Below are 254,246 nucleotides of genomic sequence, written 5' to 3'. Positions count from 1 at the left end.
AATGTTATATAGTAGAGAATAAGGTTCTATGTGGATGCTATCTTTAAATATAACGTCTAAGATTTTTAGTAACCGTAAAAATAAAATAGTTAGAGACCATCTCTCATTGAGTAGGTCCCCATCTGCCTGAAATAGGATGCTAGCGACTGTATTACTCTATCAAAATGAAAGTTTAAGTGTTTTGTATTAATAATATTTAGTCTTAATCATTTCTGTTACCATCTGCAAATATCTTTAAATGATATATAGTAGAGAATAAAGTTCTATGTGGATGCTATCTTCATATATAACGTCTAAGATTTTTAGTAACCGATAAAAATAATTAAGTATTTGTATTAATATACACTAAAACAGAATTTCATGTTTAGTAGATTGTTATTCATTTTTTTGTATTTCGCAGACAGAGGTGACATCCATGAGAGAGGATACTAATCACCCATACGGCTTGGCCTGGGATCATGAAGTCGAGTACGAGGCTGTGGACAACCTTGTTTGGATACTCCAGGACAGTTACGCATTCAATAAATATATCTTTGGCGGAGATCTAACCTCAGCTGATATGTCGTGTATCAAGTAAAGAAGAAGCAAAAAGAAAAAGAGGTGAAAGAGAAGAAAAAACAGAGAGGGCCATGGTGACTCACTTGAAATAGATGCATGTGATGTTGGTGACCACAACCACATTGCAAACCTCGTTGCTGGCCTTGTTAAACAAATCTTGAGGACGTTGTTCTTGTATCATACTTCTCTTTTAATGTTGACTGGATCCATTGTGTTACGCCACTTAGTAACTGCTAATACCAAATTTGTTGAAGAATCTGTCTAACTATAGATGTTAACTAGTCAAGCATATATTGATTGCTATTTATTTCCCTAGCAGCCAACAATAAAAACACCAATATGGACATTTTCATGCTCCTAGTGTTCGTTCATTTGAAGTTATGTTGTATGGAACTTGTTAGTCATGCAACTAGATACTAGAACAAACAATAATTTTGTGGGTGGTCCAACAGAACTGGACGACTATCTTTCATGTCAAAAGCCGCCAATAATTATGTTAGTAACTATCTTAGGCCTAAATTACTTAGGAAGGCACTTGATAAATCCATGTGTTAAACTATGATAATATTTTGCATACATATTTTACATATGATCATAACGTATAATATTATATAGTAATCGTTAACGGTTTTCTTTGCGTCCAACCAAAATACACGACTATATAGCAATCGTTAACTTAGGATGATAACCTATAATATTATATGATAATCTAAATACTATTTTCCCTAATTTTCTCAAGATTTTTGAAGTGTAGCTTACACAACTGGGCAAGCAGAACTAGTGGTTGAGGTAGAAGATAGCTGGAAACCTACACTTGAATAGAAACCTAGGATGTACTTAGAAAGATCACGCCAAATCTAATTCTGCTCAACTTCTCTCTTACGTGTGTGTTCAGTAGGGTTAAAAAGGTCATAGGGTAGCAAAATATCTACAGTCACCAAGGTTTTTTTTCTGATTGGGGTAGTTACCTAATTTGTTGTCCATTATGGTATATTCAGCCAATAATCTCTATTTTTTTAAAAAGAAAATAAAATATTATCAAGTTATATTATGTCTTTAGAATAAAAAGTTAAAAAATAAATAAAAAATAATAGTAGTTACCAAAAAAGAACTTTTTAAAAATATTTTTAACATTGTCAAAAACACTAAATTTTAAACCCTAAACCCTTGGGTACACCTTAAACCCTTGGATGATCCTAAAACTCTAATCCCTAAACCCTAGTATATGCAATATTTTAAAAATATTTTAACGCCGTCATCAAAATACTAAACTTCTAAATCTTAGGGTTTAGTGTTTTGATGACAATGGAATTTTTGAAAAATGATATTTGATGATGTGGATTAAACCGTGTTGAAAAAATACAACATATTGAATAAGAAGAAACTAGAGACCAACGACGACACATGTCACTTTTTAAAGATTTTTGATATTTTTCATATCCTCTTAGTTATTTACAACCAATAATCTCATTATAAATTAAATAATTTATTTTTATTTCTTATACAAAAATTTATCATTTTAAATTCTTTATAAATAGAGACTAAGTTTATTTAATTTTGATATGAAAAAATAATAATTATTTATTAGTAAAATAAGATGTTAAATTTTATTCAATAAAACTATTATAGTGAGTATGAGTTGAATATGTGCTGAATGATGAGTTGGAAGAAAAAGAAGATGACATTAAGTGTTAAAAGATGAAATGGAGAATATTGAATCTTGAAACCATTGTAAATAGTCTTGACAAAAAACTGCTTGCAAACTTGTCTTATCCGAGAGAAACTTGGCGCCCCCCCCAAAAGATCACAGTTCATCTGCAACCCATGTCACAGCAAAAGGTTTAAGCTTTTTCCAGTTCATATAAGAAACTTCACAATAGTTTTGCAACTCCAAAGTGTGTAAAAAGTCAATTATATGTGATGAAGGTTATGGTGATGGATTCTTTCTCTTGAGAAACAATGGCTCATAACATGGTCGTCGAGGCCGGGGATACCACCTTCCAACACCTTAGTATTTTCATTTTTCTCTTGATTCACTATAACTTATGAATCATAAGTTTCTTGTTATAAGCTACTGCTTAGTTAAATATGAGGCATGCCTCATTCTACTTTCTCAAACTTTATGGTTTCCAACCATACATTGTATGTTCCTCGTTTTAAATTTGAAAGCCTTTTTACAAAAAAAAAAAACAATGGCTCATCTGAAAAAGTGCCAAATATTCAATAGCGCTGCATTGTCTCATCTTGGAGGAGATACTTGATGGATAAGTTAGTTAACTGCAAACCATGTTCTTTTTTTTTATCTCAGAAAAGAGACAGTGAAGTTTTCCTTACAACAAATTTTATTTATAACATATATCATATCTATACTTTTATTTAAGAAATAATTGTTTGCATTCGAGCTCTCACGTTAAAAGTTAGACTGGCTAAATACGATGTTGCTCTTAATAAATAATTTATTTATTTTTATATATTTTTATATAATTAAACATGAATTAATTATGATAAAAACATTCAAAAAGTTAAAAAAAAATGTTTTCGACAAAAATAATTCATGTCTATTGTATTATTATCCAAACTAATAATATTTTTTCAGTATGTAAATTTTGAACATATATTTCTCGAGTAAAAAAAAATTATCCTCAAAAATAGTCTCAATAATTACAAATTTATATATTAGTTGTGTTTTTATAAACTTAATTGAAGATCTTGATAATAATATATATAAAAAATAAAATGAAAAAGACAACCAAAATTGTATGTAAAGAGATTTCTACAATGTTTACACAACATGATTGTTTCTAATTTTTATAAAATAAACATTAATTATAAAAATATATTTATCAAATACAATAAAAACTATATAACAATGCACCTTATTATATTTTAGGACCATCAAAATCACTCATTATATATAGATCATATATAATATATTCCAAAACTACTCATATATTTGAATAACGCAATACAATATGTATCAACATTTTTCAGGCCTTTTAAGAAAACACGTCAGATTCTTAAGAATAACAATCATAACTTATACATGGTTAGATTTCAGAATCTGGTTCTTCCTCATTGCTCTTCTCAGGGACTTCTGGTTCTTCGTCCTTGCTCTTCTCAGGAACTGACGGATCCAATGGTGGTTCCGATGGCGGTGGAGGAGCAATAGGTGAATCGGAAGCCGTTGGTTTTGGTGATGATGATGATGAATTTGGACTATACCACTTAAGCAACCTATCTTTGTTTTTAGTCCACCACTCTTCTGCTTGATGCTCATCAAATCTCTTTTTACTACAAAACAAATACTTATCAGACATGGTTTATAACTCCATACATAAAACAATCGTATTCATGTATGTTACCTGAATCTAACTCGTCGGAAAATCTTGTTGCCATTAATGTCTACAACAAAAGTCACATAAACGCCAGGTTCAAACTGTTCTTTACTTTCCTTTCCACCTCTTGATGATGTTGATGATGATGAAGATTCTGTTGGTACTGGTTTTGATGAATTTGACGTTTCGGATACACTTGAGTTCGATGATACTTGTTCATCAACCTTTTGATCTTGTGTGTTTCCGGAAGGAGATGTTTCTTGTTGATCAAGTATCGAAGTTGTAAGTATAGATGTTTCAGATACTTCGTTTGTATTTAGATAAGCTTCAGCTTGAGAGTTAATGGACTCGAAAGCCTCACTCTCTGATACTTCAGGTGGTAGTTTATCCTTTAATCCTTTTAACTAATTATAGAAAAATATTATATGGTGTGTTCCCAAAAATATAAAAAAATCTTGAGCATTGAAAAATTGGAGCAAACCTGTTCTGCAACAGATTTTAGGGCTTCTGTAGCTGCTTTATGCTTAGAAGATTGTTTTGCAGCTAATTCAAAAGCTTCTTTAGCTGCTTCTTGAAATTTATGGACCTCTGTTCTTTGATTATTGCACTTCTCTTTCAAGTTCTTAACCTAAAAGTTGAGGAAATAGTGAGTTAGATTCATTATTATACTATTGGTCATTTAAAACCAAAGGACAAGAATAAATATAACCTGACTCTGCAGCTTCGTCATTTCTTGGTTCATAACTTCATTAGTCTTCTTCAAACTATCAATAACGCTTCTTGAAAATCCAGAAGTGCGTGGAGGGCTAGATCTTCTTGCGTATGGCGATGAAGATCTTCCATGTAAAGGCGATGAGGATCTTGTAGCTGGAGGCGATGACATTGGTCCGACTAGTAGACGCGGCGGAACAGCAGCAGGAGCAATAGGTTTTAGTAGACTGGGGAATGCAATGTCCTTTAGTTGTTGGAGAGATGGAACTTGCGAGTCACGGACATTAGAAGAGTTTGGTCTAAATCCATGCCTTGATGTCTTGACTGATTTAGTATTTCCGGACAAGAGAACTTTAGATGACCTCGCTGTTTCTCTATCTATTCTTACCGAACCATCTATTGATGACCGTCCGGGCGTTGCAACATTGTTCCTGTTTGCATTAGTGGTATAACCAGTTTCGGCTGCTTTAAGTTTGTTGTAACAAGCATCGCATACGCGATGAGGTTTCCCTGGAGTTGGAGCCAGTGCTGCTTTCAGAGCTTTCTTTGAACTACAAGCATGACAATGGACTAAGCCACAGTTGTAGCAGTTGTGTCTCTTACGTGTGAATCCAAATGCTTGACGACATCCGGAGCAGATTGACTGATCTGCTCCGGAGACCCACTTGTGTATACATATACTAGATGTGAAGTTTGAGCCGCAAGATAAGCTCTTCACATGTCTGTCTTTCAAGGCTTCAACTAATGTTGGTGTTCTTCTATCTTCCGTATCACCATGTCCTAATCTTCCATTAGCACCTTTTCCCCACGTAAAAACTTCACTTCTAGATGTCAAAACTGCAACATGATGATCCCCACAGGCTATTTCTTCCACAAATTCTCCGACCAATCGGTCTTGCACCAAGCAAGGTACTTTACCATCAGATATTGTGTTACCGAGCTGACCATGTGAACTCCCACCCATTGTGAAAACATGTCCTGAGGTTGTGAGTGCGACGGTGAATGTATGCCCACAAGCAATTTGATGAAAGTTGTAATCAATAAGTGAAGAGACACACGTGGGTAGCAAGTAAGTCTCTTTGTTCCCATGCCCTAATCTGTTTTTATCACCATCACCCCAAGTAAACAACTTCCTAGATGACATACTCGTACCGGTCTGACCCATAACCTCAACAATCGCCGCGGTATGCCAAACGCTACAAGCAACTTTCACGGTTTTCAAACCGTTTAAGGATTGTACTTCCTTAGGGTTGGAAACGCTTTCTCTGTTTCCATGTCCCAAAACACCAAAAGCACCATCACCAAAAGTGAATAGCTTCCCATTTGCAGTTGCTAAAGCTGAATGCCATGTGCCACAAGCAACAGATAGTACCTGGAGACCTTCTAATGGACCAGAGACTCTTTTTGGTATCCAATGGCTAATATCACTACCATGCCCTAAAAGACCCACATTGTGTATTCCATCTCCCCATGAAAACAAGTCCCCAGAGGTGGATACAACACAAGTGTGATACTCTCCACAAGCAACAAAGTCTATGTTGGTTAAAGCAAGAAACTCTACGAGTTTGGGACGACTAATGTCGACTTGAATACCATGTCCAAGCCTACCTCCAGCTTCTTCTCCCCAAGTAAACACTTCTCCTTGTCTCGTCACAAGCGCGACGTGCCTTACACCGCAAACAATCTGGTGAACATCAAGAACAACGTTTGATTCCAAGGGTCTTGGAGTTAACACATCTGTTTTCACCGTTTCTTTGCTAACAGTCCCATCTGGTAGTATCCCTTCGCTCCAAACTTCACCCCATACGTAAACGTCACCTAATGATTCTATATCATCCGGACCAGAACCTCCACTTGAACAACTTGGTGTGCTCGAGACACTAATCCGAAAACCATCCGTACTTGGTCTTAACATGTTTCCACGTTCATATCCTAGATCGATTGATGTTCTACCTCTTGGAACATTGTTTGAGACAATGTCTATTGATTGGCGACCAGTGGAGAAGTACTCACTGTCATGTATCTGAAGAAACAAAAGAATTAATTCATATGAAACTTTAATTGTAAGTATAAACATGTCCAGAACATAGACAAAGGAAGTAATGGCTTAGAACTTCAAATAGGTTCGGTCAGAATTTGAGGGAAAACATTAGTCTACGACTATATAAAAAAGGAGAAAATTAAAAGAACATATATACCTCAGGGATCTCACTTCTTGCACGTCTATTACGACTTCTTTCAATTATATACTTAAGGGCAGCAAACCAAACCTCTGTCTCAGCTTTGTCTTTACAAATCTGACCAAAATAAAATTGGTTTACTAATTTTAGTTTCAGTGTTATAATCTAAGTTGAAGAGAGATGAAGTGATCGATATCTTTTACTAACCAAATCAAGTGACCTTTCTTTGTTATTATATAGAAGTGAAAATGATAAGTGATCTTTCTCTGGACGTAAAAATCTCTTGAAAACAGCCTGTTCATAAGAAGTTATTAGAATCCACAAATGACATTGCTTTATACGATAATTAGGTTTAAACGCACAGTTCTTTGCCCTGGGACGACTCGAGAAACTTCTGATAACTTCAAACCTTTTTCTTCTCCATGCGAAAACCAAATCAACGCTTTTTCATCCTATCATCAACATTGTTACAGTTTAGCATAGTCCAGTAGAAAAAGATTGCATGTATTTTATTTGTTTGAAGTAGAATACCGGAGAAAGCCTGAATGCACGAAACTTAGGTTTTCCTTTCCGACTGTACTTGAGTAACTGTGTTCCCTTTTTCAAAATGATAAGTGCCTACAAGAATATGAATACTTCATGTTAGGTCTACACACAAAAAAAAATACACACAATCTTGTTTTTTTTTTCCAAAATTTTATGCAAGAAAGTATAGAAAATGATAATTGCGTGATAGTTTGATCTCCAAAAGATAATTCAACAATGTCTTCGATGTAACAGTATGTTTTGGGGATTATAACAGAAATAAATTAAAAAGAAGAAAAACAAACTTGGTCGATGTCACGTTCCTGATAGACATAACTAGCAGGATCTGCCATTCCATCTGAGAAACCCGAGAGAAGAACGTCGGATAAACTCAAGAAGTATCAAGTGGTGTAATTCACCTGTCTTCATAGATGCATCTGTCGTTGCTTCCTTTATCAGTTTGATCCGTTTCAACTCTCATCCAATTCTCTTTAGACCTATCAAAATGTATCCACGCATCAAAATATATTTGAGCAATTTGAGTCTCAAATAATGATATGAGAAACGTGATATGGATTTTGAGGCATTGTCGCCATTTTAGGAATGTTTGAAGCTACCATACAATTAGCCTCAGACTTTGGCGCTCTTCCCTTCTCTCTTACCACGTTTCTCTGTTCTTTTTCATTTAAATGATATAACAACCTTAAAATAGCCATTTTAATCAACGGTTGTTAATGTTGTGAGAAAGAAGTTTTACTTTAACTGTAAGAGATTAGACCAATTCAATTTATAAGTTTTTTTTTGCAACATCAAAGTAACATAATACCATTGCCAATTGTAAGTTTGTAACCTACCGTTTAACATATTGAAATAGAAATAGAAAATCGTTCTTACAATTTGATTTAAGTGAAAAATTGTGCTCCACTCGAAAAGAAATAACATCATAGAAATGTAGCAGTTTGTAATTTGTACGATGCAACAAATACTTAATAGGTCATTATAATTTGGATTGTCGTGACATATGGACATGGATCCTTGCTTAGTAAACCTTAAAATCAATCAACATGATGATCAGAAATTCCTTTGGTGCATTAAAAGATAACATTGTAAATCAAAGTCGATGTATAGATATAATAATTACAATCTTAATTAGAGCAAGCCAGCCCAAACTACAATCGGCAGCGCGTCCATATTGAGGAAATGGTTCCTTCAGACAAGTTGATCTGTGAAACATTACAACAGTCAGAGAGTTTTTCTCGCACTCATTATCTTTTGTTCCGAGTTAATAAGTGCAATACAATCGATAACATAAATGCACCAATAGGTATCTAACTAATATTGCAAACACAAAAGTAAGAAACAAGATTGTGTTAACAAAGCCACTCTAGTGCAAAAGATTCTTCATGGGATCATCCTCATGCATTCTTTTCATTCGGTAAGCTTCCATCTCCTCAGGTGTAACCTGGAATTTATAAACACACACGTTTCATCAAAAAAGAAAAAAAAACTCAATCAAGAGATATATATATATATATATATACATCTTTATTATCATCTGACTGCGACATATATTCATACCTGATCATTCCATTGGACATTGTATTTACGTTTCCTTTCATCTTTCTCCTCTCTCTTCCTCTCATCCTCCTGTGTGCAAACCAATGACATTAGCAACATGAATATTGCTAACTAGACTTAGAAATGGACCAAGTTTTGATACCTTCTTTAAAGCTTCATCAAGTTTTTCACGGTCAAGAACAAGATCTTCTGGTGTATCACTTCCCCAAGTCACAAATCTTTTCTCCTCTACTAGACCGGACCTATCTGCAAGTCACATTCATAAATAATTACTATATTATGTACACAGAAAAATAAATCTTAAGAGAGAAATAATATAAGATCCTGTTCTAAACCATTAGAAGCTGTAGCATGTCTTTCGATATTGGTTCTCATTAGACCTGCAGCTTCCTCAGCCGCATCTATCCCCGCAACACCAGTGCAATAGCTGTTCTTAACTGTTTGCTGACAACATCTGTAACCCCACTGTTGATCCTTCCACCACGACCCCCATACACTTGTGTGGTTGTTTAAGTAAACATCTTCTTCATATTTGCTCTTAGGTACCGGCACTTCCTGTAAGGAAAGGAAAAAACACAATAAAAAAGCAGAAAAAAAGAATGATTACAAAAACATGTATGAACAAAAATAACTCTAATAATATTATACCATTCCTTTAATAACTCTTCCACATCGGTCATATTCGATTTCTCTCTCGCTTTGTCCAAATAAAAGCTCCTTTGGGATGTCTTCCACAGACGCAGCAGCATTTCCATACTTCTCCGTGATTGTTTCTTGGATCTGTTTCTTCAGTTTCTCTTTCGCTTCTTTGTATTTCTTGAAAAGCAGCTCTGCTTGAGAAGGAGCAGCTTGCATGTTGACCTCTTCCTGGCCTTTCTCGGATAATTGCAACGCGTGAATATTAAGCTTCTTGAACTCTAGAGCTTCTCCACTCATTCTGTATTGATTGTCTCCCTGAAGCATTTTCAGATTCTATTAATGTGAGTTACTTCAAAGTTATAGATTCTACAAGAACTTACCGCATAGAACTTCTCGTTCGGATCAGCATTTGGAAGAGGATCTTCACGCATAGACCTCGTCTTGGGATCATAATAAGCAGAGTTGACATCAAGATTCAAAAGATACTTTGCAGTGTCTTCACGTATACGCAAGTTCCTGAGGTTAAAGAACATATCAATCAAACGTTGCCAAGAATCAAGACATTGAACATATGTTAACACCAACCTAACAGTTCCTGTACTGCCTCCACCAGTAGTACGAACACGTTTCTCTACCTTAGCAAAATCCATTTGCTTGCTCTCATCAGCTTTGGCTTCATCAAGTTTCAGGGCTTCCTCTTCGTCACTAGACTCTTCTTCATCACTCTTTTTGTTACGTTTCTTGTCCAGCTTCTTCAACTGCTGCTCTTTTAAAAAGTTCCTTCTCGCTTCATCTCTAGCCTCATACCTCTTGATCACTACCGAATATTTGGCAGTATCGTAACCGTTCCATCTATCCCTTTTCCCATCGTAATCAAGGTCGAACGTCTCGATCTTTTCATCAGGAGCTATGTTCTTGTTAGTCCACTTCGCTCCCATCTTTCTTGGCCTCTCCGTGCACAACTTTGTCTTATGCGTCATAGCCCCACAGCTGAAACACTTAACCGATCAGTGATAAAACTCAAAACAGAGAAAAGAAAAAGAGTTTTCTTGTAGGCTTACTTACTTCTCACAAGCTCCTTTCCTATACTTATCTGCCTTGAACGTTTTGGCTCCTCTATCGTACCACGACTTTGTATAGTTAGGATCAACTTTCCATTTCCTTTGATGTTTCAAGCTCTAAGGGAACCAAAACAAGAAAATTGTTAGCATTCAAGTCAACAGCCAATCAAGAAAATGGTGTGAGAGGACAGTTATTAGGGAACATAAGACTTTTACAGGCTTGTCTGCATTGAGGTACCAAGGAGCAGAAGACATGTATTGAGGAATGTGAGGATTAATCTCTTTTCCTTCCTCATCGATCTCTGCTGGAGCAAGCCCTGCTTTACGCGCTTCCTCCAATTCTTGCTTCTTACGGTGCTCTTCTCTTGACTTAAACCCAACTGCAACAGACATCCATTTCTTTTTTACTCAAATATCTACTGATTCAAATATGTACCAAAATCATTTCTGTCTATAAAAAATACACTCAGGTGCCATGAAAGAATACCAAGAAGAGACATCAGATTGAAAACAACACTAACAAGAAAAAACAGAAAAAAAAACAGTTTCTTGCTCAACCTCTTTTGTCTAAACCTAGCCATGAACACATTGTCCCCAGCTTTTTTAAGTTCCTAAAGAGATGAGAAAGTGATACAAACCTGATGCAGTAGCCATGTTGCGTTTTCTAACCGTATATGTAAGTCTACTAGCTCCCAAGGAAACACACGAAACTGATCAAGAGACTGCTTAATTGCTTGAACTTCAAAATGGCGAATGATGATGATGGTGATGAAGCCGATTATTTTGTTTGGTTTTTATTTGGCTGAGAATGAGATGTACATGTTTCCAGATACTTCTTGTAGTTTCTGAAAGGGAAAAAAAAAGTAACGGTGAATACAGACAGCGTTAACAGTTCCGTTTGTTCGGATTTTATTAGGCATGACTGGTTTCCCCGCTACCACCCGCAAACGCAGCTTTTGCGGTATGTAATAGTTGTTGGTGTTTCGAAACAATCGTTTCAAAGCGCTTCGAATCTCTTAAAATCAAAAACTGCTTCCAGCTAGCGTTTACGGTTGCGGGAAGATAATTTTTTTTTCTTTAAAAAATAAATAAATAAATTGTAAAATGTATACATATTATATTTTAATTTATATTATAAAAAATAAAACCAAAATATTTTCTATAATTTTTAAAAATTTAATAATATGATTTCATAAATTTAATTTTTATATTTAATATAATATTATGATTTTTAAATAATTTTATAATTATATAAAATTGTAAATATTATTAATTTATTATTTAACAGTTTTTGTGTTTGGTAATTTACCAGTCATAAAAGTCCCGTAAACACAACAATTTCTAACCGTTGTACCAGTCGCACAAAACTCTGAAAAATACTTAAAACCGTAGTCATTTGCACCCGTAAACTTCCGCAACCGTAACCGCAACCGCTGCAGTTATACCAGTCAGACTTTTAAATGCTTAAAATAGCGTGAACGATTCTGGAGAGTGGTAGACTGCAATGACATACAGACGGTGTTAACCATTCCGTTAGTTCGTGCATAACGTCCCGTTGGATTGGATAATTCATTTGATTACTTATAATTTAAAAACGATTTGTAAAATTCAAAACTATAGCTTTTTTTGAAACTTAGATAATTCAAAATTATAGTTTCGATCACAATTTTTTATCTCTGTTTCATCTTTTCTCTTCTTTTCTTTTTCTTTCTGAAGAACACATTTTCAGTTCTCTAACAAAAACACATAAATTATTAAAAATTATTGAGCTAATTTATAAACCAATCTATAAACAATTTAGTCTTGTTAACTTAGAAACCTGATTATTTTTTCTATGTTGGCTTTTTAGGTTCCAAAAATTAATTAATTTTTTTTCAAAAAAATAATTTTTATTTGTTCAAATATATTAAAGATACATTAATTTGTATCATAAATGCATCATTTCTGTAGTTATTAATTTTTAATAAAGTTAAAATAATAGCAATACAATAAAATTAATTATTTCAAGAAATTTACAATTTATTATCATTAAATAATATAAAATTTATAAAAATACAAAAACTATTTTTATGAAAAAAACTTTTTCGTAACTTTTATTATGAAACATAGTTAGTATTTTGTACATAATTGTTTACATGATTATTTCTCGAGAATTTTACTCTCAAAGACACAATTCAAGTTTCCAATTACATTAACAGACATATTGGATATTGAAGACGCTTTCTCATGCTAAATTGACCAATAAACCTTTTAACTAGTATATAAGTGAGTTTGACTACATTCTCTAACTAGAAAACCAATTAGAAATTGAACCAGTAAATAATATATTTCTCTTTTTTTAAATTAATTTTCTTTTCTTGAAACCAACGAGACCAACTCCTTTTCTGTACATTCTTTTATGACAATAGATTATAATTTCCAAATTTTAAAATGTCTCTCCCATTCTCGAAGAACCCTAATCCCTTTCTCTGTTTCTTTTTTTGGTTTCTTTCTTTTGATCCAGAAATTGGAAAAAAAAATAGAATGTGCTAAAACCTTTTTCTAAATCTCTAAATCGTGCAAATCTCATGAACGAGACAAAACCTAATCCCTTTCTCCGTTTTGATATCTTCTCGATCTAGACACTTCGACAAGGAAGATTAGAGGAATTGCTCCTCAATCCCTGTCTTCCTTTCTCTATTTCTTGTTCCAAACAATTTTTGTGTGTTTATTCCGCCACCTGTTCTTTTCTTCTGCTTAGTTTCACAAACAACCACTGATATTGAAGGTTAGATTCTGATATCAAAGCAACTACCTAAGTCTAGTTTATCTTCTCTATCCAAACCTCAACTCTCTTGCTTTTTGTTTAAAATTTTGCAGAGAACAGAAAAGACCACAGTGTCTTACTTGTGGATGAGATAATTATGGACACAATTGTTGTGTATTAATTTCTTGTGGACGAGATAGTTATGGACAAGATACTTGTAGACATAACACTTTTGTAAAGAAGCTATGCAATTAGCTTTTTGTGTTTCTTGTGGACGAGATAGTCATGGATAAGATACTTGTATATTGATTTCTTGTGGACGAGATAGTTATGGACAAGATACTTATGGACATAACATTCTTATAAAGAAGCTATGCAATTGGTTGTTTGAGTTTGAAGTTTTTGTACAATCAAGTGGAATCTCAAGCATAATGTCTTGGACTTTGTGATCTTATGAACCATGCATGAGTGAATGTGTGCTGATTCAAAGATATCTGAAAACTTTCCTATCATCTATAAGATTCATGGATGGTGATTTGTGGATGGGGTATATAGATATATTTCTTGTGTATGAGTTCATTGTGGCTAGAGTGTCGTGGATGGTGTCTCCTGAATATATATATATATATGGATATTTCATGGATGAATGTATTGTGGAAAGTAAAAACAGAAGTTGAAAAGAAACAAGTTATTCACATCAACAAATATTTAAAACATAAAATTATCAGAAACAGAAATTTTCTAGTTATATACCATCATCCACAAATTTCAAAAAAAAAACTTAAAATTCTTCGCCTACTTTCTCAATTTTCGAAACCCATTAACTACACATGACAAAACATGTTTTTCTACCTGTTAGATCTTCTGTCTTCAAATTGATCCAACGACCACAAACCACTCACGTAAACCCATAAACCTACTCTTTTATTTTACAATATAATTAATTGTAACCACAAACGAACTAAGCTTTTCTCACGGTTACTTTTTAAAAACAAACATTCTTCTCCTTACACAAAAAAAGATCATTTTCGTCCTAAATAAAACAGCTGTCAAGGTAAAGTGTGTCAAAATAATATTGTGTGTTTTTAGCGTAAAGATAACTCAGAATATATTCTTTTAGAGCATGATTATTGCATAGATCCTTAGCAAAAGTCCTTAATACACATATATGTATATATATGTATATGTATATATTATATATGCGTATATAATTGTTTGCTAAGGATTTTACGGAAACCGAAACCAAAAGTTCCTTAATTAAGAAACTTTCGGTTTCGGTTTCCGTAAAATCCTTAACAAACAATTATATACGCATATATAATATATACATATACATATATATACATATATGTGTATTAAGGACTTTTGCTAAGGATCTATGCAATAATCATGCTCTTATGTAAGTCTCTCTTATTTCTCTTGATATGAAGTCGTTGCATGAAAAATATCACAAATCACAATCTACTACATCCCTTACTCACGCTTATCTGTGCCCGGTAAACACTTGCACTCAATCCCCAAATATAAAATCTCTATAAATACTTCTTCTGACCTTCTAATAGTTGGATCTCACTAAAAACGTCCCATAAAAGCTGGATGATTGTTCCATCCGCGAGTGAATAGTGACTGGAAAATCCTTATGTTCCCATTTTTTATTCTTTTTTCTTTGACAAGAAACTTCTATTCTATTATTCAAAATTGGGCTGGTTTGGATAATCAGACCGAAACGGAATAACAAACATAACAAAATGGCCATATTCGTTTACCTATCATGCAAACCTGTGACAGTCGCAGATCGCATGTTGTTATTGTTGCTGTCGCATATGGTCGCAAGTCGAAGATTGTTGTTCGTTTCAATGTTGCGCGACTGATCGCCCGGCACGTTACGAACATGATTTTAGTCGCTGATCACATGTTTAATCGCAGGTCGCAAATCGCAGGTCACGCGACACATAAACAAACATGATTTCAGTCGCAGGTCGTCCGGCACGTAAACGAACAGGGCCACTCTCTATAGAATGATTTTGCAGTCCTTGCTAAAGAATCTGCGACTCCATTTTGCGGTGTTAGGATATGAGATATCTTGAAATCCGGAAAATAAATCAACAATGTCTTTATAGCTTCGAGCTCTGTTGTAGAGTTTGACCATGCATGAGATTCCTTTATCATTGAGATTAGATTCTTACAGTCTGTTTCAAAGTTCTGACATATCGAATGTTGAAGTATGTTCTCCATTGCTCATCATAGAGCTTCCATTTCAGAATGTAAAACAATTTCTCGCCTTCTTAAGTTATGTATCTCCATCGGTTAAGTTTTCTCCATGTTGCCTTTCCAAACTCAACTGCAACCAGTAAACTGAGCTGTGAGGGTTTATGAACCATCCACCATACATATATTTTCCAAGCATATGACTTGGGATTCTTCAATTATGTGTTTCTGTGGAATATATTTGTCATCTCGTTCGCGTTAAACCATGTTTTGCATTTGCTATTTGCATATTTGATTAACTCCAAGGAATTTCTGTCAATCTTCAAAACAATTTATTGTTATGAACCTTTCAAATATGTCAGATTATCTAGAGATAATGATCTCTATCTAATTCTGGCTCAATAATGTTATTATTCCTGCAAAAAAGATAATCCATGTTCGTATAAACGCTTGATAGCAGATATGTGTTAAGACTGGATGGTATTGTCGATAGAGATCATGCTTGTAGTGTTGGAAAACATTTAAATATGACATGGATAACAGTTTCTTCTAGTTCACCGTATTTTATACAACAAGCTCTAGTCCCATTTTTTTTTAGATTTACCCATCGGGATCTCTGTATTTTGAGGATGAAGCTAAACAAGCTCTCAGGACCTTTGTGTTGAACCGGTCTAACCGATTATCTAATGAAATTCAGTTCGTGCAGAAAAAAGTCCTATTTTTCTAAAAGAAGTTTTTTTCTTTTTTGACACCACTCGAATAATAGATTGAGACTTTTTATCATTAAACAAGGTTTCACATTAACTATCACATACTTTTAAAAAATAAATATGTTTTTGGTTGTTATCTAGTTGGATGTGGAAGAGATTTTTGGAAGGAAATCCTTTTTCGCCTTTTCAAAAATTCACTCTTTTCATGTTACATGTGCAAGTTCGTCACTTATATGTGTTAGTCACTTTTTGGAAGGAAATCTTTGATTTTCTACCTTGTAACTCTTTGCTATTTTTAATAGTAACTATAATCAACATAGAAAATCAAAGATTTTTTAGAGGAAACTTAAAAAATATAATCCGGATATTAACGAAATAGACATAACGATTCTGAATTTATATGTGTTACCTGTTACGTAAAGAATAACCATCTGAAACCTAAAAATATTGATTTAATATAAAATTCAAAATTTTATATAAATCCTATATGTATTCTGGTATTGAGAAAAATAAATGTATCTAAAAGTAATTCATTGGTCCTTTCTGTTTTCATTAGAGTTTGATGTTTTTCTTATCAAGCTATTTCTCTAATAATTTAATTACTAGTTATCAACTTTCCTTTTCCGCCATAGTTGAACTTGAAAACCAAATTAGAAAGCCGAGTATTATTATACTACATTAATAATACACATTGATCGTTCTTGTTGGCATGTCATCCAATGTTTGTCGGTTAATTATTTCATTACCAAAATACGTTGTAGTTTATCACTTATCATTGATTATTACTGAACTAACTACTCGTCCTGGAGAAACAAATGAACAATTTTTTTCGCAAAAGGCAACCGCTAATTAATAAACTAACTAGACAAAATTTGCACCATTAAAGCCCAGATAATAGATCTTGTTCCCCACCAGTTCTAGCCAATACATCGAGCCAGAAGTCCATCTCACTGTCGAAAACCATCTCATTACCAACGGAGCCAAATTGCTGAAAATCTTGTTGCATCTCATCAAAACCAGCCACTTCAGGATTCGACGCGTTGTTTTCTTCATCTTGGCTATAAAGCGTCTCGTTCCAGAAGCTCTCGTCGATGTCTTCTCCGAAGTTAATGAAAGATAACGAATCATGATCTATTGTAGTAATCATTTCTCCCGATTTACTATCCATCTTAGCCTCGTTGATATGACCTTCGTGGCTCAAGAATGTCACCGAAGAAACCTCATCACTCGACGAAGGTGAAGCAGAGAACAAGCTTTCAAAAGAAGGTGTTGATGAATTTGCGAGCCCCGCTTCGCTTCTGGTGCTGTTTAATTTCGCTGGTACAGATTGAGGTTTGGTTTTAGTACCCTTTTTCTTGTTGCTGGCCTTAGGTTTAGCTGGTTGATAATCTTCGAGTTTCTTCTTCAAGTGAGTGTGCCATACGTTCTTGATCTCATTATCCGTTCTTCCTGGCAATTTTGCTGCGATTGCTGACCATCTAGAGACGATAGAAAAAGAAAACGTTAATATAAAATTTTCAAAGACTCGATCATTGTATATTCAACTTTTATATTATAGTGGACCAAGACATGTTTCTTGTGATGATTATTGTATGAACGTATAATGTATATACAGATAAATTTATGTATTTAAAAGTAGAGGAGTGTAGAGTAATACCTATTGCCAAGGATTTGGTGCAAACTAATGATAGCATCCTCCTCTTCTTGGGTGAAATTGCCTCTTTTAATATCAGGTTTTAAATAGTTCATCCACCTAAGTCTACAGCTTTTTCCACATCTCAAAAGACCTGTAATTAATAGTCACCATCTCCGTTAAGATAATTGAATTATAATTTGTTGATACAAGCTTTCTTAGGAAACAACTGGAGTATATATTGTATATATAAGTAAATTTTACTTTGTTCATACCAGCTTGCTTAGGGAGGGCTCGCCAGTTACTATGGCCATGTTGATGGATAAAAGAGACCAAAATTTGATCTTCTTCAGGCGTCCATGGGCCTCTGTTCAATCCCATCTTCTCGCAGCATGGAGCTCTTCCCATCTTCCAATGATGTGTTTTGATTACTGATGAAAAGTTTGTATTGTGGGTAAAATCGAGATAGATTGTGCTGATCAAATGCTTATGAGCTATATGATCAAATGTTGTTGATGAGTGTGAGAAGATCTGGCTGGTTTTGAGTATTTATACTGAATTTGTTGAAAGGCATGGGGGAGAATTCAAAAGCATTTCGTCAGCTTCCAGGAAAGAGAAAGAGAGGGAGATGTGTTTTGGTTATTGGCACCATAGTCAAAAAGTATGTTGTACATGCATATATTATACTGCATGTGGGAACGAATGATATGTTTTTGTAAAGACTACAAAAGTAAATTAAAAATGTATGGGGATGTTATAACAAATGTGTATAAAATTGTGATGGTGAGATATGTGTGTGTAAGTGTTAGTTCCGAGTTAAAAAGAAAGTCGTCGGGTAGACGCACAAGTAGCGTTATATCGTAGATTTTTGTAGGAAATCAACGCTTCCGATTATATACGACAAAACAAAATTTACCGTTGAGTAGAATATATGTTTGACCCAGAAACACTGTTTTATTTATATTCTGCTAGTAAAAAGTCTTTCGTAATTTCTTTGTTTTCTCTTTCGTAATTTTTTTTTTTACTTTTTTACTAAACATAAACTGCCTTTAATCTGAATAGCAATCTTGTTTAATTAGGGCTAAACATGCCATGTCCTAAGTTTCAGAAAAAAAAACATGCCATGTCCTTATTATAAAGGTTATGCTTTCATTTACTTATTCCTCGATTCTTTTAATTAACTGAAACTTCTATAGGCATGTTTTTCAATATTTTACCATGATACATCATCTGCCTAAATGTGTTATTCGGACGTAAGTTATAGCAAAATGGTATTAACTAGTTTATCTTTGAGGTTTCAAGTTTGATTAGTTATTCATTTTTTTAATATATGAATAGAGCCTAATATTTTTCCAATTTCGTATATACATATATGTATACATATATATGACATCCAAATGCTGACAAAAAAATATAACATCCGAATTTTGAAAATAGAAAGTAAGTTGTGCACACACAAAAAAAAGTAAATTGTGGTACGCGTTTGCTTCTTTTCGTAATTTGTTATAGTTGAATGTGTACTGAAATTTCTATAAAATGTCATATTAGAATATATATATATGTTTCGTTTAAAAATAGTTTAGTGTATTGATCTACTAATATAATGTATTCTAAATTTCACTTAGCACAATTTTTATTTTCAAATCTAGTTTCTAATTTATGAATATCTGATGGGCTTTGAAAAACAGTCATCTGTAAAAGCGCAAGTTTTTTTTTCTCTAGTTAATAACTCCTCGAGTGTAATACCAAATTGTGCTAAGTGAAATTTAGAATACATTATATGATTAGCAGAACAATATACCAAATTGTGCTAGGTGAAAATACCAAAACAGTACAATAGCCGACCGAGCCAAATAGATCTTGTAATGAAGTTGACTAACGCGTTCACACACACTTAAGTTGAATGAAAGTTTTTGTTCAAAGCATATGGGTCAACGAAATAGGCCTACGACAGGTATATCTATTAATTGACTAAGGAATTAAACTCTCCCTTTTGTTTTTTTGAACTTAACTCTCCCTTTTGTTACCATACAAAATAAAGTTAAGAGAAATTATGATGGACTAATCATTTAGTTCTTTTGGGTACTAGCTGTATAACATCAATTGATCTTATTTAAACATTAACCTGATATATTGTGAACTATCACATAAATACATACTAAGGAGTAATTCTTTCCTAGTGTAGTTAATATTTATATGTAAACATAATATAGTATAACCTTACATTTGATAGACCCAGTTAGTGCCATAACTATCTTCAATGATGAAAGAGTGTTTGTTTTGCCTGTTTGTCACAAATTATATCCTCTTCAACTATTGTTTATAAAGATGCTAAATAAGAATAACTCAAGTGACAAATAAATCGAGGTGTTCTGGCAGACAATTTACTTTCTTTTGTTTTATTAAAATGGAATGTAGATACAGACAAGACAACTTGGTGTAGTTGGCGACGATTTTTTCTTTCCAGTTTACGAGCTAATCAATAAAAGTTGCATTTGCATACAAATATGTTGGTATGTTGCATTGGTAAATACGTAGCTTTGGAGTTACATGATTCAAGGGTAGTAGTAAAAAGGAGTATAAGGAGTAGTAGTCTTATTTGAAAATTGTCTACACTTGATGTAAAAAAGCTTTTTTGATGACATTCATTCAAAAAGAAAGTAGTGGACGTTTCCCTTTTTCTTCTTAAAAATCATGTTTTTTCAAGACTAACATAAATGATATACCGCTTTCTTTAATAGGGATGCAAACAATTTTAAAATAGTGCATGGTATAGCTAGAGGCTATTTATTGGTTCAGAATGCTAGTTAATGAAGGGCAGAAAAATTCGTACATTTAAAAGAAGGAGAAATTCATATACTTGGGTGTTTAACATCATTCTTTAAATTTGTATAGAATTTTCCAAATTCAAATATGAACGCAAGGAAAAAAAATATGAACGCAAGGGACATGAAGAGCTATCAAAAATTTCAGTTCAGGGAGTAAATATCAAAGGCGGATCTAGGAGAACTTTTAGCTGACGGCATTAACATAAAAATTGAATGAGTCGAGAGCACTTTTTACATAAATTTTTGAGCTAATTTTACGATGGTTAGTTAAAGAAAAAACAAATTTTAGTCATGGGCTCGTCCAACGCCCCTGATAAATACTACTCCCTCTGTTTTTTAAAGATCCATGTTTTAGAAAAATAAATTGTTTTAAAAAGATACATTTTTTTACTTTTTTAATGTATTATTTAATGAAAATTTGTTAACTTCAAGAAAATTAATTGTGTTTATTGGATTTTTATTGGTTAAAGATTATAGAAAATTGTTATTCACAAAAATCAATGCATTTTTAATGTGATTTCTTAATATATGTGAAAAGTCTAAAATATGTATCTTTAAAAAACAGAGGGAGTACTATATATGTATCATCATGTATTTATGTATATAGAATATGTACGTTTATCTAATTTAAAAGCAAGCAGAGAGCTGAAGAAAGAAAGTGGTTGCCAAGCTATGTTGCCTAATCAATAAATTAATAGTGTAAAGTATAAGCTAATGTAAAATAGAGGAATAGTGGTAATGTGAAAGCATGTCATCCTTGACTGTTTAATCTGGGAAATAATGAATCACATAAGTATAGATCATTGCATGCAGTTTTGAAGATTTATATTTTTAAACATTTAAACAGATTATCTTTAATGGTTTTAAAACCAGACTGAAAACCGAACCTGAAATTTTTTTAGGTCATGGAGCAATATGAATTGATTAAATATTAATCTTGTTTGGTTGAATTTAATAACATAATAAAAACTAAAATCTAAATCAATATGTTTGGTTATTTATCTTTTTCAAATTTTATGAATATAATTAAATTTAATTATTAAAATTTAATATAAATAATAATGAAATCAGATTTAAATATAAATCAAATGGAAAGCAAATATAAGTGCCCATATATTGACTTTAAAGATATATAACCATAAATTGTAAAGACTGTACTCCATTTGTTTCATAATAAATGTCATTCTATTTTTTTTTCTTGTTACACAAAAAATATCACTTTACAATTTCAATGCAAATTATACTTATTTTCAGCTAAAAAATTAATTGCAAACTGCATTAATTTTATAAATAATTTTATTTATCTCAAATATTATTGATCAGAAATGTGTAAGTAATAATAACTTACATATATTTCCGTCACTTTCTTAATCTATGTGAAAAAATGTTAAAGTGACACTTATTCAGAAACTGAAAGAATATAATAATACAATAAAAATGTTAAAGTTTTTATTTATAGCAGCGTTCTTTTCTATAAACTTTATTAAATTACTTTTCAAAATTAAGCAATAACTAACAAAATTAATTTAAAATAGTGTATTATAAATAATATCTGGTTTTATACGGTTTGGTTTCCAGGTTTTTGGCATTTTTCTATGAAGAATTTGTCGGTTCAACTATTTTGGATTATATATTTTATTCTATTCAGATATGTTGACGGTTTAACAAAATTCGATCTCTGGATTGATTCAGATTTAAAAACACTAGTTATTTTAAATTCACAAATTGGAAAAAGAATTTATCCATGTTTAATTTGGTGTATTCCATTTGTTTCAGTTTATCTATTATCTAATATTTCACGCAAATTAGAAATAGAACTAAATGTACAATTGTTTCATTGTTTTTTTAAAGATAAAAAGATAAATTTAAAAAGAAATACTAAGCATAAACAATTTTTAAATAACATTTAATTTAAATAAAGAGTATAGTACACATAAATTTTGCATGTGCCAAACACACAGAAACACATAATTAGTTACATGTACTTATAAATAGATCGTATTCTTTTTTATATAAATAGACCGTATTCTTTTCTTAAGTAAAAGTAATACATAATCCTGGAATTTTTTTTATAAAATTAAGAGCTGACTTTGAAAAAATGATAAGAAGTCTACTTCATAGATTTTCAGAATAATCATTATTGTCTGGTGCTAAATTCCAAGAAGTGAAATGATACTGTAATATGGGCATAGAGTATGAATTTTCTGTTTGATCAAATAAAATATGGAATGTCAACATAAATATGTTTATTGGGTTCTATAACGCGTTGTAGAACATAACCGTATCGAACACTAAAGTCGCAATAGTACGTAGGGAGTGATAGATCATAGATTTGTAGAACAAGATGGGGTTTGGTGCTATTGTCCTGTCACGAAATAGTCACGGATATTATAAATAACAGGACCATTATTCCACTAATTTCCATCTTCTTATATTAATTCTTTCAATAATATATATATTTTTTTTGAAAATAAATATTTGTTTTCAATAATATATTTGTTTACGGGATCTTTATCTCACGGGTCAATTATAGAGTTAGTGCGTAACATAGAAACTTGTTAAGTTCAAAAAAAAAAAAAACATAGAAACTTGTTAAGTTTATCATATACATTAACTATTTGTGTGTTTTAGCAAAAAAAAAAAAACTATTTGTGTTCACATTCGATTGGATATATAAGATATTCTTTTTAGTCTCATAATGAGTTTTTTCTTTTGTTGGTTGTTAAATGATTTAGTTTTTAACTATACGAATATGAATCTAAGTGATATTGGTATTTATATCCCATTGTCGACGTCCAACGTTTGGTAATCAGCAGACTATTGATCAACTTATATGCTCTAAGAATTTATCTCCAAACTATGTGACTCTATTTTTGAAGACGTTGCATAACCAAAATTAGACAATTAATACATCACCCATGGCCATGGGAGACTAGACCAAGACTAAAACTATATATCTAGTTGATCGTATGTGTGTACAAAATGTCCAAGATTCTTTTCATCGTAATCACAATGAATTGTGATTTAAATTTTTGACGTTCTTGTTTACCATAGCTTTTGTCAATACTTTGACTTCACACACGTTATGTATTTTTGCAATGCACACATAAGGTTCTCGGTATTGAATTGACAATTTAGTTTCAACGTGCAGCGCCAGCGTTTTAAGTGGGGAGAAATTTTATCCAGGAAATTGAGTTATTTGTATTTGATATGTATTCGAACGTAATTAGATCTTATTATTTCTATAGGGTGCAAAATTATTTTGGATATCAATATTTAATCTCTGATATATAAGCAGAAATATTTTTGAGGTTGGGATCCCATTTTTATATAATATAAATAGATATTATATTTGATTTTGTGCATGATTTGTCATTCAAACATGAAAACTGATAGTCGTCTACAAACTCATATACGGATGGATACTTATACATTCGTATCCATAGTCACATTTTTAATTGTTTTAGAACACCCGTATCCATCTCACTTATATGTCTTAATCTGTTATTACTCGTGTTCGAATTTTCTTCCTAATGTTTATTTTTGCAGGGACCCAGTGAAGACCAACGACACAAAATAGTGCACTCTCGATATCCAAACATGTATTTTCTTTTTACCAAACATGTATTTTCCGTGTTTATAGTGTATTAAAAAGATATTGGTCTCAGACCTCCGATTAATAAAACTTTATCTAAGATTTTAAATTTTAAATAATTTTTAGTCTAATTGTTTAGATATATTTAAAAACATGATTTTCACAAGAATTCTTGTAAGGAAAATTGGGCTCACTAACACAAAAAAATTATAATTCACAATCTATCTAAAATCCCACCCTCTCTCCTTTTTTTTCTTCCTATCTTTCTTCTCTCTCTAAAAATTTAATTTTTTTTTGGTTATTCCCTAAATAAACCCTTCTTTTAATTCATCTTCTGAATTTATGTATTTATTTTTATAAAATATAATTATAGTATGTTTTCTTAATAAACTTTTTTTTATAGTTTAATATTTTTGTATTTGATGAAGATGATATATTGTTTTAAAAAATTATTTTATTATAGTTGTAAATAATGTTTTTTTTAAACTTGTTTTATGCCCCTAAAATTCTTAGAGCTGTATTATGCCCATATGCAGGGCCGGTCCTGAGTCAAGTCTAATGAAACATTTGCCTTAAATTTCCAAAATTTTTGAAAAGTTTTACAAGAAAATAAGCTCTCAAATTTGTAAAAAAAAAATGAATTTTAACTTTCAAATTATTGATTTTCTTCTTGACTTGTCTACCGCTCCTAAAATCTCAGGGCCAACCCTGCCCATATGTATTAACTTTTTACCACTTGTCGACAACAACCATATTGGTAATTTAATATTTTATCTTTAAAATAAGATTTAAGAAAGAAAAAGCGGGTATACCCTTTAAGTTATCCAATGTTTCTTCAATATTTTCTCTACGGCAACCATGTTATACCACTTATGAAATTAAAAGAACTAACACATAATGAGTAAGTTGGTGCATTTCATACATGATTAGTCTGAAATCTAATCTACAAAGAATTAAAAGATGACCCTTTCTCTTAATTAATCCAGTATATGTTTCATATCGTTTCTACACCATCTAAAACAGCTCAGATACGTCAAAACACGTTTTGGTAACACTGATCAGATGCAAATGGTGACTCTTAGCAACGGTTAGTGGCAGTGGTCACAAAGAAGTAAATACAACTAAGTATATATAAGTTGATGGTCAGATTGGGTTATGTAAGTTGTCGGGCAAAAATGAAAGTTCGATATGTTAATTCTGTATATCGATTGGAGCACTTGCTTTCGTGTCCGTCATATTGTCTTAAAGAGGCTTAGCTTGGCCAGGCAAAGAGATGGCTCGACGGACCACTTGCTCACAGATACTTCCTACATGCACACACTTTTTCTAGCTGCTCGCATGTCCTCACAAAAATTGACAATGACATCTGACTGTTGGAATGATCTAAACTACCTCTAGACAAAATCTAATGTATCTTATACTATTTAATTTGTTCTGATCCATCAGTGAATATCGTCATGTCAAATTGATAATGTCTATGTATGATTCTGCATCTTAATTAATATTTTTGTTTACATATAAAATATCTCATTTTAGTTATATACCAATTTATAATCAGTTTGACTATATATAGCTAGTGCACATTTGTCTTTTTATGTGATTTATCTCATAATCGTTAACACCACGAATAGTTTCACAATGAATCAGAAGATTCAGAACGAATACCATCGCCGTTAAGACTTCTGTTCCTAAATTTTTCTATACATGAATATTGATATTATTTTTTTTTTATAAACCCTATCAGCTGATCTGATAGAACCAAAATCGAGCACCGTTCTTTTTTATTCATGGACACGAACCAAAGTGGCGATCTTGTCAACCAGCTCGACCAAACCGAGGATTCACCATCAGTTCATGAAGATCACCCGGCCAACCAGCTCGACCAGCCCGCGTGCGTCCTTCTCCTTACGCGAAGGACCCGATCATCATGGATGAACCTGGACGCTTGGACGAATCTTGACCAGTCTACATCAGAATCCGCAATCTTGACCAGTCTTCATCATTTTCCGCAACATTGACCAAGACTGCATCAATTTCTACAACTTTGACTCTCTAATAATTATCTAGTCAAATGTTGTATTTTCTAGACATCTTTTTCAGCACTTTATTTATTTCTTTCTTTGACTACATCTACTATAAATATGTAGTCCCTTTGATGAATAAAAATCAGTTCAATTTGGTTGTTTGTTTTTGTTCTTCTTCTCTGAGTGAGAGAGAGTTCTTTAGCTAGTTCATCGGTTTGAACCGGCTTGTTGATTTGGTGGTCAGCCAATCATCTTTGTGTGTCGTTTGGTGGTTAGCAAACACACCTTCATCGTTTCTTAGGTGGTTAGCCTTAGACCGAGGGTATATCAAGAGTCATTCCGCACCTCTTGACGATCCATTCAATCCATCCTAGTTCCAGAAGTGCCTTCTCCTTCTCGGTTCATATCCAACATCCGGCCAAAGCCATCCTTCCCGATTTTGGGCGTATCATTTGGTATCAGAGCCACTTTGGCTGGTTTGTTTTCTATCTTCTTTTCACCTTCTCATCTCTTCATCACTTCATATTTCTTTTTTGGATCCGGGCTGTTCCTTTACTCCCTTGTGATCGCCATATAAAAAAAAAGAAAAAAAAAGAAAAAAAAAAGAAAAAAAAATCGATAAAAAAAAGCGAAAAAGTAAAAGTCTTGGTTTGAATCACTTCTGAAGAGAAATCCAGGGGGAGTGGTGGAATAGAAAGCCTGCTGGCCGAGGAGAAATCCGGCCTTAGGACAGTTAAGGCGGATCCACACAAAAAAAAATCTCTTCATCTTCATTTCTTTTCTTTTTTCCACAAAGTTTGTTTTGGGTTTTTGATTGCTGAATTTTGACTGCCTATCATCCTTTGAACCAGTAAAAGAACTCTGAGTGATCACCTAAAAATCGTGAGCTAAACACTTTGAGAGTGTGAGGATTTTTATGTGCTAATGTTTGTTAAGTGTTTCAGGATGTTTGGACTTCTCAAGAAATCAAAACCACTACAAGATGATATCTTCTTTCCTTTTAAAACTGTTTCGGAAAAAGAGCAATTAATTTTTAGAAATAAGAAACAGTTTGCTGCTAATAGGTTTGATTTTGTGCAGAAACAAAGGAAGAGACAAAACAGGTCTGATGATGAGAAGTGGGTCAGAAGTGGTGATCGTCCCTTCTCCAAAACCAAGAGAAGCAGCCGTGATGTGTTTGATCAGAATGAGATTCAGACTTATGCCAGTTTGGAGAAGATGTTGTATAAGGCGATTCATGCTGTCCGGCAACTCAAAAGGAAGGAAAACACCAACACTTCTTCAGCACCAAAACAGCAATGTAAGTCTTTTTATCTTTCAAATTCTGATTTGAAAACTAATGATATTTCTTTTGATAAAAGCAAAGCTGTGAAACCCACAAGCAAGGCTCTTTCTACCAGGTGCTTCAAATGCCATAGGATCGGTCATTATGCTAACAAGTGTCAAAAGCAGAAACCGTTTGTGACTTTGGAGAAAGTTGAAACCGAGCCAGAAAAGGAAGATCATTTGCCAATTTCCGATGACTATGAACATGAACCAAAGGAAGGGTCAGATGGAGAGCAACACCATAGTCATCAAACAAACCAAGAAGGATCTTCGTCCATTCAAGAGCCGTACCAAACCCAAGGTGAGCAATGTATTGATTATGACTCTTGTGCTTATACCCCTTTTCCTTTTAATGTTCCAGATTTGAGGACAAATCTTTTTGAAGAGGGAGAGTATGATAGAACCAAAATCGAGCACCGTTCTTTTTTATTCATGGACACGAACCAAAGTGGCGATCTTGTCAACCAGCTCGACCAAACCGAGGATTCACCATCAGTTCATGAAGATCACCCGGCCAACCAGCTCGACCAGCCCGCGTGCGTCTTTCTCCTTACGCGAAGGACCCGATCATCATGGATGAACCTGGACGCTTGGACGAATCTTGACCAGTCTACATCAGAATCCGCAATCTTGACCAGTCTTCATCATTTTCCGCAACATTGACCAAGACTGCATCAATTTCTACAACTTTGACTCTCTAATAATTATCTAGTCAAATGTTGTATTTTCTAGACATCTTTTTCAGCACTTTATTTATTTCTTTCTTTGACTACATCTACTATAAATATGTAGTCCCTTTGATGAATAAAAATCAGTTCAATTTGGTTGTTTATTATTTGTTCTTCTTCTCTGAGTGAGAGAGAGTTCTTTAGCTAGTTCATCGGTTTGAACCGGCTTGTTGATTTGGTGGTCAGCCAATCATCTTTGTGTGTTATTTGGTGGTTAGCCAACACATTCATCCGTTCTTTGGTGGTTAGCCTTAGATCGAAGGTATATCAAGAGCTATTCCGCACCTCTTGACGATCCATTCATTCCATCCCAGTTCCGGAAGTGCCTCGCCTTCTCGGTTCATATCCAACATCCGGCTAAAGTGATCCTTCCCAATTTTGGGGCTTATCATGATCCGGTCGGTCTTAAAAAGAACACACTTAGTATTACGGAGTGGACTAACCCGAAAATTTATCACACTGTCTGATCCGAGTTTGGAATACCTTCCGATTAGTGTCATGGAATGGACCGATCATTTATTATTGTAGACCACCATGTAAACTATTTGGGTTGAAAGTCAACTGACCGAATAGTGATAATTTGTTTTTCTTTGACGAAATTTGATGCATTAAATTTAAATGCAACTAGAGTTTACAATTGTTAGAAAATATCTCACAATTGAGAAAGCATACATTTTTAGCAAATGTACGAGGAAAGTGTAGAAAAAGGAAGCTTATGAGATGTCAAAATGGTAGTAGGGAGCTACCTCGGCCACCATGCCTTTTTTCCTCCTTCTAACCGTGTTCCATTGCATTTTTTGATACTTTTGTATTGGCTTTACTGCTCTTCCTCCTCGAGTCCTGAGAGAAAAGTAGAATCGGCATCCATATTAGTATTTTACTCCAAGACCTGAGTAGTGTTTGCGCTTTGAAACGCAGAAGTAACAATGGGTTTGGGAGTAATGGCGATAGGCATTGCTGGATCCGCTTCTACACACATAAAAGCTGAAGTAGGTGTAGATAATTCATATTAATGACAGTGATGCTTGAAGTTTTGTATGTTGCTTCTTTTGGAGTATTAGTCTGAGCGGAAGTCAATACAGATCCATGCGATGCAATGGGACTTGTATCATGTGCATTAACAGTCACATAATCTGTTTCTACATCTGTCGTAGCCACATCACTCCATTAGCATTGACCTCATGCAGAAGAAGACATCTAGATTTCTTGTGGCTAGTTGTCCACATCTCTCACATTTTCTTGGAATCCACGAGTATTCAACACAAACCATTGAAGTATTTCTTTTTTTATCCGAAGCTGCTATCCTCTGCGGAATACTCTTGTCTAGCTCTACTTCCACTATCAGCATAGCCTCACCCATTTGAGTTAGGTCTACCCTAACGATGACGATTTACCCCGGATTCGCCGAATTTCAGTGGTAGATTTGTTTAAATTATCGCCTCATTTTTTGTAGGTTAGAAATGCATGGAGTTCAAACTCGTTTGGAGGCCGTGTACTTAAACTTTAATATTTTATGATAATTTAATTCACAAAGGAAATTGAACCCATAATTGATACGGATACACACACCAAATAGTGATATTATTGGCTGGCTCATTCAAGTCTTCAATTTGGCATAGAAAAACGTTGATAAGGTTAAAAAATTTACTTCATGATTAGATAAGCGTTTTACAATATTAAAGTCCACTAATATTGACATGATTATCAGAATTTGGTTGGTAGTAGACCCCAAAGAGGTTTACTTTTCAAACCAATCCTTTTGCTGAAACAGCTAATGATTATCAGAATTCGGTACGAATTTTCTACTAGGCTTTGAATAACAGCCTTATAATATAATAAGCATTTCATCCTAATTTATATTATCTTAATGGTTAACATGTACGGTGGCGGCTAACCCAACTCTTAGTGTCAGATTACTCGTAAATTGACATAAAAATAATAATCAGTTTCTTCTTTAAAAACAAAGTAGTTTGGTTTGTTTTAAACATCGTCCAATGATTTAATTAAAAACTGTATTCAATACTGTAGTATATCCTCGATTTCATTTTAAGTGTCGTTTTAAATTTACACACATATTAAAAAATCATTTAATTTTGTATATTTTATATAAAATATCATTATTCATGCACCTATTCATATTTTAATCAATAAAAAAATAAATTAAAAAATAAAATTAATAAATTATGTATTGAAATGTTAAAACGACATTTAAATAGTTGGATGAACACAAGTTGCTTTTATAATTGAACCCAAGTCGTGACCACCCAATTTATAGCTATGAAGTCTTGATCATATGGATATTCGAATTAATTGTTCATGCAACGTACGTACATTGTTTTTATTCTTCGTATTTTAATTATTTTAGACATTATACACCAAAATATATTTTGTCAACAACATATAATCTTACCTTGTTTGGATAAGAACGATAACACAACAACGATATTATTTCTTTTTATCACAATGAGAATACAAAGATAAATCTTAGTACGAATTCGTAAAAGGCAAGTTGCTATTATCAATCCAGAAAGGATTCAATGTGTTAACATAGGAGAAAACATAATTCTTTGTGCGAGCATGTTTTGCAAGGAAATCCGCATGAAGATTACTAGTTCTGGTCTCATAGACCACATTGCTATCTTGATAGATATCCCAGAAAGTTCTGAACTTCTGGAGTTCAGCTACAAAACTGACCAATCTTCGGACGTGGTAACTATTACAAAATCGTTTGACTATTTCCACTAAAGATTTGAACAAAAATCTGAGACATACCAATAATTTCTATAGGAACTGGTAACAGCGATATTATTGCAAATACATGTAATAATCATATTGTAGTAGTTATCCTATTTGATTTAATTAGGTGGATTTTCTATATATTTTGGGATATGAAATTCGTCTATAAAAATTGATGTTTTTATGGTTCTACTTTTCAAATCACATGTTAGTGATCGGATGGCATATGGTGTCCCGTAATGATTGTAAGGATCGTAGGTTTGAATCTCTTGTTCTTAGATTATTCTAATGTGCGGCATGGCGACAAAGATATCTAACTTTACGAACAACTGTGTTAGATTAACATCAATGGTCATGCACTCGGAGATTAATCGGTTGGATCTCGGTCCGCTAGATATCCGTCACCATAAAAAGGGTTCTAATTTTAATATGAAGTTCTTCTATAGACAATGAGCATGAGTTGCTATATTTATATCAGTTCTTTATAACAATTAATTTTTTATATATTTTTTTTTATCAACCAAGAAATGTAGTACATAATGGATTTGGTGACTCAATACCTACAAAGGCAACATCATAAAAATGTGATCTAGTACTACAAACTGAAATATGAGCTTTAGTACTGAACTTATAGAGAACAAAGAACAACGAAAAGGAAATAAATGGATCTTTCAGCTTTTAGAAATCATTAATGGAAGGATAAGGCATGCCAATCGGACGAAAATGACGTCGTATATATTGTATACTAGGTGTTTTCATGTACCATGTGCAGAAATAAAAATTTTATTTTAAAAGAAAAATTTTGTTAATTTTTAATTTTCTTATTTGCTTACAATACATAATCTTAATTTAATCATATGTACAAATTTAAATTAAATAAACACTTTTATTAAATGTATATTTAGTAATATATGTATATATTTAAAATTACAATTTTGAAAATATTCCTTTATGTATATCTTTTGGTTAAAATATATTAAATAAAGTTCAGTAAATTTAAGAGAAACTTTTTTAGGTATTTAATTATCAAAACATAAAACTAAATAATATTTCTATAATTTATGGATATTAAAAATAAACTAATAGTATTGAGATTAGAAAATTACATTTAAAAACTGTATAATTTTGAAGAATTGTCTTACAATCAATAATTATATAATTATATAGTATTAAATTTTGAAAAATTTAAAATAATATTATATTTATATTTATACTATTATATTATGTACTGTTATATTAATGATGATCTATGAGTTATTACCATATTATAAAAACTTACCAAAAATAAAAAATCAACATTAAATGTAAATGTCCATGTTACAATTTGAAAAAAAAAATATTCTTTTTTAAATGCATAGTATTTTGAAGAATTGTTTTAATAATAAATATATATACTTATAAAAATATAGCTAAATAATATTTCAAAAATTTAGTTATTATTATATTTCTATTTTGTTATTATATTATATATTGTTATTATATGATAATCTATAAGTTATAACTATATTTTAAAAAAACTTACTTAAAATATAAATCAACAATAAATGTAAACGTTAATATCATAATTTGATTCAAGCCATGTCATCAATATAGTGTAACATGTCATCATTTTTCTTTCAAAACTAATATGGTGATAACACATGACAAATAAGTTCTCAAATATAGACTATGAGATATATATACAATAAAGTGGTAAAAAGACATCTTAAAGGATACGTATATTACTGGGGTTTTGTTGTACGTTAGATGACAAATAATCCGATGAGTGGTTATGATTGTTGTCTATGATTTGACAAACATAACGTTTGCCTAACTTTGAATAAACTTCAGTTTACAATTTGAAACAAGAAATGAATGCGAATATTTGTGATAAAAATGAATTTTAATTCCTTTGCCTAGTACATAGTGTAGCCCATGTTGCAAAAAAGTAGAGGTATGAAGAAAACTATACAGTTTTTTTGGCTTTTAGTGAATATATGTGTAAAAGTCTGTAAGAAAACATCGATACTAATGACCTATTAATATAGGTGTGGTCCAACTATTTTAATAGTGATTAAAACATTTTTTTAATTATTTAAGAGAAATATTATACAAATAAAAGAATAAATAATGAATAAAAACACAAATATAAAATTAAAATTTCTAAATAAATATAAAACAGAAAAATATACCCGCCTTTTTTAATGGCGGATCAGAATCTAGTATATGGTTAAACCTAATTCACTATAAAAAAATAAATCAAGTAGCTCTTTCTCTTTTTTCTCTCTTTTTTCTCTAAATTTTTTCCGGACGGTTCATTTTCATCTCGCAAACGGTTTTTACGGCGTCATAACCGGTAGTTTTTTTTTCTTTATCTCAGTTTTCTTTTTACTACTATGTCTCTCTTTTGTCTCCTCTCTGATATGTTAAAACTAAAGAGGTGGCGGTAGATCAAATTTTCAAATCGGGCCCCAGTTCGATTTTCTTGTTGAAGTTGGCTCTTTCTGGTGCGGCAACAAGGGCCGCGAGCAAGGAAAGCGGTGTGTTCGGTTTTTAAGGTGGCGGGTAATGAGACATAAGTTAGTAGATCGTTTTTATTTATCTTGATCTGAATCAGAGATGGGAGCGCGTGGAAGTCAAAGGCATCTCCTAGTGTGTCTTGCTTACCAGAGGTTGTCAGTGTGCGGTAGTGGTTAAGTTTTGTCTACTCTTGCCCTGGTGTCTCAGCATTGGTTGAGCTTGCTTCTGCTCTTAAGGTGGACTTTGGTAGATTCCTCATCCTAGAAATGGTGATGGTTACAGCCCTCCTGGCAGTTTTAGATGGTGCTCACCCGGTGGTGAGTAAAGCTCGATGAGTCTGGAACTGGCGCATGGGTTTATGGTACTCAGCCGCCGACCAGTTAGCCATCTTTTATGTTCTTTGGTCTCTTCCTCTCCCAGTTCTTCAATATTGATCCTTTTTCAAGATTTGTGCTATCCTGCTGTTTGGTTTGGATTTTATTCTTTTGTTGATGTCGTTATCCTATTACCGGTGGTCATCGTTTTGCTTTCATAGATTCCAGTTCTAATTCTTAGGGCCGGATCGCATGTAGAGACTTTGGAGTTTCACTTTGTATTTGAAGCTTTGTTCATCCGTTGTAGCAGCGTGCTGGAGTCAATCATCCTAGTGATGTGGTTTTCATTTGAATCTCTTTGGCAGGTTGATCATTTCTATTTTGCAGGTATCTAATATTAAGGACAAAGGTCTCACATCGGGTATTGAAAATGATCCTTAGCAATATATAAGATAGATGGATCACTCTTTTTATCACCAATTGGTTTTAAATTTGAAGCACATCTAGCTTAACATGGTATCAGAGCCCGATTCACGCAATCCAACCCGATCCATTATCGATCCAGCCCAAAGTCGGCCCATCGATCATTATCCAAACATTCCGAAATTGATGCACAAAAAACCATCATCTCGAGGGGGCGTATTAGGAACAAAGGTCCCACATCGAGTATTGGAAATGATTCTTAGCAATATATAAGATAGATGAGTCATTCTTCTTATCACCAATTGGTTTTAAATGTAAAACTCATCTAGCTTAACATCTAATTCATCATCAATATGAGATTCTCCATTTCAAACTGGTTTCTAGACAAGGTCTCGGTGATCTTAGGTTTGATCACCTTGTCCCTTGATGAATTCACTATGAGTTTCAGTGAGCAAGGTTATTTACTTATTTGAGAAGAAACTAGATGTTTTACGGTCCTGAACCAGATCAACCCAAGCTGCAGGATGAAAGAGAATGTTGGATCTGAAGTTGTGCTCTTGACTTGTCTGTGTAGTATTTTAGACTTGGAATCAATTGCTTCCTGGTTGTACCAATTTCTTTTTGATTTGCTATGTAATTTGTCCTTGTATTCGTCCATTTTTGGGTTTTAAATGGGAAAAAAAATTATTAAAAAAACTTATGTCATGTGACATATACGGGAAGTAATAGAGATTGGTACTTGTGTCATGTGAGATAAAAAATACACAAATAACATTTTGCTGTTTAAATGTTTTGTATGATCAGTAGGAATAATTTTGCAAATGTGTTGTTCTTGGCCGTCCAAGAAAAAAAAAACACTTGTGACTGGAACTGGTTGTGAAACGGTGAAAGTCTAATGGTGAGTCTGTGATTACATAAATAATTGGAGCATCAACTCCGTACACTTATAATATCCGACATTTAACTAAAAATAGTATAGGTTAGTTTATTACTATAAACGTTATAAATGGCTTCATTTTAAATAACATGCACATGTATGTCAGCAAATTTCAGATCCTAATTAAGATCTCTAGATTTATGTACAGCTTTTTAAATGCTATTTTTTGTTACAAGTTTTTTATATAGTAATAATAATACAAAAACAGTTAGATAAATCTCTTATATATTAAAAGAGAAACATCATAACATTTTTTTGTAACCACGTGTCATCACCACAATCATTCTTAGAATCTTTAGAGAAATATGTTGGTCTATCTAAATATATAATAACAATTTTATCAAACTAATCATAAATTAATTATTAATATTCTTTACTGTTTCTTTATATAAAAATCACGGAATTACCTAATATGGTTTAAGTATATATGACAATTAATTATTTTAAATAATAAATATTTGATAATTTTATCAAATTAACCATAAACTAATTATTATATTCTCCATCATTTTCTAAAAGTTATAATTTATTAAAATAAATTAAACAACCACATAAATTATATAATAAATTTTAGATTTTTCTGTGTAATTTTATTATTTTTAATTTTTTAAATGACTATAAATAACTAAAATTGTTAAAAATCTCACATTGAAATTTCGTAATCCATAGTTTAAATTTTCTATTATACAAGATACAAATGATTACAAAATTATATAAGTATGAAGTCTTAAATAAATAAATATAATATATATTAATATTTTTTAAAATAATTTATATATCATATAAAAATACACAATTATTTAATTTCTGAATTTTCTTTGATTTTTTTGAGAAAAAATTTGAACAAATATTGACAACTTAATCTTTTATTTTGAGCTTTGCATTGAATATTTTTAAAATTGTAAATTAGTAAAAAATTTAAACACCCACAAAAAATTGCTATAAATGATTTTAATTTTTTTATAAAAATAATATATAATACATAAAAGTAATTTATAGTATATGCCGAGCTAGTTAACACAGGAAGACCGTACGCGCAATAGGCCAATACAGTGGGGGTTCCCCTTCCGTGTATGTTTAGCATTGATGTTTAGACTTTATAAAAACTTGCTTAAATTATTAAATGTTAATAACGAAACTCAAAGTATACAAAGCCAATTAAATTTCAGTTACAAATCGGGTGGGCCTATCATTAATAACTGGACTTACATTTGGATAATTATGGGCTGATAACTAAGCGATAAAGTTGTTAATTTATGAAAGAGTTAAACTATTCGAAGCTTATCAATACAATTAAAACAGCAGCACTTTTTTTGACATCCCCATAATTTTTTAAAGTATTTACAATAATATCATTCCTAAATTAATGGTAAACATATTATTATTTATCACCTAATTAAAAAGAAAATCTGGACAACTCAACTATATTAAAGATTTCCCGATTTTGTTCCTAACTATTAGGAAACTAAATTGCTCAATAAATGCTTCAGTTATTAAAAAAAAGTTATGTTTTTTTTTTCTTTTTGTTTGGCCAGCGATGAATACACATACACAATTATATGTTTGCATTCCAATCTATAAAAGGCTCTAACTAAAAGACTCTAAGTAAAAATCAAATGAGTACTTTCTTCTCTTCTCCAATTGGTAGAGATGTTTTTAAATGAAAAATGAGTATAGAGAAGTAGTTCAAAGAGTTATGGAGATTACCAAAACACAATCAAATTTGTATATTATCAAGAAAATCTAATAAAAATGCATAGTTATAAACTTCAAAACATTAAAAATATAATATAATTATAAATCTATCATTAATAATTTTAAATTAGTTATTTATTGGATACAAGACATATTGTACAAACAGACTTAATATTTGACAGATCAAGAATCAAAAATGAAGCTGAAGCGGAACAAAAGGAAAAAAAAAAGAATCAATATTCACAAATATATGAATAGTTCATATATCTCTGAAATAAAACCTGAAATCAAATCGGAATCAAATCGAAAACCGAATGTATAGTCAAAAATCCAATTATAGCTTATATACCTTAAAATATTAATTATATTTAGTTTTCATTTTATCAAATATTCTAACAATCCTATTTATAGACTAGATGATCCAAAACATGATTATCCTATCACTTTTATTCGGAATATTTAAATTTACTATTTCGATAGGACTGAATTATTCGAATAATTTTTTTCATATGTTAAAATTTATCTGAGTTATCCGATATTTAATCCAAAAATATGAATTTTACCCCAAGTATCGGAGATTATCTAAAAACAGGAACCAAACCAGAACATAACTGAACTCCAAATTTTATTGGGTTTTAACATTGTTACTCGAACCAACTTGAAACCATAATAATCAAACCGAAATCAAACTCAATTCATAACTAACTGAGTGGTTTCTATATCTCAAGACCCAAATAAACAAAAACCACAACATCACCTACCGAAAACCAAAAAAGAAAATTGAAACCGAACCTGAAACTGAACCCAAGCCTAAACATATTACTAAACAAACAAACGGGTTGATAAATTTAGCTGCAAAAAAAATATTCCGCGCTTTCAAAGCGCGGATCAAAATCTAGTTAAAATGTTAAAACTCCAAAGTAGAAAATTAGCTACGAATTTTCTTCTGGTAAAAAGTTAAATTTAATACAATTTTTGAATTATGACACAAATACGGAGACAGTACAAAGAAACTAGAAAAATAAAAACAAACCTACAACACAAATAATCAAAGAGGAGACCTCAGAAAGGCCAATCAACGACCACAACGACGGATAATGCTCCAACCTCATCAATCCCCTACTAAGTTGCAAAGCTGATCCTTACATATTCTGTTGCTAAACTACAATATAACTTTTTTAATTAATAATTTTATAAATTAATATCTCTATAAATTAATATGATTTAATAATTTCAAATTAATTTTTGGTTCAATTAGTATCTTGATAAATTAATTATTTCTATAAATTAATAAAAAATTATAGTTTTGGTGTAGTCCCAACATTATTAATTTATAGAGGTTTCACTTTATTTGGTTAGGTAGAATTTCCTTTTTTCATGTAGTTAACGAAAGATTTGTTAATATTTCTAACTTTGAAGTTTAGGGTTCTATTTTTATTAAGACAATACAATTAATTATTATTTATACAGATTAATAAAGATAAGTTTATATTAAAGATTCAATTGGTGTAGCTAAAACCATCATAAGATGATATACTGGTATATGAAACGTAAATTCTCATAATAGTAATAAATTAATGTGAAGAGCTATTAATATATGTCAGATAATAATATAATATTTTTGTTTATAAAAAATCAATAAAATCAATGTTAAAACCTATCTGGTTATTAATTTCCTTTAGAAAAAAAATTCCATACGGCTACTTAACAATTTTTTTTTTTACTTTCAAAACAAAATTTTTATAGTCTCAGTTTTTGTAAACAGGGCAGGTTTAATGGGAAAGGCAAAGAGTGTATTTGATACCACAATAGGCCCAGATATATTTTTTTCTCTCTACCAAGATTCCAATTTTTTGTTATATTTAGACAAATATTAAAACGACATGACTATCTAATTTTTAAATTTTAAAAACACTAACAAAACTAATAATTTTAATTAATCTTATATATTAAAATAGAAGTCATGACTTTTTTTTTTTTTCATATGTGATATTTTATTTTGGACCAACTCTTAAAAAATCATCACTTTTAATTATTCTATCATTTAGTTTTATAATAGATATAATCACAAAGTAAATATGTTCTAAAAAAGTGAAAATGCATTGAAAATTGAAAATGTCATCTAATTTGAAGTGGAAAAAATTCTCTAAAATTTTATATATTAAAAAATAAAGTAAATCAATACTATTAAATTAGCAACATGACCAGTTAATATAGGTTGTGTCCAAATTAAAATATAACTACATAAAATAAAATATAACTGCATGTAAAATGTAACTGCTCCACATTTGATAACTAACAAAAATCCTATTTTTAAGGTTCGTGTAAATTGTTGGCAGGGAGAATAATAAAGTGGTTTGTTTTGAAATGTTTTACCTTAGTTTTTACTTAGCAGTTATAGTTTTATTCTCAAAACATTAGTCTTGAGAATAATGTTTTGTTTTAGTTTCTATATTTTTATTTTCATTTGACATATAAAATATCAAAATATTTAGATTATTTAAATATTTTTTGTAACAATTAAGATTTATGAAATTTAACAGAAAATATCAAGACTTAAAAAATTCATAAATATTTATTTTGTGTAATGTGAATAATAAAATTAAACTTCAAATCTAAATAAACAAAAGTAAAACATTATTAATAATTTTTTGATAACAAAACTGAAAGACCTAACTTTTTATCAAAACATTATAGAAAACGGATTTTAAAAACATAATTAAAAACTAAAAAAAATAAAATTTATCTATGGGTTAAACCAGTGTGGTTTAACCGGTAACCGGGTTTTCGGATTTTTGTGATTTTGTAGATTTTATATATATTCTATTAAATTAGAAAAATGACCTATTGATATAGATTAAGTCCAATTATTTTAATACAATAATTAAAACTTTTTACTAATAATTTATGAAAAATATTATACACAAATATGATTACAAGGAAAAACACAAATATGATTAAATCACAAATATGAAAATTAAATTTCTAAAAAATGTAAAACGAATAATATACCCGCCCTTTGAAGGACGGATCAAAATCTAGTATTTTCTTAGAAAGTGAATATATTGTATAAAAGAAATAATATAAAATTTTCTGCTTTGCATAAAATTATCAAATTATTATTTATTTATCAATCATGTCATATACAATATCGAAATACGCAGCCGACATAACTTATAATTTTCTCAATTCAATTTGAAAAATACCTGTTTTAGAGAATTAACGTTTTCTATTTTATCACTAACTAAGGAAAAAAATTTCTTATTTTATCTATCCAAAACCATCAAAAAACTATTCACCTAATTATATTCTAATTAAGAAAAAACTTAACTGGAGAATATAAAATAATATATAAAAGAAAAAACGAATAAATTTTGCATTGAAAATATCATCTAATTTGAAGTAAAAAGAATTCTCTAAAATGTCATATATTAAAAACAAAGTATATATGTTCTATAAAGGTGAATATATTGTACAAACAAAAACATTAGAAAATTTTCTGCTTTGTATAAAATTCTCAAATTAGAAGTTACTTATCAATCATATAAATTTGATCGTTTCACCATGCAATACCGAAATACGCAACCGACATAGCTTATAATTTACTTAGTTCAATTTGAAAAACACCCGTTTTAGAGAATTAACGTTTTCTATTTTATCACAAATTAAGAAAAAAACAAGGAAGAATTATTTTCTAATTTATCTAACCAAAAACATCATTAACTATTCACCTAATTATAATTCAATCAAAAAAATCGTTAACCGGAAAATATAAAATATCTATAAAAAATTGCATTGAAAATTAAATATTTCATCTAATTTGAAGTGAAAAGAATTATCTAAATCGTCATATATTAAAAACAAAGTAAATATGATCTAAAAAGTGAATATAATGTACAAACAAAAACACTATAAAATTTTCTGCTTTGTATAGAATTATCAGATTACAAGTTACTTATCAATCCATATCCATTTGATTGTTTCACCATGCAAAACCGAAATATGCAACATACAAAATTTATAATTTTCTCAAATCAATTTGAAAAAACACCCGCTCAGTTGCACGGATCAAAATCTAATTCCTTTTAAAATTATATATGTTTTAAATAATAACTTAAAAATATGATTAAAATTAATTAATTAATTAATTATAGGATCTAAAAAGAAATTTGCCCAAGGGCCCTCATCTTGTTGAGCCAGCCTATTTGTAAGCTTTTGTTTTGGCACTGTGGTGTTTTCAAATGAACAATACTTAGGTTCACCTCTTAGGATTCTTAGAATGAACCTTTAAGTTCACCACACTTCTTACCACCAATCAAAGTATCACCTAGATAATTAATAAAAAATATTTATTTAAAAAATCTAAAATAATTAAAAAAAGGAATAATGTCAATTTAAGTGATGTTGACGCCAATAACAAAAGTCTATCTGCTAAATTTTAAACCTTAAATCCTAAACTTTAAATCCTAAATTATAAATCTAAACCCTAACTTTATACCATAAATCCTAAACCCTAAACCCAAACCGTAAACCTTAAACTCAAACCCTATATTCAAACCCAAATCTTAGGTCCTAAACCCAAACCATAAACCCCAAACCCAAACCTTTTGTGTTTAGGGATTACGGTTTGGGTTTAAGGTTTATGATTCGGAGTTTCTGTTTAGAGTTTACAGTTTCGGTTTAGAGTTTAGGATTCAGATCTAGGATATAGGGTTTGGGTTTAGGGTTTAGAATCTAGGATTTAGGTCCAGGGTATAGGATTAGGGTGTAAGGTTTACAGTTTGGGTTCAGGGTTTAGGATTTAGGGTATAGGGTTTGGGTTTAGGATTTAGATTTAGAATTTAGAGTTTAAAATTTAGGATTTAGAGTTTTGTTAATGACGTCAACATCATTAAAATTGACATCATTCTTTTTAAAATTATTTTAGATTTTTTAAATAAAATTTAATATTTGGAAAGAAACAATAAGGTTATTAGTAATCTGGATATAGATCCCAGGGATACATTAAAATTGGCAGAAACTGAAGCAGCCTTTTGGAAGGAGGTACAGGTGAGGAACACCAGGATAACAACGCAACCTGTTGAGACCCCAAGCACATCACCTATTGCAGGACGGTGGTGTTTCACTGATAGGTTATTGAAAGACAATGACTGTTTTTCTGGATAAGGATGGTATAGTACACTAGAGGGTTTTCGGGGATTGATGGAAACAAGGAATGTAAGGACTAGTTTATCTCTGTTTCATGCAAAGACGGAGGCGTTGATATGGGCAATGGAGTGTATGAAAAACTTACGCCAGATGCATGTTACTTTTGCAACAGATTATTCTCAATTGGTGAAGATGGTTTCAGAACCAGAAAATAGCCCGATTTTGCAAGTTATTTAGAGGATATCAAGACCCTGCAACAAATTTTCATCAACTCAGAGATCATTCATGTTCTACGGAAGCAAAACACGATGGCCGATAAGCTCGCATGAAGTGTTGGGGTTCAACCGTCTTTTGTTGTTCATATGGATGCAGAGTTAGCAACATGGTTCACCGAATCAGTATGAGTCTGTACTCAAGTTGATGACAAAAAAAAAATTAATATTTTTGTTAGTTATCTAGGTGGCACTTTAATAATGGTAAGAAGTATCGTGAATTTAATAGTTTACGTTAAATGAGTTAACCTAAGTTTTGTTCTTTTCAAATTTATGTATACTACCTCATTCATTGGAATATAAATGTACACAGTTGATTATGTTCACAAACTTCCTAATAAGTAGACAAAAAAAGTTAATATTTTTATTAATTATCTAGGTGGCACTATAATAATGGTAAGAAGTATCGTGAATTTAATGGTTTACGTTAACCTAAATTTTGTTCTTTTCAAATTTATGTATACTACCTTTTTCATTGGAATATAAATGTACACAGTCGATTATGTTCACAAACTTCCTAATAAGTATGCTAACAAATCTCTTAAATTCTCGTTTTACCAAAAAAAAAAGGCTACTCTTTTTACTTGGACTCAACAATCTCAAATTTGTGTTGTCAAATGTGATTAGAGCACTCGCAATGGGGAGTTTTTACTGGTAAATCTTTAGTATTAAATTATTATTATAATATGTAGGATCTATTAAAAGTTAAGGATTCATTCCTAAAAATTTTTAGACAATGATTAATCCTTAATATGTGGCAGTCTACGATTGGTTGATAATTTTTTTTACTTTTTTTGAAAAAAAGCCTAAAAAAAATAATAATTAAAAAACTATTCTTAAGGACTCCGCTCTAACTTATGCATGACAAGTTATTGAAAGTCCGACAGTTGGTCAAAGCCGAGAATACTGGATAACATATTTAATTAGCGTAGGACCTATGTAATGATTTGTCGATCTACAAATTCAAAGCAAACTTTCTTATAAAATAATATAAGAAATCATATAATAAAGTTGTCACTGTTAATTTAAAATAGAAAGGATCGGACCAAGTTCGTGTTTTGTAAATTGTAGAGTACTTAAGTATAGTATGATCCATTGCTATTGCTTGTTTCTTTTAGACCAAATTCAGTTAACCATTGTGTGGATAATGGATAACCTATCAAACCACGTCAACATTTTAGTCGATGTACAGTAACAGTTCAGAGTATTTACATGTGCTATGCCTTTTTACTTGGACTATCTAATTTATGTTTAAAACTATATGCTTTTGTTATGTCGTCCAACAATCTATATTGACCGTTTGGCCCACCAGGCCACCATCTTTAAAAAAATAATCTTCCTCAGTTTTGTTCTGCGTTCGCCGACGGTCAAAAACACGTGCGGAAATAGATTTTGCATACGCTTTATAATGCTTATACGATGTTAATTGTTTTTTTTGTAAATTAATTAGGTAATTGCTTTTTGAGAAAATGATAATTTGTTTTTTTCTTTTGTAAATTTACAAGTAACACCTTTTTATTGTAACATTCACTCCTCATAAAAATGAATTATTAAATGCATCATTCAACTAAAAAAATCTATTATACTCTATAGGTAATTCTTAAATTATTCAACTTTAAACACTGGTAATCAAACTTAACTTTTTTTTAACAAGGTAATCAAAATTAACTTATGTTCGTTTAGAGGTGTGCATTAAGATTTTACTTTAATGATTTTAAATATTTTATAAAGAAATTAGTTCTTGCGTTTGAGTACCGGACCAATTTATAATAAACAAAAACTTATAAAAAAAAGTCAAACTCTCCCTGACTCGGTTCCCAATGCAGAATCCATGGAGAGTTCCAAGCTCTGCCTCCGGTCCATTCCCGTCGACGTCCACCGCTGGTGAACTCCCTCCGCCCCTCCACCCTCCGCCCGACCCCCTGACCCGCCCTCCTCCCTATCTCCCCTTACATTCCCTCCCCTTTCTGCCACTTCTCCCTCAACTAAGTCTAAACCTAAAACTGCCTTGGTCCCCTCTTCAAAAGGGATCCTGGAAATTCCTTCTACTACTTCTTCTCAGATCTTGGACGTCACTATGATGCCTCAAGAGGATTTGGAAAGCTTACCCCTCCCGTTACAAACTAACCATGAAAATGGATCTGTTACTTTCCTGAACACTAAATTGGCTCCTGTCATCTCTTTTGGAAACCAAATTAACTCTACTCTTTCTCCTTCAAAAACCTATCTTGTACCTCAGATAGTTCTCCATCTTCTCCTCCCTGTATCCCTTCCTTAAACACTACTCTTCCCCCAAACCCTAACCCTAACTATTCAGTTATTCTCCCCAATCATTCCTCTCCTCTCCTCACTAACAGAGCATCATCTCCTGCTACCCATCAAACCAACTCTGCTCCCACCCTCCCCTCATCCACCTCGCCTGAACCACCTCAAATTCCTCCTCCTCTAGCCTCCTCTCCTCCTGCAAACCCTGTACCTTCACTAGCTGAAAAGCTTCGCGTTTCTGAGAGCAAGCTCCTCACCCGTCTAGCTCCTGCCCCCACTTCTCTCTCTGAAACTGGGCGTCCTCGAATCTTGATCCCTGATCATGTTTTTGAGAAAGGTGCTGAGATACACAAAGATTTCATAGTGTGCTACTACAATGGCAAACCGCCACCTTTTCATCAGATTCAGAGTGTGCTAAACTATATGTGGGGAAAAGGAAAAAAGCTAGAGATTCACAATAACCCACTGAACAGATCAACACTCGTAAGGATCACAAGTGAGTACCTTCGCCAGAAGATCCTTGAGAAGTGCATCTGGTACATTGGTGACTCAATGTTTCACACTGCCCAGTGGACCTCCGAACACTCTATGTCAACTCCTCCACTTAAGGCCATCCGTATCTGGGCACATCTGACAGGAGTCCCTCTTGACCTGCGATACAATAAAGGTTTAAGCTTAGTTGCTGGCCTGATTGGTGAACCTAAAGAGACTGATGATTTTACAAAAAATTTGGTCAGTTTAACAGTTTCGCATGTCAAGGTTGAAGTGGATCTTACTCAGCCCCTTCCTGATGTTGTGGAGTTTCAGAGACAAAGTGGTGAGGTTGTTGAGGTTCAGGTTCATTACCCATGGGTTCCTCCAACTTGTTCTCATTGCCATGAGTTAGGTCATATCATCCGAAACTGTCTTCTTTACTCTCCCCCCCTCCACCTCCTCCTCCTGCCCCTCCCTCAAAAAAGCCTAGCCCCCAATCTTCAAAATCGCCTTTCAACTCTCCTCTTCCTTCCAAAACTCCAAGTAAAGACTGTCCTGGCTCATCCCGCCCTACTACTCGCTCAACTACCCGGAAAAAGTCTCTCATCCCGCCCATCCAACCTTCTAAAACCTCTTTTGACTCCCCCTCTTCCCATGCTTCACAGAAAGACCCTTTAAAAAAACCTTTTTCTTCTCCTGAGATTCCCAAACCTTCCCTAAAGCGCTCCCGTTCATCTCCCACTTTTTCTCCTACCCCTGTTACTATCTCGTCCCCTGTTCTGCCTTTAAATTCCGACCCTCTTCAATCTCTTTTATTTTCAGCCAACCCTTTTGCAATCCTCTCTTCTGACCCTCAAAACCCTCCACTACCCAAAACTGCCCCTCTTCGGCTGTGTTACCTGTTCCTTGCTCTCTGAGTGAGGACCCCCTGCCCTTTCTTATGAGTATCAACTCTTTTTTGGAACCTGCGTGGTCTAAATGACCCGGGTAAACATCGGATTTTTGTTAACTGGCTTTTTAATCTTAGACCCCTTTTTGGTGCCTCTTGGAATCTCATGTAAAAGAACTTTCTCTGTCACCTCTGATGAATAATATCTGCTCTGGCTGGCACTATGTCTCTAATCACGCTTCTGATGAAGATGGTCGGATCATCCTTATCTGGAAAGACCCTCTAATTGTGCAAGTCATCCACCAAAGCAGGCAGTGTCTCACTTGCATAATTACCATACCGAATAAAGACCCCATCTACTACTCTGCTGTCTATGCTTCAAATCAGGCAGATGATCGCTTGGAGCTTTGGGCTGATCTGATCCACCTTCACACTGCACTGGATCTCCAGAATAAAACCTGGTTTGTAGGAGGAGATTTTAACCAAATTGTTCATGCCTCAGAACACTCCTCAGATGCTGTTGTGACCCAGGACAATCAAATGTACATGATGCAAGATTGTCTCCTCCAAACGGGGCTCTTCGATCTCAGATTTAATGGCCCTTCTCATACTTGGAGGAACAGCCAACCTGCCATGCCAATTGCAAAGAAGCTTGACAGGCAGCTAGTGAATAACCTTGCCATATCCTCTTACCCCACGCAACTGCAACCTTCCTCCCACCCCTATCTCTGACCATTCTCCCTGCCTTTTAGACCTAGCTTACCAGTTACCTAAAGCTGGAACCCAGCCTTTCAAATTCCAGAACTATCTTACTAAGCACCCTGAGTTCACCAAGCTGGTAATGGAAGCGTGGCACGGCTCGGAGGCAACTGCTGCTCTCTTGCCGACCTGTGTTGGAAGCTCAAATCCATCAAATCTGACCTCAAACTTTTAAACAAAAACAATTTCTCAAAAATCCAAGAAAGGGTCTCTGAAACTCACCGTTTATTGGAAATTGTGCAGGTACAAGCGCTTCATACACCAACTGCCCAGCTGTTCCAGGAAGAAAGAGACCTAAACCAAAAATGGGTGTTCTTACGTCAGATTGAGGAGTGTTTCTTTCGCCAGAAATCACGGATTAATTGGCTAAGGGAGGGAGATTTGAACACAACTTACTTCTTCAGGATCTGCCAAGTGAGAGCTAGCTACAACGCCATCCGCTCCTTCATGACAGTCACAGGCACTCTTATAACTGACCCCTACGAAATGAGTCAACATGCGATAAACCACTTCCAAGCAGTCTTAGGGCCAGTGAGCAATCATCAGCCTCTCATACACTCCTCTATCACCTGGTTCCAGCAAACTCTCAAACTTCAGTGTCTCTAGTCAGCAAGCTCAACTTATGGGCTCTCTGCCAACTGCCACAGAAATAAAAGGTTATTCTTCAAGTTGAATCCAAACAAGTCTCCGGGACCAGACGGACTTACTTCAGGATTCTTCAGGGCCTCATGGGAAATAATAGGAGAGGAAGTGGTTGCTGCCATTCAGGAGTTCTTTAAAACCTCCTTCCTTCCATCCACTGTCAACGCAACCATCTTGTCACTTGTTCCGAAATTTCCAGGCGCCTCAAAGATTACAGAGTATCGCCCTATATCCTGTCTAAACACTGTCTATAAGGTAATCTCGAGGTTGCTGGTTGCAAAGCTGAAGCCCATCCTGAAGCCATTCATATTACCTTGTCAAACTGCATTTGTGAAAGACAGATTGTTAGTGGAGAATACCATCCTTGCTAGTGAGCTGATTAATGGTTATCATAAGAAAATTGCAGCAAGCGAATCACTATAAAGGTAGACATAGCGAAAGCTTTTGATACGTTATCCTGGGATTTTCTACTCACCTGTCTCGAGAGTCTCCAGCTTCCTCCCTTGTTCAGGTCTTGGCTAAAAGCGTGTATCTGCAGGACAAGTTTCATGATAGGTTATAATGGCACGGTCAATGGTTACTTCAAAGGGAAGCGAGGGCTAAGGCAAGGGGACCCCCTATCACCCTATCTCTTTGTCATGGCAATGAACTACTTATCACTAATGCTAAATCAGTCAGCAGAGGACAACAAAATCAAGTATCACCCGAAGTGTAATGCAATGAAACTTACGCATCTATCGTTTGCTGATGATCTCTTGATCTTCATTGATGGCTCGATAGAATCGGTGCAGAGTGTCCTGCAAGTACTTCGGGAATTTGAGATGCGATCTGGTCTTGCGGTGAGTTTCCAGAAGACAAGCTTCTACTCCTCGGGATTAACTGACCAGGAAACCGATACAATCAAAGCCTCCACAGGAATGTCGCATGGTGAACTCCCTTTCAGATATCTTGGTGTCCCTCTGAACTCAAGAAAGCTATCACTGCCTAACTGCCAGCCCCTTATCCAACAAGTGAAAGCGAGGCTCTCCTCCTGGTCAGTCAAAACGCTCTCCTTCTCGGGTCGACTGCTGCTCATCAGACGGTGATCTCTGGAATCAACACCTTCTGGTGCTCGGCCTTCCTGCTCCCTAAGGCCTGCATTTGCAAGATAAATTCGATGTGTAACCAATTTTTGTGGCATGGAACTTTGGAAGGATCACATTCTACGAGAGTTGCTTGGACCACAGTCACACTAACTAAAGCTCAAGGAGGACTAGGCATTAAAGATTTGCAAACCTGGAATACTGCGTGCTGCATGAGACTCATCTGGATGCTCTTCTTTAGAGAAGACTCGGTTTGGGTGTCCTGGTTTAAGGAAGTAATCCTTAATGGATCAGTGCACAACTATTGGACAGTCAAGCCTAGTCAAGCGTGTTCCTGGCTAGTCAACAAACTGATCAAAATGAGGCCTCTGATGTTTCCCCTTATAAAGATGAAGGTGGAAAACGGAAGATCGGCACTGTTCTGGCATCATAACTGGGCTCCTCAAGGCTGTATTGAAGCGCTAAAGGCATCCTCAAACTCGAGACTTGGTATCCCTCACAGAGCAACGGTGGCTTCGCTGTGTCGGAATGGTAACTGGTGCCTCCCACCTGCACGATCAGAAGCAGCCATTGAACTCTATGTTTTCCTCACAACAATTCAGCTGACATCAAATGAGGACTCATATGAATGGAGCCTCCTGGGAAATAAAGAAGGAAGATACTCAACTGGTTCAGCCTACACTTACTTGAAAGGTGAAATGGATGATCAAACTTGGACAAAGGCGATCTGGTTTCCAAGATCGATTCCACGCCACTCATTCCATTCTTGGCTCGTGTACTTGAATCGCTGCCCTACGCGTGACAGGATGATTGGTTGGGGACTATGTGTTGATCCGGTTTTGTCTACTCTGCAACTCGCAACCGGAATCACGAGATCACTTGTTCTACGACTGTGACTTTAGTTTCGATCTATGGACCAGAGTCTCTACTCGATGCCGCCTTCAACCTTTGCGCTCATGGGGTCTTACTGTGGCACATATGGAGTCACTGAGTGGGAATAAAGCAACTCGATTGCTTACTCTCCTTGCGTGGCAGGCGACAACTTACTGGCTTTGGAATGAACGGAATGGAAGACTGCATGCAACTGGAACCCGTTCGGTGGCTGTGATCTTCAAGGCGATTGATCATCAAATCAGGAACAAGATCCAGAGCTTCAGAGAGACAAATCCTAATCTATCTTCTGTGATGATGCAACTCTGGTTTGCGACTGCCTAGCTTCAGACCGATCAGTTCTCCTCCATTCATTACTCTCCCGTGACTTCTCTCCTTCTCATAACCTTTCCATCAACCAACTACCAACAAACGTGACAATTTAATTCACTTGGGCCTCTGGCAGATCAGATGTGCACATGCTAGTTCAGAATGAGAATCCTTCTAGGGCTTTATTTTTATTTTCACTTGGGCCTTGCCTACAGAACACTGCCTAAGGGCCTGTATCATTTTCAGTTTATTTATTTTAATGCAATGAAAGCCAGTTACAAAAAAAAAAGAAATTAGTTCTTGCAAGGTTTGCATTAAGATTTTATTTTTAGTGAAATAAATATTATAAATAGATAAATATTCCGATTATTATATACTTTGGAAAGAAAATATCACTGCCGCCTCCATTACTCAGTCAATGCCCATACGCAAGCAAACCCAAAGTTATGACAGACCGTTCTGGTGGCCTGAACTACCAAAACAATTGTGTGGCTTACTTATTTTCTAAAACCTTCTTTTTTGAAAACGGGCTTAAATATTTTATTTTCTAAAACCTTCTTTTTTGAAAAAGGGCATAAATATTTTCTAAAACCTTTGCAAAATATTGTTCAAACTTTTAGACCATTAAATTATACTAGAACGAAATAAAAATATATATTTTAATTCAAAGAAGCACGCGATTTTGGATTTTCCACTAAAAGAACAAAAGTTATTCAATTCAATATTTCCACAATTTTACCCACATATATTACCTAGAAATTATTTCCTCCAACCAGAAATTAAATAATCGCAGTACCACAAGTTTCTAGAAGTTGCAGCCAATCGCAGAAAAGTCAAGTTACGATTTTCATTAGAACACCTGACCATCTTTTTCAGTTGGTGTCTATTTAAAGGGAAAATTAGAAAAATAAGACACTTTAAACTATAGTTGTCACAATAAGATTTGTAGAAGATTATTTAGGTAACTAGGATTTATATTTCCTTTAATACCATTATACCCTTCAATTAACCTAATTGATTTTAATATTTATAATTAATTTAAGTTTTTATTAAAAAACAAAAGAAGTAAAAAAAAAAAATTCACACCATCGTCTTCTTCGACAAAGTAAAAATAGAAAGTAAAAAAATCTTCCAATCTTCTTCTTTAGCGCCTCGTCTCCATGCTCTTCTTCGTGCTGGATTGGATTCGTCTCCGGCTTCGTCTCGTCAAGTTCATGGTCATGTTCGGTTCCAATCGCTGTGACCATGCTTCCTCCACGGCGTCAACTCACGATGTCACTCCTCCGTCTCATATGCAAAGGCTCCAACCTCGCCGTGTTATTTGCTTCACGCCACTGTATTTGTTAAATCGGAATCAGTCTTCGTCGTCGCAGATTGAAAGAAAGCTTGTCGAAAAGCACCAATGGCCAATTTAGGTAGTTTTGCAAAACAGGTCCTCAAACTTTTGACTAATCAAGGAGTTGTCCTAAAACTTTCTGTTTGTATATATTGCTCCTAAAATTAATTTTAAAACTTTCAACTGTGCAGAAATATTTCTATTTTGCAACAAAACTTCTTTTTAACCGAATATAGAAGTTTTCATATTTTTACGATTTGCCTAGAATATGTATACTACCAAGGCAGAACACCTTATAGTAGGTGAGAATCGTATTCTTCATGTAGGCGTCAAATAAGGTAAAAGGCAGAACAAGCTATGACACGTAATATAACCAAGATATATCATTGAGTTGTGACTATATATCATTATCAAGCTATAGGTAGATCGAAGACATATTTCTTGATTATAACGTAACCAATTCTATCTTTGCTAGAATATATAAGAAAGGTTAGTTTACGGTATATACTTTTGATATATCTATGTTTAAAACTTAGAATCACACATATAAACTAGGTAGATTACCAGAATGAATATTCTAACTGTAGCTAGAAGATAAAATAAAATATGATTCCAACTTTTTTAAAAAAAATTTAAACATATATATTGTCATACTTATGTTTCCAACAGCTTTCATATTTTTTAAAAATTTTAAAATTCAATTTATTATTTTCTCCATTAAAGAAATGTAAAACATGTCCAAAATTACCAAAAATATGAAAAGTCCTATTGTGACAAACAAAAGTTTAAAGTCTCATTTTTCCAATTCTCCCCTATTTAAATCAATACACTTTAAAAACTTCGTTAGTAGATTAGGTCGCTCCTGATTACACAGCATATACTCATATAGGGTGTGATCGTATGTACTCTCATTAGAGTAAAATTTTGTTGTTGATTTGACATTTACTTTCATTCCAACTTTTCATCACCAATCAGATGAAAATGAAAATGAAAATAAAAGAAAAATCCATTTTTTTGGTAAACATATTAAACTTGTATTGCCATTTTCAAATTTGTGACAGAAGTTATTATGACAAACTAGTAGTAAAGACAACAGCAAAAAATGAAAACTACAGATCACAACAACAAAAAACAGTAAAAAAACACAATATCGAACTGAAACTGAGAACAAGAGGAAAGACCACTCGGGAAGCATTTGAAGGGTATGACTGGATAGCGCAACACACATTATCCAGAGCTTCAATGGAAGGCACCAGTAAACATATGAGAATGAGCCATTATATAATGGCTTGCTCAGGCACTCGCCTCCAAAAAATTACCTTACTAGTTACTACAAAGCCCTACCACCTGTAGATGAAAGACACCATCGAAAACACGGAAGTGGCAGTAAACGATAATGAAACCGCACCGAGGTGGCAAACCGACGAATCAGATCCTGTCGAAGATCCAGCTGCCAAACACCGCAAATAACCACCTCTACTCCTCCTTTCTGAAGTTCAGAGGCACCTGACTACTCCAATAACCCTATGACCCCCACCGGATCCACCAACACCGCAACTTCAGTTTGAAACCGCTCTTATTTGGAAAGACCAATGGATGATAACCTGGCACCTCAAATAAAAGAAAGATGTTTTGGTTTTGATGAACTATCTCGCAGTTAAAATAAGGAGGAAACGAGTATAACACATTTTTCTATTTTTCACTTTTTCTTCTATTGCCACCTAGTTACACCACTTGTTTACTAATCACACCCATAGTATAAATGTAGTTCGCTCCTAAATGCTCATAATAATAGTTTAACAGGCTCGTAATTCATAAACCTTTTCCAAATCTAAAATCAAAATTTATGTACAGTATATTCTAAATAATGAATGACGTCTCCATCCCCACTTATAAACAATACTACATGCTAAGAGTTTGTTTCACGTCTTGAGGATAAATACTTTGCAGCAACGAGAAAATTTACAGAGGTCAAGTATCACAAAAATAAGGAAGAGTTGGTTTCGATGTTTTCTCAATATATCAAATATTAGACTGTCACGAATGAAAATATTGGCGGATTGCCAAAAAAAAAAAACAATAAAAATGAAAACAAATATTGGAGCCTAAACTTAGAAACATCGAAAAGCCCCTATAAACACAAATTCTACAGAAAACAATCTTCACCAGGCCCCACTGTTTTCAGAAGAACCCAAAAGCTCCTCAAGATACTGTTCTCCCAAATCCTCAAACACAACCACATTATCTAACTTCACGGAGCTGTGATCAAAGTCAGCATCTTTCGTCTTCCTATTGGTCATTCTCCTTCTCATCGAGTGTTTCCTCTTCAACGCCACAACCGGAGAACACCCATCCTCGTAGCTATACATAATCTCCGAAAGCGACTCTTTCACTCTCTCCGCCGGAAAATTTAGAATCGCCGACGAGCCTCTCATCGAAAAAGCCGCTTGATCATACGCAAGAGCCGCTTCTTCGGCGCTTTCAAACGTTCCAAGCCAAACCCTAATACCGTTTCGGGTCGAGTCTCTTATCTCCGCCGCGAACTTCCCCCACGGCCGTCGTCTTACGCCTCTGTACGACTTCTCTGGCTTTCTTGACGTTCCGGTCTCTTCCTCTGTTTTGACCAGAACGTTTTGTTGCGTGGACTGCTCGATTAGTCCGTAGAGAAGCATTTCTTCCGAGTCGTTCTCGTTGAAGGGGAGAGAGTAGTTGTTGGAAGATGAGGATGAGAAAGATTCCGGAGAATATTCCGGCGAGAAGGAGGAGAACGGTGACTGGACAAAATATGGATCCATATAGAAAACTAGAGTTGAATATTCAAGGGGATACTCTGTTTTTTTTTCTTCTTCACAAACTACTCTGTTTTCAGTTAGGATCGCTAGTGGCTTGACGATGTCTATTTATAGGGAGAGAAAAGTGTGCGTGTGTGTTAAATGTCCAAATTAGACATGATTTGTTACTGTCTTACTAAAGTGAGATGTCATGTAATAAATGGTAAGAATATTTGATTACATTAAAAATATGTTTTTTTTTGTGTAACAAACATAAAAACTATGCTTCGTCGAAGGTTCGAACAAACACATTTTGCACGAATGTTCTCCTTGGTAGGTTAATGCGTCTTATTTCAAAGAAACTTGGTAAAATTGAGACGAAACTGGGAAGATTAGTATTGACCTTTGTGCAATGATGCAACATACAAATCAACAATTAGCTACTTAAAATATTTAATGTATATATATATGAATGTAAAACAACTCTTCGGATTTACAAGATCTGAAATAAATGTGGATTAGAGACTAAATAATTTATACAAATGTTTTAATTAATTTTAGTTTGGCCCAGTCCTATATAGTTAAACTTGTAAAATATGTAAAATAGTGTATCCTCTTTAGACCATTATACTACAAGTTTGTGATGCTTTATAAATGTTATATAATTTTTGGCGCATGAAGCAATAGTTTTAACCATGACGAACCTTAATTTTGAGGGTTCAAATTTTAAAACAGGTTAGTTACAGAAAATTTGTGTCATAAGAAAATATTCGTCAAACCATGCTAAAGATGAGTTTTGATTAATGGAATTATATCTTACAACTTTCTTACAAAAGAAAAAAAGTTATATCTTAAACTAATATATATATGTGTTTTTCCTTTTCGTTTTAGAGTATCTACATTTTTGGAATCAATTACCCTATCTTCGATCATAGACAAGAACCAAAACGGACAAACTACCATTCTTCATTTAAAGTGTCCCTCCCTAAAATCAGTGTCCGAACTTGAGATGAGTTGTTACAAAAAAAAAAGAACTTGGGATGAGCTGTGACCTCTGCGGGTGGCTAAGCTACATGATTGGTTAATATATTTGGTTCTCGTTGTCTTAGTTATATGAGATTCTTATGGAGTATATTAGATTGTTTGATTTATAACTTATATAGAATGTATTCCTCTATTTTTTCTTCTATAATAGAGAAACTCTATAATAGAAGTGAGATTATCTCTAATATATTTCTATATTTTTTTCTCTAATGTAATTCTCTATTTTTTCCTCTAAAAATAAATATTCATAAAATATTATTTTTAGTTTTACAATTAACACCTTTAACTTATAAATGTTGAAAAGTAACCTACTCATTATATCTTTTTGAAATTTTTCATAAAAGTATAATATTATTTAATTTAAACATTCTATTTCAAAAACATTAAACACAAATAATAAAACAAAGTAGACATTATCTAACGTCTTTATTACTATAAGTTTCTCATAAATAATCAACTAATACATTATGAAATGAGAAATGAGCCTTTTATCTTTGATATTTTTGAATCGACTTAAAAACTCTTAGAATTGGTTATCTTTATCATCTGATATTTGAAGTAACCAGCAATAAATTCAACAAGTTCCATGTCTATCTATTTCATTTGGACAATATTCTAACGATCTTTATAGATCCATGAGTAATTTATCAGAATATTAAGTTTTTTTAATATGATGTATTAATTAATATCTAGTTCAACTTAAATATGTTATCAATATGTAAAATTTATGTGGAATTTTTAATAATTAAACTATAATTAATTATTTTAGTTTAAATATAAAATTTAAGTACTATTTGTTAAAAATATATACTTTCACATAAAAAAATATTATTTATTTATTTTATTTATAACTGTAAAATTAAGAATATTATATATGTAAACAAAAAATAATTGGGTTTTATATGTAAAAATAATGTATTTCTACATAAGCATATATTTTAGTTATAATCACAAAAAGTTAAAGTACTATTATGTAAATTAAAAAAAGTATGCTTTTATTATAGAGGAATGCTATTTCTTCTCCTAAATATAGAAGAGAAAATAACAATCTCAATTTTATGGAAAAAAATAGAGGTGGAATGGAGTAGATTTTATTCTATTATAGCATATATAGACAAATATAGAGGTGAGTTGGAGATGCTCTTATACTAGGTAAAGATCTCCGCTTTGTGTGGAGTTAGACAATTCTTAAAATATTAATGTTTTAATAATCCGCATCATGCGAAAAGTTAAATATTCTTAGAACTTTTTGAAAAATAAAAAGATATATAAAATATATTTTAATGATTTGATCAAATTAAACTTGTAAAATATTTAATTGTTATTTGTTCAAATATGATACATGTTTCTAAATTTTTGAAACTTGATTTTTGTATATAGCATATAGTTTAACTTAAACGATATTAAAAGTCATAATACTTTTAACAATAATAAAAAAAAAAAATATATATATATATATATATATATATATATATAATGAAATTTCCTACTCATATAAATTTGTTTCATTTGTATTTTGTTAAAACAAAAAATTTAAACCATTGATTACAAAATTTCCAATGTAAGATTTTTAACGGTTTTAGTAATTTTATAGTATTTTAAAAAAAAAAATATTATATTTTTAAAAAATCAAATTTATTTCTTCCGTTTAAAAAATACACATGTTTTAGAATTTTCACATTTTTTAATAAAATATATTGAAACTTAGTTATAAATGCATAGTTTTCTGTAATTTTATATTTCATATACTTTTTAACCAATAAGATTTTACAAATTGCAATTAATATTTTTGAACTTCACAATTTTTTTATTATTAGTTGACCAAAATTGCATTGAAAATATAAAAAATATATTTTTTTAAAAACAAAATGTTCCTCTAAAATATGCATCTTTTTGAAACTGAGGTAGTATATTATATGATTAATGTGATTGTTTAATGTATTTTAATAGTATAAGCTTAAAAATGATAAATGATACACAATTTTTATAATATTTTTATTAGTCAAAAGTATTCATCTCATATATATATATATATATTAGTTATATTAGGTAATTTATTGTTTTTATTTAAGGAAATTAGAAATAATCTTTTTTGTATATTAGTAAGTGATTTTATAGTTATTCAATGAGAAATATATTATATGTTTAGATATACAAACTTATTTTTCTAAAGATTAAAAGTGATTCAAGAGATGACATTTGTCATATTTCACAGATTGCAATATTCCTCAAATAATATATGAGAGGTGTATATTTAGATATACTATTCATTTTAGAGAAAAGATATTTGGTCTTCATATGTATATGAATGAGCATTTTAAGAAAGGTGTATCATTTCGTCAAATAAATCATCACATGATTCATGGAATTTTTGCACTTTTGCATCCATATTTAGCAAACGTAATGAGTAAATCGATGAAGTAGAGTCCACATATCTTATCTAAATTACTAATGTGGAATTTCACATCCCCTCATATAAAATAACAAGATCGATGTGAAAATGGTTAAGCCAAAATCCAAGAAAACTGCTGGATCGATACCCAATATGATTTGGCGTTGCAAATATGATTACACAATCGAATCCATTATCCAATAATCTTAGGAGGCTATATTTTATTCATTCTTTTCGCTTTCGCACTTATGGCCAAAAGCAAGGTAAAAGAAAATGGTTGCTTGGAAGGAGTCAAGATACATGCCCCCTTGAACCCCAAACAACAATAACTTCGAGCCATCTCATGTTTAAGAGATTATTTGGCTTTATCTGCTTTCAACGTCTTTCTAAAAAGATACTTTTTTTTTTTTTGATATCTCTGGTGTCTGGGCAGCCACTTTCCCAAATATCCCCCGAAAGGGTCCAGCGCCCCAGCAATAAGGATGTTAAATCGCTGTGGCCGGGTTTCGAAGCTGGGTGGCGGGCACCTCAGCCGAGGTTCCATTACCACCAGGCTACAAAGCCCGGTTTCTAAAAAGATACTTGCATGTATCATCTTCTTCTTTTTTCTTTTTTTCCATAGTTTTTGTTTCTAATCATCATTATATTATTTTTAGTGTAAATCAGTACCCAATTATTATTAATTTGTAGTATTGTTACTGTATGTTAAAAGAGTTGAAATTTTATTTGGTTGTCTATATTATTAAAATACATTTATTTTTGTCATACATCTAATTTTTCGAGTTAAACGTGTTTAAATTAGATTCGTGGAAAGATGTTTGAATTATCTCACTTATCTAGAGTGATTCAAAATATCAAATGAATGAAGCATAATAAAATCATATGGTGTTGTACAGTAAACAAGTATTTCAAATCTGAAAAATAATGAAATTCACAACCGAGTAAAGGGTCACTAACATGATTATCAATCCTGAGGACATTACATTATATGTGATTGCAACATCTGAGTTTATAATGTAAAAAGTTTACAAAATTGATTTAGTTACATCATCAGAAATGATTTATTTTTCAATTATAGATCTAGAATTTTTTTAAATTAAGTGTATTTTAATTAGTGTAATGAAAAGATAGATAACCAGTCAAAAAGTGATTTGTGCTATTGTGAGAGTGAAAATAAAGCACTAAAAAGAACCCACACAGGGATTCCATAATCCATAGGTAAACAAATGTTTCTAATGTGAAAAAAAAAGATAACGCGCGGATCATCAGCCAAATTGTGAGATCCACGTGCCGGTTGAGCATACGTGACGTTACAATATGACCGTAACAAAAGTCATATCTTTGTGAAACTTTCATGCTTTTTTTTTCTGGTCAAATAAACTTTCATGCATTTTAATTTGAATAACCTTGGTAGGAGAAAAAACAAGCCACGAACTGATTTATCTGATAACCCGCACGTGTTCAAATGTGACCCTTTTGGCTTTATTATCAACTTCGTAAATATACTTCCTTTCTTTTTTGCATACTTCGTATATGTACATAAACGTTGAAAACAGTTAAGTTTGATATTGACTTACAGAAAGCGAATCCAAAAATATTTATGATTCATATCCGTTGCTGAACAATTTCCATAAGCTGAAAGCTGAACACTTATAATTTTGGCTACTCTTTTTTCTTTTTCGCAAAACTTTTTTCTTATTTGTTTACACTCGAAGCTATATTTTACATTCATAATGTTTTTTTTTGAAACTGACACATTCATAATGATTGAATACTTATTCTGTACAAATGTATTATATATTGTCATTAATTTAATTGAAAGTAGTTGTTGTGCCCATAACTATAACTCACCACTAATATGTTCTTATGTATTAGACTATTTAGAATATAACCTTATAAAGCTGAGAAATAGGCAAATATAAAAAAGAGTCAATTAGTCAAATCAAAAGCGAAAGAAAACGGAGTCCAGTAAACATTCAATTTTGACTAAGGTGTTAGGCGTAAGCTGATAGCTACACGTTCATGGTACGTGGTCATATTATGTGTATCTTATATAGCCGTATTTTATATATTTCAAGAGAAAATGCTTAAAACCCCATAAATTGATTTCCATTTTTCAAACATTCAAAAAATAGCCTAACAGCCAAGCCAGGTTTTAAAAAAAAGAACTTATGTTTAAAAGCTTAGGTAGCCAGCGGCCGGGCGGCCGTGCTCTTCTAGCTATCGGCCTCCTTCCAGGCCCAGCTCAACCTCATATTATCCCCTAGAACAAATTTATTCTATATGCAATATAATTAATTAAATACTAGATTTTGATCCGCGCTCTAAAAGCACGAATATGTTTTTGTTGATTTTTTTCATAAAATATGTATGAATTTGTAACTTTTTATTATAAAAGTAAAAATTTTAAAGTTTTTTTGTTTGCTTAATCTTTTTTAAAGTTTCAATCAATATTTTTATATTTGACCCAAACTTGTGGTTAAACAGATAGATCTGGCATTTGATATATAACCCGTATTAGTATGTGTTGACATAACTAATTTGCTAGTATTATTAATTTCTTGAATTTATTTAAATTTCTATATAAATATACATATATGAGAATTAAAATTGTATAATTTATCTATTTACAATCCTTCTCTATTATATTAAATGATGGATATAATTTAGTTGATAAAAATGTATTTGATAATATTTTGTTGAATAATATATTTTGTTTAGACAAAATTGTTATTATTAAAATATTTTATACACATTAATAGATTGTTTGTTAAAATATTTGTTTACATATTCTGGTATTTCTGCATATTATAATATCAAATTTGCGTACTGAATTTTCATTGTCAAAAATTTCAAACATAATAAATCTTTCATTACTATTTTGATAAAAGTACTGATAGTTTTTAGTTTAGTGTTTGTAAGAAAATTCTAAACTAGAAAACAATAACATTCAAAAATTATTATATAAAAAGTTATAGTAGATATATTTTTATAATAATAAATATAGTAGCACATTTTTGAAATGAAAATGATAAAAGAGATTTTACATTTTGTATTCACATTATTATATAATGGTCGACGTTTTTAACTGAATACATATGTTTCCAAACTTGACTAAGCTATTAGCATCAATTTAACCAAAAAAGAAAAATAGAGAATAATGAAGAAAATAATTAAAATAATATCTAATAAGGAAATAGCATAACATTGTAAATAACTTAAAAAGTAAGGGTATAATCCAAATTATTAACAATAGAATCCTGCTTTAATATTATATATGATATTATGGGTCCTTGTTGCAAGAAAAAATAAAATTTGGACACTTTTATTTAATTTTTTTTTAAAGGTGGACCTTGGGTGTGTGACACACTTACCTTCCCCTAGAGACGGCACTGCCTCCTTCCTAGAATTTTTTTGTTCTTTTCTCTCTATCTATTTCTATTTTCTCTTGTTGATATATTTGTGGTTCTGAGTGGTAAAGATTTTCGTTTAGAATGGCAGTGAGTCAGAAGGAAGGGAAAGACGGTATCTTGCTCATCATGACGGACGAGTCTTGTTCCGGCGACTGGATGGTTTCTCTCTCATCTTGTAGCAAGCCGGGAGAGTTTTGAATCGACAAACCCCACCAAAAGATCTATACTCAAGGGCCTCGTCAGTGATTAGGAGTGTGCTCACCATTATAGGACGGTTGTGAGGCCTCCGGAAGATGCAAGTCAGACTTTTGGATGTAGATTTGGTCTCCGACTGTCGATAAACTTACATTGACGGTGAATCTCTCCTTCCGAAATTGCGGTTTCCTTAGCTATTTTCTTGTCGTCCCAAAAATTTCTCTTCTACGCTTGAGGAAAAACGTTTATCCTTGGACCGGTACTATGGTAACTTCTTCAGGAAAAACATGTATCCTTGGAGTCGGCACATACATGCCGGTGTCTAGGGCCGCATGACCCATCTATGAGTAACTTTTACCGGAATTTAGTTTCCCTCAGCCAATTTTTTCCTTAATTTCTGCTGGTTTGTACTTAGTTTTAACACATGTAAACTAGGTACACCAATTGTTCGATAACGAAGCTTGTACTTTTCCGAATCCCAGTCTTTGGGAAAGTACTAATATACTTTTATTTTTAAAAGTTTAACATTTGAATTTATGGTTTAGTAATTATTTTTAATATTTAGTATTTAAATGTTCGATTGAGTTCATAAACTCTTATAAATAATTATTAAACATCTATAAAATATTTAAGAATGTTAATTTATTTTTTCATCATAACTTTAAAGTATTTATGAAAATGATAATCTTATAAAGGCAAAATTAAAAAGTGGTATTAAATTTGTAATAAAATTATAATTCCCACTATTTTCAGTCATATCACAAATTTTCAGAATTATTTTGATAACAATAAATATGAGAAATTTTCTTAAAATATCATAAATTAAATATTATTTTTTAATCTTCAATAAAAAGGTCTAAATATTTGAATTTAGTTTTTATTGTTCAGGATTTAGTAATTAAGGAATATGGTTGAGTTTATAAATTTCTATAGATAATTTTACACTTATAAATACTATATGAGATTCTTTTAGTCCTTTTCTTAAAAAATTAAAGTCATTATAAAATATTTATAATTAAATGGTTATCAAAAAGTTACATCCAATTTGTGATAAAATTATAATTTTTCTAATAAATTTTTTCTTCATTTTAGTTTTTTCTTTTGAATTTTCCCAGTAAATTAGGGGTATTATTCAATCAGTGAATTAAAATCAATTGTCAAGTTTTGTAGTCAATTAAAACTTTAAATTTAAACATAGTTTTAGTTAATGAATTCTAAAATCAAATTTAGATTTTGATTTCAATCTTTTGTTCATGAGAATCCATCACAAATGATTTGAAATAATTTTAGATACAAAGAACTTTTAAATCCTTTGAAATTGAATAATACTAGATTTAAAAAAACTGAATTTAAATCATTCATTGAGTAACATCATATTTTAAATTAGATTTATAAATATCATATCTAATAACACTAGATTTTAAAATAGAATTTAGAATCATCATTCGAATAAAGGTAAATTTTGATTAAATTTAGACTCTATTAGATTGAATAACACCACCTTTGTTTATTTTTGACCAAATATATATTTTGTTTGTATGTGCTACATATTATTAAAATATAGTCTTTATATTTTACAGTTTGGAAGTTAAAAAAAAAGAAGCCAATCATAAAAACCATAATCAGAGAAAGTTTTCACTCGAAAATAAAGAATATTAGTTTTAGCCATGTTTGTTTGTTTTTATCTTGATTTGTATTTTGATATTTTTAACCAACTTCTATATCTATATTCTTGAGTTTAACATTATTTTTTTATAAATTTATTCTACTAAAACAGAACACTATATATGATTAGCATTTAGTTAATATGTGACTTATGAAAAATATCACTGAAATTAAAACTACTAATAAAATTTCAATAAAGATGTTTCGGTTATTACTTACATATTAATATATTGTAATAAAAATGTATTATCATAAATAATATTATACCATTTCAGTAATATTTCATATTGTAGTCTAACACAATCTTAGAAAATTATCTTAACTCTTATTATTTAAATAACTAAATAATCTTAATTGTTATCAAAAATATAATAAATAAATATTATTTTCATTTTAAAAACGAATATATATATATATATATATATATATATGTAAGTGAAATTAAATGATTCAAATGTTAACTCTAGTTAAATAACATAACAAAATAATTATTCCTACAAACAAAATTATACGGTATAAAACATAACAATTACATCATCAAATAGGTTTAAAAGCATTTTATTCCAACAGAGGATTTTATCAGTTTGTAATAAGGAAATAAAAAAATAGTATAAGATTCAAAAACTAGATCTGTTATATTTATAAAATTTAACCAATTAATATACTATTATTTACAAAATAGTTTTTTTGTCCTGAATTCTTGCACTAAAAGTTAGGATGACTAAAATAATTTTTACCATTAATAAATAATTATATGTAATTTTATATAGGTAATAATAAATTAATATAAATAAAAATTGGCCATAAAAATGTTTTATAAAGAGAATTCGTATAATAGTATTGTATATTTGTCTAAAATGGTTTATTTGTCCTTTTTATAACACAACGTTGCCAAAAGACTACATGTGCTTTTTATTCTATATCTAAAAAATCGATTTTTCAGAAAAAATGTTACTAATTTTAGTTACAAATTTAAAATTTAAAATTGTTATTAATTGTAATTACGAATTTAAAATCATTTTTGGTTTATGTTATTAGTTATTTTGATTATGATAATATATTTTATTATAATATTAAATATTTATAAATATATTATTATGATTTATTAATTGTAATCATGAATTTAACATTAAAATTTTGATTTATTAATTGCAATTATGAATTAAAATTAAAAATTTAAGGTAATTATTGCTATTTTGAAAATAATTAGTATAAGGGAACATAAAGTACATGTGATTACTCTAATGGAACATAATTATCATTTTTTTGGCCTGAAAAACAATTTTCCCAAGAATATATAGACTTTATAAGGTTTTAAACTGCAATCGTACATAAAATAGTACATATATAAGGGGTCAAATATTCTAATATGTAGGAGTGAATGTGTATATTGTTAATTATGGAATATTGTTTGGGTAGGAGATGCAAATTCTCTTTAATTTACTGGGTGATGCTATTTCATATTCTCATGATACTTAGCAATGTTCAACTCTGAAAACAATATGGCAGTGACGATGCTGGTGTTAACAAGAGGAGCATATATATATATATATATATATATATATATATATATATATATATATATATATTTATATTCATAACATTATAAATTGTTTTGTTTTACATTACTTTACCTTTTAAAGCATTTTTGGATCATTTTAATTTACATATTTTGTTATAATTAACTCATTAAGTAATAGAAGATAATGTAGTTATCAAATAGAAAAAAAGAGAAACAAAAATCTATATAAAAATATATTTATGGTTTCGATAATTATTATATATTTGGTGTTATTATTCAAAATAATATTTTAATAAAACTAAATAAATAAAACAATAGTTCAATATTGTTCGTATTGACTAATATGTATCTAGAAATATAATATTTTTTATGTGCTATTGGAATTAGCATAGGTTACTATATAACTGGTTTAATGAATTGTTTTTTAACTATCAGAATTACTATATAACTGGTTTTCTAGGTTTGGTCAAAATTGACAAGATCTTGACATGAATTTCCATTGCAGTTTAAAACCTTATAAAGTCTATATATTCTTGGGAAAATTATTTTTCAGGCCAAAAAATGTTAATTATGTTCCATTAAAGTAATCACAGATACTTTATGTCCCATTATACTAATTATTTTCAAAATGGCAATAATTCCCTTAAAATTTTAATTTTAATTTGAAATTGCAATTAATAAATCAAAACTTTAATATTAAATTCATGATTAGAATTAATCAAATATTTAAATGTATTTAGAAATACTTAATATTATAATAAAATATATTATTATAATTAAAATAACTAATAACATAAAACAAAAAAAATGATTTTAAATTCGTAATTACAATTAATAACAATTTTAAATTTTATATTCGTAATTACAATTAATAACAATTTTAAATTTTAAAATTTAAATACAATTAATTACGTTTCTCTGAAAAAACGATTTTTTCACATATGAAAACTGAATACTTCCAAATATTTTCTTCCCATAATTTTCGAAACTGTTTATTTTTATCTGTAGAATATAATAAATTGTAGAACTTGGTTTCTACAGGTTTTTAGATTTATAGTAATGTGTAGATTTCTAAATGTTTTAGATTTATAGTAACATGTAGATTCTGATTTCTACAGATTTTAGAGCGATAGGTTAATCGTCACATCTAGATCAAAAAAAATTACGGACAAAACTCTAAGTTAATTGACACTGAACCGAGTCCAAAAGCATTATAATTTATTAGTTTCCATTAAAGTTCATTGCTTTGCTGAATAATGTTGTGTTGCAGTTGGTGCCTGGTTACTAACTGCTCATTATTGATGGTGATGATGATGGAATTAACATTGTGTTTGGTGTGAATGTGTTGAAACTAGAAAACACTTTTACTCATTAGTTTTGTTCATATGGCGGCTATGCTGCCTTTGGTTGAGAGCTTTGTGAGCAGACAAGAGTTGGTAGAAAAGGTTAAGGGTTCTATCATCGATTCAGGAGGAGCAGATCCTCTAGATACCAAGGTTTGAACCTTTAAATGTTTCTCCATCAAACCAAGATCCTTATGTTCAACTTAGCATACTTAACCATAGTGTATGTTGATATACCGAGAGTATTATGTTATCCTGGAATGAGATCCCGGGCTAAAGACTCTCCGAAGAGGTATATGATTACTCTTAATTATATGGACCTCATGAGTTTGCTGCTGTGAGTGTTATATTCTTTTATTTGGTTTCGATTTTGTGTTGTACAATAGGATAGCTATGTCATGACTATGAAATTGAATGGTTAACAGGTTGGAAAAGCTGGTGCAGAGAAGTTGAAACATATCAGAGTGACTCTTGCTTTAGCTGTTAGCTCTGAGGGTCGTTACTTGGCGCCTAGAGGAGTTGATCGCCAGGTTTCATATATGAAATGTAGAAGATAAAGCTTTAGGTCTAATTGTTTTCTGTTAATGTTATACCCCTTTTTTAAAATAGTTTAGTTTGGTTTAATTTGATATACTCGTCACAAATATGAAATATATATATATATATATATATATATATATATATATATTTTTAAATATTTTTATTTTACCTTTTTATTTTTTTTTAATGTTTTTTAGTAATGCTATTATAGCATTTATTATATGTTATTATAAGTTTTACAATTGCACAATTAAAAAACGCTATCTTAAAAATTAATTAACATAGCATATAACAAACGCTATATAAAGTGCCGAAGAAAAGATAACGGGGGTAGACACATCGCACTTAAAAACGCTATGTATCACTGTGATAGCGTTTTACAGATGCTATGGATGACACTTTCTTCTTGCAGTGCGTTAACCCTTATCTTTAAGAAGTTTATTGAATACTTCCTCTTTTCTAAGTTTTGAGTTTTTTTTCACACACTTCAAAAATAAATTTACATTGCCAAAAACAATCTTCATTTAATACTATAACTACAAAAGAAAAATAATGTATTTCAATGGTAATTGTTTTAATCATTACTAGGTGTTTCTCCGCGATTTCGCGGAGAGTAATATAATATGAATAAACACGTATTTTTGTTTACAATATTATAATTATTGAATAATAATTAGAATTGTTAAAATTTAACTTTTAACTTCATAGTTTGATAATCAAAAATTTCACATATATTTTTAAGAAGAGCTGTGAAATTTAAGATAATTCAACAATATAAATCTAAGTCACTAAATTTTTTTTTACATGAAATCAATATTATAATTGGTTAAGGTAATTGATTGTACAATTAGCTTTTATTTTTTCTTAATTCGTGAAAAGTGTAAATGCTCTAATTTTCACAGAGAAAAGAAGAAGTAATTTTTTATTTTTAGCTCCAAGATGAAGATCATAGGTTTTTTATCATTTTGACATCAAATTTACTGATTTGTTTTACTTATATTTTTATTTGTTTGATTATTTTAAATATATTTTAAATGTAACGAAATTTTATTGTTTTTAATGTGTTTTTTTAAAAATATTTGTCGAAAACAAATTTTTGGATATGATTAAAAATAATAACATTTTATTTTAGATTTATTAAAATCCAAAAACTGCAAATAATTGATTGTATAATCACTTTTATATTGGGATTTCATTTTAACACTGATAAAAATAAATAAAATTCTAAAATCATTAACTATTGAAATTGTAATAATTTTTAAGATTTCAGTTATTAACTACATGTAACAAAAAATCTCTTAAACATATATTTTTTAATAGATAATAAAAAGTGTGACATAATTTTATATGATTTGCAAATCCTTATAAATATACATTTGTACAATTATAAATACGTTTATAAACAATTTATTATAAATTTTATAAGTTTTTGTGGTTCACCTTGTTTACAACTCTTTAATTAGGTGACTTAATAATACAATCCATCATTACAAAAATATTTTTGTGCTTCAATCTAAAATTTGAAGATAGTTGATTTTATAATTACTTTTTATTCTAAAATTGATAAAAATAAATTAAATATAAAATCCATCAAAATTATAATAATCTTAAAGTTTCACCGATAATCATAGTAACCAAAAGTCACTTAAATGACTTTTGTTTAATATATAATAATAAGTGTGAGATGTCAAAAAAATATTATAATAAGTGTAAATAATTATTTATGATTTATATAATAATCATAACTACACATTTTTACAATAATAAATAGATTTAGAAGAATTTACAAATGATTTTATAACATTTTATAAGTATTATAAATGAATTTATAAACCTTTATAACGATTAAATAAAAGTCTTGTAAATGATATGTAAACTCTAATAAAATTACTTTGTAAGATAGAATGAAAAAAATGATCTTAAATAATTTCAATATATAAACGATTTTTATAAACCTTGGGCGGAATTTAAAAACATAAAAGTTCTAATAATGCATTACATAGAAATATAATTCTTTGTATAAAAGTGTACAACCATTATATTTATTTTTAAATTTTTATTATTATTTTATATAATTATAAATAAAAATTGATAAAATAAACAAATTGATGGCATATTATCTATTCTTTTTATAATTCTACAATTAGTGACCATAAACCATTATTTGTAATATTACATGTGTTATATGGTAGCTTGTATTAATGAGTTTCAGAGTTTTCTTTTATTTTTAGATCCGAATAAAATAAATAATTAACAAAAATTATCAACCAATCAAATTATAACAATTTTTAATACTTCGCCTATGAACGACACATAAACAAAAGTCACTTAAGTGATTTTTCAATTAATATATAGGAGGATAATAATACAATCCATCATTACAAAAATATTTTGTACTTCAATCTAAAATTTGAAGATAGTTGATTTTATAATTATTTTTTATTTTAGAATTGATAAAATAAATCAAATATAAAATCCCATCAAAATTATAATAATCTTTAAAGTTTTGCCTATAATAATAGTAACCAAAAGTCACTTAAATGACTTTTGTTTAATATATAATAACAACTGTGAATAATTATTTATGATTTATATAATTATCATAACTACACATTTTTACAATAATAAATAGATTTAGAAGAATTTACAATTGATTTTGTAACATTTTATAAGTACTATAAATGAATTTATAAACCTTTATAATGATTAAATAAAAGTCTTGTAAATGATATGTAAACTCTAATAAAATTAATTTGTAAGCTAGAATGAAAAAATGATCTTAAATAATTTCAATATATATATAAACGATTTCTATAAACCTCGTGCGGAATTTAAAAACATAAAAGTTCTAATAATGCATTACATAGCAATATAATTATTTGTATAAAATTTTACAACCAAGTATATTTATTTTTAAAATTATATTAGTATTTTATATAATTATAAATAAAAATTAATAAAATAAACAAATTGACGAAATATTATATATTCTCTCTATAATTAGTGACCATAAACCATTATTTGTAATATTACATGTATTATATGGTAACTTGTATCAATGAATTTCATAGTTTCCTTTTATTTTTAGATCCGAATAAAATAAATAATTAATAAAAGTTATTAACCAATCAAATTATAACCACTTTTTAATACTTCATCTATGGACGACATATAAATAAAAATCACTTAAATAACTTCTCAATTAATATATGGGAGGATGAGTAAAATTGGTAAACGGACTTAAAAGTTGCATTGAAAACACAAACTTTCATCTTTATGAAACGAATAGAAATCTGAGAAGTTCTATCTTCGTGGAACAGAAAGAATAGATCAAAAAGATGAATACAAAGAGTTAAAACGAAGATCTAATGAAAATGAGTTTTCGACAAGAACAAAATATATAGAAGAAACCGTAATACGTCTATTAGTTTGTGAATGCGTTTTCTCGGCCTTCAGACTCTCTTTATATAGTTGATCATTACTATCCGGAAACAAAACTTTAGACTGCCTTGTTAATTAAAGTGGACTGAACTCGATTACTTGATGGATCTTGTTGAGAGATGTAATTCAACTCAACCTGACTAAAACTCAAAAGCTTTAAACACCCAAAAAAAAACTAAGAAAAATTTTAAACATCTAATTTTATAGTTGCCGTGTACTGTCCAGTTGAGTTCTAGCTTATTCTCCGAGAGAGTACGAATCCTTCTTCCTGCAAAAAGTACTATTTTTAATTTTTGCTTTAGGCTCTACATAAGAGTGAGCCGGGCCTGCATATTACAATATATACTAAGGTATATGTTTATGTTTTGTTATTTATTTCTGAAAATGGCTATCTCACTACTTCTTATAATTATTTAACGGTTTCTGTATATTGATTACACATTTGGCTCCGGATGATGATGTAATGACGACATTGACACAAGCAGCTATACTTTTTGAAAACTAACAAGCAGCTATATTACTTACATGTATATTAACCAACTATATTTCTTTTCTACAATAAGAAGTTACAATTAAAGCACATTACACTAAATGATTATAATATAGTAAACAATGTAGTAGAAATAAATATATATATATATATATATATATATATATATATATATATATATATATATATAAAAGTTGGATGTTTATCTAGAAGTTGTGGATATATATTTTTTCTTAAACTCAAATCCATTAGTTGCAATAACTTTATTTTTTCTGATTCTTTATTTGTGCGATTAAATGCAATATCTTAGATTTAGGATGGCCGAAGACATTTCTACGAATCAAGGTGGAGTTTTTCTTAATACTATTGGTCAAGAACATATAAATTTTAACATGTCAACAGAATTGTCTGATGGGATAAGTTATTGAAAACTGGTTGACAAAAAAAAAAAAAAAAAGTTACTGAAAACTGGCATCGTTTGACCAATATTAAGTGCATACTATAATATAAGGGTATAATTTCTTAAAGACACTTTTATGACATCCATATCGACCAAATTGCAATATCCGAGTCATGTTAGACTTTAAAATATTGCAAGTAATTTGATACTAATCATCATACTTCGAAGAAAATATTTTTTGACTAACAGCGATTGTTAAAAAAGTACCAAATGATATTTGACTATTTACTCAACACTAATTAAACACTCGAATCTATTACCTCTTTTTTTAGTTTTCAAATATACAATTACTATTTTCCTATTAACAAACAGCAAACCATTGATATAGAATTGTCATCAATAATTTATCTGAAACTTCAAAGATACGCAGCAATTTGTTGTTGTTAATTAACTATAAGATCAAAGTCCCTAACTCATAATATTCATAGGTGTTACATTTTTGAAGTAATGATTTATGTTCATATATTCAGCACACATAGTATCGAAGAAATGATTTATGTTCATAGAATCATAGGCTCACAAATTGTGAGTCACAAGGTTGGCCTCGACCTACATATAGAATAATAAATAAACACGGGGACTTTCTGATTGTTAAAACAAGAACACAAGGTAGGTATCCAACTATGTTGTGAATTACACGAAATCATGAATGACGGTCAAAATTGACGCTGATTAAATATGACTGTTGTATATGTTGTACTATGATAGGGAAAAAACGACGATAGGTTTGGAATCAGAACTCATGTAACATCAACTATTTTTTTTAAACTGATCATCAACTATATAGTTCGAACAAAATATAATATTCCAATTTTGGCAAATCTGAATCCCATCCTTAATTAAAAGGATTAAAGAAAACAACAAATGTCATATTTTAGGTGAAATATAAACAGATATACAAACATAATCTGACATATAAACATTGATTTAACCATTACAGGAGATATAAGCACTCGATTGGGAAATAAAAAAGAATGTTATGTCACTATACCTGTAAGACTTTTGGAACATACTGTAAAGATATATTCACAATGATAAAAAAAATATCAAGTATGGATAATTTTTTATACCGGGCTGAAAGAAATAACGGAGCTACAAATAAAATTTCAATATGTCAAAATTCTTTATATACTTTGAGTTCAGAATAAAATTGATGATTCTCTCTAAAACTGTAAGAACATTTTATAGAAAATTTTATTTTATTGGTTGAATCATTCTGGTATAATTACTTAAATCACTTCATGTTTGAATAAAAGAATGGTTTTTCGATGTAAAAAATATTACAAATACAAAGATATAATATATGTAAGGGATGATTTATATATATAACCCCTCGTTTGAATAGTTTTATACCTTGTAAATTTATCTCTGATAATATTCTCATAAGACTTTGAGAGCTACCAAACAATGTTCGATGGCTGTAAAAATGACATCAACAAAGCATATGACATTTTAAACGAACCTTCATTCGTACAGTTCTAGAAAGGATGGCTTTCACTACAATTGGATTTATTGGGTGATGCAATGCATCTCCACGGTCACTTACCTATTCCTCATAATTAATGAAGTTGGTGGTGTCCAACTCTGAAGTTGAATTATTAGGATGATTCTATGTATATCCTTGCATTTTCATCTTATGTGGAGAACTTTTCTCAAAATAAAGTTTCAAGAAATAGCATAAAGATTAATCACATACTCTTCCCTGATGACACTATCATTTTCACTAAGTTTGATTCACAAACCTGCTATGCCCTTATGGAAATCCCTACACAGTTATGAATTAGTTTCACTCCTGATCATAAATGTTAACGAATCATCTCTGTCTTTTTCAGCCAAGACACTCCATACAGATCGGTTACGAATTAAATAACAGATAGGCATTGAATAGGAAGGAGATGTTGCGAAGTACATGGCACTGCCGAAACATTTTGAAAGGAAGAAAAAAAAAGACTTGTTTGCCCGACAGATATCACAGCTCTATCGATGTTCACAGGTGGCTATTATGGGTCGCACTCTCCAACGTCGTTTTGTGATTGCCACCGGAATGATACAACTAACCAAGGAGAGGTTGAGATGCTCGGTGTTGAAAGAGGTGAACGACAACCTAGAGAGAACGGCAGTGGGAGCTTGGGAACAGTGGAAACCTATTTCAATTTAGAGTTTTGCTGAGACCGGTTTAGTCCGGTTTCGATTTTATTCGGGTCTATTGATGTAATCAATTAATCTTTTTTTTTGTCAACATGTAATCAATAAACCAATGTTGTGGTTTGGTAGTTTTATAATACTCCCTCTGTTTCAGAAAGATGTATATTCTAGGAAATTTTTTTGTTTCAAAAAGATGTATTTTTCATGTTTTCAAAGCATATTTTGTCAACTAATAATGAAAAATTATGTGTTTCAAAAACATTAATTGCATTTCTTGAAATCCTATTGGTTTAAAAATATAGAAACTATAAAATTACAAAAATTATGCATTAATAACTAAGTTTTAATATGTTTTCTTAATAAGTGTGAAAATCCTAGAAAATGCATCTTTAAAAAACAGAGGGAGTAATAGTAGTATTAAAGAAATATTAAAGAAAAGTTGCTCAAAAAAGTAATATTAAAGAAATATTACCTGTCGTCACTGAATGCGTAGGACTTACGGGATTGGGTTACAAGGTAACATAATGTGCTCAAATTATGCTTTGTGTATTATGGACTCAAGAGAATCTCGATATTTGCGAACCTATTAACTATTGCGAAGATTTTTATAATCCGGTGGGAATATAGACAAAGGATATTAAAGACATCTCCAACAAATTTGGTATTAAAATTATATCTAATTTTTGATGTTTTGGTGTCATAACTTTTTTGTCATCGATCAAATTTTACACCAAAAATAATATTATATAGTACTCCATCCGTTTAAAAATAATACATGTTTTAAAATTTTCACACTTTTTAATAAAACTTATTAAAACATATTAATAAATGCATAATTTTCTATAATTTTATATTTCTTATATTTTTAAACCAACAAGACTTTATAAAATGCAATTAATGTTTTTGAACTCCACAATTTTTATTATTAGTTCACAAAAATTGCATTGGAAATATAAAAAATGTATTTTTTTGAAACATTTTTTTCTCTAAAATATACATTGTTTGGAAACGAAGAGAGTATTTGATGTTTTTAGTTCTAAAATTTTTATATTTTTATTATTTAATAATTGATAAATAATTATTTTATCATTTTAGATTGTTATTTATGTTTTTATCATTTGTATGTGACAGATAATAATATTCATATAGTGATTTATTTTGTAAATAAAAATAAAAATAAATTTTAATTTGTTAATAATGTGAAAATAAATTAAAAATAAATATTAAAATATATTTATGTTTGATTAAAAATTTGATAGTAATTGAACTACATTATTAAATGAAATTTAATAAAAATATGTATTTTAAAGATTTGGTGTGATGAATAATATTATAGCAGATTTGGTGTAACATTAATTATATTACATCAAATTTGGTGAAATGATGTCAATTTTGGTATCTTATCGGAGATGGTCTAAGAACATCTCTAATTGAAGATACTCATGGAGTCTCTATACATTAAAAAGGAAATACAAATGGAAAAGGAAAAAGAGAGAGATTTCGCGATCCGCTGCCGAACTTATTCCATTTCAATATTATGCCTTGAAGAGGACTCGAACCTCCACGCTTTTTAGCACGAGATTTTGAGTGTTTCTTAAACATGATATTTGTAGATCCTCACATAGAACCCACATACCACATGACTGTTTTTAATTGGCTGAGTTTCTGAGAACCGTTAAAACATAAATTCAATAACATTAATATATATAAAATTTCTGTGAAAACCCTAGAACCATTAAAACATAAATTCAATAATTCAATAACACTAAAATATATATATAAAATTTCTGTGAAAACCACAGAGTAAGAGATGGGGTTGCTAAAACTACGTAACGACACTAATGACGAAGGTTTCTACATGAGTATATTTGAAACAGTTTAGGCCACTCTAGAGTCAAATACTAATTAAAATAGTCCAAAAGTGTCAGAACAACCAAATATGAATTCTTACAGCAGATGGAACCTTCCTGGAAAACAACATCTTTATAATTAATTCATAAATATAAGATAAATAAATATAAAGGATATACAGGAAAGAACAGTCAATCCCCAGAATCGTCAAGTCACATGAAAACGAACGTCGATTCTGACTCAGTGAAAATCCAGCCTTATATATAGGTATACGCACCACATTATGCACCATCCACAAATCTGTTACCAAAATAACATTAACTCTTCAGAGCAAACCAATCTTGAACCGCCAGACTAACTAGAACAAGTTCTATGGAGGGAACAAACAGAAGGAGCAACAACCAAATACAAGATGACAAGCAAGCTCGCTTCCGAGGCGTGCGGAGGAGGCCATGGGGAAAATTTGCAGCAGAGATTCGAGACCCGTCAAGGAACGGTGCCCGTCTTTGGCTCGGGACATTTGAGACCGCTGAGGATGCGGCAAGGGCGTATGACCGAGCCGCCTATAACCTGAGAGGCCATCTTGCTATACTTAACTTCCCTAATGAGTATTATTCGCGTATGGACGACTATTCGCTTCGCCCTCCTTATTCTTCTTCATCTTCGGGCTCAACTTCTACGGGTGTGAGTCGACAAAATCAACGGGAAGTTTTTGAGTTTGAGTATTTGGACGATAAGGTTCTTCAAGAACTTCTCGATTCAGAAGAAAGAAACAAACGGTAGTCTTGTTTTCTATACTATATGTGGCGTTTTGGTGGCTGGCTAGCTACGTGCATTATTTGCATGTAGTTTGTTTATTTAGTACTTATTTTGGAATTTTGTTAGCATACCACGGCCATAATTGTAAGATACGGTGTACTTTGCGTATCAATGAAATATAATTGTCAGATATTTACGTACCTACCAGTTTCCATTAGGTCTTCGGATATTTCTTTGGCGAGATGATCATGAAGTTATTAAATGGTGTCAATAGTATCACTTTATATGATTTCACAGACAAAGTACACTACCATATAAACCATTCGTTACTACCTCTCAGAGAAACATATCATCCTTCTGTTTTCATATTCAGCTTTGTGTACATGATGAACATGTCTAGAATGGGAAACGATAAATTCATGTGTTACCAGCTTTTATCTTAATCTTTGTTTTTTTCTTTCTTTTCAAACAAGATACCATCTGTCAGGCTGAAGAATGAGAGAGAAAAAGAAGAGAAAAAAGAAAAGAACAATATTTAGATTCACTCTTCGCTAAATCTTTAAATTCATTTATTTCTTTATCCCAACTAAATTACCAAATATATTAGGACCACATAAATAAATAAATAAATAAATAATATAAATTTAAAAAAAAATAGTTAAAAAATAATAACGAAAATTTTAACACAGTCACTACAAAAAAAAACATGTATTGCATCACATAAATAGTATCATAAACATAAATGATACTAGTTTAAAATTTTTTTGATACTAGTTTAAATTACTTATAACAAATGATACAAATTATGTTATTATAACATCAGTTATACTAAATGATATTTTATTAATTTATTTAGTATCATTTCAATGAAACTGATACAAAATAGGAGTTTACATCATTTAAATAACTGATACATATACAAATTAGTGTTAACATTACTTATATAAATGATACAAAATTAACATCATTTAAATAAAGGAAGCAAGTGTTACATCGATAATAAAATGATACTAACATCATTCAGTTTAAATTAAAGTGGAGTTCGTGGTAGTTAGTCAAAACAATTTAGGTCAAAATATTCAATATTAATAATTTATATCATCTATATAAATAATGGATGTATTATAAAAATTGTATTGATTTTTAAGTAATTCATAAAATTGATTGAATTTTGTATAATGGTTGGTATATATGTAAATAAACATTTTAAAAATCTTCATGGCTTAAACGAGTTCGACGTCAAAAAGAAATTTTAAATGTATTTACATAAACTGATATTTTGTATTAATAAATTGTAACAGCTAATGAATATTGACTAAATAAAAGCTATCACTATTTAAATTCATGTATCTATATATATTATATATATATATATATATATATATATATATCTAAATAATGGAAAATTGAGTTATCTTAAGAGGAAAAATTACTATGAAAATGCTATATTTTGTAAAACAAAATATGCCATTTATGATAAATTTGTTGCCATGAATATAGGGATTTGCCCCGATTTTTCCTCAAAATTTTGACTAGTAAAAATTTCTTTAAATCATCCACTATCCTCTTAATTACCACGCCACAATAATCTTCTTCTACTCCTCTTTCTTTTAGAAAACGTTTCTAACAGTTTTTACATTCGATGATGATCTTTCATATTCATTTTGTAAAATCTTTTTCTCATATTATCATGTTTGGTTTCCATTCAGGGGCGGATGCAGAAGTAAACCTAATAGGGGGCACAAATAATTTTCCACTGTATTTTATTTTTGAGTTGGGGGCACTTAATACATTTGTTAGCATTTGTTAAAGAAAAATGAAAAGTTAGTTGGGGACACGTGCCCCCGTACGTTATGCTCTCCGTCCGCCACTGTTTCCATTTCTTCATATCTTTCGATATTATTCAGAATGGTTTTTATATTGTGAACTTTGAGATCATAGAGAGAGATACTACTAATCACTGGAAGAGTATGTTTTCTACGTACATCTATGGATAAACAGAAAAGAAAGGTACTTCAAAATTCTATGGTATCTATACTTTTGAATAGTTAATCTAAAATTTTAATCCTTTTGATTATCTTTTACTTTTTGTAGGTTGGAAATGTATTCAAGTGTGATGATATTCAAATGATAGCTATTGGGACACTTGCAATCAAGAGGAAGAAATATAGCAGAGGAATGAAGAACATGAAACAAACACAAGAATATGTATACACGATTCAAATCAATGTTATTGAGTTTGATTTACGATTTTTCTTTCAATTCTGTAAATGGTATTTTTATGTATTAATAGAAATTATCTCATAATACTTTAATTTTGTTTCTGTTATGAAAATCTTAATAGATATTAAAAATATTTGTGCTATAAAATAATAACTAACTAGATTAGGACCCACCCTAAAAGGCGGAACATGATTTGTAATATTTTAGTTTAGTATATGTTATATATAATATCTGTATATAATATTATATATATTTTTGTGCAATACTTATATATATTTGACATATACATAATATTTTATTAAATATATATAATCAGAAGGTGTTAAAATTTGTGTTGTACATGTTGTTAGTTTGTATTTAATCTTGTTTCATTTTTGGTATAATATTTTGCTTTATTATACTTTTAACTTATATTTTTAAAATTTAAAATTTTTGATTTTGTTAATACAATATTTATATTTTTAACAACTTTATAAGATGTCATTACAGCCTAAACATAATTATTTTGATATTATTAACATGTATTAAAATATTTTGTTCTTGGTTGATTTCTGGTTTGCTCTATACACAGTTTTTTAGAATGGAATATTTTCATCATAAAAACGTATTTAAGCATATGTTGTTTACATTTTGTTCTATGCCAATATTATGTTGTTTTGGAAGATCAATTCTTGTTCTTAACAAAATGTGTATGATGTGATATGATGAGGTGAAGATCAATTTAGATGAACGTATGTGATAAACGTATTTAAGCATATGTTGTTCTATGCCACCTTTATTAGGTTTTTTAGAAGATAAATTCTTGTTCTTGAAAAAATGTGTATGATATTATATGATACAGGTGAAGATCAATTTAGATGGACGTATGTGATACGATAATTTGTTTTTAACACAGTCTCCAAATGATTTAAGATTGGTTCGGTTTTGTATGATCTAATTATATTAAGAAATAACCAAACATATTTAAAGCCGGTATTGGTTAAGGTCAATTGGATCTGCGCATGTTAATATATGGTTTAATTTAAGTTGGTATGTTTCATTAGAAAAGAAGCGTGATATCCTAGTAACAATAATAAAAGAGGCCAAAATTTAAATGACAACTTCTAGTAGTAGATAAAAACCAATCCCTGAACTACAGAGTGAAAGTGCATGTAAATGGTCGTCTCCCTCTTATAACAAGCTCTATTGTTGAGTACGCTAATGGTGATGAAGTAGTGGCAAAGCTCGTCTATGAGAACTTAGAGAGACACTGCTCGAAGTGCTTCAGACTTGACCACGAGCTGCGTGACTGCCTCCAAGCTAAAGCAGAGAAGAGAGAGCAACTCAAGGAAAAGGAAAAAGAAGAAGAAAGCTTGACCCATCGCAACAGATCGCCAAGACGAAATGACAGAGATGATCACCGCATGGGAACAAGAGGGGAAGCAGGACAAGATAGACACTATTCACCTAACCCTCACCACCAGAAAGGAAACTACATTTCGGGAAGAAGCAACCAGGAAGCAGACTGGAGTAGAAGAAGCTATGGACACCAAAACCACTCAGAGAGACAGAGAAGGGATGATAGAGATGACTATGCCAAAAGACCCCAGCTACCTCATCACCGTCAATCCCACTCACGTGATCTGTCAAAAGAGCGCCCATCCCACACTTCAGTATACAGAGAAGTAAGAACACAAGCTCAACCACGTCCAACTTCCCCCACTGGGAGAATCTCAAGCGACAAGACGCCCGTAAATCATAGGCTGGAGATAGGAGGCTCACGTGCAGAATCAACCAACTCAAAGGAGACTCACAGAACTTCTGATAGAGGGATTCCTCTACAGAGTTCCCATCAAGACTTACCTAGAGAAGCAGTCGCAAAGGCCATTGAAGAAGTCCACGACGCAATGATCCAGTACACTTTGTGTGCTGACCCAACTGAAAGAGCAGCCAGAAGGGAGCGATTCAGACAGGCTGAGGCACAAGGAGAGATAGAAGAAACAGCGGTGAACATAGTAAGAGCGTCACTAGCAGCACAAACGGGGATAAATGAAGAAACAGAGACTCTAACCAGTCCCCCAAGAACCTCGGCTCTACTTCGATTGGGACCATCACCAACTCCTCCGGACCAGCCATCACAGAGTGAGCTACCACAACAACCTTCGACAGCCACCAGAAGGAAACCAGGACGCCCACCAGGAGGGAAAAAAGTTCAGACCAGTCCCAAAACACTTGCTGGTGCCAGTTCCCGAAAGCGAAAGGTACAACAATCAAAGAATCCTTCTTGCAAAAGAAACATCTCGATGGCAGGTGAAAAAGAACCCCCTAACAGAGCAACATCGACCCGACAAAGAAAGGCAAAAGCTAAGGGCGATGTAGGCAACTCCCTGGACTCTAATCAACCTATCTGTAACCTGATACCCGCGACTACAAAAAGGAAGAAGACGGATTTTCAGACTCCGTCAACTCTCGTTCCTTAAAGATACTGAGTTGGAACTGTCAAGGTCTGGGGAATCCTTGGACAGTCCAACGATTACGGGACATGAAGAAAAGCATAGACCCGGATATTATTTTCCTAATGGAAACCAAAAACCCCAATGAGTTTGTTCTGAACAAACTTGATCAACTTGGTTATGAGTTCTATGATCTAATCCCACCGACGGGACATGGAGCGGGAGGTCTGGCACTCCTTTGGAAACAGGAACTGCAACTAGAGGTCATTGAGGCCAATGCAAACCTTCTGGACACGAGTATCGAATATGAAGGCAAACAATTCTTTGCGTCTTTCATCTATGGAAGTACTGATAAAGCCCAACGAAAGCTACTTTGGGATCAACTGGTTATCACAGCGGATCTCAGGGATTCACCATGGTTCATTACCGGGGACTTTAACGATCTAATCAGTAATGAAGAAAAGGATGGAGGACCGGAACGCCCAGAAGGGTCTTTCTCAGACTTCAGGACCTTCTTAGCGGAAGGAGACTTGTTTGATCTACAACACACAGGGGACTTTCTTTCTTGGAAAGGCCAACGCGGAGTTCACTACGTCAGATGCCGACTTGACCGAGCAGCTGCAAACACGAGCTGGGCAGAAAGATTCCCGACAGCTAGATGCGTCTACCTTCCCTACGAGAGCTCTGATCACAAACCTCTCCTGTCCATCTTTGAACCTGCCAGGAAAAAACGACGAGGCCTATTCCGTTATGACAGGAGATTAAAGGACAACCAAGAAGCCACAGACCTAATCAGATCGACATGGCACTCAGCTACGAACAGTTCAATATCTGAGAGGATCAGCTTAGTTCGCAGAGCAATCTCGAAGTGGAATAAATCCAAACAATCCAACAGCAGGATCCTCATTGAACGAAAAAGGGAAGAGCTGGAGGTAGCACAGACAAGCACTACCAATGATATCAGCCTAATAAACAAGATTTCAGAGGAGCTCAGAGCAGCATACAATGCAGAAGAAGCATACTGGAGACAGCGCAGCCGCTTATTATGGCTCAAGCTAGGAGACCGCAACTCAGGCTTCTTCCATGCCACAACAAAGAAGAGAAAACGTGCAAATGGCTTCTCAGTCATAGAAGACACAGAAGGGAATCCTGTTTACAAGGAGGAGGAGATCTCGGAAGTGGTTATTCACTACTTCGAATCCCTGTTTACTAGCAAACCAGGAGAACGTAAAGATATTGTAGAGAGAGCCCTAAAGCCAATGATCTCAGAGGAGGACAATGACCAGCTCACCCTTCTCCCAACGGCTGAGGAGATAAAAATCGCGGTATTCTCTATCCACGCCGATAAAGCCCCGGGACCAGACGGGTTCTCGGCGGGTTTCTTCCATTCCAATTGGGATTCCATTGGTATGGATATAGTTCAAGAAATTCAAGACTTCTTTAACACAGGGAAGCTCCCACCTGAATGCAATGAAACCTTCGTTCGCCTCATACCGAAAACTCAGAGTCCTAGGACAGTGGCAGAGTATAGACCGATCGCGCTTTGCAACGTTTACTACAAAATCATCGCCAAGATCTTAACGAAGCGCATACAACCACTACTCTCCTCCATCATCTCTGAGAACCAGTCCGCTTTTGTACCCGGGAGAGCTATCTCGGATAATGTGTTGATCACACATGAAGTTCTTCACTTTCTCCAAAATTCCAAAGCGGAACAACGTTGCTCCATGGCGGTGAAGACGGACATGAGCAAAGCATATGATCGTCTCGAATGGGAGTTCATTCGCTTGGTTCTTGACAGGCTCGGCTTCCATCCTCGCTGCATCACGTGGATAATGGAATGTGTCACCACTGTTACCTACGCTTTCCTCATCAACGGCTCGCCTAGAGGAAACGTGATACCGAGTAGGGGAATCCGTCAAGGAGACCCACTTTCACCATACTTATTCATTTTGTGTAGTGAAGTACTCTCGGGACTGTGTAACAGAGCTCAAGAATCAGGCTCGATGCTGGGAATTCAGGTTGCTCATGGGTGTCCAAGAGTAAATCACTTATTGTTCGCAGACGATACAATGTTCTTCATCAAGGCAAAAGTGGAGGATGCAACAACCTTAAAGACAATCCTGCAAAGCTACGAAGAAGCATCGGGTCAAACTATCAATCCGACCAAATCCTCCATCACTTTCTCCAAACACACGCCCAACTCCCTCAAGACTACTCTCCGCAACTCACTGGAAATTGAAAAAGAGGGCGGGATGGGAAAGTATCTTGGCCTACCGGAGCTCTTTGGAAGAAAGAAAAAAGATCTCTTCTCGTCCATCGTCGATAAGATCCAGATTAAATCCCGTAGTTGGTCAAACCGACATCTCTCAACGGCAGGGAGACTTGTGATGTTAAAAAGTGTCTTATCCCCCATCCCATCCTATGCTATGAGTTGCTTCAAGCTTCCAATCTCACTCTGCGACAGAATCCAATCAGCTTTTACTAGATTCTGGTGGGACGGAAGTAGCGAAACTCGTAAAATGGCGTGGGTCTCTTGGGATAAAATGACACAACCAAAGGGTGCAGGAGGACTTGGATTCAGAGATGTCCAAAGCTACAACGACGCTTTCTTAGCCAAACTTAGCTGGAGACTTCTCAATAATCCCTCTTGCCTTCTTAGTCGGGTACTCCAAGGAAAGTACTTCTCGGAGTCATCTTTCCTACAAGCTCAGAGCCGGTCTGTGGAATCCCATGGTTGGAGAAGCATCTTAATAGGCCGAGATCTCCTCATGAGCAATACAGGATGGGTAGTAGGCAATGGAAAATCTATTGATATCTGGAATGATCCATGGCTCAGTTTCAAGGAACAAAAACGCCCCACAGGCCCAGCTCCGGAACTCCAACTAGATTTGAAAGTCGAAACTCTGTTTCTCCCTCATAAAACAGAATGGAACAGAGAGGAAATAGCCAGAATTTTGCCTTTCGAAGAGGATAGAATCCTATCGATCAAGCCAAGCACCACCGGAGCTCCGGACAAGCTCGTCTGGCTCGGTACAGCTTCAGGAGAGTATAGCACTAAGTCAGGCTACTGGAAGGCCATGGAAACCCGTAGAGAACCAGCGCCAACTCCCCACCACGCCGATTTCGACTGGAACAAAAGCATCTGGAATCTTCACACAGCTCCAAAGATTAAGCTTTTCCTTTGGAAGATCATGAACCAAGCGGTCCCTGTAGGAGCTCAGCTTGTAGCTCGAAACATAGCGGTGAACCCCAAATGCAAAAGGTGCGACAATGCCGAATCTATTAGTCATCTTCTTTTCCACTGTGAGTATGCCCAAAATGTCTGGTCTCTAGCCCCATATACTCAATGCTTGGACTCTAGAAGACTAGTAGATTTTGTCTCTTGCTGGCCCACTCTGAGCAAGCTGACTTGCCTTCCACCCTCGGGAATCGCATTGGGACCTTTAGCGCCATGGATTCTCTGGGCCATCTGGACCTCTAGGAATAACCTCCTCTTCAACAACAAGATGATAACGCCAGAGGAAACTTTGACTAAAGCTCTCTCGGCAGCTAGGGAGTGGCTAACGGTTCAAACCACTACTGCATCTCCTCCTCGAAATGCCGTCCACCCCTCCTATCAAACAGGGTCCAACTGCATTACTGTAAACACCGATGCTTCCTGGCATTCTGATCGTTTGGTTGCAGGTTTGGGCTGGATCATGGACACAGGACAAAACAGAGCTTCATACATGGCGCACTGCTACTTTGTCAGCTCACCATTGGTGGCGGAAGCACTTGCAATAAGAGAAGCCATCACGCTGTGCATTGAAAAGGGATTCCTTCGTGTGCACGTAAAGTCTGATTCCCTACAGCTCGTCAAAGCCATTACCTCGGGCTCGTCTTTCCCTGAAGTCTATGGAGTAATTGCTGATATTTGCAACATTAGTCTTGCTTTTGATTGTATTTCCTTTTCTTGGATCCGACGGGAAAACAACAAAGATGCCGATGCACTAGCTAGGCAAGCTTTGTTGAACGAACCGTTTGTTGTAGCTACACTAAACGTTGAAGATTAAGTTGAATGAAGTATTTGGTGTTACAAAAAAAAAAGATAACAATTAATTATGGAACAAATAATAATAGGATTATTAATAATTTATCAATAATCAAATATTTTATTTACGTTAAAATTAAAATTCACATTAACATCAATTGTTGTAACTGATAAAAATATTCAACATCATTTGTATTAAGTGATACAAATATTGACATCAATTTTTGCAAGTGACACATATCAACACCAATTACAATAAATGATGCAAATATTATAAATGTTAACATCAATTATGTTTTAAACTAATGTGAATTATTTGCATCACCACTTTCAGAGTCATTTTTGTAAATGATATAAAATTCACTTGTATTATTTATAACTAATGCAAATATTTAGAATAAATGATTCAATATACCTCTTTTTTTGTAGTGACATCTAATATATAATTTTTTTATATGAAGTTTTCATTTAATCTATTAGACTCATGTGTTTTACAAGATGTCTAGTTTAAACCCAAGAAAAATATCAATCACTGTAGTAAAACCAACTTTCTAGAAATACGGAAAGTGAAAATTTGTATATATTACTATTTAGTCAAAATTTGTATTATAATTTATATATAGTATGTCATGATGTAACAACATAAAATTACATCAAGAAAATGTTAAATAAATACCTGTCTGATCGCATGCTCTAGTTTTTTTTACTTATTTTGTTGTAATGTTTTCATGTTTTCCCAGAGTTATTTACATTTTATACAACTTGTAATTAAATATTTTATTTTAAATTATTCAAATATTATATTTTATTTGTTTATGAAAGGTTAACGATTATTAAAAATTGAGAATAAATTATAAATTACAGAAAATTTAAATATAAATTTGAAGATGACCATTCGAGTAAGATATCCTCATTCACTTATTTTCAGAATGGTTCCCTTTAAAATGAGGATGCATGGGGATGCTTATTAGAGATGCTTTTTGCTTTTTGTTTTTGACATATTAGAGATACTCTAAAACCATCTAGCATGATTGTATAATACAAAATTGTATAATACTATACCAAGTAACATTTGAGAAAATAGTCATTTAAAATTCCCGCGAAAAGTGACAAACAGAAAACCTTCCTTGATCGTCATTCTGATCGTCCTGGATAAAATCATGATTAGTACTAGTTTCTCCAACAATAAAAAAAAAATATGATAGAACTAGGAAAATCTACAATTAATGGTTTGCGTCATTCTGATCGTCCTGGTTATAACTCTCTCCACCTTCTAGAAGCTCTTCCAACAAACTATCGTCTAAATACTCAAACTCAATGACTTCTTTCACGCTACTACCGCCTGTTCCACTAAACTGGGACGACGAAGAAGCCACAACATTCTCGCTGCGGCCACTTGGACCGTCTGTCATCATTGGGTATTCGTGAGGGAAATTTAGAATGGCCTTTTGACCTCTCATAGAAAAAGCAGCTCTATCGTAGGCCCGAGCCGCGTCTTCCGCAGTGTTAAACGTTCCAAGCCAGACACGGGCACCATGTCTGGCGGAGTTCCGTATCTCCGCCGCATATTTCCCCCATGGACGCTTTCTTACACCTCTGTATTTCACCTCATTCGTGTTAGACACTCCATGTTCCATAAGTTAAGCTTTTAAGTTATATTTTTTGCATGTACATGTGTTGATAGTAGTGATAGTTTATTTATACGTGGAGGTAATGTTGACTATTGAAAATGTAGTGGATCTTATTTTAAAGCACGTGCGAGGAGTCAAAAGCCTCCTTATTTTAATGAAAAACAATTTGATCATGGGGTAGATTGCATCCTAAAAATGTATACGTGCATTGTCATAGTAAAGAAATGATTGGGATTGGCAAACAAATGGAAAAAAATTGTGGCAGCTCCTCGTTTAGTGCAATTTCTGAATATTTGAGGGGCTAAGACAGAAAATATTGAACTTGTGAGTGAAGTCCAATGAATCTGGATGGTCAAGGTGACGGCTAAGTTGAAAGGAAGTATTTTGTGACAACGGACAACATTTGATTTCAGCCTCTCACTTTTTTTCGGTCAAGATTCCTTTTTGACAAAATTAAAATATTATTATCACGTGCAAACTCTGACCGCACGTGTGATAGATTCTAGGCTTTGAAATTTCCACTTGACCATTACGAAATGCATAGAAATATGTTTGAATCTTTTAAATACAAATATATTATATACATAAAATCATATGAATAATGAATCTACCTCGCATTTAACAGGATGTACTAAAAAAATTTTGCATACTTACTGTTATTTGTTTTCTTCGACCAAAGTTCAAAAGTAATTTCGTAAACCATATATAATCTTGACCGCTTTGTGCATTGTGATATATGAACGAGTGTGATTTTCTTTCTGTATTAAGATAAACAAAACTTATATTCTCTGCGAAGAACTGATGCATTATTTGCTCTTTCATATTGCTCCTACAAACGTCAGACATTTGGATATAATTTGAATAGCTATCTGCCAGACCATCGATTAACTATTTGAATATAACTACCTACTAATTTAGATGGATAGTCGACAAAAAAAGAAAGAATATAACTACCTACTATGAGGTGAAGCTTTCTTTTTTCTCACTGGTGTCAACACCAGTCGGGTTGAAGAAAGAGATAGTATAAAGGTTAAACCAACTTAAAACTAATTGATTATAAATGAATTAGTTCTACTTCTTTATATATTACTAATGTCACAGATAAAGTCTCAATATGTGACCTTATATTTTCATATTATTGTTTATGTAGCGACTTATAGATGATCGATTCAAATCAAAAGCGAAATGTTGTTACTAGATATGTAGTATGGACATAATAGACCCACGAAAGTGTTACCAATTTTCTTTTACATTTTTCACTAATAATTGAAAGCCATAGTTCGGAAAATTTGAAACAATTCGAAATCAGGATATATGGTGATATTGATTAGGATTTGGGATCATTGATTCTTTTTACCACAATTTAGGATCATTGATTTTTTTAATAATATATGCGAGAAGATAATACAAAAAAACAAACTGATAAAATAAACGATAAAAAAATTAGGATGGATTTCTTAAAAAAAAATTTAGGATGGATCACCAACTCGATACATGTAAAAGAACGTTTTATATATTAATTTACAACAAAATTTATCTTTAATTATTATTTTTTGAGAAAAACTTTAATATATATATTTTAATTATTTAAGAATTGTAGCGACCCAACCCATGATCGATATATATACAAGAATATTTTGTTTTAAAAATCTTAGTGATAACTGAAATCCCATCCTCAAGTGTTTAGAGCGGGTAGTTACACACTACTACTAGTAGTCTACTAGCAAATCATATTAGATTTAAGGTATGTTAATGTTTACTAATTATCAAGACAAATTTTTTAAATTTTGATACACATCAGTCTAAATCTCAGATTAATTACATCGCATAGAAAAATTTGGTGGAATGAGTACCTTTTTGAGCAAACACTGTATATGAAAAATGCTCATTTTGCTCTTATATATTTGGAGGGCTAGGAAATTTGAAGATGCGGCGTTTGAAAACGCCAACGAGCGTTTTGTTGTTCCAAACTTCCAAGTGTCAAAAAACCTGTAAGAAACTTGAATGATTCTTTTATTCTACCACTTTCTGATCAACGATGATCACACTGTTTGACTTGTCTATCCCTGTTTTAGATTGGTCGTTTTCCCACTTTGTGTATTTGTTCTTGCTTTTAGAAAGTTAAATTTTTGTTCCTTGCCAAGTGGCCACTCTTTCAGACGTTCGACAAGAGGTCTTTATAAAATTATGCCTCTCACAGTAATACATGATGCCCTCAATTTTTAAAAATATTTTGCTGCCATAGGCAAAGGTATCCTTTTTTTCACACTGTGGCAGGGCAAGTAATCTAAGAAAATAAGATCGAACCAACATAGTGCGACACCTTTGTTTTAAAAAAGCAGTCCAACACTGAACGATTCTCTTACGGTCCCGACCAGCCTTTGCTTAATGCGTGGCTTTACAAAAGCCCCATATATTGGATAGATTATATATTTTCTTAGTTTAATAAAATTCACATTCCTTCCATTCTAAAATAGTTAATATTTATTATAAAGAGTTTTTGATATTTCAAAATACATGATATTTTGATATTAATTTTAATTTTATTAGAAACTATGTGATCAATGATGTTTTATAATCTTTTGATGATTAGTTGAATTAGTTTTAGTTTATATTTTAATGCTATTTTTAGGATATATATATATATATATTTATTGTTATTTCAACTAAAACATCAGGTAATTTGAAACTAATTATTATCATTGATTTTGTTGTCATATATACCAAAGTATTTTTTTTTAAAAAATTCGATATGTTTTTTTCTTCGCAAGGATACGATTTGGTCTTAAAAAAATCCCGAAATTCCCTCAACTTATTTTGTGATAACAAACTCCGACTATTGACGTCACTGAGATTTGTTCTCATATTTATTTCCCTCTATACACATTTGTGTATTGTTGATTTGTTGTTGCGCGTCTCCCTCTCTCTCTCTCTCTCTCTCCTGACGATTTGAATACTCTCAGATTCTGCATTCACTCTCTAATGATGTATCAATCAAACGAAGACGACGACGATCTTTTCGCTTCCCTTTGCTTCGATCATCATAGGTTCCTTTCAGTTCTTTTTTTATTCAATCTGCCTTCAGTTATGATTATTCTTTTTGGTTCGTGTGTGAACCGAACCCATGTTGTTTTGTTTCACTTTCATTGATTCTGTAGCAATGAAGGAGAAGATCCTTACGCGTTTATACAACAGACAGATCAGGAAAACCTCTTTCCCGAGTTTGGTTTGAATTTGCAGCCAGAGCAAGACCATCATGTATGTACCCAGTTCGATTCCTTTAGTGGAAACCTTCCGCAAGTCTGTAGCTTCACCGGTGACAACAACGGTTTAGGACCTTTTTGTGGCCTTGTCTATAGTACCAACAGCATTGGATCAGCACAACTGGATTTGGGGACACATAGCTTTAGAGGGACAACGACTCATGTGCAGCAGGAACAGGAACAGGAACGAGCGTGTTGCCCTGTTGTGGAGATCAATTCTTCATCCTCTGTTGAAGTTGTCAAGGAAGAGTTTGATGAAGAATGCTCAAGAAAGAGGTCAACCTTTTTACATTGATTGTGATCTCCTTGTTTGGTTATCTATAGGGACCTGTTCTGTTATCTGTTGTCTGAATCTGATTATGTATGAACAGGGGACGAACTGGACCATGTAGCAAGCCAGGAACCAAAGCCGGTCGTGAGAAAAAGAAAAGGGAGATGCTAAACGACAAGTATGTTCAGAGATTTTGCCCTAATGCGCTGTGTTTTTTAGATGTTGTATTCACTTGGTATTTGTATTTGTTCAGGTTCATGGATTTGAGCTCTGTTTTGGAGCCTACAAGGACTCCAAAGACAGATAAACCAGCGATCCTCGATGATGCAATCAGGGTAGTGAATCAGCTCAGAGGTGAAGCTCATGAGCTTAAAGAAACCAACCAGATGCTTCTAGAAGAAATCAAGAGTCTCAAGGTTGGTTTCTCACTTTTGTCCTAATGAAACTATGAGAGACTTATTCAGTTTGTAAAACAGGAGGAGAAGAACGAGCTAAGAGAAGAAAAGATGGTGTTGAAGTCAGATAAAGAGAAGATGGAGCAACAGATGAGATCAATGGCGGCTGTTCCGTCTCCTGGTTTCATGCCCTCTCATCCGGCAGCTTTCCATCAGAATAAAATGGCGGTTTACGGAAGTTATGGTTACTATCCAAACATGCCAGTGATGCCATACTTACTACCGCCTTCGCAGCGTGATACTTCTCAAGATCAGCAGAACTGGTCTAAAGCTGCTTAAGCAGCTTCCTTTTGTTTAGTAGCATTGAATCATAATATCAACAGTCACTCTGGAGTTTTGTTTCCTTCAGATGATTCTTTGTTATGAGTTTTGCAGTAACTTATTTGGGGGATAGATAATGTTATGATTTCAAGTGTTAAGAGCTTATTCTTTTTTTTTTGAAAAAGCAAGAGCTTATTCTTTAGGTTCTGCTTTTATGCTCTCTTGATTAAACAATACAAAGGTGGAAATAAACACACAACAGTACTTCAAAATAGTGGTTGGGTCATAGTAGAAGCATCTTTGCCACTTTGTTTTAATCTCATTTAATCCACAGCCGTTGGATCTTTGTCAATTTAGCTTGAAAGTAAGGCACACCAATCAATTTTTCTTTATTATTATTTCTATCAATCTTAGTTTTGATCCAAGCACTATCCATAATTGAAATTTACATAAAATGGCTTGTAACTGTTAATTTACATAAGAAGTATACTTTTAAAACATCAAAAAGTTACATAAAATTGAGTTAAGAAAAAAAGGTATAATTGTTTCTATTAACAAAATAAAGAATCAAAAATCTTTAAAATGGCTTTTGTCTCATAAGAGTATGTATACATATGGAACTTGTACAAGTGAATGCGGTTGTTGAGTTATCCAGAAGCAAGTAGCCAAAGAGTGGTAAGTGAAGAAATGGCGATTGTGATCCAAGAAAGGAAAGCTAAAGCAACAGAGAGTTGATACCTCCAACACTCTGCTTCAAAAGTGCAGCTTCCTAAATCCCCAAAATATAAAACCGTTATCCCTGCAGAGGACGAGGCTCCTGCTAGAGACAATGTTGATGTTACCTGAACGAAACACAAACAAAAGATGGTTTAAGGTTTTTGATGATTTGTTTGTGTCATTTTGGAAGAGAAACAGAGAGGGACTTACCCAGTCTCCAACTACAAAGAGGCTGATCAAAACCGGGCTAACAAGTGTTTTCTTTGTAAATAAAGCGAAGGTGTCTAGTATTGCAAGACCAAAACTCCATATGACTTGCAAACCCATTGCTGCAATTAGGTAGCTGCAAATCAATACTGAGAAGAGTAAGAAAAATAAGCTTAAAAAAGTTATAATCTTTTTTCCTTTACATAGCTTGAGAAGGCTATATAGTGACAGAATCAAATATCAGATTACATCTGAAAGCATACAACTTTGAAGATTGACTAAAATATCAAAGTTTCCCAAAAGAGAAAAACACGCCACATTTGTGTAAGAGCTGAGGATACAGAAAAAGCCTATAGCTTCTTGATGTTTTGAAACTTAAGAGAAACCAATATCAACACCTATCTTCCTCAATCATGAAGCAATACACACTTGTCTAGAAAAAGATCAACTTCCAGGTACCTAGCATCAGACCCAATTGAGCAGTCTAGAGGTCTAAACTAGTTAAAGAATCAAAAAGCAATTCTCTACGACGAATGGATCTGTAGAAACCCTCCCTAGATTTCAATGCCATACTATTCAGTAACACAATCTCGAGGCTGATCAGATAAAGATAGAGAGTGTTGTGAATACCAGAAAGAAGTGTAGCTGAAGAATCCACCGGAGGTAACCATGTAAGAAATAGAGGCAGCAGCAAAAACACACTGAGAAATTCTCAAGACAAGACCAGTCAAAGTCCCTGGTGCCCCAGGGATATCTATCATTTCTCTCTTCCAAGACACAAATCAAAAGTAAGACACAAACCCAAATCGTCAAAATATAGCCTTTGTTTACTTCTCCGACAAAAAAGGCAAAAAAAAAATAGAACCTTGCCGCCAAAAAATAAAACAAGATTCTGAAAAGATCAGACGATTTTACCGGTGAGGAAACAAAAGAGTTTTCTTTTTTTTTTTAAATGGGTTTTAGGATACGAAATTGAAGGATCAGAGGAGTAGAATTAAAGACTTTTGCTGAGTTTACTTTTTTCCACAGAAAGGGCACAGAGAGGGATTGGCGAAGAAGAACAAATGCGCATTTTTTTGTGTTTAATGTTTTGTTTATTGGAAAGTGGATTTTTTTTAATTAGTTTAATATATAGCTGATGGTGAAAGTGATTGACAAATTTCTGTATATTTTTAGTACATCTTTGAACTTTTCCATTGTTGGAAGTTTGCTTTTTCTCCATCGGCAAATTCATTTTTGAAGTTTGATTGTTTAATTTCATAAAAAAACAATATAAAATTTTATAAAGTTGTACGTTTGTATTTTATAAAATCAGACAATTCATATAATTTTCAAAGAAAAAATGATAAGAATAGGATGATATATTAACAGAATGAAGAGCAAAATGTCTTTTTCTAGTTCTAAAATTCTAATGAACTTCTAAAATTTAAATGAGAAAAAACTAATTTAAAATGAGCAGTTTATAGTTTACATAATAATTATAGTTTAAAAATTAATTTGAATATGTTAAAATTACTTATAAACTTGATTTTTTTACAATATTGCTTTCCCAAAATTATAATCACAAAAATATAAAAATTTCTAAACATGATCAATATTTTCAAATTACTTTAATTTAACTTTTTAAACCGCATTTCTTTGATTTTTTTAGAAATAATATTTCCTTAATAATAGTGTCCCCTATCATTTACTTGAAATATTATATATTCTTGAGGTGTCTTTATAATGTATGATAGATTATATATTCACGGTATACATGAATTTGTATTTATAATTTTGTTAAGCTTTTAAGTTAATTCTTTAAAAATTCTAATAATTATTTATATATAGTTTTTTAGGATATTGATTTTGTTTTTACCTTACGTTTATAATTTATTTATGAAATTTTACACTTCAATTGTCTCAAAAAAACTGTACACTTCAAAAATATTAGTTCTTAGCTATTCATTTATTTATTTATATTTATCAATATATAAATTATATTTAGAAATATATTTTATTGTTTAGAAAAAAAATTAAAAATTAAATATTATAGATTGTTGGATGCATTTAAAAAGTTGATAAAATGTTGTAAATATGTTTTTCATATATTTTAATTTAATGATATAAACGGTTAAGCTATTTTTAATATTCAACTTTGATTTGTACTCATAAATATTTTACAACGAATGTTTGATATATATATATATATATATATATATGTGTGTGTGTGTGTGTGTGTGTGTGATAATATAATATTTAGATATAAATTTTAATCACAATAAATATTTTGATAGAGTTTAACTAGTATTAAATAGTTTTTTTATATAATATTAAAGTTTAAATAATGTAAGAAATATTTTAGTTATTTAAATAATAAAATAATCTATATATTAAATTTATCTTCTACTTTGATCAAATCATTTTGTATTATTTTTAAAAATATTATTTAATTCTGTTTTAAATTTCCAAATATTGTATCTATATCAAATTGATTCTTTTTAATAATTTTTGTTTTGTAAGTTTTCCCTTGTTTTGTATGGATTTCTAGTTAGTTTTGAAATAATTTCATTTTTGGAAATTTTTTACATTTGAAGTATAATAAACTTAATTTCATTTTTGGAATTTTTTTACATTTGAAGTATAATAAACTTAAATAATGATTTGGCATATTTGTGTTACTTTATTATATATATATATATATATATATAACAAGTTGATTTGTTTTAAATTATGTTTGCTTTGTTAGTTTGATTTATTTTGTATGGACTTTTAAAATCGATGACTTCAATTCTTATAGCTTTGATTTTTAAATGTATTGTATTATTTTTAAGAAAATATTTGTTAATTTCCAAAACATTGTATCTACATCAAGTTGTTTCTTTTTAAAGAGAGCACTGCTACTACTACGAGTCTACGACCAATTCATTGATGAAGCTAAAGGGCCGTCGAACAAACTCGACAAGGATTTGTGATTGCTTTATCCGCAAACTACAATCGTTAAATACAGGTCAAAGTCTTAATTAATTTTCTCAGTTCCCTGCTGGTCAAAGTCTGATTTGTATTAAAATCTAACTCATAAAAGTCTAATTTGAATTGTATGCAGTGTTGTAGGACAACATTTCATTCAGGATCTGACAAGACAAAATTATTTAAAACACAATTGAAAGGCCATATATCGGCTCAATTAGTTTTGTGCTTCTTGAGCATCCCATACTTATGTTTTATCGTAATGAAGAACACCAAAGCAGCTATTATTCCAAAACCCTACAAGAATAGTAAACTAGTTTTAGTTTCTGATACTTATTGTTATCTTAATGCTAACCGACAATTATTGTAAGTTATCAAATACCTTAATGAAGGGCAAGAAAAATGTGTTAAACTTGCTCTGTGTGAACAGAGGATTCGAGTTGGCTTGTCTCTCAATCTGCAAAAAAGTGATCCAGAATATTATGCAAACTATAGTGTGATGATAAAGTAAGTAATGACATTTGATTACCTCGTTAATTAGATCGCAAAATTTCTGGCTCTGTTCTTCCTGATCTATGGACTCGTGGTGGCACATGGCCATGCGCACTCCATTATCTGCTAACAGTGTCTCGTTAACATACTGATCATACATTTTAGTTGTGTTATATACTTATATCAGTTATATATAATCATATCTGCTAGTTAATACTTAATAGTACGTTATGTAAAAGGTAGTGAGATAATAAGTGTTATAGTTAGATTCATCACCTCGCTTATTTGATCGCAGAATTTCCGGTGCCTTGCGTTGCTTAAACCGAGTTCTTCACAAGCTAATAATGTGTTTCAGGTGTGTTATAATTATATATTATCAGTATATTAACTACACCAGGTCTAGCCGCGGATATGGTTCTTACTGTGATGAGAGATTTGTAGAAAATGTTGATACGATTGTCGAAATTGTATATAACCCCGATTGTAGAGATCATACAAAACCGGGCTCAATATTGCTTGGTATATAAGCTACGATCAAACAACATCAAATTTTTAGTACTTATGGTTTATTATTTCAAGGTTAAACATAACAATAAGATAATGACGTGAATTAATATACCAAGATAAGCGCTCCGGGGCAAGTGCTGGAGAGGAAAGATATCCCTCCGTATAACTTCATCACAATACCAAGACCAATTATGTACTTGGCCTAAAAATATTATGATCAATATAATGAAACAATTAGATAAACTATATAATATTCTCATATGCGTTGTTATACTTAACAATTTGGTATAATAACACTCCACCTTCATTACTATACCAAGAATTATGTACTCCTGAGCAGCTTCTTCACCATTAAGGTTAAATACCAACCAAGTACGTTCATCATCATAACTTAAGGAAAAAACATTGAAATTTAATAATTAGCTTACAGACAAACCAATATATATCATTTAGATCAAATATTTTGATTAGTGCTTACTCTCTCCAAGCAGACACGATAAACGCAAACGCGAAAACAAGTCGACTGGCATGGATAAGACGCAACATTTTCTCCATTTTTTCCGCAATAGGAAAGATAATTAATCGTATATATATTTGTGTTTAAATGTACCAGACAGAAAAAAGAGAGTTTGTTAGGAAGGAAGATGATGATCACCAAAGAGACGACTATATGGTAGTTCAATGATGGAAAATTAAATATACAAACCATGGTCTTTTATATATAAAAGGACGAGAGTAAACACTACTATAAGTGTTGACCAAAAAAAAAACACTACTATAAGTAAAGTGAAAAAATGTTTAAGATACTACAACTAGTTATTAGTTTGACTTGACTTGTTACAAGTTGATATTATTATGCCAAATGTATTTCTGAATCATTACTAAAATGCGATTAGTTTGACTGATTAAATATTTAAATATGATGTTTTTAATGCTACTGATCATAATTCGATTTTACGTGATGTGAATCTACTATGTATACTATAAAAACGGATGAGTTGCAGAAAAACTATATAGATATATAACACAATTTTTTTTATTTGGTTCTTATTTTTATTTTTTTAATCAATATTTGGTTCTTATTTAAGCTAGAACCTTACGAGAATAGCTCTGCAAAGATGGTCAATTTACATCTTTGTCATGTGCATGTGCATACTAGGGACAGACATTTTATCCATTAAATTTAATTGATTCGTTATTCGTTGTTATTCGATCTGAAAATTCAGGATATTTGTAAGCTTTCGAAACAAAGTAAATACTAAAATTCAATATCCGTTAAAATCGAAGCAAATCACAAATATTAAAATTTTGAGAAGCGAATATCCAATCAGATCCGTCAATATATAAATACATGTATTTTTATTATATTTAAAGTTTTAAATGTATAAAACTATATAATTATTACATTGTTACTTATATAAAAGTATTATATAAAAGGAAGAGAAAAAATTTATGACAATTATAGATTTTTTTCTTTAGTTTTGTATTATTATAATTGTTAACTAAGTTTAAATTTTTTAAAATATATAGATTCACTATTTCTTTTAATTTTTATATTTTATATCATGCAAAACAGATATTTTACAAAAAAAATTGTATAAATTTTTAAGATTATATATATAAATCAAACAAATGAGATATCCGTAAATATCCACAAATATCTATTTATTTTCGGGATGTCCATTTTTCCGAATATCCGTATTTTTCCGAAACAAAACAAATCGGAAAATTAGATATCCGTAACATTCGAAGCAAATCATAAATATTTTTAAAAACCCGGATATTCGATCCGTGCCCAGACCTATGCATATATATACAAGTTTTTTTTTTGCTTAACTCTCTTTATGTTCTTGTTGTGACAAGTAACGTCTGGTCATTGTTTTATTTTACCGACAGATTCACCCTATATATAACTGTTTCAAATGGCGTCATTTTGAAGAAAAAGAAGAGATTTTTTTTCGTGTAGTTTAAATATTTAGATTGCTTAATCTTATGCATATCTTCAATCACAATGTATACTAGAGTATTCACTGCTATGCCCTTCTACATAAATTAGTAAAGCATCGTTTCACGATTAAAGTAAAAAAATGGAAAAATAATGAAAGAGAGATAGATAGAGTTTGTTCATTAGCCAAAATGATTCAATGCCTAGATTTAACACATAAAAGACACAGAGAATCACAAGATTTATTTTTAAAGAAAATAATATATAGAAAGTGGGATAGTTTTAGTCAGTTTTAACTTTGGATTCCTTTTTAGCTTTGTTGAGTTTGTGTTTCATTGTCAAGAAAAAGAGCAATGCTCCTACTACGGCCAATCCTTTGATGAAGCTTAAGAGATGCTGAACAAACTCGTTATGTCCGAACAATGAAGAGTTTGTAGCTGCCTGATCCGTAAGCTACACAAGACACATTATACTCCGTCAGCAGAAACATTTCGTAATGTAAAACTTATTACACATATATAGGCATCAAGAAAACACCTCACGGAATTTTGATATGACATTCTCAACATGCTGCTCGTCAAAGTTTGACTTGTAGAAATTGTTAACGGTCTCGTAAGACACCGTTTCGTTCAGGATCTAAACAAACAAATCCGGGGACAGAATAAGAAAAAAAAAGTGAGATAACAAACCATAGAGGCTCAAAAGAAAAATTAAATGTTAATATCTACCCTTTTGAATTTGAGATAAAGGAGTCCAAATTGTTCAATGTCGACACGATGGCTATAGAAATCGTGATGGATCATTGTAATAATGCCTTGGTGTAGAAGCTAAATAACCACAAGGAAACATATTGATTTGACATGAAACCAAAGAGATTTATAACTATAAGATGAAGCTCAAAATCAAAGGAACTGCACAACATTTAAGTTTGATTATTTTTATATCTTGTTCTAATTAGAGTTGGTTCTAGCATTTTCAGGATCTTTATTTTAGATCGATTAATGATAGAGGTTTTCTTAGAGACTAAACAAATAAAACTTGTAGTTAACTATCTTAAGAAGCTGAGAGTTAGTACCAATAGGAAAGCTCCAAAGAAGCTGCCATAGATGAAGATAAGTCCGCCAAGCGTCTTCACTATGATACTAATTGCCATAAGATGCTTAATCTGGTCTCCTGAATATCCGAACTTTGGTCTCCAGTAATCCTCTGCTCCTTCCCAATTGGAGCTAAGCTCCATGTAACTAAATATAGCAAAGAAAAAAAAATGTACGTCTCGAGTTAACGCATTAACTGAGAAGAGTGTCTGATACCGTCAGGAATCTCACATCGGACACGAGTTGCAGTCTAAAGTAATATATGGACACATAACCATCTACCACAAAACTCAACATATACCTTACAATTGTTATATTTCACACCATCTTCAAATGTTTCTATGAATCTAGAAATCAACCTGATCAATCTATATTAAAATTCTGAGTGAAGATAGTTATGATGAGGATATTAAATAGAAAATTAAAGGATAAGAGGAAAACAGAAGAGGTGGTTGGTTAGTCTTACTCATGCCAAGCAGAGAAGAAGAAGGAGGAGGAAAAAAGCGCTCTTCCAATGGTTTCAACATAAGGGAAAGTAGCAACTTTACTTCCTAAATTGTTCACTTTTCTCTGCACAAAGTCCATCTCCGGTTCTTACTATGTATCCTAATCAAATATTAAAGCCAGAGGAAGATATAGTGAGGACGGAAGGTTGGGAACTTTGATCGTTTAGAAAGAAAGACTTACTCTTTCACTGCTTATGGAGAAGAAACTGAAGAGGAGCCAATAGTAAGAATTTGATTGGTGATGAGAAGATGATTTATTTCCAAGAAAAATTGCGACTAGGTCTTCTTCTTCTTGAGAAGAAAAGGTGGGTGCACTTTGCACGTTCTAAGCGTTGTTTTTCCTGTTTAAACTCAAGAATAATTATTACTAATAACCTGTAACAAGAAATAAGTGAGTATATATATTTTAAAGATTTTAGTTTTGAAATTTAAGATAGAAGACGTGATGTGCACATCAGACTGCATTGACAACTGTAATTCTGTGTACGGTGCACCATTAATGAATAGCTTAATACATTATTCTTACATACTTGGTGTGCTATCAAGCAAAAAGCAAGACACTTAAATTTGAGAAATAAACTATTTACATCCCAACATCGTAATCCTTATCGAGCGTACATAAAAACAATTAATGAATGTAACAGCTCTTGACTCAAGAATGGACACTTTTTTTTTTTTAAGAATGGACACTTGTTTAACAACAAAACCAAATCATTCGTAATTCTTTACGTGCAAAAAGAGTGTGAAGAGGCAGGCTGTGTATATATTTTGAAATCTATGTATCCCTGTGATTTCTGTTTGTTTTGATTTGTATTTTACAAAAAAAAATCCGAAAATAACAAAAATTGACCCAATTGTATGTTTGTAATCTGCGGTTTTAATAATTCTTTTTTTTTAATTACAGTGTTTAATCTTGGTTTATCTAGTTTGGTAAGAAAATAGATTCCACGTTAAACACATGAAATACATTAAGATCACTACTGTGCGTTGTCTTCATAATTTATCATAAAAATTAGATCATGACAGATAAGATACTTAACTAATCCTATTTATTAATTAGAATTTGTTCATACATACTAGCATAATTATATAAACTAGAGATTGATCCGCGCACTCGTACAGATAATAATTCTTACATTTTTATATATTAAAATTTGTTTTCTATAGTTAGTGTTATATATTTTAGATATCTCGTAATATAACTAATTGTAATCAAAAAAACTGAACAGAATCGGATAATATAATATTTTGTAAAAATATCCGAACCCGTTTAAAATACATTGGTTATAAATATTTTTAAGTTCCTACATCAGAACTGAACATATCTAGATCCAAAAAGACTCAACGCAAAATCCACACATAAATTTATAATATTCAAACAGAGTTTAATTTCAAAACTAAAAAACAATACCCGGAAAGAACAACATGTACCTAAGAAGATAGCCAATATTCATGTCTAACTGATTTTATTTAGTAAAATAATCATTTAGAGTGAGAAATTAAATGATAGTAAATGTAATACATTTTTCCTTATTTTGATTTAAGTTATCATTTTATTCACAAAACTTGTCTTTAAATTATGTTTTGGCTATTCCACCGATTGAAACTAAAACAAAAAAATGTCTTACTAAAAAAATTACACCGAACGTTTAACCATATTCAAAACCCAATTATTTTACATTTTTATTTTATAATTGACACAAAGTTAATGTTGATTAACTAATAAAAATATGCAATATTATAATTATGATAATATAATTAATGGTGTGAATTATTGTTAAGATAATATAATTAATAAAATTGTTAAACTGAATAAAATTAGAAAATACAATTAATGTAATATTGCTGTTTCCAAACAATTTTCATTTATTTTGCTATCTATGTTTTTAAAAAGTATTAAAATTACTTCAATTTTAAAAATATAGATATTGTTATACATGTTTCTAAATAATTTTTATTTATTCTGCTATCTATATTTCTAAATAGTACCGAAATATATTTCCTTTTTAATAATAATAAAATATATCATTTCTGTTATATATTTTTTTCTTTGAAGATGGGCTATTGACTTGTGCCCTTTCATAATTGGTTTTGATTAATTAACAAAAAAGGTGGTGTCATTAAGTTTCAAATGTTACCATATAAAATGGTTACGTGTACTCTTATCTTATGATGATTAGCTGTAATCAGTCAAATAATTTGTTTCATATTCAAAATCAGATTGATCACGTAGGGATTATATGTGCAGACAACTAATTGTTAATTCTGGAAATGTTTTTAAGCACCAATGAAAAATAGTATTTGTCCCTCCGCAATACGATATGTCTTTTCGAATTAGAAAATTTACTTTTTAAAAGTAAATATGTATGTATAAAAGTAAAAATAAATTAAGTTTTAAAACTAATACAAGGATAGATCTTAAAAATCGTAAAATTTATTTATTCTCATAATAATATAAAATCTAAATGAATATCTGTCTCAATACATTTTATTTTATTCTCGAAATATTTTTAAATTTTTTTTTTCAAGTTGATTAGCGTTTATTCATAACAATGGTGTCACTGGATCCAACATAACCAATAATGTGATATTTTTATTAAATGGTGCTTTTAGTATTTTCAACATTTGGTTATGCAATGCACATCTCTACCATTTTATTTATTTTAAATAAGTCTTTTCTGTGAAGGTTGACTTCAAAAACACCCAAATCATGATTCTCACCTTCTCTAATATTTAACACATATAAAGAATAGAAGCACATTAAGGATTTTGTTCGACAAGCCGGTCTGCATCAATAAATAGTGTTTGTCCATATTAAGACTTATTGACTAAACCAACTTCGTCCTTGTCAGTTGCTGCTTCTATTTTCGTCTCAATGTTATGTACGAATCTTCTAATTAGTTACTTCTTCGTACGCTACAGATTCAACAAAAAAATTTACTTTTGGAACAAGTAAGTATCTCTGCCACTTAATCAACATCCCAGTTCTTGTTTCTTATGTTAAAATAAAAATAAATGATACAATTATTTACTGATGCTTTCTAAGAAAAATAAAACCAGTGTGTTTCTAGAGTTCTTGGCTTAACAATTGATTCTCATCAAGATACGTCCTTATTCTCTCCATGATGACGTTTTTCGCATTTTTTACTACTATCTTAATCAGATTTCATAGCTAAAATTGACATCAAGAACAAAATAAGACGATGTCAAACGTTAAGAACATGATGTGCACAACCTTAACAAGGTCAATGCCAGCAATTGCATTTTTTTGTAGAATGGCATTTGCCCTTGTCTTTATCATGTCTGCTGTTCTAGAGTAAGAATATTAGAGTACATTCTCGAGACATTTAGTTTGCTTCTGTATCACTACACTTAATACACGGCGGTGGTGGGCTCGCTCGAGGAGAAAACGGTTGGACCAGTAGTAAATGTGATGACCAAATATGGCTCTAAGGTTCTCACTTTCTATACTGGAATGCAAGTGGTCGCATTCGATGTTGGACTTTTAGAGTTTTCGCTCATAACCGCAAAAGGAACTGCAGCTTTGTGGTTCATCTTTGGACAATTCATCCCATCTTACTTCTTGGTACGTACAACCATATATTTCTATCTCGAATCTTTTGCAAAAAAAAATTATTCTTACTATATGTTTTCTTTATTCAGCTCGCAACGGAAATTCTCTCAACTATTATTACTTACCCTACCAACTTAAACGACTTCACTCAGGTTAAAAATTAGCTTGGCTATATTGGTCTTCTATGATCGACAAAGATTTATTGGCAATGAAGAGCAAGGAGAAGAAAGAGAAGGAAGATGAGAAGCCCTCTACTTCCAAAGCCAAAGCAAACTGAACTTCACAAATCCTTTGCTTTATTCCGGGACTTATAACATGAGAGGATGACACAAGACGATGAAGTGATCCCCCAGACAGACTTCGATTGGAACAAAGGAGTTTGGAAGCTTAATGTGGCACCAAAGATTAAACTTTTCCTATGGAAAGTTTTCCAACGGGCTCTACCTGTTGGAGACAGATCTCTAGGGCAAGAGATGTGGCCTCACTGAATCTATACATCATCTATTTTTTAATGTGGTTTTGCTCAAAAGGTATGGAGCTTTGCTTCTTTTAGCTCTACCATTGATAGCAGCGGACTGATATATTTAGTTGTGAACCGGGAGGATTTGATGAGTTTGCTCTGTTTACCTTCGACTGGGTTTCCGTCAGAAGGACTCACCCCATGGATCATGTGGAGGTTATGGACGGCTCGCAACAACCTGGTTTTTAACAAGAAGATTTCCTCACCGGAGATGTAGTCTCGAAGGCAATGTACATTGCACGAGAATGGGAGGGAGCTCAAGAACCGGATACTCATACGAAACGACTCAAGCGTGTTTGCTGATATAATCTGTCTAGCAGAAGAGTTTGAAGCGATCCAATTCGAATGGATTCTTAGAGACAAGAACAAACAAGCGGATGCATGGCAAAATAAGCTTTTATCGAATGCAACTAATGTATTAAACTCCACCCTTTTGAGTTTAATGTTTGAATGAACGAAAGTATGTGTTACAAAACATGAGCATTTCTAATCTCTAGTATTGTTTGCATACAATAAAGTTTGTGGAGTTAAAATTTCCGTTGTTACTTGCTCCAATACTGGACATGGTTAAATTCAGTGATCATGGTTCAGCATAGTTACTACTCGGAGATATTTTAGCAGACAGTTAATACCTTAGAACATTTTCAATTCATTGTTATTTTCACCAGTATAATAACATTTATAGATAAAATTGTTCTAATCTATCTATATTTCTTCTTCTATAATAAAAATTGTTATTTTAATAGAATACATTGGAACAAACTCATCTCTATTATAAAGTTTTTTATTTTCATAAATAAAAGTAGCAAAATATATTTGAAATGGTATAACAAAAGAGATGTTAGGAGATGAAGACAGCGACATTCAATCAGAGAGAGATTGGGGAAGGAGTGCATTGATGTTTTCTTTGTCAATGTTTGAGGGTTTCATTTATTACTGGAATTTGCTTGTTTGTGTGGAAAAAATGCATTTTTGTATTGTTTATTTTAATATTGATAGACTACTTAATGGGCAGGCTCATGGATTTTGGGCCTTCTTATTCTGTATCTTAAATATTGGTTTGTTATAAATGTATATCTGAATACAGATTCAAACATGCCAGGTGTTTGAGAACAAATCAAATGGAAAAATGGAAAAATTGGTAGTGAATATATACGGTGCTTCTGTTCTTTGATTATGTATTCATTTTCCTTCTTTATATAGTTTGTTCTTAGCTCTTAAATCCTGATTGATATACTTAATTTCTGACGATATTTCTTTTGATTTTTGCCGGATATATAAATACACCAAAAGCTAAACTATAAAATTCAAGAAAGTTTAGGTCTCATATCTATAATCCTCTGAAACTCAAATTCAGTATTTAAAATCTTCGATTTAAAGAATAATCAGTCCTACTCCTACTACAAGAGGTTTGAATCTGCTGCACAAAAAAACAATTCAGTACTACAATCACCAACGCTCTGGTATTATTTAAATGTTTTCAAAATCAAGTTGGTGATTAGAAAGGGAGAAAGGGCTCAAGTATAACCATGACAAAGATAAAAGACATGTAATTGTTAGGAAAACCATCTCTGTCGTATGTCAATGACGAGATCAGAAGTAGACAAGACTTATGTTATACAATATTTTGGATATACAAGGACCATGTTATCCGAAACTGTCCACTTATTATCTAGTGTCTATGTTCCTCGTGTTGTAATTTAACTCCGAGAATATATTTTTCACAGTGAAAAAACTCTGATTTCCTATCTTTTTAACCAGTGATCAAGAGGGGAAACAGATTTCTATGTATATGTTTACATTTCTATATATCATATATTATGATAAGAATACTATGAAATAATATAATACAGATATTTAGAAAAATTTCAGAGGAGATATGGTATTTATAATAAAAATCACATAATATAACACATGCCTTGGGCCCTTCGGTATTTGCTCAAGTGCCAGGGGAATGAATTATACACCGAACATATTTACTGTTTGCTAGTGCGTAACTGATATGACATTCGCATTCCGGGATCTTGAACACTTTTCAACTCCTGCGAATCATTTGCATCACTTGGTCGGCTATTCTGACTAGGAACGACCACTTTGGTCTTGATCTTGTTGCTCAAGCCATTATCAATTTATCATCTATGCTGCATAAAGCCGCCTATATTCAAACAAAGCAATACAAGAATGAAATAAAATATTTTAAGAGACTTTTCAGAAGAAAATGTTAGAAGTAAATATAAATTGAGAAAGTATAAGTAAATATATGGTTTTATAATATATAAATTTCATTTTTACTTGTGAAGAGGCAATTTCTTGTAAAGAGATCTCCACCGGTTTATATTTTTTCATTTATACTGTGAGTCTAATTCTTTTCTTTTTTCCTCCTTTTCTCAAAACTATAGTCGAGATGGTTATAGGATGCGTCCGCAAAAGTTGAATGCAAAGTGAAGAGTGGCCATCTATCTGCCATAATGGGTTTTACTGTAGTTGTCAAATAATAAGTATTTTTTTGTACTAATGATTAATACTATTCTATAGAGATTGTCAGGTTCGAAGAAACAAATGTATTACCACAAGTGGGTTTGCATATATAAATACTAGCCAGATGTGTAAACCCATCTCCCGCTAGATTCACTTTCTGCAAATCCAATCCATTTCGACTTTATTTTATGCAGTTTTTATAGTTTAATATGCTCGAGGAATGTGCAGTTTAGTTTAATCTTCACAAGTCCAGGGGGCATGTATCTAACATTTTCTAATATATATTGATTTCAACTGGTAACTAATAAACTCTTAAAATCTCTTTTTTTTTAAGTTCACAAAGTGGCAGACAGAAATACAAATAAATATCTCATATATTCATGAAAGTTTTACTTAAAGAAGACATCTAAGCAAGCAGCATGTCACATGCTTATATTCATCTGTTTTGTGTTCATTTTATTTCCAAAAAGATGTAAAGAGAACAAAGGAAGTCGACAAAATATATGAAAATAAAGCATAGCAGTTTTTATTTTGAACATAGAAACGTGATAATCTGATGGGGGTGACCTACTATAAAAGATCTATTTAACTAGGTATTCATAAAGTTGAATAATTTTGTTTTCTAATATTATATTGCGGTCTTACCCTACCAAAATACTAAGATTCACATGCAATTTCGTAGGGTCCAAAAGAGGAAAAGAACAAAAAGACAAGATATACAATTTTTTTTTCTTTTGATATTTCATTTAATATGTAGTTTAACAATTTGTAATTTTTCTTTTAATATTTCATTTAATATAGTGTAAAAACAATGTTGTAAAAATGTGAATGTAGATGACAAGTTTAGATCAACTAGAGAAGTTGATCAGCTTGCAGCAATACTCTCCGGAGCTCACTCTCCATAGCTCTTAACATCACTGGCTTTCTCACAACTCCATTGATCCCAATCTGCATACACTTGTCCCACATTTCTTCGTCCAAGCTCACGGTCATTGCCACAATCAACGGCCAAGAACGGCTCCTGATCCTCATGGCCACTTCAAAGCCATCCATCTCTGCCATTTGTAGATCAAGCACCACCACTTGAAACGACGATGAAGATGATGAAGAGCTAGGTGCAATGGCAGTGAGGCAATCGAATCCAGATGATACCGCGGTTACGCTGCATCCAAGTTTTTCTAAAAGTTTACGCGTAACCGCCAGGTTTGAATCATTGGTGTCTACTAATAAAACTTGCAAGCCACGTAATAAAGAACTAGCATGAGGGTGAGGTTGGTGGTCAGGACCTGATGCTTCGCCTGATCCATGGACTGATATAATAGTCAGTTGGGCTTACAGACTACAGAAAAGGCCCATGTCGAAGACATTTCTGATAAGCCCACCAAGAATTCAACAACGGTCATCTCGTCACTTGTCAACAAACGACAAAACCAGAGATGTACGGAGAAGCCAGCTATGAAGACAACGACATTCAACAACTTTGGAGTTCTTACTCAATGCGCTGTCGTATGATTGAAACCCTAGAGCATTAGGTCTCGTTGTGTATAAAAGGAGATAGCTTTGTAATGAAAACCTTAAGTTGAATAAAATGAAAGTTTAAGTGTTCATCTTCTCTACTCTGTTTCTCTGTTCTTTATGGTATCAGAGCATTATGGAAGACAACGATCCTTTGTCAGCTCCTACTTTGAGTATCTCACACTGTGTTACTCTCAAACTCTCATCTAAAAACTATCTCCTTTGGAAAACCCAATTTGAGTCTTTCTTGTCAAGTCAGTCACTGCTAGGGTTTGTAAACGGAACCTTGCCGCGTCCCTCACCTACCGTCACTGTCCGAAATGAAGACGCCGTGGTTGAAGAGGCAAATCCAGAGTTTGCAAAATGGGTTAGAAAAGACCAGCTTGTTATGGCTTGGCTTTTCGGCTCATTGACTGAAGAAGCACTCAGATCTGTGTATGGACTACACTCAGCTCAAGATGTGTGGTTCAGTCTTGGGAAGAAGTACAACCGTGTCTCTGCAACCAGAAAGCTCGACCTGCAAAGAAAACTCCAAGGTATGAAGAAGGGTCAGAAGACAATGACTGAGTATCTCAATGATATCAAAAGTGTCTGTGATCAGTTAGATTCTATCGGTAGCTCTTTGTCGGAACAAGAAGTCATATATGGTGCTTTAGGAGGTCTTGGTAAAGAATATGAAGCTATTTGTACTGTGATAGAACACTCCATGGACTCCAACTCTGAGATGAGCTTTGAGGATGCTGTTTTCAAGCTCATCAACTTCGATGATAAGCTTCAGACAAACAATGAGTCCCACGATGTCAACCCTCATTTAGCCTTTCATGCTGGTCGTGGAGGATACAATAACAGAGGACGTGGTGGTAACAACAACAGGGGTGGATATCGTGGTAGAGGATCTCAGTCTTACTCGACTAGAGGCAGAGGTTTCCAGCAACAGTTCACTGGAAACTCTTCAAGCAGAACAACATGTCAGATATGCGGTCGCTACGGTCACTCAGCAGCACGATGCTACAACAGATTTGATCAGGATTTTGAGAGCCCTGAGACGCTTCATAAAGCCTTTGCTACTGTCAAGTTGTCTGATCGTGAGCATGGTACAGGACAAGACTGGTACCCAGACTCTGCAGCGTCTGCTCATATCACGAATGACGCGTCTCAGCTCTCATCCAGTCAACCTTACCTTGGAAATGATCAAGTCATTGTAGGAAATGGAGACTATTTGCCTATCACCCATGTTGGTTCCATCGCCATTCATACTCCTCAAGGTACTTTACCTCTTGATGATGTCTTGGTTTGCCCTGCTATTACAAAATCGTTGATGTCTGTATCTAAACTCACATCAGATTATCCCTGTGAGTTCACATTTGATGATGAATCTGTGTGTGTTAAGGACAAGGGAACAAAGCAGGTGATAGCACGAGGAAAAAGGAATAAGGACCTCTACATACTGAAGAATCAAAAGCTTCAGGCTTACTACTCCACAAGGCAGCAGGTCACAAGTGATGAGGTGTGGCATCAGCGGTTAGGCCATCCTCACAAGGAGATTCTTCAGTTTCTAGTCAGAAATAAGTCTATAGTTTTGAATAAGAAAGATGTTCAGTTGTTGTGTGATGCTTGTCAGCTTGGGAAAAGTTGTAAACTCCCATTTCTTGCTTCTGAAACAGTGTCTTCTCATCCTTTAGAAAGAATACATTGTGATCTATGGGGTCCAAGTCCTATTGTGTCTACTCAAGGCTTTAAATATTATGCTATTTTTGTTGACAACTACTCCAGATTCTCTTGGTTCTATCCTCTAAAGTTAAAATCCGACTTCTACTCTGTGTTTTTAAGGTTTCAAACCTTGGTTGAAAATCAGTACAAACACAAGATCAAGCAATTTCAGTCGGATGGGGGTGGAGAGTTTGTCAACAACAGGTTCTTGGCTCATCTTGCAAGCTGTGGTATTAAGCATCTCTTGTCATGTCCTCACACACCGCAACAAAATGGCATCTCAGAAAGGAAGCATCGACACATTACTGAGCTTGGGCTTACGATGATGTATCACAGTAAAGTTCCTCAAGCATTGTGGGTTGAAGCATTCTTCACTGCTTCTTTCCTTGGGAATCTTCTTCCCTCGTCGTCTCTTCCAGATAATGACAGTCCCTACAAACGTCTGAATGGTGAAGCTCCTGTTTATACTTCTCTTCGAGTTTTTGGGTGCAAATGCTTTCCATATCTACGTCCTTACATGAAAAATAAACTTGATCCCAAGTCCCTTGCTTGCGTTTTTCTCGGGTATAATGAAAAATACAAAGGATATAGATGTTTTTATCCTCCAACGGGAACTGTATACATCAGCCGTCATGTACTTTTTGATGAATCATCGTTCCCCTTTGGAGATATCTATAGCAAGTTTCAGAATAAAACTTCTTCTGTTCTTCGTAATGCGTGGTTGAAGTCTGCAGTCGAACCAGCTCTGTCTCAAGCACATTCTTCAGCTGAGTTTCGGTATGTTGAGGAAGATTTTCCTTTGTTGGTCAAGCCTACTGCTCACGTCTTGCCCCCTAATCTTCACTCACCTGTGGAACACCAGAATGGAGAAGCAGAACAGCTGTCTGAATCCTCTGATCATGAGTCTTCTGATCATGATTCTACTAATGGTGATGATGGAGAAACAGTTTCTCCAGATCAACCACCTCTTGTTCCTATTCTCCCAACTCATACGATGACTACTAGAGCTCGGTCAGGCATTGTTAAACCAAATCCCAGGTATGCCTTGTTTAATGTAAAGTCTGGATGCTCCGAGCCAAGATCAGTCAAAGCAGCTCTAAGAGATAAAGCTTGGACTGCATCGATGGATGTGGAGATGGCAAACATGGAAGAAACAGAAACTTTTGAGCTTGTTCCACCTGAAGAAGGTCAGAATCCGCTAGGCTGCAGATGGGTCTACAAAGAAAAGTTAAATGCTGATGGGTCTGTGTTGAAGCTTCGGTCAAGATTGGTAGCTAAAGGTAATGAGCAAGAGGAAGGTGTGGACTATCTAGAAACATTTAGTCCTGTCGTGCGCACTGCAACAATCCGAGCCATTCTACATGTGGCAGTGACAAAAGATTGGCAGATCAGACAACTAGATGTTCAAAATGCCTTTTTACATGGTGAACTCAAAGAGAAAGTGTTCATGGTTCAGCCACCAGGGTATGTTGATAAGCAACGACCAGACTATGTATGCAGACTTAAGAAGGCGATATACGGACTCAAACAAGCACCTCGGGCCTGGTTTGATAAGTTTAGCACTTTCTTGATAAACTTTGGTTTTCAATGCAGTTTTCCTGACCCATCATTGTTTGTCTATCACCAAGGTACAGACCTCATCTATCTCTTATTGTATGTTGATGATATGATCCTAACAGGAAACAACAATAAGTTGGTTGAGACACTTCTGCAACGTCTCAATGCTGAGTTTAGAATGAAGGACATGGGAGATATACACTATTTTCTTGGGATTCAAGTACATCACAAGGAAGATGGTCTGTTTTTAAACCAAGCCAAGTATGCTCAAGACCTTCTGGTTATAGCTGGAATGGCTGATTGTGCGCCTGTTTCAACACCTCTACCCACAAAGCTTGATCATCTGGTGGGACAAGATGAGGTGTTCTCAGAACCGTCGTATTTCAGAAGCTTAGCTGGTAAACTTCAATACCTAACTTTGACTCGTCCGGATCTTCAATTTTCTGTTAACTACATTTGCCAAAAGATGCATCAGCCGAGTGTTTCAGATTTTAATCTTTTGAAGAGAGTTTTGCGGTATGTCAAAGGAACAACTGAGATGGGTATTAGTATCAACAAGGCAAGCGATTCTACACTGCTCTGCTATAGTGACTCAGACTGGGCAGGATGCAAAGACACAAGAAGATCCACTGGTGGTTTCTGTACATTCTTGGGGTCAAATATCATCTCGTGGTCAGCTAGAAGACATGATACGGTTTCAAAATCCTCTACCGAAGCCGAGTATAGAACCATGTCGATGGCAGCTTCTGAAGTGGCATGGTTGCAGAACCTTCTGCGAATTATGGGTCTTCAACAGAAGGTTACACCACTTCTTCTCTGTGATAACCTGTCTGCCGTGTGTCTTACAGCAAATCCTCGGTTTCATAAACGCACGAAGCACTTTGAAGTAGACTTCCATTATGTTCGTGAGAGAGTGGCTATGAAGATGTTGGAGGTAAAACACATCCCTGCAACTCTTCAAATTGCAGATGTTTTTACGAAACCACTCTCTCTTGATGCTTTCAGTCGACTTCGTACCAAACTGAGTGTCTCTCTTCCGACACTAAGTTTGAGGGGGAGTAATAGTCAGTTGGGCTTACAGACTACAGAAAAGGCCCATGTCGAAGACATTTCTGATAAGCCCACCAAGAATTCAACAACGGTCATCTCGTCACTTGTCAACAAACGACAAAACCAGAGATGTACGGAGAAGCCAGCTATGAAGACAACGACATTCAACAACTTTGGAGTTCTTACTCAATGCGCTGTCGTATGATTGAAACCCTAGAGCATTAGGTCTCGTTGTGTATAAAAGGAGATAGCTTTGTAATGAAAACCTTAAGTTGAATAAAATGAAAGTTTAAGTGTTCATCTTCTCTACTCTGTTTCTCTGTTCTTTATGATATTGAGGGTCGGCGTCGAAACTTGAGTAGCAATGACATGGCTTCGGGTGAACCATCCGAGCCAGGTACCACCGAGATGTTCCCTTGAATCAACTGCACATATTATAAAGAATACGACATGTTAAAAGATTACCCTAGACCGAAACCCACACTAATAACGAGATATGTTACGAAATAACTCACCTGCACCACTTTCTTACAAACACCAAAGCTTAGATCTTGTCCCAACCCATAGCCAGATAATCTCACTTCACCAACTTCTTGATCTCTTGACGAAACAGAAGCAAATGATTGAGAACTTGAACCATCATTCTCAACATTCATTTCGAATCTTATGCACACATCTCCATCTGCTGAAGAAGCTGGTGATCTCCATGCAGCCCATCTTTGATCACTCCTATCCAAGCTTCCTCGTTCTTTAAAAACCTTAAAGATCACCGACGACGATGATCCCTCTTGACACTTTCTAGGCTTTACTAAACTACCAACCATATGAAGTATCACCTGAAAGACTCTTCTTTCATCGCCTACTACATTATCAGGCAGAGACTTCTCCGCATCAACCGTAAACCGAAACCCATTGTAAAGACACAAACACCTCGCCAAACAAGCCGCCTCACGAACCGTGCGGTGCAAACTAAACGGTTTCATCTCCGTGACAAATCTACCGTCCGAAACATCCATCGCGTCCCCGACCAAGTTCGACATAACATTCCCGGTCTTCACCATCGTATCAACAATCATCTTCTGCTCGTTACTCAGCTTCTCGTCCTGTATCATCGACAGAAGACCGAGTATAGAATGCATAGGACGTCTCATCCCTTCGCTCATCGCTTTTTGCAACACATTCCTCGCTTGGCTCGCCCTCATCGCGTCCCTCTTCGCGATCTGCAAGGCCCTGTTCTGGTCGGAGAGCTTCTCCCTCATCATCTGAGACTCCTCAAGAACCGCTGCGTGAGACAACGCAACGGCCACTTGGTCAGCGACGACTTTAACAATCTCAATCTCCTGATAACTCCACTCCCGAGGCTGCCCGCTAGGTAACACGCAGACGAGTACGGCGTAACATGTCTGAATCAACTCAGGCGTCCCTCCTTTAAAATCCGACACACGAAGCATCGGCATTCTAATGGCAGCCACTGGTCCAATCTCACTAACATCTCCACCACTAGCTCGAGCTATCAACGAGTCAACGCTTAATATATTCACATCATTGCTTTCTCTAACCCTAACAACGTCCACGTCATCAATAGAAACAGAGTAGCCGTAACCACTCCTCCCTCTAAGCTCATGAGTCAGATTCATCTCACTCTTACCTTCATTCTCCATCCACACCGCGCAGTTCTGCAACGCCAGAGTCTTCGAAAGCTCAACCAAAGTAGTGTAAAGAATCGTGTGACGGTCCAACGACTTGCGTATCTCTTGAGTAAGCATACGAACGTGAACGCCAGTCTCTTTCTGAATCATAATGAGACCAACCTCACGTCCAAGCTCATGAGCCTTCTTCTTGAGCATAAACTCTCGAACTTTGACTTTCAGAAGGAGAGGGATGAGAGTGATGAGCGTGATCGCAGTGGCGCAGGAGACGAGAGCGGTCAACATCTTGAAAACGGTCAACGCCACCATGAGCTTGAAAGGGTGGGGACCGTAAGTCCAGCCGTGGAGGAGATGAGTCATACCGCAGAGGACAATGAAGGCGATGAACTCGAAGAGGACCCATTTGAATGGGACGTTGGAGCAGCTCACGAAGTAGAGTAGCTCGATCGGGATTGAGAAGTAAGCGACCGCGATCAAGAAGTCGCTTACTCTTTGCGTCTCGAGGATGTTCTCTGTGCTCCAGAAACTTCCTCCTTCGTCTTCGCAGTTACACCCGCCGCCGTTTCCAGCCGCCGCCGGAGAAACACAGATCAGTATCGAGAATAGTATCAACAACACAGAAGCTACTTCTCTCACCATCATCTTCTTAAGAAAATGCTTAAACCCATGACTCTCTATAACTAGTAGAAACGATGAAAATGAAAAAAAAAAGTTTAAAATTAGAACTTTAAAAGTGGCTAAGCAATAGACAGAACATGCAAAGAAGGAAAGTACCTGAAAGACATGATTTTATTAAGACCAAACTGTCTTCAGTTCTCAGATCTGATCGAACTTGTGAAACTCCAGCAAATCAACGTGGGACAAGTTTCGATTTCTCGGTGGCATTCCGATGAACGAAAACGACGAGACCGGAAAAAGAGAAGAGAGAGAGAGAGAGAGAGAGAGAGAGAGAGAGAGAGAGAGAAACAAATCTAGAAAAAGAATCTTAAAAAGAGAAGAGAGAGAGATAGCGACAAATCTGAAACCTATATTAAAAACGTGGTGCACGTACATACATGTATATATATGATTCACTAGATTTGACAACATATATATACGCAAAAAAAGAAAAGTACTTTAAAGATGCTCTCAAGTCTTCAGCTCAGATGCTTAGCGAGTTTCAGACCTCTATGAGTTGTTTCCGTGTTCTGTGATTTGTAGACAGACACTCAGGTTCTGAGATTAGTGACGGAGTTTATGCCTTAAGCCGCCATTGGAGAATATAAAGGAAAGTGTAATTTATAATACATGTGTGTAAGTAAAGGTTGGAGCCGTTGGTTTTAAGAAGAAGGTTTTGGAATTTTTTATTTATTTTAGATTTGGAAACCTATTGGGTCCCACTTGTTCTTACATGAACCGAACTTGGACGCACTTTTGTATTTTTCTCTGAGTTGTTTTTTATTTTTACTAATTTCTTTTCTGTGTCAATAATGCATTCCATGTAATTAAATATTAACTTGTTGACAAGAAAAATATATTAAAATATTAACTTCTGCTATTTATCTCCACTTGTCAGTTTATTTGGGAAAATAAATTAATGTTTTTATGTAACTTATAGCTGTAAATTAAAAAAATTAATGGTACTTTGAATTTATCAAATCCTGTATATCCTGAGAATGAGAATATAGTTTAAAAAAAATAAAATAAATGAGTAGTAAAATACAGCGTTGGAAACCAACAAGCCACATGACGTGAATCTAGGAACCTAATATACTTTAATAAATGGGTTAGTTGTAGTCAAAGAAATACCCTAAAAATAATAAAGATCCAACGAAATTTTTCCTAAATATATTTTGGTCCATCGCTATGGCTTATATGTAAAGAATAATTCTATGAGCATTACTAAGAATCATAATAATACTGATAGCACGAGAGAAGTTGAAAGGGATATTCTCTCTCTACAAACTCTGCTCTGTCTTCTGACTAGAACTCCGACGGATTCACGATTCCCGGCCGATGGCGTAGGCTTTCTAGCCACCGTCGGTCCGGCTCCTCTTTGTTTTTTTCTTTTGTTTTTTGTTTTGCATGTTTATCGGCGAGAGGGGATGTCGCTTTTCTTCTCTCTTTTTACCTTCCGGCTTTTCTGGTTCCGGGACGCGGTGGCTCCTCTAGTTCCGCCGTCGTCGGCCTTGATTCTGGGGCTGTACCGTTTCTGTTTTCGGTATTGGTCGCCGGCTCCTGACTCCCATAGATGCGTACGAGCTGAGTTTAGGGTGTTCTGTTCGGGTGATGGGTGGCTGAATTCGGAGAAGATCTCGGCGGGGCCGATGGCATCTCTCTGAAGATCGGGCCTCTGGTGAAAACCGCTGAATCCTATACCTTTAATATCTGTTGTTGGAGGTGGATTTGGCGGATTGTAGTTCTTATCCCGGTGTTTCCGGTGGTCTGTTTCGATTGGTTCAGCGTCGTCCTCTATTTGGGGTGGAGTAGGTGATTCGGTTTCCGGCGAAGTTGCGGTTGCGGTCCGGCGGAGAGCTCTAGCCGTTCGAGCTGACGAAGCTGCAGAGTCCGCCATGCGTCTATCCGGTGGTTGTGGTTCAACACGTGGAGATGTGTAGAGCGGTGAAGCGGTGACGTTGGGTCTCAGGTTTTTCTTGGGCTTTGAGTGGTTTTCGTTTAATGGGCCTTTCATTATAGTTTGTATGTTGGGTCGTTTCTGGGCTCATTTGTAAAATAACTCTTTTTCTTTAATAATATTTATGATGGCAAAAAAAAAAAAAATTCTAATAAACAAAAGATCACAAAATCTAACACTAATCAATACGTTTTGAACTGACATAAGCCATGGGACATAAGTAGTAGGATAGCGATGAAATTAGTCTAATCAATATCATAATTGTCAAATAGTACCCAGACAAAAAAAATAAATGAAATGAAAATAACGCTTAAGAAGTTGATTAATGTGAGGGACCTACAAAACGTAGATCTTTTTAATGTTTCCTTCACCATACATGAATCTGAAGAGTAATGAGTATATATTTGAAACCACATTGGCCTATCTATCTTATTAAATCAGAAACATTACAACTTCTTCTATGTAGATTTTAAAGGTGGACCTCATATATTTAAATTAAATGTCTCATTCTTTATATATAATACGTACTATAGGCTAACTTTGCATTGATGCATTTCCTTAAATACAATTCTTCTTTTTGTCCATATTCCATATATGATTTTCACATTTATTACATGTCGATTTAAATAAGATAGATACTAAAAATACTAAAAATATTAATCGTTTTAGAATTACCTTATACAATTCATTTTAAATTGATCAGTATACTTTCATTGGCCATATTGATTTTATTAGTATGAATAACATTAAGTAGATAAGTCACAGACACATACATAAAGATATGACTATTCTTTAACTACGTTGGGCCTAATCTACTTTCTAAAACAAATAACACATAGCTTTATATATTGTATAGAATATAGTAATGTTGTATAGTATTATACTTATACAATAATACTTAAAACAAACCAAACTGAAATATAATATATATCGAAAATGCTTTGAACCATTACACACAAAATATATTAGACCTCAGAGATAAAATTCACTTTGAAATTATGTAATAGTTATTTTAAAAAATTAAATTTCGTAATGTACAAAAAACATAAGTTTTATATAAAATTTTGTGTTACAATAGAAAGACACAACTCGCGCTTGCAAAGTGTTATTTTTACATAAAGACAGATTTGATATTGTTCTTTAAACACAAAATTGAATTATACAAACTCGATACTACATAAAACTAAACAATATAGAATACATTTTAAAAATAAAACCCGTGCGGGTGCGCATGGCCTTTGCGAAAATCGTAGATACGTTTATATAATATATTATATATTATGTTACACATATTTTCATATAAATAATACTCCAGTGTAAGTTTTATATGATAAATGTTGAAAATACAAAATATATAGCACTATATATTTTAAATAATATATATAAAAAATCTACTTCACGTTATCATAAAATTTAAAAATCAAATTTAGTAATTAAACACATTACTTATTTAAACACATTAGTACACATTGTTATTTATCAAAATTTTATATTAATACACATTGCAATCATGTATAACATTTAGTAAATTTAGTAGAAAAAAAAAAATTGACTCCCGCTCGGTAGAGCGGGTCATGATCTAGTTCATCATTATTATTAACATTACTTGTTAATTTTTATGGTTTAACACTACAGATCAAATTAGACCATAGACTTGTGCTACTGTCTTCGGAAACATCATTGTTTATAGGGATGGGAATAAAAGACCAACCTCTTCTTCTTTTTTGATAGTACTGGATTTGATCTAAATAAACTGAACCTAGAAGTTTTGAGACAACACGTTACCAAATTTGTGGGTTTAATCGAATGTTAAAGTCGTTTCCTTTTTGCTATATTCTTTTGATTAACCAACTAACCATTGAACCAAGCATTCGTTTGTCTTTTTCTAAATGTTCATGTAATTGACCTCTTCCTCTGGCTATTACTTGACATTGAATTACTGTAAAATAGTCGCTTTCTTACAAAAAATTTATAGTAATAATCTGAGACTTTTTTATAATCTCATAATCTGAAACTATCAGACCAATTCAAAGGTTGTTCCAAGGGCGACTTTGTGAGCTTATTGTTGGGTATAAATTAATTATTTTGGAAAGAGTAGAATACATTGTGATAGATCAAACTACCATATTGATGTTTTTGATTACACAATAGGTGTGGAGTAGGTCTGGTCTGCAAACGGATCGAAGTAGCATATTTTGTAATTTGTTTTGTACTTTACGGATATCTGATTTTCTGATTTGCTTTATTTTGCAAATATGGATATCTGGTTTTTTGTATATTTTGATTTCCGATTTTGTTTTTAATATTTGTAAATATTCACGGATATTTCATTTACTTTATTTAATATAAGTAAATCTAAAAAAAATAAAATCAGTTTATATTTTAGAAATATTTTTTAACATAACAAAAATATAAAGTAAAAATTTATGAACAAAATAATCTTTGTTTAGTTTAATGAAAGATGAAACGAGAAAATATTTGCTATCATGTTCAAGAACAAAAAAAAATCAAAATTGACCTCATGAAAACTAAAGTAAAGAACCAACCAAGAGACAAATCTCATTTTGCAATTAGTTCTTTGAACGACCGACAAAAGCTAACGACGAAAAAGTAGTTAAAAAAAGTATTTCATAAGTTAAAAGTTAAAAGAAAATTGGCCATTTTCTGGTCCCATGACGGTAAAATAGTTGTCTGAATTGAAACGCTAAAGATTTATATATTACGATAAACATGACACTAAGCTTACTAATTTCGTGGTTATATTAATGAACTCTTATATAAACATATTGAAATGAAAAACAAGAATTGATTTTTAAAAAGTATATAAAGATGAAAATAAAAATAAACTAAAATAATGTACTATATTTTAGCATATTTTATATATATTTTCAGTTCTACAGTTATTGATTTATTTATATAATAGATATAAAACTACATAAAATAATGGTTAACTAGATAATGGTACACACCTTGTGAGGATTAATATATATCCATCCAATTCTAATTTTGACATATTTTTATTTTTATCTAAATTATTTAACTATTTTAAATAATAAATTAATAAAAATATAATTTTTTATTAAGACATAATTTAAATAATGGTTTAGTGTTTGCAATCTTTTATTTATTTTATTACTAAACCACAAGTATAAAAATAATCATCAACATAATAATCTAATAGAATTCTATTAATACTTTAAAAATAATATAATAGATAAGTTTACAAAATAAAACTATAGTTACTAATTATGAGTGAAGTCCATGAAACCAAATTCCTTTTTGATAATACATCCGAACAGTAGTTTAACGAGGAAATTGACAAATGGGACACTCTTAACTTGAGTTTGTCCAACTAATACTTTGCTTAAGATGTTTTTCCTATTAGAATTTTAACTAATGTTAATACGATTATACCTTTAAATTAATGAATTTTTTTAAAAAAATAAAATATAATAATTTTTAATTGTTTTGTTAATATAATTTTGTAAGTAATAAAAGAAGGTGAAATAGAAAAAGGCAAAGCACAATAAACCTATAAATCTTGACTTCGTTCTCTCATTTTCTCCACTTCTCAGACGAAAGTTTACTCATCCATTCCATGACAATTTCTTCTTCTTCTTCAAGTGTTTAAAATTCGCCATCTCTGTTTTATATTTCTTCTTCTCTATCTCTTATTGTAGGTTTTTTCTTCTCTCTTTCTTCATTTTCGTATTTGTTCTTTATCTTCTCTGGTCGGCTAAGTTATATCATCAATTTCATCAAAATTTTACGCTTTCTTACACACGGTATGTATTTCACCCTTTTAATTCTTAAAATCCTAATTTTTAAGAATTGGTTGTATCTCTTTTCAATTATAATTAGTTCTAGGGTTCGATTAGTCATCACCTACACATCGATTAAGGCAAGCATATATAGACAATAAAAAGATAGGGACATCAGATTATCAATAGGGACATCTAGTCTCGGCTCCAAAATTTTAGCCAATGTAATTTGCTTTCTATACTGTATATGAAGACTCTCTGTTTATATTTTGAACTTGTAATGTATGCACTATGCAGGTTGCCCATAATCTTTTCCTTACAATTTTTTCATGAGGTTAAGTTGTGTACATCCTTGATGCTTGAAAGAGAGACAAGTGGAACATTTCAAGCTCCCAAGATCTTTATATGCTTCGATCTAACAATATACCTTTTTCCGAAGTGAATAATAGTTGTATATTTGTGTTTATTCCAAGCAACAGGAACATGCATATTCCTCTTGTTGTTAACTAAACCGACGAAGTTAAACCAATAATGTAATTTTATTAATGTTTTGGTAAACGTTGTGCATAAATAAAAATATTTGTTATAAAAGTTAGACATAAGGGATAGCAAAGATTGAAAACTGTTTTTTTTTATGAAATTGATACAGGAAAAGAAATTATGCTCTGCAGACAAAAAAAAATATTGATCTCTATGGTATTGTTCCAGTCCCAAATGTTACCATTCGACCACACATTTTCTTGTCAACCACAAAAACCCACTGCTCACTATCCATACACCTGATTTAACATGGATATGAACCATGTTTGTGTGGATAGAGAGAAGAGATGGTGAGATAGATGAAGAAGAAAAAGAAACATAAAATGAAAGAGAAAAAGATTGTAGGGGAGAGAAACGCGGGAGAAAAGATATGGTGCAATTTTACTATAGATTTAGGGTAGATTTAGGAAAAATAATAACCGAAATATGGAAACTTCCATTTTTTTCTTTTAGATGGAATACATAATCTAGGTATAGATTAGAAAGATGAATAATCGGTGGGATATATAATCTTCCTCAAATGGACATTAAGGTTATAGTTAGAATAAATTATGAAACATAAATAAGTTAAGTTAGACCGTAGAGTAAAATACAGAACACATTTTTGAGGTAGATGTAGACCACCGTTATCTGATTATAATAAAAGAGAACAAATTTTAGCAGAAGTAGAATAAAAATAAAATTTTGTTTATGTTTTATATCCAAATTATATCATTGTAATATACTTTGTATCCGAGTTCTAAACTAAGTATATTGTTAGAATGAGTATTCTATGCTTAGGGATAAAATAAAATGGTTACATAAGTTTTTTTTTATAAAAAATATAGAGATAGTCTTACTTATGTTTCCAGTAGTTTTCATATTTTTTTTGAAAATTTTAAAACGTAAATATTACTTTTTGCATTACAAAAGGGTAAAAGATATCCAAAGTGGCATGAAAGATCAAAAGTCCTAACATGACAAATAAAAGTTGAGAATGTCTCATTTCGCCAATTCTTTCTAGTTTAATTACATATTATATAAATTTCATATGAGTTTAGAGTGACAACTATTAACAAACTCTCCAATAATTAAAAAATATTTCTATTTAACTAAATTCTTATAAATTAAAAGTAATAAATTATATATGGTTGGTAAAGCTGATTTTTAATTATAACAGTAAAAATTGTATTCTTTAGACTCACAGTATTTGATTGGTAAAATGATGTTGATGAAAAAAAATTCCTTTTAAAAATAAAAATAAAGAAAAATATTATATGATTTAATATTATTAAAATAAAAATAAATGATAATTACTAATTAATATATGGCAAATAAATTTATTAAAATTTAATAAAAATATGATAAATAAACAACATAACCTAAAATCATGAAGAAACTCACAGATTGGCAAATTTACTTTTCAAATAATGATATAGATAGTTGACACAAAAAATTTAGGTTTGAATAGAGTCCCTGAAATCTCATGTGAGCCGCTCTTCTGACTTTTACGTTCGTTGATTAGATTCTTTTTTTTCTTTTTGTTACGCACCAAACATTGTGGATTAAGTATATGATTCAGAAACCCATTTGCGTAGTAGTATATATGTAGAAAACTAGACATGCTACTATCAGAGCATACTCAAACATTAGTTTCCGTGATAATTTCATACACCATTATAAACCGTAAATACTCTAGGACATGATTGCGAGAGAATTGTTTTCTTAAATCCTTGTCAATAACTTTTGTGTTAATTGATGTAATAAAACCTTAATTATGTTAACAAAAAGGAAAACGATAATTTCATACCCAACATATCGTAATATGTTCAATTTATATATTTATTTAACAAAAAAATATTATATATTTTAGAAAATTTTAAATAATATACATTTGATTTACTTTTTGGTGAAATTATGGACCAATCACCACATCATGTGTTACTTCATCTATTTTCTTTCTTTAACATGGATATTACCCTAGTTAATTTCATTGATGAGAATGTCACGTGTACAATAATGTTTAAAAAATAAAATAAAATAGGCATTTTATAAAAAAAATGTTTTTAGAAAATGCAAATGTCTATATTTTTATTGTTTAGGAAAATTAACAAACTTAATTAAATAACATAATTTTGATCTAAAATAAGAGATATACATTATAATGTCTCGATCCAATCAATTACTCACTCTTATGTTAATTTTGGTTTTGTGTGTATAGAAAATTTTAAATAGATTGTGTAATCATGCGAATAATTTTGTTTTAAGATATTGAAAATTTATGATATGTTAATCTAAATTCTTTAAATGTAATCAACATAACCAAAATTTATCGAGAGTAACTGATTATAACACTAGCATTGAATTTGAATCATTACAACATAAATATAACTTTATATTGATGGTTTTATGATAGGATCAAAACATATTAACAAATGTATCTCTTATATAAAATTAAAATTTTATTATTTAACTTTTTTTTGTTAATTTGACTAAATAAAAAAATTATAAACTTTTACATTTTCCAAAAAAATTATTTCTATATTAGAAAAATACCGTATATGTAGCATCTTCATCAGCAAAATTAGCTTGATGCAACATCAACGTAGAAAAATTATATGATTTAGCAGCTGATGTGGTGATTGCTTTATGATCTCGCTAAAAAAGTAAACAAAATATATGTTATTTTAAGTTTTTAAAACTATAGATATGTTTTTGCACGGTATATAAGTCGGATATAAATTGAGCATGTTGCGATATATGTTGAGTATAAAATGATTGTTTTCCCTCTTAGCAAACCAACTTTCAAAAATGACTTTCATATCAGTTAGTAGATGGTATTGTGACATCTTTTATGGCATGTATGTAAAATAAAATTGATAGTTTTTTTTGGTAAGAAAAAAATTGTTTTCACCTTTTTTTGGGAATCCAAACATTGTAAATAGTTATTTTACCACTAGGCCAACTTGATGTTGGTTGAACATGATAGCCTTAAGTAATCTAACATAATGATCATAGTTATTTGGTTGCAAATTTTTAACTTGTCTTTTCTGGATTTATACAAATTATTGTCTTTCATTTTTTGGGGGCTTTTATGAGAACTAGAGTTTGATTCACGCTACGCGTGGACTTTGTTTTCTATATTTTGGTTTTATTTATATTGCTTTATTTTTTTATTAAGTGTATTTTTTAAAATGTAATAGATGTATTTTTACCAAAAAAATGTAACAAATGTATTGTTAATTGCCTAATTGTAACATCTTTATTTAGTCGTGTTGAAGCAATATAATATTTATATTTACCTTTTCTCATTTCATTTATAATTTGGTCATATGTTTTTTGATCTTTTAATGCTCTGTTATTTTGGTTATATTTTTACTATTTTAAAGTAAATATTGTTTTTATAAATTTAAATATATTAGATTTAATACTTTCGCATTTATAGATTTAGATGAGAAAATTATATGTTTCTAACTAAACAGAAATCTGAATAGACGTAACTTATACCCTAATCTGGAAGTTTAGATTTACATAGAAATATGTTTTTGAAAAGTAGTACAATACATACATTCAAAGAGTAATAAGTTTGTAGAAATTAACCTTTTCCATTTTGTTACCGTATTTTTTTCCTTTTCAATGGGAGAGTTTCTTTTTTTGGGTGGGGGGGGGGAGGGTTGATGCAAATTTTCGTAAATCTAATCAATGCTTCTATTTGTTTTATTTGTTAGGTTAGTACCAATCCTCAATTCACATTGTTGCAGTTGGAACATGATAAAGTGAGTAAAAGATTATTTCTGAATCTTCTATGTATATAAAAAGAGTTATCTCTCTCCTCGTGAAGTCACTTAGGATTCTACATCAGAAATTCTTTGAACCTGCTGTTGACACATGTCACATCCGGCAAAACGTAAAGTTTTATTTATTTGTGAATAGTTTGGTGCAGAGTTTGTTATTGTTATGGGCCTCATGTTTGGATGAAGAAACAGCCTAATAAAGATCAAACCTAATCTTAATCACTTAAATGGTTCCTGTTATGGGTTCTTCATGTTGAATCCCTTATTAATTCAATCAACCAATGTAGACTTTTATGCGAGATTTTCTTCAGCTAGGCGGTGTATCAGCGAGTATACAAAGGTACCATCTTATCAATCTGTTCAAACAATAAAATAAATTTATTTTATGAGAGATGTCTAATTCCAAAGTTTTTTCATGTGGGTTTATATGCTCTTGATGAACTTTTTTAATCAAAATTTTTGTTTCATCTTTTTGGGAGATGATTTCGTGTACGTTTGTTGATTTTGATTATATTTTTTTCATGTTTTGCAGGAACCTTGATAGTCTATGTTTTCCTTCTTCGCCTTCACAGTCATACATCGCAGCTCCTTTTACCGGTTAGTTTTCTTATTATCTTAGTGGAGCACAATATGATCTATGCTTCATATATACTGAGATTCTGATTCGATTAGATTACATTTAACGCTAGATTGAGAAACTCGAGTTGCTGTTATAGCTGAGAAGTTGGGGTTTCTTCAGTTGGTTCAAAGTATATGGCTGCTTCAATCTCAACAAGACTAATCATTCTGAATCTCGATATTTTAGAAGTGATCATAATACACCAGACATAAGAAACTGCAACCGTGAGGTAAAGTATTTAATTAAGAGTATCCTTTCTGGTACTCTCATAATTAAAGTTTCACTGAAAGATCTCTTGTGGTTTTTTCAGATGTCCAGGGGAAGTAGAGAAGCCAATCTGAACATCTTTTCCAACAACTGGTGTTCGTGATGTGGAGACATCACATGTCACATGATACCTTACTGCTTCAGCCTTCTCTAATTTCTGCTAGGAAACGTTTTAGAAACACTGGCACCAAGAACAAGTGACTGGTCGTTGATAGCGTAGATGTTTAAGAACCGAGACAAACTTGGGAGGAAGCACATAAACTGCTGCAGGCAATTTCTCTTCCACCTCCCTCCATCGCCTTAGGTTTCTTAGTTTGATTAATTTCAAAATTATTATCCCGAATTGTGTCCGTGCTGGGCAAGTCAATGTTCTTTCTTCTCAATCCTGTGATTTAACCTTAGGTTTACGATTCATAGAGCTTAATTAGTAGCTGTTTCACTGGTAGATTGGGTTTGTTGAGTTTGTGTAATCTATCATTAATTTGATTAGCATTACTCTCTTTGCCCTATTATTTTGCTTAAACATCTGAACTTTGAGAGCCTTTGTGACTGCTTTTGCAGGTTTTTAGTTGGGTTCAGAACATCAGATATTTTGGTTCTAGATATCTGGCAACAAAGATGGATGATTGGGGTAAGATGTATACATAAACCATTGTTTTTATTACTCTGGTTTTGTCAAAGATCTGTACTGGCTTTACATTTAACTTTTATGTACTGTATATTCAAGTTCTCATATGAAACTATATATATGTTAGGAGTTCTCATTTTTGTTTCTGGTTTCAGAGGCTGAGGATTTTCAACCACTTCCTGCAAAAGTTGTGCTCAAAAGTAACTATGACGGCGAGGATGTCGATGAGAAGGATATCAAGGACTCCTGGGATGAGGATGATGAACCTGTTCATGTATACTTTTCTTTTACATTACTGGTTTTGTTTGCATAATTTGATTGATGTTAAATCTAAACAATCTTTTATATATAAAGATTTGTAGGCATCTGTAATAAAGCCTGCTACTGAGAAGGCTCCAATGAAAGCAGCAGCAGCAAAAGGTGTGGAGAAGAAAACTAAAACTGTTGAAGTTTCAAAAGAATCATCAAAGGAAAAACTTTTAGATCCTATTGCTGAGAAACTTTGCATGCAGAGATATAATATTGAAACATTTCACTCCTATATATATTTGCTTCTTCTTTTGGTTCCTAGAGATGAAAGCTTGCCTGAGGCTGGCAATGCTGAGGCACACTTTATAAAGGGAGTGAAGCAGTACTTTGCATTGGATCAGCTTAAAAGGACTCAAACATCTAAGGTCCTCAGCCAAGGACAACCATGATTTTATAATTATCCTGTTTTGTTGAATTTTTAATATTCCAGTACCTATATCTAATATTGATGGACCTTTACTTGGTTTTAAAAAATCATTGAGTCGTACAAACTTGAACTTAAGTCGAACTATTATTTCTTGCAATGCAAGCTAGCATAGTAACAACACACGTCTGAATCAACGAGCATAAGCCCATGCATCACCATCGTAACCAATAAACATTAAGCCCACTAACCAGACATCTAATTTCAAAACATAATATAAAACAATTCACCACTCAAATTTGAGATAACCACCAAAAAAAACAATTATTAAGAACATGTAAACACACAAACACCAAAATAAAACAACAATTATATAACACATACTGATTCAGTAAATTAATGTATATTGATCCAAAATTATAGCACACCATAAACTTTTAACTAATACATATATTATACTATATATGTCTTTCTCTGTTCCATTATAAACTTATAGTAAAATGTTAAAATAAAATAATATATTACTTGGTATAACAAATGAAAACAATACAGGCAGTAATAAAATAAGTAAAACAGCCACTAATTCTTCGCTGAAACTGAATAATAATATTTTATAAAAAAAATCTAATCAGTATCGATTGTATAGTACATTTAGTAAATGTTTTACTACAATCTACAAAAAAATTAGGCAAAATAATTTCACGGTCAAGCTATTATTTATTTTTCTTATTTACTAAAGCAAATATATTTACAACAAAACTATATAAAATAATCTAAAAGTCTAAGTGGATTAAAGATAAAAGAGGAAAACAATATTCATTATGTATACCTTCTATCTCAGTTATAATTCCCAATAATTTAATGTTACTAATATGATGACAGAAAAACACCCAAAAATAAAATACACCTACAATTTTAAATATTTTTAAAAGAAATAATCAAACAAGTTTGTTTTTGTTACTACAAAACAACAGAGATAAATATAAGTAAATATTATTGTCAATTGTTTTTCGATTTTGGTGTAGACCACACGGATTGCTTAACATGATCACACTCGCAAACAGACTACCATGACATTAAAACTTACACCAAATAATAATTAAATACATCCCGACAAGCTATTTATTTATTTTTTCTTATTTACTTAAACAAATAGAATAAAAAGGTTTAATACAAATCAAATCAAAGAGATGTCTCCATTAAGGTCACCAAATATACAACTGTTTATGGTTATCTAGCCGATACAACTACTGGTGTCGTGGAACACACCCGAACATACCATTACATCAACATTAGCTCCTTAATAAGCATCATAGAAAGGGCTAACAACTATGTCTACTCCAAATTTGAGAACTCATAAGTTATTAAGGTACTAATACACACATCATTCTTTATATAATTTATTGCTCTGATTAAAAAATTCAGTAATCTATATCATTCATCAGAAAAAACACACAACAAATACATAAACAACCATACACTAAAAACCCAAACCAGTAAAACAAAATACAAAACTTCATAACACAAATATAGATATCCTGCGCGTAGCGCGAACCGACCCTAGTTTATTAATATAAGAGTGTATATGCGTTGTTTTATAAATATATACATTTCTCCTATTTATATAAATATGTACACTTCTTCTGTTTTTATACGTAATATTAATAAAGAAAAAGATGAATTTTTATATTCTAATATCTGTAGTATACTATCCAGTTTAAAATTGAACTTGTTTAAGTTAGATATGAGTTTGATGATACTTTTACTTCATGTATGAATGAAAATTAATGATAGCTTTATATATCAAGTTTTTTAAGTGAATCCATTATTTAAATAATATTTGAACTTTTCTTTGTAAATATATTTAGGATATAGGTATGGAAAATGAGCACTTAATTCCGGAAGTATTTGAATTTATTAGCTTTAATACTCAACTATTGTTTGTTCATATTTATTTTCCAATTAATAGTTGACTACGCGAAATTGGGAAAAAAACAGTCAACCGTTAACTAATGAACAGAAAAATAATGGTTTTCGTGAACATTTTAACGGTTGAATGTTTTAATCATAATTTTGCGCATTCAATGATCAGTTGGGAAATAAATATGTGCATAGAATACTTGAGTATTTAATTTGCAATGCAACTGTAATTATTTTTATTATTTTATATGTCATTCTTGAAACTCAAAAATCTTGTATATTAGTTATATCTAACTTTGGAATATTTTTAAATTATGATTTTATAAAAAAGAGTTGTTTTTAACTCCTGAAGTATTTTCAGTTGGGAAATTAAATAATCAAGTATAATATGAGCATATTTATTCTCTAACTAATTATTGACTGCACAAAATTATGATTAGAATATTTAATCATTAAAAAGATAACGGGATCCGTTGTTTTTTCGTTCATCAGCTAATGGTTGACTATTTTGTTTCAATTTCGCACAATCAACTATTAGTTGGAGAATAAATATGCGCGAGTAATACTTGAGTATTAAACTGCCAATTTCAAATACTTCAGAAATTAAATGCTCATTTCCATATAGATGTATGATGTCCCTTGATGACTTGTTGAAGTAAGAGTCTTGGTAGAGCAGGTTACAAAACTGATAGGAATCTAATGTCTTTGGAGATAATGTGAAGACCAAAAACATGAAGATTAGTTTTAACTTTATTCTATTTTAAACATTTTAGCAGAAAAGAGAGAGCAAGAAGATGTTTAATAAGGAACTCGCATTGGTATGGTATGAGAAGGGTCTAAACTTCGAGATCAATATTTTTGTAGTGTGATCCTAGTTAATGGTCCTCTCATTTTTTTATTCATCCAATCATCTACGACAAAAGAAAAGATACAAAAAAACATAACTCTTTTACGTATTAAAAATTTAAAACCCAACTTTACGAAAACACAACACATGCTTGGAAGGAGAGTGCCTCAAACTTCACAAGTCATTTAATATATAAAAAATATGCAAAAACAGAGAATATAAAAATAGTTTGGATAAATTTATGCTAGACTCCCTCGTCATTCTCGTCGTTGATGTTGCAACTACTGTTTCTGCTCCAGTCACACTTCAAGGTATAGATCTAGGCGATCCACGATACTTGCCAAACTTCTCATTTTTGTAATTCTTATAATACCATAGTAAATGAAAAATAATGTGATCTAGGCGAACCTAATTTTGTTACAGCTCCAACTTGCATCAACATTACTCAAAAGCATAGTCTTGAAGATCTACCAAACTCCTTCATATCTTCAATGGCGCTTTCTCTGGTAAGCAAAGAACTTCAGTGACTGCAACAACAATATAACTGAGTAACGATCCATTTAAGTAGGATTTACAAAAGCATTCTCTCAATCAAATTAACGATAGGAAAGATTTTTTGTTCATTGTACTTATACCGAGTCGCTGAAACAGACCTTTGTACACTGTTCTTTTCCTCAAAAGATTATGTGCCATCAGTTTTGATGAAGGACGTTTGTAGTTCTAGCCATTTAAAATATATATTTGAACATTAGTGTATATTGAACAAAATTGTTGTTAACAATAAGTTGCAGATATCACTCCATTTTCATCCTAAGTTCGAGCTTACCGTAGAGATTCCTCCTTAAATCACAGTTTGCTTCGAAGTCTTTAAAAAAATGCAACCTTCTTGTGCTTCCAATGCTGATGCAGAACTTCCATTACATCATCAAAGACTCCTCTTCTACCTAAGTAATGAGACAGATACACACTGAAAATTGTGTAAATCAATCAGGTAACCATTCAAAAGTGATAAGAAAAAGCAAAGAACACATTTGGTGGCTCCTACCAGAACCAAACTGCTGTTCATATTCAGTCTGATTCTTCTCAAGCATTATCTTTCTTCAGTAGTCAGTTTCTCAATGTCAGATAGTTTCCATACAGAAATAAATTTAAACAACAATGGTGTTGATTTCTCTATTAATGATTTCAGCTGCAATAAAAGGAGGGAAACCCATCGGAAGTAATAACTCCATCTGTATAGTCCATTCCACAAAACACATGTATTTTTGGCCCTGATTTAAGTAGGGCTGGGCGTTCGGGTACCCATTCAGGTTTCGGTTTAGTCCATTCGGGTTTCGGGTTTTCGGGATCAAAGATTTCAGCCCCATTCGAATATTTCTAAATTTCGGTTCGGGTTCGGTTCGGATCTTTGCGGGTTCGGTTCGGGTTCGGATAACCCATTTAAAATGTTTTTAAATTTTCAAAATTCATTATACATTAAATTTTCAAAATCTATAAGAAATATAATATATTACATATAAATTTTCATAACATATATGTCAAAATATCTTAATTTAACATATAAATTGGTTTTCTTTGAATATTTGGATAAATAATCAATAGATATTTAACTATTTTTGGTATTTTCATTATACTTTAGCTATTTTAAACATTTACTTTTGACTATTTGCATATATTTTTGAGTATTTTGGAAAACTTAAAAGTATCTTATATATTTTTAATATTTTAATATACATTATATATAAAAATAATGTATATATTTAAGTATATAAATTTATTTCGGATACATTCGGGTACCCAAAATACTTCGGTTCGGATCGGGTTCGGTTTCGGTTCTTTAAATACCGAAATTTTGAACCCGTTCGGATATTTAATCAATTTCGGTTCGGGTTCGGTGCTACTTTTTCGGATCGGTTTCGGTTCGGTTTTTCGGGTTCGGATTATTTGCCCAGCCCTAGATTTAAGTTTCACACCTTCCAAAAGAGAAGAATTTAGGGGGTGTATTCAACCGAAAGTTTCATGTGATTTATATTAAAATGACAAATCCACTGTTATTCAAACATGAATTTTAAAAACTCATTTAAAATTCACTGTTATTGAACTTGATATTTCGTAAAGTACTCTGAAATTCACTGTTATTGAAAATATTTTAAGTTGTGGAGTTTTAAAGTTTTGAGGTGATTTTAGGGTGTTTGGGTGGAGTTTCGTAGTTAAAAGAATTAAAACTCAAATCCCATTATTTTAGGTGATATTCTAGAGTAGTTTAACAAAAATCATTTAAATCTCTGCAACTTATTAAAATCATCTAAAACTCCATCAAAAATTAAATCACATCAAATTTTAAATTGAATGCATCCCCCTTACTAATATTCCCTCCATCCCACTTTAAGTGGTGTTTTAGGATTTTTATTTTGTCTTATTTTAAGTGATGTTCTCACTAATCTAGGTAGAATTTAATATGATTTGAATTTTATGATCAATTATAAAATACTGTATTTTTTATTATTGGTTAAACTAGTTTTATTTAATGTATTTTTATATTACCAAGATATACTACATAAAAATATGTGTTTTCTTAATCTATGTAAAATAATCTAAAACATCACATAAAGTGGGACAGAGGGAGTATTAACATAAACACAAAACTAAAACAGAAAAATCAGACAACAACAAACATCTTCAAAACCTCTCTCTCGCTTTGTCTCTCGGACACCTTAGCGCATTGATCTCAGCATGTGCTTATGTAACTCTCACTTTCAATGCAATGTAGTTTAAATGCAGATTAAATGCAGATTTCTAATACTTTTAAATTTATGGCTTAATAGTTTTTGTCATTTTCTTTGTTTTATTTAATTAGGGGTGAGAAGAAAATGTATTACCCGCATGTACAAATAATTCTACGAAATATTTTTTTAACAAAATACTTAAATTCTAAAAATAAAACATAAATTAAATATTTATACAAGATTTACAATAGATGTGTAGCATTTTTATATTTTTAACCTATTATCTATAAATAGTATAATAATTTATTTCTTTTGATTAAAATAAATTAAATCTATATTCAGTAATACTAAGCAGAAAAAATCACTTGTTCCCTAAAAATATATTATAACATATACATGTATTTCATATTTATTTAATTTATTTTATCAACATTTATTTAATTAACTTTAATTTTTAATAAAATCAGTATTTTATCTTATGTTAGATTAGTTCTTTGATATTTTTAAAAGATTCATATATTTACATAAACTAAAAACAATTCAAAAATTAAAGTATGTTTTTGGTTATTTTTAATTAATTATAATAAAATGATGATATTAATTGTTATTTTATCAACATGATATTTATTACTTATATATATATATATATATAAGTGGTGTTTTGTTTTAAAATAATAATTTTCATTAAAATAATTTCAACAATACAATAATTTATTAATTTAACTTGATTTTCATGATCTGCATTTGTTTTGCTTGATCTACATTTCAGTTTGATCTGCATTTTTTTATCTGCATTACATTCCAAGCCTTTATATGCATCCCAATAGATATGAACACTAATTAATTAAGCATATACTAATAACCAAAAATAAGCATAGTAATTTTAATCAAATTGCCACACATTCCCTAGTTACCATAAAAGAAGAACTGTCATTCCATAACAAAATACAGACAAAACAGTATAAAATCACACTGACCAGGTTTTTAGGAACAATGCAACACCCAATTATTCTAAAAACCTCGAACCTTTTGGGACGAAACTGACTCCAAGTCATCAATTTTGTATGTTAGAAGAATCGGAAAACAATTAAAAGAAGGAATTACGGAACCATGATTTGTAAACTCTATAGCCCAAAGGTGGCAACTTGGAAGAATTAATCTAGAACCAAATTATGGAAATAAAAAAACAGATATTTATCTCTAAAATAAAAAAGAATCTATACCTTTACACTTCTAGATATTGCGCTTGGTAGGGGATGGAAATGGTGGGAAGGAGAAGTGTTGGAGGAGGAGCCTCATATCACCACATCAAGAACTTCAACAGCCCCACTTGTTCTATAACTACCAACGGACAGAAATCGAACTTGTGAACGATTCAAAACCTATCAGCTTCTTCTATATCCAATAAAAATCTTATATATAGTGTAAAAGAAGATCTCCGGGTGGATTTAAAAGAGCTCATGGCCAAAGATTTATCTTCTTTTGTGGAGGTTGTAGATTTTCTTGAATGTAACATTAGATGAATAGATTTATATATGAGGAGAAACAAAGAAGGTGAAATGGAATCATGAAGAAAGAGTAAAAAAACATAAATGAATGTTTTATAGTGGGTTGATAAGGGAGAACTGCAGAATCTTGGATCGACAAAATTGTGAAAACGAAAGAGAAGAGTCTGAAACTATCAACACTTGCTATGAACATGAGGTCTTGGAAAGATGGGCTTGAAAGGGGCCAATTCAAACCCCATATGAATGGCCTAGCTGTATCGAATAGAAAATGAAATAATGGGCACTTTAAAATCTTCTAAATGGATGGTTTTTTAATTGATGTGGACATGTTCACCATTGAGTACTTAACCCTTTTAATACTGTAAGATTTAATTTCTTGAGCTTTTAGTTACAGTCCAAATCTGATGAACTAAAGTTTCCTTTGATAAAATTTTATTTACTGAGCTTTGGTTTGAAATATGGTTTTTCTTCCGGACAAACTAAGCTCGGCCAGATTTAACTGAAGAAGGCTATCAAGTTGGTTAGGTCCAGTTTAATAGTCTGTTGGATCGGATAAGTGATGCATGAGTTGTTTATAATAAGCTCTTGCGCTCGATCTGTGAGAGTATTGGATTGATCTTGTAAGTGTAAACTACAATGGATATATTTTCTTGAGAGGAGCTGCATGCCTAGATGCCGAGCGTCACATTCGGTGAACTCGAACTAGTAAACATCTCTGTTCTTATAGTGTGAGGGGTGTGATTCGTTTCTGAGTTTTGTTTGAGTTGAGAGGGATTCATTATATCCTTAAAATTCCTTGTTTTTGTAGCAGATTCTTGTGAATCATTGTCTCCAAGCTCGGTCATGGCATATCCAATGAAAAAAAATGGTCTTGAACTATCAAATTCTTAAAATTTAATGTATATGTTTCTGAATTATTTAATTTAAAAAAAATATTCTTACCAAGTTATCTTGGCCACCAAAATTTAAGGACTGACCCTGTCCAAGCTCTTGCTTGCTCACCCTTCTCAACTCTCTTTACATGTACTCTTTTTATTTTCTTTGTGGATTTACTTCCTGATTCTCTGATTATAGCTTTATTCTACCTTGAGAAGTCTTGTTGTTGATTTCTTCTGTCTTTGTGGTATGTTTGTAGACATACATCCATTACATCTGCAATCTTTTTACTCACTCTTAGGTGATCATGGACTCCATTCCATGCTTTTGTTTTGCAATGGTGATGCTTCGTTTTCTTTTATTTCTTAGAGCATCTTTATCGTGCATACACACTTGATTTTTTTGTCCGATTCAAAAAAAAAAAATGCATCAATCACGGTCCGCCACGAGTCGGTAAGGCCCACGAACAGTGCACAAACCCAACAGCAAACGTTTCTTCCTTTTTGTAGAGTCCACAGCCTATTTTTTCACTAAAAACCCCTCCAAGAAACTGTAATAAAGATACCTTTATGCTGCTGCAGTGGTTGAACTTTCTTTTTATGAAAATAGAAATTTTAGTACGGTTTCTTATGCCGCAGTAGGCTGCTGTATGGATGTTTGGTATATGAATTCTGAAAGAACTTCCTTCTCTTATTAAAAATTCTTTCTCAAAGCTTTGTGAAAACCAACTTCTAATTTTGATGATAAAATCAGCTATCATAATGAATATTGCTTTTGTAGAAGTTGCACCATCTTTGATAGCTGAGTTTATCATCAAAATCATAGAGTTTTTTTGTTTGACGGCATGAATGATATATAATTGATTTTGTTGGTACAATGGCTCTAAATCTTGAGTTGAGGATAAGCCAGTATGATCCATGGAATATATATATGAAGAACTTAGCACCAGGTGCAATGGAGAAATAGAGCAAGAACAAGAAAACTCATATGGACTTTGGTTGGATACGGGAACTGGAATCTATAAATTTAAAGTCTTATAGAGTGCTTAGTTTTATCAGTTCCCATATTTTCAAAATCAAAGTTCTAGTATGGAGATGATCCCTTTGAAGGTTGAAACGGACATAATTCGGGGCAAATATTTTGTAATGTTATTTTGTATTAAGATTAGAACAGAGAAACAAATATTTCTCAGATTTTAAGGCCCAATTTAGAACCCAAACTAAATTTAAAAGTTGGCCAGAGAAAACTAGAGGAGAATATGATATACTTTATGGGTTACCCTACAGAAAATTACCAACAAACTTTTAAACTTTCAAATCTTTTACAAACATCGTCTGGAATTTCTAATGGTATAAGAAAATGTCGTTAACAATGTTTCCAAAACCGATCCGGATATGAACCGGACGACTTATCGAATCACTAGGTCATCGGGTCGACCGCGGATGAACCACAGATTAATAAGTAAATTAATTTTATTATATAATAATATATTTTCTATGAAAATAAAAATATAAAAACTAAAGTTAATATTTTCTAAATGTTTTTAAAACGTAAAATAATAGTTTTGATATAAATATATTTTATGTTTAAAAATATTTAGAAAATGCTTAATTTTACTTTTTATATTTTATTTTATTTGATATACTTCAAAAAATAGTTTAGACTATTTAAAGAAATTTGTAATCAGTTAAGAGTTATGACATCTAAAAATTAAGAATAAAATTTAATAAATATTTACGTCTAATGTGAATAATAAATTAAACTTCAAATCTAAAATAAACCAAAAATAAAACATAATTATACTAAAATAGTGTGATTTGTATTATGTATGATTAAAAATCAGAAAGTTTGATCTAAATTGTAAAACTTATCAACAAAACAGTATACACAAGACTTAGAACATGTAAAACATAGTACTACAGATTCATAATAAACAAAATAATCAAAAAGAAGAAAAAAAAGAAGAACAAAGAAATACAAAATCAGTAGAAGCCAGCAGAGAAAGAAGAAGACGACAAAAAATAAAAAAAACCTAACTTTTTAAATTGGAAATTTAGAATATAAAACAGAATCTAAAAACATAAATAAAAAATTTTAAAAATATAAAAGTTATCTGTTGGTTCAACCAGTGGTTCAACCGGTACCGGATTTCGGGTTTTTGCGAGTTTTTACGGGTTTTCAAATTTTAAGTTTTTCGCAAAACCCAAACTAGATTTATCTCGGGTCACCGGGTTCACCGGTTCAACAGCGGATCCGGGTCGGGTTTCAAAACACAGGTCGCTAATCAATTAATTCAATAACCTTTACAAAACCTAAAATGTTGTGGTTTTTTGGAAACAAAAGCTTAAGTTTTGGAAACTGGAATGTTTTCTGGATAATTGTGTCATAATTTTTAAAAAGAATTTATGTATCTAAACTTTATAAATCTCCTAACTATCCAGGCAGAGCGGATCACACAATAATTTTACTGAATATTCAGTCGGAAAATGCTAATGTAATAGAATTTTTTGTATGAAATGGAAGACCTAACTGCCTATGCAATTCATCGCCTAAAAATGGAAGAAAGAACCAATTATTGTAAGTTCAAAAAAAAAAGAACCAATTATTGTGTTAAACCACTTGTAGACTTCCTTGTCAACTTTCTATTTCTTAGAGAGATGGTTTATCTTTCAATATCCTGTTGGTAAAGTTACTGAAATGTAAACTGTATGATATATCTAGCAGCAAAATATACACGTAAATTATGAGTAAAATATATAAGTCGTTGTTGCACCCGAAAGCAATACACATGTATGTGATTCACATCAGCAAGAGTGCTTGATACGAACAAATAGAATGATATTAGCCTAACTTGTAACTTCCTATAAAATTATCATATTTTGTTACTAATATTATTGGTATTGTTTATATCATTATAGATATCTGCCCATGTCTCTCTCCACTTTCACAAAATAACTACGAAGATGAGCTTTCCTTAGCGTATATGTCTTTACAATTTTCTCTGTGTTTTCATTTTCTTTACGTCATCAAAGTCATTCAATGTGGTGCCTGAACCTCACTTGCAACCCTAATATATCCCACTTTCCGGCTCTTCTTTTGTATCTGCTCATTTATATACTCTTATATATTTGAATAAAGGTCACACTATGGTGTACACTTTTTATTGTAAATCATGAATTTAATACTGACGTGCACACACGCATACATTATATAAAGAGATCTTTTTTCTTTTTCTTTTTTCTTTTTTTTGGTAAACATGTTAAGATATATAAAGAGATCTTGACATCACTGGCCACATTGTGTATGGATTTCTATAAAGCTTTATAGGGGCAGTCGAGTTACGTAGAAATGAAGCATATAATATATTAATATGTAGTGGTTTATGTGGAGCATCAGGTAATAAGGATAGTTTTAACTAGGCTATCCTAGTTAAAACTAAGAAAAATCACTTAACCGGGCGGGTGTGGTGTGGTCGGGTAGTATGACGGGCTCAGAAATGCGGTAAAGCGTCCTGGATTTTGAACTTACCACTTAGATTTATCTGTAACCAGACAGCGTGGGTATTTAACTCTTTTGTAGAGCAACCGGACTTGCATGTCACTGGTGGATGGACCGGACCCCCAAGAGATTAATCGAACTTTTAAGTTTGTATACCCCCAAATAATCAAAAAAAAAAGAAAGAAAACTACTTATATTCAAATATTATTAATTCCGTCTCGATATATTGTTTCCTTCAAATATTTTTTTTCCTTTTTCGGAAACATTTTCTTACTATTTGAAGTTGTATTCTTTTGTTTTTTTTTGAAGTTATAATCCATTTCCTTATTGTTTATATTGCTAATCAAGACGTATAATAACTTGTTAGGATTTATATTTCAAGTACACTGTAAACGTTTCAGAAATCCCAATGCAAGAAGACGACTGTAAGGATGATACACTTTTCATTGTCTAGTTAAGGTTAAGCCTGATTATGTTTACAAAGTATTTTGTGCGCAAACATTTGAATCTTGTTATACGTACCATAACATTGTAATTTTTTTCTTCAAAATGTAGCATAAATATCATAAAAAGCGTGAAAACAACTAGCTATATCAGTTAAAAGAAAAACAACTAGGTATATAAAAAACAAAGAGATGAGATGAAGAATTTTAATAGGAAATATATGCATTCAATGAATAAAAAGGATCAGCGAGTATATAGATGAAGTGGGGAGTGCTTGAATATATTAAAAAGTGTGGATGCAAGTGTTAAATGCTTTTCAAGAAGAGTAATTTGGTGGGGATTTGTACTGTTTAGTTATGTGTAACGCTTCGAACTGACCAAAACATAACTTGCTTAAAAAGGAAAGGTCATCATGCCATTCCACACCCAGACATTGTCGGGATTCGAGAACATGCAAACCCTCAGGTTTTGGGGAACTCTAAACTTCCAGCATATATATACCGTCTTGTCCAAATCCAACTATAGTGACATACATACACATGCCTTGCGTATAATCTATCTATACATGTTATAACATTCAAGAGACTTGAACATCTCTATAGTTCTGTATGACTTTTTCGTACCTGTTCGTGTTGACTCTTTCAAACCAAAGAAAAAAGTATTAAGGAAATATTAATGGAGATCGAGTAATCATGACAAGTTTACAGTTTTTGCACTCATGGAACTGAAATATGCTTTGGGACTTGGTATCCAGTAATGATTTGTTACCCTCAGTGCAATGATTCATCAGTCAAAAAAAACATTATCGTACAATTAGTCAAGATGACACGCAAACACAGTTTATATTCTTTTCTTTTGTCATACATGGATTCGATTTAAATCATTTAAGTTTGAGAAAATTAATAATATATCATCAATAGAAGGTAGGCTGAGAACAACAAAGAAAAACATCAATAAAAGGTAAAAAATAATCAAAATAGTGTGTGTGTGTGTGTGTGTGTGGGGGTACATCTTGTGCGTTTATTGAAACTTAGTTATATTCAATTTTAAATAAACGTGAAACCCCAAAATTTATTTAAATTTTAGCTTTGCAACTTTAAATTGAAAATTAGCAAATATATTTTTTATTAGTTGTTTAAATACCTTTACAATCTGAATAGAAATATTAACATGTACAACTATATATATATTGTGTTTTCATGTTAAACTGATAGGTATTTAAGTACTCCATATACATATTGTGTTTACATGTTAAAATGTATATACAGTTTAATAAAACAAGTATTTGTATCCATAGTAGCTAAAGCTCACAATTAGTTAATGTCACACGTGAATTTTTTATTTTATTTTTGCTAATCTCACACGTGAAATTTCGTAACCTAATAAGAACAAAGAAGGCTGGAAACCTAATTGCAAGAAGTACTCTAAATGAACAATTATATTTAATGTGTTCCACGAAATTAACCACACTAGCCCATGCCGGGTAATTGTTACCTAAAAGGCACATTAATTAGAAGTGTTACTTCGAAGGACGATGTCCAATTTGCTTGAGGATTTGATCAGGTGAACATCATGACGTTCAAGCTTACGGTTTTCAAAATAATCAGTGTTCCAAAGTAGAAGTGACATGTTTGCATTTTTTCATATTCTCTTGTCTAGGGTTTGACCTTCAAGTGGCTCTACCTTATAAGTTATAGCTATGAAAGATTTTGACCAGAAAACAAAAAGCTATGAAAGATTAAGAAAAAATCCAGTTAAAAAGAAAAGATTAAGAAAAATCTTCCTACAATGACATCCCCCCCCCCCCCAACCAAAAAAAAAATGTTTTGGCTAAAACAATACTCTTCATGTCATAAATATTTGATGTTTTGGAGTTTTTCACACATACTAACAATTTATTAAAAATATCTGATATAACTTTCAAATTATTTTACTATTGAAAATGTGTTTACAAGTATATATAACATCAATATATGGGTTGAACTGATCAAAAGTCATATAGGGATGCATTACAAATAATAAAGTATGATGTAAATTTGCATAAAACATCATTATTTATAAGACACAAAACACACATCAATTTACAAGAAGCGGAAAGTGATAAACAAGATCTAATAAGAGGATATCAATTATGAGACAATTGTATCCATTGTCATATATAAACAGTAATAAGCATATATATGACATCTAACGCAAGCTTACATTTTTTTTTTGGGAACTCTCGCAAGCTTACATATAGTCATAAAACAGTAAAATAAAAGTTCTACTATTTAGAACGGTAAGATAGTTTATGTAGACGGAACTAATTAACTTTAGAAAAGCAGCATCTCTTCCAGAATGATCTAATGTGAACTTAGAATCATTTATGGATAAAGTTATACGATTTATCATCTAAGCAAAACCCAAACGGAGCTCTAGATCTAGATCTTGCTCTGACTCGTTGATCACACCAATCTCGAGGTCCAAGCTGATTTCTCCATTTTTCAAGAATCTGCAAGCATCTTTCTTGCACAACCTTTTGGCTTCCTCAGCCTCCAATACAAGAGATGGCTTCATCGTCTCACAATTGTTTTCTGGTACATGTTTAGACTTGGGACTCAAGGAACGGGCCAAACATGCCCCAATACCAGTTGAGGAAGGAGGCGAAAGGGTTGGGAATAGGATTAGAGGAGGAGGAGGAGGAGAGGTAGCCATGGAAGAGGAAGAGTAAGAGTAAATAGGGTTAGGGTAAGGAGGAGAAGGTGTTGAAGATGATGATGAAGACTGTTGTAATCTGAGTCTGGCTCTGTCTCTTCTGTGAACATTCATGTGGCCACCAAGTGCTTGAGCCGATCTGAATTCCCTTTTGCAGAAGCTGCAAGTATAGGATCTTGGTGGCCATGAAAACCCTAGAAGATACTCATGATCCTGTTGGTAATTATCATAATCTCCATAGCTCCATGGTGAAGTTCTTGAACGGCCATAGAAGTTGTTCCTCCACTCTATGTTGTTTGATCTTTCCATATCTGGGTTCTTCCTTGTTGGCTAATTGCTTAGATCACAAAAAGCGAAGCCAAATAAGGGAGTGCTCACAGTGTTTTGTGGCACATCAGTTTATAAAAGCAAAGTGTTTGTAAGATCTGAAAAGATGAACTCACTTTTCTCCTAGGAAAAACCTAATATCTATGGATGTCTGACTCTTGAGAGAGAGAGGCAGACAGATAGAGAGAAAGAGAGAGGGAGATAAATGTGTGTGATGATAGGGGTGGGGCTCTTTGGTGTTAAGACTGTGAAAGAGACTGATTATTGGACGCATTATCAAAGCCCCATCACAGAATTAATAAACGAAAAAATGTGTGTGTTTGTGACAAAAAAATGTGTGTATTGGGGGGGGGGGGGGGGAGAGAGAGAGAGAGCTTCTCCATGATTTGATTTATGGAGGTGACACAAGCTCATTAATTACATCTAAATTATACGTTACTTACGTTAAATGAATGTTTTAAGTTTCGTACCTGGAAATCAACGATAATTTATTAGTTACTAGGGAAATTGCCCCTGCATATATAAACACGAACAAATTTACTATCCAGCGAAAAACACTCTATCTCTCTCCATTTCTCTTTCTCTCTTTCTCTCTAATCTCTCATTAAAAATCTAATTACCCTTTAAGGGTTACTAGATTTTGACCCGCGCTTTGGAAGCGCGGAATATTTTACGATGAAAAATTTCACTAATAATTAACAAATATTTTGGTAATTTTTAAAGAGTGTGTATTTAAAATATTTTCTCTTTAAATCAGTGTTTTTAAATTCAATTCGATTGTGATTATACCGGTTAATCCGGAGATCTGACAATTCAATTTAGGTTTTTAAAATATACATATTAAAAAAAATCACTAAAACCCGAGACTAACCGATTGAACTGATGGATGACCGATATGTAATCTAATTGGATTTAAATTGTAATAGTTTCATAATGTAATCTTATAATCCAAATTTTAAAGTTCATTATTTTGCAATTTATGAAATTATAACGTTTCTACAAAATTTTAAAGAGAAAATGATATATATAAAATAACTAAAATTAATTATTGTATTGTTTGGAAACATTGATAGTAGTATAAAAATATATTGTTTGGAAACATTGATAGTAGTATAAAGAAATAAGTATATTGTTTGGAAACATGGATAGTAGTATAAATAAAGAAACATTAGTGATTTAATGTAGGTTTAACTACAAAATATAAAGGTGTATTTAATTTAAAAACTTACAAAATAAATGTTAGGTCCAACAGAATGTTTCTGTTTTAATAAGATAGATGTGCATATATTATTTAGTATCTAAAAGGAAAAAGGAATATCCGATATTAGGAGAAATATTAACAACTTGGTGGCCAAGAATACGGAAAAGAGCAGAGATTTTGTTAAATTAATATGATAGATTTTCCGATTCTGATAGCATAGAATTAGGAATATCTTTGAGTAGATATCAATTATGATAGTGTAGAATTAGGAAAATGTTTGAGTGCTTTGCAATTAAAATTAAAAATCGCTTTACATGTAATTAATGTATATTATTGAAAATTAAATCCTAGATTAAGGCTGCGTAATTTTAGGAAAAGCAATTTAGTAGAATCTCGATTTGTTTTTAAATATTTCGTGAATTTAGGAATGGTTTTCGATATGTACATTTATGACATTTAAAGCGGTTTATATTGCAAACCAATTTTTTTTTTCGTTTTTGGTTTATATCGCAAACCAATTTAATTTTTTTTCAACAACAAACCAAATTATCTAAACCATTACAAACAAAAACAAAGTTCATTATAAACAAAAGTTAAAATAATTTCCACCAAAGCAATACAATATGTTCATATAGTTCTATAGGTATCATTTAATATGATTAATAATTTTCGTTATCATTAATGTTGGCTGTTTAATTTAGATATGTGAATTGAATGGTTTAGTAGTTTTGATTTTTTGAATTGATTGGATTGTATTGTATATAGTAAATGCACGAATTGATTGGTTTGTATTTTATGGGCCATTGTACGAAAGCCCACAAAATCAGAACTCTTAGAATTAAAGGCCACGATTTTATAACAGTTTCAATTAAAAAATCTAGACAAAACTACAGTGTTTTAAGACCAGTGGCATTCATTTGTAATATTTGAGCAACTTTAGGGGATATAGGTAGGTGTACTTCAGTCTTAATAGTTTAGATTTGACAAATAAGCCCTAGTTATTATTATAATAATTATTTTTTCTTTTCCAAATTGTAAATAGTTTTGGTTAAAACACTAATATTAAAAAAGAAAAATTTATTAAAAAACTATCATTTAATATATAATTTTAACCAGTTATAAAATTAACTAACTGAATCTTCTAACACAGTACTCTGCAGCGACGTCAAAGTCTCAATCCCTCGAAAACGATACAATCACTCTCCTTCTCTCTCACCCGCACCAATCAGCATCCTCGAGGTACGGTCCTACAATATCATAATTTCATCAGTAACTTGTCCAACTAAGAAATTATCAGTAACTAGTTGTCTAAAGGAGATAAGATTTGTATGGAATCCCGCCACGTAGTACATATTGTGAATGTGTAAAGTGGATATTAATATAACGGTTCTTTGCTTAGAAGCCATTGTTTCTGAGCCCGCTGGTAATAAGACCGGTATAGGAGTGATATCGCGAGTATTTATCATCATGTCGAGGCATCCTATCATGTGATGTGTTGCACCAGTATCCATAATCCAAACACACTCATCTTCTTCACTTTTAAGATGCTCAATATTAGTTGTCCCTTTGTTGATCATCTTATGAACGATACTCCATTGTTCATCAGTTATTCCAATAAGTCCCAAACGGTCAGCGTCGGTAATGGTTATGTTGCTTGAATCTTAAATGTCTCAGCCTTACCATTCGTAGCTGTGTTCGCCTTTGGCATGTTTGGTTTGTTTTGTGTATTCCAGTTAGAAGCTCTGTTCTTAGGTTGTTCCCACCAGTCGGGATACCTGATAATTGTAAAACAACCCGAAGCTTTGTGTCATGTCCGTCCACACACCGTGCACTGCCGGGATGGGTCTTTATTCCCTGGTCCAGAGACATCTTTTGTGGTTGTTGCATTAGGTCTTGAGTAATTGTTTGTTGACCAAGCTTGAGTAGAGAAACCCATTATAGGTGTATCTGGTGCCATTGTTGAACGAATTATCTCGTTTTGTGCCACCATTTGGTAGATGCTATCGAGATCTGGAAGAGGGTATATAGCGCAAATTTGTGATCATATAACTCCATGAGTAGCATCGTCAAGTCCCGACAAAAAATCATGGATACATAGAGTTTTTGTCTTGTTCTCGAGCAGGATTAAGATCACACTCGCACTTGCGGCAACTTCATTGTTTAGTGTTCATGCAGTCAGCAATCTCATCCCAGATTTTAGTTAGCCGTCCAAAGTACTCGTCAACCGGAGAGCCATTCTGTTTACATTTTGCTAAAGCGTTGCGTAGCTGCTGAAGACATGTCCCGCTCTTGATCGAATATTGTTTCCAAATTATTTCCCATAGGTCTTTTGCGATTTCTCGAGTTGAAATTGATGATCTAATCTTTGGTTCAATAGTTTGTTTTATCCAACCAACAATGAGATGGTTATTTGCTATCTAATTTTCAAGGTAGGATGAATCGGCTGCCGGTTTAGGAAGAATGCCGTCAAAAAAGCCAAATTTCTTCCGTGAGCTTATTGCCATACGGAAGTTGATGGCCCATTCATTGTAGTTTGATCCGTTGAGAGGTAGTTGTGAGATCTCAGCACCAGAATTGTTGTTTGATGATAGATCGTATGGAGATATTATTTTGTATTTGATATCGGTTACTGCTGGAGTAATCGACATCCTTGTTGAAATTTTGGTTGAATATGTGTTGCTTCACAGTTTGAGAAACAACACGAAAAAGAAACAACACGAAAAAGAATGAATGAATAAATGTTTTTAAAGATGAAGATGTTTTAGTTATTTTAGATTAAGAACAAGATGTTCGATTTGAATGAATGATTTTGATATGTTTTAGTTTTTTTCTTTCTCTGATACCATGACAAACTCTAGTTTGGAATCAAAGGAAGTTAAATTTTATTGATGAACAAACTTATTTTATATATCAAATAAGCAAAGACACAATAGGAAATATAGAAAAACCAACATAGAATAGGAAATGCATATGAAAGCTTTATTGAAATCTAATTAGTAACTTGAATACTAACATAATTTAATTGGTCACACACAGGGATGGACGTAAGGCTTAATGTACGGGGGCATGTGCCCCCAACTAATTTTTTTTCCTTTAGCATTCAGTAAAATATATAGAAGTGAGTGAAAAAAATTAAATACTGTGAGAAATTTTTCTGTGCCCCCAACTAAATTCAGTTCTAGATCCGTTCCTGGTCACACACTATTAAATGAATAAAAATTTACATTGAAATGTTCAAACTATTTATACTGTGAAATAATTTTTTTTTTACTAAAACTACTTACAATATGGAACGGAAAGAGTATTTACAAAACAAAAAAAATACAACTACAGTTTTGACAGGATTTAAAACTAAAAGACAGAGTAGCAAAGTAAATTTGCATAAAGGAAAATAAAGTTAAAACAATGAGTTTGAACAGAAAAGTTAGTAACAATACATAAATAAGACTCCCTATAGAATCATGTATTGTAGGACTCTAACTATTTTTGTCACAAGGAGAAAGAAAACCCATGGCTATTATAAAAAAGCTCAACACATACATATTTTCGAAAAAGGCGAACAAAATAAATAATAGAGGGGGATGGGGAAAAGAGGTAGAAATGAGTGCTAGGAAATAACTTTAGGAAACACTATAAAAATTGAATTCATTTTGCTATCATGTTTCTTAAACCAAACCCTATAAAATCATATAAATTACGTAATAACTAAACTACATGTATACATCACGTAAATATAGGATTTTGGTATGGACCAAAACATGATGAAATTACATATTATCAAACTTTTTTTTTGGTAAAAATATTATCAAACTTCGTAACACAAGTAAGTAATTTGCAACAAATAAACAGGAAGAACAATAACAAAAAAAAAGTTCAATAGAGTTTAAAGTATGTGAAACATGCACAGCAGTAGTCATGAGAAAACACTGTTTATAACCCATAGTTTTCTCTATAAAGTAGTAAATGTTTGATTAAAAAGGTAGACGAAAGAGTGATGGGTGAATATGTGAGAGCTGCGAAGTGTATAAATAAGGAAAACCTCGGCGAGCAAAGGACACATTATATCAAAAGCTTTATACCAAAAATGGAAAAGTGGATGTTCCTTTCTCCCAAGTTTACTTTATTTATTTTTCGTATAAATTATCATCTTTACAATAATCCTCCATGTGCACAAAAAAAAACAATAATCTAAGCTTTTCTCGTGAGCCATGTATTGGCATTTATTTGTTAGCAAATCTAAGAAAACGACGCACGTTATTATTAGACTTAGGTCTTTATGCCTTTCCTACAGCTTTTTATATAATGTTTTTTTTTTAACTTAAAACTTTTTATATAATGTTATATGCATACATTGTCTCTTTTTTTTTTGAACAAATATGCATACATAAGTTACAAAAAAAAACGCATACATTGTCTCTCTTTTTTTTTCATACATTGTCTCTTTCTTTTGTTATATATAGTTATCTATCGCCATGAGTCCTGGATCAATTCCTTTCAACATGTGTTGTGTTTGCTCAAATTGTAACCCCTCACCTGACATTGATTCCATCGTTCGTTAAATATCGACTTTTACTTTTTCAGTAGTTTAGTTAATAATAGGGCTTATTTGCGAGATGTCTAACTTTGCCAAGTTTATTAGGTGTAGAGCATTGATTTTGACTGAATTAATAAACTAACATTTGTGTACACTTTCCTCCGGTTATAACTCTGGCGTCAACAAGTAGACGGTAAAATGAAGAAGGTAAGTCCACGTAGTGGAAGATAATTATGGTCTTAATTTACCATGCACTGTACAAATTGGAGGGAACAAAATCAACCACGTCACACTAAATACTCACCGCATATGATTTACTGAATACATTTAATATGTGGCCAATGGTTAAACAACAACATCTTGATATATGGTGTAGTCATTTAATTTCTAAATGGTCAGTACCATTTATGGTAATTTATGGTAATTTTACATAAATAGCTACATTAAAGAATACATACTATATCATACTATTCTAAACCCTAAACCCAAACTCACAATTTAAATCGTCCAACTATTCAAAACTAAACCCTAACCCCCCCCTTTGGACTAGTAAACCCATGGGAAAATATTTACAGTGTATGTAGTGAAATGGTATAGTAACTAAAATAACAAATACTATTTCATATAGTATTATGTTTGGAGTCTTCCTTTGTAATAGGTGTAACATTTCGCTGCTGAGAAAAATATCATAAATTATTATATCATATCCTATATGAACATGTCATATATTTGGAAAACTATACCCCCTATGGATTAGTGAACTCATGGACATATATTTATGTTTTATGTATATTAAATGGTATAATAACTATTAAAATACTATTTCCTATAGTATTCTATCTAGAGTCCAGTGAGTAATATATATCATTTTATGTTATGGCATCTTCTATGGTGCCCCCAAATTTGAAATGCCAATCTCTTATGGGTTTCCAAAGTCTCATATTTCGTAATTTCATAATTCTTTTTTTTTCTACACCCAAACTCCCAAATTAAATTTTCTCCACTCTTCAAAACTAAACCTTAACCCCTTCTATTGATTAGTGAACCCATGGACAAATATTTAAGTTATATGGAGCTTAAATAGTATATTGTCTAATGAATAAAATATTATTTCATATAGTATTCCACTTGGAGTCCTCCTGTGTAATAGGTTTATAAACTACATATCCTAAACTCTAAACACAAATCTCAAAATCTAATACTTGCCTCAAATTCACCATTATTACTCTAAATACTAAACCTTAATCACTAATTAGTAAACCCTAAAGTCAATTATAAACTCTAAATCCAGATGATAAAACTATACCCTAACCCGGAAATGTCAACCCACATCTGAGATATAACAATTTCCCATGTTTTCAAATATTGACAGTCAATCATCAGATTATTACATTTTTACAAAATAGTATATAGATATGTCTCAAATAGTATGGTAATCTTACAAAAATATATGCATTACAAAATAAATAGTATACTATTTCGTTCGCAGAATATAGTATAGAATGCGAGTTCATCTTCTTCAGTTCTTCTTTTTTCAAACGTGCTTATACACTTTCATTTCGTTTATCTTCGTTATTCTTCACTACCATATAAAGATCATTTTTATCTCCTTTTCTTTCTTCAACACATAAACGCTTCTACTGGTCCTCCATCGTAATTCTTCACCATTGAATCACTAAAACATAAACAAAATAGAGTAAAAACAGAACAATAACAGAAATAAATTATAAGAACAGAAACATAAACACAATATAAAATTAAAAACAGAAACAAGGATAGAAACAAAAATAAAAACAGAGTCAAAAGCGTGATGTCACCTCATTTTCTACGGTGTCATCTTCTCCTCCAAATTCAATTTAGTACGCCCAGAATATTTATTTCTTCCTGTGTTTGAGATAAACTGGTGTGTGTTTGTACGTATGAATAAGAAACAAAGATGTGGTGAAAAGAGGAAGAAGAAGAGAAAATGTGTATCAATGGTGGCCACACTTTATTATATTGTTTATTGAATATTTATTTTAATAAATAATTCTCACCCGGTCACACATGTCACAATTGAAGGATAATATGGCAATTATGTATATTGTGCACAGTATATATCGATTTTTTAGGGATTTTAGATAGTGAACTAATTATCTTTTGTTTGAAGGTTGTAGAGCCCAATTTCCCTTAATATAAGTGGTACATTCATCTATTGGTGGGAAATTAATTGTTTGAACTATATATTCTTTTTCAGTTTTTGGTTCCTCAACTAATAGAGGAATATGTGAAGTAAAAATTTAAGGACATAACGAAATTTGAGACGAACATTGGAGGTTGAATTGGGTCAATGGTTGGTTCCCACTGATTCAATTTGTTTTCTAATATCCAATCCGGGTCAACCCAATCTTATGTCTATATTAGTCTCTTAACTTTTATAGTACCATATTATTATCGTAAACTCATATGAAAAATTTATCGCTGACTTTTTATTCAGGATTTTATGTTTTAATTGCAGTATAACCTAAAGAAAATCCTTAAAATTATATTTGTAACTCAAGGTGAGCATGTGTATTCTTTCGAATGATCCCACATATTTTACATTGAGTAGACACTACTTAGTGACGTGGTAAAATTTTCAAGCATATGAGAACTTTGGATTTGGACCTACTTAAAGATTGGACCTTAATTAGGGTCTGAGTATTTTTTGGTCTGTTTTTGACATGTACGACTGATTTCTATCAAACACAGTGGATTTGCATTCATGTCCCTTTAATCTTAAAACAAGATTTTTACTACCATATGGTTCATTGGTTTGAAATATAGATTAAGCTCGTAAATTTGAGGGTAAGAACTATATTTTCAATCTTGTAAAAATCGAACGCTGTTTTCGTCAAAAAAAAAAAATCGAACGCTGTCTATATATGTCTGAACTCTGAACCCTTTAGATAAAATGAATCTACAAGTGGGAATGGTTACAGGCCACAAGGTACAATGCAAATACTTTGGAGGAATCGTACAATCACAAAGCTCAAACATTCACCAACGAGGAAAGTCTCATTTAATACACATCCAACTGCTTCATATATATCCACCCAATATGCACATATTTCACATTTGTCGAAACAGAAGAAATTATCTAACCATCTCGCTTCGTTCTTTCACTCATCTCGTTGAAAGCCAATCTTTGTTACATGTAGTCACATTTCACCGATTTGAAAAATTAAAATACTTTGTTCAAAAATATATATTAAAATATGCCTTTAGTACAAAAAAAGAGAAAAAATGATCCTACTCAGAAACTATCTTTCCAAAAAGCAAATTTCACCGTCGATATATTCATGCTACTTAAGACAAAATAAATATATGACCAGATAAACTGAAAACCAAATTCATAAATCTGACCTCCTTGGAAAAGTGCCTTGATTAGTTATTCAGAGAAGAGTATCGAATGAATAAAATTAATATATCATATTCATATAGAATGATTAGACACAAATGTTTCACGGAATTAACCAATGGATTTCTTAAGGTCCTCAGCCTTAAATTAAATAAATTCATGGTTATTTGCTTATGTCTTTATACAGTTTCTTTTGTCAACATCCTTATTTGCACAAAACAACAAACATCCTTATATTTATTAATTTACAGCCACACAGATTTTTTTTTTTTGAACACACAGCCACACAGATATATTATTGTTCGTCTGCTTCTCACAATGTCCCACAACTCAAATGTTCTATATCAGTAATTCACATGGGTAATCTGTCTGAAAGAGAGAGTATGTGTGAGATTCGTATTTTTTGTGAGATCAGTATATGTCAATGAAAAATATATTACATAAAGTAACTGAAGCTAACCAAAAATAAACAAAGGGGATAAATTAGATCATAGAATTAAAATAAATTTAGTAATCTAACAAGGATGTGCTACCAGTCTTCTTGAAAAAAAAATGGATTTCTGAACAAAAAAAAATAAAAAATGCATGTCTTGTTTTAATTTTTCATGACTTTTTTGCCAGTTTCAAATTTTGAGAAAGTCGCTCCACGATTTTATAAAGTTTAGCAAAAAGGTTCCCGTTGATTTTCTAATTAAATAGTTATTTTAATTATTTTAAATTTATATAAATCTGAAATGATCTGTTACCTGGTGAATGAAGTGAAAAAGAGGGGAAATGTTCGGACAGAGAGAGTGGAATTAGACAAAAGATTCTGCCAAAATTAGAGGAAGATATCTCTCATCATCGAAATGACACATCCAACGGCTGAAAGAGAAAGTCTAACAAGTCTAGTGGCCTCTCTCTCTCTCTTTTCTTTTATATAAAATTTTGTATTTTCTTACCATATGTGAATAAAGGGCCTCGACTTACTTATAGCTTACTTGATCGAAGTTGCAGAGTTTACTCGCAGTAGTCCCCTGTCTTTATTGTTTATTGCATTAGCCCCCTCCCTACGTTTTTCTACATCATCACTAATTTTCTAAATGCTTTATGAAAAGACCCTTTTTATTGTTTATTTTCTTTCAGAGTGAAAGTGTCTTTCATTATTTGTGAAGGTTTCGTTTTTTTTTTTATCTTTTCTCCACATTTTGTTTGTCTTTCATGGTTAAGATTGCGACTGGCTGTCACCGTTTACGTCAAGGTTATTTTTATTTTTATTGTTCATACTCTTTGTCTTTCTTTTTAGGTTCGGTTGAAACCAGAAGGCGTCAAATAGAACTATAGAAATTAGAAAGGTCGTACCAGCAAATAATGGTCGAATGGAAACGAGTACAGCTTACACAAACAATCCAGTAACAAGTTGGTTCCATAACCAAAACAGAAAGGAAAAAAAAATTTCAGATATATATACATATACGTATATATATATAATACTTTAATACTCCGATATCTGTACTATAACTGAGAAATTTTGTATTTTAGAGTATCCGCAACGGCGGTCCGTAGCCGAATCCTTAGAATATAACTGATTAAAAAAATGCGAAATGGGCAAGGATCGGTACGGATCGGTCCATGAACAAGGCTTGGAAGGACCAAGTCCTTAGTGCACGTGGCGTGTGATGGTTGGGTTGGCGAGCAAACGAGTTTGGTAACACTGGGAAAAAATTAATGACTCTTCTTGTTTCTTTAATTCATATCTTGCCATCACCAGAAAATAAATTAATTTTTTTTTAAGGATTTCAAAATAGAATCCACCATTGGACTCACTTTTTCTAAGGATTCCAAAAACAGCTAAATTTTTTTTCTAACAACTTTAAGACCCCAATTAGAGATCCACCATTGTGGATGGTCTTATAGATCTTAAACAAGTTACTAAACACAACCAGAACTTTATAGATGAAGAGAACCGAATCTCCCTTTTTGACATTATATCTTCATGTTCGCTTTTTGTAAACTTCTTGATAATCTAGAAGTTCATAATATTTCCAAGAAACTATTAGCATTCGTCTAGCAACTAAATAAACTGGAAAAATTAAAGACACCGCATACTATAAATGAAATAGTGGAGATGTATTCGTAGATGTATTTTAATAGAGTCTATATCTAAACACAATCTACTGTTATTCGAATGATGATTTTAAATTTTATTTTTGAATCTAGCGTTGTTATTCAATGAATGATTTAAATTCAGTTTTTAAAATATAGTGTTATTTAACTTTGAAAGATTTTGAAATTCTTTGTATTTTCAATTGATTTCAAATCATTTCTTGTGAAGTTTCATGAATAAATTAGTGAATTTAAAATCTAAGGTATACTGAGAGATTTAAAATTCTTGAATTTAAAATTTTAAAATACGATGGATTGCAAATCACTGATTGAAAATGAGTGACACGATTGAACTTTACCGAACACTAAAAACATTTCTTTGTAGATCATATTTCTGAATAAAGTTATTTTTTTTGTTGAAAAAAGGTATGACTTGCGGCAACTTCTTCATTCATGCTGGTTTCGTTAACCCTCTTGCGGATGCATTATTATTTGTCGTCTGTACAAGTGCTCTTCTTTATGTATATATTAATATCTCTGTAGATAATATCATCTTCACAAACAATAAAATGATACAGTTATTCGGTTCATCAACGTTCCTGCCAAAATATTTTCTCTCAAGGATTTTGGTGCACTTTTGTATATTCTTGGAACGGAAGCTACTCGTAACTCATTGGGACTTCTGCACACACAAACCAAGTACATCACAAAACTGTACGTTCAGAAAAAGGCAAATATGCAATTCCCGTCTTATTGCCGATATGCTCAGTTGAGCATATCGTAGCCTCGGAAGGAGTTGTACTCTTAGCCTTGTTCAACCGTACTCTTAGTCCATAAGCCTGAAGGATGCTACTTTAGCAGTCAAAAGGATTTCCTTCTTACTCTCTGAACTTCATATACCGATCTCAACAACACGACAATGTAGGAGCAACATAATTTAAGTGTTAGTGTTTGATGGATGTAACAAAAGCTGCCATTGTTGCAGCCACTCTTTCCTCTTAGTCTATATATGTACTTATCTTGGTGACAATCTAAGCTCTTCCTTCTCTTTAGTTCTTTACCTAAATAAAGTTATTTGAGCTATATATTTCTATTTCAATAAAGCTCTGTAGAGCTGTAATATTTCTAGTGTCATAAATGTTATCAAACTTCTTCAAGCAAAACAACTACGAGTATCTCACATCAGCTCAGTTGATCAACTTGATGACGCTTTAACGAAGCCTCTTCTCCAATCCCGGTTCATAACTTAACGATAAAGATTGGACTGACTGAAAAACGTTCATTTTGGGGTGCATGTTGGATATACATCTATCTTATTAAAACAGAAACATTTCGTTGGACCTAACATTTATTTTGTAAGTTTTTAAATTAAATACACATTTATACTTTTTTTTTTTTTTTTTTTTTTTTGAATTGAATGTTAAATTTAATTCAAAAGAAAAAAACCTTATTACAAACTATGTTTGTCCTTTCTTAACTTTCTATACAAGAAATAGAGATCAAAATATGAAAACAAAACTTTTTGAATCTTCTCATCTATTTTGAAACCAGTACTGCATTCCTCTCCCTATCTCGCTATCTCCTTTCCTCTGAATCAAAGTGAATTTATTCCTCATATTCTTATCAAGTAGCTTCACCAGAAGAGCAGCAGGGACTCCCACTTCCCCATGTCTTCTTCGATTGCGCTCCCTCCATAACATGTATACAGACGCCTGAAACATATACTTCAAGATGAACAAATGCAATCTGCCTCGTGTCAAGTCTCTCATCATTCTGATTAACTCTCCCCACTTCACCGTGAACTGATCCTTCAATATACCTTTCATAAGAGCTTCCCATATCAGACTAGAGTAGTCACACTCGAAGAAAAGATGTTCAAGTGTTTCCAACGGTTCACTGCAAAGCACACAAGCCACATTTGTATTTCCACTCCAACTTCTCATCCGCTCTCCTGTTGCAAGTCTGCCTTTCATCGCCGTCCAAAGAATGAATGAATACTTTGGCGTTGAATACTTGAACCACACTGCATGATGCCAGTTACAAAGCTGATGTTTCACTCTTATGTACTCCCAAGTTTCCTTTGAGGAGAAGATCTTTTTACTCTGACTTTTCCCATTCATCCATAGTGAAACATCCTCTTCGTTCACTCTACTTCTTCTACTTCTCACTATTTCATCTTCCACTTTATTTAGAATCAGAACACGGTGAGATCTTCGCCTATGACTCCAACTCTCCTCTACTGTCGCAGTAGAAAGGATCCCCAAATCAATCCGGCTACCATCACTCAAAATATCCTTCAAACATCCCATTGATGACCAGTTCTCAAACCAAAAAGAAGTCTTCTTCCCATTTTTAACTTCAACTTTATACATTCTTTTTGCAAGGTCCCTGCACTTCAAAATCTTCTTCCACATCCATGAACCGCTTTGTGTATTTTCCTTAACCATCCAGATTGAGCTTTTCCTGATCAAGTAGATCTTCACCCAATTCACCCACATCGAATTTGAAGAGAGTATTCTCCATATGAGCTTCAAGCAGCTCACAGTGTTAACTTCTTTCAGTCTTCTTAGCCCCAACCCTCCCTCTTGCTTCGTACTACATATATCTGCCCACGATACTTTTGCTTTCCTATTATTTAACTCCGTTCCCGACCAAAGAAAAGCAGAGCAAAGCCTCTCAATTTCCTTTATGCAACCACTAGGAAGTCTAAAGGCTGCCATCCAGAAGTTTGCCAAACTAGTGATTACTGACTTTATCAATTGGAGCCTACCCGCGTAAGAAAGAAATCTACCAGTCCAAGAACTAATTCTCTTCCTGATCTTTTCTATCAATGGCATGTAGTCTAGGACCGTCATGTTCTTTGTCAGAAGTGGGAGACCTAAATAACGCACAGGGAGACTACCTGATTCAAAAGGGAAGTGACTGAGGATTTCATCTTGCTTCTGGGCTGAGACTCCTGCCAGGAACAATGTAGACTTCTCCAGACTTATTCGAAGACCTGACATCTTATCAAATGCATCAAAAACTCGCAGTATTTCCTCAACAGATCTCTTCGTTCCATCCGCAAAGATCATAAGATCATCTGCAAAGCATAGATGCGTCAAATCTATGTTCTTACACTTTGGATGGAAACCAATCTTACCCTTCTTAGCAGCTTCATCTATCATCCTTGATAAAACATTCATGCATATCACAAATAGATACGGAGATAGTGAACAACCTTGGCGTAAACCCCTCTTGCTTTGAAAGTAGCCTGCTAGCTCGCCGTTCACTTGAACTGAGAAGGATGCAGTAGTTATACAGAGCGAAATCCAATGAATGAACCTCTCTGGTAACCCGAGAGCTTTCAAAGTGTTAATGAGAAACGTCCATTGCACCGAGTCAAATGCCTTGGAGATGTCTATCTTCATAGCACATCTAGGTGAGATTGTTTCCTTGTGATAATCCTTCACTAGCTCAGTAGCTAGTAGGACATTCTCCATAAGCAATCTCTCTTTTATGAAGGCAGACTGGTTCCAAGTGATGCACTTTGGAAGAATCCCTTTTAATCTCTTTGCTAAGATCTTTGATATCAGCTTGTACAAGACATTACAGCAGGATATAGGCCTGTAGTCTCTCATCACCTTCGCTTCTGATTTCTTCGGGACCAAAGCCAATATAGTTGAGTTTATACCTTTTGGCAGGAAGCCTTTATCAAAGAAGGACTGAACTGCCACCGTAATATCATCACCAATCACTGCCCAAGACTCTTTGAAAAATTCTGAAGTATAACCATCAGGCCCTGGTGCTTTACTACCCGGCATTTTGAATAAAATACATTTGATCTCCTCCTTAGAGACATCTTTTATCAGCTTCTCGCAATCTATCTCACTACACTGGAACCCCAACAGATCTCTGAGTCTTTCCACAGTCGATCCATCAAACTCATCAGGTTGCTCAGACATGAAGTTCTCAAAAAAAGAAACAGCTTCTACCTTTATCTCCTCTTTGTTTTTTGCTATCCTTCCATCAGAGCATTGAATCTCATGAATTGTATTACGAACCTCTCTTATTTTCGCTGCATTGTGGAACACTCTATTGTTCCCATCACCTACATCCAACCAGTGTAGTTTAGATTTTTGCTTCAGATAATCTTCCTCCAAATCAGCCAGCCTCTGCCAATTTTTATAAGCTTTACCCTCCACTTTAATGTTCTCAGCTGTTGGATTAACCAACGTCTCCTTCTGCTTCAGACATAGGAAGTTGTATGCTTCTTTAGTTCTTCTCGATAAGTCTCCCAACTTTAGTTTACTTAGTTCCCTAAGCGGCTGCTTCAGAGTCTTAAGCCGTTTAGTTAGCAGAAACATTGCAGATGTTGAATTGAACAGAGGCTCATGATTTCTCCAGTGATCTTCAATCAAAGGAAGAAATTCCGGAAACTTTGCAAGAGCATTGGTGAACTTAAAAGGTTTCCTTCTCCTCTCCTCTTCTTTCTCTAACTGGATTCTACAGCGAAGATGATCAGAGCAACCCCCCGCTTCAAAAACACAGTAAGCATCCAACTTATTTAACCAAACTTCATTTACTAAAACTCTGTCGAGTTTTTTGCAAATCAATCCTTCTTCTCTCTTATTGCACCATGTGAGTAACGGACCTTGAAACCCCATGTCCGTTAATCTGCAGAAATTTGCAACCTCCTGAAACTCCCTCATACCAACTGGGTTCCTAGATAAATTCTCAAAACCCGAATGCTCATTACCCTCCAGAATCTCATTATAATCTCCCATAATCATCCATCTCTTACTTCTGAACATTGGCGCTTCGTAGTGATTCTTAATATCCTCCCACAAAATTCTCCTCTCTTCCACTGTATTCAAAGCATAAACAAACGAACAAAAAAACTCTTCTGACTCTCCCGGCAACAGAACTGAAACAGTAATAAGCTGATCACTTTTGTAGACCGGTGTCATTCTTACTGATTGCTCCCAAACCACCCATAATCTTCCTAAATGATTATGCTCATAGTTTGCCATGAAATCCCAACCCTGAAACACACTTGATACAATCTCCTTAGCTTTCTTCTCCTTTACTCTAGTTTCAATAAGACAACCAAACTGAAAATTATTATTCCTCACCCAGCTTCGCACCACTCCATGTTTTGTAGATTTGTTGAAGCCTCTTATATTCCAAAAGAAACCCCCCATTAGAGATTTTTAGTGGAACCCCCTCTACCTTGAACTACTTTATGGTTGATCTTTGATTGCCTAGGAAGATGCTGTCTTCTTCCCCTCTTATTCTCTTTCAGTTTTTCTTCCACACTTTCCTCCATTCTACTCTGACTTAGATCCTCCACTTCCTCAAAACCTTCTTCTTCTATTTCTTTTTCTACTATCTCATCATTTACCAACTCAATACCATTCTCATCCGCATTACTTAAAGCTTCATACCTTGATGGAGTAGTTAATACCTCCTGCACTTGCACTTTAGGACTCCTCCCTGCTTTCTCCATAGAAACTTCTCTCCATTCACTTTCCAGATTTTCAACTACCTTCATCACACTCTTACTGCTTATACTACTCTCTCCTGCCTCTTTATTGCCCTCATCTCCCTTACTGATCATATCCACTACTGTTTTTTCCTTACTCCTTTCATTTTCCTTTACCTCCAAATTTTCAGTGTTCTGATTCATCTCCTGCGCTTCTTTTTCGATCGTCACAATAGCAGCTTCTTTCTTATCCTTGCAGAATGTATCATAGTGACCCCATCTTCCACACTTGATACACTTTGCTGGTAACCATGGATATGTGAACTGAACTGTGGTGTCTTTCCCTTGGATGTTATAGCTGATCTTTTCCGGAAGTTCTTTAGTTAAATCTGCCATAACAAACACCTTAGCAATGTCAAAGTTCGTACAAGCTAAGGTCTCTGGATGCAAATGATCCGGAACTCCAGCTGCACTAGTTATGAAACTCAATCCCTCCCAAGAATACATGCTCATAGGTACGTTTGTCACATGGACCCAAAGAGGGATGAGACCCGCCCGTGATGCATCCTCCTCAGGTGACCAGTGCGAAACCACCATGGGTACTCCAGCGATGTTCCACATACCCCTCCTCACAACTTTGTTTCTGATCTTCTCTAGTGGAATCCTGATCCTCATCGTGTGTGAATCCATCTCATAGACATCAAACTTCTGATTTTTCTCACCAAAAGCCCAGATCTTATTCACAATCATATGAACCTTTGCTACGTGAGGAGCTGTTTCCAGGAACCTCGCGATCACAAAATCACCCCACAATGGATTAGCCTTTTCAATGACATCAATTGGAACTTCTACAGATTTTTTCCCTTCCGATACCGACATCTCAAACTCGTATTTCTTCATAACATGCTTCCCCTTTGTCACTGCGACCCATGGATTCTTAACGTTGTTGACCGGTGGAGAATGATCCGTCAGACTCCCCTCCGGATCCATCTCAACTGCCGGTGAAAGCAGCAGAGATCGAGAACCTTCGATCTATACACATTTATACTTTATAGTTAAACCTACATTAAATCACTAATGTTCATTTCTTTATACTACTATTCATGTTTCCAAACAATATACTTATTTCTTTATACTACTATCAATGTTTATAAACAATATATTTTTATACTACTATCAATGTTTCCAAACAATACAATAATTAATTTTAGTTATTTTATATCTATCATTTTCTCTTTAAAATTTTGTAGAAACGTTATAATTTCATAAATTGCAAAATAATGAACTTTAAAATTTGGATTATAAGACTACAAAATATGAAACTATTTCAATTTAAATCCAATTAGATTACATATCGGTCATCCATCAGTTCAATCGGTTAGTCTCGGGTTTAAGTGATTTTTTTAATATGAATATTTTAAAAACCTAAATTGAATTGTCAGATCTCCGGATTAACTGGTATAATCACAATCGGGTTGAATTTAAAAACACTGATTTAAATGCAAAAATATTTTAAATACACACTTTTTAAAAATTACCAAAATATTTGTTAAGTTACTAGTGAAATTTTTCATCGTAAAATATTCCGCGCTTCCAAAGCGCGGATCAAAATCTAGTATATAATTACAGATAATGATATAGTGTTAAGGATAATCATTCGTATAGATTTATGGTTATCTTGAGTTATACGATATGTTTTCTAAAGATCTTTTTTAATGCATGTAATGATGTAAATACTTCTTCGCAGAATCGCAGACAAGAACAAAATATTTGGGTATTTGAACACTAACAACATCTTACACATTCTGAGAAGAAATAGTCTAAGTTCTACGGAGACTCATCTTAGAGTAGGCAAAAGGAAAAGCACCAATCACGTCACGTGCCTGGTAAATTTTTTCTTTTGAGCTAAGTGACTGGTAAACCTAGCTCAGTTCTTCTGAATTATGTTCCAGGTTACGCTCAAATTCAACAAGGTTTTCTTCCTGTCAGACGCAAAAGGAAAGAACATGACGAATAATTGTGACACTAATCTATCCAATTGTCTCTTTTCCTTGTGTTTATTTAGGAACTTTCACATCCTTTCTGGTTCTATATATCTACAACTATTTTTAGATTCACAATTAGCATATATAGTAGGTTGTGCTAGTGGAGTCCGTGTTGTATAAAAAAAAACATTTCATATTTTAAAAACATCTTATTATATAAAGCTTGGTTCTTCAAAGTTACTAATTAACATGATCGTGACATGCGTCAATAAAAATTTTTAGATCGCAACATGTGTTAATCTATATTATAATTAAAAATATATATTAAGATAATAACAATAACTAATTTTGTTAAAAAGTAATTGTAAGTATATCTAATAGTATTTTCTATTTTAAAATCCTAAACAAAACATAGTTACAAATGATTATTTGATAGTTATCTAATAGTATTTTCTATTTTAAAATTCTAAACAAAACATAGTTGCAAATGATTATTTGATAGTAATTTATCTTTTAATATTTTTAAAGAGGTTAAAATTTATAATGATATAAAATATACATACTAAGATAACAAAAATGAATTTTGAAATAAATTAATTTTAAAATTTATTTAATAGTAAAAGAAATTTTTTTAAAATACTTAACAATATTCTAAAATTACTTAATAGGAAACTTGGTTCTTCAAGGTTGTTAATTAACATGATTGTAATACATGACAGTTATATATTTAAAATTGTGATATGTGTTAAAACTACTTCATAATTTAAAATAAATATATAAGATAATAAAAACGATTTTTGGTGAATTAATTATATAGTAAATTTCAAATTTTAAAAATCTTAAACAAAATATAATTTCAAAATATAATTTAATAGTAATTTCCTTTTTTAATAATGTGACATATTTTAGAATATCTCATGATTAAAACAATATATACTAAGAAAATAAAAAAACGAAATTTAAATTATTTAATAGTAAAAAGAAATTTTAAAAATTACTTAATAACATTCTTTTAGAAATATTATTTGAAAATAATTTTCCTTTTAATATTTTGAAGTTATGTTAGAATATCTCATGATTAAAAATATATAATACTAATAAAAATAAAAACAAATTGAAAAATAATTTTCGTAAATATTTAATAGTAAATTTTAATTTAAAAAATTATTTAATAGTAATTTTTAGAAAATTTCATTTATACAAATCTTAAAGAAGAGAAGTTTGTAAAATAAATTATTTAATACTAATTTTCCTTTTCCAAAATCCAAAAAAAGATAATTGTAAAAGCTTATTTGATATTAATTTTCCTTTTAAATTTTGACATTTGTTAAAATATCTCATGATTAATAAAATATATAGCAAGAAAATAAAAAAAAATTGTTTTTTTTAAAAGTAATTTTAGAATTATTTATTGGTATTTTTGCACTTTATTATTTACAAAAAAATAAACAAAAACATTTGTCAAATAATTATTAATACTATTTTTTGTTTTCTAAATTTCTAAAGAAAATATATTGTAAAACAATTGAGAAAATATATTTCTAGATACCTGATATTCCACATTAAACTGATGTTGATTTTTTTTTTCAAAAGAATATAATTGTCATGCAGTTAGTTTTACATTAGTTATTATTACAATTGTACTTAGGCGTTGGTACATATAGATGTAGGAGTGGACAGTGGCGGAGGCACATGCAACAACATGGGGGCAATGAACCCAGCAAGATTAAAAAATTTAGTGTAATTTAAAGCCAAATGTATATTATGCCCCTATTCATATTTTTCTCCCATACCTTTGTCTATGCATGCCCTCAATAATAATCTTTTCTGCCTCCGCCACTGGGAGTGGACATGAATCGGGTATTCGGGTTTTTGCAGATATTTCTGATCTGATCCATTTTGTCAAAATAATCAATTATTTGATCTAACTCGATTTGTATCCACACGGATATTCAGTGTTTCGGATATTCGGATAATTTTAGATTTTCGACCGGGATATCCGTTTCGATCCGTAATGATACATTAAAATTTGTAAATAAATCATAAATTCTAAAAAATAAGATAAAATAATAATAAACATTTTATTACAAAAATAAAAAATTTATTACTTTTAATAATTCTATTAAATAACTTAATAAATTTATTAAAAAGCACTATAAAACTTATATACAATATAAATTATATATATATATATTACGTCTTTACATACAAGTATATGTATTCATATAATGGATCAGATCAGATATCCATTCTTAATAATATTTGTATTTTTGTGATTTGTTTCGTTTCTTACAGATATTGCACATAAGTATTTTCTTTGCTTCGTAGAGTTAAAGATATTTGGAATTTCGTTTCAAATCGAAACAGATAAAATCAAAATTTACGGAATTTTGTCCAAATGTTATGCTATTTTGACTAAGTTAATGTGAGTATTATTCTTATGTGTGATTATGATTATGTGTGTTTACTTTGCAATGGATTGTTGTTAGTCATGCTATTAAGGAATTTAAATAAAAAAGAAAGACTTTCTAATAGAACAATGTTACTAATAACTCGCCTATACAACATGAATATTGAAGCCGTCATCAACTCAGAGATTATTCATATACCAAGACAACAGAATATGCAGGCGGATCGACTATGCACGAAGTGTCAGGACACAACCGTTTTTTGTTGTTCACATGGATGCAGAGTTACCGGCAATGGTTTTCAGAGACCGGATGAGAGTGTGTGTTTTTACGCTGATGACAAAAAAAAAAGAATATTGAAGCCGAAATCCTAACTCGAAGTTATGTGAAAAACAGATTTTTATTTCCTAGAAATAAGTCTCATACCAACATATACAAGATGACCTTTCAAAATGAACAGACTTCAATTTCCTATAAGAGTATTCTATGAAATGACTATCAACAAGAGTTAAGGTCAAAGCTTAAAGGGTTGGTCTATTTGTCAAGTTCAGTCTTACAATTATACGTCACCAATATCAAGAGTCACTAGAACTAGAGAACTTCAAAAATTTTAAAAGATAGCAACAATAGTGTTTTACAAAATACTTGTATATAGAAAAAAGATGTTAAAGTTACACCATGAATGATAAAGTAATTAAATTTGATGTTTTATTAGAATTATATTTAATATTTCGATGAATATCGATAAAACATATTGACTGGTATTGTGTAATATTAATATTTTTATTGTGTAGTTATTAATTTGTCTTACACAAATATAAACAATATAAAGAGTTCAACAGTTCTATATGTTTCAATTAACTATAACTAATATTATTTTGAAAAATAATTAAAAAATGAAGTATTTATTAAAAATAAAATATTTAATGTACTATTTAAAACACCATTATTATTGAAATATAATCTTTAATCCAAATTTATGTAAGGAAACAGATTATTGTTATTAAAATATCACAAATATATACTGAAAATCCATGAACTAACCTGAGAAAAATATTTTCAATCTTTTTGTGTGTTCGTGAAATTAAAACATCAAATAAACCCGTGCAACGCACGGATCCATATATAGTGTTTTATTAGGGCTGGACAAAAAAATCCGAACCCGAAAAACCGAACCGAACCCGATCCGAAAAAAGTAGCACCGAACCCGAACCAAAATTGATTAATAATCCGAACGGGTTCAAAATTTGGTATTTAAAACGCGAACCGAAACCCGATCCGAACCGAAGTATTTCGGGTACCCGAATGTATCCGAAATAGATTTTATACTTAAATATAATAATTATTTGATATAATGTATATTAAAAACATTCAAAATATATAAAGACACCTTTAAGTTTTCTAAAATACTCGAAAAATATATGAAAATACTAAAAAGTAATGTTTAAAATAGCTAAAGTATACTAAAAACACCAAAAATAGTTAAATATATATTGATTCTCTATCCAAATTCAAAGAAAAACCAATATATATGTTAAATTTAGGTATTTTGACATATTTTTTATTTAAATTTATATGTAATATATTATCTTTTTTATAGATTTTGAAATTTAAAGTATATAATGAATTTTTAAAATTTTAAAAATAATTTGAATGGGTTATCCGAACCCGAACCGAACCCGCAAAGATCCGAACCGAACACGAACCGACATTTATAAATACCGAATGGGGCTGAAATCTTTGATCCCGAAAACCCGAAACCCGAATGGACTGAACCGAAACCGAATGGATACCCGAACGCCCACCCCTATGTTTTATAATATACGAGTAATAGTATAAATATGATAGTGACCGACTTTGTTGTTATTATGTTGAGCGCTTTTTTTTCGTGCAACCAGTTACTCAAGCATTACAGTAGAAAAGGAGAACAAGCTCACTTTAATCTCTTCAAACGACTTTGATAAGCCAGCTTATCATGTGGCTTTGAACACAGGTCCATAACCTCAAACTTCATCGAAATGAACCTCCTGCATCTATGGGTTTCCAAACAAACCTCTCTTGAAGATATGAATTTTGATGGAGTGTTCTCTCCTCAAAGGAAGAATATGGGTAAATTGATCTCTCTTGGATCTTGGTCCCAACAAGAGGAACGTTGGATAGATTTTTTACATCCCTTGAAAATCTATGGGACTAAGTGTGAAGCTCTTGAAGTTGATTTGTTCCATAAACCACCGAGACATATTGTTGGAAAAGAAAGGATTGATGGTCTCCACGTTGATTGATTTCAATAACAGAGCCCTCATCTTTCCTCTCTAGGCATGATCAAAACAAAAGAAGTCTCGATCAAATAAACAACTCGCTAAGGTGAAACTGCATCGCTTGAGTTATCTTCTCAGAGGAGCACTCTTTGAGATTTTGCACATTGAAGGTACTGGTGGTAGATGAGTAGACTCGTATCCCCCAAACAGAGCAATATATGGAAACGAAGACTGATTAATGTCTACACTCCAATAGATGGTTCCATAAACAACTGATCCAAGACAGATTCTTGCGAAAGTATTGAAGAATTGAGGTAGCAATGTAGTAAAAAATCTGCCGGTTTAAGTTTTGAACTAGTGATAAGCCACAATAAATTTACCGGTAGACTAAGTAAGGAGATATCTTTACATAGGACTGAATACATGTTTTCCCAAAAGAAAGTATGTTTGAGAAGCGCCCAATGGCCAAACATATGGCAACACATTGGTACATGGTGCTTGCGACAAAATTATGAAACCGGTTATAGAAGAGGTCATAGCGAGATATGGCAACAATGATTCCCCCAGTACTAGGTTTCGTCGTTTTATGGAGAAATATCTTCCGTATCAACCGTCAAGTGCTCACAAAGTGTTTATGACAGTGAAACTAGGTGCTTCTTTACCTAAAACCTCAAGGAAGGGGGAATCTCTCAACTGCGTGAAGCTCTCTTCCTTCCACGGCCTCTGCTGCTTGTTGTTGCTGCCTTCTTTGATGCTTCACTCTGCTCGTTATCACTTCTTCCACTCTCAGAGCTTTCACCTTTGTCCGTGGACTCTTCCTCTTCCTCTGCAACTTCTTTCCCTGAATCTTCTTTGTCTCTTAGTGCTCTGAGTTTTTCCTTCTTTGCATTTAACACAGAAATGAACTACATCGACAAAACAAAAAAAAACAAAGACTACAATCAGTGCTACAACACGACAGCATCCTTTCCACTTCCACAAAAACTTGTCTGTCCCAAAAAAGGAAGCAATTAGAAAAGGTAATGAAGGATAACAGTAGACATGCCTTTGAATAAGTTGCATCCTCAAACTCATTTTTTCATTGCAGAGTCTTTCACCTTGCGTGAGGCATTTCTCAGCTTCACTTTTCATCTTATCAAAAGATCTTGTCTTATTCACAACTTCTTCCTGTGCAGTATGAAAACGCCAAATCATAAGAAACATATAAAACAAAGGAGTATTCATCATGTTCATTCTCAAACAGGACAAGAATGTCAAAGAAACATACGCTTAGCCTTATGTTAGCCTCCATAAGAAAATCCAAGATCCCGACAGTGATCTTCTTGCTGTCATGTGATAATTTACACTTCCACCTCCACTCGAGTTTAGTCCCTTCCTTCTCAAACGTCCAAGACAGCTGTGTAACCAAACACACAATCAAAGACCATTTCCTTCAGTAAAATCATTATTATCATATTGAACAGACCCGTTTAGATCCTTCAGGAGCATCGGAGAAGCTGTAGATCGAATTAGGCTGCTGAAACCCTAAGTACTGCTCGGCGAGGTGGAGATACTCCGATACCGGCTGGTCCCACTGCGCCGCCCGCTCCGCCAATTCCTCCTCCGTCGCTTCAGTTCCGATCAAACCGAGAAGAAGAAAAAAAATATTACGAAAACGAAAAAAACAGATTCGGAATCGTGTGGACTTTTTGTACCGTTGCAAAGCCAAGAGGAGGAGCCATCGGTGATGGAGATATCGAAACGAGAGGGATGCCAAGTTCCTTTGATGAATATCGGATCGGTTGTGCCGGAGAGTACGAGTCTGAGACACGTGTGCTTCGTTCTCTCCGATTCGACCATCGCCCTGTTTTTTTTTTTGGCTGGTCAATCTAACCATCGAGGCGACGACGATGATTTCAGTCAAAAACCTTTTTTTTTTTGCTTATGTGGATGCTGAGTCAGCACCACTGCATACGTGGATGCTGATTCATGATTCATCCTCTGTGTTTAAAATCCAAATTGTTAACTTGAACAGTTTTACATTTCATAAGGATAATAATAATAGTAATAATAATAGTAATAATTTTTGTTTTCGTTATATACTTTACTTTGAAGTTGTAATGAATTCATCATAAAACTGAGGAGTCTCTGAATCATTTTTGCTAATTTTTTATTTGATATGTTTTGACATTTTGAAAAAAAAAAATGTTTTGACATTTTGTTCTAATATCCTCATTTTATTTTAAGAATTAAAATACGATCTAGTTTATATAATAATTAAAAAAAATATTTTAGTTTTTAAATCTAGATAATATAAAATTTAGATTTATATTATTACAGTAAAATGATACTATATAATCAGGTTTTATATACAGCTTGAAGAAAACATTGAACCAATATTTAAAATAAAAATAAAAATAAGAATAACATTTTTTTTATTTACAAAATTATGTTTTATATACAGCTTGAAGAAAACATTGAACCAATATTTAACTTATGGTTGTTTCCTTGCCAATCCAATACCACGTTTCTAAACTGATAAAAAGTAATTGTGTGGATATGTTTTTAGTTTCTTAATTAATTAAATGATGCGCTTGTTGAATTATGCTTTTGTTCTGTGTGTTTTTGTGCATGTTGTAATTCTTACATTTGTAAGAATTATGAGTATATATATCGAATGCTAATTTATTTTGAATGAAACATAATTTTGTAAATAAACAAAATGTAATAGATGTATTTTGACAATATGACTACTAGCAAGTACGATAGTAGTTGTAGCCACACTTAAAACAATAGTTTGAATTCTTGTCCCTTTGTGCTATCTTAATGATTGTCTGGTTAGATTCAATATAGTTTACATACATAAGAGAATATTTGCATAATTTCCGAAAGAAGTTGCCCCACACTGACCTGAAAGTTAATCTAAATTAAATTAAACTCTTACGAGTAAACCAACCAAATCGTTGTAGTTTCATCTTAGAACGTTTGTTTAGGATCAAAAAGAAAAGAACAAGATAAACTGGAGTATTATGTATTATTATACGGTTACATTAATAGTTAATTACTAACTGGTAACTTTCATATATAGTTAATGTAATCGATAGAAAGTAAAATTAATTGATATAGAGCAAATTCATTATATTTGCTTTTGGAGTTTGCTAGTGAAAATAGTTCAACAACAATCATTCAAAAGATGCAACATTAAATATGTATTCGTGTTTTACTTACCAACCCAACATTTGATTAAGAAAAAATATATAGTGTTCTTTTCCTTCAAATAATTCGTGAGGGCGTCTATAAAAATTAATATCTAGCAAACCCAAAACTTTTAGTTTAATCTTACAAAAAGTTAATAATGGAGCACTGAGAGACGGTGTCAAGTAACGGTGTTAGCACCGACGAGGAAGGAGATGATATAAAATACTATACACCAACAACATAAATTGCACAGTATTCATCACCATCATTCTCAGAAGTCACAAACAAACACATACACAAGAGAGAGAGAGAGAGACGGAGCAGTTACAAGTTTCTCTCGCCTGTCACGAGAACAATGGGTGAGTATATCTTCTCTACTTCGATTTCACCTATGTCTGACTAATTGTTTGCTTAGAACTTTGTTTTGCGACTTCGGCTTTAGTTGATTGCGTTTGATGATCATAGTTACACAGAGGTCCACTTCCTCATCTGATAATTTTGCTCTTCATACTACCAAATTTTTTTTCGTTAAACTTATTTTCTTAGATTCCAAGAAACTTAAGGAAAAAAATCACTATCAACGCTTTAAAATGAAGGAAATATCAGATTTTTTCTAGCTGCATGCTCATTTTTTTTTAAATACAAGAAGCATTGATGAACAAAGCGTCTTTTCTTTGTTGATTATTCCTTGACTATGCAAAAAAAAGTTTGGTCGTGTACAGTTTAATTTATATTTTAGAGAAATTGAAAGTTGGATGACTATTATTATATTTGTGTGCTTGATTATGCTTTAGTATATATATTTTCCTTTAGAACAAAAGCTGTATTCATATTAAAGGTCCCACGTTTGGTTAGCTTAATGCTTTTAAGAGAATAATTTAGATGGTTAGTTGAATTCTTGGTCGTTTTCATTTGTATGTAAGCATACTTTGGTTCTTATACTAATAATAAAAAATTGAGTTGTATATTGTCTGTTATTTAAGGAGCTATAGTATAGTTTCTTCCGTTGAGTATATCATTACTGAATTATATCATAAATACGCTTGCGAGTAAGTTTTATCTCACCGTTACACATAGATTCTATGTTATGATATACCAACTTTGAAAATTCATGTCGCTACTATGTTTTAATATCCTTTTTTACTTAACTGTTTGGTGTTGTGACAGATATCTGCATGGATAAAGAGCCAGATGGTGTGGTGGTCTATGCCAATAGTGATTCTTGTGATCCAAACCAAGAAAATGTTTATGTACTGCCTCCCTTAGTTTCAGTATCACGCGACGAAGCCAATGGAAATACAGAGCTTCTATTTACAGAAGATAACACTGAAGTAAAAGAATATGATGTTAAAGAGTGTACTAATGAAGTTCCAGTTGTTAAGCCATTGGAAGATAGCAAATGTACTCTTTGCTACAACATTGCATCATTAAAGCATATGGAAGAAAAAGAAAAAAAACAGATTTGGAATCGTGTGGACTTTTTTGTACCGTTGCAAAGCCAAGAGGAGGAGCCATCGGTGATGGATATATCGAAACGAGAGGGATGCCAAGTGCCTTTGACGAATATCGGATCGGTGGTGCCGGAGAGTTCGAGTCTGAGACACGTGTGCTTCGTTCTCTCCGATTCGACCATCGCCCTCCTTTTTTTTTTTGGCTGGTCAATCTAACCATCGAGGCGACGACGATGATTTCAGTCAAAAACCTTTTTTTTTGCTTATGTGGATGCTGAGTCAGCACCACTGCATACGTGGATGCTGATTCATGATTCATCCTCTGTGTTTAAAATCCAACTTGTTAACCTGAACGGTTTTACATTTGGATAATAATAATAATAATAATAATAGTAGTAGTAGTAATTTTTGTTTTCGTTATATACTTTACCTTGAAGCTGTAATGAATTCATCATAAAATTGAGGAGTCTCTGAATCATTTTTGCTAATTTTTTTATTTGATATGTTTTGACATTTTGAAAAAAAATGTTTTGACATTTTGTTCTAATATCCTCATTTTATTTTAAGAATTAAAATACGATCTAGTTTATATAATAATTTTTTTTTAAAAAAATTATTTTAGTTTTTAAATCTGGATAATATAAGATTTAGATTTATATTATTACAGTAAAATGATACTATCTAATCAGGTTTTATATACAGCTTGAAGAAAACATTGAACCAATATTTAAAATAAAAATAAAAATAAGAATAACATTTTGTTTATTTACAAAATTATGTTTTATATACAGCTTGAAGAAAACATTGAACCAATATTTAACTTATGGTTGTTTCCTTGCCAATCCAATACCACGTTTCTAAACTGATAAAAAGTAATTGTGTGGATATGTTTTTAGTTTCTTAATTAATTAAATGATGCGCTTGTTGAATTATGCTTTTGTTCTGTGTGTTTTTTTTTATGTTGTAATTCTTACCTTTGTAAGAATTATGAGTATATATATCGAATGCTAATTTATTTTGAATGAAACATAATTTTGTAAATAAACAAAATGTAACCGATGTATTTTGACTACTAGCACAAAAGTACGATAGTAGTTGTAGCCACACTTAAAACAATAGTTTGATTCTTGTCCCTTTGTGCTATCTTAATTAGGGGTGGGCAAAATATCCGTAAATTTTGATTCGATTCGTTATTCGTTTCGATTCGATCCGAAAAATCCGAATATCCGTAACTTAACGAATCAAAGCAAATACTAAAATCCAATATCCGTCAAAAACGAAGCAAATCACAAATACTAATATTTTTAGAAACGGATATCCGATCCGATCCGTTATATACATATATATGTATAAATTATATAATATATATACTTTTATATATTTATATAAGTTTTATAATGTTTTTATTCACTAAATTAATTATTTAGTTATTAAAAATTTTGAAAGTATGTAATTGTTTTTTTTTTAAATAATGAAATATTATTAACTTATGTTTGATCCAAAAATGGTGTGTTTGTTGGATTCATAACAATGAAGAATCTAAGGAATAGATTCTTGAGGTTTAGAAGAAATCATCATAGAAATCAAATGAGAAAAGAACATCCAAGAGATTTTATTGATCAAAGATTGCATTACAAAATGATTTGAAGCAAAGTGAATCTAAGAATCTATAAAATCTCCATAAGGAAGTGTTCTAGATCTAAAAAGAGGAGAAGATCCTTTCTAAAGAGGAAGAAGCTCCTTATTTATAGAAAGATGGAGCCTAGGGCTTTCTAGTCAAATGGGCCTAGCTTATTGTCTAATGGGCCTTGAGAGAGGATGTAAATCCACCCCCAACAGTAAGTCCCCCCAAGTTCGTAGAGAGAGATGAAGTCGATCTCTGTGAATTTCACGAATAGGGTTTATTAGACAATTAGCTAGACACATTCATGCCTGCGACGACTTAGGCAAATTTAGTTTGAACTTGTGCTTAGTAGAAGGCGAGTTTACTTTAAACTCGTGCTTAATGAAAGACGAGTTTACTGGACTCACGCTGAGACAGAGGCGAATTTACTGAGAACTCGTGCCTAGTAGAAGGAGAGTTTCTGTAAATCATGCCTAGCCAAAGACGAGTTTTTGTAAACTCGTGTCTAACAATAAGCGAGTCGACCGTAAACTCATGCCTAATAAAAAGCAAGTTCAATTTAAACTTGTGCCTAGAATACATGTTTACCGAACTATTGCCGACCCGAAGTCTCGTGTTGAGATCGTGTGTACCGAGCAAATTGTTGGCTTGTGTGTTCGTCAGGCTATGATGACGTTGAGAAGCGCCGGCTTGTGCTGCTTGTCACACGTCTGCTGAGGACGAGTTGGTGATAATGATGTAATCACCGTGTTTGGGAACACGTCATGGTATGAGAACACGTCATGGTAACGTGACCGACGACTTTGAACAGTGAGCGCTGAGTTGCGAGGAACTTGAGCGAGCAAAACGACTTTGAATTTGTGTTCCAAAGTGTGGTTTGAGGGCTTTGCTGTACTCCACGACTGTAATTGGTTCTGGATATGACCAAAGGCACAATCATGATTAGATCAAAATAATATAAAAGAAAGAACCAAGCTTTATCTCAATTAAGCAAGCGGTGGAGCTCGTTTCTCATGATAACTATTAGTCACTAACATGAATAGGCTACGAGCAATAAAGCCGTAACACGAGTCATCTCATGAAAGTTATATGAGAGTGAGCAGCTTAGAGCTGTTTAATAATTTAAACCACAGCTAGTGTCTACCGTGACACATATGTGTAATTTAAAAGTCACTAAAGCATGTGATAATTTAATAAGAGAACTTATCTTTGCGGTGGAGAGGAAACAAGTGTATGTCCCACAGAAACAGAGCTTGAGAACTTATCTTGCGAAGATCTCTGCTAAGTCCGTGTCCGACGAGAAACAATAAGCGTGAAGATGATACGAGCATCTCTTTATCACCTTCTCGCCATAAGAAACAGCAGCAGCCCAAGAATTTTCTGTGTTTTGCCGAGTTGCACGGAGCAACGAGCAATGGCTTCTTGGGACGTGAATGAATCTGTTAACGACCTCGGTGGATTTCTTTTGCTTGAGCTGAGATGGTGATAAGCTCAAAGCTAATGACATGTGTTGAATCTCGCAGGTGGCCTCGTCGTAAGGAAGAGATAGCGGAGAAGGAGAAGCAGGGCCTTGATGGCGAGAAGAAGCTCGTTAACTTAGGAACTCAATTCAGAAAGAATAAAGCTTTGAAAACAGAGCTCAAGTCGTCAGAGATGATGAACCAATCACCAGGGTCTGTGTCTCTGTGTCTCGATCCATCACCATCCACCTAGACCAGAGATTGACGATGCCGAAGCTCAAGACTTGTTGATGCGGCCATCAAACCAGTGGTTGAACCAGAGGTCAACCAAGCAGGCCAAACCGGCCACTTTGGAGGTACCAGCGACATAGGTCCAGTCCACGGCGTATATCTCAACAACCAAACGGATTTTTGGAGTGAAACAAATTTTAATGGATTCTACACTCAAGAAGGAGTCCACCCCAATTGGAATTTCCAGAATATCTTTCCGGACCAAGGAGTTATGGATTTTACAAACTGGAGGTTCTCCAACCCATCCAGTCGTGAGTATCAGCCTTTAGAAGATGATTTCAGCCCAACCATGAAGCGGCCCTTTCCAGAATCAATCATGGGTTTCAAGAGGGAATTATTATCTATCCAGAGAGTCCAGAATCAGGCGAATTGGTTCAGGGAATACCAAGATACAATCAATTTCCCAAAACCGATCAAACCGACATTATTTTGGGAAAGTTGCCAACCAATTCGATTTGGTCCAAACCAGACTTATCTATGGAAGCCAGGAGATCATCTTAACCATCCAGAAGACATCCAAGACGTCCTCAGCTGCACCAGCACCCAGGAGATCAGGAGGATCTTCATTTGCACAAACCTTCCATTTTTGGCAGCATGGACACTTAATGGTTTCAATGAGTTTCTTCTTGAAATCCTTCAAGACCAACGGCCATATTCCACATTAAAGACATTCAGAGACATATCAGGAAGACTTCAAGATCATGGCCACGTCCAGAAGCTGTCCAGGTACAAGATCATCCAAGTTTCCCCATTGAAGACACAAATCAAGCTAAAGTCAAGATTCCATGGAGCCATCAAAGCCTTTGCTTCCAAGACTTATGTTTCGGTTTATTTTCTTTCCTTTTATCATTTTATGACTGTTAGAGTCTGTCTTGGTCGAGCCTATAAAGCTCTAGTCTTTGTTTCATTGTAAAGCACCCATCTTTGAAAGTAATAAGAATTATTCAGTTTTCTAATTTTCTTAAAACTATTGTTTGAAGTCTTTAGAGTTTGTGAGAAGCAGCTCCAGAGCACCTTGACTTATCAAGACTCCTTTCCATAGTGTCTTGTGGCGTCCTCAATCCCCCCATCCTTCCATCCCATTCATTTGCCAAGCTTGAGAGAGTTACACAACCAGCAAGCAAAGCACCATCTCAATCCACTTCAATCATCAACTGATTAGGCTGAGAGTGATACACATCCAGCAGCCTAATTCCATCCTATCCTTTGTTTATTTATCTTGTTTTATTCTTATTATCATCAGCATCTCATCCCTTTGCATTTGTTTCTGTTTTGCTTTATAAAAACTCATAAAAATCTATCTTCTTTGTTTTCAGGTTGAACCTCAGTTCATCAATTCATATAGTCTGATTTCCAGGCTGTATCATTTGGTATCAGAGCTCAAGCTCCTGACTAAGGTGATATCTATCCTTGCATTTCATATTTGCTTGCATTTGTTTTGCATTTATAAATCAAAAAGCCATAAAAACAGTTTCTGCATTTTTTTTGTGTTCTTGTTGCATTCAAAAAAAAAATTATAAAAAGAGGAAGACAAGTTTAATTTCGTGTAGATCATTTAGGATTCAAATTTTATTCATCAGCTTGTTTGCATTCATTGCCCAGCTCCATTTGCCATATTTATATTTTGTGCATTCATTTCAAAAAAAATAAAAATCTGCATTTTTGCATTATTTGATTCTTGCATTGCAAAGTTAAAAAAAAAAAAACATATCATTTTAATTTCGTGCATATCATATTTGATTCATCATTTTGATATTTGCATTTATATAAAAAAAAAGTGTTTGCATTTATTTGTTTTCCATTTGAAAAAGTCAAAAAACAAATCTGCATTTTAAGTTGTTTCTATTTCTGTTTGCATTGCATATTAAATCTGAAAATTCAAAAAAAAAAAATCATCCTAGTTATTGTTTCATATCATTTTTGTTTCTCCATTTCGTGCTTGCATCAGAAAAGAAAAATAAAAAGTTTTTATTGCATAGTTTATTTCATATCGGTTCATAATTGCATATTTCTCGGTTTAGTTTAAATTTCATTATTGCATTGGGTTTGTTTTGGTTCAATCATATTTCTCTATTCTTCACTTGATCTTTGAGATTGTTGCAGGAAGAAATGGGAGTGAAAGAACCAGGCCAAACAATGGAGGCCATACTGAGCCATCAAGTTGTAGCCTTACAAAGACTCAAAAAGCAGATTGCTCAGATTGAGAAAAGAAACAAGGCACAAGGCCAACGACCAAAACCTGGAGAAAGTAGATTTGGAGAAGTACCTGAGGCTGTTTATGTCGAGCCCAAACCACCAGACCCCTCATGGAGAGCTCCATATACATCAATCGGTCCAAAAAGAGAAGTAATCAAAAGTTGTGCTTATACATCTGACATCTTAGTGTTTTCAGGTTTAAGCAGGAACCCAGAGGTGTATCTAAGATGGGAAAAGAACATGGATAAGTGGTTGCTTTCCAACAAAGTTCCCAAAGAAAAGATGTTGTTACAAGCTGTCCAAGCCTTTACCAAAAATGCCTACAAATGGTGGTTAAAGGAGAGCACTGAACAAGTGTTAGATTGGAAAGACCTCAAAGTCAGAATGCACAAGGAGTTTGTAGAGAAGTCCCAACACCATGGCGTGCCAGTGACCATGAAGGAGACTAAAAGCATCAGTCCATACATGCTGTGCAAGCCAACTCCAAAACCAGAACATGAAAGTGATCAAGTAAAGGCTATGGTAAGTCCTATACTTGATAAATTGGTTTATGAATCATCTTCCACTGGTATAAGTCACTTGTCTTTGTCAAAGAATGTTAAGACAGGTCCTGAGGTCCAGAAAAATCCGAAATCCACATCCTTGTTTGAATCAAAAGTTCAAAAAAAATTATGTCCAAGGAACAAGGAGATTTTAGACCCCAAAGAGAAGGACACATCAAGCCAAGGTAAGTCTTCTGATTTTAAAATTCTGAAAGATCAGACATGTTTTAAAATAGACCACCTTGTTGAATCTTGTCCAGCTAAGCAAGTATTGAAAGAAACATCACTAGAAACTAAAACTGAATTGTTTAAAATGAGTGATAGTTTTATTCAATCTGATTTGTTGTTTCCAAAGTCTTGTATAATGCACTTGTCTTTGTCAAAGGGTATTGTATCAGGAATTAAGGAGCAAGAACTTAAAAGGGAAGATCTATTCTACCAGCATGGCATTGCTAAAGAGGAGGAAGCCATAAGTGAGGCTGGAAGAAATGATTTGTTTCTTAAAGAAGCAAAACCAGTAACCAAAGTATCAAACCAAGGTAAGTGTTTAACATCACCTTTAGATACTGGTTTAAATTTTTATATTCTTGGTACAGGGATACCATATGAGAGCTCTATGCTTACTGAAGTGCCAAGGGCCGAGCCAGACCCTGAGATCAATCAAAATCCACACCACAAGTGGAAACCAAAATCTGAACAAAGAACTGTTCAAGTGCCAAAACCTGAGGTAAATTTCACTATAGATCAGAGTGCTATTATTATTTCCATGATAAGATTAATGCACTTGTCTTGTCCAAGGGAAAGTGAAATAGGTACAGGAGACCAAGGTGAGAGCAAGCCAAACAAAGAAATAAAATTTCTTGTTGCCACAGCTGAAAGTAAGGTTCTTTGTTCTTTGTTTTCATCAGTTTGTAAATTCTTTTACTTTGGTATAATACACTTGTCTTTGCCAAGATGTTTTGATCCAGGTATAAGCAAAGAAAAAGGCACTCCAATTCGTGGTAAAATCTTGCAAGAAGAAGCCTTAACCATGATGTCAATAGATGCTGTCCAGAAACTAGTTCAAAGAGATGTTGAACAAATGCCATTCAAAGACAGCATGGGTAAGGAAAGTATTCTTAATTTTAAAATGTCTTTATCACTTGATTTTCCAGATGTGATGCACTTGTTTTTGCCAAGAAATTTTGATCCAGGAATAAGAGAAGTAGAAGTTCACATCAGCCAAACACAAAAGGTGCAAATAAGGCAGCAAGCCAACACATGTTGCCCAAAGAAGAAAATCATTTTTGAACTTGTGGAAGCTATCAAAGTAAGTCTGGAAATCTCACATTTTGTTTATAATTTTTCAACCACAGATATAATGCACTTGCTCTTTGTCCAGAATGTTGAGAATTTTTCAGGTTGCAAAGAAGAAAGCTTAAAAGATATCCCACCGGATACTCATTTATTGCTTGGAGAATCAGTCCCAAAGATGGTCAGAACCATCAACTCCAAAAGTGTGGAGGACCATCAGCTCCAGAAGAGAAGAAATGACAATTTCCAAGCCAGAGGCGTGATCATTTCCCATCTTTTTAAAGAAGAGCCACCCGATGCACAGCCCATTACCAAACCAAAATTGTATCAAGGTAAGGTTCTAAACTCCCAAAAGAGAATGAAACCTGACTTGCTCTATTGTGGTGTATCAGGTTATCCAGTTTTGAGGTCAAAACCTTCACAAGGGGGAGGGAATGATGCGGCCATCAAACCAGTGGTTGAACCAGAGGTCAACCAAGCAGGCCAAACCGGCCACTTTGGAGGTACCAGCGACATAGGTCCAGTCCACGGCGTATATCTCAACAACCAAACGGATTTTTGGAGTGAAACAAATTTTAATGGATTCTACACTCAAGAAGGAGTCCACCCCAATTGGAATTTCCAGAATATCTTTCCGGACCAAGGAGTTATGGATTTTACAAACTGGAGGTTCTCCAACCCATCCAGTCGCGAGTATCAGCCTTTAGAAGATGATTTCAGCCCAACCATGAAGCGGCCCTTTCCAGAATCAATCATGGGTTTCAAGAGGGAATTATTATCTATCCAGAGAGTCCAGAATCAGGCGAATTGGTTCAGGGAATACCAAGATACAATCAATTTCCCAAAACCGATCAAACCGACATTATTTTGGGAAAGTTGCCAACCAATTCGATTTGGTCCAAACCAGACTTATCTATGGAAGCCAGGAGATCATCTTAACCATCCAGAAGACATCCAAGACGTCCTCAGCTGCACCAGCACCCAGGAGATCAGGAGGATCTTCATTTGCACAAACCTTCCATTTTTGGCAGCATGGACACTTAATGGTTTCAATGAGTTTCTTCTTGAAATCCTTCAAGACCAACGGCCATATTCCACATTAAAGACATTCAGAGACATATCAGGAAGACTTCAAGATCATGGCCACGTCCAGAAGCTGTCCAGGTACAAGATCATCCAAGTTTCCCCATTGAAGACACAAATCAAGCTAAAGTCAAGATTCCATGGAGCCATCAAAGCCTTTGCTTCCAAGACTTATGTTTCGGTTTATTTTCTTTCCTTTTATCATTTTATGACTGTTAGAGTCTGTCTTGGTCGAGCCTATAAAGCTCTAGTCTTTGTTTCATTGTAAAGCACCCATCTTTGAAAGTAATAAGAATTATTCAGTTTTCTAGTTTTCTTAAAACTATTGTTTGAAGTCTTTAGAGTTTGTGAGAAGCAGCTCCAGAGCACCTTGACTTATCAAGACTCCTTTCCATAGTGTCTTGTGGCGTCCTCAATCCCCCCATCCTTCCATCCCATTCATTTGCCAAGCTTGAGAGAGTTACACAACCAGCAAGCAAAGCACCATCTCAATTCACTTCAATCATCAACTGATTAGGCTGAGAGTGATACACATCCAGCAGCCTAATTCCATCCTATCCTTTGTTTATTTATCTTGTTTTATTCTTATTATCATCAGCATCTCATCCCTTTGCATTTGTTTCTGTTTTGCTTTATAAAAACTCATAAAAATCTATCTTCTTTGTTTTCAGGTTGAACCTCAGTTCATCAATTCATATAGTCTGATTTCCAGGCTGTATCACTTGTCCCCCAAAAAGCTCTAGTTTCATGGACAGTTTCTCTATCTCGTAAGCTTCATCGTGAGCAGAGAAAGCCTTCTCCTTTGCCAGCGAATGGATCCATAGGTCTGGAGATGATAAAGCTCTCTTGTAAGGAAGCTTGGGTTCGAAAGCATAACCCAGACCCGACGACCTCCCTCATCAAGCTTCAAACTTTCTCTTTAGCTCTATCAAGAGCTCTGATGAGGTTGGGGATGTGACGAGAAGGGTTGATGAACAGACCTTGAAGAAGCCTGGAACCACGAGATGGGGAGATTGTGACGAGATGACGAGACGACGGGCTCAGGACGAGATGGCGAGCTTGTGAGGAGACGGCCTTCGTTCCTGAGATGAAGTCTTGAGCTTTGCCAAGATCTTCTAGTTGCCGGGTTGAAAGCTCAGCTCCGATCTGTTTCGACGTATGGCAGGGAAAAGAGCCGAGTTGATGAACTGTGGTTTTTGTCTGCTTGTGTTGGGGACGATGAACTCGTGTCGACGAGAAAGCTTCACCTTTTTTTTTTTTTTTTTTACACTCTTTTTGTGTTTATCTTAGATCTAGATTATCTCAAATTTGATAAGCCTTGATGATAGTTCTCCTTTGCCCCCTCCTTCTAGCGCCAACTGTTTGATCCAAAAATGGTGTGTTTGTTGGATTCATAACAATGAAGAATCTAAGGAATAGATTCTTGAGGTTTAGAAGAAATCATCATAGAAATCAAATGAGAAAAGAACATCCAAGAGATTTTATTGATCAAAGATTGCATTACAAAATGATTTGAAGCAAAGTGAATCTAAGAATCTATAAAATCTCCATAAGGAAGTGTTCTAGATCTAAAAAGAGGAGAAGATCCTTTCTAAAGAGGAAGAAGCTCCTTATTTATAGAAAGATGGAGCATAAAGCTTTCTAGTCAAATGGGCCTAGCTTATTGTCTAATGGGCCTTGAAAGAGGATGTAAATCCACCCCCAACAACTTATTTCAGGTTTTCTTATTTTTCTTTTATTTTTATTTATTTTTTAATTTTTTAATTATTCTTTACGGATCGAATCGGATATCCGGCAAAAATTTGATTATTCGCGGATATCCGGTGTTCCGGATATCCGAAGAGTTACGGATCGGATCGGATCAGAAAATCAAATATTCGTAAGCCACGGATCGGATCACGGATATCCTTAAAACTCCGGATATCCGCTCCGTGCCCACCCCTAATCTTAATGATTGTCTGATTAGATTCAATATAGTTTACATACATAAGAGAATATTTGCATAATTTCCGAAAGAAGTTGCCCCACACTGACCTGAAAGTTAATCTAAATTAAATTAAACTCTTACGAATAAACCAACCAAATCGTTGTAGTTTCATCTTAGAACGTTTGTTTAGGATCAAAAAGAAAAGAACAAGATAAACTGGAGTATTATGTATTATTATACGGTTACACCTATATTATATTATTAAAGTTGAAGTACAAATTGGAGATGTTTGGAAACAAGGACAGTGAGATAAATGAGATATGTTTGGCAACATGGATAGTAGAGATGTGTACTTTCTTTTATTTACACATTTAGCCATTGTATTTTCAATAAATTAATAACAAATGACAATTGCTTAGAAACATGAATAACATATTTAATACTTCTTTTTATTTAAACATTTAGCTATTGTTTTAATAATAAATTAAACAACTTTTTTCTATATTTCTTTTTATTTACAATTCTGTCACTATATTTACAATTCTTTATGGTAAAAATAAAAATACAAACTGAAATATAAATAGTATATTATATAAAAAATTAAAAACAGTATTATTACCTTATTTAGTTTAGTCAAATATAAAAATTTCAAGAGTTCAATTTTCAAAAAAATATCATAAAATTAATAATGATTCAAAGAAAACTAATTCAAAAAATTAAAACTTTGAAACATGAATAAAAGTACGTCAAGAAGAAAAAAAATAATGGCTTATGTTATTAATAAAAATTGGAAATCCATTATATCATTTTTAAAATATACAAAATGGACTAATCTAATTACCTAAAAACATTGTTTTGCCTAAAATAATCATAAACTAAATTTTAAATTTTATATACATATTAAAATATGCATATATTCAAAAATTTATTTTTACTAAAATATTTTCCAATAACCGTTATTAAAAATATTTTTGATATATATAAGAAAAATACAACAAAAAGATTAATTTTATGTACCAACTTAAATTAAGGTTTTTATATTTCACATTAAACTTTAAGAATATAATATATATGATTAGTTATAAGATGGTACATATAAAATACTATTACTTATATGATTATTTATATTGACATGAAAAATGAATAGTAATATATTTTTGAATATACACCCGCACGGGCATGCGGGTCAAAATTTATTTTAAATTACAATGTAAACATATATTATTAAAGTTGAAGTACAAATTGGAGATGTTTGGAAACAAGGACAGTGAGATAAATGAGATATGTTTGGCAACATGGATAGTAGAGATGTGTACTTTCTTTTATTTATACATTTAGCCATTGTATTTTCAATAAATTAATAACAAATGACAATTGCTTAAAAACATGAATAACATATTTAATACTTCTTTTTATTTAAACATTTAGCTATTGTTTTAATAATAAATTAAACAACTTTTTTTCTATATTTCTTTTTATTTAGAATTCTGTCACTATATTTACAATTCTTTATGGTAAAAATAAAAATACAAATTGAAATATAAATAGTATATTATATAAAAAAATTAAAAACAGTATTATTACCTTATTTAGTTTAGTCAAATATAAAAATTTCAAGAGTTCAATTTTCAAAAAAAAATCATAAAATTAATAATGATTCAAAGAAAACTAATTCAAAAAATTAAAACTTTGAAACATGAATAAAAGTACGTCAAGAAGAAAAAAAATAATGGCTTATGTTATTAATAAAAATTGGAAATCCATTATATCATTTTTAAAATATACAAAATGGACTAATCTAATTACCTAAAAACATTGTTTTGCCTAAAATAATCATAAACTAAATTTTAAATTTTATATACATATTAAAATATGCATATATTCAAAAATTTATTTTTACTAAAATATTTTCCAATAACCGTTATTAAAAATATTTTTGATATATATAAGAAAAAATACAACAAAAAGATTAATTTTATATACCAACTTAAATTAAGGTTTTTATATTTCACATTAAACTTTAAGAATATAATATATATGATTAGTTATAAGATGGTACATATAAAATACTATTACTTATATGATTATTTATATTGACATGAAAAATGAATAGTAATATATATTTGAAATATACACCCGCACGGGCATGCGGGTCAAAATTTATTTTAAATTACAATGTAAACATTTAATTAATATAGAAATATGTCACATTGTTTAAACAAAATATTAATATAAAAATATTGTACAGTTGCGTTCTAAAAATCATTTATTTTAACAACAAGTCAAATAAATATGTTGATCGGAGAGAAAATAAAACAAAGTCAGAGAAATACATAGTTTACCAGAGACACTCTAGAGTGTGTAGAATTTATTATAAAGAAAGTTTCACTAAGATAAATACATTCAATAGATACAAACAAATAATATATTTCACAAAAGTGAATAATAATATCCGTGCTTTCGAAGCGCGGGTCAAAATCTAGTTAGTAGTTAATTACTAACTGGTAACTTTCATAGTTAATGTAATCGATAGAAAGTAAAATTAATTGATATAGAGCAAATTCATTATATTTGCTTTTGGAGTTTGCTAGTGAAAATAGTTCAACAACAATCATTCAAAAGATGCAACATTAAATATGTATTCGTGTTTTACTTACCAACCCAACATTTGATTAAGAAAAAATATATAGTGTTCTTTTCCTTCAAATAATTCGTGAGGGCGTCTATAAAAATTAATATCTAACAAACCCAAAACTTTTAGTTTAAATTTTACAAAAAGTTAATAATGGAGCACTGAGAGACGGTGTCAAGTAACGGTGTTAGCACCGACGAGGAAGGAGATGATATAAAATACAAATACTACACCAAGTCACCAACAACATAAATTGCACAGTATTCATCACCATCATTCTCAGAAGTCACAAACAAACACATACACAAGAGAGAGAGACGGAGCAGTTACGAGTTTCTCTCGCCTGTCACATGAACAATGGGTGAGTATATCTTCTCTACTTCGATTTCACCTATGTCTGACTAATTGTTTGCTTAGAACTTTGTTTTCCGACTTCGGCTTCAGTTGATTGCGTTTGATGATCATAGTTACACAGAGGTCCACTTCCTGATCTGATGGTTTTGCTCTTCACACTACCAATTTTTTATTCTTTAAACTTGTTTTTCTTAGATTCCAAGAAACTTAAGGAAAAAAATCGCTATCAACGCTTTAAAATGAATGAAATATGAGATTTTTCTCGCTGCATGCTCATTTTTTTTTAAATACAAGAAGCATTGATGAACAAAGCGTCTTTTCTTTGTTGATTATTCCTTGACTATGCAAAAAAAAGTTTGGTCGTGTACAGTTAAATTTATATTTTAGAGAAATTGAAAGTTGGATGACATTTGTGTGCTTGATTATGCTTTAGAATATATATTTTCCTTTAGAAAAAAGCTGTATTCGTATTAAAGGTCCCACGTTTGGTTAGCTTAATGCTTTTAAGAGAATAATTTAGATGGTTAGTTGAATTCTTGGTCGTTTTCATTTGTATGTAAGCATACTTTAGTTCTTATATACTAATAATAAAAAATTGAGTTGTATATTGTCTGTTATTTAAGGAGCTATAGTATAGTTTCTTCCGTTGAGTATATCATTACTGAATTATATCATAAATACGCTTGCGAGTAAGTTTTATCTCACCGTTACACATAGATGCTATGGAATATGATATACCAACTTTGAAAATTCATGTGTCACTACTATGTTTTAATATCCTTTTTACTTAACTGTTTGGTGTTGTGAGTCTTGTGACAGATATCTGCATGGATAAAGAGCCAGATGGTGTGGTGGTCTATGCCAATAGTGATTCTTGTGATCCAAACCAAGAAAATGTTTCTGTACTGCCTCCCTTAGATTCAGTATCACGCGACGAAGCCAATGGAAATACAGAGCTTCTATTTACAGAAGATAACACTGAAGTAAAAGAATATGATGTTAAAGAGTGTACCAATGAAGTTCCAGTTGCTAAGCCATTGGAACATAGCAATATGGAGATAGCTACGTTGGGAAAGGACGCTAAATCTGTAAATAAATCAGCAAAACATGCGTTGAGTCGTGGGAGTAACAAGATAAGGAACACTGTTCCACAACCATTTGCTTTAGCTACTGAGAAGCGTGCTTCATCTACTACACGTAAAGTACATCCGGATGGGTACAGTAAAATACAAAGTCAGGCCACAAAGGTTAGGGTTTATGCTATTATATTAATGTATACTCTCTTGAATCCTAGTTTCTTGGTCTAGCTAACTGTAATGCTTATGGACTTATTGCGAGTGCAGGTACCTAGGAAACCACTGCAGCCAAAAAACAAGAAGCTTTCTGATGAGGAAGATTCTTGCTCTGTTGTTTCTTAGTATGTTTCCTTCTCATAAAAGTTAGTTTCTGTTCAACTTAGAGTTGTATAACCATTTCTATACTGAACATGTGACTCTTTTTAAAAGTGCCAAGTCAAGAACCATTGTCACCGCAGCGCCTTCGTTTCGATCCACTGAGCGTGCAGAGAAGAGGAAAGAGGTGACATAATCTTCCATTTTTTTTTAGTTTTTTATACATTTCATATTGGCTTTAAGTTGATTGGTGTTCCTTAGTTTTATATAAAACTGGAAGAGAAACACCAAGCCTTGGAGGCCGAGAAAACGCAGAGTGAAGCAAGGAACAGGGAAGAAAACGATGCAGCCTTGAGGCAACTAAGAAAGAGTTTGATGTTCAAAGCAAACCCAATGCCCAAATTCTATCGTGAAGGGCTTCCTCCAAAGGTTGAACTTAAGAAGGTAACACACACAAGGTTCTCTACAAACATTCATAAAATAAAAGATTACTCGTAAACTTTAAAACACTTTTCGAGTTGTTGACTAATTTGCAATATGATGGTGTATATGAGTCCAGCCACCTCCAACTCGAGCAAAGTCGCCAAAACTAGGGTGGAGGCAGAACAAAAAAGAAAGGGAACAGAAGGCGGTACGAAACGCGAAAGATTCTAATAGTGATCTCTAAAGAAGACCCTGATAATGAAACTGCACACAATGCTGACCAGATAAATCGGTTTGTTACAGACGAAGTGAACCAAAATTTGGAACCGGAACCTGAGGCCGCTTTTACTTGCTAAACAGTCTTTTGGTGAGAAGGAACTGAGAGTTATGTTTCTGCTATGAGAATGTGTGGGGGATCAGGGGATGGCTTGTGTTTTCTTAATTTATGATTTGAAGTGTAAATGTGTGTAGTTTGATGTTATTTTTGTTGCATTTATGAATGCAAGAATCTTCCTGTTTTTATAATGAATCTGTTTTGTTCATAATGATTTTGTAACTCGACGCGGCGTATATTATTATTATTATTTACGCCTACCGTGGGGTCGTGCGGAAACCATAGTATTACAATATTTTATTTTATATAAGGTAAGTTGTTTGATCAAGCTTGTCATTATTGGTGAGAAGTTGGTGGATGAGAGGAACCGGTTATTCGTTAATTATTGTTAAACTTTGCAAAGGAGATTGAACATTAAAAATTGTGATAAAGAAAGATTTAGTTGCCGGTTCGCATGTCGAAGAAAAAAGGTTGTATTCCTGTTAGAAAGATTTAGTTGCCGGTTCGCATGTCGAAGAAAAAAGGTTGTATTCCTGTTTGTATTTTAAACGGTTGACCCGGAGTCTTATGGGAACACACTCGAGGTCTCATAATGGACTGGGTCTGATTAATGGGCCTAACAAAAGATATTCGTGGTTCTAGTCCATGTTCGAAAACTCGCTAGGCGTTACGCGTGCGGCACACTAGCGCCTAGTGATTTTTTAAAAAAGCGGAAAAAAATCGGGGAGTATGCGGGGCGGAATTTTTTATACTTTTATATGTATAATTCTATATTTATACGTATAACACCACATTTTTATACATAAAATTAACATTTTAAGTTGTAGTTGATATTTATTTTAATTTTGGACATATAGTCAGTATATTTATGGTTTCATATTTATATGATGAATTTAACTAGCCAAAGTTATTGCTGAACTATAAATTGAGCAAGCAAAGACAAATTATTTTTTACAAAACGTTGCTATTTGTTTATAGTTTTATAATTGTACAACGATCCATTGCAGCTAAATTGGTAAACGAAGATTTGAAACTGAGGTAAGGTTACAAGTTTGATTCTCAAATCAGGCATTTTTACTATAATATGTTATTTTATGGATAAAACATGACAAAGTTAAAAAGACAGTATCCCACATTGGGGAAGAAAAACAAAGATGAGATGTCAACTACTCTATAAGTACAATACTTCTCATTCTTCTAACTCTATGGGTGGGCTTTATAAAATAGCCCAAAACCTATAAGAGTGTAAAAATTAATCGGTAAAATTTGGGTAGAAATCGGTTAAAAATTGGGTTTTATCCGATTAATAAGCCTAGGCGGCCGATTTTATGTGGGCCCGATTAGTTGACCCGATCTGGTCAAAATCGCCGCGCTTGCCTTACGCCGAGCACCTAGGCGGTCGATTAATCGGCTAGGCGCCCGCGTTTTTGAACAGAGGTTCTAGTCGGTAGAATAATATGTGGCGCAACGGTAGGTAGTGTGAAAGGTTCTGACTTCTGACGTATCTTCCAGAGATCTCCCCAGTTTCCAACACTAGTGACAGAAAAATGTTGTAGCAAATCGGTACAGTTAATGTGCAGAGTCTCACGTGTTCTTAATCTCCCATCATCGTCCTGCTATGATCGCTTGCACGTGAATCTCACATTCTCATTTCTTTTCTCACCTTTCATTTATGATTGTTTAAATATGCTTGTGAAACTTTGGTTTACTCTTTCTTTTTCTTTTTTACAGTGAAACGTATCTACTATTTATGATCCGTACTCTCTCCGTTTCTGAATTTTTTTTAATATTTTATTCTTATTCCACAATGATAACTTTTTATATTTTAAAAATATTTTTGTATTTTTTTAAAAAAAATTAGTTGTAAGAAGTGAAAACAAATAATAAATTAAATTGTAAACATTTTTTATATTTTTAATAAACGTGAAAACTGTAGAAAAATGGCGGAAAAATAAAACAACTCTTATTTTTATTTACCTATTAATGTGATTGAACTAATTGCATTATGAATCTATTCACAAGTTACAACTCTAAACTGCTTATATATAGATAATAATATATATAGTAACCTAGTATTCATTGAAATAAAAAGAAATAGATATGTTTAAAGTTCGTAAAATATTTCACATATTTAATTTTCAAAAGTACATTTAATATATTTTTTTAAATAATCAATAACTGTACCATTAGTTGGTTATATAATATCCCATACATTTAAAAACTGCAAAAATAGTTTATATTTTAATACAATTTGTTTTAAAAAATAGTTTATCATACAACCAAAGGAATAATTAAATTAATTTATAAGAGTTCAGGTTAAAAAGGGATTAACTTGAAAGGAAAGATCAAAAAAACAACCACACAAACTAATATAACAATTTATCCACAGTGGATAAACAGAAGCTGTATCCTTATCCACAAGTGAGGAAGACGCGCCAGGAACAGACGAGTGAGATTTGAAACGAGAAAAGCCGCGTCATCGCCACTGTGCTGTTCCTATCACTATCCAACGTCTTTTCGCTACAGCAAATACCCAAAATTTTATTAAATTTCTCTGAGTCAGCCAAATTAATTCAAAATAAATAAGGTGGAAACTGCTTTCTCCTTCCTTCCTTCTTCGAACAGAGGAATCTAAAAACTCCGTTTCAGGACAGTTATGGACGAATCGTATCGGAATCTAACGGATTTGATCCGGAGAACCTCTCTTTCAGAGACATTCGTCGACATCTTGCTATGCGCAGTTCCGATTTGGCTCGCCGTCATGATCGGGCTTCTGATCGGATGGTCCTGGCGTCCTAGGTGGACCGGATTGGTTTACCTAGGGTTCCGTTCCAAGCTCCGGTTTCTCTGGACCGCTCCTCCCGGGTTCGGCGCTCGCCGCGTCTGGCTTGCCTTCACCGCTCTCTCCGCCTTCTCCGTCTGCCGCACCTTATGGTCAAGGCTCGGTTCAAGTTCCAAGAAATCCACCGGAGAGATTCCTCCCAGTGAGGCAGTTATACGGTTAGTCGTATGAGTTAGTTAGAAAAAATTGAATTGGTTTAATTGGTTGTTGTGGATTTGCAGAGTTAGTGATGTAAACCGAGAAATAAAGAAGGATGTTGTGACGGAGAAGGATCTTGAGCATCTGTTGCATCTGCTTGAAGCTGGGAATGCAGATATGGAATGGCAATCTATGATGGATAAATCTACTCCTAACATGAGCTACCAGGCCTGGCGTCATGAGCCTCAGGTAAGGTGTCTTGAGTTTTATGTTATGATGCATTGAGCTTTAGTTACTGAAAGAAAAAAATGTTGTTTGATACAGACAGGTCCAGTTGTTTATCGGAGTAGGACTGTTTTCGAGGATGCAACTCCGGACATTGTTAGGGATTTCTTCTGGGACGATGAGTTTCGACCTAAATGGGATCCTATGCTTGCTTACTTCAAGACTCTGGAAGAGGATACTCAGACAGGAACAACCATCGTTCACTGGATTAAAAAGGTATTTGTTGATATACTTTAGTCTTTTCCTCCATGTATGAGAGCCATTAGTAAAGTATTTTCCTCTGTAGTTTCCGTTTTTCTGTAGTGACCGGGAGTACATCATTGGTAGGAGAATATGGGAATCTGGAAAGAAGTATTATGCTGTCACTAAGGTATATATGTCTTTGCCTTTGCTTCCTCACTAATAGTTCTGAATAGCTAAACACTTATCTGACAGGGAGTACCGTATCCAACTCTACCAAAGCGTGATAAGCCAAGGCGAGTGGAGCTTTATTTCTCAAGCTGGATAATCAGAGCAGGTATGTCCTCTTAAATCCCTTCACCACGGCTTTCTAGTGTCTGATCCTATACATCAAAAATGCAGTTGAATCTCGAAAAGGGGATGGACAAATGTCAGCTTGTGAAGTCTCTCTTGTCCACTGCGAAGACATGGGAATCCCAAAAGACGTAGCGAAGCTAGGAGTCCGTCATGGCATGTGGGGAGCCGTCAAAAAGCTCAATTCCGGGTTAAGGGCGTATCAGAGTGCTAGAAAGCCAGGGGTGGCTCTGTCACGGAGCGCTCAAATGGCGGGAATCACCACAAAACTGAACATGGATTTGGTGGAAACATCGAGAGTAGAGGAGGAGGAAGAAGAGAGAGGACAAGCCATGGAGAAGGCAAGGAGACAAAAGGAGCAGTTCAATGTAGATTGGAAATGGATCGCTGTAGGAGGAGTTGCTTTGGCTTGTGGGCTTCATTCAAGTGCTATCGGCAAGGCCTTAATGGTTGGAGCAGGGCAGAGACTTGCTCGTAGGTGAAATATTTTATTAATATCTCAACCTGAGAGATTGATATTATTATGTGTTTCCCTTTGAGGACTCTTTAGTCCTGCACAGAAAGGCAGTTTGCTATATGCTTCATGGGTTGTGCTTTCTTCTTGTAACTGCGTTTAGTGGTGGAAGCAAAGTGAAAGAGTAACTTTTGAGCCAAGTGCTGCTAAGGTGTGGTCGAATATCTCTTGTAATACCGTTTAATACTATGGAGCTTATTGGACTTTTTGTGGCATCTTGTACTCATTTGTGTGGACAATTACCTTTCCATAGTGCTAGAGTTAATCTAGGGAAATCCTTTGAAGACAAAAGAAAAATATAATATATATGATAAAATCATACATAAGTTGGTCTTTAGAAATATTCCAGACGAAAGACAAGCCTCGATGCAACCAATAAACAAAATACATTTTACTGTAAGAAGCAAACCTCCAACATTTCACGCATCTTGGGTTACTGGAGAGTTTGACTGGTCGGCACGCAAAAACCAGTTCCTTGGAAGGAAGCAAGTGTTACTAAAATCTTTTGCTATGTCATTATTGGTCTAAAGTGGTCTTGTTTGTGATTAATCAAGGATCAATGCACGCGTGCCTATGAGTGGCTTTTGTTTGAATTATTGTGGAGATAAGAGCGATTGTCCAAGCCCCGTTGATCATTTGGGAGTTGCAAGGTTGACAACAAGACATGATGGCCCGAGCTGAGCCATCGCTCTTGGCGTCACCAGGGAAGGACGTCTTCGTTCGTATTTAACCATTGGGCCAAGGCCTGAGCGTACCTTCTTGGTTAGATGGTCGCATATACTTTTTTTTCAAAAAAGCCCAAAAATATTTCATGCATCCTTCCATATAGTTAAGGAAATTTTATGATTTTAAAAATGTATAAAACGTAGTTGACCAAAAAAAAGTATAAAACGTGGAGACGAAGGATGGACGATACATAAATATATATATTACAAATTTACAGTGTGACATATTATATTATTATTCCTCATTTTTATTGATTTAGTTTATTGTTTGAAGATAGAAAAGTAATATATTAGTAGAAGAAATGGAAAATATAAAACTAAATAATCTCAAAAGCTAACATTCCTATTCATTATGACGTAAATATCCTTAATCTCAATAGTTAACTTTTTTTTTTGGTCAAACAATAGTTAACTTATTTCTTCTACACGAAATATGATATGATATATATATATATATATGTGTGTGTGGATTATACAATCAATTCATTGCATCTCTTTCATATTTTGATTACAGAAAAACACAGGCAAGAAGAAGCTAAGTTAGGATCTTTGGAAGAAAAGAGAAGAGAATGTCGAATGAGCTGACGATTGCAGGAGTCGCTATCCTTCTAGTCGTTTCCATTGTTGCTATGGGATGCTTATGTTGTTCAAAACATGTTCAAGAGGAGAAGACGGATGCGGCTTAATTAGAAAGTTATTTACTTATTTATTTATTTATTTATTATTATTTAGTGTTAGAGGTATTTAGATGAGATGAAACTAATATTTTTCTTCTTCTATTACTCGTGTTGCTTCAAATAAACGTGTTCTCGAAATCCCCCCTCCTAACAGTTTAGTATGTTTAGATATTTATATTAATAAATTGCTTTATTAATTTATTTAAATGACTTTGTTTTCATGCATTCTGTGGATCACATACACGATACTTGTTATGTATTTGATTCTTTAGGGCTGCGCTAAAGCCTTCCTCTTTTTCATTGCCTCTCTATAAACGAAGAAGTCAATATAATTCAGGATGCCGCCAACTCTCGGCTTCAAGGGGATTATTTACACCACGTTTCCTAGAGTATATGTAAGCCACACTTGACCACACATCTGTTATTGACAATTGACCTAAAAGTAAGAAAGCTTTCATCCTCAAACCGAGCTTTCGGCACATAAATTTCTCTTCATCAAGTTTATTAGTAGACTCAGTATTTGGAACGATCAGAGCCCATGATCCTCTTAAATGTGCCTGTTCTTCTAATAGAAAGACAATATTTATTTATATGCATGACAGCATGAGTTGTGTTTTTCTAAGACAGTGGAACAAGCTTTGTTGTAGTCTAGTGGTATATTGTTTTGGGGAAAAAGTTATGTATCTTCTCCTGATCCACCAAGTCTACTTCTCGTGCAAAAAGTTATTTCCTCTGTAAAAAACCAAAAAGTGTTTCTTCCTGGAGAGCAGTATACCTCCTGTCAATTTCTACAGTTATTATTTATTAACCAAGAACATGATATCAAATGTTGAGCTTCAAATGCTTAAAAAAAATTCGAAGAAATATCATGGAATAGACATTCTATATCATCTTAATACCATCACTTTCAACACTTCAATCCACTGACTTTGTGTTGTCGGTACAAAAAAAGCTTTTCCTAGGAAGGAAACAAGTCTTCTGCGATGGCATTATCGGTCTAGAGTGGTCTAGTTTGCAGTTAACCAAGAACCAATGCAAGAAACTTACCAGTGACTATGACCAGCTTAATTTTGGTGGAATTCTTGTGAAGTTAGGAGCGATTGTTCAGGCCTTCAGGGTCGGTGATCAGACGTTAGGTTGATAAGACATGATAGCCAGAGCTGAGCCAACGCTCTTAGCCTCACCAGGGAAGGACGACTTTGATCGTATTTAATCCGTGGGCCAAAGGCCTTGGCGCGTACCTTCTTGGTTATGGTCGCATATACTTGAGGAAGCTAGAGGTTGACGATCGACCCCTTCTGATTCATACGACAAAAAAACAAAATATTTCATGCATCCTTCCTATGTCAATAATTTTAAAACAAATTTTATAAATTTTAAACATGTAAAGAACCCTGGGGAGGAATGATGGATGATGATGATACATATTACAAATTTGCAATATGACATTTTTTTTTCATTTTTATTGATTTAGTATATTGTTTGAATATAGAAAGTAATACATTAGTAGAAGAAATGAAAAATATATAACTAAGGAAAAATATAAAATAAACTCAAAAAGCTAATATTTCTATTCACCATTTTAGTAAAAAAGAAAAGAACGAAGGAGAACATAGTATTCATTCTCGTTCCTATCCTCAATTATGGTCACCAGATGGACTATTACTCTATAGTTCCTTATAAAATGAATGAATAGAAATTGTAAGTTTGTTTTTATAATGAATAGAAATTATGAGTTTGATCCGTACGTTTGTGCATATAATTTTCATTTTATAAATATAAAATTCTGATATTATCGTAAAAATTTTAAATATATATTTTACATTTAGTGTTATAAGTGAAACTTCTATAAATTAATAATGTTGGGACTACACAAAAACTATAATTTTTTATTAATTTATAGAGATTATTAATTTATCGATATACTAATTGAACCAAAAACTCAATTTGGGACTATAAAATTATATTAATTTATAGAGATTTTGTGTATATTAATTTATCGAGTATTAATTTAAATAGGTTATACTGTATTGCATAACTCTGTAGTTTTATTGTTTAATTTTTTATTTGTCATTCTTAATATATAGTGATTGTTTTTCTATATTTCAGATTCTTATTAATTGTTACTATTTTTAACGTTGTGAATCGAGAAAGAAATAAGGAATTGGTTGTATATTATTCATAACATAATATGCCTTTTATATAGGGAATTACAAGATAGATAAACCGTAATAGATAAATGGAAATAGTACAAATCCTAAATCAATAAGGAAAAAGGTAAACCGTCTAAGTGAAAATAAAATTGCCTCTTTGGTTATTGCATTCACTAATTGCTTCATAACACTCACGTTGAATGTTGTAACCATTAAGAGGTTGTAATACGTTTTGGATGTTGCCTCATTAAAATCTTTTCAGGAAAACTCAATGGGACAGAACCATGGATAAGGAAAAGAGTACAACACGTATTACTTCCCCTAACATGTACCTCATTGAATGTCTTTCAGTCGATGCATCACGATCTGATACGTAAGCTTCTTAAATGTCGAGGTCGGCCCGTAAAAACCTTTACCTAAAAGTATTATTATCGGGGGTGTTTTGAGAGTATCCTGAGGGAGGAGAGAGAGAAGAGGTCCCACTAAATTGTGAAAACCCAAGAGAGAAGTTGTCTGAGGAAGAGACGGAATGGGCTGAGGAAGAGATAAAAGTGGGTCAATAGGATAAAAAGAAAATAGAAAAATAGAAAATAAAAGAGAAAGAACCCCATTTGGGGTTGAGCGATAAATGTGCTCTTAGAAGGAAGCAAGTGTTACCAAAATCTTTTTTTTTTTGAAAAAATCTTTTTGTTACTAAAATCTTTTGCCATGACATTATTGGTCTAAAGTGGTCTTGTTTGTGATTAATCAAGAATCAATGCACGAGGGCCTATGACCGGCTTTTGTTTGAATCAAGAATCCAAGCCCCGTTGATCATTTGGGAGTTGCAAGGTTGACAACAAGACATGATGGCCCGAGCTGAGCCATCGCTCTTGGCGTCACCAGGGAAGGACGTCTTCGTTCGTATTTAACCATTGGGCCAAGGGCTGTGGCGCGTACCTTCTTGGTTAGATGGTTGAATATACGTGAGGAAGCTAGAGGTTGATGATCGATCCTTCTGATACATACGACCAAAAAAGCCCAAAAATATTTCATGCATCCTTCCATATCAATAATTCTTTAAGGAAATTTTATAATTTTAAAAATGTATAAAACGTGGAGAGGAAGGATATTACAAATTAGTGTATTGTTTGAGATAAAATGCGAATATGGACAATTATATTTAATGTTTATTTACATTTTTGATAAAACTTTTATAATATGAAAATAAATTATACATCATCATTAAAGTAAAACTATTCAAATATGATGATAAATAATTTAAAAATATTTTAAAATTTTCGAAATATTATATATAATTATACATTTTTATTACTAAAATATATTTTCAAACTTTTACAGTTTAAAAAAAAATATAAATGTTTATATTATTAACTTCTTTTTATATATCCAAAGATTCTAAAAATACTGTTCATTTGTAAATTTTGATAATTATACAGATTTATATCAATTTTAATTTATTTTATAAAAATTAATTTGATATATTTTATCTAAAATAAATAGATAAAAATTTATCTAAATTATAATTTTAAATATATACATATCTATTCTTAAGTATACTTTAATTTTTCTAAAAAATTATTATTTTATCTTAATTTTGTGTTCAAATAAAGCAAAATTTATATTATAACTAGATATGGATCCGTGCGTTGCACGGGTTTTATTTGATGTTTTAATTCACGAACACATAAAAAGATTGGAAATATTTTTCTCACGTTAGTTCTTGGATTTTCAGTATATATTGGTGACATTTTAATAACAATAATCTGTTTCTTACATAATTGTTTATTGATATTCTATTTTAATAATAATGGTGTTTTAAATAATACATTGATATTTATATTTTTTAATAAATACTTCACTTTTTATAATTTTTCAAAATAATATTAGCTATAGTTAATTGAAATATATAGAACTGTGAACTCTATATATTGTTTATATTGTGTAAGAAAACTAAAAACGACACAATTAAAAATATTAATATTACATAACACCAGTCAATATTTTTTTATCGATAGTCAGCTAAATATCGAATATATTTCTAGATAAAACATCAAATTTATTTACTTTAACATTCATGGTGTGACTTTAACATCTTTTTCTATATACAATATTTTGTAAAACACCATTGTCGGTATGTTTTACAAATTTGAAGTTCTCCAGTTGTAGTGACTCTTGATAGTGCGACATATAATAGTAAGACTGAACTTGAAAAATAGACCAATTTTTTAAGCTTTGACCTTAGTTCTGGTTGATAGTCATTTCATCGAACACTTTTATAAAAAATTGAAGTCTTTTTATTTTGAAAGGTCATCTTGCATATGTAGGTATGAGACTTATTCTAAGAATACAAATCTGTTTTTCCACATAACTTCCGGTTAGGATTTCGGCATCAATATTCATATTGTATAGGCGAGTTATCCATAACACTATTCTATTGGAAAGTCTTCATTTTTTATTTAAATTCCTTAATAGCATGACCTACAACAATCCATTGGAAAATCGTTCTCTTTGATTTAAATTTCATAGTAGCATGATCTACAACAACATAACCAATTTTTATATGTTGATAAAAATAAACACACATAATCATAATCACATATAAGCATAATAGTCACATTAACTTAGTCACAATACCATAACAGTTGGACAAAATATCCGTAAATTTTGATTTTATCTGTTTCGATTTGAACCGAAATTTCAAATATATGTAATTCTACAAAGCAAAGAAAATACTTATATGCAATATCTGTAAGAAACGAAGCAAATCAAAAATACTAATATTATTAAGAATGAATATCTGATCTGATCCGTTATATGAATACATATACATGTATGTAAAGACGTATATGTATATAAATAATTTATATAAATATTATATTGTATATAAGTTTTCTAGTACTTTTTAATAAATTTATTAAGTTATTTATTATAATTTTAAAAGTAATAAATTTTTATTTTTGTAATAAAATGCTATTATTATTTTATCTTATATTTGGAATTTATGATTTATTTACTAATTTTAATTTATTTTTGCGGATCGAATCGGATATCCGGTCGAAAATCTAAAATTATCTGAATATCCGGAGCACCGAATATTCATGTGGCTACAGATCGAATTGGATCAAATAATTGATTATTATAACAAAATGGATCGGATTAGAATATCTCCAAAAATCCGGATATCCGATTCATGTTCACCACTACATCTATATGTTCAAACGGCTAAGTATAATTGTAACAATAACTAATGTATAACATCATGACAATTATATTCTTTTTAGAAAAAGTTCAACGTCAGTTTAATGTGAAGATCGGGATATCTAATTATTTCCTCATGTGACACCAAAAAAAAAGATAGCACGCGAAGATGTGAAAGAACATGCAAGAAAACTCACCAGATATTTTTCTTGCTCAATCCTGCAAAAAAAATTACTTTTAAAACACAAATTGTTTTTATTATCTTCCTATATATTTTATTAATCATAAGATATTTTAACAAATGTCAAAATTTTATAAGGAACTTAATATCAAATAATCTTTTACAATTATCTTTTTTTTTGGATTTTGGAAAAAGGAAATTAGTATTAAATAAGTTATTTTACAAACTTCTCTTCTTTAAGATTTGTAAAAAGGAAATTTTCTAAATATTACTATTAAATAATTTTTAAAATTAAATTTTACAATTAAATATTTTTTTAAAATTAAATTTTATTATTAAATTAAAGAAAATTATTTCTTCAATTTCTTTTAATTTTATTAGTATATATATTTTTAATCATGAGATATTCTAACACAACTTCAAAATATTAAGAGAAAAATTACTATCAAATAATATTTCTAAAATAATATTATTAAGTAATTTTTAAATTTTCTTTTTACTCTTAAATAATTTCAAAATTCGTTTTTGTTTTTATTTTCTTAGTATATATTGTTTTTATTCATGATATATTCTAAAACATGTCGCATTATTTAAAAAGGAAATTACTATTAAATAATATTTTGTTTAAGATTTTTAAAATGGAAATTTACTATATAATTAATTTCACCAAGAATTGTTTTGATTATCTTATATATATTTTTAAAATTATGAAGTAGTTTAACACATATCACAATTTTAAATGTATAATTGTCATGTGTCACAATCATGTTAATTAACAACTTTGAAGAACCAATTTTCCTATTAAGTAATTTTAGAATATTATTAAGTATTTTTTTAAAGTTTCCTTTTTACTATTAAATCAATTTTAAAACTAATTTATTTTAAAATTCGTTTTTTGTTATCTTAGTATATATATTTTATATCATTATGAATTTTAACCTCTTTAAAAATATTAAAAGAAAATTACTATCAAATAGTTATTTGCAACTATGTTTTGTTTAGGATTTTAAAATGGAAAATTACTATTAGATATACTTACAATTACTTTTTAAACAAAATTTGTTTTTGTTATTATCTTAATATATATTTTTAATTATAATATAGATTAACACATGTCGCAATCTTAAAAAATTTAATGACACGTGTCGCGATCATGTTAATTAGTAACTTTGAAGAACCAAACTTTATATAATAAGATATTGGTAAAAATAATAAAATCTAGAATATTAATATAATTATATTTTAAATTTTAAAATTTATTACTGCACATGGTGCTGGAAAACACCTATTATGTTAGTAGAAGAAATGGAAAATAGAAAACTAAATAAACTCAAAAGCTAATACTGTAGTCCTATTCACTATGACGTAAACTATCCTTAGTCTCAATAGTTAACTTATTTCTTCTACACTAAATATGATATATACTATATGTGTGTGTGGGTTATACAATCAATTCATTGCATCTCTTGAATATTTTGATTACAGAAAAACACTGGCAATAAGAAGCTAAGTTAAGATCTTTTGAAGAAAAAAAGAAGAGAATGTCGCTGATGATTATAATACTCCCTATCCTTCTAGTCCTTTTCATTGTTGCTATGGGATGTTTATGTATAAAGCATGGTCAAGAGGAGAAGACGGATGCGTCTTAATTAGAAAGTTATTATTATTATTTCGTGTTAGAGAGGTATTTAGATGAAACTAATATTTTTCTTTTTCTATAACTTATTGTGTTGTTCCAAATTAACCTGTTCTTGAAATCCCTCCTATAAAACAGTTTAGTATGTTTTGTATTATAAATATAACTTGCTTTATTTATTTATATAAATGACTTTGTTCTCATGCATTATGTGGATCACACACACGACACCTATCATGTATTTGACTCTTTACGGCTGCGCTAAAGCCTTCCTCTTCTTCATTGCCTCTCTATTATGTGCATCTTCTCAACACTCCTCGCTACAAGCCTACAATTGTCACCTTTCTTACACGTTCTATGGAGTATATGTAAACCACATGCACAGAGCGGTCCTATACTTTTGGAGGCTACAAGCCAAAAATAAAATTAAGTGCGAAATAAAATCATATGCACTACGATAGAATTTCCTCAGTAGAAAACTAACAAGTCTTTGTTCCTAGATAGCAGTATACCTCCAGTCAATTTCTGTAGTTACTTACCAAGAACATGATATCAAATGTTCAGCTTCAAATTCTTAAAAAAGAACTAGAAGAAATAGCATGGAATAGACATTCTATTTCATCCTAATACCATCACTTTCAACACTTCAATCCACAGAGATCGTGTTATCTTCATAACGTACAAAGAAAGAAAAGAAAGCAGGGTAATGAATGTAGGAACCTTATTCATTACAATAGGGACAACTGATATTTATAAAAATAATAAGAACAAAAATTAAAAATTACAATACCGAAACAACATTTAAAGAAGAATCGCAGAGTCGAGATGATTAATCTCTTTCCTTAAATCTTTAAACGCCCCGTAGTGTGACGGTTTAATAGCGCTCAGATTTCCAGGATACAACTGCATCATTGTTTCTGTTTACCATCACCGAAAAATAGAATCTATCGACCCTAGTTTTGTTTTGTACTCTTAGAGACTCAAGAAATAAAAAATACTAACATAACTTTTCAATATGGGAGAATGGGAGAATGTGAGTTTTTCTTTTGCTATTGGTGTGTATATTTTTCTACATTTTCATGAGGCTTTATATAGAAAATAATGAGAAGCACAAATTTTATTTTTCAACATAAAATGAAACCTCCATGGTGCACTAATGAAGTTTTTATTTCTTGTCATTGTTATGTGAATTCATTTCACATTTTGACCAAGAAATTAAAGAGTATAATTACTATTATTTGACTCATTCAAAAAAAATAATATACTTTAAATGGATTTTTTTTTTTATATTTTATCAATATAAAAGATCACATATATTTGGTTTATAAGATTAAGTTAATGAACATGAAGTCCAATTAACATATCAAAAAACCCAAATCCAAATATCTAATGTGTATATTTGTAACTTTATACAAGTTTCTCAAATCACACACATTAGACCTCCATTTCTTATTCACACTAACTCTATTTTTAACATATGAATACATTGCTAAAAAAATAGTTCCAACAATGAAGTGCATGTTTGTTTGTCAGATACGCATAAGACCAAGCATTTTCTTGGTCTGACCAACTCTGCTATCTTGGAGATCTACCATGAGACGGTAACTGTAACAACCCCGGACTGTTCTAGACATAGGTCGATCCACCGGCCAACAAACAAACAAGAACAATAGAAATTTCTCGATCTATCCTATTGCCTGCGATTCGAACACCATGTTGATGCTCGACCAATATTCTATTTTCTCTGAACCATACCCAATATTTCGTGATGGATACTCAACATTCCTCAAGATCTTTAGATTCCCAGAATCTTGACTCCAAATTCTGACTTTGTCGATCTCGACCATTTTATCCCTTCAGGATGGTTATCACAATAACATACCTTGGCCTTCATTTAGTAAGAAGAAGATACTTCGAGCCTTAAAAGCCCAAGTTACATCTCAGCCGTTACCATAGCCTCAGCCTTGGGCACATATCCCTACTCAGCCATCACCGCTTCTTCGAGTAAGTAGTTTGATTTCATTATAGTGTTTAGTGACTTACTACCATTCATGAGCTAATTTCTCATACGATAGTAAATCGTCATGCGATACCCACTAGAACAGTGCAATGTCCGAGTCGAGTGAGTTCATCAACTTATTCCCAACCTCTGCTACATAACTCGTCGAGAAGACTGAACTTCCATCAGCTAGCTGGAAAGGGCACAATACACTCTGAAAATAGACTTCTACGGATGCCATAGCAAGCTTACCACATCGATCATTCCTTGTAGCAAGGTGAGTGGAGGAGCTGCTCAGCCAAATGATGAGGGAGCGAGTGGAAGCTAGACTACTGCTTGCGCCAAAGTGCTGATTTTTGTTGAAGTCGGGTTCATCCCGATTCGGACCTGGTCCAAGATCTCAGCCCAAACAGGACAAATTCCAGATCAAGCATCATAAAAGCCCAAGAAGGAATTATAGGTCCACATAGGTCAAGGCCCACCCGCGCTGAACGAGCTTGCATGCCGAGCTCGGCGAGTGAAAGCAAAACGTAACGGAATCGAAGAAAATAATAACCACCATAAAAACACCTGATCCAAGCCGGAGATCACGTGAACAATACGATTTGCCCCCAAAAACCTATAAAAGAGGAATGATAAATCAAGAATAGAAGATCCCGATTCTCTCGATATACCCTTATATTCTTTCTTGTCCTTATATACCCTTTGTATTCATCGTTTATTCTTGATCTTATCATCAATAAAATATACATTTTTCATAGTTGATTGTATGTCAAGCTTTTTTTTTAGATATTTCTTTTAACAAGTCATCGAAAACATAAACCCTATTTTCTGATTGAGTTTCAGAATTCAAAAGTTTCTGCAGCTACGAATATCCAGATATTTAGAGAGAGAGAGAGAGAGAGAGAGAGAGAGAGAGAGAGAGAGAGAGAGAGAGAGAGAGAGAGAGAGAGAGAGAGACGTTTTTATATTGCATATTCAAACAAATCGTTTAATACTTTTTAATGTCAATATAAACATTTTAATATGATAATACATATAAACATGTATAAATAATTTCACACATACAAGATATGTTAACACAAGAAAATATATACATCGCAGAAATATAGTTTTGTATTCAAAACAAAATAAATCACCCTACGGCAACAACGAATCCTGCTAAATGTTGTAAACAAATCATTCTTTTGCTACAACATTAGTCAAAAATGTGTTTGTTGCTAATTTGATCCAACATTTTAGATAGAAAACATTTGTAGCCAAATCCTTTGCTACATTTGTTACGACTTCGCTAAAGAAACTCTGTAGGTATATTCTGTAGCTACTTAGCAATGACAAATCCTTTGCTAAGGTTGTTGCTAATGAGCAACAGTACACTCTGTATCTACATCCTCGGTAATAGTCACAACCGATTCTCTCGCAAAATCCGTCAGCGAGTGAGCTACGGTTTGGCAACAAATCAGAGTTAGCCTTATGTATTGTAGCTACAGATTTTAAACTCTAGCTATGAAAAGATGAGTAGTTATTTGACTGATTTCTTGTAGTGATATAACTATCAATTTAAGAACCATATTAATGCGGCCGTCCACTTAATTATAATTTATTGGTTATAGTTAACATCTAAATTGTAACTGTAATTAAAATAAGGAAAGAGAGAGAAATGAAAAAAATATTGTTCTTCATTTTTATTGATTAAGTACGTCTCTCTTTATTATTTTAAATGGATTTTAAGGTTTTCTCACAAAGATTAAAAAAAATGCAAAATTTTATGTCATTCATATTGATTATATAAAAATAGCATTATATAAAACTAGTTTAACCAATTGAAAAAAAATACACTACTTTTAGTTGGTTAAAATTTCAAGTGACACTAAATTTTATCTAGAAAAGTGAGAACATCGCTTATATTGAAATAAAATCGAAATCTTTAAAAACCACTTAATATGTAGGAGTATATTGTTTGAAGATAGAAAGTAATATATTAGAAGAAGAAATGAAAAATATATTACTAAGGAGAAATATAAGATAAACTCAAAAGCTAATATTCCTATTCACCATTTTGGTAAAAAAAGAACGAAGGAGAATGTAGTATTCATTCTCGTTCCTATCCTCAATTATGGTTACCAGATGACTATTACTCTATAGTTACTTATAAAAAAGGAATGAATAGGAATTTTAAGTAACTAATTTTTCTTGTAAATGGTACAAAAGTTTAGGAACAAAGGAATATTATATATATATATATATATATATATATATATATATATATTTGTGCGTGTGTGTAGATTATACGATTAATTCATAGCTTCTCTTGATCACAGAAAAACATAGCCAAGAAGAAGCTAAGTTAGGAACTTTGGAAGAAAACAGAAAAGAATGTCGACAGAGCTGGTGTTGATCTTATTCGTAATCCTTCTAGTCCTTGCCTTTGTTGTTATGGGATATTTATTTTTAAAGCATGGTCAAGAGGATTAGCCCGATGTGGCTTAATTACAAAGTTATTTACTTTTAAAATTATTATTCTTATTTCGTAATAAAGAGGTGTTGGGGTGAAACTAATAATTTTCTTCTTTTACGTATCGTGTTGTTCCATTATGAACGTGTTCTTTCTATCCCGCTAAAACAGTTTAGTATGTTCTGATATTTACATTTATTTATTCAAGGATTATATGGATCACTTGATACTTGTTACGTACTTGACTCTTTAGTCTAGACAATATTTATTTATATGCAGGGGCGGACGTACTGATTTTTTTTCATGCCCCTACTGATTTTTTTGTCTTTAGTAATTTAAATTAAATGATCAAATATCATAAATTTAGTGAAGAAAACTGTAAAAGTGTTTTCTTCAAAAAAAAAAAAAACTGTAAAAATGTCTCCATCAATTCTTTTTTGTTGTTGTTTCTGATACAGTGCCTCCGATTGAAAACATTTTTGGATCTGTCACTGTATATATGCATGAGTTGTGTTTTACTTAGACTGTGGAACTCATTGGAGATACTAAACTTGTTGTGGTATATTGTTTGGGGGGAAAGTTATGTACTCTTGGACCATAAATTCTATTATATATCCTCATCGATAGAAGCATAAGTCACATCCAGCTTGTTATATAACTCTGTTTATTTCCCTTGTCTGCTACATCATCTCCATTTGTTCCCGGTAGATATTGCAGGTCTAGTTTTACGACAAGATGTAGTTTCAACAATAAGAAGTTCTTCTTATTCAATCACAATATTCAATCACAATATCGAATCGCATATTAAACACCACACATGCATTCGTTTATATAGGATCACAACAAATCCTAAACACACAAATATTATCATATTTCCTTAACCCTAAAGATAAACACATACTAATAAAGAAAAGGAAACTTGTCTCTCAAGCTTATCCAACATTTTTTCCCTTAAGCTTGAGCTCACCATCACGCACTTCTTGTACTCCAATAAGGTCCCTCATCTCTTTGAATTTTATTCTTCCAAGTGACTTAGTAAGAATGTCAGCCTTTTGTTCACTGCCTGGAATATGACTTACTTCAACTTGCTCGTTCTCGACACATTCACGTATGAAGTGGAACCTTCTATGAATATGCTTACTGGGGCCATGAAATACTGAATTTTTCGACAGAGCAATTGCCGATTTGTTATCGACTTTGATAACAACTCGCTGCTTTCTTTTCCAACAGCTTCGCTTAGTAGTTCTTGTAGCCATATTGCTTGTTTAGCTGCCTCTGTTGCAGCCATGAATTCGGCTTCACAAGAAGACAGAGCGATGATCTCTTGCTTGGTTGAACACCACGTTATGGGACTGTTGCCGAGATAGAATATATGGCCAGTCGTACTCTTACCATCATCATCATCCACGTTATGAGAACTGTCACTATATCCTAACAGTTCTGTTCCTTTCCCACGCGCATAGAACAGTCCTAGAGAACAGGTGCCTCGCAGATATCTTATAACTTGTTTCAAGGCGGCTCCATGTGAACTCCTAGGATCTTGCATATACCTGCCCAGGACGCCGACGCTAAATGATAGGTCTGGCCGTGTGTGTAGTAGATATCGCAGGCATCCAATCGCTCGTCTATATTCCTTAGCATCAATACGTGCTTCATCAATCGATTTAGAGAAACTCGCATTAAGTTCCATTGGAACATGAACCGGATTACACGAGCTCATCTTTGCTTCATCAAGAATTCTCTGTGCATATCTTTCTTGTCTTAAGATGATACCGCCAGTGACTTGTGATACTTCAATGCCTAAGTAGTATGTTAATAACCCAAGATCACTCATCTCGAACTTTGCCGACATCTCATGCTTGAACTCCAATATAGCCTTTAACGATGATCCAGTAACTAGGAGATCATCTACATAGACCACGACAATAAGTAACTCTCGATCATTTTCCTTCCGTAGAGTGAGGGTTCTTTAGAACAACGCTTGAAGCTCAAGTCTCAGAGTATTTGATTAAGCTTTATGTTCCATGCTCTCGGCGCTTGTCGTAGTCCATAAAGAGCTTTTTTCAGTTTGTAAACCTTATGTTCTTCACCAGTAATCACGAATCCCTCCGGCTGAGTGACGAACACTTCCTCCTTTAATTCACCGTGAAGAAAAGTCGTCTTGACGTCAAGGTGGTGTATCTCCCATCCGTGTGATGCAGACAATGCAATGATTAACCTTATCGTTTCAATACGCGCCACCGGAGCAAATACTTCGTCGTAGTCTACACCATGTCGTTGTACGTACCCTTTTACTACTAGACGAGTTTTGTATTTACTAATAGTCCCATCAGCATTGCGTTTAATCTTGAATATCCACTTTAGTCCAATTGGTTTTACTCCCTTCGGCAGCTCCACAAGATCCCATGTGTTATTCTTCTCAATAGAAAAGATCTCATCCTCACACGCATCTATCGAGACTTGGAGTTTTTTGGCTTCTTCAAAACTCCACGGCTCCATCAACAAGTGCTCGCTTTCTACCTCTGCAAGATGAATGTAGTCGTCAAGATATGCAGGTTTAGTAGTGGCTCGTGTTGATCTTCTCAGCAGTGGGTTCTCTTCATCACTTTCCTCATCTTCATTGGTTCCTTCATCTTCCTCTGTTACGTGTGGCTAGAAATTACTAGCTTCACTCGTCTCAACTCCTGTAGAGCCATAGTTCCTGATACTTTGGTTAACAACAAACTCACTAGTGTCAATATTAGCTTCCTGCTTCGTCCAATCCCACTCCTTGCACTCGTCAAACACGACGTCGCGGCTCACCACAATACGTTTTGTTATAGGATCAAAGAGACGATAAGACTTGGATCCCAGCTCTGTCCCTAGATGTACAAGAGCCCTGGATCTGTTGTCTAGTTTCTTTCTTCCAGCCTTCTCTGTTCTCGCATAGCAAATGCACCCGAATACTCTTAAGTGTGATAGATTAGGCTTTCGATTCCTTAATGCTTCATAGGGAGTTTTTCCATCCAGAGATCTCGTTCCAACTCGGTTTATCAGGTAAGTAGCGTGTCGTGTAGCTTTTCCCCATAAGTGATTAGGTAAGCTCATATGTTTTAAGATGCTTCGTGTCATCTCCAAAAGTGTTCGATTCCGACGCTCTACTACTCTGTTTTGATGTGGGGTGTAAGGTGCAGTCAAGTGACGAGTGATGCCATGTTTGTCGCAATATAACTGAAACTCACGAGATACGAACTCTCCCCCTCTGTCGGTTCACAAAGTTCTTATCGCAGTCTTGGTTTCTTGCTCCACACGCATTTTAAAGCTTTTAAATTTTTCAAACGCCTCACTTTTCTCTTCAATCAATACAGTCCACATGTAATGTGAGTAGTCATCGATGAGGACATAGATATACCTCTTGTGAGACGGCGTTGACGGTGAGATAGGACCGCACAAGTCGGCGTGGATTAGTTCCAAAGGCTCTGTTGCGCGAAAAAGAGTAGCTTGTGGGAATGCTTTTCTACTATGTTTTCCCTTTAGACACGAGACGCAAGGTTCCGTACTAGATGTAAGTTCCGGTGCACCAATGACTAGTTCTTTCTTGACCATCGTCTTCATTGTTTCTCTGTTGATATGGCCCAGTCGGGCATGCCATATTACAGAGGCTGAGCTCGTTGATACCTGTAAGCACTCGACAAGATCAACCTGCAAAGAAACTTTGTATAGGCAGTTCTTTGATCTTTGTGTTTTAACTATCAACTGGCCATACTTGTCGAGCAACTTGAGGGTATCGTCTTTCATCTTCACTTCACATCCTACCTCCGTGGCCTGACCCAAAGAGATTATGTTACTTCGCAGCGGCGGAATGTAATACACATCCTTCAATTCTTTCTTTCCTCCATCGATAAGGAACCTAACGGTACCTTTTCCCATTATATCGACTCGAGAGTCGTCTCCAAAGCGCACTTTTTCGGTAATAGAAACATCAAGCTTGTTAAAGCACATACGGTTTCCACTCATATGGTTGCTAGCACCATTATCCAAATACCACACATCTCTTGCATCTGATTCAGTATCAAACGCTTTCGGGTTCACATTCTTCTCATTCAGATAAACAACCTCATTCATCATCAAAGCATCAGCTTCATGTGTTTCTTCGTCTTTCTTCTCACTTTTTTCATCTGTCTCCTGAAGTTTTAACATCTTATCGGGACAATCCGTGGCGTAGTGACCAAGCTTATCACAATTGAAGTACGTGATGTATGATGCAGCTCCTCTGCCTCGTCCTTGTCGATAAGCCTCTCGTTGTTGTTGGAAAGACCCAACACGTCCGCGACCTCTTCCTCTCCAGTTAGATCTTCCTCCACGTCCTCGTCCAGCGTTATTGTTGCTATAACCTTCTTGATTCGAGCTTGTATTTGCATACATTAGCTTTCCGGGCTCATCATATGTTTCATCTTCCTCAGATATTCGTTCTTCATATGCCTTTAATCTGCCTACTATATCTTCAAAACTTGTAGTATTAAGATTCAGAACTTGTTCAAGTGAAGCCACCATGTGGATATACTTCTTTCTTGGCAAGCTCTTGAGAAACTTCTTAACAAGTTTAGGTTCTTCAATCGTTTCTCCTAATGAGACAGATTTGGACGCAATCTCGGACAGTTTGCTCGAGAATATATCGATTGTATCATCGTCTTTCATCCTGAGTCTATCAAAATCTGCCATCAAGGTTTGTAACCTAGCTTCTTTCACCCGTTCTGCTCCGACATGTCTTGCCTGAATCGCATCCCATACTCCTTTTGATGTCTTTATGTTGCCAACTTGTAATATCAATGCTCAGGTATGGATTGGAATAGGTAAGCGATGGCTTTATTATTTTTCTTTGCATCGTCGATATCGGGCTCTATGGTTTTCCAAACTTCGCAGACCTTTAGAGCAATCGTCATCCTCATGGCCCAGACGGTGTAGTTGGACGCGGTTAGCATCGGAAATTTTACGGAAGTTATCTCAGGTTCTTTGTGCACCACAATCTCGTTCTTGACATCACCCATTGTTAGTAGTCGGGAAGTGTCGAAAGAAATTGTTTCTGTAAAGCTATGATACCAAATCTAGTTTCACGACAAGATGTAGTTTCAACAATAAGAAGTTCTTCTTATTCAATCACAATGTTCAATCACACTATCAAATCGCATATTAACCACCACACATATGCATTCTTCTCATTCAGATATAGGATTACAACAAATCCTAAACACACAAGTATTATCATATTTCCTTAACCCTAAAGATAAACACATACTAATAAGGAAAAGGAAACTTGTCTCTCAAGCTTATCCAACAGCAGGGTCTCGAGTTAATCTTCCATGAAGAAAATAGCATTTGTTTGATCACTGAATGATAAAGAAATAATGTAAATGTCAATATATCCAATTACAATACCAGCTCTCAGCTGTTCTGCTTTTGCATGTTTTTCCGTAATGTGTTTTATAAGGTTCTGTCGAGGCCAAACATAACAAAGAATTAGCTAAAGACACAAGTTCATAGTAGGAAAACAAATGATAAGTCAACAAACCTTGTGTCGAGGGCTAAACCGTACTCTTTTTTTTTGCCTCGCGTCTTTACCACTCTCGGCCTCAAAGTTTTAGCTTTCACGAGTATTTTGGCCAGTGTTGTAATGCCTTGAATCTGTGTTTCACCTATAGGCTGATGTGCCCATTTCAGAAACCTATCTTCAACACTTTAGAGTTGTAAAGAAATCCGAGTGTTTTATGACGTGATCTGAAGAGAATTTGATGTCTTTTGTCTATTAGATATGTAAATCAAGGCTGGCCAAAAACAAATTGTTATCTATACTACTATAAATCTAGAAATCAAAATTTTAAAATTTTAAAGTATACCCTTTTTTGACAAATGAAAATTTTAAAGTATATCCTTTTTGACAAATGAAAAATTGTATTGTTTGGCATAATCTATATCGATTTAGACAGATCCCTTAAATTATTATTGTTTCATTACTTTTGGTAGTCTTTTAATTCATTTTTGTCTTAAATGACATTTTCTATCTAATGTAAGAAAATCCAAAGAAAAAGGTTGGGAAGTAGAAGGAAAAAAAATCAGAATAATTTCAGAAATAAAGAGTACCATAGAAAGAAGGAAAAGAAGTTGATATTTTGATATAAATTTTTTTGATAATGAATTTCTACAACATCGACATAGTTAACAGAAAGTAAACAAGGTTTAAACGATGACCAAAACGGCCCATTAAGTGTTCCTGCGAGGCCCAAGTCGTTGAACTCGCTATCTTTGAAAGGTATAGGGATATAGAGAACTAAAATAAACAAAGCTGTAAACCCTAGTGCAGTCTTTTCTTCATGGTTTCTTCTTACGCAAGAAAGGTTTTTTCAAATAAGGTTAATGGTTTGATGATGATAGATGGCCAGCCGAATTATTCAAAGCCGTAAGAACCACTGTAGTGGAGATCCATGACAAATCCAGCAGCGGATCTCCCAACCATGCCGCTTATCCTCTCAGCAACTGGAGTAGTCTGAACCCACCAATCCACCAACTCATGCAGCTTCTGTGTAGAACACACTGCCTCTTCCCTTAGCCATATCTCCACCTGAAAGATCCAACCTAAAGGAGATCAAGATCTGAGTATTAAAGAGCCAGATAGACAGAGAGAGAGAGAGAGAGACATTGAAGAGTCATTACTTCGTTCTCGCTTTGCAGACCGAGCTTTTTCGCTACATACTTCTTGACATATGAGACAGGTAAGTTTCCATCACTGTGGAGATGCACAAATGAAAGCATCACTATTACACATTCTCAATGAAGTTATGTTTTCGAAGTAAAGATCCAGTGATCACTTACGTTCGTATGTATTGACTAGAGATTTGTGGCAGTAGAGGCCTATTAATGTTCCTGACAACGAACAATCAAGAGCTTCAGAATCTAAGCTTAAAAGACAATGAAAAGAAGATAGCAGAATGTCTTTTACTGATTCGGGAGGACAGCGATTAGTGAAAACCAAACTTTGTTGTTACTTGCTTCAGTTTGTGATGATGTACCACCTGAACTCATATCCACATGCATACGGGGTTTCCAAACCGGAGGAAAAGAATAAGCTTTTCCTTTCCCTTTCTGACCTGAGACCTTCCTCGGGGTAGAGAAGCTTTCTTGCTTTTCTTTACCTTTGTTCTTCGGTTTCTTACCAGAGATTCTCTCTGTAAGGACAGTTTTTTGTTTCTCTTTGCCATTTTGAGTTATTTCCGTCTCAGCAACCAGTGCAGTATGGTTGCTCTTATCAGTAGTACTCAAGGACTTATCAAGATCATCAGATAATACTGAAATCTCTTCCTTATCTTTCCCAGAGTGGTTTTCCTTTTGTATGCATCCTTTAGATGTCGATGCTCCAGCCTGTGATGCATCAATTTCATCTCACTCGGTAACAAAAATATTTTAAACACTCAAAAAATGATATAGTATTACGTGTTTACTAACCGACACATTGTTTTGCTTGCCAAGCTTCTTTTGTTCCAATGCATCAGGTAGAATTGATCCTCCAGACGAAGTGGCTCCGAGTGAAGCTAGAGATTTCTTCTTCGGTTTGAAGAATTTTTGCTTCAAGTAATCCCAAGTGTTATCCAGCCTGCACTTTCATAACCAGTTACATATTTGATGTACCAGTTTTTGGTAAAGTGCATAGACATATTTATTAAAAAGTTAAGAGAAAGAAAAGACATATTATGAAACTCAAGACTTGATGACATATTGTATTTGATTTTGAGTATATATATAAAAGGTGACTACTTGAGTTTATTAAGAGGAGCAACACCAAGATCAACATTGCAGACTGGACAAGCTTTCAGATTCTCTACTGTGAACTTGTCCTCTATGCATTTCCTGCAAACTGTTCCAAAAATATTCCCGGAACCAGAGAGGCACAACATAACAACCAGAAGAACAGATTTAGTGTCCTTATCTAGAGTTTTGAATGCTTTCTTACTAAAACGAAGATAACTTTTCAAATACTCTTTTTCAAGCAAAACACAACAAATGGAACCAAATATTTGAGGGCAATTACTTTAAAATCTCACTATAAAATGAAACTGAACCATCTTTACAAAAATTTCTCGTCTGCATAATAACAAGTTATGCTATTATTTACGAATATACTTGTTGCTATGAGATATAACTTTGACACAAACATTACAAGGTGAAGAAAATATTGTCGAAAGAGAGGAAATTGTATAGTTTAATTAAATATATGTGAATGATATAATATGATTTCAACAGAAACAAGAGATGCCAACAAAGTAACCGTAAGAGAATTTTATCGGGTGAGATATCCAAAAAGTATTTCAAAATTAAATATTAATATTTTAATATGATTACATTATTGTATAAATGGCGGAGGGGTTTTCGAAGATATTCAGAAGTTTTTGATTCGAGATAGAATTGAGTTTCATTCTCTCTTTTTTTTTCTTTAATTCTTTTAGTTTAATGATTAGATACTTTATGAGACACCAACACGGATACCATCGTAGATTTTGCCTAACATAGCTACAAAGAAAATGTAATAACAACAATTTAACAAACCAAACATGAGTCGATTCATATCACACGATAGCCAAAGAAGATTGGCAAAAATCGGAGTGAAACATAGAGACAGCTACGACATAATAACCAAAGACTCACATATGTGGTTACACTCGGTGATGTTGGTGGGATGATCAAATAATTTTTTGCAGATAGGGCAATTGAGTAATGGAACCACATTTTGCTTCAAAACAATCTCCTCCATTTCCACAAGTCTCAGAGAAAAGTTGTGCGGCTCATTGATTAGATAAAGATAATACTATGTCTCAAATCTTATTAAAGTTAGGGATTTGCAATAATAATTGATATCATTTCTGTAATGGCCGACCGTCCCCGACTAATGAATCTTCTATGGGCCGAACAATTTCATTGGAAGATAATTGGGTTTCGGCCCATAAATTCGATTAATAAATAATATTTAAATTTTTGTTTAGATGTTAGATTACCATTAAATATTTTTCCCATAAATGGGATTCGAGATTTCACTCAATTAGAGTTCAAAATGTATCTTGTGGTTTAAAAGGGAAATATATTTAATTTCTATAATCGGGGTAATTCAGTATAATGTATGGAAACTGAGATGTGAAACAAAATGTACAACACAATATGTTGATTATTAAGCATGTTGTCTTTTGTGTAGAAAATAAAAATTACATTGTATATAGTTCAAATATATCTTGTATATATAAAGAAGTGTTTACTTATTTCATACGCTGTCATTTCATTAAGTCGCTCATCCTGAAGACAACTCCTGTCTCATTATCAAAAGTCATCGTTTTATTAAATGTTATGGATTTACCCGAGTTTCTTTTGTTATGGGCTTTGAATAACTTTTTTTATGAGCTGAAACCAAAACAAAAGCTTGCCCCAGTGGCTGACACAGGTGAGGAGCAACGGGGTCGTGTGCCCCCATCTTTTTTCTTTTCCTTTAGTAATTACTAATTACTATCAATACAAGAAATGCTCTCTAATTCTACAATCAGACATAATGAAATAAAATATGTGCCCCCATCTAAATATGATTCTGCTTCCGCCCCTGGCTTGCCGTGTAGTAGGCTTTGACTTCTTCAAGGATGACGACTTCTGGTATCTAGGGTTCTTCGTTTTGATCGAGCTCCAATTAGGTCAATCGACAATGGAGGTTTTAGAGTGTTATGTGAGACACATCTTCCTGAGGAATCTCTGGAAGAAGCTCCATTTGTTTCGTGTACGTGTCTTCGGCTTCCACTTGGACCTAAATGTACAGCGAGTACGTCCTCACTCTAGAGAACATTGAGATCCCCAAGGCTGGGAAAATATAATCTTTCAACGAAGGGAATTACCATCTGTGGGACGAGAATCTGAAGTAGTACATTGGTGATCTCAAAGATCGAGGTCCAAGTGGGAAACCTAACCCGGAAAGGTTTGGGGTTAAAACTCAAACATCTACTTCACAGAAATATAAATAAATGTTCAAATGCTTATTTTTCAGTTCATTCCACCTACCTATATGTTATTTAAAATATTCATTTATGAAAATTTAATGTATACTTATAGATAGTAAATAATTATTTAATCAAGCCAAAATATGAAAACTGAATTTGAACCAAAAGTATTACAGTAAATATAAATAAAGTTCTTAAAAGTAGTTTTAAAAAACTATTTATTGTTAATACAACCAGTAATTTATATATAACTTGGATACCAAATCTATTTGAAAGATATTCTTTAACTCATTCCGTAATTTCCGTTTTCAATTTTAAAAACTGTTATATACTCCTAGATTTTGGTGAGTACTCATAATATTAACAACATAATATTTGATATATGATGGAGTATCAAAATATATAAAGGAAGATTATATAATTTATCTACAATCACGGTTCATAGAATTCAATCTAATCATATTTAAACTTTAGAAAAGGCAGTCTCTTTAATTCAATCTAATTCAATGTAGTATCTTTCATTTTTAAAATCAACTTCCATATAGATAATAATACATTTCTATCCTGATTAAACCGAGAACAAAATTACTTAATCATAAACCAAACCTAAATTCATAAACATTTGAACTGTCAATATATCTCTTATATCAAAAAAACAAAAAATTACAACCAAACCGAAATCAAAAACCAAAAAGAAAATCTGTTACAATCAAACCGAAAATTGAATGCACATGCATAAAAACATTATTGAATAAACAAACGGATTAACAATTTTTCAACAAAACAAATTTAGTGTTTTGAAAGCGCGAATCTAAAATAACATAGCTAAACTAAGGTCAAACGCACCATTTATATTATTTTTTCTTTCATAAAACTAATCGAATACTATTTATATATTTTTTATTTTTTTAACCGTAAGTTTTTCAAAGGTTTTCTAGATTCAAAAACTAATTCCACGAGATCCATGGCACTCCTAATATTCTTACCATTTAAGGTACTTTTAGGTGGCCAAGGGGACTCGCACCCAGAACGATATACATATGCGAAACTTTTACCATTTCGCCAAGACAATTTGGTTAGTACAATCTATATATATGGATATTAATTTATTTATTAGTGAGTATATAATAAATTAGAATCTGACACAAACATTGAGACAAATTATAAAATAGGATCAATTTTTTCTTCTCGTGATCGGGAAAGTATGGTACAAATTAGAATTCATAATTGCTATATGAATTAAAAGACCCATGAACATGCACATGCTCTTGTTCCCTACCCCTCTTATGGGCCCTGAATTTTATAAATTCCTCCCACAAAATTAGAGCGCAAAAAGGTCAAACTAACTATTTGGAAGCATCGACGACTTACATAGCTTAGATGAGATTATCAAAGTAATACATCGTATTAATTATAGTATCGATCAAAAAATAAAACAATTGCATCAACAAAATAATCAATCCCCGCGTAATATCCGATCGATCAATCCAGCCAGTTCATCCGCGAGTGTTACGCCTAACGCAATTTTGAACATGGATAATTGCTATATACTTCAATCAAAAATTAATAATAATAATTGCTATATACAATATCGATTATTTCGAGTTTTAAGTGCATACATAAATAGGGAGAAGGAAAAATATTCTAGTTGTGTTTTTAACAAGGTAGTAAAATTAAAAAGTCTAAGATTTTCCTTCATAAAAAAACTCTAAGATTTGTTTAATAAGATTTGTTTAGTCAAAAAGAAATTATTCATTTTGGAAAAAAAATTATCGTAACACACAAGAAACGACAAGAAGCAGAGTAGAGATCAAAACACATGTAAATACACATACATACATTTATATGTATGCTTATATCAATCAGTGATTGATCATCAAATCGACAGACACATGCTGGGGCAATAAATATGACCAAACACAGAGCTTTTAAGTTTCCTCTCTTTTGGTCACATTACAAAGTTGTCCACATCTTACTGGTAAGATAATACTATTGCTTTATATACACATCAAGTATTTAAATTACAGACACACATATATAGGAGATAGCCACATGAAATCATGAAAGTACATATAAATCAAGAGCTCGTCATATGATTGAACACTGAAGATTCTTTTTTTCTTAATATAAAAATTTATGATCTGTTCTTGGAATACTTCTCCATTGCTCTCGGAGCTATAACAAAACCAAGAAACTTGAATTAAATTTTATTTGAAAAATAGAAATCTAAAAATTACAAAAGGAGAGTTAGATGTACCAAGTCCAATTGCTTCAGATCCCTTCATAATGCGCAAACGTCTGCATGACTCGACAAACATTCTGAAAATAGATATTCAAGTTTCTGGTTAGAACAATGGCATAGAAATGGTTAACATTTAAAGGGTATTCTAAGGTGTTAGGCAATAATGTGGTGAGAAGAAGTTGAGTGTGCCAGCTCCGAATGGGATAAAACTTATCGACACAATATCATAATTTGAAAGATCCTCTTGTCTCTTGCCAACCATTGCATGGTTGTACATATTTATAACACATGGAGTTTGAATATTGTTGGATTATTCTCTACCAATTTTCGAAAGGTGGTTAATGAAAGAGTTATTAGTTAAAAGTTATGAAACGTTAGGGATTGAATTTGACTCACTCCCATGGGACATCGCCGACTAGCATCCAGTCGCCATCTTTGTCCTCGTAGCTTGGAACATAATCAGAACTGTTCAGAAGATCCATGAGCTTGGTCTCGTTCATGAAATCGATCATTCCTTGTGCTCCATAGTTTCCTTGAAATTATTCAAGACATTCAAACCATATAAATTATGCGCTTATATGTATATATACCACATACTTAACTCGGACACTTAATTCAATGTAGATGCATTATTACCATTCATCGCGTACACATTAATTCATACGCTATGCTTTACGTAATACTCCATCCGTTTTGTTTTATTTGTCGTTCTAGATTTATACACACATATTAATAAAAATATGATTTTAAAAACACAATTACCTATACATATAACCATATTTCAGCTAATAGAAAAATGAATTGGAGAATCTTGTTAATAAATTTTGCATTGAAACTCTAAAATGACACTTATTTTGAAACGAAAATTTTGCTCCAGAATGACAATTAATTCGAAACGGAGAGAGTAATAAAGATTCGTTAGTTTTTAATAATCTTTATATACTACTTTATATTTTTCGTATTTGCCCGTATGAAATTTCTAACACGTACCCATAGTGAAGGAACTGAACATTTTGGCCAAAGCATCAGAGAGATCCTGATAGCTTTTGTATATCTTGAGGTCAACTTTCCTTAGGTAGGGTGCTCCGTCCATGGATACCTTCACCAATGCAGCTCCGGTGGCTCCTCCACCACCATTTCCGGCCTTCTCGCTGCTGGCATCCTCCGCACCGCTTGTTTTCTGATTAGTCATTATGTTTTTCCTGGAGTTCCTCACTGGTGGCCATCCCACCACTTGGGATCTACATACAACAGCATTAATAATGTTAATTGTTAACTAGTGTGTGTGTGTGTGTGTTACTAATTTCAAGATTTGTTTTTGTATGTTTACTGAATCGGTTAGAAAATTGATAACTAGTGGTTAAGCTTGTGGATACGTAATCCAAGAACTTTATATATATATATATATATATAGCTTACTTAGCAGGAGGCTTAACAGTGTTTTTGAGAAGAGTTTTCTGTTTAGAAGCTGTAGCGTTGTTAAGATCGATGGCTCCTTCTTTGTTGGACTGAAGATTGAGCATGAGATCAACGGTCTCGGAAAAGCCTCTCTTGTTCCCCACCGCCGATCTGGCTGGAGTATCGAGGGTTTCAGCGGCCCCGGGGAGGCCGAGACAGAGCTCTGTCTCCTTGAGGTTCATAAGCTGTCCGATCATGTAGTAATAGATTAGAGATGTTGATTTGGTAAGAGGGGAAGAAGAAGGGAGACGAAGGGGAATTGATAATTATAGGAGAGAGGATGGTAGTGGGGTGTATGATAAATTGCATGGGCATGTCTTTTACTCCTTTTTCTTCATGTGTGGGGTTTTGACACGTGAGACTGATTAGATGTTAGGGCATGATTAATGTAGGTCTTTTAGGGAGAGACATCTCTTATCTTCGCTAAGAAACCCTCCATAAGAGACCTACGTTAATCATCTCTTATATTCGCTAAAAAATTCTCTATAAGAGATCTACCATGGCCAATAGATTACCTTTACTACAACAGCTGGGATTCTTTGTTTAATAATGGCAAATAATCTTCTCAGGTAAACAAATTTTGGTTGATGTAGACAAGAGTAATTTTTTAGTTATAAAAGAAAAAGTGGTGGAACTAAAACTTGCAATAGGTTTAAACAATAACCAGCAGACTAAAACTAGCTAGGGCTGAGCATTCTATCCGTTAAATTTGATTCGATTCGTTATTCATTTCGATTTTATTTGAAAATTTCGGATATCCGTAAACTTTCGAAACAAATAAAATACTTAAAATCAATGTCCGTTAAAATCGAAGTAAATCACAAATATTAAAATTTGGAAAGCGGATAACTGATCTGGAAATATATAAATACATGTATATCTTGATTATATTTAAAGTTTTAAATTGTATAAAATTATATAGTTATTATTCTAACATATGATTTGACAAATTATATTCACATTATTACTTATATTAAAGTATTACATAAAAGGAAGAGAAAATATTTATGACAATTATAATTTTTTCTTAAATTTTTTTGTTATTATAACTGTTTACTAAGTTTAAAGAATTTACAAAATATGTAGATTCATTACTTCTTTTAATTTTATCTTGTATATCATGCAAAAAATGTTTTACAAAATAAATTTGTATCAAATTTTTAAGATTATCTGTATTAATCAAAACAGATGAGATATACGTAAGTATTCGTAAATATCCTCAAATATCTATTTATACTTTGGATATTCGTATTTCTCCGAAGCAAGAGAAATCGAAAAATTAAACATCTGTGACATACGAAGTAAATCACAAATACCTTCGAAAACCCAAATATCCTATCATGCCCAGTCGTAATTAACACCACTGGAGTTTTTTATCATATAGATGTTTTAATTTACCAAAAAATGGAATTTGTGGTCCATAGTCTCCTTAACCTCAGAATGAACATTTCATAATACTAAGTATAGTTTCACCCACGTATTCGCGCGAATTTTTTTCGTTTACAAATCTGAATATAGCTTTTATATGAAATTACATACATCTATACTATTATTTGCGAAGTGATTTTCGCGACGGAGCTCCCACGTTAAAAGTTAGAGTGGTTAATATCGATACTACCCTTAATGAATAAAATATAGAAATAATTTAAAAATTAAAAATGAATTAGAATATTTTTGATAGATAATTGACTAAAATTATTAATAGTAAGAATTATCCCAAATTTTAAAATATTTTTTAAAATAAAAAGATAATTCTTATATATATATATATTGTGTTGTTATCCGAAAAGTATATTTTAATAAGGAAGTTAAAAATTCAAAAACAGAAAACATATAACTAAATATTAATCAAGTAAAAGGTTATTTTGTATAATTAAAAAAAGAATACCGAGTGATTTTGAAGATTTATTAACGAAATTAATATATTTTTGATAGATAATTGATTAAAATTATTAATAGTAAGAATTATCCCAAATTTAAAAATATTTTAAAATAAAAATATAATTATTATATATATTGTGTTTTTATGCTAAAAGTATATTTTAATAAGGAAGTTAAAAATTCAAAAACAGAAAAAATATAACTAAATATTAATCAAGTAAAAGGTTATTTTGTATAATTAAAAAGAAAATACTGAGTGATTTTGAAGATTTATTTATTAACAATGAATATAATGTACAAATAAATTTTCAGAAAGATATAATACTTAATATTTTCCAAATGAAAATATTAATAAGAACAACATTTTTTTCTTAGTAATATATATATTAATAAGTAATCATAAAATATTTATGCCCGCATATGCGGGCTAAACACCTAGTTGTGTAATAAATAATTGTATTTATTTGTTTGTCGGTAACTATTATTATGCATATCTTATTGTTATAGTGTATTATTAAATGGTTTCTTACCCTTGTTCGAAAACGCGGCCGCCTGGCTGCGTAATCGTCCGAGTACACGTGAAACGTATGCTGGCCGAGGCGAGTTGAGCCAATTCGGTTGTGTTCCACGCCGTACCGAGTTATGTCCCCTGTCTCACTTTTTAATTTAACAGCTCTTATATGAAAATAAATTAACACTAAACTATTAATGGCCTGTTACCAATGTGTTAAAAATATATCTTATATGTTAGACTATGTTTTCATTTCATTGATTTTGATGAAGTTCTATATGATTCAATTGATATCAATTACTTGATTGATAAGAGATAATATGTATTTAAAATTTAGCTTTTATGTATTTATATATCTATGTTTAACATGTGATATTAAACAATTTTATTTTTTCATATTTAATTGGTCAAATGAAGGATGTTGGTGAGCTTACCACCATTAACCAACTCCTAAGTGAAACTTACATGAAAACATTAAGTCTATCGGGTATTGACAAGTAGAGCTTCGACATGTGCATTAAGTCTATCGGGTGGGGGTGTGGAATTTTTTTTTTTTTTTGAAACTTTTCTTTGGGTGTGGAATTTTGTGATGTGTGTTTGTGTGTGCAGTGTTGTAGATGATTGTTTGTTGTAATAGAATCCTGTTGTTTCGTTTCCTGTGGCTAGTCAGTCTTCGTTCTTTATTAAGCAACATAGTTGTTCATGGAGAGGGACTGGTTTAAAAGGTATCGAACTGAGTAACTTATTTATTCATGACTTTTTCACCTTTTTTGCAGAATTTAAATAATAATGGTGGATATAGTTGGATGGTGGATAATAAGCAGAAAGAAACGTTTATGGGATCCTAGAGCTATTGACAGAACATGATGTAGAGTCGGTTTTGTGAGAGATTGTCGTTACACTTTTCCACTCGCAGGCCTGTCCACTCGACATGTTGTATACATTCACTGCAAAACTGGACATGATATTCAGCTGCCAGTATAAAGACACTACAAGAAAACAATTGATTTGCAAGGAAAATTTGCGAGGAAAAATTTCCCTTGCAAATTTGCAAGGGATTTGCAACGGAACTGCAAGGAAATATATAATCCTCGCAAATTCGTTGCAAATTTACGAGGAAAAAAATTCACTCGCAAATTTGCGAGGAATCCGCGAGAGAAAATACAGTTTCCTCGCAATTCAAACGCAAATTTACGAGAAAACTAGTTTTGTCGCAATTCTCTTGCAAAATTTGCGACGGTTTTGTATTCCTTGCAAATTTGCAACAGAATTGCGAGGGTTTTGTATTCCTTGCAATTTTGTTTTTCAAAATCATGTTTTCTACACTTGAACGGTTTGGAATTTTGCTAATGACTTTGGAGTCTTATAACACGTTTACTTAAAATATTTAATATTTAAAAAGTATGTCGATGACTATTTTTGAAAATTTCATTAATTAACATCTATAAACTAAATTTCCGACACTTGAATTAGTATTACAAAATATTTAATATATAACTTAAACATTCAATATACATCAATTAAATTAACAGAACTTTTTTAAAAATATATTTTTACGTTAAATAACTTTTCTAAATTAAATAAAAGAAACATATTACTCCACTGAAAACGTAACGAAACCACAAACGAAACCCTAAAATACATTGAGTTATGAATTTGCAAGAAAATTGCAAGGGACCTCTCGCAATTCTCTTGCAAATTTGCGAGAGTTTTTGAAAACCATGCAAATTTGCAAGGGAATTGCAAGGAATCCATTGCAATTTGCTTGCAAAACCAGGTTTCACCACTTAAACGGCTTGAGATTTTGTTAAAAAATTTGGTGTCATATAACACATTTAATTAAAATATTTAGTGTTTAATGTATACATCTATAAATATTTTTGAAAATACATCAATTAACGGTTATAGACTCAATTCCCAACACTTGATTTAGAATTATGAATATTAAACATCAAAACTATATAACTTATACATTTAATATACATCACTTAAATTACGAGTTTTAAAAAAAAAATATTTTACACTAAATAATTTTTCTGAAACTAAATATAAAGAAAAATATTAGTCCACCAAAAAATGTATCAAAAGCACAAACGAAACCCTAAAACACATTGAATTATGAATTTGCAAGGCAATTGCAAGAAAATTGCAATGACTCCCTCGCAATTATCTTGCAAATTTGCAAGGGATTGATTTCCGTCGCAATTTGCAAGGGAGTTGCAAGGGAACTCTCGCAATTTCCTTGCAAATTTGCAAGGATTTTTGGTTACCTTGCAAATTTGCAAGAGAATTGCGAGGAATCCCTTGCAATTTCCTTGCAAAAACATGTTTTCTCCATTTGAACGGTTTTAGGGTTTTGTTAAAGATTTGGTGTCATATAACACATTTAGTTAAAATATTTAGTGTTTAAAATGTATGTCGATCAATATTTTTGAAAATGCAGATTTTTAGTTATAAATTCAATTCTCGACACTTGAACTAATTACTTAATACAAAATACAAACTTTATAATTTATATATTCAATACATGTTAACTAAATTATTATAACTTTCTTAAACATATTCATGTAAATAATTTTTCGAAAAAGAAATATCAAGAAACACATTCGTGTATACAAAACTAATAAACCCCTAAACGAAACCCTAAAACACTTTTATTAAAATTTTGCAAGGAAATTGCAATGACTCCCTCGCAATTGTCTTGCAAATTTGCAAGCGATTCATTTCCGTCGCAATTTGCAAGCGAATTGCAAGGGATCTCTCGCAATTCCCTTGCAAATTTGCGAGGTTTTTTTATTACCTTGCAAATTTGCAAGAGAATTGCGAGGAATCCCTTGCAATTTCCTTGCAAAATCATGTTTTTTTCCACTTGAACGGTTTTAGGGTTTTGTTAAAGACTTTGGTTTCGTATAACACACTTTGTTAAAATATTTAGTGTTTAAAATGTACATTGTTAAATATTTTTGAAAATACAATATTTTAGTTATAAATTCAATTCTCGACACTTGAACTAATTACTCAATACAAAATACAAACTTTATAATTTATATATTCAATACATGTTAACTAAATTACTGTACTTTGTTAAACATATTCATGTAAATAATTTTTCGAAAAACAAATATCAAGAACCATATTAGTATATACAAAACATAACAAAACTCTAAACGAAACTCTAAAAAACTTTAACTAAAATTTTGCAAGGAAACTGTAATGACTTCCTCGCAATTTTCTTGCAAATTTGCAATGAATTGATTTCGGACGCAATTTGCAAGGGAATTGCAAGGTATCTCTTCATTTTCCTTAGCAAAACTATTTTCCCCTCCATAAAAAAAAAAAAAAAAGAAAATGACAAACAAGTTTCTAGAACTAGGGTTAGTATATAAAGACACAAACCTAATTCTTTTCATCTGTTGGAGCCGTCAAGAAAAAAAAAACAAGGGATTTTTTTCTCCCACCATCTCTCCTCTCTCGGGCTCTCTCTCCCGCCTCTCGTCTCTGCCGCCATGACATCTCTCCTTGTCGCCAGCACTCCTCTCTCTCACACACAGCCGGATCTACTTTATCTCACGCCCCACACCACCATGGTTCGACCTTTCTCTCTCTCTCTCTCTCTCTGTCCCTCTGTCCTTCTGTCTCTGTCTCTCTGTTTTGAACTGAATTTGTTTGTTTTCAGGTTGGAGGAAGCAAGGCACGATGAGGCCGGAGCCACACTTCCATGGTTAGTCCTCTCTCTTTCTCTATCTCTCTGTCTCTCCCTCTGTTTATATCTAATATTTTTTTTTTGTTTTTGTGAAGGGAGATGAAGGATTGAGAAGAAGCTTGATGGTTAAGGAGACAGGGCCGGTGGTGGTGCGGCTGTGGTTGTGGCGCGGCTCTGGTGGTGGTGCGGTGGAGGAGGCAAGGAGCCGGCTGATTTATTTTCTAGGATTAATTTTTTTTTTTAGAATTAGGTTTGGTTAAGTTTAGTTAGGTTAGCTTAATTAGGTTTAGTTAAACTGGTTTATTTAACTAAACCAGCTTATTATAATTTTTTTAGGCTTTTAATATATTCATGTATTTAAATATGTATCTGTATGTATATATATTTCGTTATATATATTTATTTACATTTTTTTATTTTGTATTTTTGTTAATTTTTTTTTAATATTTTTAAAAGAATTTGCAAGGGAAACTTTTTATTGCAAATCTAATGCAATTTTGCGAGGGAATATCTGTCTCTCGCAAATTTGCAACGAAAATTATTCTCTCGCAAATTTGCGACGGAAATTATTCCGTTGCAAATTTGCGAGAGAATTGCAAGCGTTTTTAATTTGCGAGTAAGGATTTGCAAGGAAACGACTTTCCTTGCAAATTTGTTGCAAATTGCGATTTGCAACGGAATTGCGATGTTTTTTTCCCTTGCAGTAGACATGTTTTCTTGTAGTGAGAAGTAGATAATGAGATGTGAAGAATAAATTTAAAATATGTGTGGAGGGCATCATATCTTACTAATATGGATATAATATTATCTTACCATATATATTTTTATTTTAGGTCCTTTTATTTATGTATCCAAGTAGGGTGGTGTATATATAGCACATGGGATGGATCACGAGTACTGGTTTGTATATTCCACGAAACTACCAAATTTCACATTTTTGTTTCTTGTTCGTATGATCTTCTAACCCTAAACATAACTAAAATTTATTTGGAATCGTCATATAGTGTGTACTATATATTATATGACCGAAATATATATATATATTATATGACCGTCAAGTAAATTTATTTATTTTTAGATGGAGGTTTTTTTTGCAAATATATTTCTTTTTGGTTTTCCCTGATAAAGTTAATTCTATCTACAAGCAACATCTACCCAAAGAGATAGAACAAATTATTTTTGGGGATATATTTCATGAACACTAGAGTTTAAGTTCAATTTTATAGTTTTAGCTACTGTATTTAAGTCACCAGAATTGTAAATATCCTCCTCTCCTCAAATGATCTTAAAGGTTAAATTATCTTTAGAAAAAGGTTAAGATATACTCCCCATATATAGTTAGCTAGCTCGAGCACATATAACTAGGTGGGTAACATAGAGTATTGATATACCATGAATTTTACATATTTGTAGCCGAAAGAATTACACCAAGTGGCGGTTTATAGGTTTTTATTTCACTGTAAAACAGTTTCTACTACTAACACACTTTTTATTTTATTTCAACAATTTCTCTCATATTCCCAGCGTTTGAAAATTACATCACTACCCTTTTTCTAATAGAGTGATTTACATAAAAGATCAGTTTCTGACTTTTATTTACAGGCTAGGTCACATTATACTAAAGAAGTAGAGTTCTAAGTTAAAAGACTTTAATGGCCCTTAAAAGCGACCATAAACTTTTTTCTAGTTATTTTTTATTTTTAGTTATATTTATGAATTTTCAATAAGAAAAAATTACACCACAAAACAATTTTAAATTTATTATTACATTCTAAGACAATTCTTTCTAATAAAACAGTTTTTTTTTTCTAACCAAACCCACTTTCTATCTATAAACTAACTAAATATTATATCTGTTTTTCATTTTCGTCGTTTAACCACAACCATTCATTCTCTACAACTTTTCCTTTTATCTTTTATTTTATCTCTTTTTCTTCTCTAACTAAGTGGGTTCCTTTTTTTCGTCTTCATCTTCTTCCTCTTTCATTCTCCTTTTTTAAAAAAAAATTCAAATCTGATTCTTAAATTTATTTTTTCAATTTTTTTTATGAAATCATTTTATCTATTACTCGATCTGTCTTTTGAGATCTGTGAAGGTGTATCTCCGATGTTGGTATACACCTTATTTAATGTACACATACACACCACCTTTTTATCGTACACATCTACTCCATTACACTCTATCGTACACATATAATAAATCTCTAACAACCACTATCTAGGCACACCACCACCTGTTCACATTGAATATCCAAAGCCACATTACAAATAAATTGAGTTTAATCATAAATACATAGACTTATGGGTTAGATAAAGTGTCATTTCCGTATAATGCTGATATTGGAAGTTTTCAAGGCTCCCAAGTCAAATGATAGTATAAAAGATTGTCGAACCACAGAGAACTAGAGATCTATAGCACTAAGAATACACAAACTCTCCTAATCTAAGCAAATAAAAAGATGATGATGGTAACAAACTAAGGTCCTAGAAATATAAACAAGGTGATCTCAAATCCAAACTAGAAACAAATGCAAGAACTCAATCAAATGCTAAGGTGGATCCATGGGACAAGGGACTTGATCTTGGGTGACTAAGATCCAAACTAGAGTGGCAAGCTATCAATCAAACACTTTCCTTATGCCTAGACACAACACTAAACAAGCTCTATCTCTAGATGAATGTTCTTTTGCTAAAGAAACTCAAGCATCTAGTCTCTTAGGTTGAATGTTACTAAAGCAAACATGGAGAATAAGTCTAATAGCAATCTTAGCCTCTTTAACAACATATCTCTTTGGCAAAGTAGACTAAAAGCATTGAAGAGTTGGTTCAGACATTTCATCATACACCTTTCGGGCATGAAATGTCTAGAGATCTTTTTTAGTATGATCAAGACTAAAATAGCATTAAGAACTCTCAACAAGCAAAGAAAGAAATATATCTAACACTAAACACCCTAGATCTTCACTAATCACCCTTAATCACCCTAACCCATGAATCCAAAATGTGTCTACTCCCTAATCTCCATGATAAACCTCAAATCCATATGAGATTCAAGGCTAATCATGTTAATGATTAAGAGAAACAAGATATAAGATGAAGAAATTCCTTAGAATGATAAAAAAATTCAAGCTTTTACAAAATGAGGCAAAGTCTAAAGAGAAAATGAGATACATTAGGGTTTTCAGGTCTAAAACTATTTATAAGAGATGCCAAAATCGACCTGGTTCAGTTGAATTAAACCGAGTCAAACCGGACTAAACCGGTCAACATTTGGAAATTGCTTCTTGTCTTCCTCGCAGCGGCTTCTTCCTCCCGCTCCACCAAACCGCTGTGGAGCTCGATTCATTCCCAGTGATGTCATCTTCCCGCTGCATCATGTCGATATCAGACAGGAGGTGGAGATGCAGAGCGAGCGGCCAAGCAACATTGCTACGTCAAGCCGCTGAGATTGCTCGAGCTCGGACTCTGTTTCTTCGTCTCAGGCTTCTCCATAGCCACACACTACCTCGTCATCAATCGGAGCTTCTCCTCGGACTCAATACTCAATAGAACCACCGTCTCATCTCTCCTCCGAGCTGAGACCACCGGACCAAGCTTGCAGGGCGAGTTCGTCATCTCCGGATCCTCGCCGTAAATTCTCTGTTCGTCGACACGGGATGACTACGAGCCACGGTTGATCTCGTGCTCATCTCCTTAGTCGTGGCCGTGCTCAATTCTGTTTGTGTGGTACTCGCAAAGGCTCGCCGTCGGAATCGTCGGGATCGAAGTGAAGAAGAACGGCAATGGTGGATTCTCTCGTTTTTGCATCTCTGGTCCTCAGACTTTTGGGCTTTTCACGCTTCGACCCCAAAACTCTTGAAATTGCAGATTTAACCACTGATTTTCGCCCAAACTCTTAATTGTGCACTCCAGCCCATGTTAAATGCAATTATGTATGCAATGCAATATAAATACCTAAATGCAACCTATAATGAACATAATAATCTAAAATATGAATCTAAAAACCTATAAAAACATGAAATATCAACTCCCCCACACTAGACCTTTACTTGTCCACAAGTAAACATTTAAGATCAATCAAAGAGAAGAGTTTGAAATTGAGAGCTTATAACCAAAAGAAACACTTTCTAGCCTTCAATTTGACATCCTAAGGAAAATATAGCAAATAGCATGAGCAAGAACTTTTATTACACTCTAGCTTCTCAAGATCTATCCATACTCCTATACTTCTACACAAGTTGTAATGCTCATCCATCAACAAGCTCTTTAGACCAACTCTCACATTCATTTATACAATAAGGTGAATTCTCACAAATGGGCACATGATCTCAATCATTTGGCTTGGTGAGTGAAAATTGTCTAATGTAAAACAAGAGGGGTTTCAAATGCATCTTTCATGGTGACTTACTCTCAAGAAAAGAAGCAAGAACATTATGCAAAATTTATCTAAGAAAAAGAGCAATTCATGTATACAATGATTTGTTCTCATCATTCTACCATTTTCCTAAATGATTTTAAGTTCTACCCTTCTTCTTTACATCATCCCAAAACCCAAAAATACACCCACTTTCATCACTCACGCAATGAACACTCTTCTTTTTCTTATCTTAACCAACTAGGGATTTTTTTTTTAACTAAGCTCTTCTTTTCTTTTCTTTCCCCCACTCTTTTCATGTTTCTTTTCTTTTTACTCTTAAGGGGATTTTCTATTTATATACTCTAGAGCTTTTCTCTCTTTTTTTTTTTAGATTCCTAGTGGTTTTCTTTTCTTTTCTCACTCTTTTGGTTCATTTCTTTCACCTTTCTCACTCACATCCCAATCCCAAGATTAAAAACAAGCTTACAAACCCAACAACCATCCTAAGTGCTAGCTCAAATGAGGTCCTAGTGCTAACCAAAGATAAGAACAAACCATTGTGGCTCCTAATACTCTCAAGATTTTGCACATGACTAGTTTTCACAAAAAGGCCTCACTCAAGCAAATCAATGATGGCTTCAATGAATGGTAAGGGTTAAAGGGTATAGGAGTGCCATTTGGGTTAACAGAGAGTGGAAAATGGAATAAGATAACCCAAATGTGTATGAGATCCATGACTAAGTATGCAAGTGCCCATATGCAAGAGAGCTTAAGTTCATTACATTCAAGTTCAGTTTGGAGTTGGCTTTCAAGAACAATGTCAATATCAAGCAAGCAACATGTTTCAAGAAGAGTGTTCAAGGCTCGAAGCGTGCAAGGCTTTCAAGAGATGCTTAAGCTACTTGATATGTTTAGCTAGGGTGTCAAATTGAGTTCTAGACATGTGCTCTTTACAAGGTTTCTCCCAATGCATGAATGCAATCTAAATGCCTCTAGACTCAATCCTAAAAATGCAAATGATGCAACTAAATTCTTTAAATTTTTTTTTTTGAATGCAAATAAGTATGCAATACAATGCATGAGACTTATGACAAGTAAACAAAAAAGAAAACAATGTGAGATAGTAGACTCTCCCCCAAACTTACTTCACACAGTCCCTTGTGTGAGAGTAAGCTCAAAGAAGAAATCTAAAGAAAAGAAGTAAACATGATAACTAATTATTTACAAGGGTAGAGTGACACTTACTTGGAGTTATTGGCTGAATTGGGTGGTAGAGGACCCTTGGCCTCATGTTTGTTTCACCGGTAGACATGAGCTGAAGTGGAGGAAACAAGACGGGTGTCTAGAGTTGCAAGGCTTGGCCACCTTTTTTCACTTATCTAGCTTAGACCCAACCTGAACAATCTCAATCAAACTTATTAAACAACTTAAAAAGAAAGAAAGATAAAGAAATATATACAATGGATAAACATGGGACTTCCTCCCAAGTGAGCTTGTTTTAAGTCTCTAGCTTGACTTTGTGTGCAAGCTAATCATATGTATCAAAAGGCTGAGCCAATGCACCTTTGGTCCTTCTCCTACAAGAACAAGAAACCAAGTGCGCAAAAGAGCACACTACTGTCCATAGAAAATAGACAGATTTTTCATCAAAAAGCTTCACTAAAGATGTATCATGAAATATGAGATGTTCTTTGATGTTCAAATAGTCATGAGAATCAAATGCATTTGGTGGAAAGATAAAGTCAACTACTGGTTCAAACGAAGTTTTAACAAAGTAGCCAACTCTATCTCCATCAACTGAATAGAACACAATGTTCACATTCTCATGATTATTTTTGACAGGGGGGTTTTCTATCTCAAGCAAGAGCTTATCCACATCAAGTTCATCCCCTATATCAGCAAGAGAAAGAAGAGGTCTAGGTTCATTAAGAATCAAAAACTCAGATTCGAGATCAAATGAAGCACATAGATAGCTCTTGTCAAAACAAACTTCAATATGATCTCTAGTAAGCTTTTCTATTCTCAACTCATCTAGCTTCCTAGTTTCACATATCAGATCAAGACATTCATTGATGAGCACAAGAGAATCATGATCATGGGCAATGCTTTCACCACAAGGCAAGCATATTTTCTCAAATTGAAGTTCTAAAATGGAAATTTCTATACCTTCCAGCTGGAGTGGTGGAGCCCAATCCATTACCTCTTTAAGGTCATAGGCAACATTAAACTCATACTTTGTAACCTCCCTTCCTTCAAGCTCAGCTTGATCCTTAATAAGCTCCAACCGGATCCTTCGTGCTAGGGATATCTTTGCCGACCCCGGGTACTCCTTCTGAAGCTCATATAACATCACAAGTTGTGCTGGTGTGAGTATACTTGCATCAAAGTCATCTTGAATGTGATATTCAAATGTGTCTTCCTCTTCTTGTGGCTTCTCATGGTAGCTTGAAGCCATCACTGCAAGAACAAAAGCTAGAAGAAAAGGTTAGTAACTATACAAAAGCAAAAAAAAACAAGAAAATAAAGCTTAGTCTCAAGAAAGATTGAAATCCTAATGATAAATCTACTAGTTCCCCGGCAACGGCGCCAATTTGATATTGGAAGTTTTCAAGGCTCCCAAGTCAAATGATAGTATAAAAGATTGTCGAACCACAGAGAACTAGAGATCTATAGCACTAAGAATACACAAACTCTCCTAATCTAAGCAAATAAGAAGATGATGATGGTAACAAACTAAGGTCCTAGAAATATAAACAAGGTGATCTCAAATCCAAACTAGAAACAAATGCAAGAACTCAATCAAATGCTAAGGTGGATCCATGGGACAAGGGACTTGATCTTGGGTGACTAAGATCCAAACTAGAGTGGCAAGCTATCAATCAAACACTTTCCTTATGCCTAGACACAACACTAAACAAGCTCTATCTCTAGATGAATGTTATTTTGCTAAAGAAACTCAAGCATCTAGTCTCTTAGGTTGAATGTTACTAAAGCAAACATGGAGAATAAGTCTAATAGCAATCTTAGCCTCTTTAACAACAAATCTCTTTGGCAAAGTAGACTAAAAGCATTGAAGAGTTGGTTCAGACATTTCATCATACACCTTTCGGGCATGAAATGTCTAGAGATCTTTTTTAGTATGATCAAGACTAAAATAGCATTAAGAACTCTCAACAAGCAAAGAAAGAAATAGATCTAACACTAAACACCCTAGATCTTCACTAATCACCCTTAATCACCCTAACCCATGAATCCAAAATGTGTCTACTCCCTAATCTCTATGATAAACCTCAAATCCATATGAGATTCAAGGCTAATCATGTTAATGATTAAGAGAAACAAGATATAAGATGAAGAAATTCCTTAGAATGATAAAAAAATTCAAGCTTTTACAAAATGAGGCAAAGTCTAAAGAGAAAATGAGATACATTAGGGTTTTCAGGTCTAAAACTATTTATAAGAGATGCCAAAATCGACATGGTTCAGTTGAATTAAACCGAGTCAAACAGGACTAAACCGGTCAACATTTGGAAATTGCTTCTTGTCTTCCTCGCAGCGGCTTCTTCCTCCCGCTCCACCAAACCGCTGTGGAGCTCGATTCATTCCCAGCGATGTCATCTTCCCGCTGCATCATGTCGATATCAGACAGGAGGTGGAGATGCAGAGCGAGCGGCCAAGCAACATTACTACGTCAAGCCGCTGAGATTGCTCGAGCTCGGACTCTGTCTTCTTCGTCTCAGGCTTCTCCATAGCCACACACTACCTCGTCATCAATCGGAGCTTCTCCTCGGACTCAATACTCAATAGAACCACCGTCTCAACTCTCCTCCGAGCCGAGACCACCGGACCAAGCTTGCAGGGCAAGTTCGTCATCTCCGGATCCTCGCCGTAAATTCTCTGTTCTTCGACACGGGATGACTACGAGCCACGGTTGATCTCGTGCTCATCTCCTTAGCCGTGGCCGTGCTCAATTCTGTTTGTGTGGTACTCGCAAAGGCTCGCCGTCGGAATCGTCAGGATCGAAGTGAAGAAGAACGGCAATGGTGGATTCTCTCGTTTTTGCATCTCTGGTCCTCAGACTTTTGGGCTTTTCACGCTTCGACCCCAAAACTCTTGAAATTGCAGATTTAACCACTGATTTTCGCCCAAACTCTTAATTGTGCACTCCAGCCCATGTTAAATGCAATTATGTATGCAATGCAATATAAATACCTAAATGCAACCTATAATGAATATATTAATCTAAAATATGAATCTAAAAACCTATAAAACATGAAATATCAAATGCAAACTAAATTGAGTTTTACATTATGTTTCTCAACTTGTTGTTCTTCATTTTGGTTTAATGTTCCTTTTTAGATTTGTCTATTCATTAAAGTTGAAGTCTTTGCAACAAAAACCTATCAAAGTTATTCATTTTGAGTAAAATGTATATGGCTTATGGGTTTGTACTTTCTAAATAATGGCAGTAGGAACAATGTTTGCATGTGCAGTCATGCGCAGTCAGACATGCTTCACGCATATGTGTACACTAACAATACATAATGTTGTACATGTGTACACTAGAAATATATTTTACACAAAAATTTGTACATATGTACAGGCATGTAACATAGACAAAGTAAGAAATAAAATATCAACGCATGTGTTATCAACAAAATAACTATCCACAGCGAAGTTGTGTACATTCGTTAGTGTACATGTGTACACGTACACATACATGTATAACCTATCATAAATCGTAAATTTTAATTATAGTCTCTATCTAATTTTATAATTATGAATATTTTTATTCATTACTTCAACATCAAATGGTAAAATTTGGTTACATTTTTCGAACTGAATTTTCTTTTTACAAAAACAAATAGTGTATGATCAATTATAAATTTTATAAAAACAAATCGTAAATTTTAATTATAATATCTATCTAATTTTTTAATTATGAATAATCTTTGTTCACATGTGTCCATTGTACACATGTACGCATACAAATAGTATACATGTGAATATTTGTACACGTGGATAGTATAATTGTATGTACAACATTTCATGTTTTTTAATAAGTGGCATTTTCGTAATTTTAACTTCATCTTCCCCAAACTCAATTAGGGTTTTCTGTAATTTTCTTCCATGGCCGCCAGCCATTATTTGCATCTTAATCATCAATTTTTCCGTTTTATTGCTTATTACACCTTTAGCACCAAATTGAGAAGAATACAAAAGTACAAGAACCTAAGTTGAAAAACCGGAAAGATGGACAAAACTCTTCGGCTTCATTGGTGTGGATGTGAAGAAAAGTGGCAGCAACAAGGATGAAACGGAGGACGACGCCGTGTAGAGCTTTGAAAAGAGGCTTTGCTACAGAGATGTGTTGGTCTGTCGTCGAAGATCTCGTCGGGTTTCAGAGATGTGCGGTTCCGTCGGAGATTTCGTCGGAGTTGTTGGGCGTCATATGCTAATGGTGCGCAGAAAGCTAGAGTTATCAATTTATGTCAAGTAGTCTCACAACTTCAATATCGTTTACCACTTTTATTTGGACTTTAGTTATCAAAGATTTTACGAAGAAGATCAAGAATATTGATTTTGTGATTATTGAAAAATGTAAATGGATGAATGGCTGAGATTAAATGTTGTTCTTTTTATTTTAAAATATCTTAAAAGTGTAAAATAAAAGAGAAAAAGCGACATCATAAAAGTAACGATTAGTTAAGCTTTATTTAGGCACAAGTTAAGACTTTTCACACAAAAACTATTCTAATAGCGGAAACTGCCCTATAGTGTAAATAAAACTTGGAAACTGCCCTGCAGTGTAAAAACCTCTTTGAATAATTTGAAGAGGTGGATCCCATACCAAAAATTATTGAATTCAAGTTGTTGGTACCGACACAATAATTAATCTTTTTGAGTTTACTTTTTTTTTGCAGATCTACAAATCTAAAAATCAATACGGAGAAGAGGCAAAAGGATTTGGAGCCTCCATAGAAAGATTTTTTCAACTCAAAACCAAAGTCTCCGCCTCTTGTAACCGCCTCTCTCTCCGCCTTCGTCGGCTGAAACCTCTGCCTCCATCTCGTCTCTGTCTCCTCATTTTCTTCTACTTGTCGCTGCTTCTTTCTCATTGCTGCCTCTTTCTCGTTGCCTGTGCTACAAAAGCTTAATGGACAACAATGGCCAATTTTAGCTTTATTGCACATCTGGTCCATAGAAATTTGTAAATATTCATTTCTGATCCAAAGGTTTAAGATTTGAAAATATACTCTTTTAAATTGATTTCACATTTTCTAATTGTGTAGACCATATCTTCCATAATTACACAAACGTGTATGTTTATATTTTTGTGTACATTGGTACATGATGGTGTATGTATACAATGCTACAAAACCAAAATCTACTACTATATATATACAAGTTTCCAGTGTTGTACACATATATACTACCATATTTGTTGTACACATTTATGTCACCAACCTTAAATGTACACATGTGCACTGACAAATGTACACAATTTTACAACATGTTGAACATCTAACATGCATCATAAACATATGTTTACATGTAAATATCTGATAAAATATAATATGTACATTGTACACGTTAGCCGTTGTCAATAGCCAAAAACATAAGTGAACATGTAGATTTTTTTTGAAATTATATATATTAAGCATGCAAACACCTTTAGATGTAATTAAAAAAGAATGAAAGTCTTCCAAGAACTATATGTACAATGTGATTTTGTACACCCAGTATCGGGTATACATGTACATAGAAGTTAGAAGGTGAACTTAAGGAGAAATTTGTACGTTTAGAAAATATTGAGGGCAAAATTGAAATGAGACAAAAATTAAAGGATTGGACGTGCAAAATTTTTAAAGTTAGCCATTATTGTTTTTGAGTTTTTCGTGCCAGTTTGAGGGGACACTAAAGAGGAACGAATGTCACATGAATGATGAATCACAACGAGAAAAGAAGAGCTGAGACACAATACAGAAGATTGAGCCACACTGAGAAAACCCGTTGTCACCTACGGTCACGAACTGCGCCGCGACTACACCTCTCAAATCGGCCACAAGAACTGCGACTAGGACTTGCTTCTCCACTTGTTGAAGCTCGCGGTGATGGTCGCCGTGGAAACCTCTCTTATTTTCCTTTCTTCCTTCTTCTCAATGTTTGTTAGGTCACCGAAGATCCATCAAAAATAGGAAAAAAGTTTTTGTTATTTGTTTCAGTGAGAATTAAATGATATAGTGGATGAACTGAAAAAAATAGAGTTGTTAAATTTAAGAAAATTCCTTAATACAATGTAAAATGCGGGATTACTATTTCCATTTTCTGAATGAAGTTTTGGTCTTGTAAAAAACAAACTAATAGCACTCAGTTTCATCTGCTAGTTTTCAAGTTTTTGTCGGTGTTTTAAGTTAAATAATTAAATATCATTCTATTACTCATTTCATTTCTAAATAAGTGTTATTTTAACTTTTTTACATGGATTATGAAAGTGATGAAAATATAGTAAATTGTTATTAATTACAACTTCTGACTAATAATATTTGAGATAAATAAAATTATTTATAAAATTAATACAGTTTATAACTAATTTTCAATTGAAACAAATATAATTTGTATTGGAATTATAAAATAATATTTTTGTGTAACAAAACAAAGTTAAAATAACGTTTATTATAAAACAGAGCGAGTGAGTACTAAACAAGAGAAACACTAAGACCACGTAAATGGGCCATTCATTATTAACAAAATATTAATGGCACATGAATTAGGTTACGTCTTTGAAAATTAATTAACAAAATATTTTACGTTTTATATTCAACTAAAATCAAAATTAATATTTAACTATTAAAGTTTTACATAGCTTTAACATATTAATAAAAATATTTAAGTTCAACCTAAATATTAATCAATACTTATTTCTCACTTCGAAATGCATTAACAAATCATTTATGTGAAAATATAGTACTATGGTTATATACTTCTACTTTTTTATTTTATTATGTATAATAGCTTTTTGTAATAAAATGTTTAATTTAAATAATATTGCAGTTTTATGAAAAATAAAAAAATTACAATGATTGGGTGAATTTTCAACATTTATAAATAGAAGGTTGGAGCTAAGTATGCTCTGTACTCTGCACTCCCCACCTAGTTTGGTTAGAGCTTTAATATCATTTGGTGTTTAAAAAAAATAAAAAATAAATAAAAGGTATTAGTTCTAAAATAATAAAAAATCTTTTAAAAATATTTCTTTTTAGATGAAGAAATAGAAGAATACATTAGAAAATAACTCATCCCTATTATAAAATTCATCTATTATAGAGAAAAAATAGAAAAATACATTGGAAATGATCTAAAAAGATCAATATATATTACGATAAGTATCCTTAGATATTTCCATTGCAGATAAATTGTACAATCATATCATGATAAACTTTACTAGACATTTATTTCTGTTATCGGATTCTATCCATAAATCTCGTTGAAGTCTTCGAAAAATACGACTACACTATATATGTGAGATATACACACACTTAGGACTTGGAGAGTCATTTACTCTATAAAGGAAATGTGAGTGGATGGTAAAGAATGAGAGACAAATCACATCAAAATAAACATACCAAACCCCATTAAACCAGGCTCTTGTCTTTGCCTAGTCAACATCCTCACCCATTAACCCTTTCTTTCTACCATTTCGGCGGGTTAAGGTCTGGTATTCTTTATTTGTGAGTTTGTATACCAGTTTAGGTGTGTAAACCCTATATTGGCTATAACTGAGGGAAATTAATAGATTCCAATAATATTTTGTTATTAATTAGAGCATTAGATTAGATGAGTACATCCCAGATACTGTGGAACAAATTGTATTATATATTTCAATTTCCCTAAATATTATTTGTGAAATGATTTGCCACATGTCTATTAAAATTGATGACATGTCATATGGTTAAATATGACATGGACAATTACATTTAATGTTGATATATAATTTTGGAAAACTTTTTAGAATGTGATAATAACTCATATATTACATTTAATGTTGATTTATATTTTTGATAAACTTTTTAAAATATGGTAATAACTCATAAATCATCACTAAAATAAATATATTCAAATATGACATTTTGAATTTTAAAATATTATTTAATTTTAATTTTATAATTAAATAATTTTTATTATCTAAAATTTTTCAAAACTTTCTACATTTAAAAAAAAAATTTAATCGTAATATCATTAGTTTCTTTTAGATATCTACAAATTTTATTAATATTATTTGGTTTTAATTTTTGATAACTATACAATTTTTATATGATTTTACTAATTTTGTACAAATTGATTTAATACATTTAACCAAAATAAAAAATCTATCTATGCTTCTAATTTTAAATATATACATATATATATTTTTTAAATATAATTTAAAATAAAAAAAATTATTTTCTCTTAATTTTATGCTTAATTAAATGATATTTATATTAATTATTGGTCAAAATAATAAAATATATAATATTAATAAATTGCATTTTCACATATAATTTAATTTTTAAAAATTTTATCACTGCACATAAAGCAAGAAAACACCTAGTTAATACAGTAAAACCTTTCAAAAAAACGTTCTAAGCGGGTAATTGATTGGGTTGAAAATATTATATTTATTTTTAATTTTATCTACATCCTTTAAATTATTAATCATGCTTTAAGTTAATTTCTAAAGCTACACCCTTTTTTTCTTTCTAAAGCTACGCCCGAAAATAAAAAATGAGTGTAACCCCCTATTTACTAAAGTAATATTTTATGTGCCGTAAAAAAATATAGAGCTATAGCAGATATATCTATAACAGACATTATACATCAAAAAATTTACAGTACACAATTTAAATCTACATCTCAACCAATCTTCCCCTACTTTTTTGTTTTTTTGTAACTGATCTTCCCCTACTTTCGCACAAACAAATTATACATCTAAGCATTTATGTGATTTGGATAATATGTCACGTACATATCATGAATTATTCAATATAAATTTTCTATCTAAAACTTGCACATAGACTATGCGAAACTCTTTGCTTAGGCTATGATTTTGATTCATAGTCCAAATGATTATTAATTTCAGTAAGGAGAGAAAAACATTACAGTGAGGAGAAAACATATTCTCTTAAACAAATCCACAAAGCACCGAAGAGGATAACATTACAGCAAGGAGAAGCAAGCTGCAAGCGTGTGAGTTTCAAGTTCATAAATGATTCAGACCACTTACATGTTTCTTGTTTGCTCAACCATTTCCAAGTCCCCACTCTTTCTCGTTTCCTTGCTCAATCCCATTTACTTTCCAGTTTCCACGATCTTCGGTTTCATACTATACACGAAAATTCAAATTAAATTTTGATCTATCATCTATGCATTGAGTTATACTATACCCGTAACAATTAAAGCTAAAATTTTTTGTAGGTTAACCAAAAAAGAAGACTACACTTTGTAGATATTATGACAGGTGAATCTAGGAAGATCTAGTAAGGAACCATTATTTCTTTTAAGAATTCTCCTCTTTAACAACAACGTCATTTATATTAACAAGATTCACACAATCCTAAAGCATATTAAAATAAATTATAAACAGTAGACGACCTAAACTATTGATGCCACCAAATTATAATGTTTTCAGAACCAAACCGGTAAGAACCATGTCTGTCATGGATAGTAAATGATGCACGTTCATCAAGAATCTGAAAACCAGAAAGATAAATATCAAAATCGATTAAATTGAGTCAGAAGATAACTAACACAAGATCACGATCGGCTATATTTTGTGCCACGATCACTGATACTCTGTCCACAAGTTTCCTTCTTATAAATTTTAATTAGTTGTCGGCAATACTTCGAAGTTGGTTCGATGTTCCTGTCCGAATGTATTGGCCTCGTCCCTACGTTGCCTTTCGAACAGCTTATGTATGATTAATGCTTCAACAAAAAGACAGTGAGACATATCCAGCAGATTAGAGTTTCTCTTGTTTGAGTCGTTTAAGCCCCACGAATACGTAGTTAGGACACAAAAATAAAACCCGATTCTCGTGTGGAGATCCGGAGTAATCAAATATTTAAAACGAGTCATGTCAATATTTCAAATGACTAACATCTTGTAGGTCATCAGCTTTGTTGCACTGAATGAACTTGACAACAACATTTTTGTTCCATTACATACAACTGAGTTTTCTTTTGGAGACCTGATGACTGAAACAATGCTAAAAGAATTAGAAAGTAAGATTTTACGTCCATAGTTTATAGAAATCATGCACATATAAATAAAAGAGAGGGTGGAGATAAGACTGAGACAGTGATGAGTCGAAAAGGAACAAAGGCTAATTATTTAAAGACCAAACTTTTTTGAGACCCCCACGAATGCGATTTGCAAAAGACAGGACTATTTTGAGTCTAGCTTGTGTTTGCATCATAAGACAAGTTGTATGTTCAACACCATTCCTCTTCTCATTTTTAACTTACTAATTTTCTACCAAAATAGCATATATATATATATAACCATAAACTTGCTTCCTTTTGTGAATGCCTACATATATATATTCTGTAGACACCTACGTTTTTGTTACGAACTATAGTCATATTGAACATACTAAATCAAATTTCAGAATGGTTCATAGTTTTGTAATAAATAAACAAAGCAAATAATCTAATTAAGTAATTCCTTCCACATATGTATGTTGAACTTGAACTTTTGTGGATATATATATATATATATATATATATATAATATATATATATATATATATAATATATATATATTGTGCTATTTCTTAACAAAAGCTATAGTCCGAGTGATTAAGAAAGTAACTCTCAAATAGAAAACAAAAAATAAACATCATTTCATGTTGATCCATGTCATGAACTCTTAACTAACTTGATCATAATAACAAAACAAAAAATCCAAAACAATCTGTTTTTTTTTCTTAATGTTCAATATATACTTGTTTTAACTCCATAAATACTTACCAGTCAGTTATTACTCTCGTGTTTTCTCAAATCGGTTAACTAGCTTTAGCAAACATTCATATAAGCATCGCAGAGATCTAGTAGATATTTTTAGCGACTACTCCTAATTAAGCTACCGGAAGCGCATGTTGGGATTTCGAAAGTCTATGTCCACTAAACTTGAAAGAACAGGAAACTTGAGATATAAGTTAAAGAGTTTATTTTACCGAAATATAGTTTGGTAGAAGGATTAGGAAAAAATCAAAGAATATGTTAAGTAAATAGACATTAGGAGTTATCTAATCTCCATATAAGAAGATGCAAGGATGTTGTATAACTTATGAGTTTGCGAGAGATTATGAATTGTGTGAGTGATTGAGAACTTAGGAGATGTATTCAATTTAACATTTGATGTGATTTGATTTTTGGTGGGGTTTTAGATGATTTCAATAAGTTACAGAGATTTACGTGATTTTTGTTAAACTATTCTAGAATATTACCTAAAACCATGAGATTTGAGTTTAAATTCTTTTAACTAAGAAACTCCACCCAAACACCTTAAAATCACCTGAAAACTTTAAAACTCCACAATTTAAAATATTTTTTAATAACAATAGATTTTAGAATACTTTACTAACTGTCAAGTTCAATTTCAGTGGATTTTAAATGAGTTTTTAAATTTATATATGAATAACAATGGATTTATTATTTTAATACAAATCACCTAAAACTCTCAGTTGAATACATCTCTTTAATGTTTTTGAGTGGGTTTTCGTTAAGAGATTAATATGAGAGTTATTTTTATTATTGAGTTCTTATTCTTATATCTGTGAGACTTTGATTACGTGAGACTTGAATTCTATAGCGCATCCTATTTTTAGAAGTTTTATCAAAGTTTCGGTACAACAACACTAAACAAGTATCAGTTCCCACTATGAAGCGATTTTAAAAATATGTGGTTAACTAAACAATACTCTCTTGCAATTTACCTAAAAAAGGAGTATCCACTCGTACGGTATGAGTGAGCAAATACATTGCATGAGTGTATAACCGAAATAATACATGAAACTCTGACAATCATAACCTCTAAAATATACATAAGAAGACGGTTAGAGAGACTACGTATCTTGCATCTACGTATTTAATTTATCTAAACTTTGGGATACTGGAGGAGGCAAGAACATAGAAGGAATCTTTATCTCAAAAGTAGGAAAATAATATACTTAAAGTTAGTAAATTCATTGAATGAAGCCTATACATCAAAAGCATGCGGATTAGAAGCTAAATGAACATAGTTACGCGTAAAGTATGGAGAAAATTAAAATAACCACTTTGGTTCATACTTTTTGCAGTAACAAAGACAACATTGTGGAATGAATCACAGGTGCAAGATACACATAGAACTAATCAACCTCATCGGCCGGAGATCCCATCATCTTTGCCTCTCAAAGGCAGGTTCGGTGGCAAGGCAGGATCGGTGGTGTATCACGAATGGTTCATCAAAGGAAAGTGGAAAACTTTTGGGACAAAGATGGTATACTACATTGGAGGATTTCAGTAGGTTAATAGGAGCAACGATTGCGCGTCCATCTCTTACTCCTTTACATTAATACAGTTAGTGAAGATGGTTTCGACATCGGAAAAATGTCATGTTTTTGCAACATATTTGGAAAACATATGTATTTTGAAAGATAAGTTTGGTCAAATAATGATCATCCATGTACCACGAACATAAAATACAAAGACAAACATGCTTGCACGCAGCATTAGATCATATATATCCTATATCGTTTACATAGATTTAGAGCTACCGTTTTGGTTTGTCAGAATATGGAGCAAAAAAAAATTCAATGTATATATAGAAGGTGGAGCCTCTTCCCATAACCCAGTTTTAAGGAAAATCATTTATTAATAAAATAGAAAAATGTAAAAGAAAGCACATGGCTTTACCATTCCTCTATGGCTCTATCAATTACCAACACATTTCCCTTATCCACATGAATCTCTCTCCTAATTCTCCATTAATCTAAATTATTAACATTTTCCAACTCACTATACAAAAGGCGGTGCAAATCATGGCAATTTTCCCATGATACTAAAACTAAACACCCAAAAAATATTATTTATGTTTCATAATAAATGTCATTTTAGCATTGTGCATATAGATTAAGAAATCATATAAATTTGCTTTTTCTATATAAAAACATCATTATCAATATATCTACTCATATTTCAACTAATAGAATAATAAATTGGGAAATAAAATTAATAAATTCTGTATTAAAATATTAAAACGACACTTATTTTGTAACAAAAAAATTTCTCTGCAATGACACTTATATGAAACAGAGGAGTATTAATAAATAATATCGATACAATCTTAGATATAGTCATAAATAAAGTGACTGTTTTTATATATAAAAGGTAAAACATATAAATACGCGCAATTGATAAATGTGAACGATGGAGATCGGCAACAAATGCACTTGTAGGCAACTTCAAAAAGTTGATGATCTAGAAGAGGACTTGGAATCCCATCCTGGAATTATGATTCAACGGCATTTTTTTCTTTTCTTTTGTTTTAGTAGAAGTGTCAATGTTACATTTTCCACATGAATTAAAAAGTTATAAATATTCTATTATACCCTTTTCGAAACAACCTTAAATTGTATTCTATGGTACAGTTTTATTTGTTTAACTGATTATGGGGAAATTACAACAAAAGAAAATTTCAAACAATTTTTTATTACACTTCTAGGCAAACATTATTTTAGGAACAACTATACCTTAAATATATCAGAACAACACTAACTAATACAAAGCAGACTACTGATTATATATCAACATTCGTATTTCTTTGCCAATATATTAATAGAAGGCCTATTTAAACTTTAAAAGATGCAAACACTTATAAAGTAATATCATACTAGTAACTAATACAAAGCAGACTACTGATTAAATAAAAGGGCTATTTAAACTTTAAAAGATGCAAACACTTATAAAGTAATATCATAACACTAACTAATACAAAGCAGACTACTGATTATATATCAACCAATATTCGTATTTCTTTGCCAATATATTAATAAAAGGGCTATTTAAACTTTAAAAGATGCAAACACTTATAAAGTAATATCATAATACTCTTTTCTGTTTGCTTTATTTCCGGGTCGGCCAATAGACTTCCAATGCTCATTCATCAATTTTTTATCTCCTTCCTTTGGTCCCTTATAATAGTATAGTATATCCTTTGAAAAGGAAGTGTGAAGACATCGACGGCTAAGAGGTAGCGTAAGCAAAGTTGGCGGAGGCAAATAAGGAGCGTGTAATAAAGAAAGAGTCGAGTCCACTTGGGCGGCCATAGCGTTTGTGTCCCACCTTTGTCCCCTTGCCTCTTTCTTGCCTTTCATGCTTCCGACAACATCTCTCTCTCTTCCTTTAACCCTAACTTCTATGCATCTTCTCCCTCCTGTATATATTTCTCTTTCTCTAAAACCCATCATCAACCAAACGCACCAACAAGAACAAGAAGAAGAACAAGGATTCTGCTTTGGAAATCACACAAGGACATATAGAGAGAGGCTTCTTGATCTTGAAAAAATGGCTTACGAGAAAGTCAATGAGCTTAACCTTAAGGACACAGAGCTTCGTCTTGGATTACCCGGAACGGAGCAAGATAAGGAAGAACAAGAGGTTTCTTGCGTTAGAAGCATCAAACGTCAACTACAAAGCGATAACGAGGAAGCATCTACACCTCCTACGAAGTAAGTAAAGATTTAGTTTCAATCTATTCTTTCAAGTTATCTATGAATTGTTGTACTAATGATGATTCTTTGCTAATTTACAGAACTCAAATCGTTGGTTGGCCTCCGGTGAGATCTTACCGTAAGAACAACAACAGTGTTAGCTATGTGAAAGTGAGTATGGATGGAGCTCCTTATCTTAGGAAAATAGATCTCAAAACATACAAAAACTATGCTGAGCTTCTAAAGGGTTTGGAGAACATGTTCAAATTCACGATAGGTGAATACTGCGAAAGAGAAGGATACAAAGGATCTGGAGTTGTACCAACGTACGAGGATAAAGATGGAGACTGGATGTTGGTTGGTGATGTTCCATGGGATATGTTCTCTTCCTCTTGTAAGAGACTCCGGATCATGAAAGGATCTGATGCTCTTGCTTTGGACTCGGCCTTATTATGATGATGATAAAGAAGAAGATATTTCGATGAAAGCTTTTTATGGATGAAACCCTTTTTGATTTGATTTGATTCTGATCGGAGTTTGAGTAGTTGACTACACCAAAAACAGAACATGTCAGGGTTTTGTTCGATGAGATAGATCCATCTTCAAGGGGTTATCTTTTAGTTTTGTTTGATCCTTGTTTTTAGATTTGGAGTTTGATGTAAAGATAGATGAAATTTTATGTACAACACGGACACATATACACAATATAGATGCGTATGTAGTAATGCTTTTGATGAAAAGAGTCTTTAATTTCTTAGTAATATCTACAATCATTTACAATAAAAGAAACTCCTAATAGTCTTTAGGAGAGGGAAAAATAACTGATCGGAAATATTCGATCAAAAATTTCGGATATTTGTAACTCTAATAAAAAACTTACATTCAATTTTAGAGAGAATCTCTGTTCAGAATCGCGCTAGGCGCTAATCGGACAGTAAAAATACGTCTAACGAGTTACCAAAAAATCGGAAAATACTCGGGGAATATGTGAAAATTAATTTTAAATAAAATTTAATATATTAATAATATATTTAATTAATTATTAATATGATGACACAACTTCTTAAACGTAGTTATATAACTTTTTATAGACAACTTTAGACAGTTTCCTTTCGATTTGTCTAACAATTAAATTAGGGTTCACCTGATATGAAAAAATTCCCAAATGCAGTATGTATGTGTTTGTTTTGGGGTTGGACAATGGTTTGGATTTAATAGCTAATTTTTATTATTTTGTAATGAGTAATTACACAAAATATGCCAGTAATAAATAAAAATAATCAATCTTGTTTCATTTTTACACGGATAAAAAAACTTTACTCGCTCAACGCGGCCTTACATGGATTAACGCTTGGCTTTACCGATTTGGTCATCACACTGCGGTCAAGTCTGGAACAACATTTAGGCGGTCGCGTTTTCAAATAGGAATTAGAACCGAACAAATTATATTTTAAAAGATAGATATGTGTTCCAAGATAATCCGATATATATAATTATACATATAATTATTCTATTTATTTACTAAATCAGCTCACGGGGTGTTCAAACTTTTTTGTCTATATACTTGACGATTTTTAAACATTTTATCGTCTTATATTACATTTTCTAACTTGTTTTTTCGTATTTCAAACATCGGTGAGATCTTACCGTAACAACAACAACAATAGTATGAGAGCTATGTGAAAGTGAGTATGGACGGAGCTCATACCTTAGAAAAACATTAAAAAAAAATTTCCAGAACTTCTCAAGGCGTTAGAGAGAAGAACATGTTTAAAATATGTTGAAAGTTTCCTCGCCATTTTGTGGTTGAGGTTTTTTTTACAATTCCAAAGCTCATCAAGGTGGTGCATGATCACCTCTGTAGCCAAGTTTTTTGCTGCTCTTTATGCCTTTTTGCTGCAGCATTTTTAGATAGCAATTCCCAAGTGTATCCTATGATTCCTGTGGTTTAATTTCACCAATTAGCATCCATAATGTTTCAATCGTAAGTTGTGTAAGTGTTCTGTTTTCTTTCATATGTGTTTATATTATTTTCTTAGCTTTCGAGGCAGACATTTCTTTAGCTATATTGAATGCATTATTGTGCTTGTTGAACAATTTCTCCATAGATGTCAGCTTGAGTTTTATTTTATTTTTGAAACACAACTGTAGAACACAGATTACTCCAGATAGTTTCTAAGTCATAGTTCCTCTATTCTCAAAGAAAGGTAGCAACGGTGTTGCTGTCCAGACTTTTTTCGTAAAGCTACAGTCAAAGAACAGATGAAGTATAGATTCATGCATACCACAAATTTTGCATTTCCCATCTGTGTTGATGTTCCTGATGATTAGTTGTTCGCCCACCGGTAATGCTATGAAAATCCTCCGCATAAACAGCTTGATCTTAGGTGTCGTGTTGAGTTTCCAGACACACTTCCTCCAGTTTGTTGGGGTCAATAGGTTTAGCTGAACAGGTTCTCTTGGTATAAGTAGCCTTGCCGCCTTATACCCTGTCTTGACAGAGTACTCTCCAGACCTATTCAGCAGCCATATGTGTCTATCCGGGACTCCCAAACGGCTTGTCTTGATTATGCAAATGGTGGTCTCATTAAAAGGGAGGATTCTCTGAATTTTCTCCACATCCCACTCCTTTGTTTCGGGATCAATGAGATCAGCCACGGTTGTGTTGATGTGATCCAGCAGCACTGGTCCCATTGGTCTTGTTTGCTCTGAGTTACTTAACCAGGGATCTTCCCAAACATTTTTACTTTAACCATTTCCAACCACCCATCCCATATGGTGAGATAATAGGTCCCGACCGATGAGCACCCACGCCAGCCATGTGAGCTTGTAGACTTAACGCTGCAAATCATAAATCCTTCGGTTGGGAAATATTTTCCAAGGAGGATCCGCCTATTAGGCTCTCTGGTTCCTGCAAGATTCTCCAACTAAGCTTTGCTAGGTAAGCATCATTGAAGCTTTGGAGGATTTTGCTGCATTGGTTGATTGTCCGGATGCATCTTCATAAAGAGTGAGAAGATACTTAAGTGCTTCACTGCTTTCCTTGGATGCTTTCACAAAGAACATGGTGTCATCCACAAAACTATCCATACAAATTGTATATAATTATTATATTTATATGTATGTAAGTTGTACTTATTTCATGTTATTATATTTATATGTAACCAAATTTTTTATTCCACAATCTTGGACTTTACTTCATGGTATAGAAAGACTTATTGAGTAAACAAAACCAGTCTTCTCTTCCTTTAACCGTAGGCCCTTTGGGCTGTTTCATGTAGATTATTTCATCTTAGATCACCTTGAAGAAACACCATTTTCACATCTATTCCAGCTCCATCTTCTCATGTGCAACTATCTCCAAAAACCCTATACTGAAGCATGTTCAACAGAGCATAATCAATGCCTTCTTTCTCTAGAGAAGTCTTTTGTAACCAATTTTGCCTTATTATGTTGCATCCTTTTCTTTTGTAGACTCATTTTCACTTTTTCAGCCAATGATCCGAGTCCGGTTCTTATCCAGAGAAACCTGCCGATAGAGTATTTATTGCTGCCAAGAAGTGATTAAGAGAATAATTATCAAGTACAAGGTGATGATCAAAGGCTCAAAGCGTATGCAATTGGTAGGAGCTGTGAAAAGGCTTGTGAATTATTTGAGGGCATAATGAGTTATAGCATCACATTGGATAAATGTACATATAAAACACTCTCGTCTATAACCTTGCGAGCTCTGACATGCCTCATAAGGCCATATTTTACCTGGAGAAAATGAGAGAGACATAATATACAAACGACTGCATACCTTACAGTGTTGTGAAACTGGGTCAGCTTAATATGGCAGGGGAAGTGTATAAAGAGATGCTTGAGTTCAATATCGAACCGGATGTTTTTTTTTTGTGGTCAGTCGAACCGGATGTCTTGATCAATGCTTTCGCGGATGCAGGAAACTTTCGAGAAGCTAGGAGTTATGTAGAAATTATATACACTTCTTGAATCGTGTAACAAGACGCTACGTATACACATCAAACTGAATAATCAACATGTACAACGAAAGATCGACAGTGACAAGATTCTGAAACAGTTTCTGAAATTCTTTATGACGTCATTCTTACACAAAATTGAACAAAAAGCAACTAAAGTTTTACACACGTCAACAAAATATTTACATGACGTCATTGTGCCACGAGAGAACTACAACTCCAAGCTCCGTTATCAAATCGGACCACCGTGAATCATCTTCTTCTCCGTCAACAACTCTCACATCAACCACCACAACACCCACAGCTAACTCCACCGCCTCCACAACCACCGCCGTTCTCCCTCTTCCCAACACAACTCCTTTCTTCGTCTTCTTCACTGCATAACCTAACCTCTCCCCAATCGCCTTCGCTTTCTCCTCCACCTCCACAACGGAAACCTTCGCCGTGAACCTCCTCTCTTTCTTCCTCTCACTCTCAAACAATCCGGAGAGATCCAACCCCGACGAAAGCGAGATCAGATCAAAAGCTGTAACCGAACTCGATTTCTCCATAACCGGTTCCGGTTCGAGGATATTATTAAAATCCAATTCAGAACCGGTTAACGATTTCTTGAACCAGGCGGTTTTCATAACCGCCTCTATCCCCATCCTCGTCACAGGATTCGGATCAAGCATCTGATATATAACCGATCTCGCCTGCTTCGAGATCCAGCTCGGGAACTTGTAATCCCTCCGCTGAATCTTCCGATACATGGAAGCGATATTCGAATCGTCGAAAGGAACCTCTCCGACGAGAAGAACGAACAGTATCACGCCGCAAGACCACGCGTCGGCCTTCCCCCCGTCGTATCCTCGCCGCGAGATAACCTCCGGCGCCGTGTAAGCCGGAGTACCGCACGCCGTGTGGAGAAGTCCGTTCCGGAGATGCTCCGGGAGAGCGGAGAGGCCGAAGTCGGAGACCTTGAGGTTCCCTTCCCTGTCGAGGAGGAGGTTCTGCGGCTTCACGTCGCGGTGAGCGACGCCGTGGAGGTGGGAGAACCGGAGCGCGGAGGCGAGCTGCTGGAAGTAGCGGCGCGCGGCGGATTCGGGGAGGCGGCCACGGCGGAGGAGTTTGGAGAAGAGCTCGCCGCCGGAGGCGAGCTCCATGACGATGTAGATCTTGGATCTGGTGGCCATGACTTCGTGGATCTTGAGGACGTTGGGGTGGTCGCGGAGGCGGCGCATGGCGTCGATCTCGCGGATTATCCTCGGCTCCATGTTGGAGTCGATGGTCTTCTTCTTGTCGATGATTTTGACGGCGACGAGGTCGTTGGTTGCGATGGAGCGAGCCAGATGGACTTTGGCGAAGCTTCCGCTGCCGAGACGGCGACCGAGTTCGTATTTTCCGAGGAGGATTTTCGCCGGAGGTGACTGGTTAGAGTCCATGGCGGCGAGATGAAGTGGTGCCTGAGCTCTTGAGGGATTTCAGGGACGAGTTGTTTGGTGACTTGATGGTTGCTTTTATAGGGAAAATGAGTTATTTCTCTGTTGTTATACCGAAAGGACCCTTGAAAAATAATTGCGAGGTTTAATAGAATCTGTTTTACGTGCTATATGGGACTGGAATAACTAAATAGAATCATTAATAAATAGGAAGAATCCTGTGTCAAATGAAATTTTAGTTAACATTTATGTTTTAGTCTAAAATAAAGGTCAACATTTTATGTTTACACAGATATTTACATAAAGTTAAATAAAAATGAACGGTTCTTTTTATGTAGAACTTACAAATAATTATTTAAGTAGGCAAAATGCAAGTGAAACTTTTTTTTCTGTTTGCTAAACACAGCTCTGAAGTATTAATAATTATGTATCTAGAGTCAAATAAAACTAAAAGAGAAAGTATATTTTACAGAAACATGTAAACTTTGACCTTTAACATTTTTGGTTAGTGAAATTACACAAATTTATTAGATATTGCTGGGGAGGATGTTTCTTATTTAAAATAAATAATTTTGAATATCACTATAATAACATTTATTACAAACTTAATAATCAAAATAGGCTAGATATAACTAAAGATATTAGATTAAAAATTAATGAAAGGTACTTAACATATATGTAATGACAAAAACTTCCAAATTAACATATAGTTTTATGTTTGTATCTATTTAATTATCAAACATACTTAACAACTTTATTGTAGAAAAGAAGTTTATCTAATTTAAATAAAAATAAAAAAGTTTGTAAAACTAACAAGTACAGAGTTCTAACAATTGCTAAGAATATTTTTAATTAATAAAGATCAAATGTTGGACATGTTACAAAAATTAATTGGAAAAGCAAACGTGGACAATGATATAAAAATCAAATCTTACTTCATGTTAACTCAAATAATACATGCAATTTTCTTGATGTTGATTTAGTATTTGATTTGTCCATTTTACAAGGAAGATAACTCAAAAATGATTTGATTTTAATACACAACTAGATTTTGATCCACGCTTTAAAAACACTGTTTTTTTTTTGCTAGTTTTACATTAAAGCAAGGTATTTTTTTTCAAATTTTATAAGTGGGTCAAAACGCAGTGTTGGTTAAACCAATAAAAATATAGGTTTTTGGTTTATTACAGCCGATTTGATTTTACTCAAGCGAAAGAGCATGCTATATTATAGTAATCATTTTTGTTTATGAGTTTCACAAAGTTTTGATGTAGAAAATTTACACTTTACACTTTATAGTGGTCTTGAGGAAGCCAAAGGCTCCAATACGGACCCGGGTTCGATACGCGCTGGCCACAGAATGACTTAGGCCCCTTGAGGGTACAGACGCAGGCTGGTTCCGGATTCAGGGGGATTAGTCGGTTGGCCACGGCCGCCGGATCACCTCCTGATTATTCAAAAAAAAAAAAAAATTTACACTTTATAAGAAATTATCAAATATATTTAAGAGAAAAAGTCCAAGATAGCACCAAACCAAGTTTTTGTCACAAAAATAGTATCAGAAGAAAGAAAATGACCAAAAGAAATTTTATTGAAGGGTAAATATGCATTTATAACCCTCGGGTTAATTAATCTAAGACTTATAGTTTAGAGTTAAGGGGTGGAGTTTTAGGAATGTGTTCAAATTTTTAAAACTAAAAATAAATATTAATTTTTTCACAAAAAAATGTTATTTTGGTCATTTTATTTTTTGAATGATATTTTGTGACAAAAGCTTAAAAAGTGTTATTTGAGAGATTTGCCATAAATTTAATGCATTAACAGTTAAAGAAATTTTTTAATAAATTATTTCCTAACATCTCGAATATATATAATATTCTAAGTTAGATCCATAAAGTCTTCTTAACCATAATTTATATTATATTGTTTATTTTTAAAATATTAATAAGAAAACAAATAGCAAGAAAATAGAGAAATATGTTTAGGGATTTATGTTCTTAAATGTCCATAATACTCTTAATGAATGACACCATTTTTTTCTTTGCAAGTTTCATATAAATGTATCAAATATTTGTAAGTTCATGTTTTTCTTATATTATTAAACTTTTATTCAAATGTGGGAAAGCATTTGGTTAAACGTTGTAGAGAGTTGTTAATGTGTTTTATATGGCGACAATTTTCTCCTCCTTCAATTCAAAAAAACTTGGCCAAATTTCCGATTTTGCAGCTGGAAAAACGCTAATGGTGACAACCTACCACAGTTTTGGCTACTCGGCACAATAAATTTGTAAAAATCTAAATGGTGGATTTATATAACTAAACACTATTGCTCTGATTAATTTTCTAAGAGTAAAAAAAATAGTTTGTTTAAATCTAATAAAATGATAGGCTTTAGATTTATTACGGCCCATTTATTTTACCCAAGAAAAAGAACATGCTATATTTATAGTAATTATTTTTGTTGATGAGTTTCACAAAAAATATTTTTGATGAAATTCAAATTTATTGATGTATCAAAAAGAATATTATTTACATATCAACCATCTACTAGGTAAAGAAAAAATTCCTATCTGAAATAAGGAACCTAATTTAACTCGAAATTTGAAACCATCTTTGTAGTAACCCTCCTAGCTTATGGTCTGATCTGTATTTGAGGGAACAAGACTCTATTCCTCATCCCTTGTCAACTAATCGAATCATTTGCTCAGCTGAAGTTCTGTTACATTAATGCATCTTTCTGTTCCTTTCCCTCCATATGTAGTAAATTACTGTCTGAAACTAGAGTCTAGCCAAGCAAAAATCGCCCCCCCCCCCTTTTCTGCAGTCGCATCACTGTCCGTTGCCAATCCGAATCAATGCTATTGCCTAAAAGTCTAGCAACATGAATCGATTTTCAAAAAGTTTCGATGTGAGATATTTATATTTCACATATATAAAAATCTCAAATATATTTAATGCTGATAAATATTTCTTGCATAAATTATTTTTCTAAAATTTCAAGGATGTATAATATTATAAATCTTGTTAGGTCAACAAATCTTGTTAATCTCAATTTATATTATACTATTTATTTTCAAAAATATTAATAAGGAAATAAATAGCAAAAAATTAGGAAAATATGTTAGGTGGTTTAATATTTTAAAACGTTCCAATTATCATTAATGATGATTTTTTTCTTTGTAGGTTTCATGCAAGTAAATAGGGAAATATATATTAGGTTATTTAATGTTTTTTAAAAAGTAATTACCCTTAATGAAAGAGACGGCAAGACTAGAAGCAATGGGAAATTAGTGGAAAATCCAGAAGTGTAACATGTTTTAATAGTATAGATACCTCAATAAAATTAAAAAAAAAACTAATTCATGAATGGTAACAATTTTGATTAATTCCCATAATTCAAACTAAATCAGTGGTAAATCACTTTACCAATCAAATCCATGAATTTAGATAATTTCTAATGGTTTATTTTGTTTTTTTTCTTTAGAACAGAGTAAATATATAATTGAATTGAATGTTACTCCAATGATATTTTATTTTAGAGTAAAAAATAGAGTTATGAATAAAAATTAAATTTATTACTCTATTTATAAAATAAACCCATTTTTAAATATATTTATTTATAAGAAACACATTTAAATTTAGTATTTCCATGGTGTTAGCCAACTGAAGATACTAAACGATGTTAAAAGAAAAGATACTAAAAAAAATATTTTAAATTTAGTGTCAAACAAAAATAAATTTATTACTCTATTAAAAATTAACAAATATATACTCTCTCTCTGTTTCAAAAATATAGATATAAAACCTCTCTGTTGTGACAAATTTGTTTAATATTTATATTATTTTAATATTAATATTATCTATTTATCAGAGTTTTAATGTTTTACTTTTGTAAAAATAAGTATATATGAAATACAAATGTAACTATCAAAATATTTCATATAAAATAAAAATAATATAAAATAAAAATATTACATAATTTAGAAAAAAATATCTTTTAACAGATATATAAAATTGACTATATTTATAAGTTGATGAATAATTTTCAGTAATAAATTTATACAAATTAAACCACGCGTTAGTGGTCGGGTGGTAAAATCTGTCTACAATCAGATTAGTGCAGCGCGTGACCACGAGGGTATTCACATGGGCCTCGAGGGATTAAACCCTTGGTTATCAAAAAAAAAATGAAAATTGGTAGATTAGTATTGATAAATATACAGTTCAATCAATTTGCGAAAATATGAAAATATGAAAACATAAAAAGATAGTATATAACATGTCTTTTTGGATACAAATTTTTGGTCAACTTTCTTCAAATTTAAGTTCCAAATTTATATCATATTTTCTAAAACTTTAAAAGTTATAACAATTTTCAAAATCATAATTTCATCTTTTATTTTTATATTTCATATTCTGCACGTGAACATTTTTTTAACATGTTACATACTGAAGCTTCACCAACCCACAATTCGATTAGGCTACCGAACAACAACTGCCATTATTCGATCTCAATTATTCTATTGAATTATACATTTTCCTTTGCAAATCAACTGAGTTCGATATATGCAAATAAGCAAATGCAATGCTCCAAAAGTTATGATGTTTGGGATTTTGAGTTTTAGATCTAGCTAATAGAATCACATGTCTTGTTTCATAAACTTATATGAACCATATTGTGTGTGTATTGCCAAAATAATACTGCCTGGCAAACTTTATTATTATTTTTTTGGCAAAGCGAAAATATTGTTTATTTGTTTAGTCTCTTGTTTATAAATTGCATTCAACTTTATACACCACACCACCATATTCTTCTACAAAATATCTTATGGTTGTATTCATTATAACTATTCCACTAGCTAGTGCTTAAAAGCTTCTTTTTTTTAATCACAGCTAGTGCTTAAAAGCTAATCATAAAAAGTAGGAGTAATCACTATTCCATATAGAGAATATAATCTTGGTGTTCATCATTTGTCTTTGTATCTATTGGACACTTGGTTCTGGAGTTAGATTTTTTATTTAATTAATTAGATATCGTCCTCTCTTCTTTCAACGGCCCATACGTTTCCATCTTGTTCTGATCAAGATTTTCCACCTGCAGTTTTAACTAATCACGCATCATTAGCTGTGGTTTATTACTTAAATCACAGATCAAATTGGAAAACTGAACTAAGGGTAGATAAGTCATTTACCGAACGAGCAAACTGATTATTGGAGGCTCTTGCACCCACTTACCGTCAAGATTCTTTGCTTGTTTTCTGCTGACAGGTGCACGGCTCTCTTTCTACCATGTCAGCAAAGACCTTGAACTCCAGGTGGTCCACAGGATGGTGGTCAAAATTGATGTTTATTTAAAATAATTTGGTGTTAAAAATTGTATTTTTTTTTGTCAAGATTCATAGGATTAGGAAACATACAACAAAGCTTCAATTTTTTGTTATTTTATTCTTCGCGAGATTTGGACTTTGCCAGTCCACAATGGCATATTCGTCACACACTAGAACTCACTAGCATAAGTCCATAATAAAAGATTGTATTAAAATGGAAAAATTTACGCATATGCATATTACGATAATATCATATTAACTAGTCCATTTTGATACGTATCTTAGAAAATTTTATATCTTTGGAATATTTTATGTGATGGACTAGCATATGCATTATGTTGTATCGAAATATTCTGTGTACGAATTGTCGGCTGTAAAATCGTCTATGTAATTTTTTAGTATTGTAATAGCATAATTAATCAGATGTTAAAAAAAAAATTTGTGCAGTTACAATAGTTCATAGTGCTTTGGCCATGTTGCAATGTGTATTTTTAAAAATAAACCAAAATTTTGTAAACTTAACAAAGATAAAAATCTAAGTATGAATTTAAAAATATTGATATGATATTTTCTAGATTTAAATATTTTTGTGTATGTAACTTTGGTGTACTCAGAGAACAAATACATTTGAAAGAAAACATAAAATTAAATTTGTGTTAAGTTCTCTATCTTAAATTCTTCTCCTTTTTTTAAAGAGAAATTGCATTGTACATCCCTCAAACAAAAGATAATTCACTTTATATCCAAAATACCTAACTCACTGATACATAACCTCCACTTTATAAAAAATAGTCATATTGTCATTCTCAAACAACCAGTGAAACCTGCAAGAAAAAAAATAAATAGATTAATAATAATAATACTGAAAAGTAACTTTTGACTCTTAGAAAACCACACTCTCTCTCATACTTATATGGTTTTGGTGACTTTGCTAAAAATAAAAGTTTTCTTCCCAGATTTATTCTTGAATGATTTCTTCTCACAAAAATGACAACTAATTATGGTAAAGAAGAGGCGACGATGAAGGCGTATACGGTGAGCAAAAACACCAACTATTTCATTTCTTTTCCTCCTTCTCTTAATTCATTGATTTTCAGTTTCACAATCATGTTTTTGCTTTTATATTCTGTTTTTGTTTTATACTTTGTTTCTATTTCTGTTTTTATATTATGTTTTTGTTTTAGTGATACAATGGTGAAGAATTACGATAGCGGACCGGTAGAAGCATTGCTGTGTCGAAAAAAGAAGAAGAGATAAAGATGATCTTTATATGGTGGTGAAGAATAACGACGGTGAACCAAACGAAGGTGTATCAGCATGTTTGGAAAAAGAAGAATTGAAGAAGATGAACTTAGCGTCTATACTATATTCGGTGAACGAAATATTATACTATATATTATGTAATGTAACTATTTATGTAAGGTTATCATACTATCTGAGACATATTTCTATACTATTTCTTAAAAATGTAACAATATGGTGAGTGTCAACATTTGAAAACGGGAGAAATTGTTTATATCTCGGATGTGGGTTGACATTTTCGGGTTAGGGTATAGTTTTATCATCTGGGTTGAGTTTCACTAACTCACCCTCGTTACTCTATTACTTGTATTAGAGATATGACCTCATATATGTTGTAATGTCGGTCTATTCTATCCAATAATTAACCAATAATATAGTAGTACAACATCCATATAACCATGCTACTAAAGTTTCCTGAATTATTGAATGATTTAGTTCCCCGTACACTCTAAAGTAGTATAATATATCCACCATGTAGCATAATATTATGATCCTGGTTAATGTCATTATTTGAAAACAGAGAAAACTGTTTATTTCTCGGACGTGGATTGACATTTCCAGGTTAAGGTTTAGTGTTATCATATGGGTGGAGGTTTCACTAATTCACCCTCGTTACTCTGTTACTTGTATTAATGATATGACCACATCTATGTCGTAATGTCAGTTTATTCTATTCAATAATACAGTAGTACAATATCCATATAACCTTGCTACTAAAGTCTCGTGAATTATTGAATGAGAACTAAAGTTCAGTTCCATGTACACTGTAAAAGTACTATACTTCCATCATGTAGTATAGTATTCTGAACATGGTGAATGTCATAATTTAAAAACCGAAGAAATTGTTCGGATGTGGATTGATATTTCCAGACTAGGGTTTAGTGTTATCATTTGGGTGGGGGTTGCCTTTCAAATACTAAACCCTATATCCTAATCACTAAACCCTAAACTTAAATATAGACCCTAAACCCAAATAGAATAGAAAAAATGAATGTGGTTTTACACAAATGAATGGACTACACCATTTATCAAACTATTTTTTTCTATTATCTTCCACATGTTTACTGAAAACAGTAAACCATATATGGTTTGTATGTGTGTGATGTGGTCTCATTTAATTATATTTGAATTTAGGGTTCAATGTTCATGGTTTAGTATTTAAGGACTTGGAGTGGGATGGGGTTGGATAAGGTTTATTATTTTGGGGTTAGGATAGAGTTGATCTCATATATTATTTTGTTTATATAGAATAGAACACTCCGGGTTGACTGTGTGAAATATGAATAGTATACAATAAATATTGGCCACATTTCATTTTGTTGACATTATACGTATATGCTTAATTTACCATATATTATTTTGCTACATTATCTCCAACAACACAAAGGGGTTTTAAGCAAAAAAGAAAAAAAAAGGTTGACTTCATAAATCATAGTGAGTTCTTTAGGTTGTAAATAAACCTGACATGAGTTCTTCATGCATGTACTGTGCTAGTAAATAATAGTGATTAATTATTGACCAGAAATAAAAATTTATTTGGTGGATTAAATTGGTACATGGCTGCATTTGTTTCTATGAAATAGAGTAATCTTATTTTGATTTCCACCATATATTATTTTGGCCATGTCATGTCTGACAACACAATATTACCGGATGATT

At 32.5% G+C, this 254,246-nt stretch overlaps 22 protein-coding genes, 4 long non-coding RNA genes and 1 pseudogene across 30 annotated transcripts; 10 read left to right on the top strand and 17 right to left on the bottom strand.

Annotated features, from left to right (window-relative positions):
* Positions 1-3,605: 3,605 nt before the first annotated feature.
* LOC108806715 (PH, RCC1 and FYVE domains-containing protein 1-like) lies at positions 3,606-7,738 on the bottom strand. Its single transcript, XM_018578895.2, has 10 exons — positions 7,729-7,738; positions 7,615-7,667; positions 7,316-7,402; positions 7,147-7,236; positions 6,992-7,078; positions 6,803-6,901; positions 4,603-6,627; positions 4,375-4,521; positions 3,921-4,297; positions 3,606-3,849 (listed from the first exon to the last, which is right to left on the bottom strand). Exons 1-10 carry the CDS (start codon positions 7,736-7,738, stop codon positions 3,606-3,608), a joined length of 3,219 nt encoding a protein of 1,072 aa, XP_018434397.2.
* Positions 7,739-8,479: 741 nt separating this feature from the next.
* On the bottom strand, positions 8,480-11,411 carry LOC108806877 (pre-mRNA-splicing factor SLU7-like). Its single transcript, XM_056988609.1, has 10 exons — positions 11,226-11,411; positions 10,804-10,967; positions 10,592-10,704; positions 10,112-10,516; positions 9,907-10,042; positions 9,536-9,841; positions 9,223-9,442; positions 9,030-9,133; positions 8,888-8,956; positions 8,480-8,771 (listed from the first exon to the last, which is right to left on the bottom strand). Exons 1-10 carry the CDS (start codon positions 11,239-11,241, stop codon positions 8,694-8,696), a joined length of 1,611 nt encoding a protein of 536 aa, XP_056844589.1. The 5' UTR covers positions 11,242-11,411; the 3' UTR covers positions 8,480-8,693.
* A 5,591-nt stretch (positions 11,412-17,002) lies between these two features.
* LOC108809006 (transcription factor MYB15) lies at positions 17,003-18,415 on the bottom strand. Its single transcript, XM_018581128.2, has 3 exons — positions 18,160-18,415; positions 17,909-18,038; positions 17,003-17,729 (listed from the first exon to the last, which is right to left on the bottom strand). Exons 1-3 carry the CDS (start codon positions 18,290-18,292, stop codon positions 17,132-17,134), a joined length of 861 nt encoding a protein of 286 aa, XP_018436630.1. The 5' UTR covers positions 18,293-18,415; the 3' UTR covers positions 17,003-17,131.
* Positions 18,416-53,171: 34,756 nt separating this feature from the next.
* LOC108809680 (ethylene-responsive transcription factor 1B) lies at positions 53,172-53,921 on the bottom strand. Its single transcript, XM_018581839.2, has one exon. The coding sequence runs from the start codon at positions 53,849-53,851 to the stop codon at positions 53,219-53,221; it is 633 nt and encodes a 210-aa protein (XP_018437341.1). The 5' UTR covers positions 53,852-53,921; the 3' UTR covers positions 53,172-53,218.
* A 20,719-nt stretch (positions 53,922-74,640) lies between these two features.
* LOC108810152 (ethylene-responsive transcription factor ERF098) lies at positions 74,641-75,287 on the top strand. The gene has a single exon (XM_018582284.2). The coding sequence runs from the start codon at positions 74,701-74,703 to the stop codon at positions 75,109-75,111; it is 411 nt and encodes a 136-aa protein (XP_018437786.1). The 5' UTR covers positions 74,641-74,700; the 3' UTR covers positions 75,112-75,287.
* Positions 75,288-77,076: 1,789 nt separating this feature from the next.
* Positions 77,077-79,769, top strand: LOC130495494 (uncharacterized). The gene is made up of 3 exons (XM_056986899.1): positions 77,077-77,097; positions 77,182-77,324; positions 78,449-79,769. The coding sequence occupies exons 1-3, from the start codon at positions 77,077-77,079 to the stop codon at positions 79,767-79,769; spliced, it is 1,485 nt and encodes a 494-aa protein (XP_056842879.1).
* Positions 79,770-84,796: 5,027 nt separating this feature from the next.
* Positions 84,797-85,423, bottom strand: LOC108810822 (ethylene-responsive transcription factor ERF095-like). Its single transcript, XM_056988436.1, has one exon. The coding sequence runs from the start codon at positions 85,410-85,412 to the stop codon at positions 84,999-85,001; it is 414 nt and encodes a 137-aa protein (XP_056844416.1). The 5' UTR covers positions 85,413-85,423; the 3' UTR covers positions 84,797-84,998.
* Positions 85,424-88,291: 2,868 nt separating this feature from the next.
* On the top strand, positions 88,292-89,832 carry LOC130495986 (transcription factor bHLH34-like). The gene is made up of 5 exons (XM_056987686.1): positions 88,292-88,453; positions 88,565-88,945; positions 89,041-89,118; positions 89,194-89,356; positions 89,417-89,832. The coding sequence occupies exons 1-5, from the start codon at positions 88,389-88,391 to the stop codon at positions 89,672-89,674; spliced, it is 945 nt and encodes a 314-aa protein (XP_056843666.1). The 5' UTR covers positions 88,292-88,388; the 3' UTR covers positions 89,675-89,832.
* A 330-nt stretch (positions 89,833-90,162) lies between these two features.
* On the bottom strand, positions 90,163-91,675 carry LOC108805614 (CASP-like protein 5B3). Its single transcript, XM_018577538.2, has 3 exons — positions 91,211-91,675; positions 90,584-90,716; positions 90,163-90,498 (listed from the first exon to the last, which is right to left on the bottom strand). The coding sequence occupies exons 1-3, from the start codon at positions 91,339-91,341 to the stop codon at positions 90,304-90,306; spliced, it is 459 nt and encodes a 152-aa protein (XP_018433040.1). The 5' UTR covers positions 91,342-91,675; the 3' UTR covers positions 90,163-90,303.
* Positions 91,676-93,742: 2,067 nt separating this feature from the next.
* On the bottom strand, positions 93,743-95,083 carry LOC130495493 (uncharacterized). The gene is made up of 6 exons (XM_056986898.1): positions 95,007-95,083; positions 94,831-94,918; positions 94,641-94,730; positions 94,059-94,169; positions 93,912-93,986; positions 93,743-93,826 (listed from the first exon to the last, which is right to left on the bottom strand). The coding sequence occupies exons 1-6, from the start codon at positions 95,081-95,083 to the stop codon at positions 93,743-93,745; spliced, it is 525 nt and encodes a 174-aa protein (XP_056842878.1).
* A 1,564-nt stretch (positions 95,084-96,647) lies between these two features.
* Positions 96,648-98,408, bottom strand: LOC108836777 (uncharacterized). Its single transcript, XM_056988330.1, has 6 exons — positions 98,255-98,408; positions 98,034-98,173; positions 97,549-97,714; positions 97,202-97,300; positions 97,011-97,109; positions 96,648-96,926 (listed from the first exon to the last, which is right to left on the bottom strand). Exons 2-6 carry the CDS (start codon positions 98,150-98,152, stop codon positions 96,756-96,758), a joined length of 654 nt encoding a protein of 217 aa, XP_056844310.1. The 5' UTR covers positions 98,153-98,173; positions 98,255-98,408; the 3' UTR covers positions 96,648-96,755.
* Positions 98,409-105,360: 6,952 nt separating this feature from the next.
* On the bottom strand, positions 105,361-113,420 carry LOC130496737 (ethylene receptor 2). The gene is made up of 4 exons (XM_056989103.1): positions 112,901-113,420; positions 110,993-112,806; positions 110,813-110,902; positions 105,361-105,962 (listed from the first exon to the last, which is right to left on the bottom strand). Exons 2-4 carry the CDS (start codon positions 112,766-112,768, stop codon positions 105,498-105,500), a joined length of 2,331 nt encoding a protein of 776 aa, XP_056845083.1. The 5' UTR covers positions 112,769-112,806; positions 112,901-113,420; the 3' UTR covers positions 105,361-105,497.
* Positions 113,421-122,907: 9,487 nt separating this feature from the next.
* Positions 122,908-123,970, top strand: LOC108810129 (uncharacterized). Its single transcript, XR_001942968.2, has 4 exons — positions 122,908-123,154; positions 123,347-123,411; positions 123,504-123,662; positions 123,744-123,970. It is a non-coding gene; the product is annotated as an uncharacterized LOC108810129 (long non-coding RNA).
* Positions 123,971-124,255: 285 nt separating this feature from the next.
* Positions 124,256-125,091, top strand: LOC108810128 (uncharacterized). Its single transcript, XR_001942967.2, has 3 exons — positions 124,256-124,331; positions 124,484-124,602; positions 124,683-125,091. It is a non-coding gene; the product is annotated as an uncharacterized LOC108810128 (long non-coding RNA).
* A 2,782-nt stretch (positions 125,092-127,873) lies between these two features.
* Positions 127,874-132,171, bottom strand: LOC130496155 (uncharacterized). Its single transcript, XR_008935210.1, has 4 exons — positions 131,718-132,171; positions 128,595-128,712; positions 128,422-128,488; positions 127,874-128,295 (listed from the first exon to the last, which is right to left on the bottom strand). It is a non-coding gene; the product is annotated as an uncharacterized LOC130496155 (long non-coding RNA).
* A 6,866-nt stretch (positions 132,172-139,037) lies between these two features.
* LOC108811178 (transcriptional regulator SUPERMAN) lies at positions 139,038-140,040 on the bottom strand. Its single transcript, XM_018583217.2, has one exon. The coding sequence runs from the start codon at positions 139,821-139,823 to the stop codon at positions 139,212-139,214; it is 612 nt and encodes a 203-aa protein (XP_018438719.1). The 5' UTR covers positions 139,824-140,040; the 3' UTR covers positions 139,038-139,211.
* Positions 140,041-152,572: 12,532 nt separating this feature from the next.
* LOC130495492 (uncharacterized) lies at positions 152,573-156,353 on the bottom strand. The gene is made up of 4 exons (XM_056986897.1): positions 155,275-156,353; positions 155,006-155,184; positions 154,858-154,864; positions 152,573-154,827 (listed from the first exon to the last, which is right to left on the bottom strand). Exons 1-4 carry the CDS (start codon positions 156,221-156,223, stop codon positions 152,573-152,575), a joined length of 3,390 nt encoding a protein of 1,129 aa, XP_056842877.1. The 5' UTR covers positions 156,224-156,353.
* Positions 156,223-157,494, bottom strand: LOC130495491 (uncharacterized). The gene has a single exon (XM_056986896.1). The coding sequence runs from the start codon at positions 157,492-157,494 to the stop codon at positions 156,223-156,225; it is 1,272 nt and encodes a 423-aa protein (XP_056842876.1).
* A 6,016-nt stretch (positions 157,495-163,510) lies between these two features.
* Positions 163,511-165,042, bottom strand: LOC130495961 (DNA repair protein XRCC4). The gene is given in 6 exon segments (XM_056987637.1): positions 163,511-164,060; positions 164,201-164,229; positions 164,232-164,322; positions 164,423-164,551; positions 164,621-164,763; positions 164,850-165,042. Coding segments are annotated over 6 exon segments (753 nt in total). The 5' UTR covers positions 164,995-165,042; the 3' UTR covers positions 163,511-163,844.
* Positions 165,043-166,562: 1,520 nt separating this feature from the next.
* Positions 166,563-168,190, top strand: LOC130495962 (uncharacterized). Its single transcript, XM_056987638.1, has 2 exons — positions 166,563-166,691; positions 167,500-168,190. Exons 1-2 carry the CDS (start codon positions 166,688-166,690, stop codon positions 167,997-167,999), a joined length of 504 nt encoding a protein of 167 aa, XP_056843618.1. The 5' UTR covers positions 166,563-166,687; the 3' UTR covers positions 168,000-168,190.
* A 12,837-nt stretch (positions 168,191-181,027) lies between these two features.
* On the top strand, positions 181,028-183,544 carry LOC108809055 (protein WVD2-like 3; annotated as a pseudogene).
* A 2,331-nt stretch (positions 183,545-185,875) lies between these two features.
* On the top strand, positions 185,876-187,852 carry LOC108813575 (uncharacterized). The gene is made up of 6 exons (XM_018586162.2): positions 185,876-186,333; positions 186,397-186,562; positions 186,638-186,814; positions 186,885-186,968; positions 187,034-187,115; positions 187,181-187,852. The coding sequence occupies exons 1-6, from the start codon at positions 185,990-185,992 to the stop codon at positions 187,612-187,614; spliced, it is 1,287 nt and encodes a 428-aa protein (XP_018441664.1). The 5' UTR covers positions 185,876-185,989; the 3' UTR covers positions 187,615-187,852.
* Positions 187,853-206,798: 18,946 nt separating this feature from the next.
* On the bottom strand, positions 206,799-209,519 carry LOC108808954 (probable E3 ubiquitin protein ligase DRIPH). 4 transcript variants are annotated; one of them, XM_018581064.2, is made up of 7 exons: positions 209,347-209,519; positions 208,459-208,558; positions 208,150-208,297; positions 207,647-208,065; positions 207,520-207,570; positions 207,345-207,433; positions 206,799-207,268 (listed from the first exon to the last, which is right to left on the bottom strand). In XM_018581064.2, exons 1-7 carry the CDS (start codon positions 209,450-209,452, stop codon positions 207,216-207,218), a joined length of 966 nt encoding a protein of 321 aa, XP_018436566.1. In that variant the 5' UTR covers positions 209,453-209,519; the 3' UTR covers positions 206,799-207,215. The 4 variants fall into 4 exon arrangements, with proteins under 4 accessions (XP_018436566.1, XP_018436565.1, XP_018436568.1 ...); XM_018581063.2 differs by having other exon boundaries at positions 207,361-207,433; positions 209,347-209,517; XM_018581065.2 differs by having other exon boundaries at positions 207,102-207,282; positions 207,361-207,433.
* Positions 209,520-212,643: 3,124 nt separating this feature from the next.
* LOC108806136 (auxin-responsive protein IAA7) lies at positions 212,644-214,655 on the bottom strand. 2 transcript variants are annotated; one of them, XM_056990117.1, is made up of 5 exons: positions 214,333-214,653; positions 213,904-214,154; positions 213,310-213,445; positions 212,929-212,990; positions 212,644-212,846 (listed from the first exon to the last, which is right to left on the bottom strand). In XM_056990117.1, the coding sequence occupies exons 1-5, from the start codon at positions 214,566-214,568 to the stop codon at positions 212,806-212,808; spliced, it is 726 nt and encodes a 241-aa protein (XP_056846097.1). In that variant the 5' UTR covers positions 214,569-214,653; the 3' UTR covers positions 212,644-212,805. The 2 variants fall into 2 exon arrangements, with proteins under 2 accessions (XP_056846097.1, XP_018433670.1); XM_018578168.2 differs by having other exon boundaries at positions 212,644-212,990; positions 214,333-214,655.
* A 5,504-nt stretch (positions 214,656-220,159) lies between these two features.
* LOC130495569 (uncharacterized) lies at positions 220,160-220,882 on the top strand. Its single transcript, XR_008934788.1, has 3 exons — positions 220,160-220,350; positions 220,440-220,484; positions 220,562-220,882. It is a non-coding gene; the product is annotated as an uncharacterized LOC130495569 (long non-coding RNA).
* Positions 220,883-231,769: 10,887 nt separating this feature from the next.
* LOC108806919 (uncharacterized) lies at positions 231,770-241,318 on the top strand. The gene is given in 5 exon segments (XM_018579133.2): positions 231,770-231,988; positions 238,196-238,345; positions 240,150-240,278; positions 240,280-240,575; positions 240,659-241,318. Coding segments are annotated over 5 exon segments (1,149 nt in total). The 3' UTR covers positions 241,014-241,318.
* Positions 241,319-244,627: 3,309 nt separating this feature from the next.
* Positions 244,628-246,026, bottom strand: LOC108813403 (CBL-interacting serine/threonine-protein kinase 7). The gene has a single exon (XM_018585941.2). The coding sequence runs from the start codon at positions 245,959-245,961 to the stop codon at positions 244,720-244,722; it is 1,242 nt and encodes a 413-aa protein (XP_018441443.1). The 5' UTR covers positions 245,962-246,026; the 3' UTR covers positions 244,628-244,719.
* Positions 246,027-254,246: the final 8,220 nt, after the last annotated feature.

This window comes from Raphanus sativus, chromosome 6 (assembly GCF_000801105.2).
Source record: "Raphanus sativus cultivar WK10039 chromosome 6, ASM80110v3, whole genome shotgun sequence".
NCBI lineage: Eukaryota > Viridiplantae > Streptophyta > Magnoliopsida > Brassicales > Brassicaceae > Raphanus > Raphanus sativus.
The sequence above is the reverse complement of the archived record's forward strand: the minus strand, read 5'-3'. Positions and strand labels throughout refer to the sequence as shown.

Bases quoted from the DNA above. Each gene is read 5' to 3' on its own strand.
- LOC108810822 (XM_056988436.1), bottom strand. From the start codon at position 85,412: ATGGAACATGGAGTGTCTAACACGAATGAGGTGAAATACAGAGGTGTA.
- LOC108810152 (XM_018582284.2), top strand. From the start codon at position 74,701: ATGGAGGGAACAAACAGAAGGAGCAACAACCAAATACAAGATGACAAG.
- LOC108813575 (XM_018586162.2), top strand. From the start codon at position 185,990: ATGGACGAATCGTATCGGAATCTAACGGATTTGATCCGGAGAACCTCT. The intron at 186,334-186,396 runs GTTAGTCGTATG...GTGGATTTGCAG, and splicing joins CCCAGTGAGGCAGTTATACG to AGTTAGTGATGTAAACCGAG. The intron at 186,969-187,033 runs GTATATATGTCT...CTTATCTGACAG, and splicing joins AGTATTATGCTGTCACTAAG to GGAGTACCGTATCCAACTCT.
- LOC130495986 (XM_056987686.1), top strand. From the start codon at position 88,389: ATGATGTATCAATCAAACGAAGACGACGACGATCTTTTCGCTTCCCTT. The intron at 88,946-89,040 runs GTCAACCTTTTT...ATGTATGAACAG, and splicing joins GAAGAATGCTCAAGAAAGAG to GGGACGAACTGGACCATGTA. The intron at 89,357-89,416 runs GTTGGTTTCTCA...TTTGTAAAACAG, and splicing joins AAGAAATCAAGAGTCTCAAG to GAGGAGAAGAACGAGCTAAG.
- LOC108806715 (XM_018578895.2), bottom strand. The intron at 6,628-6,802 runs GTATATATGTTC...TTGTTTCTTCAG, and splicing joins CAAGAAGTGAGATCCCTGAG to ATACATGACAGTGAGTACTT. The intron at 4,522-4,602 runs GTTATATTTATT...CTCAACTTTTAG, and splicing joins TGACGAAGCTGCAGAGTCAG to GTTAAGAACTTGAAAGAGAA.
- LOC108805614 (XM_018577538.2), bottom strand. From the start codon at position 91,341: ATGATAGATATCCCTGGGGCACCAGGGACTTTGACTGGTCTTGTCTTG. The intron at 90,717-91,210 runs GTATTCACAACA...ATTGATTTGCAG, and splicing joins TTCAGCTACACTTCTTTCTG to CTACCTAATTGCAGCAATGG. The intron at 90,499-90,583 runs GTAAGTCCCTCT...TGTTTCGTTCAG, and splicing joins TCTTTGTAGTTGGAGACTGG to GTAACATCAACATTGTCTCT.
- LOC130495494 (XM_056986899.1), top strand. From the start codon at position 77,077: ATGGATAAACAGAAAAGAAAG. The intron at 77,098-77,181 runs GTACTTCAAAAT...TACTTTTTGTAG, and splicing joins TGGATAAACAGAAAAGAAAG to GTTGGAAATGTATTCAAGTG. The intron at 77,325-78,448 runs GTTTGATTTACG...CCTGAACTACAG, and splicing joins ATTCAAATCAATGTTATTGA to AGTGAAAGTGCATGTAAATG.
- LOC130496737 (XM_056989103.1), bottom strand. From the start codon at position 112,768: ATGATGGTGAGAGAAGTAGCTTCTGTGTTGTTGATACTATTCTCGATA. The intron at 110,903-110,992 runs GTGAGTTATTTC...TAATATGTGCAG, and splicing joins TTTGTAAGAAAGTGGTGCAG to TTGATTCAAGGGAACATCTC. The intron at 105,963-110,812 runs ATATCATAAAGA...CAACTGACTATT, and splicing joins AGTTTCGACGCCGACCCTCA to ATATCAGTCCATGGATCAGG.
- LOC130495493 (XM_056986898.1), bottom strand. From the start codon at position 95,083: ATGGAGAAAATGTTGCGTCTTATCCATGCCAGTCGACTTGTTTTCGCG. The intron at 94,919-95,006 runs GTAAGCACTAAT...TTTTTCCTTAAG, and splicing joins ATCGTGTCTGCTTGGAGAGA to TTATGATGATGAACGTACTT. The intron at 93,987-94,058 runs GTAATCAAATGT...ACTTTTTTGCAG, and splicing joins TTTGCGATCTAATTAACGAG to ATTGAGAGACAAGCCAACTC.
- LOC108809680 (XM_018581839.2), bottom strand. From the start codon at position 53,851: ATGGATCCATATTTTGTCCAGTCACCGTTCTCCTCCTTCTCGCCGGAA.
- LOC130495491 (XM_056986896.1), bottom strand. From the start codon at position 157,494: ATGGATCCGGAGGGGAGTCTGACGGATCATTCTCCACCGGTCAACAAC.
- LOC130495492 (XM_056986897.1), bottom strand. From the start codon at position 156,223: ATGGGGGGTTTCTTTTGGAATATAAGAGGCTTCAACAAATCTACAAAA. The intron at 155,185-155,274 runs GTCTGAAGCAGA...AGAGGCTGGCTG, and splicing joins AGAAGCATACAACTTCCTAT to ATTTGGAGGAAGATTATCTG.
- LOC108806136 (XM_018578168.2), bottom strand. From the start codon at position 214,568: ATGATCGGACAGCTTATGAACCTCAAGGAGACAGAGCTCTGTCTCGGC. The intron at 214,155-214,332 runs GTAAGCTATATA...TGTTGTATGTAG, and splicing joins ACTGTTAAGCCTCCTGCTAA to ATCCCAAGTGGTGGGATGGC. The intron at 213,446-213,903 runs GTACGTGTTAGA...AATAATTTCAAG, and splicing joins GTTCAGTTCCTTCACTATGG to GAAACTATGGAGCACAAGGA.
- LOC108836777 (XM_056988330.1), bottom strand. From the start codon at position 98,152: ATGGACTTTGTGCAGAGAAAAGTGAACAATTTAGGAAGTAAAGTTGCT. The intron at 97,301-97,548 runs GTACTAACTCTC...GTGGTTATTTAG, and splicing joins TCTTTGGAGCTTTCCTATTG to CTTCTACACCAAGGCATTAT. The intron at 97,110-97,201 runs GTAGATATTAAC...TTGTTTGTTTAG, and splicing joins TTTATCTCAAATTCAAAAGG to ATCCTGAACGAAACGGTGTC.
- LOC108811178 (XM_018583217.2), bottom strand. From the start codon at position 139,823: ATGGAAAGATCAAACAACATAGAGTGGAGGAACAACTTCTATGGCCGT.
- LOC108806877 (XM_056988609.1), bottom strand. The intron at 8,957-9,029 runs GTATCAAAACTT...GTTTGCACACAG, and splicing joins TTGATGAAGCTTTAAAGAAG to GAGGATGAGAGGAAGAGAGA. The intron at 8,772-8,887 runs GTATGAATATAT...TATAAATTCCAG, and splicing joins ATGTCCAATGGAATGATCAG to GTTACACCTGAGGAGATGGA.
- LOC108813403 (XM_018585941.2), bottom strand. From the start codon at position 245,961: ATGGACTCTAACCAGTCACCTCCGGCGAAAATCCTCCTCGGAAAATAC.
- LOC108809006 (XM_018581128.2), bottom strand. From the start codon at position 18,292: ATGGGAAGAGCTCCATGCTGCGAGAAGATGGGATTGAACAGAGGCCCA. The intron at 18,039-18,159 runs GTATGAACAAAG...TATTAATTACAG, and splicing joins AGCCCTCCCTAAGCAAGCTG to GTCTTTTGAGATGTGGAAAA. The intron at 17,730-17,908 runs GTATTACTCTAC...TATCGTCTCTAG, and splicing joins CACCAAATCCTTGGCAATAG to ATGGTCAGCAATCGCAGCAA.
- LOC108808954 (XM_018581063.2), bottom strand. From the start codon at position 209,452: ATGGAGGAGATTGTTTTGAAGCAAAATGTGGTTCCATTACTCAATTGC. The intron at 208,066-208,149 runs GTTAGTAAACAC...GATGCATCACAG, and splicing joins GCAAGCAAAACAATGTGTCG to GCTGGAGCATCGACATCTAA. The intron at 207,571-207,646 runs GTAAAAGACATT...GTTCGTTGTCAG, and splicing joins ATCGCTGTCCTCCCGAATCA to GAACATTAATAGGCCTCTAC.